Raw genomic sequence first — 288,358 nt, 5'->3', positions numbered from 1 at the left:
GAACTCCAGATTCACTGGAGCCCATAAGTTCATTTCAAGGATCGTTTTTCTTCTTTCCAAAATCTGACTTTATATATTTACTCCTCACCAATCTGCCTTCACACCACTATCCTGGTTTTATACACGACTCTGTGGTTGTATATCTTGCTTTATTTGCAACTTTAGTTGGCTAACAACAAGTGTAACAACTTCTATAGTGTTTGGTTGTCTCTGTCCTGCTGTTATTACAGACATATCTGAGCTAACAGGGACACCTCGACTATTTATTAAAATAAGAATATTGAATAAACATAAATATTTGATAGTTTTTCAAAAAAAAAAAAAAACTGCCATCTAAACTAATGAAGCAAGCCACATGTCTCACTGTTGAGAAAGTCTGTATTCCAAGGTTGAATTGGTAGTTATTAGAATTGTGACAATTGTCAGAGGGATTTTGAATGAGATTTCACTTCAGCTCTCTATTGATGTACTGTTTTTATTCCTATCTCCTTAATTCAAATACACTCCTGGATACACTGTTCACTCAAACACATAACACTCACATAACTTTTTTTTGGTTACATGACGCATGATGGGTTTGTGGAGAAAGCGGTAAAAATAGAAATGTTTTTTTCACAGGAAGAGGCCTTGGGACATGTGGCAGTTACACAATATGACACAGACACTCTTAGGAGACTTTACTAATAAAGGCCGCCCCTGGGAACATGACAGTTACACAATCCAGGTTGTGAGTGGCTTCTAAGGTGTTTGTTACGTGTCATATTGTGACACACTGTTACATAAATTATCCCCATTACATAAAAAAAAAATCAACACATCCGAGATGGGGCCATGTCATCCATATTGCCAGTTCACTTACATAAATGAGCATCACCCAACTCAAATGTACTCCCATGGGGATTCAGTCAGGCGTCATCAGCCTGGTCAGTCAGTATCATGTTCATCCTGTTCGCATCACCACCATAAACACAGCGTACTGTATGGATTGGGTGTCAGCCACAAAGATCTGTTGCATTTCTGATACAACTAGTAACAGCACAAACTGTGACGTAACTTTACTGTAATGAATAGTCCATTATTCCTGAAAAAAAGTAGTTTTTACACTCCAATGCCAAAACTGTTACCTGTTATAAATGGTTTCAGAATCTAAATGTGTCAAAAACTAATGAATAAACTGAGCCGTAAGAGAACAATACTGAAGTTTTCTCTTTTAGGGTAATGTTTCCCCAAGACAAACGTACATGTGAATGTGGTTTTTGTGTCTTCACGCTTCCAGCATTTCCAGGGTGCCAAACTCTCCCAGCATCAAACAGGAGCTATCTGTAAGTTATGCTATTGCTATGTAGCTAACGTTAGCATTAACAGCTGTTGACTGACCAGTCTTGGCAAGAGCTTTAGCCACTGTTGCGTTTACAAAACAAGAGCTTATAATACATCCTCTAAGCAGCAATACTTCTTCAGGGGAGACTGGACGCTACAGTGACTTGGTATCGGAAAGTGACAAGACAGTCCGACTGGGGCTAGCTGGTTAGCATGCTAACTTCAGTAGAAGACAATAAGTGATAGAAATAGAAGCAAAACAAGAGGGTTACTTTCCACCACTGGAGACAGCTGTTGGTGAGTAAAGGTATTAAGTTTGACCCTGAACTTGAAAGGTTTCTTAAGTTACCAGCTGTTAATGTTGACAATGTAGAGAAGTTTTGTTGTTTTTTTTTCTCTGAGAATGTTTCAAAATGAATTGGATTCATTGTGTCAAGTTTTCTGATTAGCAAAAAGGTACTTGGTGTGTAAAACCCCTTTAAAATGATAGTTCAAGGTGGTATGAGTTAAGGGTGCTAGGTGATCGTTCACTCGGACCATGGGATTGTGTCTTTTATACATAACATATGTTCATTAAGTTTCTGGTACAAACTTACATTACAAGAGTTGGAGCAACCAATCAGCTTGTTTGACATCTTGAGCAACCTTTCTGTTAGCTTATATAATTAGCAGTAAATGTACGGCTGCAGCCAGCAGTCAGTGAGCTCTTTGCAACAAGATGTAAAACAAGGGAAACAACGGACCTGACTCTGTCCGAAGGAAACACAAACTCACTCATTTACACACACAACTTATTAAATCTGTTCAAAAATTTCTTGGCTTGTGACTTTGTGGTGACAGCAGGACTTGGAAATGATCCATCACTGCCTGAAAGCATCGTAACATACATCCAGTGCCAGTGCCCAGCAGCTTTAAATGATTGACTTTTGGATTCTGAATCAATTTTCAATCACTTCATTCTTGCTGAAGCTTCAGGTTCATGTGTCTTGTAAATGAAGAAAGTATCATCCAGGTCAGGATAATATTAGCTGACTAGTGTTATGCAGCCTGTATTTACATTACATCTATAGGCTGTAGTGTCCTTAATTGCTCTCTCAGTGTGTGTAAATCACTGCCATCACTCAGTAAATGGGACATGGCTCCAGCGGTAATATATTAGAATGGATGTGTGTGTGTGTGTGTGTGTGTGTGTGTGTGTGTGTGTGTGTGTGTGTGTGTGTGTGTGTGTGTGTGTGGGGTGGGGGGGTGGCCTTAAGGTTTGGCAGTGAACTTAAATCCCTAAATCACGATGTCTATACAATGTCAGTGTCACTACCTGATAAGTACCGGGGTATGCAAACCTATCCACTTGCAGATGCAGCGATACTGTTATGTACATACTGTAGGTAGAGTGACCCAGAGCAGGATTGCATTCAGGTCAGTATGTTCAAATAAGAGATTCATGCATTGCAGTTTGTCCGTTTTGCCTAAACACACCCCAAGCAAAACAATGGTGTATTTTCCCATGATAAAAGTATTATTTGCAATACTGAAAGTGTGTCTATACCAATCTTAAAAGTATAATTTATCCATTAAGTGCTTTCGTGCACTAAGCCATTTTTTTTTTTTTGGCAGTCAGTAAGTCTATAGTTTTCTTATAGGGCCTCCTAATGAGCTATAATTTTCATTCATGTTCTCTGTTGACTTACATCAGCTGTCACACAGAAAATAATTACTGTACATGTGGAGTTCAGTCGAGGCAGTACAACCCAAATCCTCTGCTGTGTGTCTGTATGCAATGTGTGTGCGTGTCTGTGTGTGTGTGTGTGTGTGTGTGATTTTTATTAAAAGAGACACAAACAGATGCCTTTTAAATTCCATCCAGGGTGTGAGTGAAAGCCAAAAAATGAACAATAACGAAGATACAGAAACAAAATAATTTCAGTCAAAGGATAAAGTTAAACACAGAGACCTAACATCAAATATAAACCAACAAGTCGACCAAATAACGTCAACATTACCCGTTTATTGTTTTTAACTATAGTTTAACCCATGTGTACACACACATACAGTATATATTAGATGGTTAAATATACAATACAAATGCATTACAAATATACATTCTGATTTGATTTTGTATATATTCATATTTAGCTTTGAATACACACTTTATATAGTATCACAAAATAGATGGAGACTAACTTGAATATACTTGATTACAATGTTTTAATACTCAAAGTGGTTTCAGTGTAACATATAATTATTATAAATACATAAAAGGCATATTTATTTAGAATTACTAATTACACCTTTTTCTTTTTTGGCATAATGCTAATGCTACAGTGCTACACAAAGTTAATACAATACTCATGTTATTATAAGCTAATAAAACATCCTGGCTGTAATTTATTCCTCAAATGTTATTTCTTGGTCTTTCTTGCTATTTTATCATCTCTCAACATCTGATCATTACACCCTCTTTGAAAAACAGCTAATTAGACGTATTGAAATGTATTTTTTTATTTATTTATTTTTTCAGTTTACAAAATGAAAAAGCAAACTGAAGGCCGACTGAAAGTGAAAGAGCAGCGGTTACTGGAAGGATCTTATTTAATCTTTTTGTCGAGAGTGTGACCGCAGAAAACTGAGGTCATCCTTTATGTTCAAGTAGCAAGTCTTTCATCACGTGATGGGGAATTCGTGGAATATCTTTGACCAATGGCATTTCGAGCCATTAGTGCAGGGTGTGTCTGCATACTGTCCAACTTTTTCTGCTTTGTATGAATGACTAAGCATTCTCATTAACCTAAGTGAGATGGCAGGTTTATGGCTATTGAATGGAGATTAATATATTAATGCGATTTGGCCAGCGACTTCGGTGAAATGGCTGTGAGGAGATGTTCCAAAGATCGCTTTTTTTGTGTGCTGTCATGAAGCAACCTGAGCAAAGTTTGAAATGCATCAAAGATTAATATTACACAAGACTCTGATACAGACACTGAATACTGTACAATGTATTTTAGTAAGGATTTGGTGTGAGATTCCTCCCTGAGGTTTCTTCTCCAATCTTTCACTCCACAAAACAGAAAATAGTTTATATGTGAGTATAGTCTGAGAGAACTATGGCCGCTAATCTTTGGAGCAATGTTGTTTCGTGTTTCTAGGTGTGAACACGGCTGCCTATCAACAATCAGAGCTGTTTAAACGAGATAAAAAGAGTCCATTACCTGCTCAGGTGTGTAGCCATTCACAATCGAGGCTTTGCAGTCAATACGAGTAACACCTGTACCGATAAGTCGCTCAAAAGTTAACTTGCTTAAAATCTTCAGACAAAGACAAGGAGATGAAAATGGCGTTCTTATCAGCCTGTGAAATGATAGCCGTTTTTTTCCAGAGGCAGTCGATACAGCCTTTTCAATACAGCCAACATTCTTTTAATAACCTTTGACCCTGACTAATTACAGCAGTACAGTTTTATTATGGCCTTGTTCCTATGGTTGCATGTTTAAAAGCTATTTACATTCCTTCCCTCTTCACTTGACAAGCAGGTGCATAAGACTGCATGCTGTACAGTGACTTTTTTATGTGATGTCTGCATACCCCCCCACCCCCACCCCACACCCCACACCCCACACCCCACACCCCCATCATACTGAAACGGTTTTAAGAAACTGTCAAGCTCATAACTAATTACACTGATGTGACATGTCATCAATCACCCATTGGTTTCGTTAACTCTGCGAGGAATTGCGAGGTGAACGTTTTTGTGACTGTTGGACGCAGCGAGCCAGCGACTACTCATTTGTGTACGATGTTCACAAGCCCACTGTTAATGTCAGAGTCGGTCTATCAGCGTGAGACATCTCACCTGTACATTCAAATACATGTGCAACGGCTCATCTCACTTCTCACCCAGGCCTGTTGTGTGTTTATGTGTGGCAATTTGAAGAGATGGCGATGTGGATTATATTCAAAGTGAGTGACAATGAAATGTTGATAAATAACAATAAACAGCTCGGCTAAAGAGGAACTGCGTGCACGGAGAGGAGGGATGGATTCTTGCAGAAGAGAGAGAGCAAAAAAAAAGTGGTGTGGGTTTGCGTACATGTATTGTATTGAGAGACAACAGCATTGCAGAGTGTGCCTGTGCATGCTTGTATGAGCCACTGTGTTGGAATGCTGGCCCCGGGCACTCAGCAGCTCACAGCTTTAACTTCTGTAAACAAACTAATAGCAGGAGACTGCAGGACCACACAGCCTCTCTGGTGAAACACTAACTGAAGCCTGCAGTCCCACACTGCTGCTGCTGCTGCTGCTGCTGCTGTGGACAACAGAGCGGCAGAGCAAGCACAGGCTGGTATTTTAATAGCTTTAAATATTATCTATACCTCAGTTCACTAGTGGTAATAGTGTAATAGTGACCCTCTGTACCACAAAGGAAAAAATTGGAATCACAACACTGTTTTATAACTTGTCATGGATATGCTCTATGCAAGGACACATGACCCAGTGCATTCGCATGTATCTGTGGTGGTGGTAAAGATGAAGCTCATGGGGTCATTTTTGGAGAAAACCGGAGCTTTTGCTTGTCAGGCTTGGCTGGTGTGAGCAAAAAAATAACCAAAACCATGCATGTATTTACAGAAATAAATACTGTTTTCCAAGATTGCACCTCAGTCATTCCACTGAAAGCGGCTCATTGGCCTCAAAAGACAAAAAAAACTAAAAAGTTTTTCATGGCCTCTTTGGTTCATAGAGCAGGAGCATCAGTGGCGGAGCTGGCCGACTCCCTCACACTGAAGATAAACAGCACAAAAGCTATTTACAGATACTTTACTTTTAAATGTTTATTTGCCCTTATGGCTGAAATTCTGATAGTATACAAGATCACAGAGTCGAAGAAATACGTAGGCCGGCACATCGTTTTATGGCAGATTCTTTTGTAGTGATTGTCTTTGGAAAAAAAGCTTTCGTCTGACTGTGGCTGCTACTCCGAAAGGCTCACACCGTACACCCCTGTTTGACATATTAAGTACCGTTGCTCATGCTTGTAATGACACATTCTACATTACAACAATGGTTGAATGAGCTGTTTGCATTGTTTATTAGATTGTGCTCTTGTCTGCAATTTAAGGAAACCACAAGCTCATTTTCAGATGGAACAATCATTAGACACACGTGAAGGCAGCTGCTGCACAAACAACACACTGATATTAAAGTTTCATTGCTGGTACCATGATCAGGAAAAATCCATGCAAAAAAAGTTATGTTAAATCAAATTAAAATGCTACACAAAGCACCAGTTTTTGTTGTCATCATTATCATCAGTTATAGGGCTAATACAAATAAAAAAGTAAGTAAACGTTATTTGCGAAGTGCCTTTCGAAACCAGGGTTACGAGGTGGTGTACAGTAGAAACATTAAAGAAAAATACATAGTTAAAAAAAACAGGAGATAACAATTTAAGAAACAATAAAGAATAAAATCATAAAAACAATCGCACAGTATAGGATAAAGTGCAGGTGAGTTCTTAAGAGCTTCTTAAAACTCACTGAGTCAGCATTTTTTTTATAACTAAGGGAAGATAGTTCCAGAGGGTGGGGGCCACAACTGCCAGAAGGCGCTGGTCAGTAGACCTCAGTGATCTCACCGTGGTCAATGGACAGAATGATTCAGAAACATAAAGCCTGGCCAGCCCGTGTTGTGCTTTTTCGGCAATTAAAATAATTTGAAAAAATCGATTTGGCACTGAGGTAACCAGTGTAGATTGGCCAACACTGACATGATGTGTGATCTATGCTGAGTATTTCTTAACAGTCTGATCATATAATTTCAGCTTTTAATACTTTGATATACAAAAGAAGAGCAACAAGCACATCTCAGAGCTGCTCCTGCTCGACACACTGCGGACCGCACATGGCAGCATCCAGGTATTAACTCATTTACTATCACAGCATGTGTGGAGCGAGATGTCGTGACACCCCAGGAAATTGAAAGATCCAAATACAGTTGGAGAAATTTCTAAAATGTGTTGATATTTTCGGATGGGGTATTTTAGATAAATGCCCAAATGAGAAACCGTTGAAAAATGTTTTAAATATGTGGCAATAAAACTTAATGACACATGTGTCAAGTGACAAATGTTCTTTGTCATTAAACTGTATTTTAATACGGATTTTAGTTAGTTATCTCATTTCCATCACGATACCTCTGTAATTTTGGAGATAAGATTATCACACGATGAAAGGGACACTTCGGCTCGTGCCTGTCAACAACACTCAGACATTTACTGCATGTGTGTTATGGCTTTATTTTGAATATAAAAGTCTGTTGTACTCTGATCACTTTGCAGACAGTTTCAGGTTTGATGTTGCTCTTTGATGATGTGCCTTAAAGCGACGCTGATCCCAGGTCAACGAGCGGCCCACTGAGGTGTCAGCCTGTCTCGATGCTGCCTTTGTTTGGCTCCCTGATAACAATCCAACTGTCACCTCATTATGAACTGAAACAGGTTGGATGACATGTTAAACATCCAAGAAACCTCCCTGTGCACTCGCCTGCTGCACAGCAGTCACACGCGATGGGCAACCTTTGGGTGTTGAAATATCACAACACAGCTCTGCCTCTTCGTCACTGTGTGTGTGTGTGTGTGTGTGTGTGTGTGTGTGTGTGTGTGTGTGTGTGTGTGTGTGTGTGTGTTTGAATAAACCAAACGCATACAGTTACACAAATCTCCGTGAATCCTCTGTGCCAGTTCCAACACGCTAACATAACTTTTTGGATAATGTGTGTTCGTCTTTGTGTGTGTGTACTTGTGTTTTGTCTGTGCATGTCAGTGTGTGTTTGGCCTGTGTGTGTAGTGTGTGTGTGTGTGTGTGTGTGTGTGTGTGTCGAGAATGAGCATTGTCTACTAGCTGTAAACCCATGATGGATGTGCGTTGAGGAAATCATTAATCTATAATGATACTCTGTTAGTTGCGCTTATGAAATGTATTAACCGGCGCAAATGTCACACGCTCCATTTCCTGCTGCACAGAAAAGGTTGGGTGGTGGGCTGTGTGCGAGCTGAAGGTAATTAAATGTGTGAGTGGGACATTGATTGTGGAGTTTCCCTACAGTGCATTTTCCTGTCCCATCCTACAGACTCGGATTCTCTGAGTTCTGACTGCAAGTGGCCAAGTGCATTTATTCCTCTGTATTGTGCTGTATTAAAATATGATTTTGAGGTTTCTGTTCTTTGGTTGTGTACTTCCATTTTTACTACATTTCAGAAGGAAATGTTAAAGTAATAGTAAGTCCACATCGTGCCTAACAATGCACCTTAGCTCCTCTAAAATCACTTATTGGGCTTATTGGTTTTATCAAAAAGTTTATACAACTTTGTCAGGTATATGTAGTAACCGTTTTATTGTTCTTTTAACACCACTGCACTAATTTGACAGCTATAATGTTATAATAATTTGCTAAATCCTAAACAGAGGCACAGGATGAATCATAAAACAACAAAGGCAGAGAGAAAGAGTAAAATAGACAAAAATAGGGCAACAAAAAATCACTGAGTAATAGGCATAGTTAGAAAAAAAAAAATTGTTTTAAAGCTCCTTATAGTATAAAGGTAGATGTCCAAGTGTTCTTTGTTCATAAAGCAGGTCTAGGTTCTATATTAATACTGTGAAAAAAAAGTGCTAGATAGATTCAAAAGTGCTGTTCCAATATTTTTATTGGAACACTCAGAAAGCAGTCAGCCAATCAGAAGAGAGGATCAGCGCTTCCTCTACTTGGTTCACTGACCTGTTGTTACTAGAGCTCCAGAGAGAAACCTGAGAGAGGTGATGTAAAACTACATTGAGATGGTTTTTGGTTCTTAAAACAACAAATATATCTTCTCATGGATCAACACTTCAAATAAAACACAGAAGAAGAAGAAAATAATGAGCTTTAAGAAGTGAAACATATAATTGCTAAATTAAAAAATGGAAAATCAGGATGACAGTATTATAAATGTATTATAAATACTTGAAATGACCAGCCTGAGGATCTATGGATGTTTTGTGGTTCTTAGGAAATCAATATATCTAAAATGTAACTCGGAGCCTGACCAGTCAGCGCCTTAAATGTTATCAGCAAATTCCTAAAATGGATTCCAACACTCACAGGGAGCGAGTGAGGGGAGGCAAGAATTGTCATAAATCACAGGTGTTAGTAATAACATTAATGATGGCTCTGTCCCATTCCAGTGACCCTGTTCGTCCTGACACTGTAGCTGTGTCCCAAACGCACCACCGTAGACCGTGCAGGCTGAACCGAAATGAAACATCGCGTCACCGGCTGCGCCCGCCTTTACCGTTGCAACCTTGACAACACATACTGTAACTTTTTTTTTTTTTCATGAAACTGCACAACAAAACTAAAACTAAAGCAGTTTGGAATTCATCCTTTAGTAATTGTATTATTTACTCCTGTGCTTTGACTTCAGTGAAAAAGGCCTATACGCCTGATATTGCATGTTCTCTTGTACCAGTACTAAAGCCTGATGAATGAACGAGAGATAGAAACATGGACTGCTTTCTCAAGAGTTACTCCTTATAGTCACTTTAGAGATTAAGATTTTACAAACTAAACACATGAGCAGCTGTTATGCGGTTGATATAATGAAAGAGCTCTAACGGTTTATATGTATTTAAATTAATGAAATGAATGTGGTTAAAATCGTCTTGTCCATTGAACATTCTTGTTGCTTATGTGTTGAGGGATATAAAGTGACTATCTAAAGGGGCATTTCTGCATAATGATTTCTAATACTTTTCATAAATAACTGCATTTTATCAAAAATATTTCTGTATTTGAATGCGTGCCTTGCATGATTGTAATGGAATATTTTTGCATTTATGTTTTTGTCTTTTACTTAAGGACCTTAATGCTTGTTTGCACGACCTGTTTGCTGTTAATTTCAGACTTAACTGAGCACTAATCCATTAAATAGAAGAGCCTGTTTCTCAGTTGATTGAATGAGGTGTTTTCCTGGCTGCGGAGAAGTTGTCAGGGCAGATTAGTTTAGAGAGCCAGAGACATTCCCGGCTGTTGGGACTTGTCGTCTCATTATGCAACTTAGCTGGTGATTCCATCCCCGTTCTAGGAAGCAAGATGGCTGAATGGAAAAAAAAGGTCATTCGTCAGTTGATGTTGTGTTTCTCCTCGGGGCATATTAGCATTAGGGTGTGAGACATCAACCTGACAGTCAATCAAGGTAGAGCTCCAAATTAGCAACTTGCTAAACTACTTGCTCAGAACTATAAATCATATTTGCTTTTGTGAGTCATAATTGTTTATGCTAAAGTTCATAAAGTTCATCACACATTGTGATCAGGGCTGTCACGATATCAGATTTTCACAGCACAATTATCGTTCCCACAAGATAACGATATTATTACAATATCAATCAATGGATCAAGAACATTAGAATAAATAAATAATAAATAATCTGACAAATTCATCTTCAACTTTATTTATTGTTGGTTTTGTCTCTTTTTTTACCAGATGAATTAAACTAGAATATGGAGGGAGGTGGAGAGAGTCTGTAACACCAAAAACAAACAAAAACAACAATTACACTAAAAGTTACAACTTTCCCACATTCAAATCTGTAAAAACAACTATATGTTGCTGAGTTGTTGTCTATCCCAAATGTTTCCAGCAATTCTCTAACCAGAGAAATCTTATCATATCCACTTTGCTTTGTTCAAAATGGACTTTCTTTCAGTTTTAAGTCACATTTTTTAAGATTCAATTTTTACACATTATTCGATCTCAACTATATATTTTAACCACATGAAGGATCTTAGTTATTGGATATCTGGATCTTAAGTTATCAGAGAAACAAAGCAAACAAATGTTAGACAGCTCAGCTCCCAGCAGTGTCGAGAAGCCTTGTGACCGCCGTGCAGCGTCAAAGAAAACACTGATTTTAAATGTTTCAACTGTTTCATTCAGTGTTTTTACTGGTTTAATCAACTGGTCTGTCTGTGGTTGGAGAGGAGGACACCTCTGTGGATAATTCAGCTGCCGGTAAAAACCTCCTGAACCACTGACACTGGAGGAATCCAAACCAGGAGAAGCTGTCAGCAATGGTGGTGAAGACAACAACTCCCATGATGCCACGCTAGTTAACGGATATTGAAAAGTCAACCGCATGAACTGATGAACAAAAGATCCTCAACGTCTAACATCTGCCATCATGATATTATCATCTGTGTATTATTAACATATCAATACCAGTATATTATAACACCCCTCATTGTGATGAAGACTTTTTCAAAGCTGCATTCTTTGTGTTTATGTTCCCATACTGTATGAGTCATCATCATTACTTTGCAGATTTATGTTGTTGAATAAACCCAGGTAATATAACATCTGCTATCGTATCTACAAAGTTATCACCAGAGTGCAGCCTCTTCTCTCTGCTAATGACGCACTGTTTACTGATGTGAAGATGCTCAGTGTTCCCACACACAGGGTGAAAGGATTCGGACTGAATGGGTGCCAGAACAGCTCAGTTATTCCCATAATGTCATATCAGGGCAGATTATCTGTGAAGATTTGTTTGTAGCTCCATTTTACTTCACAGACGTCATTTGCATCCTCCCACTTCTTTAATAGACCTCCTGGCCTGCACGCACACCTCCCATACTGTCCTGAAATGTTATTGTAGGTCTTACATTTATTCTGTCCATGATGGTCAAACTTTCTTTCTCTCCACGCAACTGTTTTTCTTTGTTTCCACATTTATAAAAGCCTAACTGACAGAAGAAATAAAGAAAGAACACAGAGGACATTTATGGGACCAGTGGTCCAGTGTCAAACACAGGAAAGTGACCCTCTATTAATCCTCTTTGTTCCTGAGTTCTATTGTATTTGAACTTATAGTCCCATCCTGTCATTTATGTTCCATACGTGTCTGTTTTTTTCCAATGTGACGAAACACTTTGAAGTATTCCAGCTCAGAGCAGAGAGGTGAAGACAAAGAGAGACTGAAAGCTCAAAAAGAACAAGATATAGTGAGAGCTGGACCATTGCATTTCTATACAAAATTATTATTATAACGCTTTATTCATCATGTTAAAGGCACCCAGCTGAGTCTTTGACCACTAGTAGTGCTATGGAGCAATGAGTGGATTCTCGCTTTCTGCACATGCAAGAGGACGCTGGTGAGCACCGCAGACTGTGAATAAAGATGGACGTAGTCTCCGTGACGTCAACCACAGGTTTCTGAAGAGCAGTTTTGAAGCTCAGAGTGAGCTGCTCCACCATCACCATCTAGGCGGTGCCTGACTCCGCCCCTAACTCCTGGTTAATCAGTTTGTGGCAAACACACGTTCACCCACCTGTCACTCACGCCCTTAATTATGCATGTAAACAGGTGAATTATATAAACAGTTGTCATGAAGGAGGAAATTAGATAGATAGATAGATAGATAGATAGATAGATAGATAGATAGATAGATAGATAGATAGATAGATAAATAGATAGATAGATAGATCAGTGTTGATAATAATAATCACAGATATTAACAAATTAGCTGTAGAGACCAAAACAGTTTTTTGTACCAGGCTGTAAACTAATTTTTTCTATATTTCTATATTTCTAGAGTCTCTGGGGATTGACTCACTGTTGGAGCCAGACTCTAGTGGTCATTAGAGGAACTGCAGGTTTTGACACTATGTTTGACACCACGTTGACTCCATTTTTCTGCCTCTTGTTGCCACTGCTGCCATTGGTTTAATGTAATTCTGCTGATTAACAGTTTGGGGCTGCAAAGAGCCAACGAACTAAGCAATGATGAGTGCAATCTAGCAAACATAAAATACTGGCTTCGGAGGAAACAAATAAATTTAAAACACATTTTTGTTAAACCTCAAGAATGAACACACTGTGTTTTAGCGAGTGACTATGATAACTTGTGTTTGTTTACTAGAAAACTCCACCTTTTATTTCCGGGAAAACAGCACTCAGTCTCTATAACAAGAAACACGAGCAGTGAGAGGATCAGTCAGGCTGTAAACAAGCGAACCTTTCAGGTCCAAACCACTTTATTTGGAGGTAAAAGTCAGTAATAAAAACCCTGAAAATAAAATGAAGCTTGTTCAAGCAGAAACACAAATATTATTCTATTTCATCATCACTCTCCATTGATCTTAGATCTGTTGGCAGGCTTACCTATCATTTAATGATCATATTAGCTGAAGGGAATTCAAACCACTTCATCTGCTCCTTCTGTGCCACTTCACCTCTCCACCACCCCGGGTTCCCCTGTGGATCTCCATTTGGGTGATATTTATAGGATTGTAAATATACAAACATATACTAATTATTCAAAATATCTGCATTATTGTTTTTGTTGTGTTGTCTCTCCTGGTGTGCGTGGAACGGTAGGTAGGATAGGTCAAATCTGAACCAGAAAGTTTGGTTAATCATTTTTCCTTTCTGCCTTTGTTGTCTTTTCCAAATAGGTTTGGCTGACCTGGCGTTAACCTGTTTAATCGTGTTGCCGCTGCTGTTCCTCGCCCTATCACAACTTCCCAGAAATCACTACGGTGAGTACAGTGTTATCGTAACAGATGAGGGTCAAAACTACAAAAATGACACTCAGGCTGTAGTAAACTAAACTTTTCCGGGAATCAACTAATCAATTAATCAACCCAAATCACGCAACGTACACTGAAAATCCTTTCATTATTCCCATCACTGTGTTACAGTATGAAGACACATCAGTGACGCAGCGAGTCAAGTCCAAACAACAATCCCATTAATTGTTTTTTGATCACCCGCAATGATTGACATGAACTTGTAACCTTTTGCACCAGGTTGCACATGTAAAAGCATACACACGAATGCCACACACACACACACACACACACACACACACACACACACACACACACGCACACTAACAGCGGATTGCTCCAGGCTTCAGGTCCCGGTGTGTGACAGGTCGTGGGAGGATCAAAGTTCAGATTTTGAATGCACTGTAACGGAAAACAACAGGAGAGAGGGAGTCAGGGAAGAGCAGATAGAGAGACAAAGCATTGATAAAGCTCATCAGGATTTATATTAGCAGGAAAAAAAAGGAGGGGGTGGGCGGTTTAGAGAGCGGCGTGGGCGAGGACGTGGCCCGAGGAGAGGCGAAACAGATGAAAATAAGAGATTATCTGTGTAACAGAGGAAACAGTTTGTGCTGCATCAAGCCATATTTGTCAGGTAGAAAACTGGTGGCCACCCCGCTCCGATAACCCCCCTCCCCAATCCTCCCTCCCTCCTCCTCCTCCTCCTCGTCCTCCTCGTCCTCCTCCTTGGCAAGGGAAGCAGGATGTCTTTCATCCAGTTCAGCTGAGGGATCAAAGCTAAAAGGCTACTCGGCTGAAACTGACCTCAATTTGCACTGCTGCGCTCTCCGCACCTCTCCAACATACACAATCCTATAGTTTTCCTTACAACCCCCCCACTCACCCACCCACCCACCACCACCACCACTACCTCCCACTGAACTACACACATGCTATTTCCCTTCCTGTACGCCACACTACCTCATCCACTTAACACGGGAAATCTCTCAGCACCTCCAACCCATTAATAGTACAATTTATAACCGCCACACCAACCCTGCGACATATTACCTTTACTCTGCTCTATTTATACAGTGCTACACCATAGATCACATATTATCAGATGTGATTATCAGACATGTGCTGTGCTAACAACGACTAACGACTCGCCTTTGTGCTGGTTAAGTAACCTGTTCACAATAGCATTACCCTGCTCTGTACTTCAAAGAGCAGCCTGTGTTTAGCTTCCTCTCTGTGTCTTCTTTCTTACTGTTTTCACTACAAACAGCCTCTCTGCCTCAACTCCCCACCCACACACACACTGTAATGTATACACACACACACACACACACACACACACACACACACACTATTTGTGTACACATATACACATGCTCTTAACCATGTATTTTTATGCTCCTAAATTAATTTAGGTAATCCCTTTTTTTGCTGATTTAAAAGTATGTGATTCTGAAACCAAAATCAAACCAATCATTGTTATCTCCTACATGATTTTACTTGTGACAAATCTGATTGTAATCTACTAGTGATTAGGGAGCAGCAGTCTTTCCATAAATACAACCTCTTTAAAGCTTAAATTGAAATTTGTCTCAGATCTGTTGCACACTTCTTATACTTTCAACTTATTTTTATGATCTCATCAATTGTTTTTATTTAATTTACTCTAAATTACTGTTGTTTTTATTTGTGTTTTTTTTTCTTCTTATAGTACCCTAAATTTCATTTTTGTTCATCTCTATTTTTTCTATTCATTTCTTTCGATACCCATTTGACACTATTGTAACTTTTTAATTACTATAATTGGACTTTATTTTCCCTTCTATTGGGACGTAGTTTGTTCTCCTAGCTAGAAATGTGCTTTACAAATAAAAATTCTGATTATTATTATCATTATAATGACTGGGTATTAAGGCTAAATGCATCTGGCATCCTCAACCACCAAAATATGCCAAGATTCTGAAAGCTGGCAATATATTCTGCTTATTTAGTCTTTCATTGGATAGTTCCTGATTTGAATTAAAATTTCACCAGTTTTAGATGATTTTATTCAGTTTATGACAGTTTCTCATATTAAGAAAACATTTAACATTTGAGAACATTATCTTCTTTTTTTTACAGAAAAAGTAAGTAAGGGTTTTGTAAAAACAATAAAAAAAGTTGATATGTTTCATTCAAGTGTATCATTAGATTTATGGTGTAGTGCCAAGATCAAGTATTGTATTGACATTAAAATTTTAAATATTTCAAACATTGTCCAGTCCTAAATATTATTCATTTATACAGATGTTGTGCCTTGCATTATATTGTAGCATGTTCCTGTTAATTTGTCTACCTTGTAAGTTTGTTTTAATATAAATGTGCTGGTTAATAATCCAGTTGTCTAACATGGAACTAGAGGATCATGGGATTCCTGTAAGTCGACCCTGCAGTCACCAACTTCTCCTTAATATTCTCCCACCTTTAAGCTTCCGGACAAAGGTTTCACCTCTCACTCACTGTACATCTTTTCCTCTCCTCCTCCTCCTCCTCCTCCTCCGCAAACAAGTCCACAGTGGAGAGGCCAAGTTCATAAATGACATTCTCGGGCGCCCCCTTCTGGGCTGCAGACGCATTTGATTATTCTGGACATATCTGGAGAGAAAATCCTGAGGAGAGAGTGAGGCTGCCAGCCAAGGCCTGGATCCTTACTGTCATTGACTTAACAAAGGAAATGAAGACATATTATGAAATCATAGTTTTGAGCGCCAATATGCTGCACATTAAGTCCAGTTAATATTCACTGAGGCCGACTGAGTGTGTTAAATCCTTACGGGCAAATCCATGGGATAGAAAACCCATGTCTTCCTTTTGAGGGCTCATACAAGTTAAGACCCTCTCTTCCTTTCACACAGTGGAAAGTAAGATTTGATTTTATTTTCAGTTTATATCATGAGGTTTTTTTTAATCCTTTAATCCCCTCATTTCTTTAATATCTTTAAATAGACCCCCTGTTGTTCCAATTACTGCGTGGTGTTAACGTCTGTACTCACCTCTCAGGGCTTTATAATATTTATTAAAATCATTTATGTTTGTTTTTCTCTCTCACAGCATCTAAATTACAAACATGACAGTAACATACAGTAACACAACAGTTACATTTGTCATGAGGGAAATGTGTTTGCAGAAAGATTGTGCAAAAAAAATAACAAAAAAGGCGACAGGTTTTTGTTTGTTTGTTTGTTTTTTCTATAATAAGCTATTACTTTACAGTTCAATTAAATTAAGTGATGTATCTACAGTAGGAATGTCTCAGAAAAGGATATAATCTTACTAATAAAAATATGGCAGCATTATGCCAATAAAAAAACTGAAAACATCTGACCAATGACGACAGAAAACAGAGCCTGAGTGTATAACATCAGCCGGCTGAGTGTATGATTTTATTATGCTCTCCTCCTGATTGCGATTGGCTCGGGCCCATCCAGCGCACAAATAACCCCCAGCTGTAACCAAGTCCACCTGTTTATAAACACAAACAGTTATGAACACACTCCGACCTGTCACATCTCATCAAAGACGGAACACACACCGCAGCACGCATCGATGGCTTCAGCTGGCCCCTGTGGATGAAAGCTGTTTCCTCTCAAAGTTATGTTACTCATTCAAGGAGGGGTGAAGGTATAAGAGTAAAATCTGAGGAGGTATTACACAACAAGCTTTTGGAAGACAATATGTATCAGAGGAAGTCATCCCGGCTCTACTTTACTTCTCCTGCATCCTTTTCCATTTCACTTTCTAGACTTTTTCCCAGAGTGTGTTTCCCCACAGTGATCAGGGTCGATCCTGACTGTGCCTCCTGAGACACAGTAGCCTGTTGTCTAGCCTGGGGACGGGGGGGTGGGGGGGTGGGGGGGTGGGGGAATGGTGTTATGAGAAGGCGAAGAACATGTTATGTTAACCTGGGTGGTAAAAGCCTGAACATATTTGGGAAAATGCTCCTTTATACCCTCTCACACCCACTCGTTCTCTTCAAATTCTTCCTCTTAACTGCAGTAATTCTCCCATCTTTCCTATGGCTTCATACTTAAAGGGTCATTTCACTCAAATTACTTCTAGTGGTACTTAGCCCCACAGAAAGTTTTTTGTTTTATTTGTCCAGTATTTAAGGTATCTGTCTCTGACATTACTGGTGAAGTGGAATTAATTTTGTGGAGCTCAAAACATTTAAAAAATGTAAAAGCGACATAGTTTTCTAAAAACCATGTCCCTGTCACTATACCCAGTCCACAGCAGAACTGTAGTCACAATTTTAGAGTCAATTAATAATAGAGACAATTAATGACTTCACACAATGAGCAGACATGGTATTTTCTCATTTTGTCTGTCTGCCATTTGGTGCTGGGAAGATTGTATACAGTGGGTTTGAAAGGGGCTATTTGTCAGTGTTCTCTGCCTCTGAACGTGGTTTCTTGCCGGGAGCAGGTGGTGGTGATTGTTGCTTGACAAGAGCTTCGGCCATCATTGCATTTACAGGACAAGAGGTTATAATACGCCCTCTGAGGCGGATTGGAGACTACAGTGAGCCGCTATCGCAATGTGTTGCGACAGGCCATGGCTAGCTGGTTAGCATGCTAACCTCAGTAGAAAAAGACATGATAAAGACAAGAGCTAACATTAGCATTGCTTTCCACCTCTGGAGAGCGCTCCTGGCATGTAAAGGAATTAAATTTGATGCTGAACTCACAACATATCTTCTAGACTGGTATGTAAAGAGCTATTAATGCTAATGCTGGCTATGTAGCATTAGCAAAGCTTACAAATAGCTCCTTTAAGAGTTTTTTCATGGAAAAAAGCTGCCTGCTACAGCTTAAAACAATGACAGCTGTAAGACTCAATCAAAACAGTAAAGTCGTGGGCCGTGAAATCACAACAATGAGCTGAAAAACGTTGAGGGTTAAATGGGTTGAATGGTTATTCACTGTGGCACCTTTCACAGTACAGATAGTAAATTTTCATCCATTAAGAAATATTTATTACAGCAGCTTTAACAATGGGTAATTTATGTAGAATAAAAACTTCTCCACAAGTGATCAAAGCCCACAAAGTCCTAGTCACAATACAATCGGAAGGTCGGTGGTTTGATTCCCGGCTCCCCTTGAACCCCAGATTGCCCCCAATCTATCGTGAATGGTAGAAGAAGCACTATATGAAAGAAAAACACCCTATGAATTTGAGTTTGAATGGGTGACTATTGTAAAGTACTACATACTGTAAGTGCAGTCAAACAGACGAACAGCAGAGCAGCAGACCTCGCTGTTGAGTAGTTTACACTGGAATTACTCTCTGCTGAGGAAACAGTTCCTGTGAAATCTGTTGTCAGTATGTTCTGTGGAAAAAGATGCTGCTGTTGAATTATTTTAGTCTCATTTGTCAATGCTGTGGGCAACACAAATAAAATTCTATTCCCCTCCCTTGTATTGGGATGTCAGCAGAAATCTTACACAGATATCTTTAAGCCTGAGGCAAATAAAACCAAGCCTGTAGGGACAGATATGTCTGAGTGAACCGTCCATTTAAGATCATAGAAGAGATATTATCACAGGTGTATTTTTGTGCCACCTTGTTGTAAAATCATTCCTGTGCCCCCACCGTCATCTCTCCTTTCATCTGTTAGTTACAGTATGTTATCCAGCCACTGTGTCAAGCAATGTGTCAGCACTCAGACTGAAAGGCTCTCTGTTCCCCTTAACTCTCCCGCTCCCATTGTGTTCATCTGGATGCTTTTCCAAGCTAAGCCTGGCACAGGCCTGGATTTCCGGAGCCCAAAATGTGAGCCCAGGGAACCGGACTCCTCCGGGAAAGGGGAGCAGCGGGAGACGGAGCGCCACTCAGAAGCAAAACAAACCCAAATATCAAGGGTTTATTTAAAATCTCCTTGTCTTATATTAACAGCAGCGCTACAGGCTAGTGATTAGCCACTCATGGGTCAGGGGTTCCTAAGCCTTACTTAATTTCCCTTGGAATCCATATTTTGTGTGTTTTATGGGACGCAAAATAAAGAGAGGGACTGGATTCATGCCGAGTCATTAAAACATATCATTGCTTATAGAAAATGACTAATCAGCGATGAGATAGGTATAGCTAGAATTCTTTTAATGAGAAGATACAGCGTGTCTAGTCCAGTTTCCTTGATAAACTGCAGCGTTTTGATGGCACATGGAGCCACATATGTAGATATGATGCTATCTGATGTGCTTTACAAAGAGCTGAGACCTGCCCAGGTTATCGTAATGTCCACACTGAACACATGATCTCACAGCAGCGATCTTTGACATTGAGGGATTCATACTTGTTTGATGTCTTACAGTTGAAATGCCCTGCGCAGGAAGGAAGTGCTCACCCACTGGTCGCCTGTTCCATCTTCAGGAGCTCTATGGGAGGGAGGGAGGATTTCAGTGCAATATTTACAGTGACCTTTTCCTCTCACTGGCCAGGGGCCCATGGGAAAAAACTGGAGAAGACAAACAATGAACAATAGGGTTCAGGGATGAGCAATGGTGCCAGCGCAGCATGTGCCATTACGGGATGTAGATTACAGAGGGCTGGGGGGTCACAGCAAGGATCAAGGCATCAGCAGCGTCCCTCAGGAGCACACCTGGGACACCTGCTCAGAGAGCCTGCTCTATTTAAAGGCACAACTTACAATCACATGTTCCTTGCTAAATGAAAATATTGTCTGCAGATGGAATAGGAGCTTAAAGGAGGGGTTCAACAATTTAGGAAATGTGCATTATTGCTTTCTTGGCGAGAGTTAGATGAGGAGATTGATACCACTCCTGTGTCTGTGCAGTAAATATGAGCCTACATGCAGCAAACAATTATCTTAGCTTGGCGTAAAGACTGGAAACAGCAACAGCCAGAATTCTGTTCTGCAAGAAATTGTGCAGGACACAATCCCACAGAAAACCACAATTTGTCTCTTTATATATCAGTTTATGTACAGATTAAGCACACAACATATAATGCATTAATTGATGAGCTTTAGAGTTGGTGGTAGATGGACCAAACTGGTCCAACTGGACAAAACCAGGCTAACCATTTACCTGTTTCCAGTCTTTAAAGGACAAATATGAGAGAATCCAAAGAAATCCAAAAAAGTGTATGGAAAATGTTCAAATTGTCATTTAAGGAAAGCCTCTGCATATCTGGTTCTTGCTGTTCTGTACTATAAAATGTCAAAACTGTATATAAATTTCATATAAATATATACAGTATAAATAAATAAATCATAATTCATTCCCATCTCAAAACATGACACATATAATGCACCAAATTACTTACTGATTTGTAGATTCCCTAGTTGGTGTGATATGCCACTGATGTTCTCATTCATTGGCAGAGGCTGTACTGAAGAGACCAAGATCAAAATCTTCCAGCGTCATTGCTTTAAGTTGATGTTTACATAGACAAACAGCCCCTGTGTTGCATCAGCATCTGTGCAAACTCCCAAGTCACAGTTTGATCCCTCAATTATCAGATTACCCTGTCTAATTGGACAATATGGTTTCCCCGGGGAGTGGGCCTTGCCTTATCACAGAAATTCTTTCTGCCCTGCACAATTTGGTGAGATAAATGTAATGGTATCAGCGTTCTAGTGTGTGCCTGGGTGGTCCCCGTTGCATTTCTAATGATGCTGCGCCTTTCCCAGAACAAGTGGAAATACCTCAGTGATGCACCGTGAAAAGAGAAACTAGGAAAGAAGCAAAGCTCCCACTGGGCTTCAGAATTCTCACACGAGGACATCCAAAACTTTAGAGGGGCATGCGTGCAGGCCTATAATGCTGTTTTGCTGCATTTAGTTTGAGATCTAAGTACACATATTTGGACTGCATAGAAGAAATTGTTCATTAGATGTATCTCACATTTGTTCTCAAAAAGGACCTTTAAAACAGATGTGCAGAACCAACAACTCATCAAACCAACATTTGCTGACAAAGACAAATTCAAAAACAAAAGAGAAACCAGAGAAATTTTGCTGATCAAGGATCATTCTGTTCAGTTGGATAGTGTTATGTAATAGTAGTAGCAGTGCTGCACTAGTAGTAGAAGAAGCATTCAGATCCTGTACATAAACAAAATTAGAAGTACCACAATGTAAAACTATAATCTTCTGTATTTAAAGTGTCACTCAAGTAGAAAGAAAGTAGAGGAAAGAAATACATTACCTCAACTGCTGTAGGCCTTGATGCATTAACATGTAAGCATTATTATATTGCTGTAGTTGGTTGCAGTGGAGCTAACTTTATACACTGTTAAGTTCAGTCTATAACAATACATCCTATTTGGTAAGCTGATTGTGTAGTGGAGTAAAAAGTTCAATATGTACCACTTAAATGTAGTAGAGAAAATATGCATAAATATATATCGTCACCTTCCTAAAATAATGGCCTAAGTCATGTTTTGACAAAAATGTTTTTTTTGCCTAAATCACCCCCTCATGATGCTGGCCACCTCTGGTAAAATCGCCTGAATCCTCAGTTGAGGGGAACATGCAATTCTACCCCCGGTTGTATAATGGCCTATGTCAAAAGTGTGACTCTTTTGTTGAGTTTTTTGTGTTTCCTGAAAAACCTGAAAAAATGACTTAGGCCATTATTTTAAGAGGGTGTCGATATATATATATATATATATATATATATATATATATATATACACTGTTGCCCATGAAGTTGGAATGAATTTGTTTTCAGACACAATCCTCTGTTTATTCCTATTTAAATGCATCAGTAATCACTTTGGAAGAGATTGACAACTAAAGTTTTGAGAAGATATACACTTTATCTGTCAAGAATAAATCACATTGTCACAATCATTTCATGGAAAGAGGTAAAAATATTTTATTCCAACTTTATGAGCAACAGTGTATATATATATATATATATATATATATATATATATATATATATTATATATATATGTTAGTATATATAATATTATATAAAAATATAATAATATAAAGCAGAATAACAAAGAAAGTATTCAACAACACTGTAACTAAGTAAATATACTCATTTACTTTCCGCCGCTGCTGGGCTGTGTACTGAACATTGTAAAAGGTAGAGAATATCAAAAATGTAACACCTGGGATGTTTGAGTTTCCATATGTCACACTTTTATGAATGAATATTGGTATCATAATTTCCACTTTACTTTTTGTTTTCAGAATTTTCAGAAAGTCTTGGGGATTCATGAGTAAAAGTGTCACACAGAACATGCAAAAATTATGTTTTTCAGCATTTTGAAGTAAACATTTTTTAACTTAAATGGAAAATTGGAAAATCAGTGCATATTATCAAAATATACCGTCAACTTTATCCATCTAATCTAATCTAAGTCAAAACGTTTGCCAGTCACTCATTTCAGAATTATTGATTTTAAATGAATTAATCAGTTTATTTGATTTGATTTGATTTTATATTATGACATTTTATTTTATGACATTTTATTTTATTCTGAAGGCTAGGGCTGAGAACGGAAAACCGGAAGTAGTCAGAGGATACAGGAAACGGTCCCTGCAGACAAGCTGCTATAAACTGTAAGTAACTCTTTTCTCAAAGATATTTTTCTCACAAGACATTCATTGTAGAGTCAATGTAATTGTGGTACGTCAGGTAGATATTTAAGCGCTTTATAATGCTGCAACGGACGCAAATGACAGCCTCTGCTATCCCTTCCGGCATAACGAAGTAGCTTGCTAGCGAACGGAGGTTAGCCTAAGCTAACGTTAGCTGTCAAATTTGTCAACAAAGCCAATATCATTCTCTCTAAGATCACTGATGGCTTGTTCGATATGTTGTACAGGGTGTCTTAAGCGTGTCTTTGATAGCTGATGATAGTAGAAACAGCTGACAGACGTTGCCATCTTGGCAATATCAATAGCTGAACCAAACTGCATTCAATTATCCGTCAATTTAAAGGTTAATTGCGTTGCTTGTGTAGCAGAACAAGACTTCAAGACTTCTTACTAACTGTCAGCGCCCACTGTTAAATTCGGCGCGTTTGTCCTACGTTAACATGTACTTATTTGCTATGAAACATCAAACAATTTTCTTATCTAACTACCACTGATTTTATAACTGCTTTGTTTTGCAAACGTACTGTAGTACATATACCTCGATCTCCATCTTTTCTTTTTCCATTATCTGGCTTTTGCTTGTCTCCAACGTGAATCATATATACAGAAATGTTATAAACATTGGTTTTGATGCTCAAAGCATTAAACAATTATATTTCATTCACCAGCAAATTGTATTTCCAAAAATCTGATTACTCAGGATAGTACACTGACCTAAGATGACATTTGTAATGAAGAATGACATTCTCTGCAAATGTATGAAATATAAATAATGGATCTCTCACAGGTGACAAAAATATAAATAATGTTAATACAAAACAATAAAAGCCAGTTAGGGAGTTTTCCATCAACAAGAGACCTTCAGTATTTTTTCATTGTCAGATGAAGCAACTTCCTTTTAACAATGAAATATTGCTTATACTTGGACAACCTTCAATATGTTAGAGAGTAGTAAAAGTAAAATAGTGATGAAATAAATCATCACACCAAATGACCTCATATGACTCAGAAAGGCAGCCTTGTGTAAATGGAAGACACTCAAACATTAAATCACTGTACATAAGGTTTAAAGCACATTGTTCTTGCATCATGACCTCGTCCTTTATGTCTAATAGCTTATGACTGTAATGTTCCATTAAGTAATTTGATTGTAAATAAAATAGTTTTCAACTTTGTCATTCTTCAACATCTGCTAAGACTGAACGTGATGGAACTGATCAGATTTAAGTTTGCTGTTTTGTCCTTGAGGTGTTTATTTGTTTATTGAAACCAAATTTAGTTGCAGTAAGAAGTTCTGAAGTGAGATTTGTTTCATTTTTTTTAAATGTCATAACAAGCCTATGTTAATCTGAGATTAGGAAAACATAGTCTCAGTTGCAGTTGTAGATGCAGTCATTTCTAGTAGATCTAAAGGTTAAGATATTACTTACTTCATAAACCTTAAGACCTCCTGTTGTGATATAAGCACTCACCTGAGCCTCATTAAGTGTTGTGTTTTAAGCCTCCATACATATCTTTTTTTGTGTGCTTTTATCAAATATTGTTACAACATTCTTGCTTTAAATAGGCCTGTCCCAGGGAAACAACACCTTACCATGTGTATATGTAAAACTGATTGATTGTATGAGAGTGTGAATGAGAGCAATAGATTGACAGGTGGATAGCAGGCAGGCGCCATGTCGCAGGGATAAGTTGTCATTGAGCTCCTCCATCACTTGACTTGACATCCATGTTAACAAGTCCTCAGCCTTTCAGTGAAAGTCTACAGAGCTCTGTGTATCACTTCTCCTTCTCTTCCCCAAAGTCAGCACTGCTTCGCTGGGGGAAGGTGGGGGCAAGGCTACACTGATCCATTTCCTGCCCCCTCCCAGGGCTCTAATTGAAAAATTTGGGTGGCCTTGCTTGTTTGTTTTGGTGGAATGTGGTGGGTAGTGTTTTTTGAGGCTTTTCCTCGCTGCTGCTGCTGCTCCATAGACCTTGGGGTGAATCGAGCAACGGGGGTCAGGCTGAGCCTTGTTTATGAAGCGGCGCTTCTCTCTCACCCCTGTCTGCTCTCCGCAGTTGACCCCACCTGGTAGTCTCCTCCCTGCTGACAGGCTTGCTGGGCCACTGGTTTTCACAGTATGGTTTCTGTGACCCAGTCAGACCTGGACAGACAGACAGAGGAGCTTTGGGTTGGGAAACAGGCCACAAGACAGCTCAAAGAGACAGGCTCAATACTAATGGAGTCCTCTCATTTAATGCAGATCCTTACAAGATTCGGTTTTATTGAAACAATTGATAATCAGTTAATAATAAAATGTATTTTTTCCAGGTTTTCCTTGGTTCAGGCCTATAAATTGCGAGGATTTTCTGGTTACCGCTGTATTACGCAATAGTAAACAGGGGAAGGGGACATTATGACAGAGATTTTTGGCTATTTTGTGATATTTTATAGGCCAAATGATTTATCAATTAATGGACTAAGAGAGCAAATAATTGTCAGGTTAATCTTGAAGGAAAATAACAGATGATTAATTCATTAGTTGATGGCAGGTCTGGTTAATCTAGATGTTTGAAGATGTTTTCTTGGGCTCCGGGAAAGTGTGACAGGTATTTTCTTTCACAACTTAATGACATTTTGTAGATTAAGCGATTAATCAGTTTATGAAAAAAATACATAGTCGATAGCCATAATAGTTTTGAGTAACACTTGTGGTAATTAATTATTTATCATATAAAAAACATTATTTGAAAATGTCACTTTGGACTCTTGGAACTTGCGATGGGCATTTTTTCCTTTTTGACATTTCATAGAGAATAAAGTGATTAAATACTTTAAGTAATAATCTTTAGTTGCAACCTTAAATTAATGTGCTGTAAGCAAAAATGTTTTTATAATTTATATTTGTATGTGACTGTGAAAGGTTCTCACGCTGGTGAAGTGTTTTTTTTTTATGTAAAGCAGCTGGGGCAGCAGTGTTACAACCTCACTCATGAAGGTTCAAATCTCTCCGTCTCACCATGTCATTGGGCAGAGCTGCCTGTCTCCAGTCTCTTAATCCTCTGAAAACATCTTCCTGAATTTGCAGGCCCATACTTTATATTTCTGTTTATTGTTGCAGGATTTTTATATGGGAAATTGGGGACTTCACTTCGTTGGGCCTAATTCTGAAAAGCACTTGAGACTGACAAACAAACAAACAGACAGCCCTAAAGATAACAAACCCTGTGGGCAGACATCGTGATGGTAGGATAGTGAGCCAGAGGCACACATCTGATCACTCTGTCCATTTTCTCTGTCACGAAAGACTATCCATGAGCCCTGGGAGCGACTGCTTGCAGAAGAGATGCTGACTCATTGTGGAAGAACTCGTTGACTGGCAAGTGGTCGCAGCATCTGTTTTAAAACAGAACCTGCACAGTTCATATTGATATAATTCATTTATTTGAAAAATGATACAACTGACACATATTACGGTCAATTTTTGGCTATCAACTGCATTGCCCACTCCACATCTTAGAGGCATGTGGTGGCCCGGGAGTGAGCGAACACTGAGGAGGATTGTTTAAAGCTCCACCCAGCCTGTGTGATCAGGCCAGTCATCTCAGGCTGGGTCATGTTTGGCCCGCTCTGTGCATTCAGAGGAGTCAGAGGAGATCTTTGATGGAATTTGGTGTTTGTGTAATGTTGGGGAGCACGGACTGAAATGGTGTTAGTGGCGGTGGTGGGGAGGGGGTTGTGAGCAGCCAGCGTAGTGAGTTAGCTCCTCTGATGGGCGATGGAGGGGGTTGTGGGTGATGAGCTGTCTAAATGGGTCCCTTTGTGCCCGCTAAACCCATCATCTCTTTTACACACATCCACACACACACTTGCCAATCACTGCCATATGTGAGTCACCTTTGAGCTCAGGGCAGCATATGATCCGAGGTATGAACGCCTTATTCATGAGATAGTCGTGTGTAAGCGTGTGTTGATGTGGTGGGTCAGGTAAATAGATTACCATCTTGGTTGTGATGGAGAGAGTTTGTCATGTTTTAGAGTTGTTGAACTAAAAAGGTCAGAGTTTGGAGGAGTTGTTGTGTTCTTCCCTTTAATTGATAGTACACAGTGGAGACAGACAGGAAACAGGAGAGAACGACAGGGATTACAAGCAACATTGTTCCCTGATTTGAACCAGAGTCATTGCTGTTACCTAACTTGCATCCTAGATAGGGTTGGTTCATAATTTTAGATGTAAAACTAACAAACTATTATCATATTAGATGGTTATTTTTAAATTTATTGAATAAATGTCAGAAAACAGTGGAAATTGTCTATCACGGTTTCTCAGAGCCCAAAGTTATGGTTTCAGATTTTGTTTAAAACCCCAAAATACTCAATTTCTCAATGATAAAAAACTAAGATAAGCAGAAAATCCTCACAGTGGAGAAAACAGGAATAAGCAAATGTTTGGCATTTTTGCCTTTATAAATGTTTTTAGCAACATTATGTCGAACACATACCAAGCCTCATGGACCCGACTTGAGTCAGTTGATTACATATTATGGTTGGCCAGTGAGCCCTGCAAATGCACACAGCATAATAGATAGATAAGGACAGTAAAAACATAATGTTTTTTTTTCACGGTGCAATATGATAATCAATATGTGGCACTCAGTTTTGATATTGCCGCTGTGGCCTAATAAGAAATTTTAGGTCTGAGTGAGACTATGTGTCAAGTAAAGTGTGTGTGTGATTTGTTTTTTTAAGCATCTTTTATCTGAACTCAGTCCGTTCCTTACGTTTTTATGAAGAAGAAATCCATTTCTGCTATCTAGACCAGACCAGCATTTCCAGCATTTTGGGGATGTACTGTGGTATATTAAAGTAAGATGGTCTCATGTGTTAAAAAGATTTGTTCAGCGCTTTAATGAAAAGACTTTTGCTTTGTGTTGTAGTACTCCAGCACAGAGCTGAGGAAGGGTTGTCCCACATTAGCAGCAGTGCTGCAAGAGGATCCCAAGCCTCAGACCTCCACAGCTACCACACCGATTAGAGCCAGCCCTGCTGTTTGTTAGTCAGCCTCCAAGGAAAACAAACGTGCCTTTTTAGCCCTATTACCAGGGAGAGAGAGAGAGGGAGAGAGAGAGAGAAAGGTTGGGGTTGGGGGCTAGCAGAATCATGGTTGGAAGAGAATCGAGCGAGAGAAAAGAGGCTAAATCTGGTTCTGTGTTGTCATTGATTTAATTTAACCTGCGCAGTACAACATGGCTTAACACATGATGGAAGAAAGTGGGGTATAGTCTTCTGGGAATCCTCTGATGCCCCCTAGAGGTTAATACCTTTATCCCTCTTGTGGAAAAAGCTGCCTACCTCCTAAGTTTCCAGCTGAAGCTTCAGAAACCTCTTTTTTTTGTTTTCCTCTTCATGCTACACTAAGGAAAAATCCATTCACAGTTAGGCCCCGGCCCGTATAAAGTTATAGTTTCTATTACCTAGTTTGCAGGGTATTTGTGATTGTGCGTGACATGAGACTTGTGTCTCCTTAGTTTTTGTGTGACTTTCTGTGAGTTTCCGTGTGCTTGTGTGTGTTTGTGCACGTGTGTGCGTGCACGATGGTGTTATAGAGAGGGGTCTGGGCAGTGTTCCCGTGTCCATGCACAGCCCCCAGAGTAAAGTAAACACAGCGGCTCTTTTCTCATCCCAGCCGTCAGCAGGCTCTCCCCAGGCCCGCGCCAGAGACCACACACCCAGACCACACACGCACACACACACACACACACACACACACACACACACACACATACACACACATATACACACACACACACACATACACACACACACACACGTATACACACATGTATACACACACACACACACACACACTGCCCAGACCTCTCCGCAGATCCTTCCACATACTCGCATACACACAGACCACACAACACCAGCTCGGGCCCCTCGCACGCAACGTAGCTGAGCTGTCATTCTGCCCAGCGTGTATGTGTGTGTGTGCATGTGTGCGTGTGTACGTGTGTGTGTGGGCAGGCTATCTGTGTGTTTGTGCACGTGTATTTCCAAGATGAGGGGGGGGATAGGATAGAAACACTCCTGGAAGCAGAATCAGAATTATACAAAATAAAGAGCCCAGTCCTCTGCCCCTCGCCGCTCCCACTCTAAACATGTGGGATTGATGAAGGATACACCAAGCTCTTGTTTTAGGGCTGTTAACCTCTTATCTTCTTCATGTCAGATCCATAGCCCCTCCATTTCCTCTGACAAGCGCAGGGCAGCAGCAACAACATGCGGTAAATCCCATTGGAGTTTTCTCGTTAGCTCTGGGATGGAGAGGTGGGGGACTCTGTGGCAGAAAGGTTTCCCAGAAAGGTTCCTTACTCATGGAGCTTTCTAGGTCAATACATATGCTGCTGTCCCACTAATGCTTTTCATGCTTCTGTGTTCTTGTTGTGCCATGTGTCAAAACATTCCCTGCATAAATTCCCTCAATTTCAAACCTGTTAATGTACACTGGAATGAACATCGTCCTGTGATATTTACTTAGTGCCACGGGCCAAATATTCAGCAGCTGATAAATTGTGAACTGGTGGGATTTTAGTGTTAAGGAGGTTTAGGTCTGAAAGGATTGACAGAAAATATATCAACAGTAATTATGTCAATTGATTAATTTAGAGGCTCCAACCTTTTTTGGCTCTGGAGACCAATTTTATGTAGTTTTTGTGACACCAGCTATTTAAGATAAAGACGAGATTGTTTTTTTTATTGGCTCCTTTAAAATGAAAGATGGGTATTCTGACGTATAGTGTGCACTTTACAATGAACATTATACATCTCAAGAGTCCTGAAGCACAAAATGTTGACACTAATGTTTACTTGAACGCAGCATGTCTAACCATGTCTAATGAGATGGGACTCGGGGCTTCATGAGTTATACAACTGTGCTGACTGACAGCTTGTACCATTGTCTTGCAATTGATTAATCTGTTTTGATTTAATTCTGAATTGATTATATTTAATTGTTTAGTCTATAAAATGTCAGAAGATAATGAAAGATGTCCATCAATCTTACAGAGTCCAAGATGACTCAAACTCAAATATAATCTATATATATACAAGACAAAGAAAATCATAAAATTGTCACAGTTCAGAAGCTGTTTTGCAATTATACTTTAAAAATTACAAACCTAGAATGGATTGTCAGAATAGTTGCTGATGAATTTTCTGAGGACTCATTATTTCAGCTTGACTATGAAGGTGAACGTTTAGGACTGTTGGTTGAACTAGCAACTTGAAAAGATTTCCTCAATCTCTGGCAAATTGTGATTTGTGACATTTTTTGGGATATTTTATAGCCTAACAATTGATCAATTAATCAAAAAAAAAAGATTCTCAGATTAATCATGATAAAAATAATCAGAATTTTCAGCCTTAAAAATGGTTTTCAGCTCCTGATGGATCGTCCGGCTGCTGTAAGAGGTTGAATCTCTTAACTTCCTTATCACAGGAAAGTCTCTTTAACAAGTAGACGAACCAATGTTGTGCTCTGTCGGTTTAGATTTCCTTTGATATTAGAGCCCCTGTTGGCTCTTAGAAGTCTTATTGCACCCCAGTTGTACACCTACAACTAATTAGTCACCACATAACTGTGTAAAAGGTTACCGTCATGAACTCAATGCAGGTCCGGTCCGTGTGAACTACTGCATTGTTTGTGGAGAACGTGTTTTGGCTGCGCAGCAAAAGGGCGGAAGCCTTGTTCAAGCTGCTTCAGAGAGTCTAGATTGGTCAGCCTTCTTGAGACCTGGCAGTAATTTATTAGCAAACATCTGTGCTGCTGAAATACATCCTTTCAATTTTTCATTTGGACTCTTTCCCTCTCTTCCTTTACACAGCCTGAACATGAACTGATTTTCATGGGTGCTCCTGCTCTGGTACCATAATCTGTACTGTATTGTGTGGGCTTATGTGGAATGATTGGGGAGGCCAGGTTTATTTATCCTTCGCTGTGAGGTTTACATTCTTCCTTTCCTCCCTGCTCTCTGTCTGCTCCTTCATTCTTGGCTCCCTTCTCTATTTTTCCTATTATCTGAGAGATAACTGCTGCAATGCATACATTGTTTGGAGACCTACAGGGTGGGAAATTAACACTAGCTGCCAGCCAAATTTTGTTCGTGTTTTGCTGTCCCCAGTCAACTCTGAAAAACCTAAGTATGTGACTGCCTGGTGATTCAATAAAAGTGGTGTGATTTGTTTTTGACCGTATTTGTTATTATTTATATGAAGATGGTTGCGGGTTCATCAGCTATGCTTACATGTTGACTTAAAGATATTTTAAAGATATTTTCTTTAATCACAAAAACCGAGAGGGCGTTGTTTATTGCTTATATTTCTGTTAGGGGGGTTATGGTTAGAGATAGGGGTATTGTTTTTTGTCCATTTTTACTGCAGTAAGCCTGTATTATATCTTTGTAAGTTATGTCAGCTTCTAGTGCTGCAACTAATAATTATTTTACAATGACTTTGTTTTTTAATTTAACAATTAGTTAATGTTTTTTGTTAAAAAGGTCAAAATTATGACAATTGTACATTATTATGTCATTAGAGCCCAAACTGATGTCTTTAAATTGCTTTTCTTTTGGACCAAAAGTCCATAAATAAATACATAATTAGATGCAATAGATTTACAGTGATGTGAAACAAAGACTAGCAGGCAGATTTTCAGATTTGATCATAACAAAACTCTTCATTAATTCTTTCCCAATAGACACATTTATTGGTGCGCTGATCATTTTAGCTCTGATTGCTTCATTTCTAGAGCTCTCCCACTGTTAATTGAACTGTCAGTGCGTGCAGTTTGTTGAGGTTTGTGTTACTCACCGTGTCCTCTTACGTACGCCTTGCTCTGCATGTTTTTATTATCCAGGACCAGGTGCTGATCGATCCAGTGTTCCTGTCTGCCCCCTCAGGCCACCATGTCTCGTGCCCGTCAGCCCCCGCTTGTCACAGGCATTTCACCCAAAGAGGGTGCGGCCTGGACCAAAGTCACCATCCGTGGAGAGAACCTGGGCACGGGCCCAGCTGACCTCATAGGTAATGCATTTATAACCACATTGTTAACAATAGACACAGCTCCGATAAAATGTTTTAGTTTCTATCTTTGTTTAATTTTTTTAAATAAATTCCTGTTCAGAAATATTTTTTTCATGTTTTACATACTTCTTAATATTTATATTTCTTATTGAAATATGTATAATAATGAATATGTGAATATAAATATACAGTATTTAGATATTTTGTTTAAATTATCACACAAATGTGTTGAAGATGTCAATATTAATAAACATTTTAATGTAATAAACATTTATTTGTTTCACTGTAAATAATATAATTCTTAGGTGATGATTTTTAATATTTATTTCTCTGTGGGAGTTGGTTTTGTTGAAGGTGGGAGACACCGATGCTGAGTAAATGTAGCTGATTTATTTTTGTCATTTAATTTCTGCTCCGGTACGTTGAGTATTTTGTAACTTAAAACGTATTAACTGATTTTATTAACTTATCCATCAACAAACCACAGCGGCTCTTTTTTAAACAGGCTGGTGTAAAGTTTGGTTTTGTTTATATGATCCATAAGTGGACAGGACAGTTAATTCTTTGTTCCCCTGTGAATCAGGATTTCATCACTTTTTCTACTGTTTAGGTTTTTACTTTCAGGACAATTTGATAAGGTAATAAGTGATAATGACCTGAGGTAAAAGCAAGTTAAGTTCTAATAATGCATTTCTATGTAGACAGTTTGTTTTTAATTGTTTAGTTTTAGACATATCAGCAGATATTCATCATTATTTTAACTGGTTACATGCATGAATGTTTAAATATGTGTTGCAGTATTACAAATATTTTCGAAATGAGGGCAATCTGAAAATTCATTATGGATTCACCGTTTCATTTTGCAATTGTAAATTGCAATATATCTTTTGTGAATTTCCTATAGGTATAAAAATATTTAATGTTGGGAGTTGAGTTCACACAACAGCTTTGTGGTGTAAAAAAAAAAAACACATTAACAAAAGAAAAAGCACAGCCCAGATTTAGGAAAGAAAATACTTTGCTTTTGTGTAATTCAGCTTCTCCTGTGGCGCGGCATTTTTCCAGCTGTCCCTGCAACTCACCAAAAACAAAATTTTTTTGTTTGTGTAAATATTTAGATTACTGTATGCCTAGTTTGAGAAACTCTAGAGCTTATCAAAATGCATTAATGTGAAAATATATTTTTTTTCCATTTGCCACACAGATGGACTACCTCCATCTTGTTCTCATTATGTGTTCGTCACACACTTTTTCTATGCCGATATTTTCCCTCATCTTCGCCAGTTCCTCCTCTAACCCTGCTTCTTTTAGGTCTTAGTGGAGGTGGGACGCAGGACTCACACACACTGCTGCTCCATGCTTGGCAAGCTGTGCTTTGGCCAGTGATACAGGTCTATTTCTGACCATGAATGTCCCTGGGGCCTGGAATTAGATAATTAGATATGCACAAATGTGTGTGAGTGCTTATGTATTCAAACAAAGTGGCCAGTAGAGAACAGAGGCAGGAAATTGGACTCTAATGGGCATATTATTCACGGTTTTATGGGCTATTTGTTGATCAGCTTTTATAATGTTTGATTATACACATGTGAAACCTTCTGAATCCCCTCAGCTAGAATTGTCAAAGTAATCCCTGTGTCTGTCTTCTAGTGTCCAAATAGTTTTCAAGAGGGTTTAAAAAGAGGACGACAGATGCAGGGGCCAAGTGCACATTGTGCCAGTAATGAGCCACTTAGCAGTGAAGTGACACACGTTAGCTTAAAGGAGCTGAGTGAGAGGAAGGAAGGTCACGGCCACCCACACCCACCGTGACCCCAACTTCAACTTTGACCCCTTGGTGACAGTTTTGACTAAACTTGCTGATAGATGCCAATTCTGTCTTGAGTGCCGCACCTCTTGTTATAGATTGTCTGTGTGTGTGTCGGTGCTACACTTTGTTTATTTTTGCTGTCACAGTGTGTCTGTATCTCTCACCCTTTTCACCCTCTCCCTCTCTCTTCCGTCTCAGGTCTGTCGATCTGTGGCCATAACTGCCTGCTGACAGCCGAGTGGATGTCAGCCAGCAAGATAGTGTGCCGTGTGGGTCCTGCCAAAGACGACAAGGGAGAGATCATCGTCACAACCAAGTCTGGAGGCCTCGGCACCTCCACGGTCTCATTCAAGCTGCTCAGACCAGAGAGGATCGGTAAGACTCAGAAGACAAAAAAAGGAGACAGAATGAGAGAGACAAGTAGTTGCAACTACAGCTAATAATTATTTACATTAGCAGTTCATCTCTTTTTTAAATAGTCAATTTATTATTGAGTCCATAACATGTCAGAAAATAGTGAAATGTGCCTGTTACAATGTCCCAAAGCTCACAGCAACATCTTCACATGGTTTGCGTGATAAAAAAAATGACTGAAAACAAGTAATCAGTTGTCAAAATTGTTATTGATTAATTTTCTGCAAAACAACAGACAAATCATTTCAGTGCTACTCCCAGCCAATTAGCATAATATAATTTACTTTTTCCCCAAATCACAACTTTGTCTCAGAAGGCTTCATGATCTTTTTTTTCATAACACAAAAAAAAAATTAATGGGAGGATCCTCAGAAAGCACAAATGACGGTGAGATCTCCACGGTGGGCGAGGGAGTTCCACGCTCTGCAACTTTTAAATACACAAAACATAAACAAATAAAACGTGTTCATTACTTCGACAAATTGCAAACTGCAAATAAATAAAACACGAGAAAAAAATTGAGAAACACACTGACTAAAAAGTGACAAACTTGCCTGGAAAGTCGACCACAGATCAGTGATGTTGGAAAATCAGCCGACAATGTTTATTTTAGTTTTAAGAATAAAGTGTATGATTCAAATTTCACTACAGATATTGGATTTATAAATAATTCTAGTCTTTTACTAATTACACCGGCATGTTTATAAGGAAACTTCAGTTGCTATATACAAGTTTCTGTGATTCTTTACGCCGCATATATGTTGTCAAGTTGGTGAAAATGTTTAATTTATTTTCAACATTTTTACTAAATGCAACATAAAAAAGGTAAAAGATATTTTCTTTATTTGCTTGTGTCTTGTCCATCTGCACGTGTTAACATGAGCTCTGTCAGCCACTGATCTTCTAGGACCTCGCAGACAAACATAATTACAGTATCAATTCATTAAAAAGTAAAACATTATAGATAAGTCATAGATAATATATTATAAATAAATAAAAGTGCAACAAGTTAAACGAGTGTCAAGTCACAAGTGTTTCCTACATGATACTGTGTACATTGAATGTTCATGTTTGCATGTGTGCAGTTAGAGAGAGACTGTGTGTGTGTGTGTGTGTGTGTGGGCGAACATCTGGGATGTGTTGCAGCGCTCAGTGACGTGTGTCTGGTCTGTCCTGCCCTGTCCTGCAGGTATCCTGGACCAGTCTGCCGTGTGGGTGGATGAGATGAACTACTACGACATGAGGACAGACCGCAACAAAGGCATCTCCCCCCTTTCCCTGCGACCCAGCAATCCACTGGGCATCGATATAGACAAGTACAGAGCAAGAGCATACGAACACACACACATACGAGCACAATCACACCGCCATAAACACACACGCTCTACTCATTGAGTCATGGTTTACATCCCTAAACAGAAACAAACTCTCCCCATATGCAGGCGTTTGAAATATTATGCCAACGCAGCAATGGCTGAACAGCCTCTAACCACTGCACAGAGGGATTGGAAACAGAATAATTGTGTAAAAAGCAGAGGGGACGATGGTAGAAAGGGATCTGGAAAGAGCTAAAGCAGTGACCCATGCTCATGTATGTACACCGCCTCAGAAGCAGCGTGGCGCGGTGCTGCCTCCCACGCGCCTGGCAGGGAGTGCACAAGTTGTAATGTATAGTTTGTGTTGTCAGGTTCTGGCATTTCTGGGTTAGTGTTTGTTTGGTTTAGAGGGGCCGGGGGCAAGTGACCACTCGTGACCAGAGACAAGACCCCCATAAATAGGCTGTACCATTCACTCACCTCCCAGGGTTGCATTAAACATCCAGCGTACACAGTCTGCACAGTTCTCTTTGACACTAATATGTGAACACACCAGCAGTTGATTTGTTACATGGAGCCATTCAAAAGCACCACCCTGTTGTCTGCTCTATCTACGTGGTTGTGTACATCTTTGTGTAGTGATGTCACTGGACGGTTATTTAGCTGTAGCTGTTTACACCAGCTGTTTCGTAACGTCATACTTGGCCCGGTTATAAAACAAGTGTTTAACAAGTGGAGACTGATCAATCACTAAATTAAAACAGGGTCAACCACACAAAGTAGATCTTACATAGAGTTTACAAAAAAACACTATATATATAAGGGGAGCGGCAGTAATACGGACAACATGAACTGACACTCAGTTTGAAATACTGTCTCATAATGGTGTAAACTGATATAATGAGTAGTCTCTTCTCATCTAACTATGTCAGCAGTAATAGTCCATGTACACTTATTATGAAATACTTATATTTCTCCTTGTAAACATATATGGAGAGTAAAATGAATATAAACAATATAACCAGGTGATACTAACCTTTGCATGTAGGTAATATATGGCTTGTTATAGATTAAGCTGCAACGTCTTAATCTTTCTACCCAAGACATTCCCTACGTTTAGATGGTACAGTCCACTGTAGTTTGAAACACCAGATTAAAACTAGCTTGAAGAATTTAGTGAAGGACTTAAACTGAGTGATGGATATATGAATAACCTGATTCTGGACTCCAAGGGAACTTTCTAGTTCCATCAGCAACTTGTTGTCAGGCGTTTTGCTATGCATGCTATCGTCTCGGTCAGAGGTGTAATGCTAAAACTATAATATAGTCCAACATCTAACACCTACTGAATATGGAGAGCTTGAATAGTGATAAACTACATCTACATGCACTTTGCACCTTCTGCAAACAAGAGTGTGTAAGAGCCTTGATGGTGTGTCGGCTATTGAGTCTTTATTCTGTAGTTGAACATACTGTTAAGAACTCCAGTGATCATTTAATGTGAGATTATGGAGTAGTGTTTGTGAAACATTCTGTTTTATTGTTTGGTATCTTATGGGTTAAACTGAAAACAACGAGCACCATAAAGGGAATGAGACCAGCGTCCTGTGTTTCCCTCAAATACACTCACTTCTTGTTGATTTAAAAAATTTCGTGAGCATGAATTTCCCCTCACTGAAAAAAACTAGAGGGATTTTTAAAATTCATTTAGTGTTCATTGTCAGTGTTATTTTTATAGCCAAAAACATAATATACAGTGATAGTGTAGACATTTGAAACTTTCACTTTCACTCAGTTTCACGTCTTTAACAGTAATATTTTATGTCCTGAATACTATAATATATACATAATATATAAATAAATAATATAATTATATTTTGTCCATATGCATGACAGTGTGTGTGTGTGTGTGTGTGTGTGTGTGTGTGTGTGTGTGTGTTTGTACTCACATCTACAATATGTACTCTGTGTGCATGTGTGTATGTGTGCAGCACAACGCGTATCCCTGTGTATGGATTTTCAGTTTCACCGACGGCCTGTTGGTTTTTCTACATACGTGTGTGTAACTGCAGAGTGGGTGGTGATGGTGGTGGTGGGGGTTTGGTTTGTGTAGACCACGGGTCATTAGTGGAGATCAAGACTCCCTAATGAGTACTGGGTCCTCCAGGGGCACCCAGGCGTCACACACTGCACTTCCCACGCCAAGCTCTCCCAGCCTGGGTAGTTCTTGGCTGCACACTGCCCCCTGCTGGAAATGCTTCCAACATCAAGTTAAAAATTTATCTCACCATTTACACATAATTCCTTTACCCTACTCAATCACAGTTTGCCACTTGTATAGTCATTATATTTATTCTTTTTTTTTAGTGTCTGCGCGATTTGATCCTTGATGTGTTTCTACTGTTTATATACTATACATCTACATACTGTGCATCTTTTCCTCTCTGTTTATTTGTTATCTTCCAGAGGCAAAATCCCACAGAGTGACATGGAGCTGACATTTCCAGGAATGAGTGGAGACTTCACCAGTGAGAACTTCTCCGCCACCTGGTACCTCATAGAAAACCATGCAGGATCCAGGTAGGTTCTTTGTTGTTACCACTAATGTTAGGTTACCATTCCTCATAACTACTAATAACTTCCTAAGGTGCCCAGAAAGCAGTGTGAGTCTTACTGTACTCGATGTTAGCTAGCATCACAATTTTGTTTTTCAACTGAATTAACCAGATGAGAGACAGGAGGCTACAGGGGGGTTAGCTGAACCCTCCAACAAACATGAGTCAGGGTCTGACATGTCCTGGTCACTGTGCTGCTGGTTTCTTGGGGTGCGCCCTCAGCAAGGCTGCCAGTAACACTCCTTGCTGGTATCATCAGATCACTGTAAGGTAAATCCATGTGTTAGGAAAGAAACATTACCTTCTCCTCTCTCACCAAGACAGCAGATGATTCTGGTCCAGTAGGACTGCAATTAGTCGATCAATTGATCAATTGATCAGTAAATAATTTCTCTAGCTTCCAGCTTCTCAGGTTTGAATATGCTCTTATTTTTTTTTAGCAATTTCTTCACTGATAGTAAACCCTATATATATTTTGGCTTCGTACTGTTGGTCAGATGAAACAACACAGTTGAAAACATCTCCACTATTTGCTGATGTTTTACAGACAAAGCAACTCATTTATTAATCCATTAACCAAAAAAATAATTGATAGAATAATTTGTTTGCCATCCTTTGGTGCAGACTGGGAGATGGTGATGATTGAATTGAAAAGAAAATGAAAGAAAAAAAGACAGACAATAAGCTGGTTGTTTTTATGACTTGTATTTTGATTTATCTGCACACCGGCAGTTGGTCGTCCACAGAACAGTGAGGTATGTAGACCAGGCATCGCCGACCCAAAAGCCCTGATTCCAGTTAACCGTCATGTCAGGGCAGAAGAGAGTTATTTTGGACTCTCCTGGCTTCCTCTCCCCTTGCTTAGCCTCCCCGTAACCCAGACCCCAGGATCCAGCATGACCAGGGGCCTCTGTTTGGACCTCGCTGGGTGACTGTTTCTTCCTGCGGAGGAAACCTCACTCAAGACTCTGACACACACACACACACACACACACACACACACACACACACACACACACTCTCACACTGGGCCACAGATGTGTGTCCAGAAATCATGTTTCTCTGTACAGACTTACATGCATGCTTATGTGTGCTGCATAGGAGTTGTGTAGTTAATCATACTTAGACAACAAAATTGCAGAATAATATTAGGGTGTAATAGTGCTGAGATTCGCAGTTCTCTGTTTTTCTAATCATTTTGAATTCAGTATATTTGGGTTTTGGACTGTGCACAAAATAAGCTATTTGAAGACCTCACCTCAGCCTCTGGGAAAATGGAGTGTGCTGAAAAAAATTGAGGGAAACTAATGATTAGTTACAGCCTTTAATGACTGAAATATTGCTTTTGATGTTTCCTCAGTTTTGAGCAGCTGAAGGCTGCAGCCACTAACCTGAAGAAGCAGGCTACTAAGAAGAACGAGGGGAGTCTGGCCTATGTGAAAGGAGGCCTCAGTACGTTCTTTGAGGCCCAGGACGCTCTAGCAGGTGAGAGGGATTAACACGTTTTTGTCTGCTGTGGAACCTCACCAAATGGTCTGCAATAAATACACAAATCATCACTCTTCATCTCTGCTCAGAAAGGAGCAGTTGATTTTTTTTTGGAGTGTGTGTGTGTCTCGGGATTTTTTCTTTCCCCACTTGCGGTTTAGCAGCGGTTGATTAAAGAGGCTCATTTGGACGCTGTGTGAACACCCTCCACTTTGTACTACTGTTACACCAGCCAACCACAACACTGCTAATTCACCTTCATCAAAATGAGATCAGCTCTCACCTGTCACACACAGTTTCGCCTGAGTCTCCCTAGAGCCAGGAAGTGGACACACACGCACACACACACACACACACACACACACTCATTGACCTTCTGGTGCCAAAAAGATTTCAAGGTAGCAGAGACTGACTGCTGTCGCTCTGCCAGGTACCTCAAATCAATTGTTCGCTTCATCATTCATACTTTTGTCTGTTTACTCTCTGCTCCCGCCATAGCCGCTCAGTTACTTCCGCTTACTATTTATACGTACACTTTTCTGCCTCCATCATTATTATTATTGCTTTCCGTATGTTTGTGCCCCGGTTGGGACAGAGGCAATGTTTTCATTGTTAGTGGCTGAATCTAAATAAACGGAGCAGCCCAACACAATGCAGGCCAGAGTATTAGGACTGATAGTGCTGATAACAGACCCAATATGACCAATGGGAACAATGCACAGTCATTCTCACGTTCAGACTGAGCGTGCCTACTGTGTGCCCAGTGCCCCAATGGGAAATGTACAGTCTCCACACATGGAAGAAGCAGCACACCATGGATGGACTCAAGTGACCTGTGAACCAAGAGGTTACCGTGATGCGATATGACCTGTATGACAGGATGGGATTTATTATATTGGCCAGAATCTAAGACAATCCGGATCAGAAGACTCTTGTTTGCCTTACAACATATTTTTTTATAAATAAATGATAAAAGATATTAGGGACACTTTGAATTAGGCTAGGTTTCATTTCAAGTAGAATCCACATTAACCAGTGGTTGCAAGTTAGTGGTGATTTTAAAAGGGTTTTACCTTAATCATTAGTCATTACTGTCATTACTCCAAATTAATCACATCGCTCCACATCTGCTCGATGTGTAAACAGGCAAATATTTGCTAAAACATTTTCTGCAACGACTTTATGACATGTTGATGTTTGCAGTTTGTGCAGCTTTGTGACTAAAAAAAAATCAACCAATGGCACTTTAAAACATCATTTTAACATCTGTGTAGCTTGTCCAAGTGTTTTCAGGTGTGGTTAGCAGACATTTCATCACAGTCAAGCTTTGTAATGATTGTTTTTAGCTGTTAGTATTTTCCAGACTGTTCGTGCCTTTACTTCCTATGTGTCAATGTAACAAAACGTACAGGAGAGATGAGAAAATTCACACTGACTAATTCTGCTCATAAACAAGCATCTACAAACTTGCTAGCTTATTAACAATAAAGCTACAAATGGCCCCAAATGCAACACTATTGTATATAAACCGTATAACATTAGAGCACTTACTTCATTCAGAGTTGTGACTCCTTAAGTATCTACTCCTTGAGTATCATACACCTCCAACTTAACAAATATAATTTCCACAAAAAACATGGAGTCATCTCTGAGTCCTGTCTTCTCACCACGACTCATTACAGCACTACAACATCCTTTCCTGGCCAGCTTTTGGCTCTCAGTCATAAATAATGAAGTGGTGGCCTGAGAATGGATATCTCAAGTGGAGATATTCTGTATACTAGGTATGGTCAGCCAAACTGACATACCAGCCAGCACGCTGCTAACAGCCAGCCAGCTCGACACAGCTCTGCAATCTCTCACTTGCCAGGCCTAGTTAGCACAGCTGTTTGAGCAACTGTGAATCCTTTCTTTGTCTCTGGGCAGCCCTTGGCAGCTCTCTGTTGTTCCGAGTCAGTCCAAATGAAACCTCACCTGAGATGGAGCTGTGAAAAATTTAAAAGAAATTAACAGTGAAAAAAAGAAATTAACAGGGTGCTTGTGTTTTTTCCTTGCTCGAAATTGTGCTGCATTAGAGGTTTCTCTCAGTTCACCATCAAGACATTTTTGCCTCCTGTTTATTTTCGGTTTTCGGCTTGCATGTGAGATTTTTATTGATGACTTTAATAGAAGTCGGGAGTTATTTTTTAATACAAGTGTACTGCTGCTGGCTAGGTGGATAGAAGGAGAAGAAGCCAAATCTGGAAAGAGGAATGAGGCGGATAGAAAATATTTAGAGCAAACAGCGGGACTCTGACTTTAATATCCGCAGGGTTTCTCGCCTTCCCTCTCTTTTTCTTCTTCCCACTAATTGCTTCTTAATTGCTCTCCAGTATAGCTAACCATCTCCAACAAAAATAGCAAAACAAAATACCATGTCTCTTTTAATGAACTATGAACTCTATGCTTAAGCACACAGTTTAGACTTTTGCATCTACAAATCACAGATCTTGTTAATTACAGTGCTGTTTGGGTTTGTTAGCTCATGTTGGCCTTTGGCAAATGGAGAAACAAGACTGGGAGCATCAGCCAGCTTTTTAGTGGAGTTGTAATCTTCCAGCTGATCAGAAGTGCATGGTCAAGTTGCAAGGCCTCACAAGATTTGCATTTCGACATCCATACTTTACGTTTGTAATTTCAGATTGGCAGGAGCATTTATCCAAACAGCACTGTGCATGTGTTTTTTAAACAGACCAGAAAAACCAGAAACATCTTAATCACTGGATCAGTAAGGTGGTTGAGACTGACCTAATTATGCAGATACTCTTATTTTTATTTACCGGCTTGACCAATCCACATTAAATACTATTTCTTAGTCAATGTTATTATGTAACTCAGTGTTTGTGGTACATTTATGAAGTTACAGCGAGATGCTGACCGTTTTTGTATCACAGTTATTCCTGGTGTCATGTTACTTTACATAAACATTTAGGGGATTTAGGGAAATCTTACGGGATTGAGAAACTATGTTGGCAGATATCCTGGGCTGGCATATTTGGATTAGTATCAGGAGAAAAAAAAAATTCAAAATGAAATGTAATTTTTTAATAGCTTTTAAGTAAAAATACAAATTTAAGAAGAAAAAGAAAACAACATGTCTTTAAGAGATGTATGTATAAAGGTGGGTGGACAACCTGAGGCATAAATAATAATAATATAATATAATAATAAGTACTTTAATCAAGAGAAGGTAGTCAGCATCACTCACACAGGGTCACAGGTTAGATCCTGTAAATGTAAACACTTTTTTGCCTTTGTCAGGTGGCCTAGTTACTGGGGTGGAAAATTTGGAGGTATGTTGTGGGGTTAAATGCGCATTTATATCAAATAATATAGTTTCAAGCACCTATATGTAGAAGTTTTATGGCTTTTATTGTATTTATATTTATATATATATATATTCTAGTTTCAATAAATTGTATAATTTTTGCTTTAGCTGCTAACAGAGTTTTTGTTTGATACAATATCTTACTTGTTTGAAGAGGGGATTTCTTTTCAGTGATGAAACAAGTGGTCCTGTGAACAGTCCATGTGAACCACCACAGACTGGTGAAAGATTAGGAAGGTTTCTGGCCATGGCGACTGTTTGGTTTTGGAGCCTCAGTGACAAACTGAGCCGTGCCTCTGAGACAGAGACAGTCTGGCTGATTGACTGACTGACAGTCTGTCAGGGAGTCCAGGGTTGTTGCTACTAAAAATGTTGAAATTTGAGGTTTTTCATTGTTGTGTGAAAAGGAAGTCTCCCAGTGATGCAGGAAACGGAACGGCTACCGTGTTCCAAAAATGCCAGATTCCCAGGGCCTATTCCCTGAGCCCCCAGCCCCCAGCAGGAGTCAAAACATCTCCAGCTTTAGAATCCAGGGACACTGTATTTTTATTCTTATTCATTTTTTTTTTTTTTCCTCAATGGTTCCAGGAAGTGAAGCGGGAGCTGCAGCTCTTCCTCAGGTCCTGTCTGCGTGTGTTATCCGGACCCTGACCTGATGTTTAGGTTAGCTGTGACGTCATCAGCCCTTCACTGTGTGACAGACGCAGAGGACACACAGCTGGCTGCAGGGCAAGGGGGGAGTGTGGAGATGTGAAGCAGACCTGCAGTGTGTGTATGTTGTGTGTGTGTGTGTGTGTACTCTCCCGTATACACTCCCACGTCTACGTACTTTTGTCCTAACCTGCATCTGGCCACATTTTCTGCTGGTCGAGAGGTCCACGAAAGGGCCAGCAACGTCTGCACTGATTAGGCAATGGCATGTTTGAACAGCGTGTTTTAGGAATACCTCGGTCTCTGCCTTGAGGCTTCTGTCTGTCAGAATGGACCCACTTATTTATTTACAGAACTCTCCCCCTTCACTTTGCCTCCCGCTCCCTCTGCTGTCTCCACAGCTCTGCTAACAGCCAGTATTTGTAGTGGAGCAACTGTGAGAGAAGAAGGAAGGCAGCGAAGTGGAGAGAAGAGAAATGAGAGGATCGTTATCCTTTTTTCTTTTTTCTTTTTTTTCCCCCCTATATTTCAGTCTCTTAACTTCATTCTTGAGATGTCTGCCTGTTGCATATTTGAATCGCCCCACAAGTATGTATGAGAAGGTCTCCTAAACCTTCTCCACCTCTCCTCCACTTTGTCAATAAACCCACACTGCAGCTCTCAGCACCCAGCTGCCCGCTGCTGCACACCATTTATTTATTCACGATGGTAGCCACACCACTCGCTTTCCCTCTTTTTCTCTGTCTGCTCTCATTCCCTCTTTTCAGATTCCCTCTCCCGCGTGAAGCTCTTCATGCTAAGTGATGGATACAAGCCATCGGAGAGACCCCCCCCCTCTAACTCTCCTCGTCCCTCCCTTGCCTCTGCAGGAATCATTTTTGGCGTCCAGACCTCCAGCCCTGCTCCCCCAAATGTTATTTTTCAGATGGTTGAAACATTTTAGATTCACATTACCTCAAGGTCAAAGGGTTCCAAATGTCCCAAGACCACAAAACGGTGCTATTAATTGCTTTGGTTAAGTGAATTGATCCGGTACAGTCACCACTGAGACACGGGCAGGTTCTCTGTTGCGTGGGAACAGGCACAAGAGGGAGTGGGTTCAATAGCAGCATCTGTGGGCGGAGAACCGGCGAGGTTATCTCCCATCTATCACTGGGGTTGGGGCATGTTTATTGTTTTACCTTCGGTTCCTGAAATTGAAATTGTTCCTGTCTCCGGGGGATTGCACGTTGGTTACTCTGCAGTACAGAGAACCTAAAATTATTTTTCCCCCCACATTTCTTACCAGGTCCTTCATTCATGCAAACATTTATTGTTCGTCTGATTTCCTTTCAGTGTGTTTTGTCCGCCACAGTCTCTCTACAATATGAATTAATTGGTGACTTGTGTTGCAGCGATCCACCAGAGACAGGAGTCTGATGGCACAGAGAGAGTGGAGGGATCAATGACCCAACGACTGGAGAACATCCTCAACAGTAAGCATCCTTTCATTCAGAGTCCAACCTTAAGAAAAACTGCAAACTCCCCGTGTTAGTGTTCAAATTCAGTTTTTGGGATATTTCCCCCAAAACATGTCCGTTTAGCACACAAAGGCCCTGTTCCATGTGTCATTTCACACAGTGATCTGTGTCTTCTATCCCAAGCCGGTTGAAGAAATGGAATCGGAATTTAGACACAAAGCTAAACATCGCAATCTCAGGTGCTTTGTAGTTATGTGATGGCTTTCCAGTCTTTTCCAGCATGGACAAGCAAAGTCTTTCAAAACAGGTTTATTATTTCTATGGGTGTAATTAGCAGTTATTTTATTGACAGTCACTTTCTTTTATGATTCATTCTGATGTATCTTTACTTTTCATACTGCAACCTAGAATGGGTATGATTTCGTGAACCTCTCAGAAAATCTTTGTATATTATATATTTTTTAGATATAATAGAATATTTATATTCAGCCTTGAAAAGAAGAATATCTCGCACACTGCTCTTGCTCAGCATCACAGTTTATTGATCATCCTAACGTTGCAGTCTCAGTCAAGTATTTTAAGCAGTTCTTACAATCATGATCTGAAATAGATAATGCTCTTGTTTAAAATAGCGGCACTTTCTAACACACCTGCACCTGTGACATTTGGACGTGCAAATGTGTTCATCGAGAAAATTGTCCTCTTTATATTGAAAATCCAAACCCCTTCAAATCCTTGCTCCTCTTTGGCTCATTTATTTCAGATACTTCATCTTGCTACAGGTTCCGTTCATTTTTTCCATTCTTTTTTTTTTCAAGTCATTAATTCAAACCTTCACTTTCACACGTCATCTGATCATTATTTTCCTAAATATTTCCCCGGCAGATGTTCATTTTCCATATAATTATTTTCTCATTAACCTTTATTTCATCCATTTTACGTATTTCAACTTAAAATAATTTATTTCTATTTTTGACAATGTGGATGTTTTGTATTATTTAGGTAGATGGAATTTCTTTCACTCCCTGTACTTTACTGTACATTGTTAATTGTATATAACCTGTGTTTGATTTGAACCAGGTTTAGATTTAAGTCAAACTCAAAGAGCAAAAGGAGTCAAAGTGATGATAAGAGAGGGCAGTAACTTCAATATCCAGCACATATCACACTGTGATACTGTCCATACAGACCAAACACATGTACACTGTGTATGTTCAGTCACCTTTGTAGGTCTTCCTCTCTGAAATGAGCAGATCCCTCAGCAGATCCAGCGTTCCCACCCTTGATAATGTGACTGCTCTAATGGAGGGTCAATAAGCAGGTCCTTTTCCAGAGGTCTAGAGTAAATAAGCCTCCCAGCCAGACATAGCTTTCATCCATTCATAGCCCAATAGTATATGTTCTCACCCCCCCCCAAAAAACCCCCCAAAAAAACCAACACGTCAAACACACAGCACCAATCACCAAATCACAAAACAGGAATGTCAGCTTCATGGCGACTCAGATTGGTGAGTGAAGAATGTGAAATATTCCTCTGCTGTTTCCCCTTCAGGGATTTTGTTTTTGGGGGGGTGGGGTTTTGTTTTGATTAGACGAACTTGGGATTTTCAATGTGACGGCACATCCGAGGCCACCCACGAAGCCAGTGAGTTGTGCAAAGGTTCCACCAAGTATGTCTGATGGAGAGATAGCTGTCACTTTCTCCTTAGCCCCTCAGCCTCTGCTCCTGCTCCTCTCTCTGTCAGATAATACACAGAGCAGGAAGAAAACCAGAGGTCGACAATAAGAGGGAAATGTGGTATCTGCATTTATTTTTCTAGTATCCTAGTTTCTCATTTTCTCCCGGCTCTTTCACTCTCACCCACTCTTCCTCTCTCCGTCTCTCTCTCCTAGGAGCAAGTGATACCGCAGACACTCTTTTCCAGGAGGTCTTGGGGCGGAAAGATAAAGCTGACTCCACACGCAACGCGCTCAACGTGCTGCAGCGTTTCAAGTTCCTCTTCAACCTGCCACTCAACATTGAACGCAATATCCAAAAGGTAGAATACACACACAAGTCCGTACATGTGGTGTAAAAAATAACAACAGAAACATATAATAGGTAAATATCAGCAACCTGTGCAATATAAAATGAATTCAGAGCAGCTTCAGTCATACTGTGTGTAATGAGATATTAGATCCTTCACCCAGAGAGGAAAGCTTTCATTGCTCTGAGTGATGGAGGTTATAAAAATCTGTTCTACAGTCTGCACTCGAGGGACTTCCTTGACCATGAAGTGTTTAGATCTGGTTATTTGTGATGCCATTGTTTTCATCCTGGTGTTAATGAAACTACTCCTGAGCTCATTTAGCTGTCATAACAGGACATTGTCATGTAAAAATATGGCAACAGAGAAAAATGCTTTCACTGTACGGACCACCGAGTCCTATGGCTTAATATTCCTTGGTTATTGTAAAAATAAGCAATCATGAAACCTAATGGCTCCCATGAGAAGCTTCCCATGCAATTACAACTCAGCCCCCATGTGTAACCTCACCTCACTCCACTTAACTTCATTTTATTGTCATTGTGTGGTAAACTGGTCTTTTAGCAACTATTAAAAATACAACAGAAGATATACAGTGTGTAAGTACATAAATATATACATGTAAACACAATCCAAACCATCAAAAACAAATAGACCAAGGACCTAGCCAGCACTGCTCAACAAATGTAGAAACATTATACTTTATATTGTTAGACAGGCTTCAAAAGGCGGTGATACTCCGTCAGCTTTCCAAACCTTTTGATGTACTATACAAGTTTTTGTTAAACTAGAGTTGTTGATTAAAGCCTGTGGTGATAGTTGAGACTGTAAATTTTGCATTAGGTTCATATCTGTCCATGTAAGTAAACTTCAACTTATAAATATTTTCCAGACCAGTTTTTGTATGTTGACAGTTATTGTCATGATTTTCACAACAATGCTTAAAACATTTAATAAATGCACATTGAATGTTTCACTTTTTTTTTAACATTTAGTCTTAAAGCTCCATATTTTTCTCTTCCCTTATGTTTTATTTGAAGTATTGATCCATAAGAAGATATATTTGTGGTTTAAAGAACCAAAAACCATCTCAGTATAGTTTTATATCTCCTCTCCCATGCTGCTCTCTGGAGCTCTGGTAACGACAGGTCTGTGAGCCAATCAGAAGAGAGGAAGCTCTGATCCTCTATTCTGACTGTTTTCTTAGTGATCCAATAAAAAATAGACAGTAGCAAATTTTGGGTAAACCAAATCCTGCAAGGTTGGATGGTGGGTCCAAGTGGGCGGGGCTTGGGGCGTGGTTGATAGTGGTGACTGATTTTTTTTGACATCACAAAGTTCTAGAAGTCCTGACAGCTGGTTTCAAGGCTCAGTTTCTGAATACAGGCTGTGTGCATTTCTCTGTGGACTGAGGCTTTGATACTTTCACAGTATTAATATAGAACCTAGACCTGCTTTATAATCAAACTACACACGGACATCTACCTTTGTACTATATGGAGCTTTAAGTTGCTTTTGCCCTTACCAGATGAAGGGCATTGAGCACAATGCTTTATAAACTTACATCAAAGTTGAAGTGCTTTTTCATTCCTTTTTCTCCAGTATGTAGAGTGTGTTTGTTTTGGCTGTGATCCAGAGGGTGGAGCTAGAGAGGCTTAAATACACAGTGTGTGTCATGATTGATAAATACAACTGAACTGACTTGTCGTTCCAGGGAGATTATGATGTGGTGATCAATGACTATGAGAAAGCCAAATCTCTATTTGGCAATACTGAAGTCCCAGTTTTCAAAAAAGGTAAACAGATCTTTTTTCCTTTCAACAAATGAATGAAATTAACTTCCCAGCTTTGTAAAAGCTGATTGTCATCATTATTTTGATGTTTCTCTACTCTGTGTAGTGTATGCTGAGGTTGAGACGAGGATTGGAGCTCTGAGGAGTCTGTTGTTGGAGAAACTGCTGCAGACGCCATCAACGCTGCATGACCAGAAGCGATACATCAGGTCTCTTTATATTTTTGTAATCCTGCAACAGCTCTTTCAAATCATCTGTCTGTATTATGTTGTGGTCTTTATACATCTCATACACTTTGATTTGTTTTTACACAGCAGTAATGAGTTAATTATCTGCACATTTTGCACTTTTTTTTGTATTCATCTTTAAACGTTATACAATCTAGATGTTGTGTACAGTCTATAAACATCAAATGGAGAGTCATAACATATCTCTTATACTCCATCATTACACTCCCTATGGTTTCTTTGATGTCTGTCTGTCATGTCTGTGTCATCGTTTACCAGAACTTCATCCTCCGTCTACTTTCTTCTGTCTGCCTCTCACTTTTCTCCAAATGCTCACTAACCCTCTCAGCTTTCTGTTGTCCCACTCTCTCGTTTCTGTTTCTATTTTTCTCTCTCCCTCGCCTTTCTCTCCCCCCCCCCCCCTTCATCCGCCTGTCCATTCATACTTGTGGTCTCTGCCGATTTATTATTGTTAAGACCGACCTGTCAGGATCACAGAGACCAGTTCTTAACCACATGGCAACATCTTTCATCCTGCTGCATTAGGCACAGCTCTGAACGCCCACTCAGCTCCTGTTTACTCTTGCCATGGATGGTGGGAGCCCTGTGTGTGTGTGTGTGTGTGTGTGTGTGTGTCTGTGTGTGTGTGTGTGTGTGTGTGTGTGTGTGTGTGTGTGTGCGCGTGCGTGCGTGCGTGCGTGCGTGCGTGCGTGCGTGTGTGTGTGCGCGCGTGCCCAAACTTTTGAAAGATGCCACCTAATGAGAAACAAACGAGTGGCTGGTTCAGAGGTTGACGGTGGAGGGAGCGAGGCCACAGCCCAAAATGACTCATCAGAGAACCCACAGGTCACTGAGTGATGTCCAGGACATAAACGTCTGGGAGAAGGATCATGACGGGTGGGGGTAGCGGTGGATAAGAGAGTGAACAGTTAATGGGGCTCATGGGCACCGAAAATTCCTGTATTTCTTACTTTTATGCCTTTTATGTCTATCTCTGTTTTTGAGTGCATCAAAATTTACCCATTCGAGAATTACAACAAATACTTTTTTGTCATTTTGCTCTTTTGCCTAAAAATGTTATTTTCACAGTGATGAATTTGTTTATTTTTTAATTTAGATTTGATTCTTTCTTTTGCTTAGTGTTTGTCTATGTTGAACTTTTATATTTACACATTTACTTGAAGCCACTATTTGCAGATTTTGTTATGTCATTAAGACGTCTCTCACTGATTCTGATTAAAACCCCAGTGAATACTGTATATTTAAAGTCAGTGCCAAAACACCAGATAACAGTATGTTTACCAGTATTTGCTTTTAAACCTAATATTCAAACATTTTTTCTCAAATGTAGTTATTGAAGAAGTAGCAACGTACAGTACATATTGCTTTGTGTTTTATGCTGCTTCCACTGGAGGGTGCCAAATTTAGACAGTTTCAGATTCAACACAGTGGCTTCAAAGTGTTTTCAAAGCAGCTAATCTTTGCCCGATAAAGTGAATTACTGTATGATAAAAATCATTTTCTAGATTTCTTGGTTAATTTGATAATAGGCCTCATCCTGTTTTTATACTGTACTTCTCTGTTCTGTCTTTTATGGCATCTAGAATGGATGCTGACCTCTCTATGGACTGATTTGAATCACCTATTCTCCTATTGACTATTCATACACAGATGGAGGGAGGGAAAGTATAATCATGCATAACTGAGCAGAGAAACATTAGAAGCATAAACGTGAATAATATTCTATAACCTTGACAGTCACCTGATCTTGACCCAGTTGAACACCTCTGGGAGATTTAGCTCTCTATATAAGTAACTCATCTGTATCACGACCAGATTTGTAGCTTTTATCGTGATGGATGATGGAGAAAGAGGGGTTAAGAGTGTGTAGCTCTCTCCTCCATCCTGCAGGCCAGCACTTCACAAGAACAGATGTAGAGTTTGTTCTTTTCTTCGGATGTACATTATTAACACCTGTGTGTTTTGTGCTCGTGCAGGTACCTGTCTGACCTGCACGCTCCAGGTGACCCAGCGTGGCAGTGCATCTATGCTCAGCACAAGTGGATCCTGCAGCTGATGCAAAACTGCAGAGATGAGATCCTCAGTGGCCAGAGAGGTGACTAACACACACACACACACACACACACACACACTCATTTGAGCTGACTCTCTTTAAACACAAAGTGAAAAACCCCTATTTAGCATTTCCAATCAAAGGGGGGCTGGGGGATGTCATGTGAGTCTGAAGGTAGCTGAGGAAAGAGAGAGCCAGCTGCCTCTCCGTGGTACCAGCTCTCTGCCTGCATTCCCCCCTCCGTCATCACCCACCACCCCCTCCACCTCCCGCCTGTTCTGCTCGAGGCCCGCGTGTTTATTTTTTCATGAATATATGAATAAGATGAAAGTGAGGGAGCGCTGGCTTTGGGTTTGGGTTTCAGGGCTTGACATGTTACTGCACACACAAACTCACACACAGCTTCACAGATGGATTGGAACAATTAACCCCAATTAAGCTGTTCCTCTGTTAAATCAGCCAGCAGAAAAATGTGGATGTGAAACCGTCCGCTCAGGAAAGAACAGCAATTCGCCAACCACACTCAGAAACACACACACACACACACACACACACACACACATACACACACACACACACACACACACACACACACACACACACACACACACACACACACACACACACACTCCCTCCTACACCCATACTTACACAAAGGCAGCCACACAAATACATTGCGAGTGGGTGGCTGCCTCACATAGTGCAGCTGGAACATAAACATGTCTAATGCTAAGGGTAACAGTGGTTTCCGGGGCTCAGGCTTGATGGATCTGGGGGTTGGTTTGCTCCCTGCCTCTCCACAGTTAAATATCAAGTTGATTATCATGTCAGGGATGGCCCCTTTTCAGTCCACATATGCATTCCTCAGCAGAGCAACATGTGGCAGGGAGTGAATCTGAAATCACATGCAAATCACAGGCAGCCCAGCTACTCTGAAAATTGCTGGTTTGCAAGAATATACATTTACTGAGCATAACAAGCCTTTAAATCTAAAAATCAAAAGAGGAAATTTGTCAGTGTATTTCAGAATTACCCATATGAATGTTACAACCAAGAATGATGAGTGTTTCCTAATCCACTACCTTTATAGTTGAGATCTGATCAACTAAAACGACGTGGTTAATGTTACAGAAATGATACATCTTTTTATTTAAAAGGAAATCTAACTTGACTATTTTTCAGCAGACAGGACATGAGTTACAGTCTCCACTGACGAGATCATGCGATTTGTAAATTCAGCCCGACCGGCTGGCTAAAACTTTCCTGTGATGGTAACAAACAACGTCTCGCTACCTCCACCTCGAGAGAGGAGAGTCATTATTCACAACAACCGCACAAGATCACGTGTAATGAAATATAAATGGAGGTCGTTTTAAAGGTAGCCTGTGGAGTTTTCTCATAAATAAATACAACTCTGTTTACATTCTGTGTTTCTCATCACAACTCTCCCGTGCCATAACCAGCCTGTTTAATGCAGTTGCTTCTTGATGAAACATTTGCAAAGCTGAATTTTTGTTCTTGTTGTTGACATTGGTGTCAGTAGCCCTCCTCCCCCTTTATCCTGTTGTTGGCACATTGCTAGTTTCATGGTTTATTACTGCCAACTGTCGATCAGTGGAATTAACCACTGGCAGGAATGTGTATTATTGTGTCGTGCATGTTTGTGTGCGTTCATATGCATCCTCGTTTGGGTCATGGATTTATTAAGAACTGAACACTATGTTCCAAGGTCGACCTCACTCCATTCATTCCAGTGAAAGTGACTCACTAGACATTTGCGCCAAAAAAGTTTGTCAGGCTTCCTCAGGCTTCCACATATTTGGGCCTTCTCTGGCTGAGCTGCCGGACCTCCTGCTGACTCCTTGCACTGAATGGCCCATAAATGATTAACTTATATGGCTCTTCAAGACTTTTACATTTTTGGTGAATGTATTCAACCATTTGAAGCAGTTTCTATTGGCAATATTGTGTATGGTAAAGTCTTTTTTGGCCATTGGTCTTCTTGTGACTTGCAATCCTGATTGTGTCCACTACATCAAAAATGACTTTAAAGAACCTTTTTGTAAGTTTTGTTTTTGCTATATGGCTAACGTTAGCATTAACAGCTGTTTACTTACCAGTCTAGAGGAAACTTTGTGAGTTCAGCATCAAACTTCATTCCTTTACTCGCCTACAGCTGTCTCCAGAGGTGGAAAGCAACCCTCTTTTCTTGATTCTATTTCTATCACTTCTATCCTTCTACTGAAGTTAGCATGCTAACCAGTTAGCCCTGGAATGGTCAGAGTTTCTCGTCACGTTCTCATACCGAGCCACTGTAGCGTCCCGTCCGACCAGAAGAAGTAGATGTAATTTAACCTTGTGTCTTATAAACACAACAATGGCTGAAGCTCTTGCCAAGACTAGTAAGTAAACAGATGTTAATGCTAACACTATTTGGCAATAGCAGAACTTACAAATAGCTCCTTTAAGGCTCAGAATTGTTCCTGGAGTTTTGGCTAGGTTCTTGTCAAGCGCACAATACAAAAAAAAAAACAGGGTCTCATCAAAACAGCACGACTACTCGTCAAAAACTCTACAGAGTATACTAATGTGTTGTCATTTTTCGGCTGAGGACAGACTTCACACACACATACAGAAAGGTGAACCCAACTCCTCTGTCTTTCTGTCATTTGCTGTATTTGTTTTCTGCAGACAGCTGTCTCCTGTCCCCTCTGCTGTCTCACTCTTCGCCTCTTCCCCTCACACACCTGGTAGATATTTACCAGCCCCAGTCTTTGCCGCTCACCTCTCGCCCCAAGTGTGAAACCCGTGCCTCCTGAAACATCCCTCCACCCAGGCAGCCCTCGTACAGCCACGATCATAAAACCACATCCACTACATTCCCCCGACCCCACTCCCCCCTCCTCTCGTACAGCCAGGATCCCCCTTACTGGTACCTCACAGCCAGCTCCTCTGCCGGCGGCCCCCTATTCCTTCTCGTATCACATGCACCAGCTCGGTGTATTCATACGCCGTCTTTTATGCTCTTGTCAGCATCACACGTTGCAGGGATTATCCCTCTGTGATGGATCAGCCGTGTCTGCACTAACTGATGTCATTTTCTCTGTCTCTTGTGTTTCCCAGTCAGGAATATGAGGCCAGAGGCCGTTCCGGTGAAGTTATGATTCCATTAATTACCCTATAAATTGCCTCAAACTTGAAATAGACCCATCCGTCTTTGTTGGAACAAAAGCCTGAAACCAGAGTTTTCTTGTGAGGAAGCGGAGCTGTGCAAGTTGCTTCCGTATGTCTAAACATACTCATCGTGCCCTGGTGCTGCAATCTGACTCTGCCCAATTCAATTATAAACTGCAGTCCTCTTATTTCCTGAACAGCGCTTCTTCTGCCAATGTCAATACAATTAGCAGGAAATTTTGTTCGTAGGAAAATAGATTTGTCAGTGAATAATTAGAGGGATTCGGGTGTTCACGCGTTTGACTGGGGAACATGCGGTTGTGATTTCAGGCCAGTCAGTACCACTCTAGCAGAAACGTGTTAATTATTACACTTCAATTAGCATGTTGATCAGATAGCTGTTTACATGTATCAGTGCTGGGCGGAATAATCTTAAGGGTCATTATTTCAAGTTTCATTTTTCTCTTCTGTGAAATGCAGGAACATCAGATTATTTATATTATTTATCATCAGTTTATTTTGGGTAAACTATTGAAAAGAAAGATTTAAACAATACAAAAACACAGCTGAAAATTTGATTTTAAAAATGAAGTGTGCAGGGCAAACTGGTATTTTTACAATGTGTTGCTTTTTTACTTTCTTGTAGTTTTTCTGGGTGTTTTATTTGGTTTTTGTTTTTTGTTTTTACTTCCCATTCCTGTTTTTATCTGTATTTCTGTTACCAGACAGACACATCTGAGCAGCTAATGCCTTAAAAAAACATTGTTTACTTTAAAATATGGTGGCTAGTGTTTTGCAGAAGGAAGCATAGCAGCTTTTGGGTCTTTGAGGACATAAAATATACATAATATGTATATTTGTGTGTGTATATACTGCATATATACATATATACATACATACACACACACATATATATATATATATATATAAATATGTGTGTGTCTATGCGTGTGCATTTAGACAGAAAGCAGGCTTGTGTGGTCAGGGTCAGTGACCCCTTGGGGAACAGATACCCATCTGACCTGCAGAGAATCCTCAGACCTGATGAGGAAGTGAGCAGAGGTGGCACACATTGTGTCAGTGTCTTCATCAGGCAAACACAAAAAGGTTCCCACATTTTACCCTTAAAACTTACAGCAAGAAACCAACACAGTGTTGTAATTAATAGTTTGAACACGCAGGACAGCCCTGCGTACATGCACACTCACACCTCAACTGTTACACACACATAGACTTGTGCGTTCTGAGGACTCCGGGGGTTCAGCCGACACCTGGATCAACAGCAGCTCTCATCCCTGTAAAAAAAGAGGAAAACATCACAGGGAAAGACCACACTGCTCCATATGGCCTATTTGTGTGTGTGTGTGTGTGTGTGTGTGTGTGTGTGTGTGTGTGTGTGTGTGTGTGTGTGTGTGTGTGTGTGTGTGTGTGTGTGTGTGTGTGTGTGTGTGTGTGTGTGTGTGTGTGTGTGAGTGTGTGTGAGTGTGAGTGTGTGTGTGAGAGAGATGTGAAAAAGCTTTGCGTGTTTACAGATAATCTGACTCAATTGAGAATTTCCTTACATTTTCTAGACTGGATGGCTGCTCTGTGTGCACAGCCATAGCGACCACATTGCTCCTCTGCTTGGGGATTTCTCAATACTTGCTTACACTCCACATTCAGTCTGTGACTCACCAGTACACTTTTCTCTGTGTGTGTCAGACACATGTTTTGGAAATGTGGCCGTCCATCACCATCCGTTTAGACACACTACATGTAGGTGTAGTGCCGCATTGCACAAACTTGTTTCATTTTCATTGTAGTAAGTATGATCCCCTCTCAGCACCACAGTGTTTCACTTTCATTCTTGTTTGTTGACTTTCACCCCCTTTCTTCTGTTATCCTGAAGTAATCTCACAGATTCATTGCACTAATCTCACAAGCAGAGTGTGTGTGGTTGCAGGAGGACTTTCTCATTTGTCGCTGTAGCACAGCTCCCTGTTGCCATCTAGGGGAGCTCCGGTGCTCGCCTGAGGAGCAGACGTAACTGAGCCCAGTGTGGCCGACGTAAACCCACTTCACCCCGGCACTCACAAAGCCCACAGCTCTGTTTCCTCATCCTGGAAACAACAGGACATTCTCTCAGCTGTGGGCCGGGGCAGAGATGGATCAGAACACAAATAAAGAAAGGCCGAGAGGGCCCGGGGAGGATTGTTTGGTGTGAAAGCCTGCTGAGCTTATTGAGGAATGTGGAATTATGAAAATGGCTTATTTGATTATTTGATATGGTATGTGTTTCCCCCCCCCCCCCCCAGTACATTTCTCATCTCTTGCCCCCTCTCACGTCTCCTTTTCGTTATGTCTGCCAGTGGGTGTCGGAGCTCTGGACCTGGAGGGGGATACACGTCCACTTGCCCTCGGCAGGCTGAGCCACACTGCATCTTTGAAGAGAGGGGGCAGCCTGCGAACACCACGACCCAGCAGTGAGCACCACATGACTTCACAAAATCACCCACTCACTTTCTTGGGAGGGGCTTCCCTGTCTGAGCTAGACTCTACACTGTACATGTGTTTGTTTGTGTGCATGTACAATGCTTAGGGGAATCACAGTATAAGAGTGTAAGGAAATTGCAGTGACTCTTCTTACATACAGTAACCACACAAACAGAAAACAAACAACTGGAGCCTTCTGTGCCAGGAAGTTCAATGTCTTGCACATAAGACGTTTAAGAAATGTTAAATGTCTTTGAATTACAGAATCAGACTGACATTTTTAAACCAGTCCATCCATTAAGATCCCCATCACTTTTCACTACAGCATAGATACATATTGAGTGTCAGTGGGTTTGTGTAATACGTGTCTGTCTTTGTTCCAGCCTGGCGCTTTGAAACCCCACAGCAGGTGCAGTTTGTGGAGAAGCTTTCAGATGTGGTGATCGGTCAGCTGCCCAACTTCTGGAAGCTTTGGATCTCTTATGTTAACGGAAGTCTTTTTAGTGAGGTAAACACCTCCGCAGCCAAGAAAATAAGTACTGTATAAAACACATAAATGATCACTTCACATTAATGCTTTTTCACTTTCCTCAGATGGTATATAAAATAGTTTTTGAGAACTCTGTCTGAGATTTCTTCCTCCATTCCAAAACATTGGAAGTAAATAGACTCTCATTTGTGGTTCTCAGAGTGTTGAAAAGTGACAGTTCTTTAAAAGATCAACAGTAACACATCCTTCTAGAAACAATATCCCTCTTACTCTGAATAATCCATAGAACCCACTGAGTTTTCATTTTTGGTGAACTGACCCTTTCTTTTCTTTTTTTTTTTAAAGAATTTTTGGGGCTTTTTGTGCCTTTAATGGACAGGACAGTAGAGAGACAGGAATTGGGGAGGCAGAGAGAGGGGGAATGACACGCAGTAAAGGGCTGTGCGATGCGGGACTCGAACCGGGGGCCAGCTGCAGCGAGGACTGTAGCCTCTATATATGGGGCACCTGCGTAACCCACTGCGCTACGTGACGACCCGATCTGACCTTTTAGGTTAAAATAAAATCCCATTGACTCATCAACTCTAATGAGAATAAAATCTTTCTTCATTGTCGCTTTAGATTACAGAATTATACTGATTATTTTCTTTGAGGGTTTCTCTTTTGGGGCCTAATACAAAGATATCACTGGATTATTCCAGATGGTCTTTCTCAATTCTGTTTTCTAGTTTCTGGGAATTAAACTTGCTTGATGTAACAAAGGCACTAAAACTAAACATCAAAACAATAGTTACGATCTTTCTTTTATGTTTATCTTTTCTTTTATGTTTTACTGGTTTAATGGGGTGTTAAACAAAAAGCCTTGTAGAAAGGCATCAAAGTTTTATTTTTGTAGCTTTAGATATGAATGTTGAAATGATGCACCACCACGCTATTCTCATGTTAAAAAAGAAGTAAAAGTCATTGATCTAATCAAAAACAAAAAACATGCAGGGATGATGCACCTACATGTACCTGTGTCTGTGGAGGATGACTCATATCTCTGGTTGTCACATGATATCAAACAGTGTTTCTTGTTTCTCTCTCCACAGACCGGAGAGAAATCTGGGCAGGTGGAAAAATCCAAGAAGAATGCCAGACAGAGACAGAACGACTTTAAAGTAAGTGGCTTTGTGACTCTTATTTATACTAAAAGTGTTATTCTGAAATTCTGACTCACCACAGTTGTTTTTTTTGTTTGTTTGTTTTTTTTTTTTTTTAAATGAATTTCACCTAATCCTGTTGTTTTTTTGTTTTCTACGTGTTTTATAGAAAATGATTGAGGAGCTCACCAATCGGCTGGTGAAGCTTATTCGGGGCGCTCTCCTCCCCACCACCCTGCCACAGGGGGAGCTGAATCTTTATGGTGGCTGGGAGAACAAGACCGAACTCACTGGAGCCTGGCTTACACAAATCATACACACTGTCAGGTTGTCACACTGATTGTTTAAACTGCAGTTTACTGTGCAGTTCTGAGGCGGTTATCGTCATGGTTGCGATACAATCTCATGACTTGCTGCTGTTGTCTCCCACCCAGGGGTTGTCACGAGGCCCTGTCCGCTATGGAGATCCCAAATGATTTGCTGCAGGTGATCCAGGATCTGCTGCTGGAGTTGAGAGTTCACTGTCTCATGGTGACCCTGCTGCACACTACAGAAGGTGAGGGGGTGGGGCCTCTGTGAGCTGGAGCAGTCAGTAATGGACGGAAGAGGACAGATAGTTTTCAACTATTTTTGAAATAACAGAGATTTTATGTCCCAAAGATTTTGTTGTGTCTGAAAAATGGGAACAAAATGCAAATAATCTGATGATTATGCACCAGAGTTCTTCCAAGTAAAAAACACAGCAACAATATTTGTCCTGGAAATTGTTTTTTTTACAGTCCAATTTATTTATTTATTTATTTTTGTACATATATGGTCCTTCCCATGGGGAAGTGTGTGTGTGTGTGTGTGCACGCATGTGTGTATGTATAATTCTTTTCTATGTATTCACACCTTTTTTAATTATCAAAGTGAGCAAGAGCTGTGCTTCAATTTCCTAATACAAACAAAGTCTAAGCAGGTGTTGAATATGTACAGGCATCATCAAAAAAAGGGGGAAAAAAAGTTGTTTCGTTGTTACACAATGTTGAACTTTGCAGCTAGTTCACATTTGCACAAAGCTACAAAGACTGTATTGTGGATGGAGCTGAAACGGTACTAGGAATATATTGCAGAACAATAGTTCAGGTATCAAAGCACTGTCATTCTGAGATCGCAGTTTGATTGGCGTCCGTTGGTGCATGAGTTGTATCATTTCCTGTTAGTTAAAAATGGTAAAGTACAGGATTTGTTTTCCTAACTGCAAAAAACATTATAATAATCAGTATATATTACATATTTTATACACCTAGTATGTATCATAGAAATGGGACGAAGCTAATTACAGATTTGTTTGTTTTGTTTCTATAAAAACAGAAAATAACTTGAGCTATAGCTGTATATAATGTATATAATGATGCTAAAAGGAAGAATAAGATTTAAATTTTTCCTAAAGACACTGAAGTTCCAGCCACTGGAGATTATAACTATGTCATTACCTTGTACACACCCAAGGCAGACAGTTAAGACACATCTCTTTTCGCCCATTGAATATTTGGTGGTCAGTGTCCTCAACTGTCACCCTAACCTCATATAACTTCTAGGGTGGTAATGGAGAAAGTGTTATGAGACTAAAACCAGACAGGCTTGGTTTCATTTGTGGTTAGTCATGGTCATTTTGAGAAGAGTTACTGGTTTTCACTGAACTTTCCCCCACACTCACATCAAATTGTGGTCTGGGCAGAAAAGAGTTTGATTTTATTTCATGTTGTGGTTTTTATATTTTTTTTGTAATGACCCTGAATGAAAGTGATCACACTTCATATATAGAAAGGTTTTTTATTTTTTTCCTTGAGTTTCAGGTAATCGTTCTCACATCGTAATTATATTTGTGCTTTTTCCCAACCCTCAGATGTGAAGAGGCTCGCTGAGAAAGAGGACTGGGTTGTAGACAATGAGGGCATCACCAGCCTGGTAAGGATGTTATTGCATTAAGCAGGACTTCATATTTCATAATGAAGAAATAACAGACACACTTCAGCAAAGTTTCACAACAGATTTTGCACTAAATTCAGTATCAGTTTTGCACTTTGTGTAATGATTTATTTATTTTATTTATTTACACAAATAATTTCTCTGACAGTGTAGATTCATAAGCCTTTCTCATTCTGTTTTGTTTACATCGAGAAGAGGAAAGAAACTGGGTTTTTACTTACGTTTGTTTTTATAGCACTGCGTGTGTTTTGTGGAGAATACAGCAAACAATATACTGTGTGTTTTACCGTGTAGCATTTACTTTTCATTAAGGACACTGTCACTGTGAGGGTCATTTTTTCTGCAGCTCCATGTTAATCGTCCGTGTTAATGTGCTGTGATTCTGACGTTGGTCTTTTTTGCAGCCGTCACAGTTTGAACAGTGCGTGGTCCAGATGCTGCAGTCACTCAAAGAGCCTCTGGAAATCAAAACTGGGGAGATTAATGTAAGAGAATCGCTACTGAAGAATTGTTATGACAATCTTAAACACTATTTTGGCATCTTCAGTCAACTTTATTGGAGTTTTAAGTGCCTTCTCTACATCAAGTGCTTTTTTTACAGGTTTAATATATATATTATATAGATTTCAAGTATTCGTTGTGAACATCTCATACTTCAACTCTCCCCGTTACAGAGGGGTTAGAGTACCTGAGGGTAGTTCACAGTGGCTGCACATTTCCTTTCCATCCCTTGCTGGATTAATGTTAACAAAACAATACTAATTAAGAAAGTTAAATCAGATCTGTTTCCCAAACAATTACAGCTGTATTTCTTTTTCTGTGGTCATAAATCTGAGGTGCAGTAAACCCGTGTAGTTCCTCCAGATTCATAGTACTTATTAATAATTGTCTCGTCATTAAGAAAAGCTGCCTTGACTATGATTTTAGCTTAATTCTTGCAGCCCTACAATTAACATACCTGTATAAGCTATACAGTGACAGAAGGTTACACTCACACAAGGAAACCACCCACAATACTCCTCCTTCTTGGGATGAATTTAATAGCCATTGTTAACATGTTTAATTTAAATGAGTAAACTTTATTCTTTCACACCTGAAACCAGGTATAATAGAGCACTGACACAATATATCATGGCAATAAAAACACAGCCTGAGGTGAAGCAGTTTTTCTCTGATGCATGACGTGGGTCCTACTATCTTCTCCTCAGGTGCTGCAGTTAGACCAGGTCCAGGATCAGGCTGCAGAGCTCAGTGTGAGCATCATGAAGGTAAGATCTCTCAACCTGCAGCCAAAATGACAAATTCCTTCATATGATTTTTAAACCTGAAGTCCTGAAGTCTATACACTCCCCAAAAATACAGTTGACCCATAGTTTAAGCTTTAAGTCCACTGTTTAAAGGCTCCTTCACACTGTCCTGTGTGGGGTTATCCCTTATTTGTCTCATGAGTGTCACGTTATCAGTAAAATCTCACAGTGGTCTTAGATAGTATAGTATATAATATAGTATTATAGTATGACCAATTTATATCTTTGAAGACCAAAAACTGCCTGTGTCAAAATTCTGACTGTTTCAGTAATTTAGGACCAAAGTCTCTAGGGGGTTGCCTCTACGATCCACATGTACAAAGCAACAGCGATTTTAGTTGGAGTGGTAATTTTTGAATTTCATTTACACTGAAAAAAAAATAAAAATGAGGATGTAATTTCTGATAGGGCTTGGACCAAGCAACAACAATGTTCCTTTATGTCTGGAGAATATGATTTGTAGGTCTCAGTAGCACCACAACACTTGATTTATGATATGTAGTGACACATTTACCCTTCACCAAAAATAGCAGCTCCTGCAATTTGGATATTGCACTCAGCCATATTGTTATTTTATATCATACAAACTGTGACATGACATGAACTTGCAAGACTGTTGTTACCTGCACAATTATGGCAGCACAGACTGGTCTTGTGTCACTGTGCCTAAGATCTTAATCTGTTGTGAACTGAGTGAATTCATCATGTAGAGTAAGATATGAGTGTTGTGTGTTTTTCACAACATGCCTGACAGCTGTATCCACGTGTTCACCTCAGGTTTTCATCAACTGCCTGGAGCAGCTGAGCACTAAGACAGACATTAACACATCACAGTAGGTTTTTCTTTGACTTTCCATACACTTATATCTTTTGATTGAAGTGTGTTTGATTTTAAATGCATATCATGTTGAAATCTCTCCTGTGTGTACAGCAACATCGCAGTGGACTTGTCCTCTCCGGATCGGTTTGCCGGCATTCTAGAGGGCTTCGGTCCGACATCTGTAAGCGTGATTTATTGTTTCCTTTAAACTGTTTGGGGTTAATACACCTGAAATCCCACATCTGGCCACTGCCAGCGTCACCAAAGCGTGGGCTCTCTCCTTTACACAACTAGACAAACATGTCTCACTTATTCAAACCACGAAATGTTATCAGGCTGTTTCCTGGTTGTGGACAAGAAGCAGATACGTCCTCATTTCCTGTAACATGTTTTAGATGTTAGTGAAGGGGGTTAAGCGGAGGGGAGGAGGAGGAGGACGAGGAGGAGGAAGAAGAAGAGCAGGGCGTAGAGTGCTTCTGGTAAAGGGAAATGGAGCAAGGTGCAGATGGGGTTTCCCCAACCCCAAATATGAGCAGCAGGGGTGAGGCAACCAGAATTGACTGAGTGCAGCTGACCAGAGTTAAAACTGGTGTCGCTCATGATATATACTAGTGTTGTGTGAGTTCACAGGCTATAAACCACCACATAACAACTAGGACGGTACTGACTGCCACTACTAGAAAGATATGAGTTCACATCAGGCCACTGAAGCCTTGTACCTCGTCTGTAGGCCTGCAGTCTTTGATTTCTGTGTGAAAAACAAACTGCTGATAATGTGCAGGACAAGTTTGAAAAGTGAAGACACTTTAGGAAAAGAACAACATTTTAGGAGATAAGGAAATTTTGGAAAGTGGGGCCTTTTTGCAAAGCACAGCTAAAGTAAAGGGAATTGTTAGGAAAGGGAGGACACTGTGAGTAAGCACGTTTGATAAGTGGAGACACTTTGGGAAAGTGAGGACAGGTTTAGAAATGTAGGTCTCTTTGAAAAGTGATGACATGTTTGTAAAGTGAGCACATCTTGTCTGATCCTCATGTGTTGATTTGTTGTTTGAGGGTTGAGACCTGGCGTTAGGGTGGAGTTAGACATAAGGTGTGAGGGCCAGGGAACATCCGAGAGTCCTCAAATGTATAAAAGTATAAATGTGTGTGTGTGTGTGTGTGTGTGTGTATGTGTGTGTGTAGGAGCAGCGTCTGCTCATCATCCTCAGTAACTGCCAGTACCTGGAGAGACGCACCTTCCTGAACCTGGCCGATCACTTTGAGAAACACGGCTTCACAGGGACGGAGAAGATCACACGGGTCAGTATTACACAGCAGTTCTTTTTATCATTTCATATCCACAGCTGAACTTAAGCTGAAGGAAACGGTCCTCAGCTCTGTCTCACACTTCTGATGAGAAATTTGTGGTCATTAACAACAAAGCTGATGAGAGATACCTAATGTCCCTCACTCTCTTCAGAGCAAAGATATGAGTGTTGTCTTCAAAAAAAAAAAAGTAAAGGTCATTGTCTTGAAAGCTTAGTTCATTTCAAATCTTGTCTCTTCTTCACACATACACACAAACAGACACAGTCACACAACTGCACACAATGACTAATGGCTGAATCACAAAGCAAAGAAGTGTTCGGTTGGTTTCCCAGTAAAAATGGGTGAAGACTGTATTCTTTGAAAGATGGTGATGTGAAGTTAATATTTAGAAAGAAAGAGACAGGCGACGGTTTGTCTAGAATTTAACCCTCAAATATTAACATAACTGTGAACATGAAAAATAAAAGTTCCCCCTTCATGCACGTACTACACAGCTGTCCCACTAGTCCTTACAATGCAGGACTTATGCAGCTGGATATCCAGTTAAAGGTAAAAACATCTCTCGTGGAGTAAGTGCATCCAAAGCTGGGCAATAATTTAATATCATAATTTACTTGTGTTGAGTGGAATCATATTGTGATGCAGTAACAACCATATATTATTATTGTTTTATAAAGTAAAAAATCTAAACTAATTGTAACGACTGAACAGTTGAAAAACAGAGAGTTAAGAGTATAAAAGTCAGACACAATGTATTTCATTTTTCAGATGAATTGATTAGTCATATTGTAGTTAGTGCAAAAAGACTCGAGGAAAAAGACCAAAGCATTTTCTTTCATCATTTTTCATTAGATGCTTTTTATGCCTCTGCACCAACGACAGCTGTGGCCAGGGGCATTATGTTTTTATGTATTCCATCCTATTCTTGTGAACAAGATATCTCAATAACAACTTGAGGGAATTTCTTCAAACATTCACTTGTGAATGAACTGATTTGATTTTGATGGTTAAAGGTCATCGACCTCACAAAACAGGTTTTTGTCCATAACACAACAATTCACGACTGATTGTCAGAGGCATACTCCCACAAGGCTGTAATTCTGGTTTCTTTTTTCTTTTTGTCACTCGCTAATTAAATATCTTTGGGATTTGGCAAACAAGCAACTTGCAGACATCACCCTGCGAAGCTGTGAGAAGCATTAATATTTTCTAACATTTTGTAAACTGGAAGATAAAACAAGATTAAGAATCTACAGTCCTACTAGCACGTGCTGAGTTCATGCTAATGTTAATATACTGACATATAAACTGGTATAATGTTTATCATGTTCTCCATCTTAGTTTAGTGTGTTAGCATGCTATCATTTGCTTATCAGCACAGCTTAGGCTGATGGAAATGTCATCAGTTTTGCAGTTTTGGACAAATTAGAAGAATAAGAAGAAGTCGAGATGTCGAGGGATCATCAGTCAGTGAGGTCGGTCCTCTGAGGACCATGAATGTCTGTAGTTTAAAGCAATCCTTCCAATAACTGATGAGACATTTCAGCCTGGACCAAAGTGAACCAACCCTGAAACACTGACGCTAAGATCTGAAGAGCCAAGCTGCTAACTCGGTCAAAAATAATCAACAGTTGAAGCCAATATCATGTATCTGCATGAGTGTATATCAACACTGGTGAAATATTCTTATCTCTATCATGATATCGTTGCCACTGAGCCCGGCAAAGTGTTTTACACTTACAAGGAACTGTGCAGCACAAATAGTGCAAGAATGTGTGGTGGCTACATAGATATTGTCTATGTTTCTCTATGCATGGAGTTGGGTTATGCATTTCTGATGATGGATACATTAGGGCTGCTCGATTATGGCAAAAATCATAATCCCCATTATTTTGATCAATATTGAGATCATGATTATTGAACACAATTACTCATTGACTTTGGAAACACCAAGCAGTTTGGACTTTCTTGAACGTTGAATACAATTCCACGGGAAAACAATACACGATATAAGTTAAAGATATCTGGGCGTGGGATAGCAGCAGAAATGGATGGGGGAATGGTTGGTGTAGGGGGGGATGAAATTTGAATGCAGAGAATGCAGCACAATAATCGTTAAATCTTGAGCATCTGGTTTTCATAATCGTTGGAAGCCAAAATCCTAATGGAAGATAAAATCAGATGAATGACCCAGCCCTAAGATAGATTAATATGTACAGCTTACTAAGACGTACAGGTGACAGTGAGAAGATATTATATACTCATGACATGGCCTGCCTTTGACCTGCCAGGTGAGCATGGAAGCTGTGCGGGAGCTGGACAGAAACCTGTTTGAAGCGTACATCGAGAGACGAGCCGACCCGATCGCAGGCTCCCTGGAGCCCGGCATCTACGCCGGATACTTTGACTGGAGAGACTGCCAAACGCCAACAGGTACTGTGCAGCACAATCTGCGTGTGAGAAAAAGGTCTGTGCCCTCTCTTCAGTGATAAAAACCTGGGATGTCAGGCTGAAACAAGAAATGGAAATCACCCACTGCAACCACTAACTGACCCCAATAATATCAAAAACTGAGCCCCGACCAGTCCTGTGGGATGACAAGGTGGTGACGTGTCTGGTCTGATCTGGGTTGCTGTGTTTCACATGTGTCATGTGTAGAGTACGGCTCTTTGATGGCTTACTGTAAACACCACTAAGATCATTGTTTTGGTCCCCCTAAAAGTCTCGTAGCCTTTGTGTGTAGCTGTGGGTGTGCAGTGACATGTGTGTGTACATAAAGTTTAGTTTGACTTATTGCTCACCAGATGCACCCCAAACCCAGGTGAAACTTAAATGCGTATATGTGGTTTACCTTAACACAGGATGTGAAGCAACGTGTTATAGTGTGTGTGTGAGAGCTCTGAGTGAGTTTTCAGATGGGCAGCAGCTCATCACCAAAAGGCCGTGTTGATCGAAAGTCAGGCCGAGCTCTGGTTTGTTCCTGCCGATGTGAGTCTGTGTGTGAAAGAGGAACGTTTTGGACACTAAACCACAGTTCTAGGATATGATACTTTCACTTGTTGCACTTTTTGTGTGGGACTCATGTTCAGTGTGTGGGTGCTGCAAAGCATTGGAAATCCAGTTTCAGTAATTTCAGTCTGTTGTTTCACTGTTAGAGTTTACTAAATGTTAGATTTAAACTTCACGGCAGAACATTCACTGTGGTCGTCCTCCTCACAGCGCAGGGTTGCGTTATATTGTTTACAATGAAAAACAAACAAAGCTGCGCCCCCACCTGAACCCATGTGCATTATTTTCATTGCCTGTTGAGACCTGCAGTATCAAACCTTTGCATTATTTCCCTTCAGTCTGCAGTTACTTCTCTTCTCCTTGGATCACTACCATTCCAAAGATATTGTCAATCATGAATAATGAAAGATGGCTCCTTTTGGTCATGTGCTTCTATTTTATGGCCACAGAAACCTCTCTTACCCACAGGGCTGAGTATCATGTCGAATGTTTCTATAGGAGTTTTGATTTCAGTACCAAAATCATACTTTATTCAACGGTTTTCTTTATCAGAATAAATGTTTTCTTCATGTGACAAAAGTAGCAAAAGGCGAAGTGCATAAGTGCACAGTTACATCTTCCTCATGCCAGGAACACACTGCCTGCGTTGCTGCTCCTGCAGCTCTATCTCTCTACATAGCCTAGAGTTTGCATTTTACTCCGATGGTGGATTTCTCTTCATTATAAACACATTTCTGATTTATTTTTGACAGAAAACGTCACTAAAAAAACATAAGACAGAGACAGCTATAGTGGAAGGTGTCAGTATTGTGTGATGTTGCTGGTGTGACGTCAGTATGACATCAACAGATCTTTTCTCTGGCTATTTTTGCTGGGAGACGCATCACACACGAAAAATAGGCAGGAGGCCGAATCTCTAGATCATTCGATACAGGTGTGAGGTGAGACACATGTCATGAAGGCAGTGTGACCGCTCTAACCTGTTATCATGTGCGCACAAATTAAGCTGTAGCTGCCACGCATCCGGTGTGCTACTGGCCTCTCAGAGCTAAAATCTCACGTACCAGCAGCTCAGGATTCGTCCCTGTTCTGTTTCACATTACATTCACTCCACAGATTTACACATCCTGGCTGTTTGGCTATTTATTCTGCCCATATTATACATCCTGTGTGTGCTGTCAGTTGACACATGTCAAATGATGCAGAACTTGCATCATCAGGAGGTATCAGAGGGTCGGCCGTTCGATCCCCGGCTACTCCAACATGTGGAAGTGCCCTTGGGTAAGATACTGAACCCCAAACTGCCCCTGATGGCTGATCCATCTGTGTATGAGTGTGTGAATGAATGGGTGAATGTGGCAAGTGTTGTAAAGAGCTTTGAGTGATCAGTAGGACTAGATACGTGCTATGTAAGAGCGGTTCATTTACCATTTAACTTTGTGATGCAGCTGGTGTGTGATGCACTTTACACCTGCAGCTCCACACACTCTCTGTTATGTCGCGTTCTACCAACGACCAGCTCTGTTGGCGTCTCATCGTCCAGTTCATCTGGATTGTATTAATGTTGTGGCTTTTCCTCCCTCAGGTGTGAGGAACTACCTGAAGGAAGCTTTGGTCAGCATCATCACGGTGCACGCTGAGGTACGAGCAGCCGACACACCTCCTCCACCAAACGCTGTTTACCGTATCTTTGCCTTCTCCTCCTTCACCTCCTCCTTCCATCACTGACTTTTCTCCGTCTCAGGTCTTCACGGTCTCCAGGGATCTGGTTCCTCGGGTTTTGTCTAAGATTGTTGAGTCTGTTGCCGACGAGATGTGTCGCCTGATGCAGTGTGTGTCCTCCTTCAGCAAAAACGGAGCACTGCAGGTACACACTGACATGCACACACACACACATGATTATAGAACATTTTCTCATAGTAAGACCACTCATAGTAAGACCCTGACTCATAAGTCAACCCCCCCACACTTGTTGGGGATTTACCAGCCATTTCTGCTAATGCCATATTTCAGTTCAAGCTACCAACTACTGACAGTTGATGGGGTTCATTTGATTTCATCACCTCTGATGTTCTTCTTTTTTTTCAATGATAAACCCCCCACCCCCTTTCACCCTGCATTATCCTCAGGCTCGTCTTGAACTCTGTGCTCTGAGAGATGCCATAGGCGCATATCTAAACTCTGAGAGCAAGTAAGTGCAAGACACACACACACACACACACACACACACACACACACACAGTGGCACAGACAGGAACTCACGTATGTGCCCAGTGATTTATGGTAGTGAATGTCACAGACATAAATCTTAGCAGTCGCACATCCCTCACTACAATCCCTATTTATGTTACTTGGTGGGTTATGGAAAGGAAGTGAAAGTAATCTGGTTCTGCTGTGTGCACGCACCACAGTGTGTGTGTGTGTGTGTGTGTTCATGTGGGTAGGTCAGTGTGCATGCCTGGAAACACACACTGAACCGTTCTGGTTTTTATTGTCAATAAATGTCCTTTTCTGAACAAAGTTGTAACTGAGCATCTTTTCTTTAGTGCCAGCTTCAAACTGGCTTTGGACGCTCTGCCTCAGTTACACAGTGGAGCCGATAAGAAGTAAGTCTCACACTGGGTCGGTGTTACTAATAAAAGACTTTTTGGAATTTGTTTCATGATTTAAAGATACATTTTTCTAATGATTCATGTGTGTTTTTATCTCTTGTGCCAGGTTACTGGAAGAGCTGCTGAACAAGTTTAAGAGCAGCATGCAGCTGCAGCTGACCTGCTTCCAGCCCTCCTCCATCCAGCCTGTGAAGAGATGAACCTAGTCCACTCTCTATACCACTGTGCTGTCTTTGTTTCTTATCTATGTGGAATCGTCTAATGAACTTTAACAGTATCTTTTCTGTTATCTCTTTGTTTACTCATGACTTTTCAGTGTCACTTTCAATTTCTGCTTCACTAGATAAGATATAAATGTCTGTTCATCTAATCTTGAAGACGCTAAATGACTTGATTTCATTGTTACTGTGCAGGACAGTCCCAGTTATGTTGGTTATGCTAATGAATTATGGCCGAATCTAACAGGCACTGTGTAAGTGGCTAACCTGCTTGTTTCAGCAGTGGGATGTGTCTGGTAACCAAACTGGAGTCTCCACTGTCTGAGCTCAGAGTGAAATATCTGTCCTGATCACTTGGAGAATGTGCTGAAGATTTAAAAGTTGCTGTTGACGCTCTGTACCGTGCCATTTCAGTCACCCAATAAAGTGATACTACCAGTTAAAAGTGATACGTCCAAATCAGATTTGACTTCTTGTTTCTGAGCTTTTGAAATATCACACGACATCAACAGATGATGCTTAAACTTTCCATTATTCTGAGCTGTTTTCAGGTGTCTGAGGCTTAAAAGTTGAGCTTGGTCATTCTTTATTTAGCATAATGAAGTTTGATGAAATTGAAGTTAGTTCCAATTGCTACTTCACTTACAGTAGCACTTCAGTTAGGGCTGAAAAACAATGTGTCATGATGTTTTTCTTTATTTTCGAGGTTAACTTTGCGAGCTCCCTCAGCCAAGGCCACACAATCCTCATAAGTATCCACATCTTGTTATCATGTTATTATTGACAACATGATTACACCGGTAGGATTTATGTGTATAAACTCCTTCTTTCTCCTCCTCAACCCAACCAGTCGAGTCTGTTTCGGTTGGAGGTTTCTTCCTCCACAGTGCTGCTCATTGTGGGAACTGTTGGGTTTCTCTCAGTAATATCGTGTGGTTTTGGCCTTACCCTGGAAAGTGCCTTGGTGTTATGTATGTTAAGAAGTGATCACAGTCTGTACTTTCGAACAAATTTCACTAGAATCTGATACATTTTACTTCGATTCTGTGAACTAACCAACAGACAACATGGTTCTCCTTGGTTCTCTCTTTAAGTTGTTGTGACACAATTAAATTGGTGCTTTTATTCCAGTGCAGCCTGTTTTGTGCACGGAGGACAAAAATAGCGCCATATTATGAAGGACTGAGATATAAATGCAAATTAGTAACAGTGTACTATGGTTTGTGGCATTGCCTAAAATTTTGCAAATCCAAACTTAGCATCTCTGATAGCGATGCTAATTTAACGCTGTACAGTGCTCAGAGTTTAATACTGTGATCTGTGGTATTGCTTCATGTGATAAATCGTTTTATTACAAATACCTAAAAAAACGCAAAACCTCTCAGGTCATCATGGCAAAGTAAAGTTAAACCTGCACATAGCAACAATACAGACAAAATCCAGGTCCCTGCAGGACCAATGTGAACTACACTTATATGTCCAGAGCCTCTATGAACATACAGAGGTTCTTCACATGGTTTCAAAAATGATCATGAAATCTCTGCAGTGCTGTTGTACTGAACTGTTAGATTGTGTTAATGTGACCCACCCTGTTGAATATCTGCAAATAACTTCTCTGCAGATCCATGTCTCTCACTCAAATGAACCATTTTTGCATCAGTGCACATTTGCATACAGTTGGTTTTGTTTGCACCATGGTTTAAACCAGCGGCTTTACCCATTCATCTCTGGAGCTCCAGCTCATGCTGTCTGGCATGTCAGCGTCTAGCTCTGTGGGAGGGGAGTGAGCACAGGGTGTGTGCAGGGTGTGGACGCTGCAGGCCGTTAGTCGGGGCAGCTAACAGAAGACTGAATCCAGGAGGAAGACGTGACACACAAAAGAAAAACGTGTCATTATGGTTGTGGGTGTAGGGACTTGCAAAGTGAACGCTACGGTTATGGTAGATCTAGTCACTCAGGGAGAGGACACAGACTGTGACACGCCCACAGCTCACACGAGAAGGTTTGAGAAGACATGAGGGGTTAACTGAGGACAGTGTGGACGTGCTGTTGTATTGTAGCAGGAGTTAGATCAGTTATCTTCTGGCTACAACTTTCTGTTATTATCTACACTCACACATTTTCTCTTGTCTTGGTTTCCCATCTACATGTAGGGGAAAGCCGTGCAGGGCTTGCAGGAGTTGTTTTGATTCTCTGTGTTCTAAACTTAGCTCTGACCTCCCACGGATTCATTCACAAAACAGGTTCAAAGCCAAAAACCTTATCCGTTCTCCACCAGCTCTCTGTTTACAGTAACAGTGGTGAGAATGGGGGAGTTTTTTTTTGTTGTTTTTTTATTTTTATTCACCAGTACTCTGTTCCATTCAGGAGACAAGATGACAAAACTTACACAAACATAACAACTTTGATCTAAGTTTTCTACACCGTGAGTGGAGAAATTTGACACATCAGAGGAAATTCGACTGAACTCACCCTGATTGTAGAGACAGAGTAACAGATGATGTCGTGCAGCTGGATTTGTAAAAACACAGAAAGATTAGTCAGAAACATACACAGATTTTACATAGGAAACGTGGCATTTGACGGGGCCACCCTGTATATCAGTCACTTGAAGGGTTTGTGACACTGTAACTCCCATATACAGCTTTTTTAAGCACATTTCATTTTGAATTCAATATAATTCTAACACACTATAATGGAGTGGTAAGTGTCGAAAAGAATATTTATAAGCGTTTATTAATGTACAGCAACCTCTCCTATGAACACCTATTTTACAGTATTACAACTGTAGTTTATTCATCTGTTTATACCCCATCCTCCACTAATGTGTGTCCACAGGAAGAGTCCTGCCTCAATGACTCAATTCCCCCCTTTTTGAAATGTACAAAAACAATGTTTTCTCTCAAGGTGACAGGTGACAGGTGATATTACCTGCTCTAGAAAAAACTGCAAGGTGTTTGATAATGTTCTGCCAAAATATGTGGCATGTTTTTTACTTTAAAGTTAACAGGTTTTTTTTAACAGGCATCGCAGTAACTTTTAAACTACATTAGTTGGAGCTTCGATAAACTGAAACTGACAGTATGTGTTTTCACATGAGTCCAAATGGCCTCTGAAATACTTGGCAGAAAATGTATTATCTTGAACTCTTTAAGAATAAGTTCAGTGATATTTTTGTATTTTTTAGAATTATCAAGAAATTCCACAAGAAAACAGACGAAAAGCCAACAATTTGTTAGTCCACGTCATTTCCTACCCTGTGTGAGGAACTCACCTCCAAAACTTCATCTTTCTTAACAAAGACGTAGGCGTCAAAATGGCTTTCAAATATATAATTGGGTGTTTTATAAAGGTTCAGTAATTACCTAAAACAACTGGCCACTGTCATTTTTCAGAAACGTTACTTAAACAGAAAATGATGCATTTTTTAGGGCCTATTTTCAGTGGTGGATGAATCCACATTTGCTGCTCTAGGGAATATTTCTGGCAGCAGGACAGAGAATATGGAACTGACGAAGGAACATCACTCTGTGACTCACTGTTTTGTTTTTGGACAACAATGGAGCTTAATAAGACACGCCAGACTCTGGATAGAGACACAATACAAATCAATTCATTGTTGGTTTTGGTCTTGTTTTGGTATTTGTTGACGTTAGAAATATTTTAAAAAATCAATATTTGCTCTGTTTTATCAAGTGTGCAGTTGATGTAAAATTAGTGATTGTCATCAGTTTTGATGATAATCAATTGTTGAAGTCATCCAGAAAAGATATGCAACAAACGTTCAGTTTAAAATGTGTTTTTGCTGTTTGTTTTATCGTAATAAATTTAATATCTGAGTTTCTGTGATGTCACCTTGGGCCCTATGGACTTCATAAAATCTATAATCAGCACATTAATAGTGAAAATCATCATGTTTGATGTTGACAACTTGTTAGATGTGATAAGGTTCATATTTAACTGGAGCCTGGTGGAAAGGCAGCATGCATGATGACATCGTCCTCACCTCTTCTTGTAAATTATTTCACGGCTGTGACAAAAATATTTAAGGGGTTTTTTTTTTCTGATTGTTTTCCATGGAAGTGGAAACGAGACTGTAATCTCTGAGCAGAAGTCAGGAAGGCTTTCTCTTCTGCGCAGCGCGGAAAGCGTGGCCAACCTCATCCTCTCTCTCCTCCCCTCGTGATGTCATCACATTGTTTGTGATAACGAAGTGTTTGATTAACCGACCTCATCCTGCATCGGAACCACACTTCCTGTTCAGACACTCACACACAGCACTGACGTTACACACTTATGAACAGAGGTTGTCACTCTTTTTTGTTTTACACTTAAGCCATTTATTGTTTTGTCAGAACAGAAATGTGCGTTTTCAAGGTAAAAAAGCTCCAAACATTCACTTCAGCTCTGTCTCAGATCTCATGTATGACACTTATACTTAGCAATGTATCATGGGACTAGAACTATATCCTAGAAAATTGAGTTGAAAAAGCTTATCTAACATCATCTCCCTGAGAGGTTCTCTCATAAACACGGCCAGGCATAAGACTTCATTCATAATTTAATAAATGCTGATAGTGTCTCCTAGCAACAGAAAAATCTAAAATATTTACAAGTAAAATGTAAAATTATTCTTAAAGGAATAATTCTGCATTTTAGAAAACATGCTTGGCTCACTTTCTTAAGGAGAGAGGTTAGATGAGAAGTTTGATACCACCAATGTTTAAGTATGAAGCTATAGCTAATAGCTCGCAGCGTGTTAGCTTATCTTATCATAAAGACAGGAAACGGGGAAACAGCTGGACTGGCTCCGTCCACAGGTGAAAAAAATCTTCTTCCCTGTACTTTTAAGTTCAGTAATTAACATGATACTTCGTTAGGGTTTTGCCGCAGATTAAACAGACTGTAAAAACAACTATGAGGTGCTTCACGAGGGCCGTATGGTGCCAAGAAGAAATAGTCCCAAACAAAACCCATTGTAAAACATGGGATTGTTGTTTTTTACGTGTCGTTTTTACCTGTATAAATTGTGAGCTTTGGAGGTGCTGATACATGTATTTTATTACCTCTGGACGGAGTCATGCTAGCTGTTTCCCCCCGTCTCCAGTCTTTATGCTAAGCTAAGCTAAGCTAAGCTAAACAGTAGCTGGCTGCAGCAGTATATATAACTGTTGTGTATGAGAGTTAGATCAATCTTCTCGTCAAACTCTCAGAAAGAAAGTGAAAAAGCATGCTTCCCAAAATGTCTAACTATTTATTTAAGGCACAAAAAATGTAACTTAGTTTTCTATAGTACAATCACCTAAGCTGTCAGTTTTGTTTGCATAGTAAGTCTGGAAAATATTCATGATCCCCTAAATATACAGTGAGGAAAAAAACAGTTACACTGCAGATTTGTTTTCAGCCACACACACACACACACACACACACACATACACACATACACACACTGACAAACACACACCGGACCGTACCAGGCAAACACTAACTGTCACTACATGTCCATCGTTTTATGTTTAACACTGTCCCAAAGTTTTGTCCCCTTGTCTCAGAGTTTCCTTGTCGCCCGTGTGAAAGGTTGTTGCTGCATCTTGAAGTTTTCAACAGTCACTTGAACCTGCATGGTTCACTCCTGCAGGCTGCTGCTGTGGTGGTGTGTGATGGCCCTCTGGTAGTCCTCCGAGGGGTTTATGTGTTCCGGGTGATCGTAGCTGCGGTAGAAGGAGCTGCCCGCCTGCTGGGCGTAGAACAGCAACTGCCTGGCAAACAGCGGCTCCACCTGTCGCACAGCGGGTCAGACAGGTGAGTGGAAGGCTTTAAACTGGCACCATAGCTACTGTAGTTTCTATGAGCTCAAATCAGCAACAAAGTAATATTTGAAAGCCTATAAAGAAAATTTAAAGTCTGGTTTGAGTGAAGTGAAAAATGGGATTTGAAAGTGTAACATAACAACTGAAAGTCTGTAGCAATGTTTCATAACTTTAAATCCATGTTCGGTGAAACAAATCTTTACTGAAAGGTCCTTTTACATGCTTTTTCAAGACTTTTCAACTTTAAGTCATGGTCTTCCTCCTGGATAAAGTTTGCTCACTTATCGTGGAGAGTACAGAACTGTTAAACTTTGGTCATGTGATAGCAGGTACCTGTTATCGAGGGCGGATGAACAAACTCCAATCATTGACGGTGATTGTGAGATGTGGTTGAAAGCTCCTTATATTGTTTTCAAGGCATTGGGGTTTTTTTGTTCTCATTTTAGATCCTGCAGAGATTCAACACTTTGTTTTCAACACTTTGTTTCAGTGGATAAAATCTGCTCTTTGAGCTTTTCAAAAGTGGATAGATCTGAAATGTACGGAGGACAGACTGATCGTGTGCTTTAACAAAATGCGACTGTACTAATGGACTAACGATAACTGGCGGAATAATACTTCAGCCCTCTGGATAACTGACTCAAACTGATCTGGCGCTGAAAAAAAAACAAAAAAACAACCAATTCAAACTGAAATTTGCAGCAAAGCAGTGTCCAAAGTTGAATGGCATTGGTCGACCTACAGACAAAACAACTCTTAAATCAGCATTTCATTAGTCTGCTTATTATTTTCTTAATTAATCTGTCATTTTTTTAGGCCATAAAATAATACACAATAGTGAAAAATGCCCATCACACCCTGGCCAACAATCCAGAACCCAAACATATTAAGTTTACTATCAAACAAGACAAAGAAAAGCAGTAAATCTAATGATGCAGAGGCTGAAATGAGGAGAATGTTTGGTATTTTCACTGCAGATCAGCTAATTGATTAATCGACTGATATTTTAAATTCTAATTCTTCAACTGACATGAAAAATAACGGCTTCCTACAACTGTTACTGCAGCTTATGTGTCGACTGAAGATGATGAAAGTTGGACTCTCTACTGTCCAGTTAGAATAAAATAACAACGCGAAACAGAAATCAGCAATGTGTGAAGTAAAAACAAAGACCTGACAAATAAAGGCTGGTGTATAATTGGTTAAACCTCCAATTTTTGGGTTTGTTTGATTTTTTTCTGTTCAGATTTTCCCAGGTCGACAAACGTTACCAAAAGTCCCATTATCTGAGGCTGAAATAGCAGATGTGAATCTTTCAAAGGGATGTGTTAAATTAGCCTGACAATCAGACGAACTGACTTCCTCCTTCATTTTCACTCTAAATCACTGAAAAAAATCAGCAGTGAGCAGTGATTCAGAGGTCTGGCTGTGGCTCAGCGCTGAACATTATGAGTATGAAGAAGTTCTAACAGACTTTCAAATCTTAGGTTTTTATTTTCAAATCCCATTTTTCACTTTTCAAACTATACTTTAAAGTTTCAGGACTTTACATCCAAACATTTAGTTTTGATTTTATGAAGCATGATACTGATTTGACCTCACACCCTCAGTTATGTTTCAGTGAGCTCATGTTGGAGGTTATTATGATCAGATATGAGGTATTATAGGGAGGTAGATGCTTGTATTAAAGCACGGGGAGTCACCTGGACAGTGAGGGTCCGTCTTTGTCTCTGTGGGTCCAGGCACTCGTCTCCGAAACTCAGCAGGACCTGGAAACGAGGCAGGGGCCGACCGTGGAGCCCGTAACTCTGGATCTCTGGTTGTCGGGAAACAGAGGGGAGGGCACTGCTATTAGCTTTGATAGGTGAAATACAAGTGAAGTGGCAGATTCAAATGATTTCAGAAGAAATTCACTTGAAGAGGTGTGACCTTTTGGGGTGATTCGAACGGAAAGTCCTGGTCACACCGTGTATGCAAATACAATTAGCTGTCAGACTCACACAGCTGGGGTTGTCTTAGCATGTGGGTGGGTGGAGATGAATGATGTGGCTGTGTAGAAGTCACGTGACTCTATCCTCATGAAGGATTTCTACTTGAAAGGGTTTTTCTTTTTCTACCACAGTTGTTAAGTAATGTTGATTTTTTAGGGGGTTTGTTTCTGTGTAGTAATGTTTTGAGATAGAACTCATCCCAAGCGACTTCCAGTAACTGAGCTGGACTTTTTTCAGACACAGAGATGAACATGAATCTGATTCGTGAAGACTTCAAGTCTTCACTGATTACTTACTGTTAGCCCCGCCCTTGTGTGTGCCTCTCTTAGATGACCGTTGCATTTAAGTGACGGAGCTAAGCACCATGTTTCCGATGAATACATTCAGTGCAGTCTTTGACAAACCCAGAAGGTCGAGCAATAACACTCCCCCTGTTCTGAAGGTTTTTCCAGATTCATCAAAGATTGGTCTGAAGTGTGACGGCCTTTAGGCCTCTGGACCAGTTTCCTGGTTGCTGGGATCTGGGAGGTGGCTCATTGAGAGTGATGGCTGACACCTTGTGACTGCTCACATATATATATATATATATATATATATACACAGTATATAGGTGAGCAGTCAGTCTCTCGCTTCCCTTTGGTTAGTTGGTTTGGTTGGACATTTGGTTGATATATTTTTGGTTTTCTTACACTCACACATGTTCACATATCTGCACACTACACACATTACTGATGAACTGACTCCATAATGTATTTTTACCTCAAAGAGTCAGGTGTGGTCCCCACCTGACTCTTTTCCTCTAGTACCCAGAAATCACACATCTCCATCCTCAAAATACAGAATAACCTTCATGTCTTTCTTGTGTTTTACTCAAAGAGCAAATTTCCAGCCATAGTTGACACGTTGGAAACAAGTTAAAAAATCTTGTTTAAGGTGCAACGTATGGAATATTTTTTTCATCCAGGTGGTCAGACGAGTCTTCGACCTTCAAAAACTTTGGGTTTCCCAAAGATTGCCAGATTCTTAGCTCTGTGACTCAGATGTAATGATAATACATGAGAGGCACAAACCATAGAATACAACTTTTCAGTGTAGTAATCTGTTCTAACGCTTGATTAATCAGTTGTATTACTGGATATCGAACCTTTTTTGGTGCTGACTGAAATGTGTCCGTATCAGAAACCGTCAAACACTGGCAGCGAGCATCAAATGTCAGATCAGACTTGGAGATTTGAGTGTTTTAGATTACTGTAACGTTTACCATCTCAGAGGTTTGGCCTCTTTTTCGGTATCAAAACTCGGGTATCATATCGGCACTAGTATCGAAAAAACTACTCAGTCCCATGTGATTAACGGAAAAAACGTTGATTTTTTTACTTTTGCGGCTTCAATGCTGGTTCGTCAAAATTAAACTATGTCGAACAACCATTACTCCTGTCCTGGAGGAGATTTAGTGACACTGCTCCTGAAGAATCAAACTTTTTTGATTCATCAAACTTAAAATGCCAAATATTTGGTTCCAGCTCCTCAGATGAGAATATTTGGTGTTTCATTTCTGTGAAGACTTTACCTGGGGCTTTTAGAAAATGGTGATGATCATTTTTCAGATTAAATGAGTATCATTTAAGTGAAATGACTCATTAGCTGCTCTGCTCCTGCTGTCTCACCTGTGAGGTAGTCCTGGGTGTGCAGGAGTTTACAGTTGACCTCTCTCTCCAGCTTGTTGAGCTTGTCTCCATACGGGGACGGCCCCCCCTGCCAGTACACTCTGCTCTGACACATCCTCCGAGCGTAGAGACCATCTGCGCCCATCCACAGGTACACCCCCCTCTCCAGGGTGGACGGGGGACTCGGGGGACACTCCTCTGCCCTCCTCTGGCCCGAGAGGCTGTCCACAGGCAGGGGGACCACGTCGGGACCTCCGGTCGGCAGGTAGTGCTTCTCTGGGGGGCACGGGGTGATGTGGCACCCCTCCGGACTGGAAGTGGTCACCTCCTTCACCAGACTGTCCCGGAAATATACAGAGACGTGCAGGCGGAAGTCTGGATGGAGGTGGGGACACAGGCGGAGGTGAAACAACATGTTTTCAACACATTTTGATGCATGAATCTTTTCATCATGTTTCTCAGTGTAGTGGAATGTCTTTATCAATTTCTCCACAATATGAAAATCAGACAGTCAGGTTCATGATTTTAGTTTGCATCACATTATATAAATAATCTTTGTAGTGTGACAGTTATCTTGTAAATCCAAAGTGATTTTAACTAATGACTTCAGTGTTTACCAAACTACAAGTTTGGACAAAGGTTGTTCTCATGTGTGTTTATTTCTAGTTCTACTAACTATTTGAAGTATTGATCCATTAGAAGATATATTTGTGGTTTTAAGTACAAAAAACCATCTTAATGTAGTTTTACATCTCCTTTCTCAGGCTTCTCTCTGGAGCTCTAGTAACAACAGGTCGGTGAACCAATCAGAAAAGAGAAGGCTCTCTTCTGATTGGCTGACTGTTTTCTGAGTGATCCAATAAAAAATAAAGCAGATCTCAGTTAAACATTCAGAAAAACCAAATCCAGCAAGGTTGGATGGTGGGTCCAGGTGGGCGGGGCTTGTGGCATGGCTGAGAGAGGTGACTGCTTTGTTGTGACATCACAATGTTACAGAAGTCCTGACAGATGGTTTTAAGGCTCAGTTTCTGAATACAGGCTGTGTGCATTTCTCTGTGGACTGAGCGCTTTGATATTTTCACAGTATTAATATAGAACCTAGACCAGTACCAAGAGCTTCTGTTAACTCTTGAACTATTTAAAGCAGCGATGATCTGAGTTAGAAGTAGCAAACTTATTTTATTTGCATATTCTCTGTAAAATGTGTCGTTCTGTGGGCAGTAAGAGCAAACAGGTAAACACTAGACTAGACTGTTTGTTTTTTTAAAGTTATTTTTTGGTCAATTTTGGCTCTTTTATTATGACAGTGACAGTGAGAGAGAGAAACAGGAAAGGTAGGGGACGACATGCAGCAAAAGGCCTGAGGTGGATTCAAACCCAGGCTGCTGCAGTCAGGACTGATGCTCTCTACAAGGTGAGCCACCGGCGCACCACTAAACTGTGTTAATTGTTATATGCAGCTAGTGCTGACTGGACTCATTGTGTTGGGGTTTGGACGTTCTGTTTGTGAGGTTAGCAGGATCTGTGTAGTAAGTTTTGTGTTGGATTCATTTCAAACTATGAAAGTTTATTTAAGGTGAAACAGCCATGTTATCACCAAAAATGTTTGAAGCACTACTGGAGCCTCCATCAGGCTCACCATTGTTTTTCCTGGATGCCAGCGCACAGTGCCGTCCGTCCAGGTTTCATTAAAGCTGCATTAATTCATTTCTGTCCAACAGGGGGCAGTAAATAATCCAATCTAGCTGAAAGATGCGAACACACTTGATCCAGGCTTAAATATCTGGCTCTTCAGCGGCTAAATGTTCTCTCTCTCCACCAGCTGGTCTCTGACTTTGTCTACTGAGCGAGTAGTGGATCAGTGGGCATATTGAAACACCGGCCTACAGGGGCTGATACGAACCACACAGTAAATGTAAGAGTTAAAAATATTCACGGTACTTTAATCACAGCGCCCCTGTTAGGCCAATCTGTGTCATTTTAAATATTTAGCATTAGCGTCCCCCTTCCATGTTTTCCCAATATCAGAGCATCAGACTTCTTAAAGATGTCTGCATGAATAAAGACTAAAACGAGCCTGTTTACAGTCATTTAGGTGTCTGCATCTGAACTATGTCTTTTTAATGGCCACAAACAAAGCACAGTCTTGTACATGTGGACTCTCTTGCATGTTGCATATTGTAATATTGACATTGTGTAAGGATCTTTTCCACATTGAAATCACCTTTAACCCTGAACCCTTGAAAATAGTGAATTGAAAGTGTTGTTTCGTACCTGAGAGAGGCTCTGCTGATCTGATGCTGGCGTCCAGTGTGAAGGGCGGGGGCTGGCTGTCAGGACCGTATGAGTAAATTGAGGCTCTGAGCTGGTATCCTGTAACAAGCAGCAAACAAAAGATGTATGAGCATAATACTAAAACAAGACAAGGATGCTGATGTTTGTGTTCTGTATGGGTATTCAGCGCCGTACCGTTCTCCATGGACGGGCCCTGCCAGGGCAGGCTGCGGGGGGGACAGGGACACTGGGTGAAGGGTAGTTCCGGCAGGGAGGCCTGCTCCTGACAGTAATCTCTCCAGCCACATTCAGGTGTGGCCATGTACTGAGACATCTACAGACAGACACACACACCATCAGCTCAGCATGAAAACGTCACTGTCCACGTCTGTAAGTATGTTGTAAGTATACTTTTATGCATTTTAATGTATATAGTTGTATAGATGTCAGAGAGGATGCCCATGACCAACTCTGCTCTTATTTAAACTGTATTTGTGGCTGCGTTCAGTGTTATGTCTGAGAATGTGGGAATTTAAATGACGTGAGGAGGAGAAAATATATAGAAATATATAAAAACTAAATAGTTAATAACAAAAAAAGGGAGTTTAGTGTATATATAATGTATAGTATATGTCGCAGAATTATATTTCTGTTAATGTGGAGCAGGGTTTAATGCAGCTTTTAGGTTGTTACGTTGTTTAAAAATTAATATATACATATAAAATTAATTATAAATATAATAATGAATACGTTATTTAAAACAATTTTAAGTGTTTTGGTGACTAGTCTAGATTTCCGTAGGTTTTCAGGGTGTAAAATCCTGGCACCAACATACAACACAGATTCATTTTTAACACCATATTGTTATTTGTGCTGAATATTGTCTAAAACTATGAAGTGCATCAGTTGCAGATGCAGTTTTCACAAGTTCCACATCTTGATGATGTTTCTAAAAATTTAAGAAAAACTTTGGGATTCAATGAATGAGCCTGAGGCCTTCAGGTGGTGTCTAGTGTATACAACATCATTCATGTATGCACTCATCCACTGTCTCTGCTGCACATCCTCTCTCTCTCTCTCTCTCTCTCTCTCTCTCTCCCCACCCCACCCCTCATTTCCATGTGTATGAAAAGCACCTGAGTCTGCAGTGGAGGATAGGAGTGCATCTGATAGCCCATTGGACTCAGAGGGCTGTCCTCCTGCCGGGGTCCTGAATGCAACACAGGAAAGTTCACATATAAAAACACACACAGAAAAAGTCCACATCTGTTGACACATCTGTTGGCACTGTGACCTTCAGTGGCGGTTTAGTTGTTCGACTCTAGTGCAGTGAGAAGTCAGCGACCTTTACCCCTCACACTCTGACACATTTCCAAACTTATGTGATAAAAGCAGTTGATCATGAAAACAAACTATTAATCATAAATTCAGTTCAGAAGTTAAACCACTCAGTCTTTTAAGTCCAAAAAGCACAAGTTTCAGTGCTGAGCTGTTAAATGCTTGAGGTGTTAGAGTTACTGACTTTTCTTGGCGCCCTCGGGGATGATGCGGTAGACTTTGTACGGGTCTGAGATGTCCAGCTGACTCCGCTCCACTAGCTCCTCAAAGTCGTTGCTCTTGTTGAGGGCGCAGCGGAGCCGCGTCTTCCAGGTCGGCGGGTCAGGTTTGTCGATCCCCTCCCGAAACTTGCCCTTGAACAGCGCCCAGGCCTGCAGACCAGACCCCGGTTAAAAAAAAAAAACCCTCTCTACCTCAGACCACCAGGTCTGCTGCAGTTTTCATTGCACAGCATGTGGAGGTGCGTTTTTATGGCAACATCCACATAAGGCGTGAAAAGTTTATTTATAGCCCATAGAAAGCTGAAAATGAGTCGATCAATAATTTGAACGTTATTTTAATATTTTTAAATGGATAAAATATCAACTGTTTGCAAGCTGTAGCCTCTCACATGTGAAGATTTCCTGGTTTTCCTGCTCTTATAATCACAGCAAACTGAATTTCTTTGGGTTTGAGCCCGTTATATATGAAAGCCAATCACTTTTAAAGAAGCTGTGTTTGGTTCTTGGAGCGTTTCTGGGATTTTTACGTATTTTCTGACATTTTATGAACCAAATGATCGATAATTGATAAAGTATTCTGTTAGTTATAAATCCGTTTATATTCCACATTTCATGCACGAAAGCGATGCGAAGTTCATTAAAATAATGAAATAAGACAAAAACTGGTAGAAGTATGATTAATGTGGATTAAGGATAGCATACTTGTTAAAAGGATCATTCAAAATCTCATATTCTGACTTCATATCAATCTTTGTAAGACTTGGAAATTATTTTATTTTCACTTTGTAGACTACTTTTATTCTGAAAGTCACGTTTTTAATTCTATCTGGATGAACTCTGGAGGATGCAGGTTTCTCTTACCTTGAAAAGCGCGGCATCCTCATCCCGGTTGTAGTCCTGTTTCCCGGCGTGTTTCCACGGTATCCTGAAGATGGTCTTCTCGTCGTTCTCCCACACCAGTCCGGGATACTTCCCGCAGTCCACCTGGTCGATGAGCCACTGGCGCAGCTTCCCGTTCCCGCTGCTCCCGGAGCCTCCGTAATCCACCTCAGGGTTCATCTCTGTCCAAACACAAACTCCACGGTCAGGTCTTGTACTGTGTGTTTCTGTGTTTGTTTGTGTGTGTGTGTGTGTGTGTGTGTGAGAGAGAGAGAGAGTTTAGCAGAGGATGATGATGATGAGTTTATCCAAGTTCAGTAAAACTCATTAAGGGTTTACCCCCCTCCCTGGTCTCCCACGCAGACTAAACGTGGCCGGGCTCGGAGTGATCTTGGTCTTACCTGTGAAACTCGAAACCGTCAAGTTTTGAAATCAATCAGTCTCAGAAAGCCCTCATCATTACGACGGGCCCGCTTAAATCCTCCAGCCTATAGCGCGCAGCAGCGGGGGGGTGGGGGGGCGGAGAGAGGGAGGACGCACCTGCTCGCTCTCTCTCTCTCTCTCTCTCTCTCTCTCTCGCTCTCTCTCTCCCTCTCCTGTGAAGCTTATCAGCGCGCTGAGCACTGCTCGATCTCCAGTAAGACACCGGGGGAAACCCTGCTGCCGCTGCCGGTGTAAGTCACAAGTGTCACACACCCGCACATGTGGAAAATCATCGGGACGGAGACAAAAACAATTCTTTGAAATGATAAAGGCTTTACAGAAAATAAGAGTAGAGCTCCGCTGCAAACACATAAACATGAGTTTGTTCCCACTGGAAGATTCAATAGAATAAGTGCTGCTGATACCGCAGACGGACAGTAACAGCAGAAGTTTATTATAAAGTGTGTCATATGAGCAATTATAGGGATATTACATAGAAACAACACGAAGAGACTTAGAAATACACCGTATAGCTATGTAACCTTAATTATTGAACACATTAAATTAGTTTATTTAGAAGTGTTGTATACTAAGTAGTGCAATATTATTTTACTTTATCATATTATCCATTAGTATTACTTCGTTGAGTTTATTATTATATAATTTCATTGTTATTTATTATTTAATATATAATTTGTAGCTAGGTGTCACATTGAAGTTGGTTATTTATAACCCCCTTTAGTGTGGAGCACTTTGGTTCCCACCTGCCATTGTTTGCAGGGGGACAGGTGTGAATGTGACAGTCTGTTAGGATGCACATGTCCTGCTAGAGATATTTGACTTAAAAATACAACTCAAAAAAAAATGTACTGTAAGAAAAATGTAGGTCCCGTCAGTGTTACAGTATAAAACATATGTTACGCTGTTTGATTATCACCACTGATGTGTTCACATCTAAGATGTATTTCAGTGTTGTGTATGGTGGACATGGAGAATTTTAACATTTTAATACACTGTTGGGTTTAATCTGTAACAATCTATCATATTTTATAAAGTCAATATATGAATTTAATATAAACTTTCCATCTGTAAAGTCATTATATACCCACTAAATGTACTGAAACACAATGCAGCTTTTCCCTGCAACACTGTAAAGAAGTGAATTTGACACGGTCCTTGATATCCTTGAAAGTTTGTGGATTTAAAATAAAAAAACCAAGACCGTGACATTTTTTAAACAGATATTGAACATTTTATTCATATATTTACCTCTTCAGCTCATGATGAAGTTTCTGTCTGTGCTGCTCAGGTTACACAACATATTGTTACATATTGTCTGCCGTCACTGTAACACAACACACATTTATTATTATTAGCTTCTGTAAAACCTGATAGTTCTCATTATAAAAATTCTGTATTAACTATGATACATGTCTCAAACCATGCCGTGTTGGGAATTGGGCCTTGAAATTCCTTGAAAAGGAATCCTTGAATGTGATGTTTAAAATGGTGTGGGATCCCTGAGTAGAAGTATAAAACAGTATAAAATGGAGCTACTTGTGTAAACTAAGTGAAACTGTGCTAAAGTATAATAATCAAGTACATTATGTATGAAAAGTTACATGTCACTGTCAGTGCTGTATAATGACATAATAATATTAATGGATCATTACAACTGATGCATTCACATATAATAACATATAATAACATATATAATTAACATAAAAAAGTTTAGGTGGAATTTATTTGAATGGTTTCATATTGTTTTATATTCTTTGAATGAGTCCTGAGCCCTGTTGAACTGAACTACCAGACTGTATTTATATTTTAAACAAAGTCCTCCTTCAAGCAGCTAGGCATTGCTGCATCAGCATTAATAGTCTAACAATGTCTGATGTAATAATGAATCAATCACAGGGGAAGGGTTTTTTTTTTGTGTACTTTTATTTTTGAAAGTAAGCACCATTTTGCTGATAATGTTTCTTTACTTTACTTGAAATCAGCACTTTAAGTATTTTTACATTCTGTTTTTGTTACTTTTAAGTAAAAAAAAATCTGAATAGGTACCGACATCTTGTAACTGGTTCAAACAAAGACTAAAAGGCTTTTCCCCCCTTTTGTTTGAATCATTTCAAAAGTTGTGAATCCCCTAAATCATCCAGGGAAGATGAGAGGAAAGTCTGAATAATTTTCTTTATAGCAAAAACTGAGTTTGCTTTGTTTCCCTCTCTTTTTTTTAAATAATTTTGTGCCATTTTTTTTGTGGTCCACAAAAATATTCTCATGTTAAGTCATATTTAATTAGAATACAAATTCACATGTGTAAATAAGTTTTCCAGGAGCAGACAGATGTGAATCATTAATATTAATATACTTACACTGGCATTTTCTGTGAATCCTGGCTATTGTTGCATTAATTATGTTTCTTTTTAGACTTTAACTACAAACAAATTCCAACACAAAGCCCGAATCTTCTGATTGTGGTTTACTGGAAGATACTTTATTCTTCAGCTTTCACACAGTCTATAGAAAGTAATACTCATATTCCAAGTACAAGACACAGCATAACATAACTGACAGGGGAGTGCACGCTGCTAAATGTGTGTTCACACTGTGGACTGTATGTACATATTTCCTTGGTGTCATGCTTGACTGCCCTTGCATGTTGTTTTGACAGTTAGAGGCGAGGACATGACATGACGAAAGGGACTCAAGATAATGACATAAAAAAATTCCCCCGTCACATGACTGCAAAAAAAAAAAAAAGAAAAGAAAAAGAGATTCAACACATATCATTACTGAATTTTTCTAAGAGACAAATGTTCCCGCTGCTGTTTCTCTCTGCAGGATCGGTCGGGTCTTAATGGGTTCAGTGGTCCGAGCAGAAGCCCCCAGTCCTCGGCTGCTTCAGGTGAGAGGTAAGACGAGACTGGCAGAAGACATTTTCTTTCAGGTGCCACTTGTGGCCAAAGCGGGAGCGGTGTTGGTTGACATGGCGCTGCTGCTGCTGCTGCAGTTGGATTTCTGAGTTAAAAGAGCTTCGATCTCCCCCTCATCGTTCAACGAGCTCTTCCCGTACCGGTCCTTCCACCAGGCTCGATACTGGAGGGGCAAAAACAGAAGTGTCAAAAAAATATCAGAATTAAAGAGATACAGCAAGTCTCCACCTGAGGGATTCAGTGCTGGTTGTTTTGCTGACACCTGTAGTTCAGTTTGTCAGATCATCAGGCGGCATCTGAAACCCCCTACCTCCTTCCAGATCAGCACCTTTCAAGTGTCTAAAATGGACACTTTTTGTTACTTTATAAAACTGACAACCACACATACATGCCCACTTTACCCACTGTTGTTTTGCAACATGATGATCGCCTTCGAGGAGATATCGTCCGAAAGTGTGCGACATTATCCCCATTTGAACCATTATTACATCTCGCCCCTCTCTAGGTCGGCTTCCATCCAAATGTGGCACAAAATTGGAAAAATTAGGCAAAAGAAAACATGAAGTCATACATGTTTCCATCAAGCGGCAACCTCTAGGGCTGAAATGAAGTGCAAAAAACTGCAGTTCTTCAAATGGCCACTAGAGTCTGGCTCCAACAGTGAGTCAATCCCCATAGATGTTAAAATGTCCAAAAAAATAAACAATGTTTACAGCCTGGTACAAAAAACTGTTTTGGTCTCTAGAGCTAATTTCCTCCTTTATGACAACTGTTTATATAACTCACCTGTTAAGGCTTAAAGTGATGGAGAATTGAGGGTGTGGCCTCTTTGAGTGACAGGTGGGTGAGCATATGTTTACAACAAACCAGCATACTTTCATCTGCTGCTATTCACTGGAAGCTTCAGTGGACATTAAGAAACATTCTTCATGTACGACAGGATCTCTCGATTTTTTTCTCCAGTTCCTTTCTGTTCAAAACGACACATTTATCAGCCTCCGGGGGGCAGCACCCTCGTCTGAGCAGCTACTTGCTAATCCAACAGAGGAAGAACGACTCAAGTCTTCTGGAAGAGCGCCGAGCTATTACAGCATCATGTGACGCACTAACCCAAAAAGACCTTTTCCCTGTACACAATCATTACATAAGGAGCAGCTGTAAAACAGTGTATAAATCTGACATCTGACTTCCTGCTGGCTCCCTGCACATTAATGAGATAAAATAATTTAAACCTACAGCTTCTGTAGATTTTCCAAACGTTACTGGGCTGAATGGATCAAATTCTGATCACAAGGAGAGTCTTCCTGGAGAGGAGTTTGTGATTCCCATAAAAATAAGTTCGGTTTTTTACAAAAGCTCCTTTTCCAACGAGTAAAATGCTTTTTGGACCGGATTAATTTGACCATTGCAGCCTTCTGCTGTTACTTGGGGCTTGATTAGATTCAATAAAAAAGTCTCAGGGGGGTCTCTAACTTCCTTTAGTGTGCATGCGAAAAACCAGTTGCCGTTTGCATCTGATGACCAACAGGATTAAAGGGGGCGTCACCTTGGAGCCAGTTTTCTCAACACACACATGATGTCTTTAGAGAGCTGCCAAACAAACTGAGGGCTGAGAGGATTCATCACATCACACTGATTCAAGAACGAAGACAGTCAACAATGTGGTCCAACATGCACTGCGCCAAAAACCCAAGAATCTGGAGATGTGCTTTTTAGGTTCTTTGAGTCTCTTCTTCAATATGACATCTCACAGTGCAGTGACCGGAGCATGTCCGGTCCAGATTTCATCATATTTGGGGTCATAGTTTGAAATATCTGTGCAACTACATCTCCAGATTCCAGGGTATTTTGCATTTTACAAAGATGGTGACACTGAGTGCTGCCTTCCACATGCACCAACATGCATCTTCTACTTCGCATCACATGCAACGTCTTCCTGTGGATATGGACAAGGACAGACACTGAATGATCAGAGGGATTTTAACCGTGAGGGAGAACGGCGAGGCGTCACTCACTTCTGCCAGGTCTATGTTTTCAAACTCCTCCAGCTGCCGCAGGAAGCCCAGGTTGGGCCCCGCACACGGCCTGGCCGCCCTCACCGCCGCCAGAGACTCCACCCAGCCGCAGCCCGTCACCGTCATGATGTAGGCCACCACCAGAGTCACGCTGCGGGACACTCCTGCCACGCTGACAAGCACAGAGCTTCAAAGCTAGAGAGGCTAGCATGTAGCGATCATCACATACTGTATTGAGAGTCTCTTCTTTAGTGTACAAAGAAGTGAAACCCCTGTTTTCCTAAAGCTGTGGTTGAATGCCTGATTTTGCACGTTTGATATGAGAAAAGATGAAAGATGATGAGATTTACCATGAAAGTATGAACCAAACTGATTATTTGGTTTGGTGGCAGTGATGTGGTTGAAAATGAAAACAGGGTCTAATAAAAATCTGAGGACCTCCGAATACTCATCATTACAAACAAAAATCAGCTGCATTTGAATATTTGAATATCTGTGCCTCTTCCTTTCAGCATCCTCACATGCAAATGACAGCAGTTTCGTTACCATAAACTTTAATTTACGACTTGATTCCGTCGTTTTTTAAATTAAATAATTGGAAGGAGAGAACTGTGCAGTAAATATTTAAATAACAGAGAAATATTTCATTTTCCTAAAACAAAAAAGCAAATATTCCTCAAGGAGAATCCTCCCTTGTTTAACCACTTAAACTGAAGGGTAGTTTTAGCAACTGATTCTTATGATGAAGTATATTGATACACAAATCAGGTATTTTTATGATTTATTTTCACTCACCAGTGAACGAGGCAGCCTTCTCCTTTCAGTCGGGACTCGTGGATAAACATGATGCTGTCTCTGAAGTACTGAATCCTACAGGTGTCATCACATTAAACAGGGAATTAAATCATTTATACATTTTAAAGAAAGGCAAGATATGTTGCCCATATATTTAGTATTTTTTTAAGACAGTAGTTCTTGAGCCTGTGTTAGACTCCTACATCATTTTATTTATTTGATTGATCCAACTTAATATTTTTAAAGAGGTTGGTGAGGTATTCAGAAGACATTGTACATTTTATGATTTATTTATAGGTATTAACTTTTTTTTGGTTTACATTAGTCATTCTGTTATGTACAGAATTGAAAGATATGTTAATTTTATACAGATATTTACACAGTTATTAAATGTGAAAATCATGATTAGACTCTTGTTGGACTTTTCTCATTGTATTTCTATTTCTTTACAGTTTCCAAAGGTCATCAGGTGGTAGATACATTAGAAACTAAAAACATATGTGGACCTTAAGTATCATATACTCACAGGTTTTGCTTAGAGTGGTCAGCAGCAGATATACAGAGGTACGTCATCTCCTAGAGGGGGTGGGGTGGGGGAGTTAGACTCAAATGATATACAGTATATATATATATATAAAGTCCCTGTTGAATTACTATTTTACTACACAACAGTTCAGAGAGGGTCATTTGTTTGAATACTGGGTCTAACTCACTTCCTGTTTCTCGGTGTATGGGGCGGCCCCCTGAAACTTAGCCCCACTGACCCTGCTGCTTAGCACTGGTGTGCTAGGTCATGACATAACGATATTCGCCTGTGTGCGTGGGTGTGTGTGCGTGTGTGTGTGTGTGTGTGTGTTTGTGTTTTAGTGCTGTGCACCTGGCAGCTGATGGAACATGCAGTGGACAGAAACTACCTTGTCCCGTTATGACTGCAACTGCTGCAAAAACCCCTGAGCCCTCTGGGACACACCAAGTTCTGGAAGTGCTCCAGACAGGTCAGGCTGCACCCACACGAACCCCAGACAAAGTACTCATGTGCTCACACACACTTTAACACCAATAAACAAGCACATACTGAAGAAGCATGTATGCATGTCGGTGACATTGTAATTGTTGTCAGGAAGAGTCAGGATATGCAAACGAATACTGAGAAGTGCTGTTAAACCTTTGCACACTTAGAACTCATTATTACCATGATTTAGTAACATCAAACCCAGATGCATAGAAAACCCAAACAAAGTGCATGCAAGTTGTGGATGAAGTGCAGAAATTGTCTTTACTTGCAAAAGAGCACTTGGAGGCTCAGACCACTAAAACTGACCCTGTCGTTTTATTTTGCATTATGTTAATCAGAAAATGGAACATCTGACCTCAGAGATTTGGTGGTTGCAAATTTTTACCTTCCTCTCTCAGGAACCATCAAGCTGTCTTCCAAGAAATCAATCACTCAGCACTTTGACTGTTAGGTATGCAAATAAACCATCCCATCTGGCCATTTGGGCCACACTGGTAAAACAAACCTGAGTCATCATTTTGCCACAGAGGTCTAAAAGAAAAAAAAGAAAAGCTGCGTGATGCATTTAAATGTGAGAAGAAGAGGTTGAGATCTGTACAGCGGCCCGGGGTGGATGAGCTGAGAGAAGGTCTGCAGGCCGAGACATAAATTTCAAGCCCAAAACCTTTTAAAAAGTTTTGGTGGTTGACCAGTTTGGGTAGTGATACTGTAATACAAGTTGCTGTTTCTCTTCAGTGTTGCAATGAGACCCATGAGCATGGATGGAGAAAGTGCACAGAAATCTCTCAACGCTTTTCATGCTCGCTTTCAACAAGAAAAGATGAAAGTTGTGAAAGCGGACACTGAGGAGCTCAGACGACGTGGAGGGAGAAAAGATTCACGATGAGACTTCTTAAATTTATTCAAATAAAATCACAATCTATAGATACAAAGTCAAGTCAATCATTGCATGAATATGGATTGATTTGTATACATCAGTAGTGAGCAACACTGAATTAGCTGCTGTTTCTATTGTGTCTATTGTAGCTAAATTGAGAAGATAACACCACAGGGAAAGCACACAGTTGAGTTTTATTTCTCCAGTGACATATGTCTAAAATATATAATCATAATGATAATAACAAATATTGCAGATGGGAGGAGACTTTATTCTTGCATCTGCTACCAAATGTAAATCCATGGGTGCTAATTGCTACTTTCAGTCTACCAGGTTCTCACAGTAGAATCAGCTCTTTCTCTCCTTACTCTCACGTACACACGAGAAAAACACCTTTCCTGCCTTTTCATACACAAATTGCCATGTTCTAAAAGAAAGTCAGAAACCTTTTTTTTTTTTTTTATGCAGTTCCACTTTCAAGACTTTATGGACTTCAAGCTGCTGTGCTAAAAGCATCTTGTGTGAAAAATATCCCACAGTGCACTGGTTTACATCTGCATCACAGCTGCATCCCATAGTCTACACACACACACACACAGCATCACAGTGATTCAGAAATGTGCTGATTTTGTTGAAACCTGGTGAATTCCAGGTCGCATGAACTTACTGTGCAAAATTGAAAATAAGAACATGTGACTTTCACACCTCTTGAAGTGGTCTATTGCAAAAGCCTTTGATAGAAATCTGACTTTAGAGTAAACTGTATTACATTACATCCTGTTCCTGTCTTGATCCTCCCTGTTGAAGCTCCTGTTATATAATAAAGACAATGTTGAAGAGGAAACCTCAGAATGTAAACAGGCTGATGATCAATTGAATCATTTTCAAGCATTAAACACCAAAAATCTGCTGGTTTCATACTTAAATATGAAGACATTATTTTGTTTCAGAAGACTTAGAAATCCTTTTAGGCTCTGGGAAACTCTGATTGTTTCTTTCACTTTTCACAGGTCCCATATTGTATAAAGTGGGATTCCTGTTGTTATGTTATCTGTTCAAACTGACATCAAACTGACATCTTGGTAATTCAGTTTAATTCCAGATAACAAAGTGAGGCAGCAGCTAAAGGCTAATGCTAAACCCCTCCTTAAAAATTCCATATAGTATAAAGTTCTTTGATTATAGATCAGGTCTAGGTTCTATATTAATACTGTGATAGTATCAAAGCGATCAGTCCACAGAGAAATGCACACAGCCTGTATTCAGAAAACTGAGCCTTAAAACCAGCCGTCAGGACTTCTGGAACTTTGTGATGTCACAACAAAGCAGTCGCCTCTTTCAGCCCTGCCCCAAGCCCCGCCCACCTGGACCCACCATCCAACCTTACAGGATTTGGTTTTTAGAGTGTGTGTTTTGAGTGTTTTACCTGAAATCTGCTATATTTTTATTGGATCACTCAGAAAACAGTGAGCCAATCAAAAGAGAGGATCAGAGCATCCTCTCTTCTGATTGGCTCACCGACCTGTTGTTACTAGAGCTCCAGAGAGAAGCCTGAGAAAGGAGATGTAAAACTACATTGAGATGGCTTTTGGTTCTTAAAACACAAATATCTCTTCTTATGGATCAACACTTCAAATAAAACACTGGAGAAGTGTCAAATATGGAACTTTAACTAGAAAATTACATTGTTTATAAATTGATAACAATTGTTAGTTGCAGCCCTATGAAGATCTTAAGTCAGGAAAATATGGTGTAACACCTCTGAGTACCTGTGAGCTGATGCCAAAATTTCACACTTTCAGTATGAGTAGGAAGCAGCAGGGAGATTAAGGGGAAAACAACACCAGTGAGTTCATAGGAGGTTGTGTTGCTGCAGTAACATAAGGGTCATGGGGTCACACAGGCCGATATCAGAGACACAGAGAATTCAGCTCACCTCCAGGATGGGTGCAGCTGTATCATGGATGGACAGGATGTGGGTGATGTTGTGCCGTGCCAACAGCTCCCTGTCTCGTGCATCTGTGGATGGCAAAGAAAATCAAGAAAGTGCAAATACTCCCACCATCCAATCAGCACATATCATATAGGGTCTTACCTAAATAAGGCAACAACACCCCCACCCCCCCTCCCCTCTTCAGATGTCTCCCAAGCAAATGTGGCTTTATGGCTTAAAAGTTTTGCTCTTGTTTTGAACTGAAAGAAAAACCGGAAAACCAGTGTTTCTAAAACAGTCCAACAGCTTGTCCCAAAAGCAAGAAACAGTAATAGTTTTAATCAAATTTTGTTCTTTGAAAGGAAGCCAAATGTTTTCTACCTTGGACAGATGTGTCATGAACACTTTTTCTCATGCTTTGCAAGTTTGCAGGATGCTGGTGATGCCACTTACAAGACCAAGATGAGTCTGTGCTGATAGCCTCCTGCCAGCTAAATAAATTAAAGTGATCCTATTTCACCTGTCATTTGTATATAAACTGTGAGACAGAAATAACAACATTAAAAAAAGACATCTGAGTAGGCTACAGGAGTATAAAAGCTCAACACCCTTGCAGAGGAAACACAATCTCAAGTCACTGTAAGCCAGTGACTTTAAGGTCACACAATGACACAAGTCCCTAAGTGTGTTGCTCATGAAATAAATATATTTATTGGCTGTCAGGGTGCTGATATCACATTGAAATTGTTAACCCGAGACCAGTGGCTCTGTCCCACAAGGTCAAAATCCAGCCGCAACATAACCGACGACAGAAACAGCACAACTTATTGTTGTATTAACATATAAAATAACAATAAAGCAACAAAAATATGATAAAAATAGACAGCGTGATAATCAAAACTACATTTACTAAATTATATTTCTGTTAATATGCATTTTTAAAAAACTGACATTGTGGTAATTCAGTTTATCCAGATAACAGAGTGAGGTAGCAGCTAAATCCAGTCAGTATGCAGAATAAACACTCAGCTAATGCTAAACTGCTTTTAAGCTAAAATAACTTGAATTCATGCAATTTGGTGTGGTTAGCATTTTTTAAATCACGTTTTGGTAAATAGATGTTGTATTGATTTCAATATACAGAAAATATTTATAGTAGGGCAGGTAAACATTCAGCATGAACTATGGAAGTTTAATTTCTTAAAGGTCCCATATTATACAAAGCAATTTTTAGCCAAATGATTAATTAAGACTACATATTTGACACTTTTCCAGTGTTTTATTTGAAGTGTTGATCCATAAGAAGATATATTTGTTGTTTTAAGAACCAAAAACCATCTCAAAGTAGTTTTACATCTCCTCTCTCAGGCTTCTCTCTGGAGCTCTAGTAACAACAGGTCGGTGAGCCAATCAGAAGAGAGGATGCTCTGATCCTCTCTTCTGATTGGCTGACTGTTTTCTGAGTGATCCAATAAAAATATAGCAGATTTCAGGTAAAACACTCAGAGTACCCAAATCCTACAAGGTTGGATGGTGAATCCAGGTGAGCGGGCCTAGTGGTATGGCTGAGGACGGTGACTGCTTTGTTGTGACATCACAAAGTTACAGAAGTCCTGACAGCTTGTCTTAAGGCTCGGTTTCTGAATACAGTCTGTGTGCATTTCTTTGTGGACTGAGCACTTTGATACTTTCACAGTATTAATATAGACCCTGACCTGCTTTATAATCAAACAACACATGGACATCTACCTTTAGACTATGTGGGACCTTTAAGCAAAATAGATCAAGAAGCTGAACTAATACATTTTGGTCATATACTGCATGTTCACCTTGGCTTCTCTGAAGATCATCCAAAAGCAGTTCAGCTATCTGCATTTGTAGGTGTTAACCAGGTTACATGGAAATAATTATTTGAGGTAAAATGGCATCACAACCTTCTTTATCCATAATGCAGTCTGCCAGCGTTGACCTCACCACTACATGTGTACAGAGACAGAAGGTCCATTATGCTGTAAAATATACCAAGTCATTATAAAAGATGACCAGACATAATGTTTACATGGAACGTGTCAGATTTCCTGTTTGTAACTGATTCCTGAACGAGTTTACGTGTTTTTTGTTCCATGTTTACAAAAAGTGGTCCACATTCTTACCAATTTCCTGTGTTACGTGTGTACACAGATAAAAAAAAAAAAGCAACCTAATGATTGCATTCGCTGCTGTATGGAAATGTGTAGAATGAAGTTCACACTGGGGACACCCCCACACCGCGGGGTATCCCCTCCCACACCAACCCTCACGTACTCAGCAGCCGTCAGAAATAATGTTTCCTCCAGCTGCTGAAAGAGCTACACACCAACCCCCGCAACACACACACACGAGGCAAAAAACACACTGTAATAGTTTTTTTTTTGTAACATCAAAATACACTACTTCAATCATGCTTCTCTACACTGTGACATCTCCTCTCTATAGAAACTGAGCTCAGTGTAGCATCTCACCACATGCCCCTCCATATGAGGAACTGAAACACACTCTACTACGTTATCCTGAAAATAAATCAATTCTTCACTGAAGTGACGATAGGCGGGACAACGTACCTTTGAAATTTCCAAGATAAAGATCAGGCAGGACCTAAAGAAAGTTTAACATTCAGTTAAAGGAAGAATATAGGAGTGGGAAACGGGAATGAGCAGGTGTGACAGGTAATAAAAGTTTGAATGTTTTTGTAGAGTTAATTCACACGACTTGATACTGTACCTTGCTTATTCCATTACCCATGTCAGAGCCAGAGGTCTCAGGATAACACCAATAAGTTTAGGGCAAATTTACTCAGACTGCATCACCAGGTGCTCCAGCAGCTCCCGTCAGGCCCTCTCAACAAGAAGATAATCTGTCACAAGCTATGACTGCGTCACATCGTTTTCAAACCACCCCTGATGATTTCTTTGTGTGAGCCAGGATATCATAAAGCCTTCAACGCGTACCTTTGCTCATGCAGTGCTACTTCATTGAGAATATGCGGCTTGGAATGACGTAATGTGACCTTAGCAGTGGATCACCCCGCTTGGATATTTATATTTAGACCAGGAGAGGGTCATGGGACTGAGGATAGGCACATACCAACCAGACAAAGATGGTTCGCGGGCCAGAGGGCAGCAGAGAACAGGCCTGGCTATCACTATCTGCTGAGGTGTTAAACCCTACAAGGAGCACCTCTGAATGAGGCTCTAAATACATGCCACTTGCAATAAATCTCAATTTAAGGAACAGTCTCAAGGTATATATGACGGGGCAGATGTCTTCGAAGAATTAGAGCTTTTAGCTTAAAGTATCAGTCGATTCTCGGTGGATGCCCACTTGAATCCTCAGTCACTCTATTTCCAATAAGTTCTGCAACATCTTTGGAAATTTTGCTCTGAGTTGTTTGATGTATTTTTTACATCTGCACCAAATTTTGTGTCATGTAGTAGATGTCAAGATATTTTAATAGGTGACCATGAATGTGTGTACTAAATGACATAGCAATCATCACAATATTTGTCAAGCTACTTGATTCATGGTGGAGCCAAAGGAAAAGTCTGGGGGTCATCAGAACCCAAAAATATTCAACTTGCTGTGAAATAAATCAATGAAACGCTGCAATTCTTCACATTTGATATCATTTTATCAGCTCATGTAGTTGATTTTGTCTGAGAACTATGATTCCCCCCATTTAGCTTAAATTACATGTTGATTCTCAGTGGACGTCCACTCAAACCTAAATCAGTCACTGCATTACCGATAAATTCTGCTGCATCTTTGAATATTCTCTGAGGGGTTTGATGTATTTTTATATTTGTACCAACTTTTGTGTCAGTTCACGTAGTAGATGTCAAGATATTTTAATAAGTGACCATGATGGTTGTACCAAATGTCGTGGTAATCGATGACTGTCAAGATTATTCTACTCCGAAACAAAAATGTCAACCTCATGGTGGAGCCGAAAGAAATCCCCAACCTCAGTAGGGTTCGTCATCTGAGGACCTTGAATGCTTGTACAAAACTTCTTGGAAATCCATGAAATAGTTGTCAAGTGTTTTCAGACTGGACCAAAGTGGTGGAAAGACGAACTGAAAGACCGACACTACCATCTGTAGAGAAATGTCGCTGGCTACAAATCCCCAAAATATTAAATTCATTATATGACAATTTTTTCGAATTGATTCATGACTTCTTCTAATTTTAAGAGTCTTGCTTATAAATTTGATTGTATCTCAGAACTAAGAATTTCCCCCCCATTTATTTTAAACTGTGTGTGTTGATTCTCAGTGGATGTCCACTGGAATCCGCATCAGTCACTGCATTTCCAGTAAATTCTGGTGCATTCTTTGACACATCGCTCTGAGGCGATCGAGGTATTTTTAGCCCGGCTTACTTTGTCGCTTTGTTTTGTGTTCCTGTGTGGTTCAGTGTGTGGCACAACTCAGATGCACTGACAGGCAGAGGGGAGTGGAGGCGTTTACAAAAAGCTGCCTGCCTGTCAGCCTCAGAGAACTAGGTCTGAACAGCTCATTGTGAACCCATTGATAAACACACACCTCACTCATTACAAACAAGGGGTTGTCTGTGTGTGTGTGTGCGTGTGTGTGTATGTGTGTGTGTGTGTGTGTGTGGGGGTGGAGTGGGTGGGGGATTGTTGTATAGAAACTAAAGGATGTGGGATGTTAATGATTTGTCTTTAAATAGAAGAAGAGATACTCAGGAGTTACTTTCAAATTGATGTCAGTTTATTGTTGCACCCAAAAGATATCCACAGTAAAGTCTATAGAGATGTTTTTTTATGACTGCAACTAAAAATTATTGTCATTGCCAATTAATCTGACTGTTTTAATCAACCATCAATTCAAACCTTTGCTATTTTCTACAGTGATATAAAACACAGAACAGCAGCAAATCATCACAGCTGAGAATCTGGAACCAGAAAATGCAGCATGGCTCTTTGGATTGGCAATGCCTACTGGTCGGTCCACCACTGACTAGTTTTCATCTGATGCCACCATGAGGTTGATATTTCTGTTTTTGAGGGAAACAGCTTGACAAATACTCGGTGGATTTTCATGAAATTTGCTTAAAATATTCCATGTAACACAAGGATAAATTAAGGATATTGTAGCCTTTATTCGACAAAGGACAGCAGAGATGTGGCAGGATATGAGGGGAGAGAGATGGGAACTGAAAAGCAACAGAGGCCCCCCCAGAGTTAGTTCAGAGGACTAACAGGGAGAGCTCTGTGACCCCAGACACGATTAATGTCACCATGTATCATAACATATCATACTGTACATGTCATTGTGTCTCAGTGACTATAAATTTGTCCCCATGCATAGCCCATAAAAAACATGAAATATCTCCTTATTTGGTGCAGTATCAGTGTTTCATTATAATTTCCATATTTTGTCACCTTCATCAAATGTGTGAACAGTTCGTGGAAATGGAATAAAAAATATGTAAAAAAAAAATATTTTCCATTCAAAATAAAGGGGAAAAAGAGATAAAGTTTCTGATGTGGAATTAATTATAAATTAATATTTTGCTGGGTTTCAATGGAGCAGGTCATTCGAGGATATTCCTCCGCAAATCAATCATTACCTACAGAGAAAAAAATCACTATGGAACTTTATAGTAAAACCAAGTGTTACATAAATATTGGGCAAAGTGTCCAGTAATAACTAAAATCTTTAGGTGAATGTTGCCTTTCGGTTCGTTTTCGTACTTTCGCTTAAATTTTTTTGTCCATAAATTGGACGCGGAAAGTGCCAAAGTGAATTCAGCTTCCTGAACTCCCTTTAAAAAAAAAAAAAAAAAAAAAACTTGCAGTGCAGGATTAGACTACATGTTCACTCAGTAGGAGACTTTGTTCAATGTTTAACCGCACAGGAAGAGACCTGCAGCGGGGACCCTCTGAGAGAAATGGCGTTGTTTCTGCTCGGAAGACGTTTGTTTAAACGCAGAGGCGACATTCACAGAGCCGCGACAGCGATCCAGCCCTTCGTACTCTGGTAACTGCCTTCACTGTGTTTCATTGCGACATCTGCACGTTTAACATGCACGATTTTTTTTTTACAGACGCGGACTTTAACCGCGGAGAGCTGCGGTAACGAAGCAGGAAACGTCTGCTCAGCTTTTAGCAACATGTTCGTCATCCTCTCAGAGCTGTTTGAAATCCACTAGATGGCGCAGTATCTCCAGTCAGTGCGCTGGTGAAGCATGTGCACGAGATAACAATACTCATATCCTTCAAATGTATTGGGAAACACCTTAATTACACTTAATTACTTTTTGTAAATTTATGGTGGTATTTATCATTATCATTATTATATTGTAAAGACTAGTAGTATTATTTTAGTGGCTGTAATTAGTACTATTAAATTGTATATTTTTGTTTAGTGTCCCACTAATGTAAGATCTTAAAAATGAATAAAACTTTTATTTAAAAAAAAAAATCATAATTGAAGTATTTGATAGTTGTTAAGATGATAAACCATTGAAATAGAAACCATACATTCAACAATTTGATAAATCTACAAGCCCTCACAATGAAACATTTTCCAAATATGACAATAAGTGTCCTTAAAATCTTCAAAAATATACGAACATTATGCTTTTATAGGTTTAATGTCTAGCACGGGAAGAATTGCATCATTCATCAGGCACAGGTTTAAGTGTTGGAGGTACTTTTTCCTTTAGGACAAAAAGTCTTTGTAAAGGAAGTAATCATAATTAGTGTTTCACATTTTCTGTTATCACAAAAAAAATCAACCGTTGTATTTGTTTATTCATTTTTATTTATTTAACCTTTATTATATATATATATATATATATATATATATATATATATATGGCAGGTTGGCTCAGGATAGATGCATATATAGATAAAAGAAATTACAGAGACATAGTAACAAAGATGGACAGACACATTTAAAAGATGTAAATACCTTTTTTCAACTGTGACTGCTGTAAAAATGTTGATTCATACCATGACTATACATTGAATCACCAACTTTTATTATGTGCAGAAGACATTCTACAGGACAGTGAACTTTATTTCTTGAAGACAAATCAAAACATCCTGCAGAACCATTCAAATTTACAAGATCTTACCTCGCAGGGTGGGAATGGCTCTGTGGGATATTTTGAATGTCTGCACAATACCTGCAAAAGTCCACAAGACTTGTTCTCAGCTGAAGACGTTTCCTGCTGTCACTGTGAGTGCAGTGTTTAATGAAAGTATCTCTGCTGACATGTTCGGGTCAGAGGATGCGCAGCGTGAGGAATGTTTAACAGCAGGTCACACTGACCTGGAGACAGAAACTCTGAAACTGCCACAAAAGGAAAGTGTGTTACTATAAAAACAACTATAACAATACACAACCAAATAAAGGGAACAACAATACTGACCAAGATTCAGTCACAATCACAAGGAAGTTTTAAATTTGAAGGCCAGTGAAAAGAGAGATGTACTATATGATTTCTTGGATTGTTAAAACAAATCAACCGTTTTTTGTTTTTTTTTAATGTTTGTTTTTACTGTGACCATCAGCACATACAGGAGCTGCTCTTCTCTGTTTCCCTGCAGCTCCTCCATGGCCTCAGGCAGGCAGCATGTTAACGGAGTGGATCTGTACTACGAGCAGACAGGGAGAGGGAAACACGCTGTGCTGCTGCTTCCTGGTGCTCTGGGTAAATACAACAACATTCATCCTCCTAACGTCAGAGACGAGACATTCTGTCAGAATACAGTATGAAAACCGTTCTGGTCTTTTCTGCCACAGGAAGCACGAGGACAGATTTTGGTCCTCAGCTTAAGGCTCTCAACAAAGAGCACTTCACTGTAGTCGGCTGGGATCCCCGTGGTTACGGGCGATCCCGTCCCCCAGACAGAGACTTTCCCTCTGACTTCTTCGAGCGAGATGCAAAGGATGCAGTGGGTCTGATGAAGGTAAATTCAGCCATTTCAGCAGCTCATCATAATTATTACAAATCCAACGTGAAGCTGCAGTCTACTGTCTTTTCTGTGGCAGGCGTTGGGCTTTGGTAAGTTCTCTCTGCTGGGGTGGAGTGATGGAGGGATCACCGCTCTGATCGCGGCAGCGAGAAACCCCGACCTGATCAACAAGATGGTCGTATGGGGATCCAACGCCTTCGTTTCCCAGCATGACCTGGAGCTTTACGATGGTACTCCTCTTTTCATTGTCTTGGATAACTGCCAGGGGGCTTTCTTTGTGAACTGAGCATGATATAATATATGTTATCTGTGTTTTGCAACTGCGTTTTGTTTGCGTGTGTGTGTTTTGTGGGACAGCGGTCCGTGATGTCTCCAAATGGAGTGCGAGGATGAGGCAGCCCATGGAGGAGGTGTACGGAGCAGAAGTCTTCGCTAAAACGTGGGACGGCTGGGTGGACGGCATCGCACGGTTTGCAAAAAGACCAGAAGGTACTGAATTCACGCTGATGTAGACTAACTACACAAGTCAAGTTGAGCGACCTAAGACTGAAAAACGATCATAACTGATATCTAGAATCACTTCCTTGTGGTTGTCTGCCTCCGCTACTCAGACTTGTTTCAGGTTACATCCCTGTTCACCCAGAGTCATAGAAAATATCAACCATTTGTGTGAAATTTTGACTAATTGCTGTGTGAAGTCTTGAGTAATAGCTAAAAAGTGTTTTGTGAGGTCCCACTGACCTTGACCTTTGACCGCCAAAACCTAATCAAGTTCCTTCAAGGCGTTACAGAGATATTGTGTCCACACAATGAGACGAACAACCTGAAAACAATATAGGTCTGGCTCTGACTATCACCGGAGCGCAGGAATTAATCTCTAATTAACTTTTTGAACACTTTGGAATTGGTTGTGCTACTTTAGATGTGTTTTGGTCTGTATTGGATTAAATCTTCACGCAACCTTGACAAATTATTCATTGTTTGAAAGCTCTAAATCTCCTGATTCTGTCTGTGAAAAGCATTTTAGGATCTGTTGGCAAAGCCACATATGTCGACCTTACTGTCCTCTGGTTAGGGAGTATCTGCATGGAGCTTCTGCCCCTCATCACCTGTCCGACCCTCATCATTCATGGAGAGAAAGACCCCATGGTGCCCAGCTTCCACCCACAGTACCTCCTGAAACACATCAAGGGATCCCGGTGAGAACGCTCACACAAACACACATTTAAACAACATCCACACTGCAGCTACCTAAGATTCAGAAAATTTCACATATAACGTGTGTGTATACTCTGTTGTTCCATCCATAATCTAGATTACATCTGATGCCAGAGGGCAAACACAATCTGCACCTGAGGTACGCTGAAGAATTCAACAAACTGGTGGAAGACTTTCTGGAAGGTTGACTGATACAGTGAAACAAACCGTCCTTTTGTGGTGGAGGCTCATTGCAAATATTTACATTGGGAAACTTAATTTTGTCGATTATTTCACTTTCACTGTTTTCATGAGGTTCAAAATTGATGCATTAATTGTTAAATACTGTGTATTTTCTTAATATTTCTAGATTTCAGTGTAAATTTTTTTCTCTGATTAAATATTTCACAAAGACAGTGGATTATTTATTTCTCATTCCACGTAACTCTGGAACATTTGCTGTAATTGTGGCTGTTAAAAGTAGAACTGAAATGTTAATCGATCGAAAACAGCTATTTTGATAATTGCTTATTGGATGGTGTCATTCTTCAAGCAAAAATGCCAAACATACTCTCTTTTTCCTTGATTTATTTGACACTAAAATGAATACCTTTGGACTTTGTTCTGTTATTTTGACAGCAATACATATATATATACATAATAGCAGTTTGAAGCCATCACCTTTTGTTTCTGGGATATTATGATCTGCATTTTTCACTATTTTCAGACATTTTCTCTCTTGACGTGATCTTGAGAAGGTCATACATGCTTTTATATTGTCTCTGTTAGATTATTGTTATTCACTGTACTCAGGGTTGAGCTGAAACACGATCTCATGCCTTGCGCTGGTATAAAACGCAGCTGCACAGGTTTTAACAAACCCCAGAAGACAAGCTTATATCACCTCTGTTTTAGCCTCTCTTCACTGTTCACCTTTCAGTTTTAGAATTTATTTTAAGATCACTGTAAAATTCAGATATTGTTGAATTATTGCTTTCCTACAAGATCAGATCATCAAGCAGGGTTCCTCTGGCTGTTCCTAAGTCCCAGCTCAAGACTAAAAGAGACCAGGCCTTTGCAGTCAAGGCTTTTATATTTATATTTATATATATACAATCTTACTTTTATATTTGGGGTATTATACCCAGTTATTTAATTTTACTTTAATTTGTAATATGTAATTTTATTTTGAAAAGTGGGGAATAAATAAAGTTATCAAATTGACAATCAGTTAATCCAGAAAGTTGAGCAGATCATCGATATATATTTAATAAACAAGTGCGGTATTTATTTTATCTCATTTTTTTTTATGGCTTAAATCAGTTGTGCTGGTGCCTCACTCTCTAACATCGATGGCACATCGATCGTTTGCTCTGGGCTGCCGTATTTCTTGATGAACCCGGAAGTTACTGTTTCTGTTTACAGTCAGCACGAGTATCGTCGCGGCTAGCAGCGTCACTTATAGTGAAGTAAAACAAAATGACGGAAACACAGAACGGAGCGATGTTTGACGCCATCTCGGTGCACAATTTCTCGGAGAAGATTCTGGAGCAGGCCGTACACTTTCACGTGATGAAGCTCAGCGGCGGGTTTTTCCTCTGGGTCGGTTCGACGCCGGTGTTGTCCAACCTGGCGGTCTCAATGAGCAGCAAATACGTAAGTGAAACACGCTCCAGGCAAAATATACATGAATAAAAGTAAGTAGTAGGACTCTTATTTTGTGGTAGACACGAGCATAAAAGGTCTCCGTTTAAACCAGACGACGAGGAATTGATTTTTGTAGGACGATATAGGTGAGATCTTAACCGGTATCACAAGCGCTAATGCCAGCGATTTTACTGCTGTAAAATCTCTTTCATTGCTGCAAATATCTTAACATTTTTCCTTAACTAAAGAAACCTTTTAACAGATTCTGTGCAACAACCTTAAGTAACTCCCACAGCTAAGGAAATCCAACCTTAAGTGTCACACTTAAGTAGAAAACCTAAGGATTTTTGTCTGGTATTTATCCCTTAAATGTTTCTGTGGGTATAAACGATGAGTAGAACTGATGAATGGCAGCAATAGATTTTTAGATTAAAACCAGAACCAGATACTCCTGTGTAATCAATTTATCCAGTAACAATTTCTATCATATAATAATATATATCAATCATGTGATATAAAATCACATTTCCAGTGATTTTATCCATATCGCTATCCTCTTGCATCCACAGCTATAGACCACGAACGACAAGTGGCAACATATTTTGTTGTGATCTGGATGAGTTGATCCTTTAATAACACATTGTCTTGTCTCTCTGTTGTGTAGTAACCTGTGTCATAATCTAATGTCTTTGATCGAGAACTGTTCCAGCACAGGGCCACTGGTTGGTTAATGGATCCTTAGAAAGCAAAAACTAATAAATCTGCTGCTCATGATACAATTTTTTTTTTCCTTGACATCCTCTACCATAACACCCGCCATAGAGACAAATATGCTGTCATCAATCACGAGTCACTGGAAGATGAACAAATAGTCAAAATGCATCTGGGATCTGTGGCCCTCAGTTTCAATACATCTGTGTATACCTGAAGGGACAAATAGACAATACAAGAGGGAAATATTACTTAATATGTTGGAGCAACCAATTAATTTCTTTTTTAAATGCTACTAATAACTGTTGTGCTTTTTTTCTGTCTGCAGGATTCAATGCCATTATCCACATTAGTCATGGGGGACCCGTCCAACACTGCTCCAAATTCTTTGTCACAGAGATTAGGTAATGATGAATGACTTTGAAATGAATTTATTTTTCTCATTACTGTGTTTGCTAATGCAGGAAGTTATAATAAGTCATGAAACACTCTTTTAAGCTCCCAATGTTGTCATCTTTTGTGGATATATAAATAACCATAAACAGTATTTATGTACGCTTTAGCAAACAGCAAAATCTTGTGTGTTTCAGGGGTTTTTCCTATTTTCTAGGCAGCAAACAGCCTCCATTCATTTTAGTGCAATGTGAAAATCAATACGCAGAGACTTGAAACTTGTTTGAGTTTGGTTATTGTTCACAGTAAACATCACTTTTGCTTTTAGTGTTGTCAGAGAGTGCGTTAAAGGGCAGATTGATTTGAAAAGTCTGCATTGTGTAGCCATGAAACGATAATAAAAGTCTGACAAAAATAAAAGTGATAATGATGCTGATTGTGACAGATTGGATTCATGCGAGTTTCAAGTCTCCACAGGTCAACAGTCATACCACACCAGATTTAGACAAAACCAGTGGCTGCCTGTATGGTGTGAAAAACACAACATAAGTAAGTCAGCATTTGTAAAGCACTATTTAAGAAAACAAATGAAATTTCAGGTTAAATATGTGTATATTTCCCCCAAAATAATAATTTCCCCCTAAAAATTGTGCTTTATAGTAAGTTATTAGTAATTATAATTAGTTTTCACAACTTCAGAGACTGGTGACTTAAGTTTGATTGATATTGGAGAAATAAAATAACTGTGGCAGTGTACAATAGCTAAAAAAAAGTGCATGTATTCAAATTGAAAGAGAAATAATTGTCTGTTTTTGTGTATTTTGCAGCAAAGAAGACCAAAAAGCAAGTATTTGTGAGTTACAGTCTACCAATGACAGACTCTAACCTCGGTCTGTTGGTGGAGAACAGGATCAAAAAGGAGCTGGAGCTTCACCCTGAGCACTTTTGAGCTTGTTTGATTATTGAACTGAGGACATTTAGGATGGAACAAACACATGGCAAGTTCCTCCTCATATCTGGACTTAAATACTCCTTCAGATACTGTAATCATACTCCAACACAATAACCACATGGTCACATTAAGTGTTCTTTTATTGACATAATAAATTAAGTGGTTTATTATCAAAACATGTAGGCCTATGGCTTTTTGTACAAATGCATCATATTAAAAAAATAACACTTAGAAAACAGCATTAGTGGTTGAGTTCTTTTTTCTTTTCTTTTTTTTCTTTCTCCGAGTGTTGAAAACTGTTGAAAACATACAAACTACCAAACCATACAGTGTGTTCAAAATACGTGCTGTGTACTAAACATGATTTTAAAAACTAAGGAAGATCTGTTTGATCTGTGGATTCAGGTATATTTGGACAAAAATGGTTGATGGCATGGTTTATCTATTCAATGTGCTTATATCCTATAAAAGTAAGGTTGATGGTCCATACATTATGAATGGATGGCACATGTATACATACCTTTTTATATTTTTATCCAGTCCTAAGGGATACTTACATAGTAAAGTGTATAAATGTACACTAATCACAACTAGGCCAGGTCTACGCAGACTGCGCTGCTCTATTCTAATCTTCACAAACGTTTATTTCAAAAAACTGTAAAATATTGTGCTTTCTGGCTAGAGTTACACATCCTAGGAGCAGGATTACGACATTACCACAGTACAGAGAACAAGGAGTGAGAGTCGGAGTGGAAATATTGGCTAATTAAGGAGGTATTTCAAGCAACAAAATTGCCCTTGGCAGCATGACAAAATAAATACTGGTTTTCTTAAATTACATTCTCTGTTTTGTTAAAAGAACAGAGCCATCGCGATAAAGCCATTTAAATGCTGAGACGCATCATAAGACATACAGTAGTACAACGACTGGTCACTCTAAATGCCCGTTCAACTCTCAGATTTCTTTAGCATTACCCACAGTCTCTATAGGCTACACTTACAGTCTGCCAAGGTCTCCGGCTGTGCGTCAACGTCAGACAACCATCATACACCCACAACAACAGCAGTAATGCTTCTTTAAAAAAAATCAGTGTCTACACTGACCTCACCTCTGAGGATAAAGTGCCACATCGGACTTCTTGTAGAGGGACCACAAATAAAGAAGAGAGAACGTGTAAAAACCATTTGTGCCCTTTCATGCAAAAAAACGAGTGGTAGTGGTTTAGCCAATCCCTGGATCTCCAATGTGTTGGCTGAAAATCACAAACACTTGATTGTGTCTCTGACATTTAGTGCAAAAATAACTTGTAAAGAATTATAAGATGCAGTGAAATCCTCTTTCAACGAGTCGAAACTACAAACAGAAAACTCGCACGTTATCGGAAGCTGGTCTGCTCTACTTTGCTTGCGTCTGCTCCTTTCACCTGCAGATGGTTCTCGACGGAGCGAAACGTCAGCGCAAGAGAATCACCAACACCACTCAAGACCTTCTTATTATTTAACACACACTGACTTCAGATAAATTTAGTCCAGGACAATATTTTTTGGCAACTCATGAATGAATCATAATCACTACAAACTACACAAAATTACTATCGCCACCATCTCAAACCTCAACAAGAGTCCATCTGTTTTTTTTCCCTTAAAAGTCTGTTTTTATTTCAAGTGACCATTCAGTCGAGTTAATGCTTGAGCAATTAATAGCACAGTAGTGGAGTATTGCTATGATGCTCACACCCCATTGGCTATGGCACGATTTCCAATCACCTCCCCACCAGTCGCCAGGGCGTATGTGGCAGGTACCGCTGCCAGAGCAGTGGCCACCGCCACTGTGGCGCCCCCAGTGGCTGAGAGGTGTAACGGTGTGTCGTGGACACGGGAGTAGTCCCTGTCGCTCTTGGCGAGAAGGAGGTGCTGCTCTCCGGGATGGAGCAGGGTCTGACGGGTGAAGGTCTCTCCATCAGCCAGGCTCTCTGGCAGGGGCTGGCCCCGCGGCTCAGGCAGCAGCAGCAGGCAGATGATGCACAGCAGGGTGCAGCAGGCGAAGATCACGTGATGCAAGAAGTAGCCCTTCTGGTTGTGGAGCTCCATGATGGGAGCGGTGAGCATGCCAAAGCCAGCGCTAGCCAGGACCAGGCCCAGCCCTCCACCCCTGCACAGGGACACAGACCACAGGAGATCCATCACAGAGGAAGTCTTACATGACTGCAACTAGCAACAGGAGCTCTTCAGGCATCAGCATGTGTCAAACAAAGTACTTGTGGTCTTCTTGAACAATTTCTGACCAGGCTGCATCTAACACATTCTGCAACTTCCCAAAGCCAACAATCAGACAAGCCTGCCCACTTCATGCAGTGATTGTTCAAGTGTGTGGAGGTGCGAAGGAAGGCAGGGTGAGTGTTATTTCAGACAATGAGGTCACCTACTGTGCTTCATCATCTACTGTGCATGTGTGTAATTAAAGCTAAGTCAGGAGGCTCCCCTCTGTGTTTTTTCAGCATGCAGCTCACCTGATGACAGTAGGAGTGATTTCAGCACAAAAGAAAATGCTGAGTATGCTGACAGCATGTGAGGAGAACATCCCGATGATGGAGAAGGCGACCGAGAATTTCCTGTTCAGAGTGTCTCGCAGAACTGTCCAGAAGAGGGCAACAAAATGTAAGCATATTTACAACACCCAGCTTAACATGAAGCAAGGGGCACAGATTAGAGTGCTTATATTAACATGGTAGAGTGACCTTGAAATTAAACATCGATAGATGCGATTGCTTATAATTCACTGTTTCAAGAATCATTTTATGCCACAAATCACCATACTGTAGTCGTACCTGTGTCATGGCGAAGGCTGTACTTCCCAATTACTGGATTCCATTAGCGAGCATTGGAAATCAGAGGAGAGGAGAACATGTCATTAGTAAGCACAAAGGGCAGAACAGTCAGTGCTGACTCAAAACAAGCAGAAGAAAGCCTTCAGGACAATTTGTGAGGAATTTAACCACTGAAGCTTGAAATAATGACTCCATACTGCAGATGTAGGTCAAAAAAGAGGGGGAATCAGCAGAGGCTCCTGTTAGAGTGAGAGTTAAACTGTAGGATTTACTGATTTAATGACACAGGGAAGCAAAGCGTAAATACAACCCAGGTCGAACCTCGACTTAAACTTTTCCCCGAACAGCAATTGTCCAATCACAGCTCGGCAACCGCAGCAAGAAACAGCAGGTCTTTCAATGTTCAGAGAATCCCATGATTTGTCAGTACATGAAGTGCACATGGCACTAGTAAGAATAATACTTAAAAATATCCACATCAATGCACTGCGAGCCTGTACTGTATCGTGCTAACATTATATGACAGTCTAAGGTCATTTCAGCAGCTCTGTCCTGCTATTAGCTATTAGAGGTTTATAAGCTACATGCATTGGTTTCTCCTCTTCCCTGAAACCTTCTGTCTTGTAAAAATGAGAGATATTGTTAGAAAATGCTAGCAAGAAATCCCAAGTCTACATTTGTGTCTTCTCCAAGTGTATTTTTTCTATAGTAATCATCATTTAATGTTAGCCAGAAACAATTTATGCAATGGCTAACACCTTTGCAGGCTTTTCAGTTTCAAACAAAAAAATATCAAGAGCTCACACAATTAGCATTATTTAGCTAGCTACAGCTGATAAAATATGCCGGCGACAGTTGTTGGCATCAGGCAGCAAAAGCAACGGTCTCCAGCTAAGCATGAGAAGCTGCTTTTGTTTGACACTGTTTTGATTAGCCGGGTTTACGTCCAATTTTAGCACAAATTTTAGCCTAATTTCAAGAAAATCTGCTGAAGAAAATGTGAATTAATGTGCGTTTCCATCCACTCGTTATAAGAATCATTGAGATAAACAGCTGGTGGAGCTAATTCTCCAGGACGCAAAACATGATGGAAGCATGGCATTTATTTTTGATGTAGTAATTGCTATCGTTTCAGTGTCCTCACAGATCTGACACTCTTTGGTCTCCTCACTGTAAGCTTCAGTGGTCATTTAAGTCACGTGTACGGCATGATTTATTCACAAAGCTTTTTTCCGTTGCATTTTGCTGCATTTCGCTTTTATCAATATACCATTTTTTTCAGCACAGGCGAGCACAAAAACTTTTATGTGAGATCTCAAGGGTTTTTTATGTCTAATTTTTTGTGTCAGTTATTTTTATGCACAGTTGCCAGGCTAAAATCCAAAGCTTGACAGGCACAGCAACAGTAACTAGCGTGGACCAGTTGGGCGCCATTTAGCAAACAATCTAAAGATCGTCTTGCGTATTTCTCTATGTGATTACTCACAGTTGAGTAAACCCAGCTGTAGTAGCGATGCCAGAGCTGTTATGATCATGAAGGTGAGAAGCCCTCCGCGACGTCCCATCAACCCCACCGCGGGGCAAAGCGCCAGGCAGGTTGCCATGGCAATGCCAGCCATAGTGTAATAGTCTGCGTGGCACAAAGCGGTCGGCTGGGCCTCCGGGTCCATCATGCTGCGGGCAAAGCAGTGGTGGATCCCGTAACCTGTCAGGCTGCACAGAGACACACAAGCAAACGATAAGACAGCGGACAGGGAGGTGTTACCTGAGACATGCGTCTGCCACGGGGCGAGTGAGGCTTACACTCACATGCATGTCTTCATTTCTCTCTGGAGGACGCGCTCATGTGTAAATCATGCTCTCTCAACACAACGGATGTAGGCTTTGATTTGCAAAGGAACTGTACAAGCCCAGCCACAAACGCAACACACTTACGAGTTGACACACAGCACCACAATGTTTTTCCACAGGTTCCTGGTGCTCATCATCTTGACAATGCAGGTCCTCTGGGGTTTCTTGTGCAGCTCCTGCTCCAGCTCTGGTAGGAAACATGAAACGCACACCTTGAGACCTTTTCTTTCAGAAGGTAATGAGAGACCGGCCGCTAAGGGACCTTTAGCACAGAGAAGCTAATGTGCTGTGGGTTCCCTTTAGATTGATATAGGACATCCCTTCGCCCCCTCTCGTCATGTATCTGTCTGCTCGGCCACGGGAGAGGCAGAAAAAATGAATCAGACACCGAGGGGGGCGGGGGCTGTTGGTGGCAGAAAAGAGGATGGATGTGTCTTTGAGGACTGCATAATTGCTAGACTTTTACTCATCAATAATTTTAATGATAGACTAAGTCTTTATTTAGTTGTTTATTCCACAAAAATGCCAAACATTTGCTAGTTTGAGCTTCACATCAGCTCACATCTTTGGGTTTTGAACTGTGGGTCAGAGAAAACAAGCAGTTTGAAGATCGCCACCTTGAGCTCTAAGCAACTACGGTGCACATTTTTAATTATTTTACCCTGAAATACTGAATCATAAAGTAGTTGACAGATTGATTGCTAATGTAAATAAGTGTTAGTGGCAGCCCTACATACAAGTCCCACTTTATTGACCTTCCAGTGAGAAATTGCTTATGAACTTTGGAAAAGGAAGATGCGTTTCTGATTGCAATTGCATTTCATCATGTGAACGAGCTGGGAAATGCTCGTTTAAAACCGTGTGTGCACACATGTTTGAGTCTGTTGCATGTTCATTTCATCACACAGCAGGAAGCAGCTGCAACACAGCACAGACGATGAATTAAAATGATTTGCATAATGAAGTGAAAAAAGCAACAGAAAGTACAAAATTCATAGCGGAATGGACTTTGGATCCTTCATCTTTTTTTCTTTTTCTTTTTTTTGTCCCGCCTGAAATTGTCCTCACCTGTAAGAACTCCGCTGGGCTCGGTTGTCATGTCAACCTGATTCTTCCTGGCGATGTGCAGCATCATGGCTTTGGACCGCCTGTAGTGCTGGGTGGCCAGCAACCAGCGCAATGATTCCGGAAAAATCCTGCAGTGAGAGAGAGAGGGAGAGAGAGAGAGAGAGAGAGGGAGAGAGAGAGAGAGAGAGAGGAATGAGAAAAATGTGCAGAGAGCAGCAGACAAAGAAGGATGAGGACAGAATGTGTTGCAGGAGCAAGAAGAAGACGGACAGAAAGAGGGGAGAAGAAAAACAAGAGGAGAAAGAGAGTATTGTTTGTAAGTCGAAGCCGAGTGTGCTCAGTACTGTGCAGTGCAGTGTGTACTGTACAAGCCGTCGCCTGGCTCAGCGCGAGGAGAATCTGCCCCCCCCCAACCCCCCCCCACCCCTGCTGTGGATTTCCTCAGAGGGTGGGGACTCACCAGACGTAGGGCAGCATCAGAACGAAAGGGCTGATTATGACGATCTGCAGGACCTGCCAGTCATCCCGATCTGGCCAATTGCGGCACAGGGCGGCCACCCCTGGCATCAATAGCTGCCCGCCCACCATCAGAAAACTGGCCACCATGGTCATGGAGAACCGCCAGCCTGGCAAACAAAGCTCGATCCCTAAAATAAGGAGATAGAGAGAGAGAGAGAGGGGAAGATTCAGTTTCGCAGAGATATAGATTGTTGTTGTGTTGATGCACCAGGGGAGACCACGAGTAAATTATTTATAAGCTGTATGTGTGTTGATGTGATTACCATCATAAACTAAGCAGCAGCCTTAATGGCCTTGAAGAGTGTAATGTGTGTGTTTATTTAATGGTGGAGCCAGTATTGAATTTTTCTCTGAATTATTGAGGACTCCTATTACTGATCCTTCCCCTGAGAGAGAACACTAGTTTAACACCAGACCTCTTTATGAACTTAGGATGGACTACAAGTCAAGGCTGTCGAGAGGGTTCAGCTGCTCGGTGAGCACTTCACTGTAACCGTCCCTTAATTCCCCCCCAACCCCCGACTGGGCTCCCCTCTCCTCCCCTCCCCTACTGCCTGTAACATGGTACAGTCCAGATGGCTTAGTCCATATGGCAAGGTCTTTTTGAAGGTGACCATTGTCAGTGGGTGAGGGGGGGGGGGGGGACTTGCTAACCTGCCTTCATGTACTGTCACTTCCCATTGTGGGGAAGAAGAGAAAGAGGGGGAGGAAATAGGGGAATGGGAGAGAGAGAGGAAAGTAGGAAGAGTAGGGGTAGAATACAAATTACTTTTCCCTCCAAAGGACATGAAAAAGTCCCTCCATTCATCAGCGGAATCACCGAAGGAATGATAATAAAGACAAGCAAGAGAGGGAGAGACGCACAAGCAGAAAGGTGGAGGGAAGGAGAGAATAACAAAGAAAGATGATAAAGATTTTCAGATAAGAGGAAGATGAGAAAAGGATTCAGTTAGCGGGAGGCCGAGAAGAAAAAAAAAATGTAGGTATTAATATAAATCCCTTCATCTCGCTTCTCTTCTGCTGCAGACTTAGAGTTTTAGAGTTAATGTCTCCTAAAGCCTACCCCACAGGAACCACAACAGATGAAGGAAATTACATTGACCTATAATCCTTTACGTACCCGCCTGCTTCTCTCTTCACTCTCTTCACTCTCTTTATGAATCAGTGTTACCCACCGCTGTAAAAACCATTTTGCCCTTATACATGAACAAAACTACTTTTTTTATGACAACTAGCTCTTGCTCCTATGTGATATGAATACCTTTATTGAGTCACTTACAAATTAACTTATGTAAAAGTAGTAAAAATACTCCAATAAAAGTCTTGCATTAGAATTTTTACATCTTTTTGGGTCTTAATTATGTAATTGTGGCCATCACCCAAGTGTCAGTAATAATCCACAAATTAACAGGAACTAATACGTCAAACTGTGGGTCAAAGTTCACCAGGGTATTAGCATGTCTGTAAAATGTGACGAATGTTTAAGCTTTATTTTAAAGTTGTAATAATCTGTAATAATCCTTTAAAGTGGCACTAATGAATATTTTTGTAGAAACATTTGATCAAATGACTATGTGGAGGGAAATGTGTTGTAATGACAAACCATCGGAGCATTATCACCTGAATCTGCACTCTCCTCAGCTTTATACAGCATTTTACTGTCTTTCAACTCGTTGTTTTGGTTTTACAGCACATTGACTGTACGGTTCAAGCAGCAGCAGACAGCTGTTTTCGGGCTGCTAAAGAGCCAGATGTTTTTCTAAAAGGAGAGTAAATAATGAACTTTCCATCATCAAGTGGACAAAAACATGACTCCATGTCTGCTTGTTTTGCCAACACATTAGCCATGACAACTTTACACAGTAAGATGGTATTATGTTGATGTTGTATTTTCAACTCATTCTGCTGCCACCTAGTGGCCAGAAAAATCACTGACTGCAGCTTTAAGTTGCACTGCTGTTGCATTTTAATGTTGTAGCTAGCTGCAGTAATTTCATCTGTTTTATATACTGTTGTTGGGTTTGATACGTAACGATCGAAATGCAGTCAAACACCTACCTCAGAATCAATACCTAAGTACGGTGCTTGTTTACATCAACTGCATTTAGTTACTTTCCACCACTGCTGTCACCCCGTGTTCTGGCAAACAACACAGCGCCGTGTCTCTGTGGTACTTCTGTCCACATCAGTCGATAGGAATGGATCAGACAGAGACACACACACACACACACAAAACACGCAGAAACACATGCACACGCAAGCTAAAGAAATCAACTGTACCTCGGCAAAGGCAATGCATCCCTAAACCAACCTTTCAAAACAAAAAACACTCCCCAAACTCTCTGGGGAAGTGTCTGATCCCACTGACTCTACTGGGATATCAACACACACACACACACACACACACACACACACACACACACACACACATACACAAACTCACACTGGCAGGGACCTTTTGTTCCAGCCGAGTGGAGAATGGTTCTCCTTGTGCTGATTATCTCACTGCTCCCCCTGTGGGCTGATCCTCCCTCACCCCCCCCTCCTGCCCACTCTTCCCTCTTGCTCATCTGGGCTGAAGTGGCTCTCTCACCCTCTGTGAAACCACCATCCCCCACCTCGACTTACCCTCCTTACCCTCTCCCTCCCTTCCTCTTACTCCCTCCTCCTCCTGGTCCTCCTCCTTTCACCAAGCAGCTTCTCCTCTGTCTTTCCATCTGAAAGTGAACAGTTGCAGAGGGTTCGCAAAACAAAAACTAGAATGGGATAAAGGGAAAGCAAAAACAAAGGGAAGGCAACAAAAAGCAGCCGATCTGGTGGCCAAACAAAACTCTGATGACAAATGGCTGACAGCACCATCTCTCTCTCTCTCACACACACACACACACACACACACACACAGACACTTTGTGTTGTCTGCTGCTCCCTTGCTAACCTTGCCTGGGGCATGAGAACAGAGTGTAGAGACAATTGGCTTTCTAACAGCATGAGTTCAGAGTGAGAGGTACAGTGTGTGTGTGTGTGAGTGTGTGTCTGATGGAAATGTATAGGGAGGCAGCAGCTATGGTTTAGATTTAGATTTGGGCAGAGGAAGAGATTTAGTAGTGAATAAGAAATTAATAGATTAGTTTCATGTACAGAAAATTAATTATCTACAGTGCCACAAAAGTCAGTAAAATTCATGCTCATGAAACCATGAAGGTTTATACACAATTTCACCAAAATCCATCCAATAATTGTTGACCTGTCCATCCCTATGACACTTCGCTATCACTGTGCATTATATACTTTGGGGTTTTCAACTGATGGTCAGACAAAACAAGCAAGCTATAGATCAAGCACTCAAAGAAAACTATCTTTTTGTTTTGCAGCCTTAGGTGAACGACTTCATAGAAACGCAAGGACAGGAAAACAGATATGCTTGACAAGGGCACGACATGACAGTAGTTTTCCCTAGCTGAGTCAGCAGTAGTCATCCTCCCAGCTCATAACAGCACACACACACACACACACACACAGTAGCCTGCATATACTGTGTCTCTGTCATTACCTAAAAGTCTCTGAGGAGCACAGAAAGACGGGAAGAGGCAACGATATTAACCTTGGCTCAGTAGCGTAAAAGGCATCTGCAACCTAATTCCTTTATGTCCATGCTAACAGAGCGAATTCACTGAAAATCTATCCTTTGAGAACCAAAGCAGCTGTAGTCAGCTCGGATACACATATACCATGGATTCAAATGCTGACCCAATTCTAAAGAAATGACTCCTGCAGCATAACCCACTCCTCATAGTGTGGTCCAAACCACAGCTGTTCTCAGAGTCTTTCAGGTATCTGATCACTCACCACGAGAATAAGATAAGACTTTGTTTTTCATTTTTATTATTCCAGGATTCTGTTGCTTGCAATCAAGTCTCAGTTCAAGTCTCTCAGCAGAGACTAGTCAGGTCTAAGTCAAGTCTCAAGTCTTTGCAGGCAGCAAAACAAGCTCTAAACACTGACATGTTATCTATCATCTTTTATGTTGATGTGATAAACTTGTCAGCAAACTAAACCTAATTACACATCAGCAGATACAGAGAAAAATTTGCTTATATTTGGAGTCATGTTTGAGTCAAACAGCAAACTCCAGGGCTGTGAAATGAAGCCAAAAACTGCAGCTCCTCTAATAGCCACTAGAGTCTGGCTCCAACAGTGAGTCAATCCCCGTAGACTCCCATGTTAAAATGGCCGACTATATTATATTACTCTATAGCTTATTTCCTCCTTCATGACAACTCACCTGTTTACATTTTATTAAAGCTTAAAGTTATGGAGAATTGAGGGCGCTTTTGGTCTCCACCAGCCACCAACTTCTCCACAGGTAGTAGCAAAGTTAGCAATGATTGGTGGGAACGTATGGATCAATAACAAAAAAGTTCATTATTCTGCAGCAATTGTGTTTCTTTAAAGATTTTGCTATTTTTTTTTCACATTGAAACCGTGTCTCTATTTGAATTATTGTAGCTGCTGTAAACCCAAGATGACGACAGCTGCAATCCTCTGAGAAGAAGCCACCTCTCCAGCTGACAGTGGTGAGTAAAGGTGCATCTTTAAATATGAATATCTTCTAAAGGAGTATGGACAATACTCAGTCATGATTACACACAGCTTTCTGTCCTAAAATGAAAAGAAAACAAGGAAAAATCAAGAGCAGGAGGAAGCTCAATACCAACAGTTCCCAGAGGATGGCCCAGAGGAAGGTGCTAAAGTGCAAACTAATAAACCCGTGTAGAATTGCTGCCACAACCAAATATGCACAAAACAAACACACACACACACACACACACACAGATCAACACATTTACATTAGCAGAGCCAACGAAAGCTCTAGTGGAGTTTATTATGCGCTGCATGTTGCGGCGAGATAACTGAAATGATGAGAGATTTCAAATGAGCCTCGAGAAAATGAGCAAGTGAGGGTGTGACTGCTGGTAGTAATAAAATGGTAGTGAGAGAGAGAGAGAGGAGGAGCAGGGTGGGATGAATGGAGCAGAGGAGAGTCGAGGAGGAGAAAATGAAAAAGGGCTAGAGAGCTGCTGGATTCAGAAATACAAATTCAGCACCGCATTTACAGTGACAAAGGGTGAAAGGAGGGAAAGAAAAAGGGTGTTTATGTGGGGAGATAGAAAGGAAAAGGATGGAACACTGCAATCACAGCACACATGCGTACTTGCTGTCCAATCATCCATAATACAGTATATGCATGTTACATGTGTGTTTTTAGGACTCCTCTATCTGGTGTGCTTTCCGCTGCAGCCTGTTTAGCACACAGCTGTCAGGCACAGTGATGAGCCTCTGTTGTGTTGTGCTGCCTCTGTACTCCAGCATGTTAGATTCTAAATGAAGCCATGACTCTGGTGTTAAAATGCTGGTTTTCGGATGATTTGAGGGTTTTTACGTCCCAAACATCTGCCCCATTTTAGCGCGCTGCTGCAGGGGAATGATCTTAAACATAGAGACAAAGCAACCAATGAGTGTTTTTATGACCGGAGAGGAGCGATCTCCATTCGCCGGGTTTGTCACATGACCAGCTGAATGTGTGTTTCACCTGCTGAAGACCAACCTGAATGTGAATGTGATGATATCAAGTGTCTGTTGATGTTTTTTGGTCAAAGCCTTCACAAAGTTGAAAAGCAAAGAATTGGACACCAAATGTTAAAGGAATGTTCCAGTTTACAATATTCCAGTGTTTTACCTGAAACATTTGAAAACACGAAATCATGTGCAATTATCTGAACCACTTTATTTAGAGGAAAAACTTAAAGTGAGGGCGCTCCAAAATGTTAATAATGATACCTAATATCACAGGTAAACTATGTCTTAATAATTGTGGTGAGTATAGACTAAAGTTGAACTAGGAGGTCAGTTTGTAAACTGTGATTCATGCATAAAACAGACAGTTTGGGTGGTATTTTAATGTTAGCATTTGTTTTCTCTTCCAGATAAACTTGGCCAAACCTTTTGGCAGGTTTACAACCCACCTGATTGGCTGACTGTGTTTCTCACCTTCCTTCTAGCGGTGTCGCTGCATTTCCAGATTTTACGACCATACCACAGTACCACAACCATATTTATTGTTATTGTTATAATCAGAAAGAAACTAAGTCAAAGACAATTTCATTTAAATTTATCCCACTTACTTTTGGCCCACTAAAACCAAGAGAATCAAGGACACTTCCTACACAAAACTTGGGATATTGTGCATAAAAAGAGCCACTCAACCCCCAGTATGGATGTGAACACCTTCAAAGTAAAGCTGAAGGTCAGCGCTTCAACCTCATAGTCATTTTTTCACTTCAAATCCAAAGCACTGTAGCACAGAGCCAACAAAACAAAACAATGTGTTACTGCCAAAATACTGATCGACTGTGGTGTTTCTGTCCTGCATGACAGAAAATAGATACTTTTGTTCCTCTCCTGGCAAACAAGTAAAGGAGAAACAAGGTAAAAAAGGATTTTCATATCTGTCTTCTTTTTGTGGCATAATGAAAAATTGCCAGTTGGGCGTCATTGCCTTGCAGCTCATGTATTAGTACAGTGTGTTTCAGACTTTGAACATGTGTTTATTCGAAGCTTCAAATGTCTTCATGATTCGTTTCATGCTGTTATTCTACATGCGCTTCACTTTTAATGGGGTGGCAGTGTCTATTATCTGCTGTCAGAGAGTGAATTCACTTTAAAGCGAGTTGTTCTGTGGCAGCGAGCCGAATGTTCCTCCTACTGTATGTATCCACACCTCACACAACACCTCATGCAAACACCTTTTTTTCATTGTACTTCAAAGTGCATGCCTGCAATCTGTTCTCTCTCTCTGTCACACACACACACACGCACACACAAACACACACACACACACGTACGAACATACGTTACTAATCCATTGTTGAGTGATCATCGAGCACACCAACAAGTGAAATGGAAAAATAGAAAAATTGCCTCCCATTACAGGTATTTGTGTTTGGCAAACAGGCTGTGATAACATGAAACAAATTATTTAAGTGTGTGTGTGTGTGTGTGTGTGTGTGTGTGTGTGTGTGTGTGTGTGACATGAATGAGCAAAGTATAGAAACAGATAAAGAGGGGGAGGAGGAAAGGTAGAATGGAGTTTTAGGCAAAATGGGAGGAACTGTCACCTGAGATTTAAATGTCATGTTGAAATGTTGCTATTGCTACATAGCTAATGTTAGCATTAACAGCGGTTCACCTACCAGTCTTGATAAGCGCTTAGCCATCACTGCGTTTACAAGACGAGGCTACAATATGTCCTCTGAGCAGTGCTACCTCTTCACAGCAGCCTGGACACTGCAGTGACTCAATGTTAGAAAGAGACGAGACAGGCTGGGGCTAGCTGGTTAGCATGCTAACTTCCGTAGAAGAAAAGAAGTGAAAAGAAGCAAAACAAGAGGGTTGCTTTACACCTCTGGAGACAGCTGTTGGTGAGTAAAGGAATGAAGTTTGTTGCTGAACTGACTGGTAAGTAAACAGCTGTTAATGCTAAAGTTAGCTATGTAGCAATAACAAAACTTGCAAGTAGCTGATTATGTAAGTACAGACTTAACAGACTTTCTTTAGGAAACTATGAACTTTTATGTAATAGTTTACTTGACTGGTTGACTGGTTTCAGAATAAAAAAATAAGAAAACTTGGGAGGACCTCAACAATGAGCAAAAACATTATTTTATCTAAATCAATTAATGTTGTAGCTTGTTGCAAGTGTGTATCACAAACTTATCTTGGTTAATACACAAGGACCAGCCTACGATTTAAATTACGATTTTAACATTGGTTTGAAAAGGTGCAGTTCAACACTTTCCTGAAATTATTCAGCCCTAATACAGAAGAGCTAAAAAAGCTAGCAGACAGATAAATGCATTTTTTATTCACTGTTCAAGTTACACTTGTCATTTGTAGCCGTTAACAGTGTTGTGTTAGTGTTTGGCCAGTTAGCTAAGTGGCTCCAGGGAAAGGAATGTCGGCATCATCACCGGGTCAAAGTGTCAGCTAGCAGTTAGCATGCTAACACGCGACATTAAACGTGGTAAACATTATACCTGCTAGACATGTTAGCATGACCACGGACACTTAGTCTTAGAATTTCTTATTTTATTCGTATTTTCCATTTGCTCGACCATAAGCTGCTGCATATCTTTGGAATGGCCCAAATAAGTCCAATGTAATCGGGTAGTTGTAGTGTTGTCTTCATCTTCCTTAAAACATGCTTTGACACTAAATTCTTTCCACTCTTCCACTCACAACTCCCTGTGACTTGAACTTAAAGGGCAGGCACCATAAACTACAACGTTATGTGTGTGTTGTTTGCCTTTGTGTACATCACAGATTAAATTCAACTCTCAGGGGCCTCTCGGCAGACGGCTTGGAGGCGTACATTTTGTTTGTTTGTTTTTAGAAGCGGTTCAGCAGAGATTTATCTGGAACCCCTGCTGGGAGGGACAAAACCCGCCCCATCGCCAGAGCTCAAAGTCTGCCCTCACTTCACGCATAACGTATGACTAATCTCTGACCAGCCTGAAAGAGAGAGCTGGCCTAACAGAGGGTGAGAAAGAGGGGGACATCAGCAGGGAGAAGGGACAGTGGGGAATGCAGCAGGGGGTGAGGGCTTTCTTCAGGGAAATAAAAACGCTATCAGCCAGTGGTGTCATTTTGATCACCTTGGCTAGTTGCTGCTTAACAGAGGCCCTGAGGGGACATGGAAGACAACATTATAGAAGGGGGAGGGAAGATCTATTTCTGGGCTCTCTTACAAAAACCTTGCACATATAAACAGTTGAAGTCCTGACATCTGCAGTTTCAGCTTCTGTAACTCTGTATTTACTATTAGAATTCAAATTTTTACTGATTTCAACAAAGTAAAACAACAATTAGCTATTTAGCATACAAAAAACTACAGCATCCATTCAGTTCAAGCACAGCAGTGCATGTAATAAAGTATGTCTTTGTAACTGTTGGTTTCAACCTCACTCATAATATCTACCAGGACTTTCCTCTAATATCATATGTTCATGTTTTTAGCTGTGATTTTTTGCCAATGCCACTCGCCCTCCCTGTCCTACTTTAGCTACAACTAACTCTGAACTAGCTCCTCTTAGCAAGGTGGTGACATTTAACCAACAAAGGTCTTGGGCTTCAGGGAAATGGTAATTGCTGAAGCTGCTAAAAACAGACATATTAAACAATGGTATTAGATGACAGATTTATATTCTAAGCCTGGATTACGTTTCGTACTAAACCCTGTAAATTCTAGCTGCACATTGGATCTCTATTACTAACTGGCATCACAAAAATAATGAATATGTTAAAATATGTGACATTTTAAACTGTAGAGGCTGATGTGCTGACAGTATCTACACATTAAATGACAGTGTGGGGATAAAGCACAGGTCAGGAGAAATATTTTTGGCAACAGTCATTAAAGAGGAATTAAACAATGAACACTTAAGCCTCATCTGAGGCTTCTTTTGACAGCAAATATGTGTTTTTCTTACATTTCTGTGAATAAGGCGATTGTTTTTGGTTTGTTTTTGGTGTATTGGCAACTTTTTAATATATTAGAGCTTTATATGTGACTGTGTAAGTGACAGACACATAAAAAACTGGACTTTTCTTATTGCTTATTGAACAAGGGCAATGCACAATACATTTATTACACCAGATATAGTTAAAAACTAAATTCGATCTGCAGTGCCTGAAGTTTTATACAGTCCACCAGCCTTTATCAAAATGGAGACAGGGATTACAGATCTGACCAAACAAATATTGATACTCATAACTGGAATAAACTGGCGAACTAAAAACAAACAATGAAACTTATTCAAGAAGCACAAGAAGTTATGAGGTATCCTGGACACACAAACTTCAAACATGTCCCATCTTTATGTCCCTTCCAAGGCTCCGTACTACTCAGGCATCAATGGTTAGATTAAATAAAGACAACAGAGAGGAAGAATGAGGAAATACAGGCGCAGAAAAGCACAGAGAAAAAAGCAGACATGCGTGAGGTGGTGAAAGCAGGTACTTACTGAGCACGTAGAGGGAGAGAGCGAGGCCCGCCAAGCAGAAACCCTCAAAGAAGCGCAAGGTGCTGAACATGGTGACGTTTACAGAGAAGGCAACACTCAGACCAAACACCAGCATGAAAAGCACCGAGAGAATCAACACTGGGTGTCGACCAAACCTTAGGAACAGGAGGGAAAAGACAGAAAGAGAAAGATGCAGCACAGTGTTTAGAAACTGTCACAAACTGTAGAAAAGAAGCTTTTGATGTGCAGTCGGGTGAAAGGGATCATTCCACTCATTGTTTCCCTCAGACTCTGTGGACTGTGAACTTCCTGGTTTAAGGGGGGTCAGTAGATCAGTGGGTCAGGTCAGAGCTGAGGCCTCTGTGCCCTGCACATTTCTTTACATTGTTTCCATGGTCACTGATCCCAAACACAATGCTGGGACTTTTTTTCCCACGAGGCAGCTCAGGTGGTTCGCAGGCTACAGACGTGACCACAATGAGCAGCGTGGCTTAAAGGGTCATTTCACCAAATTACAAAAAGACATTTTCTCACTTAGCAGATAGTTTCGGTTTGAATTGTCCATAATTTGAGAATGAAGTTTTTTGAGTTGAGTTTTAAAAAACTTAATGAAAAGAATTTATAATCAACATTGGCTAACTCACAAACTGAAATAATACTGAAGAAATGATCTGTACTAAAACTGCTAACAGTGTGATCTGTGGAATATAAGGGAGTGATGGGGACATTGTTTCTAGAAGAGGCTGTTATTGCTGAATTTTTAGCAATGCTAGCAGCAGGGCTCTGTCCAGTAGCTCAGTATAGACTCAAATATTTTAGAAAGTATCAGCTGGATGCCTTGAGATTTGGTACAGATATGTATGATTCCTACAGGATGAATCTAAATGACTTTGGCGATACCCTGACATTCAATCTAGCACCACCAGCAGGTTGGAGCTCTCACTTAACTTGTGAAATACCTCAATATCTACCAGATGGATTGGCAGAGTGAAATATCTCGACAAATACTGGGTTGATTTCCATGAAATTTGGTTCAGACATTCATTCATAAAAGTCATTGTGTCACTAACATTCCCTACTGGTCAAAGCTGAAGCAGGAAATAATTCTTTGAACTGTGGTGAACATGTACAATGGATAGTTCAGGGAATAATTCTACTGTTTGCCTTTGTTTTCTCTTCCAGATGTGTTTGGCTGTCCTGGAGGTTTGTTTTCAATCTGATCATCTGACTTCTTGTGTTTCTTGCCACATTGGACGTCTTTGTAATAATGCTGCAAGATCTCGGCTATTGGTTTGGTGAGTACGACATCTTCATAACCTTTTTTTGATTATAGATCAGGTCTAGGTTCTATATTAATACTGTGAAAGTATCAAAGCACTCAGTCCACAGAGAAATGCACACATCCTGTATTCAGAAACTGAGCCTTAAAACCAGCCGTCAGGACTTCTGTAACTTTGTGATGTCACAACAAAGCAGTCACCGCTCTCAGCCATGCCTCAAGCCCACCTGGACCCACCATCCAACCTTGCAGGATTTGGTTTCACTGATTGTTTTTACCTGAAATCTGCTATATTTTTATTGGATCACTCAGAAAACAGTCAGCCAATCAGAAGGGAGGCTCGGAGCCTCCTCTCTTCTGATTGACTCACCAACCTGTTGTTACTAGAGCTCCAGAGAGAAGCCTGAGAGAGGAGATGTAAAACTACATTGAGATGGTTTTTGGTTCTTAGAACCACAAATATATCTTCTTATGGATCAACACTTCAAATAAAACACAGGAGAAGAGGAAAATATGGAGCTTTAAACTAACACACTGTAGAAAGGCACAAAACAGAAATGAAGGAGGCAGCATACCAGTCGGCCATGACACCCATCACTAGGTAGCCAAATATGGAGCCCACCAGCAAAGAGAACTTGGCAATGTGCACCTTCCATGCAGAGTCGCACACCAGGTTCCACTGAAACAGAGACAAAGAGAAACAGAAGAACATTAGCCAACTTCTCACAGAGAACCACCCACAACAAGATAAAAGGGAATTAAACATCAGCAGACGAGCAGTTTTTTAATCTGAAAGCTGCACAGAAACAAAAAAAGAAATGTGGGCTTCTCTCATCACAAGTCTGTCAAACTCTTTTCACTCTCTGACTCACTGTTTTGATAATTCATGAAGGCTGATGAGTGAGCAAACATGCTGCGGACGCTTTTGAAATATTCAAATGTGTGTTATAAAAGGAAAAGAGAGAAAACACAAGAACGTATATATGTACGTGTGTGTGAGAGAGAGAGAGAGAAAAGCAAGCGTGTGTGTGTGTGTGTGTGTGTGTGTGTGTGTGTGTGTGTGTGAATGTGGGCGCGTGTCTATAATAACAGCAATCAATAGTTTTCCACTCTTTCCTCTGAGCTCATGGGTCAGTGCACACAACGCTGCAGCTCTCAGCATCTGAAACTCAGCCAAGGACACGTGGAAGCACGATGTGTACTCTTATATTTGTGCACGACCCTGAAAGTATCTGCAGGAGCCTGGTGGACCGATTCAGCTGTGTGTGAAAGTAGTGTTGGTCTTTAACAATGATTTACCGAACTCCCCGCTGTGCAGAGGAGCAGAGAGGAGAGGGCTGAAGGAGATGATCATTGGTTATGAATGATGATTTTGGTTGTGAAATGGCCGGTGATGGTGAAGGAACACAGTCAGTATGGGTTTATTATGTACAGGCTATTAGCACCAGTGTTGAGAGAAAACATATGACACACACACACACAGGGCTGGGTGGTAATGCAAAATCCAAAGAATTTTTTTGACTATCAGTGCAATTGTATCAAGATAATATGATCAGATAGTGTCATTGTTTTATAAGGTTCTGCATCCAAATTAGATTTCAAGCAATTTGCAATGAAAAACGAACAATTTGGTTGTTGAAATTGAAAACTGCATTGCTTTAGTAACCTATCAGGTGGCCCCCAGTAGCTGGACCCCTATACCTATTGATATTGAAGGATCTACACCATTAGTGATCAGATTGGATATTGGCTAATATGACTAATCCACATTAGATACAGTTCGTTCGTCAAAGTCATTATGAAATTCTGAGTTTCTGTCATGCCTGGTCCCTGAATCACATTTTAGCATCACCGCAATCTGTGAAGCTTACAGATTTAGTTTGGAAAAAAGAGAGTTAAGCCTCCTGGTGTTGGATTGGATTAATGTGAATCAACATAGGCCGACGCACTGAGCTGAGATATCAGGATCAATATCCGGAGGTAAAACGGTGCATCAGTGCATCCCTAGTTCTCTGGCTTTAGGGCTGTTTCCCACTTTGACCAGTTGGGAATCCAGAAGTGTGTATGCATAACAGTGGGACAATTTATTGAATTGAACATTTGATTATTTGTTTGCCATATTGTGGTACACTGTAGAAAAAGTGTTATTAATATTGCAGTACTGATTTCAACCTTATCACCCAGTCCCAACACACACACACACACACACACACACACACACACACTGTACATGCTACAGTAGCCTACTATCAGCTGCTGCATTCTCTGAGCTCAACACACGCGCGCGCGCGCGCACACACACACACACACACACACACACACACACACATCTTGTCATATTGAGGTCAGTGGGTAACTTGTTAGTCAGCTGTGTCGGAGCAGCTTTAAACTGAGACTGGCAGCGATGATGAAGACACGGGGTGGTGAGGATGAGGATGATGATGGTGAACAGAGTGATTTTTTTTTCTGTCATGGAGATAACACTGTGGGTCTATCTGGTTCTCACTCGTTACCTTGGTAACCACATTCTGACTAAGTCCCGTCTGCAGCTCCAGCCTCCACTCCTTGCAGGCGCACAGTAGCACACCGCTGCCGTCGCCGTATCCCTCCCCGGTGCCGTTGCCTTTGAGTTGCAGCGCTGGCGATTCCCCTGTGACGGTGACCGGCGGGGACGCCACGGTCCAGTTACTCCCGTTTGTGAGGGGTTGCACGCACGTGCCATTGGGTTGCGCCAGGAGGAAATAATCCGAAAACTGGCTAAAGCCGATGAACAATGCTGGTATCCAGGTCAGGACCACGAGCTGTTTCTGGTGTTTCCCGAAGCCCCCCAGAGACGGCAGAACCGAGCCGTCGATGTGCGGTAGCAGCCGGGGCGCCGGGTGCTCCAGCGGAGTGAAGCCGTTCTCGGGCGGGTGGTCCTGCGCCTCCGGCCGGCCGGCTGCCATCACGGCCCGGCCACAAAAGAGAGCAGCTGGGCGCAACAGCGGGCGATGCAAAGCCCCCGCTCTGTTGCTCTACGCGCACTCTGCGTTAAGCCCTTTGACACAAAGAAAGCCCACAGCGCAGCGCAGATAAATCCTGTGTACAACCAGCAAAAGCCCCGATCCAAAAAAAAAAGGTGGTCTCCGGTCCGTTCAGACGTGCAGAGGCACCGAATCACCGAACAGTCGCCCTCATGGCGAGGGGGTTCCAAGCGACCAGGGGATGTCCGAGTGGGGTGGCTGTGTCAGGGGGAGAGGGCTGTGGAGAAGCTCCCGGAGAGGAGTGCACTCGGCATGCTCATACGCACGGGCTTCATATTCCATAAGTACGGCTCCTACAGCGGGATCCATCCATGTGGGGCTGAACTGGGCCAGGCCTGCTGGTTGTGTAGAAGTGGAACATGGAGCTACATCCAGATTAGGATCCACTAAACATCTGCTGGTCCTTCATCCATGAGCGCCACAGGTCTCATACCTGCCCAGGCTGTGACCTCCTGGAGGTGCGCATCACTTAGTTCCTCAAGTCCGCAACAGCCGAGCTCCCAGTCATCAGCGGTCCACTTTGACGTTGTTGAGTTCAGGGACGCTCAGGGTGGAATATGCTCCTCGGTTTGTCGCCGTCTAGTCAATGGGACACGGTGCCAAAGCGGGGCTTGGAGCAAAAGATTCGGGAGGAGGGAGGAGGAAAAAAAGGGGGGGGGGGGGCAAACCCCGCCCTCCCTCGGTCGCGCTATGAGCTGCGATTGGAGAGCCTTCAAAGGGCGACTGCACCACTGACGGGCATCTGCAGGCAACAATGATCCCCTTTGTGCAGCTTCTACCTTCTCCACTCAATATAAAGCTTGTTAGAATCACTCATCATTCACGTCTCCATCGATTCCACATGATTTATGATGTGAGGATCAAGTGGAGATGTTGCTCCAGTTTTTTTTTCTTGTGGGTGGTTTGTGTTGATGCGTTTGCTGAACGTCCTACGGAGACTGTTTTGCGTCATATGATTTTTTTTTGTAACCGCCATATAAATAGGCAGCATTAGTTACTGGTTTGGGGGAGACAATGGAAGGATGGAAGGGTTTCGTGGATGATGCGCTGCCGCGAGGGGGCGTCAAACGATCACGGTGCGCGTCCATGCATCAGTTTTTCTCGTTTAATTGGACTCTCAGCAAAATATGCAGACAGAAAATAAAACATAGCTCACACTGCTGGGCTGCCAAAGGTGCAATAAAGCAAGATTTGAATGTCCTTAAACGGATGCACATGTGGGTGTTGATGAGGCTGCAGCTGCTCCCACATGACTCTGTGAGAGTGACCTTGAGATTTAAGTGACAGATTTTCCCTCTGCATTGGAGGAGCCTGCAGAACGTGTGTGTGTGTGTGTGTATGTGTGTGTATGTATGTGTGTGTGTGCGCGCGCGCGTGTATTAACCTGATAGCAAACACTACATTCCTGATGTCTCTGAATGATATGGAGCTGGTTTTCAGGGCGAGGCTGACAGTGTAGCAGGGAGGTGACAACTTGTGCTCAGCTTTCACTCATCTCTCCCCTCCTCCCACCTTTCTCCTCCTCCTCCTCCTCCTGAGAGACTTATTAAGGTTTGAGATGGAGGAGGAGGCTGAGAACAAGATGAGGAGGTGTGTGTGTGTGTGTGTGTGTGTGTGTGTGTGTGTTATGTCATCTGTTACATTTTGCCAACCACACCCGTACTATGACACATACCAGAGCTGATTCAGACCCTAACTAGAGCGTGACCCCCCCACATGCACATACTAATTCAAGAAAATAGCTCAAATTACATAAGGCGAAATGAACTAAATGTCAATGTCAGCAATCGTTTGATTTGTTTATGGTAATTTTACTGCTATATCCAAATGAACATAATGATTTATTGGTGTTGCTACACACAGCATTTTTGGAATGGTGTTAAAGCCGAGAGGCTGTTAGCTTAGCTTTGCGTAAAGGCTGTAAACATTTATTCTGGATCTGGTCAGAGTTAAAAAACACACTAACCAGCACCTTCATATATTAACATGTTGCATCTTGTTTGTTTAATTCGAACTCAAACCAAAATGCAAAAGAGACAATTTCTGGGTTTTCGGTGAGTCAGCTGCTAAGAAAGTTCAGCTGTCACTGACTTGTGTTGTGCTTCAGAGCCACCTGCTGGACATTTGTGACAGGCAGAGTTGCTGCACTCAATCCAGACCTGTTTAATACACACCATATGTGCAATATCCCTTATCTGCTGCTATTTTTTGTTATACTGAAGTATTGTATGTAGTATAATGTTACAGTACATTATTATCTATTATTTATCTTTTTTTAAGTATTGATATTGACATTTTGCAGCTTTCTTATCTCTGTAATGTCACTTTGCTGCTGACACTGTGAATTTCCCCACTGTAGGACTAATAATGGACTATCTTATCTTATCTTATCTTATCTTATCTTATCTTATCTTAACTGATCCATTCAGTTAAGAGGGTGCTACAGTTTAACTTCCTATTCTTTTTGTCTATTTCTGTCTGTGTGTACAGCTAACTGTAAGTAAAATGGTAACACATTTCTGTTTATGTATTGGCTATACCTGTTTCCCCATTTCCAGTCTTTATGCTAATCTATGCCAACCATCTTACAGCTCCACCTCCACAGACACATACATGGATACTGATCTTCTCATGCAGCCTAACTCTTGGCAAGAAAGCAAATAAGCTTATTTCCCAAAATGTTGTACTATCCCTTTAATATCCCTTTAATGCTAAAGGATTATATCGCTGTTTGTGCTTTTGTAGACACAAAAATATATATTTTACATTACTGCTGATCAAGGTAGACAATAGGGTTTTAGATTTTTTTGAATGTATTTACGCATCCACTGGTTTTCATTAATGTCACCATTACATCTTCTCTTCTTCTAATGACAATATGAATTTAAGAAAACTCAGTCTCTGCTAAATGATTTTCATACTGTAGTGAAATAAATGAAAATGAATGCAAGGTTTGTCATGCAGAATCAACAATTTAAACCACTACACCATGCTTTGACTAGCAGACATGTAACATATACTGTACATGAACATCTAGCAAAAGGGTTCGAACAAGGAAATATTTCAGCCACAAATCATCTTCCTTAGGTAAAGGTGAGGGGATAAGATCATATGTGATGACATGTCACACATCATCTATAAATTAGGTAACTGATAATCTCCATGTGACAACATTGTACCCATACAGTCATTCAATTTCAGTGGAGTGATCACATGATGCTCAAGTAAATGTCACATCAATATTTTTAGATAACAAAACATGTAGCAAAACAGAAAGAAAGAAAAAGTCAAGTGTCCTTGATAATATTAAAAAAAACAATTAAAATCTTGAATGTTAAATCGATATGTAAATTAGCAGGCTACTTAAAATGACTGGAAGTCACTGTAATATATATAACGCCGCCATGGTCCTTTAGGTCTCCCAAATAAAGTTACAGTTCATCTGTCTCTACTGTCAGGCCTGGAGTGAAAGACTTCTTCTGTATATGAGGAGGTGGAGCAGCATCATTTGTCTCCATGAGACCATTGACCCAGATTGGTTCAGGTGTAATGTGTCAGCTCTCTAATGGCCCCTCCCTCCCATTCACCCCCTCCCTGGCTCTGTCTCCAAAACCCCAGGGGACATATCCATGTCACCCTGCTGCACAGGTAAACCACTGTCACAAGATCAGTCAGCTACAGCAGCCTGCAGTCTGCCTGTTCTCCTGTCTTATACTGCCTTAAACCAGACAGCAAGATACACAGCCAACCCATATTAATATTCATGACAGCTCCTGTGGGTTTACAGGATCTTTACACATACTGCCTGTGTGCAATTTCATCACTAATATCACATAAACAGAAAACATGGGAGATACAGGCAGCCATGTTGAAACTGAGCACGGGTTCTCACCAATTCCCCGCACAGTCATCTCTTTTGATGCAAACCGCCTCAGGCAATGAATGAGTCTAGTCTTTGTCTTATCCTCTCTAACATGCTCACCTGCACAGGTGCAAAGTCATTACAGGAAGAAGAGCCTTTTCTTTCTTTCTCCTCACTCCCCACGATTCAGCGAGCTGTATTAATAATTTACAGCCCTCAAAGCCTCCAGAATAAATGTCCCTACTCTTCCCTTTATATGACTCTGTGTGTGTGTGTGTGTGTGTGTGTGTGTGTGTGTGTCTTTTGGTATGTGGTTGCTACGTACGCAGCTCCACCCTATCCTCCACCACAGAGTCAGTATCAGAACATTTAAAGCGTGTGCAAATAGTGTCTGTGTATACAAAACAAATATAATCACACAGGCAAATTCAGGAAGAAATTCACAAGCTCTCCAAATATAAAAAACATAAATGACTCACATACTCATTAGCTTCTCTCATTGTTTCTTCTTTATCATCTAAATGAAGAAAATGTATCGTTTATATTGGATCTGGTGTTCCAAGTTGATTTTCATCGAGCTGAAAGTCTAACCGATCTATTTTAAGGATCATGCTTTGACTTTTTTTCAGTGGCCAGAATTAGAGAGAGACAAATTAACATGGAGAGAGAGGCAGGTTGAACAAAGGTAACCATCCAGATTATCTTAATATAAAGTTGAGGCCCTGTGCTTTATGTGCACCTGGGACACTTCATCTAACAAATCTCCTAGAATCTTTTTTCTCCTCTCTCTTTTTATATTTAGCAACAAGTAATGTCTAAAAGATTCGAGTTGTCAATAACCTTTAATAATTAATAGTAAAAACACATTTCTCACACAGGCAATTCAAATGGTTTTACATCAAAAAGAAAAAATTAGATTCAATAAACAGATTGGCTACTGTTTTCAAATTCAGTAAATTGCAGTACCATCCTGTGTGTTGCTGCACCTTTGAACAGTATGTTCGGTCATCTGAACAACTGAATCTCAGCTGTGGACTGACTCCAAACTTGTTCTGCAAATGAAAGTGCTCTCACCACCTGGCCTGTAACTCACCAAATCCAAGCTTACCAGGATCTGTATAGGTGTGTCATGGGTGTGAGAGCTGTGAGAGCGGCAAGTGCAGAAGCTCTTTCACTTGCAGAGATTGTTTAAATAAATACCAAATATTTTAAAGAAACAGTACATATGTTTTTGGAAATGTATTTACTGGAGAAAAAGTAGCCATTAAATGTTAATTAGCTTAAGAGGTGCTAGTGGATTTTCTTTTTTATCTTAACTCTTGGCAAGAAAGAAAATAAGTGTATTTTCCAAAATGTAAAAGTTTTCAAATGTTAAGTTCATCTACAGTTCATTCATTCATTCATTGGTTCTAGTGCTAGGGTGCTAGTCCCCTTTTCATTTCTTGTTCTTCTTCATTTGCATGTTCTTGACCAGCAACCATCTGAATTACTGCATACTGACTTTCTCTTTATGACAATTGATTGTCTGTGCCAAACATTTAAACATTTCTTAGGAAAAGGAAAGAAAGTGCTGTTTTCTACTCCTTATTTAAGGATATCTTCCCTTTTGCCCTTGCATCTGTCTTCTCTGCAACACCTGCTTATACAGGTGCAGCCATGGATGTTAACCTTGATATGTCATTAGTCTTGGGCAGAGAAAAGACACCCGAGGGCCCCACCCAACACACAAGTGCATAACCTGTTCTGTTCTTTCGTCTTCATGTGAATTCTTACATCAACCATGTAATAATGAGCTTGGAAGATATTTGACCTTTATTTAGTTTTAGGTGTGTGAACTGCAACAACCAAGTCTGTCTTTTACCTGAATCACTAATTCGTATCACAGGAGTCAAACCTTTTACGTCTGAAAGCATCGATTTGATGATTGGCAGATAAAAATATCTCTAGTTGAATACTGGCCTGAATTAAATTATATTTCAGTGTGTAGCAGGTGCTAAACTAAACAATGAAATCTAGTGATGCAGAGGATTTTATCATGTTCTGCATTTCCATTTATAGGCTTGAATGCTGAGAACAATGTTGGACAATCAGCCACGCCTTGAACAGCAGGAATTATCTTTGTTCGTCATCAACACTTAATCTTGCGGCTGAATAACAGAACTTTCCCTTGACACACACATGCCAAGTACCTGACAAGATGAGACAGCCCCTCAGACGGTAAAGAAAACAAAACAAAACTATTAAAACACTCCTACTCTTACATGACTGTCAGAGTGAAGAGCGGTGAGCTGTCTGTACATGCAGCGAGGCGGTCTGAGTCAGCACGGCACTATTAACATGACCAGATACTGCAGCTCTGTCTGTGTCTATGTGTGTGTGTTTGTTTTTGTACATTAGGGGGTTTCACTCGATAGTAGGATTAATAAACAGCACTCCTCCCTTGATTCCTACTACTCATGGGTGTGTCTGTGGGTGTGGAGCCTGTATTTGCCCAGGAGCTTCACTCAACTCGCCTGTGGACGGAAGCCAAGCTGGAGATGATCACAGGGCGTTGAAAATATTAATATGATTTTGAAAAGTTCTAACGGCTCAAGGAGGACAAGTACAGGTGTTTCATTTTGAATATGCTTCACCCTTTTTGCATTAAAAATGCACAAAACTCTGACCTTAACTGACTCCAGTAATGAGAGTTTAATTGTTTTACAGTAGAGCCTCCAAAGCTTTTTGACTTGTGACCCTTTACAATGAAGAAACAGCTGTTTATGACCCCACATGTGGGCAAAATTAATCAATTAATTAATTAATATTATATTTAATTCCAAGGATTTTTAGGGACCCAAGGAGATAAAAGTAACCAATGTTTCAGCAAAAAAGCAAAAGATTATTCCAAAATTTTTAAGAGCAATAGTTTTTTTTTTTTTCTTGTTGTGAACCCTCATTTTATCTTGGGACCCATTGGGGGCCCTAACCCCCAAGTTGGGTATTGCAGCTTGACAGAATAGTGATGAGCAGAGCAGAGATATTAATACACAGGGTGGAAAACAAAGAAACAAGGTAAAAAAAAAAAAACACATTCAACATTCACTTTTTTTAGCTCTGGTTTGGCCTCCACCACCTATATAGGTAGTGCACAGTGGGTTTATCAGAGTGTAGTGGTGATTATAAGACATTATAACTGCACATAAAGGAGGGAGAATTCCTTATATTTAGTGAAGCAACTGAGAAAACTCTAAATATAACTGAGAGCCAGTGAAGAGAGGCAGCAACAGCTGTCTATCATGATTGAATTAATCTCTCTGCAGCATTCACTTCTTGAGTGATGCCAAACAACAGAAAGTAGTCGAGGCATTAAGATATTATGGAATAAATGATGTTCTCAGATCTCAGATCTAGAGGAAGAGTCGGATCTTGGAAATCATCCGAATTTACACAACCTCATTTACTTTTTAAAAATGGATTTTAGTGCTGGATCAATTTTCACTTGAAGATTTTTAATGCTTATACTCCACCTTATTTTCATTTCCTGTCCCTGATCCTTACAAATAAGAGCGCTTCTGCACATACAGACGCACACACACGCACACGCACACACACGCACACGCACACACATACACACACACACACACACACACACAGACACACTGTCATGTCAGGCAGCCTTTGAAACCCATTAAAGCATGCAAGCCTTATCCTGTCTCCAGAAATCAGGAATGAAAGGAGATGGGAGAGGGTGGGAACAGATGGGACTACGCCTCAGATATACACCCTAAAATGATTTAAGTTATTCAACCAGAGGAAAAAAACGACTCATACACTCATATAGTAAATGTGGTGAACTCAGTGGTTCATGTTACAGTTATGTAAGGCTTCTGTGCAGCAGGTTGTGCACGTAACTATAACAATCTCTGTGCTCTACCAGCGGCAAAAGTTCACCCACTAAAACATGCTCATGTAGACAAAGAGTTCAAGTTCAATGCTTTATCATAGTATGTGACACCGGAGCTTTCAGAGCTGCAGATTAAGACGTAGAGCGTGGCTTTTAAAAATGCTGTTTTGGCAAAAGGCGTGTAGCTGTGCGAGTATATGTACAGGCAAAGGCGTGTTCTTGAATGTCATTGCCACAGGGAACAACATGAAGGCGAGGTGGGACTTTTTTTTTTCCTCTGAGAAAAATGCTAGAGCAGTTTATTACCTGAGTGAATGACTCATATAAAGGCAAGCACACATGAGCTCAAAGACTGAGTCGATACTAATAAAAGAGAATCTGTTAGCAGAGCTGCTGGATTTATCACCATATCCCCAATATATGAAAATTCCTCTGCACCCCCCCCCATCCACACCAAGTCTATAATTATACTGTAATTACTGGAAAACAACTGTTTGCAATAAATCACAAACAGAAAACATTCCATAATCAACCCGTTCCCAGTTCTCTCTTTAGTAGTAGTAGTTTCACTCGTGCATGCTCATACAAATAACTTGCAATTCTACACACTAACAAACAGACACACACAAGCATGCTACATTCCTCAATAGCTGCAGAGTTTTTGGGTGGCAGGGTGGTGTAGAGAGACTGTCCGTGAACTGTCCGTCTGTAGGGTCTGGGCTCAAACATATGTCATCATTTCTACTATCATTAAAACAATTTATGCTTGTGGGCTGTATTGGATCTAAGTCACAGGTAAAAAAAAACAGCCGACAGGTGAGCTGCCTCTAGGCACAGGCATGCTTGTTATGTAAGACATGATCAGTCTTGAAAAACATCAAAAACGCAAACTGGTCGTTGTTGAGGTTTGATTTGTGCACTCAGACTGTTTCAGTGTGCTGCTGTTTTGACCATGACTCTCCACAAAAAGAGGTTTTGGTCTCATGACAACGTCCTGATCAAATGTGCGTCAAATGCAAGTGTTTCTGTGAGGCTACTGAGGAACATAGATCCTTTGAGCCAAGTGCATTAGAATGCTAACATAATGATGTTTAGCAAATAAAATGTTTACCATGTTCATCATCTGAGGCCTTGTTGTTCAGACCTGGTTTTAACATCCGTCTTGGATGATCCAATCTAAAGTGGACAGCTCTAAGTTCAGGTGTGAACGCACCCAAGACGCATTGAGGAGGCATTTGAGATCCGATCACTCAGACCACATTCTGAGGTTGTGTGGACCACATGTGGCCACATTCTTTTAGCAGTGTGAACACAGATGTGTCCAAGACCACATTGAAGGATCGCCTACTCTACTGATTAGTCCCACCACAGTTTCATAATGAACCAAAAATATTTTACTATTTTAAATGGATAAAACCTCACATACACACAAACACAACAGACCCGTCTGTCATAGTTGGACTGATTAAAAACAACAATGCATCCGTGTGTATTTGCATACAGAGCGAGGAAGTGAGATCCATTCACAAGTGGTCACTCGAGACACATGGATTTTGATGCAAAGACACATTTTAATGTCAGGTTTGAACAGGTTCTTAGTGTAGCATGTTAGCATGGTAGATTTGCTAGTTATCACTAAACACAAAGGGTATCTGAAATTATGGGATTGTCATTATTTTATTTCGGTATTTGGTCATAAACCAAAATACTGAACAAATTACAATTTTGACCTGATGATGAAATATCAGAGGATAACCAAAGTTGTTACAGTTCATCCTGAAGGGAACATGAATGTATGTACAAAATTTCTCAGCAATGCATCCAATAGTTTTTGAGATATTTCAGCCTGTGTAAGAAGGTCACATCACCGGCAGATAGACACAGACTGTAGATCAAACAATGATCTGCTGAAACTCCGGGTGCTTAAAGAAATTGAACAGTCTAATGAAGGACTTGCACCTGTGAAAGTAACAAAACACACAGAATGAGACCGGATGTGTGGATGGAGCATCAATGAATGCAGGGGTGGAAGTGTATTAATGCTCACACTCCGCTGTGTGCTTTCTCAAAGTTAGAATATTCATATGAGGCCATTATTTAAGGATGATACGTCACATGTGAAAAAGTGACTTTGCACACAGTAATCGCTTTATAACAATAGGTCAAGCCAAGTCAATTTAATTTATATAGTAAAATCATCACAGAAATGACTTCAGGCATTTTTCATAAACAGCAGGTTTAGACCAAACTCTGTATGATATTATTTACAGAGACCCAAGGTTCCTCACGAGCAAACACTAGGCAAAGGTGGCACAAAATAAAAATATTAAACAAGTAATAGAGACATGTCTGAATAAAGCATGAATCTGTTTGCATGAGTTTATCTTTTTCCATTGATCATGTGTGACAGTCTTCTAACTGTGTGATTTTCAATCACCTCAGAAAGTAATAATAAAATTCTACCATAGTTAGTGCCATTCAGACAGTCGTCAAACTTGTTTTTCCTGTGAGTCCCACCCATTGGCTGCAGGCGAGTGTTTAAGTAGTCTGTGTGTGTGTGTGTGTGTGTGTGTGTGTGTGTGTGTGTGTTTGTGTTCGCTGTTGAAGAGACAAAAAGGTCAGTGGATGATAAGGGTGTGTAGGGAAAGGTTGAAGTTTTGAAAAAACCTAAGGAGGAGATAACTGAGATGCATCTTGGTGGTTGTTTCCAACTGAAATTCTACTGCAGGTGGATGTGTCACCTTCCCTTCTAGCTGTTTGCCTTGAAGCTCCTTCACAGCTGTCATCGGCTGTCAGATGAGAATCTTGCTTTACATTGCAGATGTTAAATTGTGTTACAAGACATCAAAACATCTAAAAAGAAACAGCAATACGTTTGTGCATGCACATTTTATTTTAAAACGTTTTCAAGTTATAAGATGTTTGAAGGAAAAATGTTTTATAATCTAAACATTACATGTATTTTCATTAAGTTATCTTTGTGCATTTTGTGGTGTATACATGTTGCATATAGTCTTTATTTATTCATTTATATTTTGAATCATCAATACATATATTTTACACCTTTCAAAAACGTCCTCACTTTCCAGACTGTCTTAACTTTTACAAAATATCTTACCTCCAGAAATATCCTAACTTTTCCAAATAATTCTAATTCTCTAAAAATGTCAGAATTCTAGGATTCTAAGTTTCCTCCTTTTTCTAAATAGCCCTCACAATCAAAAATTTTGACTAAACTTCCAAAATGTCCTGACTTTACCAAATATTTGTCGCTTTTGAAAACTGTTCTCACTGATCTGAAAATGATTATAGTCCCCACAAAGATAGAAATGCAATATTTTACACACACTTTGGCTGCAACTGAGCTTGGAGGGGAGAGTGGGGAGTGGTTTTTTGGCTCAGCAGGTTTGGGAGAGACAGAGAGGTGTGGTCACCAGCCTCCAAAACCGATCCTCCCTTTGTCGTTCGTTGCAGTCTGCACCGGAGGGCCCGAAGGACCGGGTCGTACAGGTGGAGAGAGCCGTCTGACTTTCCCCCGGTAGTTTCCACACAGTCGCTTCTGCTGCCGCTTGCTAGACTTCAGCATGAGTTACTACGGGTCTCAGCAGGCCCTCAGCATGAGCCGCAGGGTCGGGTCCAAGAGCGACTTGACCGCCGGAGGGGGCTTCCAGTACGCACGGAGCGAGGTGGTACATGGAGGTGGGAATGGATACGACCCGTACATGGAGGGATACAAAACCGTCACTTATACAAAGTCCTCAAAAGGCGGAATGTCAGGCGGGATGTCAGGCGGAATGTCAGGCGGGATGTCGGGCGGAATGTCGGGCAGCATGGGAGGCGGAATCAGGTATAAATGAATTTTTTGGTTAGTTTTGTTTGTGCGTTCCTCGCTGCCACCTGTTGCCCCTCTCTGTGTTTTCTTGTTGCTCTCACTGCAGGGCGGATTCATGTCAGTCTAAACAGCTGATTGGTATAAAATATTTATGAGGGAAGCCAGTTTGATCCTGGTGTTCATTTTGGCCCTGCAGACCCCGGGTAGACACAAATGCCCCTAAGCCAAAAAAAAAAAAAATCTCTTGCATTTGCAGCATTAACGCTTGATATACCAAACAAGTGCATGATCAACATAATTACAGGGAAATGTTTTTCTTCTGCAAATTTCACAGCACTGATGTCTGCAGTAGCAGCACATTTACATCAGTTTGACTGAGTTTACAGAGGATTGGACAAGTGTGCACTCATAATTTGTTTGTGTAAGGAGTTACCACATTACCTTACCCTTAAACTACATGAGTGATAATACAAAGTCACAATGAAACAAGGCTGCACTGTAATTAATGTCTTAATCATGAGTTATATATACTGTGCTTTGCAGATTTAAAAAAGATCATAAATCAGGGTCTTCTCTGCACAGCAGCTTCCCTCCCTGCACAGAAACACTCACTTTGATTTATAGCTCACGGTGAACTGTGAAGTTCCCTCTGCTGCAACAGCTTAACACTCACTCTTAATGCAAGGGACCTTCCACACAGATGAAATATGTCACTGTGGTAGTTACAGAAAGGGCAGAGAGATGTGATCTCAGGTTGTTTGACATGAAGACTTTTATTTCTCCTTTAAGTTGAATCATGTTGATGCAGGAAAGAAAGTAAATACAGAGGAAGAGTAAAAGATACGTTTCGATTCTTCACTTTTGTTCTTTATTTGCAAAATGTTCTCACTGTTTAGATATGTCCTCGTTTTCCAAGATTGCCTTTGGATTGGTCTTCACAAACAAATGATACCCCTTTCTGCAATGTCCTACTTTCCAAAATATCCTTCCTAAATGTTTCACCTTTCAAAAATGTTATCACTTTCCAGACTTGTCCTAACTTTTCCAGAATGCCCTAAATTTCCTAAATGTTCCCACCTTATTAAAATGACCTTATGTTCCAAAAATATCCTCATTTTCCCAGAGTATCTCAAATTTTACAAAATGGCTGCACATTTCCAAATAATTCTCACTCTCCAAAAGTGAGAATTATTCACTAAATTTGAAAAAAGAAAATAGAGAGGCAGTGGAGTTGTTGTTGCTGAGTTTTTAAAAGAAAAATCCCTTCAGTTACCTAGTACCTACTAGAGCTGGATTAATGGACTGGGCCAATATATCAGCTGATATGAGTGTATGTTGTCATCCACATACTGTGAGGAAGGTCAAAGGAAAGGAAGTAAGTCTGGACCAGTACCAGTACGGGTTATACTGTATTTGATGAGGAAGTTTATATTATTGTGTCATGCATTAACTATTCCCAGTGTATATGGGCCCACATGTACACCATGCCACAAATGAACATAAACCAGCTGCAGAATGCAGTGCCATATTAATGACTGGTAAGCTGTTTTAGTATTTATTTAGTAGCATAATAGTAAAAATGTCCAAATGCTCCTTTAGTGATGTTACTAGTTACATCATAGCCAACAGATCTCAGTTGTTAGTTAATTAGTCTGTGGAGAAACTGGTCACAGATAAAAAAGAAGCCACTTTAAGCGTCCGATGGTAACATTGAGAACAACTGGTCCAAATTGTGATATTACATTGGTGATGTCTTTGATACAAATAAATCAACTGAAGATTTTTTATAGCGATGATCTCATGGGTGATGAGTTTAATCTGCTGTCCCCTGCAGTGGCTCCGGTCTCAGTGGCATCCACCAGAGGGCCATGGCCCTGCAGGCCCAGTGCCAGGAGTACCTGAAGAAAGCTGAATACGCCCTACAGACTGTGAGTCATGATTTATTTTCTGGTGCTGTTACTTATTGCCTCTTTTCCTTCTGTGGTGCAAGTAAAAACCTGTCAGGGCCACAGCTCATCAATGAGGTTTTTATTCCACAAGAAGAAGGAAAAGGATGGTGTTGCAGCAGCTTCTCCTCTGTTGGCAAAAAAGATGCAGAAAGAATGAGAGAAATGTTGCTTGGTTGTAAATTGAGTTGCTGGATGAGTGAGGATTTAACACCAAACAGAAACCAGGCTGATAGTTAAAGCATTTTCTTTATCTCTCTATTCAATTCAGTTTCTCTCCGGTGACCTTTAAAATTTTACGACTAATTCAGTGTAAAGTAAAAATGTTGCATTTGCTAAAGGAAGCAAAGATAACTGACCTTCCTCTCTGGACTCAACAGGAAAAAATGTCAACAAAGTTTTTGCACACCATGAAATTTTAATGAATAATAAAACAGAAACTAGGAACCAGAAATGCTGCATACTGCCACAATATGTATCTTACCTTCTCACGATTGTGCAGGACAGTTGGTTTCTTTGTCAAATTATGAAACTCGAAAACATATATATATATATATATATATATATATATATATTGCATATTTAAACATAGAAATATTCCTTGAGAAAACCAGATGCTTACATTGCTTTTCTCCCTTATGTGCAGCTCTTTATCTTCAATCTATTCATTGAGGCTCTGAGAATTAGAAATCCGCATGTGTTAGTTAAAAATACTTAATCAGCTTAACAAACCACACAACCTGTCTCAACCAAAAGAATAAAAGCAAACAAAGAAAGAGAAAAAGAAACAAGGTTTGACTTTTCTTTACCATAATCAAGTTATTAAAGTTACTAAAGGACTTTGGTTCATTTCATTATAACAATCTTCCTGTGCAGCACTTTACATGTCGTGTTTATGTCTTGCAGGGTGGTGCTCCCGGCGACGCAGAGCGCTACATGATGATGGCCAAAGAGACGATCGAGCAGCTGAAGATCTGCGCAATGGACCTGAAACAAGTGGGACAGCCGAACGACAGCGTAGTCAGGAAGTAGGGAAACCTTCCCCTCACTCCTCTCTATCTGTCACTGAAATTATATACAGTACGTACAAGTGAAAATTGCCAATTGTCCTGTCTTTCTTCTCAACATGTAGTGTGGAGATTTTTAAAGACCAGCTGAGGGGGGTCCACATGGCCATCTCAGGCACCATGCAGAGGAGGAGGAGTACCAGAGGGAGCTCTGGAGGCTGGGAGGAGCCTGGAAGGAACTTTCAAGATGCTCTCGCCTGGATTGCACAGCAAAAGGTGCATGCATAGACATATACACACAACACACACACATGCACGCACGCACGCACAAACACACATTAGAAGTAATGCAAAGTAAAATAATGTAGACGTTAATGCATTTTTATTTATCCAATAATATGATATACATTATTCTGACAGGGACCATTCTGCTTAACAAGTACTTTTAACTTTGGTACTTGAAGTATATTTTGATGCTAATGCTTTTGTACTTTTACTAAGTAAAAAACTGAACTCAGGACTCAAACTTGCAACATTTCCACACTGTGGTTTTATAAAATACATTTTAAATTCAAGGCCTTAAATCTTGAACTTGGTTAAAGACCCTACATATATGAAACAACACATTAAAACATCTGAAAAGGCAATTGTTAATTCTAGGTTTTGATTCTTTGGTGGTGGAACAACCATTTCTTGAACATTTCAACTGGACATTCCTTTAAACAAAGTGTTTGGTATCTTAATTTTAGTCTCAAATATCTGAACAATGTTGTGGTCTCGTGACAACCTTCTTTTCCTAGTGAGACATTAAACTAGCCTCCAGAGTATCTGTCGGTGTGTGTGTGTGTGCTTTTTTACATTTTACGATATTTTTAATAGATTAAATCAGTCTCTTTTTCTGTTGGCATCAAAAAGTGAAAATGTGGATGTCACAGAAAGGATGATGTGAAGTAGCTCGATGTGTGAGAGGGTTCATTCATGCCCTACAGCTGGATTTTCAGTGGTGTGTCAGTGAACTGACAGATCTCATTAAATCAGAGTACTGTGTAGACATGAAAGCATTCCTCTGCTCTGCGTTGTTACAGACACCAATAATACATTTATAAAAAAAAACTGACCAAAAAAGGAGACATATCTTAGGCAGCACTGCAGGGCAATTGAATTTAAAAGGTTTTGATTTCTTGTAATACTTAAAACCAAATTGTCCCAAATTGACCAAATTGGTAGATTCACGTTTGTCCTAAAGTAATTCATAAAGAGAAGACTTCCTGTTTCTCTGCCTCCACCTGCTGGTGTTTTTAGTCCATATCAGGCAGAAAACTGCCAATTTTTATCTGCACCAATTTGTTCAGTGTGTCTTTCCTGTGTGCTGATGTAAAACATTTTTGTGTTATTTGTTTTTGTGTGTTTCAGCGTCTGATTGAAACTGCTTCCTGGGGGGACGATCCTGCAGCCATTGAGCAGCAGTTACACAGCCACCAGAAGTTTCACAGCTCCATCCAGAGGAGCCTGGAGATGGACCGAGCCAAGGACGACCTGGTGGGTTCAGTCAGCTCACAGCAGACACAATGGGCCACAGCAGTGTTCACATTATCATCACTGCTTTGATGGAAAAATGAAGGTTTTGTTGCTGTAACAAGCAGATCCCTTTAATCCTTTCCATGCTCTCATTTGTTATAATTTGATTCAAATACATTTTTTCTATTAGACAACTAGAAATGACTAGTTGACAACACATGCTGCACTTCTGTAAGGCTGTGCAATCCTTTGAATAAGTTAATGATGCTTTAGAACGTGTTAATCACATAGTTAGTGGTCTGCACCTGGATCTTCTTCTGCATCTAAATGCACATAGACAGACAATCATGAGACGTATGTGTCAGCAATCCTATGAAAATATGTCAGATCTGCACCAAAAACTAATCAAGTGTTCTTTCAAATTTCACTGAAATCTGTCAACAGGACATAATGTACATAAAAATAAACTAAGCATAAATTAAACATGATTACCTTGGAGACAGTAATAAGTTGTTGTATCATCTCACTTTAACACAACTCTCTCCAAAGTCCAGGCTCAAGGTTCTGGATTTAATTTCATTTAAATCTGGTCACAAATTAACAAAAACTTCACCTCTTTGAATGAGGGAATTACTGCAAGATTTCATAAAATATGTTGATTATAAAAAACAACGAAGCTAGACCACAGAATGGAACCTGTGTTTAATATTTTAACTAATTTAAAATATTAAAGTAAAGAAAACATTAGTAACATTAGTGTAAAATGGCTGCAGCCACAAACCAGGCTTTTGAAATTAGGGGTTTAGTTTGTGACATGTTTTCTCACTTAACATTAAAACCTTAAATTGATAATTATATTCATATATTAACATATTTAAATTAATGGGAAAGTTATGCAGCCTTTAAATTCTACTTTTTGTTTTTAAAAATTAAGATGTGTTTTAAGAAGCATCTATAAAAAACTTAAGGATCTCTGACTGCCATACAAATTCACCTTGACTTAGATTGTTATATTTTTAAGGGTGATAAATTAAGGAATAAGGAATTTTTGTTTCATAGCGGCACTGTATTTTTAAGATAACATGTTAAGATCAGTACGATTCACTTCCCACAGATTAAGAAAGGAGACAAAGGAAACCTTCACGCTCTGGAGCAGGAATGGGACAGTCTGCAGGTGAAGGGAAATAAACACTCATCACTACCTGCTCTGTAGTTTCAGGTAAACTGTCGGCATTGTATTTAAACTTGATTTCTTTTCCAGCAAATGTCATTTGGTCGGACTCAGCAGCTGCATGACCTCAAGGAGATCATTCAGGAAATATCTAAAGAGATCATGTGGGTGAACGACAGGGAGGAGGAGGAGCTGGTGTTCGACTGGGGAGACAAGAACATTGAGCAGTACATCCCTAAGAAGCAGGAGAGCTACTCGGTTAGTAAAACACACACAACACAAGATGACTGGGAATTAGGTCCATGTTCTAATTTAAATTTTTTTTATTTAAGTCAATTAACATTCTTGGAAAAATCCTTTGAGCCTAAATGGCACTAATGCCTTTTTATGAAGATAATCTGCATCTCATAAATGAGCAATCATTTGTGCTAGATTAGATTTTGGCAGCTGCAGTCAGTCATCCAATCAGAGCGAAGCCGCAGAGTGCTCCTCCAGCTGCATCCCCATGATTGCTAAACCTCTTCTTACACAACAGAAGCTGATGAGTGCCCTGGAGGACAAAGAGAAGGACCTGAACAAACTGAAAGCCAAAGTGGATACACTCCTGAAGAACGACCACCCGGCCTCAGACAAGATTGAGGTATGGACTGAGCTCATGTTGATCAATGGAGAAAACAATACACTGTGATTACATGCATTTATAATATAAGTAGGAGCAATGTTCTTTTATATAATTTCCGTTTTCTTTTTTCCAGGCTTATCAAGACACCCTGCAGACTCAGTGGAGTTGGCTCCTTCAGATTACAAAATGCATCGATATTCATCTGAAGGAAAACGCAGCTTACAACCAGGTAACATGACAAAACACACGACTTAAAGCTGCTCTGGTTGATATTTTTTGGTTAACAACAGATGCAGTTATTATAGTTAGTTATTGCAGTTAGTTATAGTTATTATAGTTATATGTGTAATGTAAAGGGTGTTAATCGTAGTGACAAACATCAGAGATAATTACCAAGGGACCTCAGCTCCGTGAAGCGTTGTTTTGGTTTCACGGCCCATAACTTTTCTGTGTTGATTCACTTTCACGGATCAGTATTTACCACAGTATTGTTTTCTGCATTATGGTAAAACCCCTCAGTATTTGGCTTCACAACGTAAGCGACATCCACAATACTACACTTTAGTTTTAAAATGCATCTCTTTTGCTAGTCCTTGCTAGTTTCTAGTCCTTAAAACTGAGACTTGTAAACACTGCTGGACGCAGCTGCAGGATTTTCTCAGGAGGTAGTGAGTTCTCTTTTGGAGAACCACACAGAGAGGAAGAGCTTTGGCTCCATCACCGATGCAAATGAACAGAATAGAACAGAAAGCCTTTATTGTCACTGCAATGAAAATGCAACGAAATTAGGAGTGCTACTCCGGATGAATGCATGCAAATTAAAAAGGACACATTGTACTTGATATATTACACTGTACAAAAAAACAACCTAGTATAAAGAAAACAAAACAATAAATAAAAAGAGCCAGTCTTCAGATTGCACAGTCCACAGGAGTTATTGCACCTTCCATTGCATTTCATTTCAACATGCTGACATTAAATGGGTCCAGTGGGTCTATATCTAACTTTAAACTAACATCAAATTGATGCTTTATATCAAAAATAAATGTTCTTATCTCACATAACCACAACTATCAAATAAAGGAAGAAAAGCTTCTCTGTTTTTGTATAATTGTATTTCATTTTTTCAGTTTTTTGTGTCCCTGTAGTGTTGGTGTCAAACAGACACTTTAGCAGAACGCACTAGATGCTGCTAACCTTCACATTAGAATTCTACACACTGTGGTGCTAATTGATGGAAAAGGAACTCATGATGTGATCAATCAGTCACTGTCACCTTGTGATGAATTAATTTACAATATGGTTGTCTAACAGTAGCCCCACTCATTAAATATATGGGTTTTTTTTTTGTTTTGTGTGATATATCACCTGCTTGTTTCCCTCAAAGTTCTTATTATATTTCATGAAAGTTAGTCAAGTTAGAGTCGATCTTAATTTCAGAGGAGGAGAGGAGGGCTCTGGTATAAAACACTGTGGGAAAAACCCAGTAGTAAATACTGAATAATCTATATATTTTTCTATGCGTTGTCTTTTTTAATAGTTCTTCAAAGAGGCCAATGAAACGTTCAGCACTCTGCAGAAGGAACATGAGGGCGTTCGTAAGAAGTTCACCTGTGACAAGAACACTTCTCTGGACAACCTCCTGGAGCTCCTCAAGGGTCTGGAGGTACGAGGACAGATCAGCTGGGCTTTAGAAAAGACTGTGACATAGTGACATAGTATTGAAATCAGGGACCTTCACACCTGTCTGACCTTAGACCTTTAGCGTAGAAAAAGAAACATAATTGGTTATTTTTTATTGTGTTTGGTGTAGAATGAGCCGTTAGTCATGGCTGGAAGAGAGGTCACACACAGCTTTGGTCTCTAACAAGCAGGAATTGTAAGAGCTGATTCTGCATGACTGCATTCATTTACAAAGAGACTCTAATACTGGAAAACTTGTTATACATATCTAATAGATTATTCAAAGATGATTACAGTTGACTCAGAATATTTTGAGGATTTTTAGGACAACTATATGAAGATAAAGGGGACTGTGAAGCTGTTTTGTCCAGTTTCAGACTTCTTCATTCATATTTTTATATATTTTATTTTTATTGGATTATTCCTTGTATTGTTTCTTTTTTTCTGTTTTAATGAACTACAGCTATAGTTTGATAATATTACTGATCTGTAAACTAACTGATCAAACTGACCTGTTTTTTTTAAATGTGTCTCCAGAGAGAGAAGGAGAAGATTATGGAAAACAAGAGGCAGGTTCAACATCTGGTCAGCAAGTCAAAGAGCATCGTGAGACTGAAACCCAGAAACCCAGAGGAGAAGAGCAGCAGCCCTGTCATCGTCAAGGCTCTGTGTGACTTCAAACAAGACCAGGTGAGTTTCATAATGTCCATGTTGGAAGCCACGAGGGTTAAGTCTGCAGGGAAACGTAATCCTGTCAGATCAAGATATTTTAAATTCCTCAAAAGTATCTGAGACCAGTCGTGTAGTGCCAGATGCAACTCTGCATGTTTCTACTTTACAGAAAGTGATCTGCAAGGACAATGAGGCCATCCTGAAGGACAACAGTCAGCGCAGTAAGTGGGAGGTCACTGGCCCAGGAGGACTCGATATGTTGGTGCCGTCTGTGTGTCTGATCATACCGCCACCCAACCCGCTCAGTGTCAGCCTCGCAAACAAGTAAGTGTTGTTCATTCTTGAAACTCATGCGCACTCAGTCCTTGGCTGATAAGAAAATCTTTTTGCGGTGAGTAAAGGTTTTTAATTTCATTTGAAGGAACGAGCAGTACTATGAGTCCATCCTGTCCATCTGGAGTCAGCTCTACATCAACGTGAAGAGTCTCATCGCCTGGCAGTACTGTCTCCTGGACATCAGCCACATCAACTCCCTCACCATCTCCATGGTGAGCCATGAACAAACTCTCAGTCCCTGTTATCTTAGATGAAAGTATTCACGCAATATGAGAATCCACTGAGGTAAGAAAATCAGACCTACATAAAACAAAGCAGTGAGGGACTCAGGTTTCAGGTCATCATGCCCCCTGGACATAAACACAATCCAGTCTAAACCAGCTCTACACTGTTATTTCTCAGGACAGTTCAGCATCATCTCACCTTCAGGGCAACACACTCACTTACCTCAGCAAGTCTTAATAATTATAAACAAAAGCGGCTGAACTGGTAACAAAACCCTTAGAGTTGAAGCTGCTCAAAACAGCCACAGTGCAACATTCAAGACAAATACAGACGGCTTCCAAGAGACACTATGACTATGTCCGGGAACGTCCAGCCTTAAACTATTACACCAGTATTACAGCATAATTGCACCACTCAAATTACAAGCCAATATATACTATACCACCTAAAATGCAAAATTAAAAATTAACTGAACCTTTTCCAAAGCGATACATACATATTATTATTATTATTATTATTATTATAGTTGTGCTTTTACTTATGGTGAAACAAGGTAGTTATGTGCCTGCTGTACTGTAAGTGCAGATGGCATATATTGTAATCCATCATACTTTCTCTTCCATAAAGATTTTGGTACGTATCTTGTCCTGCAGCTTTGAGAAAACCCAGACAAATTATATATCATAATGTGCAGCTCAATCGGGAATGGTATGCTATGAATTTTCTTAGCAGTTGAAGTAACCATGGCAATGTAAATGGCCAAAATCTAAGAAAAATGTCCCTTTCAAAATGAATGGAGGGATGTCATAAAAATGACCAAACCCACCCTTTCTTGGAGCCCTACTGCTTTTTCATACTTCTACGTAGAAACATGGTTGAAACTTTAAACAGATCACAAGACTTTTATGGCTTAAATCAGTATTTTGATAGCTTTTACGGTTTTCACAAAATCTCAGTTTTAAGTGATGGGTACGCACCAAGCAGCAGGCACATTCAAAAATTCTTCAGGAATTATCTAATTTCTAATATTGTTTTAGACCTAAGTCAAACATAATGTTTGTGTGTGTGTTTTCAGCTGTCCAAGATGCGTCCTGAAGAGTATCGCCAGCTTATCAAGAACCTGGAGACTCACTACGAGGAGTTCAAGCTGGTCTGCCAAAACTCCCAGATGTTTGCTGATGATGACAAGAGAAGCATTGAGAACCAATACAACGGGGCCCAGACCCACTATGACCAGCTGGTGGTGCAGCTGCCTGCTTACAGTTAGTATTACAGAATACTGTGTAATAAATAAACTGTATGTGGAGTAGCATCAGAAGAGTGATGAAATATTTGGTTAGAAAATGCCCCATTTTTTGACAATTTTTGTAGCATCTGAAACCAACAGTCTGTTCAAAGTCTCTTCATGCCCCCACCTGTGTTTTCCTTTACCAGTTCTAAAAACGTATCTTGTGTCTTCCCTCAGTTGCACATCTGAAGCAAATGGAACAGCAGCAACAACAGCAGATTATTATAATACAGCAGCAGGAACAGCAAACTGTTGCCGACGCAGAGGCCATGAGGCTCGAGGAAGAACGACGGCTAGCGGAGCTGAGAAAACAGGCGGAGAGGAAAACGGAGGTGAAGAAGAAGGAAGTGAAAGGGACCAAGACGGATCAGGGGAAGAAAAAAGTGACGTCTCGCAGCCTATCGGAGCTGTACGCGCTCAGACTGAGGCTGGAGAGCGCTGAGAGCTTGCTCAGTCAGCACGTCTGCCTCATCTGCCTCGGAGAAGATGAGGTGCACAACTGTGGCCTCAGGATCACAGAGTTACAGGTAGACATACAAACTCAAATTCGAAATACAAGCAGGGAACATTGAAAACACGTCCTATTCACCATATTCATTACAGTAACTGTATTTGTGTGTATGTTCTCTTTTAGACGGTGCAGCGTGACGTTGAATTGATGCGTAAGGACTACTTGAGTCTGAAGGAGAGTATCCTTAAGGAGCTGGAGGGCATGAATGATGCAGATAAAGCCAATTTCCTCCGCAATGAGATTGAAGTCATCGACCAAAGACTGAGCAGTCTGGATAGCAGCTCTTCATCTTCCTTACAGAGGTACAGCACACAAACTCAGGCTTAGTAAGTTTTAGACATCTTGAGATCAAGTAATTTAAAACAACTGAAACAATAAGTTCACACAAATATCAATTTCTCTTGTATTAGAATAGAAGTTTATGAGCAAGATGTATATTAGATGACCATTTTGGGAATGTATGAGAGCAACAGTTAGGAACAACTTTCTAATGAGACACACTGTAACCAGCAGAGGGCCTGGTTTGCAGCAGAGCTGAAGACGTACAACATGATATCATCTGCATAAAGATACACACAACAGTGCTGAGCAGGTGTTGGGAAATATTTTTTGTATTTATTTTGTGTGTCTAAAGTAAAGCAAGGGACCCAGTATTGATCACAGTGTGACACATTTAACACTGTTTTAGGGGCTGGACTGCAAACCTATGGAAGAAACACTTAGCTCTACAAAGATATAAGTTAAACCAGCTGTCAACAGATCAATCAAATCTAGGGAATGATGTTCATCGAACAAAGTGTAATCAACAATATTTAAAGACTGGGGCGGATTCACAGAGTGCAGCACAGTGTTGCTTTTCATCAAGCTTGGTAATACCATTATTACCCTCCAGGGGAGGCTATAGTTGTGAGTTGACCAGTGATTTTAGGAGTTTAAACAGACAGTAAAGCTTAGATACAGGCAGATCGTTATTTATGAAAAAAAATTTAAATAAACTAACAGAAGATTAGTTACAAAATGTATAAAGGTCGTGCTGTAATTATAGGAGCACTGCAGTTTTAACACCTTAGATCAAAGTTGTCTTTTCCAGCAGACTTTAATGATTCAAGTTTTGTTGTTTGTAAAGTACCCCTGATTTACACCCACAAATTACCAGGGAGATGCTCATACTTACAGCTCACCCACATCATCTAGAAGATAAATTTACCTCAATCTTTCTGTAATGACTTTCTACACCTATCAAACATCTCTTCATCTTTCTCAGGCTGCAGGCTCTAAGGGACATGCTGGAGAGTGTGGCACAAGCTGAGGACATAGTGAAAGTTCATGAAGCGAGACTGACAGAGAAGGAGACCACTTCTCTGTCACCCAGTGAAGTGGAGGATTATATATTGACCCTGGAGGTATTTTATAAGACATGTTGCATTTTCATACACAAATTTCATCAATCTGTAGCAAATATATTGGAGTTATTATCTATTGTAGAGAATTGGTTCAAAGAAAACTGCCCTCCTCTAGCCATTTCTGCTTTGCCACTGAGCTTTGTAGCTGGCAAGCTGCAGCTCAGACAGAATACCAGTGCATATTAGTGCATGGCTCAGTGGTCACCCATCAGGTTGACTTAGAAAAAATGTGAGGAGGCTGGGGAGTTCCTTTCTCTTGTTGTGTCTAGTATATCCTATGATTCTTTTATGTCACTTCTGACTGTTGTTTCCTGTGTTGTTGATGTGTAGAGTGTTAAAGCAGAGCTGGAACAGAAAAAGGATGCTCTGGCCTCCATGGAGGCAGAGTTTGCCAAAGTGAGCCACTGCAGCAGCCACGTGGGCGGAGCCTTCCACAGGTGTCCCATCATGCTGTCAAAACACACAGAGCAGGTGGGGCTGCTGTCAGACCGCTGGAGACGGATCCTGGGACAGATTGATGTCAGGTATGTCTCTCTCTCTCTCTCTCACTCCCTCATACCCATTTTATACCAAGAACTATGCATGTGTCCAGGTAACTGACTGTAACACCAACATGAACTGGACACAGCTATTGCTGAAACATTGTAAATTCATTGATAAGACAATCATCTGAAAAATAAATAACTGTTGATAAAGCTAAACAAATTATTTTTAAATGGCAACTTGAGCCTTCGGATGTTGAGACAGACATTTTATAGATTCAACCTGCATCGGATCAGAGATTTGTGTAAAAGGGAAATCACTCTCTCAGCCTTCCTCTGTATATTTCCCAAATGGGAACTGTTGTAAAAGTGTCTCTTGATAAACACGCTGATGTTATGCTGTTCTCTTTTGAATTTCCCCCTGTTCATTTCCTGTCCAGGCTCCAGGATCTGCAGCTGTATCTGCCTCAGCTGCAACACTACAAGCAAACCAGCTCCTCCCTTTCTGAATGGATCGATGCAACACGGAAAAGACAGGACGTCTTGCAGGCCACCAAGATTGAGAGCGTCCAGGCACTAAGGGACCACATTAACACCCAGAAGGTCTTCTGCTTCATTCACTTGCTTACTGTCTGTATCCATGTCTGTTATGTCATCAGACATCTGACAGCTTTATATTGTTGTTTTTTCAAGGAACTGAATGCAGAAATCAAAGCAAAGAGGGAGACAGTAGAGAGTGTGCTTAAGGACAATGTGGCCTGTGTGAACTCCATCAAGGTAAGGAAGCCTATATAAACTATATATATATATATACTGTATATATATATACTGTATATATATGTGTATATATTTCATTGTATTTTCCTACTTTTATGACTGTTTCTTTACAGGACTATGAAACAGACCTCGCCTCATACACATCTGGGTTAGAGACTTTGTTCAACATCCCCGTCAAGAGGACAATGCTGAACTCCCCATCAGTGGATCTTCATCAGGAGGTAGCTGCACTCAAGCTGCTTGTTGTGACCCACCTGTAACAGAAAAAAAATGTTTTCTGGAGGTATGTATCTGTGAAATTCACTGAGATGATACATGAATTAATCCTTGAGTGTCTGTGTTCCAGGCTATACAGCTACAGACCCGTTACATGGAGTTGCTTACCCTGTCTGGTGACTACTACAAATTCCTGGGAGAGTTGCTCATAAAAATGGAGGAGCTCAAGGTACTGTTCTTCTTCCTTTAATAACATTTGTGGTTGTGCTGTACCTTAGTGAATATTTAAAAAATTTTTCTTTCTATGTTTGGTTTTGACATTTTAGCATTTTTTCACTTTGCGTTTTTCCCGTTCACCTCACCATGGCAGCACGATCCTACAGTTGGTAGACATGTCTACAATGCTGTTGGAATAAAGAGACCGTAAACAGGCAACAAACATTTGCTACTAGGTAGCAGTCTTGGCCACAGCAAAGAAGCTCACCGGTGAGGGCTGCTGCTTTCAGGAGCAGTGGAAAGTTGAATACTTTTTCACTGTTTCTCTCATTTGCCAGGAGACTGTCGCTGGTAAAAAAAAAAAAAAAAAAAAAAAAAGTGAAACATCTTAGAGCTAGCTTAGCCTCCCAGCAGTGGCTTTTCACACAGCATGGCCCCCAGGTATTTTCACATGATCAAATCTGGCCCCTGTTCAAAAAAGTTTGGACACCCCTGCTTTAAGTGAAGTGTTGTGTTACCGTCACATCTGTCAGTGTTGGAAATTCAACCTTTCAAAAAACTTGAAAGCTGCACTAATGACTGTTGTTATATTATCAACGGAAAAATATTTTAATTGCTCGTAATGAAAAATTTTTACCAGTTCTTGTTTCCAAAACTAAATGGCAGACTATCAAAGTTTGAGACTAGATGATGAAACATGTTGGAAAATTAAGCAGCAAAAGATATTTTTCCTCATAATTCGATTGAGACCAAAACGGAGCTAAAAGGAAAGTGAAAACCGGACTTAACTCCAGCTGATTGGAACATTGTTGGTTGGTGTGTAAGTCAGAAAATGTTTGGTAACACTATATCAACTTGGTGTCGCTGAGGTGGTAATATGTCACTGTTGTGTTTACAGCCTGTTGTGGCCAAAAAAATCAATGATGCAGGTTTAAAGAAACCATGGATAGGCTAATCTTTGGATGATAGGTGATTTCATGACGAAGTTAAATCCATTCCAACCAATTACTTAAATACAATTCGGTGAAGTGTTGTGTTTTCATTACATAACTACATCAAAATATAATTAATACCTCTGCATTCGTCTTTGCTTTGTCTTGCTTCCAGATTTGTAACACCAGGAACGAGGTGTTGGAAGAGGAACTTCGCCAGCTGAGGGAGAAAATCCAAGATCGCGACGCCAAGAACAGATCCCTGGAAGACGAACTCGCCAGCTACCAGCTGCAGGTGACCACGTGCCAGGAAAAGATGCTGTCGATTGAAGAGGTGGAGCGCACCACGGCGATGCAGTGCAATGCCACCAAGGAAAGCCTGGACACCACTCAGAGCCAGCTGACAGACCTCAACGATCAGGTGACACGACTCACCTACCTGCTTGAGGAGGAAAAGAGAAAGAAGAGGCTGGCAGAGGAGCGCTACACTCAGCAGCAGGAGGAGTATGAGTCTGTGCTGAGGAAGAGGCAGAAGGAGCTGGAGACAGTCAGCTGGTCCAAGGTGGAGTATGAGAAGAGTGTGGCCACTAAGGATCACGAGCTGGAACTGCTGCGGCGGCAGCTGGATGATGCAACAGCGAGGGTGAAGGAGCTGCAGAAGGAGATATCAAAGGTAAGGAGCCAATGCAGTGAGGAGATCAGTAACTTAAAGCTGAGCTACGAATCCCAGATCCACATCAGTCGCACAGACGTCCAGAGGCTGGCGGCACAGAGGGAGGAGGATACAACTGAGCTCCAGCTGCAGTATGACAGGATGGAGGCAGAGAGGAGGAATCTGGAGGAGGAGCTCAGAAGGCTCAGGGTGTCTATCAGCCAGACTGAGGAACAAAAAAAGAGGACAGAGGAGGAGGCTCACAGTCAGCGTGCTGTCATCACAGAGGAAGGGCGCAGGAGGAGAGAGCTGGAAAGTCAGGTGGAGGTGCTGATGAGGCAGAGAGACCAGGAGAGCAGTAAGTATAGAGAAGAGCTGGCTGAGGCCATGAACGAGCTGCAGGAGAAGAGTGAGCAGCTGGCCTACGTCACACATAGTCTAGAGGAGGAAACCCGCAGGAGAAAAACCACAGAGGAAGGTCAGGGTGTGCTGGAACAGACTGTGGCCCAGCTGCAGGTGAAGCTAACTAATTCATCAATGGCTGCGACCCAGCTGAGACAGTGCGAGGAGGAGCTTCAGAAGATACGTGTGGAGCTGGAGAGGGAGAGCAGGGAGCGAAGCAGGGTAGAACAAAACTTGAGCAGGTTACAGGTACGCATCAAGGACGTCCAGACCGTGAGAGACGGGCTGGAGAGCCAGGTGGAGAATCTGAGGAAGGCTAGCCAAGAGGAAGTGGCTAGAAGACGGCAGTTAGAAACAGAGCTGGAAAAGTCCACCAAGACCATGACAGAGTACACAAGCACCATCGCTTCGCTTCGCCAGAGCCTAGAGCAAACCAACACATCAGGAAAGAGAGGCGAAGAAGAGCGACTAAGGTTGCAGGAGGAGCTGGAGAGAAGCTTGAGACAAAATAAGACCTCTTCAGAAAACACGACACAGCTGAGCACAGAGCTGAAGGCTTTGCAGAAACAACTACTCCAGGAGCAGGCCCGGGTCAAAGAGGCCAACTTCAGGAATGAGAGTCTTTACATAACTATCGAGGAGAAGAGTAAAGCACTGAATGAGAACTCCACTGAGCTTCAAAGGCTGAAGGAGATGATAGAAACCCAGACCAAAGAGAGGCTGAGGCTGGAAGAGGAGCTAAGGACGGCAAGACACGATAAAGAGGAACTCTTGAGATCCAAACAGGGAAGCGACGATGAGCTCTCCTCCCAGATAACGGCCCTGCAGCTGCAGCTACAGGCCACTGAGCGCAGCAATGTAGAGTACCGCAACCTGGTGTCAGAGCTCTCCTCTGAGAGGGAGAAACTCAAGCTGGAGACTGAGAGAATACAAAAGCAGGTCACCGAGGTACATGGCAGTTTGGCACTTAATCCTGGACTGTTCTCGGCTTTCCAAATTGGAATGATCCAGTAGCTCTCACTTTCTGTAACCAAACTCTTGCTTGCATACTAGAACGCCTGTAGATGCCCTGTAGATGTCTCTCCCTTGGTAACTCTGATTTGAACACATGCAGCTGTATGTGTTTGAATAAACTTGCATGTGAATCACTTGCATGCAAACCCTCAACCCTCTGTGTCCCTCCGTACCAACGCTGAGCTAAAATGGCTGCATGCTTTTTTGCCTTTTCTTCTTTTTCCCAGAATGATCAACATTGTCAGTGACATCACTACCGCCGATCCTCTGGTCTACTACAGTTTCAATGTTGTTGTTGCATCTTAATGGTGTTAATGGACACATTGTGCAAATTTGTAAAAATAGCACTAATATAAACCTAAAATATCCAGAATATCTAAAACTATTTGAGGCACATCCTCTTACAGTTTGAGACCAGTCAATCAATCCTGGCTCCCGTCTATCTATTTGTGCTGTTTGCAGATTTGCAGAATGTAGACTGAACAAAGTCATAGTTAAAGTAGTTGGTCTGCTTATTTTGTTGCTTTAAACGAGTCAATATATTTTGTTTCTCTGCAGGATTGCAGAAGGTTGATTTCACAATAAAAAGAATTTGGATAATTTTTAATTTTCTTTAAAAAGTGATGACTGTAATGTCATTGCTTATATACTATTACTTCCCAGTCAGTTTTCATAATACAGTGCTAGCTTAACAACGCAAATGATAATTTGGCACCGTGCACACAGACTATTTATATGTTTTGAACATCATTAAATTTGAGTTATTTGGTAGTTTTACATTTAACACCATGTCATCGTTTCACAGTTTAAATGAATGCAAATGCAGTTAGAAAAAATCTGTGTGCTGTCCACCTCTAGTGTCATTGATTATGTAAAATGCAAAAACAGTTTTTGGTACAATGTAAATTTATCAATGTGTTTCTGAGTTGACCTTTTCTCTGTCTGCTTTTTCCCCTTTGTCTTCCTGCAGATAACAGCCACGATGAAATCCACTCAGTCCCAGTACAGTGAGATTGTAGAGGATAGAGATGCTCTGTTGCTGAAATTGCAATTGTCAGGAAAAGACAAAAATCGCCTCCAAACGGTTGAGGAGGAACTCAGTCGCATTAAACTGTCCCTAGATTCTGAGCTTCGCAACAAACAACGTCTCCAGGAGGAAATTGAGAGGTTGAAGAGGGATGTGAGTTACTGGAAGGACCAACATGAGAGCCAGCAGAGCCTGATTAGGCAATATGACACAGACAAGGAGAGTCTGGAGAGGGAAAAGAACAATTTGAAGAGTGAGATAGATAGACTGATGAGGGAACTCAGGGAGCTTGAGGAGATGTATAAAGGTAGGCTGTCGGCCATCCAGAAAGAACTGCGAGAGATGACCAGTGTCAGACAAACCATGGAGACTGAGCTGAAGAAACTTAGAGAGCCCCCACCCTTGGATGCCTCCTCTGTGATTTTTGAAGGAGTCCGCAAACCAGTCACAGCAGACCAGTTGCTTGATTGTGGTGTATTGGATAAACCAACATTCAGCCAGCTTGCAAAGGGACATAAAACTGTCCCTGAAGTGTCTGCCGACAAAAAAGTCAGTCTAAAAGGGACAGGCCCAATTGCTGGAGTGGTAATTGAAGGTCCAAAAGGTCCTGGGTCCATGACTGGACTCCTGCTTAAACAGTCTTTCACCGAAGCCAAAAAAGAGAATCTCCTGCCAACAGATAGCATTGACCTGCTGCTGGACGCTCAGGCTGCCACAGGCCACATCATTGACCCAAAAACCAATCAGAAGTTGACAGTTGATGAGGCATATCAACAAGGCGTAATTGATGCACAGGACAGAGAGAGGTTGCTTGCAGCAGAAGCTGCAGCTGTAGGATATAATAGTCCTCGCACAAACAAACCTCTTTCAGCATTTCAGGCCATGAAGAAAGGACTGATTGACAAGAACACAACACTGCGTCTGCTACAAGCACAGGAGTCTGTGGGGGGAATTCTAGATCCCACACTCAGTGTGTTCCTCCCCAAAGACACAGCCATTGAGCGTGATCTAATTGATGATGATATATATCGTGCTTTGAATAAGAAGCCTGAGCTCTACATGGACCCAGAAAGTGAGGAGGGTGCAACTTATATGTCATTGAAGAGGAGATGTAAGGTCGAGCTACACACAGGCCTCCTGCTTCTTCCTGTCTCTGAGAAGACAGACGCCTCCAAACTTGTCTTCGATGGTGTTCGGAAACCTGTCACAGCACAGCAGCTGCTTGACGTTGGGGTCCTGGACAAAGCAACATTCAAGCAACTAATGAAGGGTGAGAAAACTGTCGCAGATGTGTCTGTTGATAAGAAAGTCTTTCTGAAGGGGACCGGGTCAATTGCTGGTGTTGCAGCTGGACCTTCAAAGAAAATGTCCTTCACAGAGGCAAAGAAACAGAAGATTATGCCTTCTAACTGCGCTGACATGCTGCTTGATGCTCAGGCAGCTACAGGACACATCATTGACCCCAGAACTAATCAGAAACTGACAGTACAAGAAGCATGTGCCAGAGGAGTGGTGGATAAAGAAGATGAATCAAAGCTGTTTGCAGCTGAGGCCGCAGCTGTAGGTTACAGAGACCCAAGTTCTGCCAAGCTTCTATCAGCAGGCCAGGCCATGAAGAGGGGATTGATTGACAGGGACACAACTTTACGTATACTTCAGGCTCAAGAGTCTGTAGGGGGGATTTTGGACCCTGTCCTCAGTGTATTTCTACCCAGAGACATTGCTATGAATCGGGGTCTCATCGATGAAGAACTATGCCGGGCCCTGAATAAATCTCCTGAGTGCTATCTGGACCCAGACACCCAACAAGCAACTACCTATGTGTCTCTGAAAAAAAAATGCAAAAATGATCCAAGCACAGGTCTTCTGCTTCTCCCTGAACCTAAAAAGCCATTAACTGTCCAGGGGATCAGGGACCAGGTGTCAGTCATAGATCTGGTGGATGCAAACCTTCTGGAACGGCATGATATGGACCAGCTGAGCAATGGTAGACTGACGAAACAGGACATAGAAGATCGACTGCGCCCCTACCTGAGAGGTTCCACCTGTATTGCAGGAGTTTATGATGAGGCCAACGAGAAGGTGATGACCATCTATCAGGCCATGAAAGAGGGACTGTTGCAACCAGACACCACTCTGGAGCTGCTTGAGGCCCAGGCTGCTTCAGGTTTTATATTGGATCCTGTCAACAAGGTGTATTTGAGTGTTAGTGATGCCTATAATAGAAAACTGTTTGGGCCAGAGTTAAAGGACAACCTGCTCGCAGCAGAGAGGGCTGTGACTGGTTACACACTGCCTGGTACAGACAAGACAATCTCCCTCTTTCAGGCCATAGAGAGAGGTCTGGTGGAGAGGGGTCATGGCATCCGTCTCCTAGAGGCCCAAATTGCCAGCGGTGGCATCATTGATCCTGAACACAGCCATCGTATTGACATCAATGTCGCCTACAAGAGAGGTTACTTTGATGAAAAAATGAACAGGATCCTGACCAGTCAGGGTGTTGAAACGAAAGGTTTCTTTGACCCCAACACAGAGGAAAACCTAACATATCAGGAGCTCAAGAAACGCTGTACGACAGATAAGAAGACTGGCCTAATCCTTTTGCCCATCATTGACAAGTCAAAGTCAGAGTCGACTCTGAGAAAGAGGAGGGTGCTAATTGTTGTCCCAGAAATTAACAAAGAGATGACGGTGCGTGAAGCATACGACAAAGGATACATTGACCACGAAACGTACCTGGAGCTGTCCCAGCAGGAGTGTGAGTGGGAAGAGATCACCATCACAGCTCCAGATGGTTCCACTCAGTTTCTTATCAATGACAAGATGACTGGAAGACAGTATGACATCACTGAACTTCTTGAAAAGCGATTAATTGATCAGTCGGATCTAGATCGGTACCGCTCACAAGCTATCAGCCTGAATGAATTTGCAGATATCATCACTAAAAAGACAAGACATCATGGATCATTATCAGTATCATCATCATCGTCATCATCATCATCAAGGCCATCAGCAGCCTCAGCTACATCTTTAATGACAACATCATCATCGTCATCATCATCATCGTCATCATCAAGGCCATCAGCAGCCTCAGCTACATCTTTAATGACAACATCATCATCATCATCATCATCATCTGTCATGTCAAGACCCTTATCACCTACTCTTGCCAAGATGACAACAAGAAGAACCACCACTGTCACAAAGCAAGCAGGCACATTCAGCAGTGGTTCTCAAGACTCACCTGACTCTTATCAGCACTTATCCAGCATGTCCGTCACTATGGCCTCTCCTGTTGACACAGTGGTTGAACAGGAACCGGTGGGTGCCATCTTTGACACAGAGACTCTGGAGAAAATATCCATCACAGAGGCTCTAAATCGTGGTCTGGTGGATTCCATCACTGCCCAGAGACTTCTGGAGGCCCAAGCCTGCACTGGAGGGATCGTCAATCCCACAAATGGCCGTCGGCTTGGCATCCAAGAGGCCTCTCGCCTTGGCATAATAAATGATGACATGGCCTCTAAGTTGAAGCCTGCACAGAAAGCCTATGTTGGCTTTGAGGATGTAAAAACCAGGAAGAAGATGTCTGTTGCTGAGGCCATGAAGGAAATGTGGCTGCCATATGAGGCAGGACAGAGGTTCATGGAGTTCCAGTATGTAACAGGTGGGCTTCATGACCCCGAATTGGGCTGTAGAAGATCAATAGAAGATGCTTTGAACCTGGGCTGGTTGGATGGGAGATCACCCCAGAAGCTCCAGGACATAAAACACCACACAAAGAATCTGACCTGCCCCAAGAGCAAGCTTAAGATCTCTTACAAGCATGCTCTGGATAACTGCCTGGTGGAGGAAAGCACCGGGGTGAAGATGCTACAGGCATCGTCTATGTCTTCCAGAGGGATTAGCAGTCCATACAATGTCTCCTCTACCCCAGGATCCACCACAGGCTCTAGGAGTGGCTCACGACGAAGCTCCCGCAGAAGCAGTGTGGACCTAGGCTCCCCTGGCATATTAAGTACTCGCTACAGTCATACTAGCTTCAACTAGCTTCATACTAGCTTGTGCTATGCACTTATCAGGTCCTGTGCATGCATGCTCTTTTCTTGCAAATTAATCAGATTTTGTTTGAACATTTCAACATATTCAATGTTCAACCGTGTTAAAGAAAAAAAGTGTTTTGTGTATGAGGAGAAAATTCAAGGTTTAACATTTTAAATTCCTAAACCTTTTGCAGACTTTTAGGTTTTAGCTTTGGGGTTGCTATGCTTTTAAAATACTACTTGAATTGATCATGAGAATGAACACTACCAAGACATGTTTTGTGAAAATTGACTATAGTATTAATGGATGCCATCTTAAGGTATTTGGATTGAAAATTAAGCGTATGTTAATATAATTGTTGGTGACCGTAAAATGAGCTTAAAAATGATGGCCAAACTTTTGCATACACATATTTCAAATATATTTTTTAGAATCTTCATAAAATGTAATTTCTTTTTAAGCTTTGTATTGGTAACATAAAGGCGGTATAAAAAACCTGCTTCACTAAAGAGCACCTGTCGGATCAGCTGGAGCCATGCAGCGCTTCCTTCTTCCTTTGTAAACTATAAGGGTGGTATATTTACACGTATTTGACACCATAATACCCTGTGTGCCTACATTGTACGGGGAGGGATGAACGGTTGGGTTGTATACATTAGCTCATTATCACTCATTAACCATTGGTTCCTTGCAATTTAGTGCTTCCAGTTTTGTAACTTTCTCATTATCTCACAATAAAAAGTAACCTTTTACTCATAATGATTCATGACTTTTCTTATTCATGGTCAGTTTCATGCTGATATTTATAACCACAACTTGAAGGGGACCTTTATTCTGTTACAGTATAAAACGGCACTCATTAAAGATATAACACTTAGCCTAAGTACTTTATAAGAATATTTATTCTATGAATATTTATAATGACCTTTTTATACATCTATTTTCTTATTCATCTCTGTAGACGTTTTTATGTCACTATAAGGAGTGGATAGCTGCCAAACTCAGTTTTGTTGTAGTATCTATGTATATCAATGATCATACACAAGGATACTGTTGTGTAAATAGCTATATAGTCATTTTCCAGTTGGGCCAAATTGCTTGAAATTTATTTAACATTCCAAATCAGGTTTTAGTGATTTGTGTTTCTTTAGGTAATTTAGAAATCTTTCAGTCAGTGATGCATCTAGGTTTTGTAAACTGTGCATACATTGTTGTACAATTGTTATATGTGTGCATTTTGGACATCCCTATGCCCATAATAGGAGATTTCCTTGTGGACAAATGACAAAGCATAGTAATAATGTATGTATTTATTTAAAAGCAGATATTCAAGCTGGAAAAGTTGTTTCTGCAAAAAGCAGATGCTACTCTGGTTAATTTGATCCTTCAAAATAAAAGCGTATTTATATAGATCCATACATAACAGCTACTCGTCCATAGAAAAAACCTAGCTACAAGAAATTCATTAAATGATATAAATTTAAAAAAAAAGCAAGATTACATACTTATATAAATACATGCATTAGTATATGAAACGTAATAAAACAAAACAAGATGCAGCATAAGTTTGTTCTTATAATCAGTTGTGGAGCAGCTTACACACTGTAATTGATTTTCATAAAACAATATAGTCCCCATTATAGTCTTCAGGTTATTTATGACTCTCATTCAGGGATTCTCAATAAATGATGGTAAATAACTTCACTGAATAGTCGCTGAATAACAGTGTTATTCCTCGTTGCGAAAAGGCAATTTGGGGCCTTTATGATTTGTTTCATATGTGTATATCAGTTTTACAGTAGCCACTGAGAAAAACATTTCAGGGGTGGAATATTATGGCTAACCCTAACCCCACACATTTGTAAACATCTAATTTAAGAACTTTTCAAGGACTTTCCAGACCCAATTCCCTCAAATCCAAGGACCCAACAGCATAGTTTGAGACACAGATCAAGGTTAATTACTGTTTACAGATGCTCACAGACAAACAAATAAAAAAAAGAGAGGCTTGAATGTGTGAACACTTCTCAACTGTTAAAGTGATGACAGACTGTAGTCTCTTGCACACATGCGGACAGTGACACCTTGCCTATTTACTAACATTAATAATAATTAAAAAAAAAAAAAAAAACATAAAAACGTTTATTCGTCCATTTTCAAAAACTTTCAGTACCTTGTTTTTGTTTTCTCAAATTCATAATCTTTACAGAATATCAATGCCCCGCGGGAACCCTGAAACATTTGAGTACTGGATAGAATTTCTCAAGGATTTTATTTTGATAGTTCCACCCGGAAGTGTTTGCTAACAACAACAGTAGCTGTAGCTATCATACAGCAGACCGCACCATCAATTTATCTTTGGAAATGTTGCATCAGCACTGCTACAATGGCGTCCAGCTAAATGTCCTGTCGTCGTCTCGTAGTTTAAGTCAAACGTTACATCACAGAAAGTTTGGAGGTGTTCGGTTTGTGTGTCTAAACTAACATTAGCTTGTTGTCTGGAGTTATGTAGCAGCTAGCTTGAAGCTGTAGGTTGACACCGACTACAGGCAGGAGACGTGGGAGAACACCAAGGTAGGAGCCAACATTTGTGACTCCAGTCTACTAACACACATGTATTATAATTTATTTCCATTAAAGTCAGCCATGCCCTGCAAAGTAAAGATGTAAAATGTTATCTATCACTCAAAAAAAGTAAGTAAAGCTTCACGCTGAAGGATTTTGGGGATGGTGTGCAGGTGTCGCTGACCAGGTCTCACCATGGCTGACGACCCTCAGAGAAACTTCCGTTCTGCATATTATGAGAAGGTGGGCTTCAGGGGAGTGGAGGAGAAGAAATCACTGGAGATACTGCTCAAGGATAATCCTCTGGGTAGGTAACAGTTCATATTCACCAGCACACAGATGAAAGCTGAGTAAAACTTGGCAATCATGCTGAAATTGGTGGTTAAATAAGAAAATGTTGCTCTCAAATGTGATATTTTGTGATTTCCAATGATCTTTTGTGATAGTCACGGCTGTATGTTTGGGTTCTGAAATATTTATTAGACAAAATAAGACATTTAAAGACATCAGCTTGGGCTTCAGGAGAGTTTAAATGGATATTTTCTCAATTTTCAGGCATTTGACAGAACAAATGGCTAATCAATAAATCAACAAAATAAATGATAAAGTAACCAATGATAAAAACGATCATTAGTTGCTGCCCTTAATCACATGTGAACATTAGGAACATACAGAAATGGACAATAAAGGCATAATTAATTTTTACAGCATCACTCTTTCTCAAAATGCAGACAGACATCTAGTAGGATTTACTAGATTATTATTTTCTGTCTTATACCATTTGCATAAACACTGTTTACTTCTTTTTGCATCAAAACATGAAAATGATATGTAGTTTTCTCATCACATGCAACACATATCACATCAGGAACATACAGACATACATGATAAATGTATCAAAATTAGAAAATATCAATAAATAAAGAAACTGTGTGTGTGCAGCTTTTAATAGGAATTGTTATGTTTTCTAGCTTACTAGATTTTCTACATTACTGCCTCTTGTGGGAACACATGGCTAACATAGTATTTGTATACTGTATATACTGTTTACACTTTAATTATGTTATCACATTACATTGTTCCACCACTTATGTGTCTATGATTTCTTCATCATCGAGTTAATAGACATGTTTTACTCTCTAACAGACCTAGAAAAGCTGAGCACCTTCAGTCAGAGGTTCCCCCTCCCCTCCATGTATAGGATCCATGTGTGGAAGGTGCTGTTGGGTAAGAATCACACATGACCAGTAAACACACAGCATCACAAGTCCTGCTACAGGAGCTGTGCAGATAGGACGAGGTGATGTGGGTAAAATCTACAGTAGAACATGAACAAAGTTGTTTTCTTTTTATTATGTAAGCTACTTTGAACAGGATGATGAAAACCCTGTTTAGCTTCATTCAAATTAATCAGTTTTATCCATTTTATTTATTGAAAACTCTCCTTGGCTCTGACCCCTGTTCTCCTGCTCCTGCAGGCATTCTGCCGCCCCACAGTGACTCTCACACTCTGGTTGGATGCTACAGAAAGGAGCAGTACCAGGACATCCTGGAGGCTCTGGAGGTCATGAGATACATCAACTCCTTCACACCCTCCACCCATGTCTACCTACGCATGTTCCAGCTGGAGAGCCAGGTACTCCCACGATGCTCCGAGACCATGCCCCCGGTAAGAAGAACAATCAGAGTGTTACTGTCATATCTGAAACACATTATAAGATGATGTTTGGTGACATTGATCACAGTTTAAGGTTGGGTTGAACTGTTCAGGATGTGATAGGACAGATGTGTTTTCGATGTCATTAGAAAACAACTATGAGTTGTATGAGTATGGGCACATACTGTGGCCTCCTGAAGTTACTGTAATTAACGGATGCCTCACTGTTGAAACAGCTGCAGATATTTGAGGTTAGCTCTGAGCTTTTCATTATGAGTTATTATTCATAACAGGAGAGTGTAAAATTAGTGGTTAGCACGTAGCTGATTACACTGAAAGCCTTCCATACCAAGAGTTAAAACATCACTCACAGTCATCACCACAAAAACAAACCCTTTGTATTTTTACTACCACATCAGCAACTGGTTAATTAAATGTATTTGGGTTCATAATTAAACAGGGAAACTACTCAGAGTTACATGGTAGTGGAGATGTAATCAAATCCCGCTCAATAGGTGTCTCTCACCAAATAGGTCACATTTGTGAAATGTTTGATAATATAAAAATAACAGTATTCTGTATTTTTACATCTGGGTGCTACAGTTTTTGTTATTTTGAAAAATGATATGTAACAGTATAACACTATTCTGCAAGTCTATTTGTTAATGTTGTGATAGACAAACACTGTCACTGTTCTTCATAGGCTGCTGATACTTGAGTTCCTTCCTTCCTTAATTCTCTGGTGCTTTTTTTCAGGATGAAGAAAACGAGGACTTCCTCTCCATCAGCAGAGCCATGGAGGAGATCGTAGATGATCCCGTCGACTGCTACTGGCTGATCAAGTGTTTCGTCAATCAGTTCCACACAAAGTTTGGAGACTCAATACCTCATCTTGTAAGGACATTTGACATCGCCAAACATTAAGTTTCAAAGCAACTTTACTCTGAAAATAGTAACAAATAGTAGTAGATAAAAAAGATTCTCAGAACAATAACTTTAAGCTGCATCTCGTGACCTGCATCAGTGGATGAAATATGCTTCAAACTATCAAAGATTTCTAGTAAGTGAACCTTATGCTAAGAATCATTGCTCAAAAGCAAATTGATTATCAGAAAAAAATACAATAAAAATCTGAATTTATCATAGATTAAAAAAAACAACATATTGAGTTGCTGCTTCCTACAAAGTTTATACTGTTTTCTAAGGCAGCAGCTGCAACTTCGAGTATTGACTGGTTTTAAAATTCACAACACTGGTGTCATTGTTCACTGAATGAGACGGTCTATATTTATAAAGCCAAATGAATTGAAGGCCTTGTATTAGGAGGTCAGGTTTTCAGGAGTTACTCTTCATTTAAACTGAAGTATTTCCTTTATAGTCCTGCTGTAATTTTGACTGTGCGTCATGGCGCTCAGAGACACAAAGTGAACGAGGAATCATGGTGTAAATTTTGTTTATGAAACGCCAGAACTGATGTGACGACGTTCTCATGACTCAGGAGTTTGGATCACATTATTTTTTTATGTGCGTCACCATGAATTAGGACTTTGTTGTTTCCCTCCTGTTCTGGTCTATTCTGGTGCAGCCGAAGAGCCTGGAACATTATCTGAGTCAGGAGGAGCCTCGACTGCTCAACCATCTGAAGAACACCGGTGCTCTGGCTCAGCTGCCCCACGGCCTCTGGTTCAGACGCTGCTTCGCTGGCTGCCTGCCCGAGTCCAGCCTGCAGAGGTCAGTTCACTGTTGGCTGGGAAAACCTGGTTTCCTTTGTAGCATGTTTTAACTCAACGAAGATAAAAAAATATTTTTTATAGCAACCTAGGATGTTGCTATAATAGATCATACAGTAAGCTTCATGCCTGGATCTGTGCTGCTAGCAAACTACAAAGAGACAAAAAAACAGCAGATGTCAGAGATTTTTACCCCCAGGCCTCTTCACACATTCAGATTCAGAATGGCGTTTTTTTTCTTTAGCCTCTCATGAACCTTAAGGTTCTTCTCCAGACATGTTTTAAACTCTGTTAAAATCCTCTGCTATGATTAATATTTTGTTTAACATGGTTTTCACACATAAAAAGTAAAAAAAAAAATTGGAAAACTGTGTCTGAAGCCTGCCCACCACCTGCTTGCTCCAGGTGAAAGAGCAGAGAGTATCGAGATGGAACATCAGAGAGACTCAGCCACATGTTTGAGCCTCAGTCAGACCCAGACCCAGATGAGGAGTCTGTTGAGAGCAGAACCAGAGACTAGCAGATGTATCAGAACGGTTAGCGCAGTTAGCATCTTTGATTTATTTATTAGGTTTACTAGCTTGTTACTGGCAGTGGCTGACACAGTGTTAGCGGTTTTGCTAATGCTAAATCTGGCTCACTGTACTGACAAGGTTTCAGGTTTATTTAGCCCCGCCCCCCGTCCCTACAAGTTGACAGGATTGGTTCCTTAGGTTTATGACTACGCCTGCACGATATGAGGAAAATTTGCAATAACACTGTTCAATATTGCAATGATGATGTGACTTGCGATAAATAAACAAATATTGAAGTGTGCATATACAGTTTAGCTGAGTGAAGCTGAATGGAGAAAACACAGACAAAGGTCACTATCGGTCATCTCCTCCCCAAAAGTTTGTGGCAAATGAAATGAATGTAGCTTTTGTACATGTTTAAATCATGTTGAACAGGTGGTGTGATGAAGGACCCTGATTGCTTTTGTACTAGCAAAGGTTGTGATGACACTCACAGAGCTTCGACTGTAGTTGTTGTCAGCTCCTCTGTGTGTGGGAGGCTGTAGCCCGACACACGGTAGTTTTTTTCCCGGTTCATTTGGCTCCGGCGCTGTGCCTTGAAAACCTCGAAAGTTTCAGCAGATAATCTACATACCCCAAGGTTTTAATTCAGATGTGGAAGCAATTTGTATATGTGATAGTATAGTAAGGTGTAAAAATGTTATGTCATATTAAGGCATAAAATGTCCTATGTATTTATATATATCTGTGTAAAAACGTCTGAAAGCTGCAGACTCAGAGAGAGTCTGTCTTTTTAATCTGTTGAAATATTTACCACTTCCAGGCTCCCAAACACTCAACGTTCACACCTTCTGAAGTTAAGATGTCACTTTCACAGTCCTGTTATACACTGAAGACAGTTGTTATGTCCTCCTAACCTTAGATTGGTCAATATAACCAAATCCTCTATATTTTTTTTAGGGTTTGGGACAAAGTGATCAGCGGCTCCTGTAAGATTCTGGTGTTTGTTGCCTTGGAGATTCTGCTGAGCTACAAGATTATGTTGATGGGCATCAACAGACCTGAAGGCATGGTGAAGTTCTTGTGCAATGTGAGTAAATGAGAATACAACACTATTATGTATGTGTTCCTCTCGGGAGGTGCGTTTGTATAACCTCTGTAACGTTTTCCTTCCAGATTCCACAGGAAAATACGGACGCCATCGTGACTAAAGCCATCGACTTGTGGCATAAATACTGCGGCACCCCGATGCACGCCGTGTAGCTTCACAGACTTCCAGACAGAAGTGAGAAGCTTTCCCAGAACCCTCCAGGACTCCTTAACTCCACTGAGACAGACTGTGGCGTTCACTGTCCGTGGGGCTTTGTCTCTGCTTGACTGAACTGAAAACTCATCATGGGCTTCTTTTGATAAGCCCATGAACTGTGGAACCACTTGCCATACTTGACCAGTCAATTTCCAGCTTTCCCCAAAGACTGTGACAAACTGCACAGGGGAAGGTCGGAGTTGGCAGATACGGACACAAAGGAGATCACTGAAGCATGACGTGTGATGATAACCTGATTGTAAAAAGACAAAGAGGCGTAAACTTATTATTTTTTAATAAGTTTCTTTCTTTAAGAAACTGCATACATCATAGAAGACTCACAATAAATTAATACCCACATGCAGTTTTTCTGCTTTACAAAAAAACATTTGAAAAGTCTTGCTTACTTTCTTTGCTATGTACACGTCTTAGATTTCTGAGAATATTCCTCTCTCAAAACATTTTACTGTACAAGCGACAGTGATATTACTGACTCTTGTACACAGACACACACACACACACACACACACTCAGTCATAACACATACAACAGAGCAACAAGTTCTCCCAATAATATTGTCAAAACTGCCAATTCATGGACTGAATATAGACTGTAAACAATAAAAAACAAAAAGTAAGGTGGCAGGGTTTCCATATATTGTACCGCACAATGACATATAAAAAAAAAAAGGTTTTATTCAGCAGAGAGTTCGGCAACATTTTACTGTGTCTACAGATAATATTCTGTATCAAATGAATTGAGTGAATTTGGCAACTTTTAAATCCCTGTAAACAAAACTGTAGGCACAGCGAGACGGTGGATTACTGAACTCTCAACAGCACTCGCTCTGGGTTGCATTCAAGGTCACGACTTCTACAGCAAGTCAAGTTGCTTTGGTTTAAACCGGGGATTTGAAGTCTGAATCCAGGAACTCTTGAATGCAGCCCATCAACAGATGCACAAATAAGGAGAAAATCTGAAATTATTGCTCAGTTGACTGATGTGAATGCATTAGGAGCCCATCATTTTCTTTATTGTTACTGGCTTTTAAGAAGCATTATGGGATGTTGATTAGGATTTTAGGAGATTTTGGCTTCAGGTTCAGCTGCCTACAACAGCATAAGCTGTGGTAAATATTTTCATTCCTGTGGCTAAATGAGATAAACGGTTATTGAGATGTCATCTGTAGAATTAAACTGTGCCAATACAAGCACGCCCCCAAGGAAAGATAGAGTCCGGTTGAGAGAGGAGAGTGAGAACATGGTGAAAGGCAAGAAAACAATCCCTGTGTAAAAAAAGAAAAATCCCATCTTCACCTTCTACCGTTCCTGTCCTTGTAATTGGCAGATTCTGTGTTTGACGTCCAGAATCTTTATTCAAAAACAAAAGTGCTGCAAAGGAAACGTGTCGCCGCCTCCTCATCATAAAAAAACAACAGTTAAAAGCTTTTGAATATCAAGAAGCCTCTAAAACCTCCACTGAGCGGAGACGCCAGCCGAGAGGGTTCAATCCATCCGAAAGTTCCTGTAATGGTTCAAACTCTCGGTGTGTCGAGTCCAGTCTGTCAGGCTGAAGTCGACGCTTGGGGGTGGGGGTGCTAGTAGCAGTCTGAACGCTTGAGGCTTCAGTGGGAGGAGTACAAAACCATGGCTGAGGTCTGACTGAGCCACTTTATGGCCGATGGAACCTGCAAGGAGAAAACAACGACAAAGAGAACGTGAGCAACATCTGAGAAGCAGGCAGGTTTGGAAACCAGATGAATCGTCTTTCAAATCTACACGAATCTCCTGCTTTTTCATGAAGAGCACAGGTGAAAATATTGAATATGCCTAAAACTAATGACCAAATTCCAATCAGTCTCTGCTGCTTTTGGGGTTGATGCTAATGTGCTGTACTAGTGCAAAAGTCAGCATTGGTGGCTCTGCTGTTTTTGCCAAGTGGGAGATACTGTAGCTGTCAGAAACTCTCCAACTTCTCAGATTAAACCATGTGGCTGATTTCAGCAGTTTCACACAGACAAACTGCAGCTTGGACTGATACAGGTTAAACGAGTTACAATGTAATCTGAGATTCGTAAAACCCTTTGAATTTAATTACATGACCTTTCCTCTAGCGCCACCCCCAGGACAAACTTTACAATTTTGCCCCACTAGTGATAATGACCTAAGGCTATGTCCACACTAATGTGTTTCCATTTTAAAATCAGTGTTTTAAAATTAAAACTATCTCCGTCCAGACAAGCTGAAATCGCATACATACATGAGCAGTCACTAACACTGGGCATGTGCCGGTGTAAGAGGGAAGCAGATTGTCTACTCTGCAGTTGATAAGTTGCACAAAATACTCTGAACAAAGGAACAGCAAAGACAGTTGTAGCGTTAAAATGCTAAAATTAAGTGAACAACAGCTGCCATCAATGACAAAAAGGTCAGTAACGCTTGTAATAGCCATGTTGCATTCACTGGTAGTCTTGACTCAATCATGGAGCACGCACGGGGGTTTCTGTCGGCTTCAGAAGTGTTTCCACAGCTCTCCGTTTTAACGGCTTGAAAACTCCAGAGTTGCTTGGATGACAGACATAAACGCAGCTAAAGAGATGTGTTTTAAAACTAAAACTATCAGTGTGAATGTAGCCGAAGACATGCTAAATGTGTCATGTGTATCACAGTTAGCTCTCTGAATGTGTTGGTGGTGTGGTTGTAGTCCTGCAGTCTTCTCACCTGGTCAGATGGCGACTCGACTCATGCACTTCCATCTCTGTGCTTTTGAACTCGTTTAACTCCTTTCTTATGGCGGCCTGAGCGACACACAAAAACACACACACACGCATATTTACATAGAGTCCATGCTGTGTGTTCAGACAACTTGAATCCAGAGTGAACCACGTCTTTAAGCTAACCTTATCAGCAGCTGTTAGCCGAGTCCACGGCTTGTCCGCTCTCCTGTCGTAGTCCTGAGCCTCGGCCACCTCCACGTAGTCACTGAAGCGGATCAGGATCTTCGCTTCCCTCAGCTCCTCCACTGTCGGCCTCTGGCTGAGCTGCAGGAGGTGGAGGGAGAGAAGCCATTATTAAAATGGATACTAGGGAAGATGAGTCTGTGCAGAAAAGGAAAGGATAAAACTACTAACATTACGACTGTGACAAATTATTCTTTGCTTGAAGGCTCTGATTCAATCTGTGCACAGCGGCTTAGGATCCTCATATCACTCCAACAGCTGCTGACACAAAGCTGGTTCAAGTGTTTTCCTACTTAGGTCTTATGTTCCCCTTTTATGCCAATCAACAAATGGATCAACTTTGAGGAACATATATTTAATATATATTATGATTGTCTGTTATTATCTGAAATTTAGCACATTCACCCCACGATTTGTTTTTAATACAAACACAAGAGTGAAAATGTCCAGAAATACTTTTCACATCTTTCCATTTTACCTAATTGATCCCTTTTTAAAAAAGAGACTCAGAGACAAAACTAGAAAAGCAAATTATTTTCAAATTACATTACATTTACATATTACACAATTTCTAAAAGAATAAAAACAAACTTGGGTTTTACTCTATAAAAATTCAGATAATCACATATCATTCATTATTGCTGTGGCAGCTGTTGTGAGCCCCTTATCCTAACCTTTTTTCTTTAATTAACAATTTACTTATTGAATTTCCCTAAATACAGAGCAATCTACAAGAGAAAACACAGTGGTAAAGCATCAAAGATAAGGAAAACGAGAAAAAAAAATTAAAAAATGAATGTGATCCCTTAAGTCCATTCACCCGAACCCATACAAAAGGTACAAAAACATAAGTACCAGAGGACTGAAAAAAAAGGGGGAATGTTTAGTGAAGTTAATACCAATTCCACACACCAAGTTTCAACTATACATACATCCACTGATGCCTGTGTGTGTGTCAAGTATTTCTCATTGTTAGCCCACAGCAGATTGTGAAATATTACCCATACAGCTACTAAAATCGGTACCACTTTACAATAAGATGACCCTTATTAAGGATTTATGAGTGGTTTATAATTACTTCATTAATTAGCTTGTTAACACAGTTATAAATAATAGTCAGTCATTAGTAAGAGTAATGAGTATGAAGCATGAACTTGATTTTGCCAAATAGACAGTCTGCATCAATGTATGAAAACTGTTTATTTATGATTTATAAAGTCATGACAACCCAATTATAGACCATTAATAAATCCTGTATGAGGCTCGTCTTATTGTAAAGTGGTGCCCTGAAATCAGCTCAGCATTGATCATAGAGATGTGGCTTTCTTTTGACGTTAAACATGATTTTTTTCTGATGCCATGTACGTGCATGGGGAAATGTCTTGAAACCACACCCTTACCTTAACCGTCACAACTGAATCCCCAACCCTAACCTAAACCTAAACCTAAACTCTAACCCTAAAACCAAGTCTAACCCTCAAACAGGCCTTTAAACTGGTCGGGTCCACGAGTATATTAAAACAAGCCTATGTGCACACATAGAGAGTAAGAGGATGATGTAACAGATAATACTATCATTTTTTCAAAAGGGGGGCTGCAATATGAAGGATGGCAGTTCGGTCGCCACGGCAACCATGCTCATATCTCCATCTCTCCTCTGATCAAAGACTCTCAGACCGTCTCTCCTCCATCTTACCTTTCTGGACAAATGTCTCTTGATCTCCCTTTTTTCCTCCTGCTCCTCCAGATCATTTCGAGCTGCAGGGGAAAAAAAAAAAACCATGATCACACACACTGATGATTGATGTTGGTCGTTTTCTCTCTCTCTCTCTCATGCTATGCAAAGTGACTTACGTTTGAGAATGTTCCTCTGCTCCAGCTCCTCTGCTGTCGGCCTTTGACTCAACCGCCTGGAAAATAAAACATATCTATTTCAGGAAACCTATTTTTATATGATTTTAATGTTTGTGTGTTTTCAGATCTTCACCGTGCTCAAACAAAATCTTATACGAGGCGGAGATTTCACTCTTGCAGACAGAGCTGACTGTGCATGTAATATCATTTTTTATGAGGCTGTGATGTTGTGAATTTACAACGGTGGGGTGGGGGGGGGGTTGAAGTGATTCAGACAGCTGAGCAGAGATTGATGGTGAGCGAGGACAGAAGGAGCTAAAGGACAGAGCTCTTCAAAGATGGCTGACAACAAACTCGCAGTGTATTTTGTTTTTCAGGGTAAATGGCACCGATGTGATCAGGATTTACATTCCATTGGAAGAGTTCAAATCAAATCATTTCTAAGTGATAAAACGTGATGTGATGTATTAAAATAATGGATGGAATGGATAAAGCGAACATCATAAATTCAACCGAGGTGTCGGTTTAACCACTTAATGTAAAGCTTGTATACAGTATGTGACATCAAGTGGTGACATAAGGTCAAAGATGAACTTAATGTCTCCAGAAAATATCTCAATTAAATCATGTTCTACACGTAAAATTCAGTTGGTGCTGAAACAGTTTAGTGGCTCGTTAAACGTCCTCTGGTTCCACCTTCTTAACTGTGAGGATTTGTTTTTTTTTTCTGTTTTGTATCATTGAATCTTAAATATCTTTTTGTGTGTGACTGTTGGCAAAACAAAAAGAATCTGAGCACGTCCACCAGGCATCTGACCAGGAAACGAATCTTGACACTGTATATGTTGAAAATGAATTACAACTGAATTTATTCTATTGGACAAACATCTAGACTTTGAAAACCGTCTTTCTGAATGAATGTGGTCTTCATTTTCACTTTACTTCCAATGTATATTTATTTTTGAGTTCTCAAATTCAGATTGAAAATGAATGTGCTTAATAATCAAACGATATATTCAAGTTGCTCAGTCTCAAAAAGTTCAGTTCATCCCAAAACAATATATTATATATATTATTATATATATTTATCTATTGTCAGTATAGATTCAGATCAGTGTTTTCCCAGCTTTGAGAAGCAGCAGGAGCACTGCTACAGAAGCTGACTGCAAAAACATGTTTTAGACACTTTAAAAAAAATCCCCACAGAAAAAAAGCCAACCTCAGTTGAAGTGGATGCTTTATTTTGAGGCTAAAACACATTTTTGCACTCAGCTTCTGCACCAGTGCTCCTGCTGCTTCTCTAAACTGGCAGCGCGCTGATCTGAATCTGCTGTAGATAACACACTGAGCATAGATAAGTACCTCACACAACCCCATGTCTAATAACCATGAACTATCACTTTTAATGGTTCTGCATTGGGAATGATTTATGATTGAGATGTTATATGACCGCACGTTAACTGTACGTCCACTGTCTTGATCCTACATCTTTAATCCCTCCCCTCCTCTCAGCGCTTCCTCCTCCCTCCATTATGACTCATCATCCATCATCTGCTCCCTTCAGCAGCCAGGTCGCATCTACCACAGCTCACGTGGGTTAAAGCTCTTTGCAGGTGACTGGGTGGGCCTGTGTGTGGATGTGTGTGTGTGCATATGTGTGTGTGTGTGTGTGTGTGTGTGTGTGTGTGTGTGTGTGTGTGTGTGTGTGTGTGTGTGTGTTTCAGGCGGCTCACCTGGTCAGTTTGGTGGCCGTCTGTTGTCGGGACTCGAGTCTCTCCTGGTCCGACTGCAGCGGCAGGATGTTCTTCTCCTCCAGCTCCCTCTTCGATGGACGGTTACTCAGCTTGATGGCCAGAGAGTCCTTCCGTAAGACCTTCATGGCCAGTGTGCCTGCAGTCATCACACAGAGGGGGGAAGACGTGTGTTGTGTGGATATAAAGTGTCATCTTAGCTATGCAGATCCAGACTAGTGAACTCTCACTTCATAAAAAGAGCATAGTTTTGTTTGGGTTATTTATGACTGTTGTCCTAATTTTGTTGCATTTCACTGGTTTTATTTCAGGGTTTCAGAAGCTAACAGGCAGAATCAGATCCACATCCATCTTGTCTTAAGTAATTATCTTCAGTATCTTAATTGTCTCCATGAGCTCCAACCACTGACTGTGTTGGTAACAGGGCGAAATACAGTAACTAACATGGGTATGCATCTGTCTCTTTGACCTCACACAGGAACTTTGCCTCGTGTACGGTATCTCCCCCCACACCCCCACCTTGCTGCTTTCCCTCACACTTCTGGTCTAAACTGTTGTCTCACGCTTGTGTTTTTTAAATAGTTTTTTGTGCCTTTATTGAGCCGTCATCTTCACTAATCAATAGGTATTTTTTAGGAAGAATGAATGAAATGACTGGAAAGTGAAGGGAGTCACAAACCACAGAGAATTATCTCCAACTTCAGCCTTTCTAAGCTCATTGCTCCCAAATAAAATTAATTACTGCAGCTTTAATTTTTCTTTTGCTTATTGTTCCACCTTCTTTCTTCTTCTGTTTTTTTCTGGTAAAATGTGAATATAACCACATCAGCTGTTACAATCCATTTTCCCGCTTTTCTTATGCATTATTTAGTATATGTATATTGCTGGTGCAAAAATATAATAAATAAATACACTGTATACATAATGCTGAGATGAATAATTCACATCTCTGATTACAACCTGCAGCCGAGTGCTGCACATCACGTGATGCCTGCACTTGTGCAACCGTATGGAGACACATATGTTCATATATATATATATATATATATATATATATATATATATATATGTGTGTGTACTTCATGAATATGTATTATGATTTACAGCAACCGGTGACTGATTGATGGAAAAGACACCTACTTGTAAACAGTGTGTCATCCTCATCTTCCTCCTCGTCTTCATCTTCCTCCTCCTCGTCGTCTTCTTCCTCATCCTCGTCGTCCTCCTCCTCCTCTTCCTCCTCGTCCTTGTACATCCCCGGCAGGTCCTCGTAGTCCGCTTCGCTGGGGAGGTTCTCTTTGTCATCGTCGCACTCGATCATCACCGTGGGAACGCCGTGCATCATGGAGCTGCAGGTTGGTGGGAAAGGGTAAGAGGTCAGAGGCGTTTTAGAAGATCTAACTGTTTGGGATGAGTCCAGTGATGGGAACCAAGAGAAGTTACTTATAAGGACTTGTAATGGGCTGAATGTTAATTGGTTGCATTGGGAAATTAATTGGCAACAGTTTATGTATTTGATTGATCGTTTAAAATACCAAACAAATGTGAGGATTTGCTGCTTTTCTGTTTTATATTAGTATATCACAAGTTTTGATTATGTTGGTTGGACAAAACAAAGACGACACCTTGGGCTCATGAGAACTCGTGGTCGCACTTTTAAGTGAATCTGTGGTTTCCAACCTTTTCAACATGTGACCCCTCAAAGTTACATCTGCTTGTACCTCTTCACTGGTTGTGTTAGTTAACTGGTTATGACTAGTTCAACCAGAGTGACTTTCTTCTCCTTGTTTGAGTCATTTTTAGAGGCAGAAATATTTTTTTTTTCTTCATTCCTGTCTTATTTAGCTCACGGCGACTCTGCAGATTTGTCTTGTGACGCCTTGTGGAGTTTCAAACAACTGGATTAAAAGATTAACTGCAAAAATAATTCATTATTAGATATAAAATTACAGTTAGATGCAGCCTTTTGAATTCTACAGGAGTACAAAGTGTTTAAGATGAGGTCTGTGCAGAACATTTTATTCCAGGCTCAGACTTCAGGTCCTTTTAAGATGTTTCAGATCAGTCACAGCTTTCAGCCCTTGACGACCTGCTGGACGAGAGGAGGGGAATCAGCAGAAACAAACACGAACAAACGTCTTTTGGGAATAAAACCTGAAGTGCCACTGAACATTACCGATGTTGTAAAACTAGATGAGAAAAGGTGAAAAACTGGTTGTCTTCCTCTATGACACATCACACAGGATAAATTCTGAATGCTTATTTTCATTCTCAACACCACACGTCAGATCAGACCATTAGTTGTCTGGTTCTGCCAATCTGGATGAATTTATCAAATAAGATCTGTCAATGTCAATTTTGAATTTTTCAGCTGAACTAAAGGATCAGATTTTCCTTTACATGTTGAAAACCCAGGCAGAAAAATGAATCGTGAGCTTTTTCTCTCAGCTCGTGAGAGAGCTGACGTTCAGCCGCTGTGACCCTCACCTCTCAAACCTCTGCATGGTGAGGGCCAGGGTCTTGTTGAGCTCCTCGATGATCCTGCTGGGCGGGTGGAGGGGAACGGGCAGCGTCCCGTACTGCAACGAGTGCCCGCCCATTGGAGCGTGGCCGGGAGGGGCGGGGCACTTCTGGAAGGCGAGCGGAGAGGGCTCCATGCTCCCTGCAGGCACGGAGATCATGAGCTTCTTTGGAGGTAGAGGAGGAGATAACTTCACCGACATGCACGGCAGCTTCACCGGGGCTCCGTCTGCACCGAGGAGGTGAAAGGTTAGGTGTGTGTGTGTGTGTGTGTGTGTATGTGTGTGTGTGTGTGCAGAGAGTCAGAAACACACCTGCGTGAATGAAGCTGAACGCACCTGTAATGTGGTTGGGCAGCCTGGTGAAGGGTTTGGGCGGCAGCGCAGGAGGTTGTTTGTGTAGCGTTGGAGGTCTGGACAGTGTTGATTCAGCGCCGTCAGCCAGATACACAGTGGACTTCTTCGTGGGCGGAGCCTGGCTGGATTTCTGGGCGTGGTCCTGTTGGCATGCACCGTCACTGGGCATCTGAAACTCCAGGGAACCTGAAAAGAGAAACAAATCAAAGAAATAAAACAGTCAAATGCAACAATGCGAGATGAGAGGCGAGATGACGACGGTGCTGCGGCTCTGCTGCCTACCTACACCTGCGGCTGCTCCCTCCATCATTTCAGCACCATCAGACTCTGACAGGCCGGAGCCGAGCACTGGGGAGCGTCCGTTCTCCATCTTCACCTCCTCCCGTACAGATGGAGATGATCCGTCTGCAGAGGAAGACAGAGCAGGAGAGGGGGGAGGGGAGAAGGGGAAAACTGTGGATCTGGCAACAAGTTACTACAGTTTAGAGCTACTAGTGCTAAAGCAATTACTCAATTAACCAGGTTTGCTAATCAATTAATCGCTTAGGTCAATTATCAAGCAAACATACCAAACATTCACTGACTCCATCTTCTCAAATGGGACTTTTTGTTTCTTTTCTCTAGTTTGTTTCATTGTAACTGAAATTATTTGGCTTCAGTTGGACAAACAAACAGATTGTGAGAACTCAGGATGATCCATTTTCTGACATTAAAAACTTAAATAATTAATAAAAAAATCTCTCAACTAATCAATGACTGATTTTGTTCATAAAATGTCAAAAATAATGATAAATGCCTATCACAAGCTGCACATGTGAAAAGCAATAACTTCTGTCACCTTGAAATAATAATTGAAATAATTCAACACCACAATTTTGTCAGTCAAGTAACATATTATAACATCATCATGATCCCACTGAAAACTACATAAATATTGGATTACTGCCCAACGACCAAGTCTGAAAACCACAAGATATTCCAACAATGAAAGCTAATGTTCAACTTAGAAAAGGATCAAATCTTCACATTTGAGAAGCTGGAACCGGCAAAAAAGAGTTATTAATCAACTATCAAAATAGCTGCCAATTAGTTTTCTGTTGATCCTCTAATGAATTCATTGACTAATCATTGCAGATCCAAAAAGAAGAAAAAAAAAAAAAACACTTTCAAAAACAACCCAAAAAAGATGAATAATTTAATTTAAATCCTGTCTGATCAGTTAATTAATTAATCAAGTGGTCATTTCAGCACTTTATTTCAGATTTGATTGATCAGCTGTTTCCTGTTACCTTTCTCATACACCTCCTTCAGCACTCCTTTCTTGATGAGCTCCTCTCGGCTCTGACGCGTGGACATCTTCCTCTCCAGCACTGAGGATCACAGAGGACATGAGACTGTGAGGCGCTGAGGATGTGATCAGTGCAGAGGAATGTATGAGCTGCAGCAGACGTTTGTTAGGACCTGTGCCTCCATCGCTGCTGCTGCTGCTCAGTAATGATCTTGTGACTGAACATCTGAGCTGCACACACACACACGCAGGCACGCACACACACACACGCGCGCGCACACACGCACACACTTCACCTCCAGCTGGATGTTTCTCTATTGATGTTGGAATGTGGCCGCCCTTTCAAAATTAAAGCTCAACTACTATATTGAAAGACTAAAGCCACATTTCAGTCTGTTCTAAAATCTGTTTTGCTAAATGATCAAACTGACTTTTCACTTCATCTGCTGTTTGTATATTCTGTACAATCTGCACATTCAGTAGCTGCGTTCAATTCAGATCTGTATCTAATCCTGGTAAATATGAGTGCTGCATTTTTGACACATATTCTTGAACATCTTGCATCAATAACCTTTATTTAATCAGGTGATCTCACTGAGATTAAGATATTTTTGGCCAAAGATTTTTACATTACTTCCCACTTCTTATTTATTATACACACACATACATATATGTGTGTGTCATACCTATTGTATACTTGTGGAATTGTGTATCTATCTATCCATCTATCTATTTTTAATCCCTGCTTAGTAATCAACCAAAATGCCTGATCAGATAAACAATCAAGGAAACTAATTAAAAGGAAATGTGTTTTTACTCTTTTTTTCCAGAACGCATAAAAACAAAATGGAGAATTTCTGTTTTTATCCAACAAAAGGTTTGTGAGTTTCATCTATTCAGTCATATGTTTTGTGGGAACCCTGCACACACCCCAGTCCTGATAAAAAAAATAATTCTTCTTCTTCAGGAAAAGCCTGGTTGCTTTTCTTGGTGTCCAAACACAACGAGCCTGGACGCCCACATGATTGAAAGCACCATGGCTGAATGATGGCAAGAGTCCAGTAATAACACATGGTGAACACAACATGTGCGCCCTGTGTGGTCAGCAGTGTACAGTAAGATGTACAGTGTGTTTTGTTTGGAGGGAGGTCTGAGCAGAAAAACGCCGGTCGTGCTGTGACAGCTGGGAGAACAGCTTGGCTGCAGGAAGCCTCTCGTCACCCTCGGCTCTGTGTCCGTGTCTCTCACTGAGAACAGGAAGTGGAACGACTGAGCCAGCGGAGAAACAACAACAACAACAACAACAACAGCTTCCATTTCTCCATCCGAGTCAAACTCTTTTCTGTTTCGCAGTTTACTGCTCGGTGCATATTGTCGCTCTGAAACCAGACACGTCCACGTTTCCTCAGATACCGAGTTGATTCAGTGTTACAGAGGCGGCGCAGTGGAGCGCTGACAATCACCACTTAAAGCTAATTTGTTGCTGCAGTGAACATTAATTATCGACTCCTCCTCTTATGGTGTGTTTACATCTCTGATGAAGACGGTAATTAACAGCTTTTCGCCTCTATGCTTGAACTAAGTCAAATAAATCTGCTTTATTTTCACACGGGATCTTTTTCTCTGTGACGACATGAATGTTCACATTTTTGTTTTCCAGCGATCTGTGAATATGTTCTTGTCTTTGTACGTTTATCTGTAATTGTTTATTTTACTTTCTTCTTTTTTGAAATGATTTTAGTGTCTTTATTATCATTATTATTCTAATCCACAGACCTTTATTAAAACATCTCACCTTCCAAACACACGACCCACACCGTACCCTACCAATTCCAATTACGTCAACTGTTGAAAAGTTCATCCTCCAGACCGTTGAGTGGCACCCAGGCTCAGCAAGGCTGATGTTGTGGTTGACAGAGCAGCAGCAGGAGCTGACCTGAGGTCTGCCACTGCTTTACCAGCCTTACATAACCATAATTATACACAGTAGATCTTTGCTGCTGCTACTATATCACCATACACCCCCCCACCCCCCCGCAGCACGGCACCTCTGTGATCACATTCATCATTGCCACTGTTGCTAGGAGGCATAGCAGGGAGACATTTATCTGCTGTGGGTGCAGCAGATTACCACAGGCAGGAGTGGGAGCCGGGGGGGTGGGGGGTGCGGTTGGTTCTCACCTGCAGACGTCTGCTTGAACTTCTCACTCTTCTTCTTCCTCCACTTCCAGGGTTTGAACAGACGTCCCAAGGTGGCGAATTTGCTGCGGCGGCGGATAGGAGGCGTGTGTGTGCCGGGGACCAGCGAATCAGAGCGCATCGCTGCCAACCTCTCCACCTCCTCAGCTGGAGAACAGAGTGAGGACAGCAGGGTCGTTAACGAGAAGGTGAAAAGCACTGTCACTAATATGTTTCTCTCCTTTTACCTGCAGCACAATAACAGTAGATATATTTATATATGATTGGGCAATTAACCAATGAGCAGCAGAAACTTAACTGATAATCAATCGTTTTTATAAACCAAACCTTTAATGGAAAAATATTCTGCAGATTCATCAATAATGAAAATAACCAGCAGTTGAACTCATTGCCCCCCCCACCCCACCCCCCACCCCCGCCCAGTGACCCCTCGTTTGTCACATGAAATCAATCCATCACCCATAAATTACACCTGTCTCATACTTCACAAGGGAAATCTTCAGGAAAATCAATTCTGATTTAAACTGATTACATTTTTTTGATATTATTCGTTTCTATATTTAGAGGTTATATGAAAATAAAATAACACCAGTGTTGACATAAACGTGAGGGAGAAAAGCTTTTTTGCATTTATTAATATGTTATTTGTTGTTGCTTTGTCTGGTGCTTTCAACAAATTACTCCATTATCATGCTGCATATTTCCTTCAATAACTAGAAATAGATGATTGTTGACTCAAATGTTTCCCAGGGGGCTTTGCATTATCAAGTCAGGTAAAGCTCATTTGGATCGCTCTTCATCATGGTGAGAGAGAGAGAGAGAGAGTGTCAGAATGGCTGCAACAAAACCTCCCACAGAGAAGAAGAAGCTCAGGAGGAAGTGAATGTGTGCAAGAAAAAAAAACAGAAGACTGTAAACATCCATGACACACTTCTACTCCTCCTCCACCTTTTCCATTCAGTGACCCTGAGCTGCTCCCGCAGGGAGGGGTTTGAAGCCGGAGGCCGTTCAGTACAGCGTGCATTTAAATTGACACTTTTCCCATTACACACACCATCCTGCTCTACGAGGCAGACTCTAACGCCAGCGGCGATGGATGAGGGAGAAACACAGGAAGCCAGCAGACAGCAGTGGATGTAAACACACACACACGAGCGTCAGCAGACACACACACGTTTACAAACAGAGGAAAAATACAAGTGGACGGATCCGAGTTGGCGTCCGTCTGGCAGATGATACAGGAACATTGGCTGCACGCACCACCAGAGCCAGCGACAATGACTTATACTTATGTGCGTCATACACACCTTTTATTTATATTTTTATAACTTTTTTTTTTTTAAATTCTATTATTTTTCATTTATAATATGCTAGTTTTTATTGCCGAGTTGACCGGATTCTTGTCACACATTTCATTATACTGTTAACCTTGTGTAAACCTAAATAAGACGAATAAAGTTAAACTTGAACTCATGTAACAGAGAAGTTGCAGGTTCAATCACCTCAGTTAACAGCGACTACCCCAGCAGTGTGTTCAGACTGACATGGATCATAACACGTTCATACGTTGTCAAAGTTGGTCTAAACTTCTCTCAAGACTGCAAACTAACAGACCAATAAACGAACAGCAACAACCAGGACCGAAGCACGACCGCAGACTGACTCTCAACACAACCGTAGCTCCATCTGTCAGATTTATGATCCTTGATCAAACAGCTCCTGACTCACATTAATATTTCTGATAATTTTAGACTCTTCTGTTTGGACCAGAACCGACAGCCGAAAATAAAACCTGAAAACAACGTCAGAGCAAAAACAAACGGTGAGACTGGAAACCAGTGAGCAGCTGCAGCCAAGAGGAGACCTTGTTACAGGGGGGGTTATCAGTTTAAATCTGTTACAGCTCAGCAGCCACAACTGAGAAACCTTTCAACAACGTGCTATCCTCACCCCTAAACCCCCCCCCACCTCCCCTCGCCAAAACCTCCACCTCCCCTCCCAGCTGCTGCAGTGGGCGAGAGTCTGACTGACGTTGGTGGGTGTAACACTCAGGTGTGAAAGTCACAGCTAAACAGAAAACGTCTCTGCACCAGTAACAGAAGAGTTTCTCTCCATGTCTTTTCAGCAGCTGCACAACATTTATACAAATCTGAAGCACTGCTACTTTACTGCTCTCCTCATGCCTCCTTATACTCTTACTCACTTTACTTTACTGGTTATAATTTTACTTATAAAACATATGATGGGTTTATAAAATATGTTGCTTTACTATAAACTAAACAACTCAACTGCATATACAAGTAGACCTGAAAGAATTAGTCCATTAACAACAATTATTTCAGAATTAATTGGCAACTATTTTTCAGGTTTTGACTAATTTTTCGTGTAAAAATGCAAAAACTTTTAATTGATCCAGCTGCTTTTCCTTCCAGTCATTTAAATCTAACCAAATTAAATTTATTTCAAGTAATTTTCAGGTTTTGACAACCATTCAATTTATTCCATCAATTAGGCAAATAATCAGCATTAGATCCACCTCAACCAACTACAAAGGTAAGCTGCTGCTGAAGACATGAGTGTTAAAAATCTAATGACAGACTCATATAAGGTCATTTTACTGTACAAGTTCCTGATTATACTTGTACACTTTTACTTGAGTATCATTATGCAGCATTAGTGGATTTGGATTCAGGGAGGTGAAGAGCAATCTTCCCTCTCGGCTCATCCCTGTCAAAATAAAACACCCCCACCCCCCAGCAGTGCCGTGTGAGTCAGAGGGCTCAGGCTCACTCACACTGTAGGGCCACATTCTTTCAGCCTGACCCCGGGTCTGTTATCTGACTACAGCCTCAAAACACTGACTCACTCAACAACAGCAGCCAAACAACTGTGAGAGGTTCTCAAGCTTCTCAGCAGTCGACTGATCCAGGTTCTTAGTCCACTCATGGAGTCTGGTTCAGAAATATGTTTTGGGTTTACTCAGAATGATTGACTGAAAATTAAATGGAAAACAATTTTGTTGATTGATTTGTTTAAGTCTTAAATGTGAACATCTATTACTTTTCTCTGCATCGCCGTAAACTGATTCTCTTTGGCCGGAAAAAACAAGCTGCATATTTGAATTTCTTTCATTGAATAAATAAGCTAACTAAATTAAATACATTTTCTCTTAAAAAATGACTAAAATGATCCCTAATGGATTAATTGACTGATCACTGCAGATCTAAACTTAAGCATTAAGATCTTGGAAGACATTTAAATCAATTTATTGTACTTTTTCTACTAATTCAAAATCAGCTTTAGTAAAATAACAGTCACATCTGACGCTCAGAAAGATACTTGGGTCTTATTGAAACAGTGTATTACTATAATCAATCTTTTGCATGATTGTATTGATCTGTGGACAGGAAGGAATGCTGGAGAGAGATTTTCAAATTAAAAATCAGCTGGTTGATGAACTGTACAAACTGTATGACGAGCTCTCAGTCTAACTGTGTTATTCAAGTCAAGGCAAAGAGAAGCCAAAGATGCTGAGAGTGTGATGACTCTGTTGTAAGTGCTTTAACAGAGAGTCAATACAATGATTAGTCAGTTGACAGAAAATTAATCAGCAGAGATGTTAGTAATTGATTGATAGTTTGAGTCATTTTTCAAGCACTAATATGGCACATGCTCTGTTCCAGCATCTCTACTGTGAGATTTACTGAATTTGTTTGTTTCGTATCTTCAAGGTTTGGACTGAAGACACCTCGAGCTCACCTGAACCTCAGGACATCTTTTAAACTGAACAGATAATAATTGATTTTAAAAAGACAAGAGATGAATGAACGGTGAACATGATCATTAGCTGCAGCTCTGATTAAGATCTGGGTCGATAAAGTCATTTAAAGCGACAGGTTATCAAATACTCTTCAGGTAAAAGTCCTGCACTCAAACATTTACACACACACACACACACACACACACACACACACACACACACATATATATATATATATATATATATATATATATATATATATATATATATATATATATAATACTTGGGTCTTATTGAAGCAGTGTATTACTATAATCAATCTTTGGCATGACTGTATTGATCTGTGGACATGAAGGAATGCTGGAGAGAGATTTTCAAATTAAAATCAGCTGGTTGATGAACTGTACAAACTGTATGACGAGCTCTCAGTCTAACTGTGTTATTTAAGTCAAGGCAAAGAGAAGCCAAAGATGCTGAGGCGGACTCAGTGGAAAACATATCTGTTCAATATAGCTTTCTATGTTTTTTATATATTCTTTTCTTTTTTTTCTCTTAAATGTTTTCCTTGTTTGTTTTTTTGTTTTTAGGATTTCCCTGTTTTTACTCCCTTTCTCTTTTATATTTGTCAAAGTACTTTGAGCTGCATCCTGTGTATGAAAAGTGCTATATAAATTAAGTTTATAATAATAATAATTATTATTATTACTAATATTACTAAAGCTGTCAGAAATGGATGCATGCAGCATGAAATGGAAATAATTCAAGCACAATACAAGTGACTTTCCACACACTGCAGTTTAAATGATCCAAGAGAACAGGTTTTTTTAAACCAGTGAATTAAATAAAGAAAGTATGACCTGCATTTCAGCCAGATGTTTTATATGAAGAGAAGCAGCTCAGACTGACGGAGGATAACGACAGTATTTCTACAAAGTGAACGAGGAACCAAAACGCAAACAGGGAAGCTAAAGTGACCCACAAAAAAACTGGATGTCAAATCACGCAATTCCACTTTATCTAGGCTACATCACAAAGAGACGACGAAGACATGAAGCCACCAGCAGCTTCTTTAAAATACCCTGTGGTTAATGTTAATGTTACTGAGCATTAAGGGCTCATGAGAGAAGCACAGATTCCCCCCGGCAGGCAGGGAGCGGCCACCGACAGCTGACAATAATCATCTAATGCAAACAGAGGAGAAGAACCTCCACCTCCTCCTGAACTGAAGCGCGTGCTCTCACCGTCCAGCGGCTCGGCTCCGCGGCAGTTGCTGCAGATGTGTTTGATCTCTTTGCCGATCTGGCAGTGGATCATGAACGGCATGTTGTTGTTGTGCGCGGCGGGTTGCTGCTGCTGCTGCTCCCCGGAGCCGCTGCGGAGCTTCATCCTGGTCAAGCAGAAGGCTCTCCTCCTCTTCCTCGGTTTACGCTCCTCGGACGTGGGCATCGCTAAAGATAAAGAGTCTTTGGCAGACCCAAACCCAGACCCGGACCCGGACCCAGACCCGGACCATGAACACATCACTTCGCCTCCGTGGCCCGCCATGTTTGAACTGCTCTGCAGGGCTGGACCCTCTTGCCCTCCGCTCTGGTAGAGAGGGTTCCAAACGGTTTGCAGCTCGGTCCACTACTGACTAAGCAGCCATACAAAACCGCTAACTTCCGTTCTCAACTTACAAAATAAAAGCATCTTAAACGAGTGTAGAAAATGTAGAAAAACAAACTGTGGCCTTTTGTTTGTTTTGTTTACCACAGTGTCCCCCTCACGACATCACCCATTCATATATGTATACAACTATATACTTAAAAAGATAAATCATCAGATTGGAAAATAAATCCACCCCACACTGGGGCAACAAGTTTCTTTTCTTCTAGCCCAGTATACACTCGGTTCCACGGCCCTAATCTGGCCCATATACAGCGTGACTGTCAGATGTTCCACATGTGGAACAACTCTGGTGCACACACAGAAAATCTTGTGGCTGCCATATATTACTAGAGGATGACAGCTGGAATCTGCCGAGATGTGGGCCAGACTCAGGCCGTGGATCCAGAAGATTCATTTTCATTTGCCTCCTGTGCTAACATCAGACTAGAAAAGAATAGAGCTTTTACCTCAACTTTAACTTTACCACACACACTCACATTAAATACAACAAACATCAATCGTTAAGTTAGAAACCATAGAAATGTGTTAGTGGAATATATCTGACTACACTGGATCAGGAAAATTAGAAAAGTTCAATTACCAATTAGCAGTTAGTAAAGTAATGCCATGTCAAAGAACATCTTCTTCTGCATATTTTCATTGATAGATTATATTAAAAAAAAAAAAAACACAAACACAGCAGAAAAAATGATAGCCGTGTTTAATTTAAGGATCTATACAAGGATCCTACAATATAAAAGTTAGATAGTGGGAATTGCCCACTACATTACCTGTAACATTACCTGTAACAAACTGCACAGTTAAAAGTTTTTAGATTAAATACCATGGAGGTCTTGTGCAGACACAAACATTTTTTTTGGCAAGTTTCTGTACCTAAACAAAATGTATTTATTTCCATCACACCTGGAAACATTGCCACCATCAAACGTGGTGTAACAGACCAGCATGTTGCATTTCTGAAATGTAAACTTGTAATGTAACATGTAAAATGATTCACAAATTAAATTCTGCCCATATGTCCTCGTTATATATAGTTATATAAATTAGCTATAGACAATATACCAAGTTAAACATGTTTGCTATTCTACTTTATCTGCAAAAACATATGTACTAAAAACATGTATGCGCCTGTTTACAAGTAACACTATTAATATAACTTGACAGCATGGCATTAGTCTTATTTATTTTGAAAAGGAATTCGACTTCCGGCCAGCGTCTGTTTTTTCGACATAACCTTCACGTCTCTCGGCTCCTCCACAAATTCAGCCTATCCTAGTTCTCTGTTGCGGGTTGGGACTCGCGGCGGTAGCCAATCAGATTGAAGCGCCGGGAGATTTAGAATTTAGAAAAATATTTAAATGACCGAGGGACAGACGATTTAAATATCCACGGTTAAAAACTAAAAATAAACCGACATCAGAGTTTTTACATACAGAAATAAGCCAACAGCTGGTTACATAGAAATTAAACGAAAGGCTGTATGTCTGTATGTATGCACACACACACACACACACACACACACACACATATATATATATATATATATATATGGATAAATGTAAAACAGACACTGTGCTACATTCTAATTGGTTATTTTAAGTTCCCACCATAATTTATTTCCAAAACAAAGTTAGAAAGTACTGCATGTACTTAGACAAATTTGGGGTCAGAAGTTAAGTAATATAAGCCCATAGTGAGTCTTGAAAGTAATCAATAGGATCTCAAAATCAATCCTGAACTTTAATGAAGCCAGTGGCGCGACGCCAGGAGAGGAGTAGTGTATCTGACAGCTCTGTCTCATACTCACTATCATGTGGAAACAAGGAGCGGAGATAGAGACGACAAGAAAAGAAACTCCAAAAGATAAAAACAGGCTAAATTTGGAAAGTCTCAGAAACAGGAAAAGGCGAGACTCAATAACTGTGAGAGCGGGGGGAGGGAGAGAGAGACTTGGTTATGTCGTGTGGAAGCCAACGAAGGGTCATAACCTGCAGCTACAGACCTCCACCAGCAGGTGGGGCTCGCTTACAAGAGATGTGGGTGAAATGAATTCATCTGTGTCAAAACAGTGACAGACTCTGAGCTGCAGGGTGCAGACTGCTGAGGAGGAGTCGACTATAATCACAACCACCCCTCACTGTCATCGCTGAGCTGAGCTGCACAGTCACACAAAGATTCAGAGGTGTATGTTTCAGTGACCAGACTTGCGTTGTCATTTCCCTCATGTACACAGTGTGTGTGTGTGCGCGTGTGTGTGTGTTGATGTTCATGTATTTCATGTAACGCTAAGATCAAAAGCACAGCATTTTCTACATGATGACTCATGGAGGCTTTTCAGATTCAAAGTACAAGGTTGTGCATCACAAGATGAAAGGAGAACGGTGAGCAAGCCTCCTGTCTGGAACGAACTGTGCTCCTTCAGTAAAGTATCAGGCAGAATACATCCTCAAACGTCAGAGATTTGCTTCATTCAGTTGCAAAACTTAAAGTTAAAATCAACAGTGCTTGAATGATGTGGAGAGTAAGGACCTTGTAAGAAGAACCGTCTTTGTTCCTTATCTTAAGTATCACACAGGTTTCAACTTCATATTCCGATGATTCACTGTTTGACTGCTTCCTCTAGTTAGAAGGAGATCAGCAGCTGATCAATAAATCCATGGTCTCACTCTCTCACACATAAGCTGGGACTTACAATAAGTCTCATGTGACTGGAAGACAAGATTGGTAGGACCGGCAGGTATGAGTCACATTAGAGGTGACACAGCAGCGCACGGATTGGTCTACTCTTGCACTCATATACAGAAGCACTTTTATGTGTTTCTGTACTGAAATATCTCAGCAACCACAGGATGGACTGGCATGAAATCTGGTGCGGGCATTCAGGGTTCCCTGAGGATGAACCCCGACAACTCTGGTGAGCCTCTGATGTTTCCTCTGGAGCCATCAGCAGGTCAACCTTTGACTCTGTCCAGAACTTCGGTTGACAACAAAATTCTATAAAAACTAATGACATGTCCCTCAGCATCAATTGTACTTTCAGCAAATGTTAGCATGCTAAGACACTAAAATAAGACAGTGAAGACAGAAAATGATGTACCTGCTAAACATCAGGATGTCATCAGCATCAGTAGATACAGATACAGCATCCATACTTGTCTGGTTAAACACCCATACATCCTGTCTCCAAAACTCAGACTGAGACAACATCACCAGGGGTGAATTTCCTCAGACTTGACAAAGATTCTCGAGGGCCACAGAACACATTACACGTGTCTTTAAAACAAGCCCATACATCGTTTATACAGCCGGTTGTTAGATAGATAGATAGATAGATAGATAGATAGATAGATAGATAGATAGATAGATAGATAGATAGATAGATAGATAGATAGATAGATGAATAGATAGATAGATAGATAGATAGATAGATAGATAGATAGATAGATAGATAGATAGATACTTTATTTATCCCCTAGGGGAAATTTATGACCCATAGTTCCGTTTGTTGCTAGGCCACATCTAGTGGTGGTAGTAATTATGACAGGCGCAAAGGGAAACGTGCAGTGATGTAGTATAAAGAGAGACAAAGTCCACGTCAGAGGGAGGTTGTGGTGGATGGATGAATATGAAACAGGAGAGCGGTGTTCAATTCCCGTGTGAAAGTAGCTGTTTATGTTGTTTCTATTACCCAAGACCGTATGACAAAGTTAACCACGTTGTTATTATTGTAACCATGACAACAAAGCTCATCTAATTTTGAGGAAGTACTTATTTTATCCCAAATCACAATATTTTCCTAAGCTTAACCAAGCCAGGACTGTTATTATAGTAACCATGACAACTAAGATCTTATCTTAAGGAAGTACTTATTTTAACCAAAACCACAACCTTTTCCTAAACCTAACCAAATAGCTTTTGTGCCTTATCCTAACCAAGCCAGGACCATTATTATAGTAACCACGGTGACGTAGGTAGGTACAGCACTCTCTGCAGAGTCAGTGTTTTTATTATTGTTACCGTGACAACCATGTCCGGTACGCCTGCCGCTGTAGGGGCGCCATCTCAGGACATGACTATAGGTCGTATCAGAGGGTTGATGAAAACCACCTATATGGATGTTCAGGTTAGAGGAGTGGTTGGTCATTATACATGTATGAAGCCGTGTTGAACTCTTCATAACTATTAACATTTGTTTGTTATTTCTTGGGGAATTTTTGTGCCTTTACTTGCTTTATTGTTGTTATTATTTCTTGGCTATCGGGTCGCTCCCTGCCCCTTCATCTTTAAAGTAACTGGAGACTAAAACTGTAAGAATATAATGTATAATTTGCATTGCACTTCAGTACAGCCTTTAAACAAGGACTTAGTTACTAAAGACTCGTAAATGGTTGTATTTATACTGTGCTTTCATCCAGAGGGTTTTACAGCACACACACACACACACACACACACACACACTGATAGTAACATAACTACAGCTATCAGGATATGAGGTTCAGTGTAAAAAAGGAGCCAGGGATTCAACCACCAACCCTGCCATTAGTGGATGACCCAGCTCAGGCACCTTGATTACAACTTGTACCTCATGAAGCAATAACGTGTCTGTGGTTGTTTATAAAGTGGCACTCAGTCTGATTCATTTAAATGCTGGAGCTGCACTCGGTGCAGTCTTTACTGAGGAAACATCCAGCTTTGTTTACCTGCAACCTGACAAAATCAATACACCAGTTACTTCCAGCTACAACCTTATCTAAAATAAAAACGCCCGCAGTGAAGTGCCGTCTAATTAGATGAATATATATTTCACTATTGCTTCATCCAGAGCGCTGTACCTCATCAGTCCACACTCAAACCTGTTTATCTGAATTTAGATGAAAAGAAAAACCAGAAGAAACAGAATTGGTGGGTGTGTGTGATTTTGTTTCTGGCCTCAGATACACAGGCTTCGTCTACCCTGCGCAGACGAGGGACTCAGTGGGGCACAAAGGCTTGGCAGGTTACAGCTCAATGTGCTGCTGACAGTAATGGACTTCATGCCTCAATGTGTCTGACAAGGCGCAGCACTTTCAGCTCCACGACAAGCTCTGAAACATACCACCACACACACACACACACACACACACACACACACACACACACACACACACACACACACCTACTCAAAACACATAAGATAGATGCACAGGTGTTCTTGTCACATCAGCGATGGCAGCGTATCCTCTGTGAGACAGCCTGTGGTCCGTACAGCTGTCAGATTATTTTCTATTTGTGAGACACTGAGCTTTTTACATCTGTCTCGCCATAAACCGGCCTGTCCAACAGCATCTATTTTATCCAAACATGTATTTCTCATGAACGATTCCACACTCCTCAGCCATCACTCACAACCGCATCACAGAAACCCACACAGACCTATAGAGTTCCTTATCTCTGCGCCTTTGCGCTGTGATGGAGATGCGCACGTGCCTGGGCTGAATCGATCTCACCTTGACCTGCCTGAGCCGTGATTCACATCTCCGTGGTGCAGAGTCTGCCTGACGACTCTAATGAGACTTCAGCTGTGAGCTGACACACACTGACTCTGAGAGCTTGTTAACGAACTCCTGGAGCATTAGAAAGATGTTCAAATTAAACACAGAGTTGTTGAACTTCAGTGTTTACGGTAAATGTTACTACAGCTCAGGAGCAGACATATCATTTAGTGGCTCTTCAGGGGAAACTTAGTATCTCTCACTGCTGTTAGTGCTGTTGTTTTTACCTTATTTACCTTAAATATGTAACTTCTGCCTCTAGGGGTCTCTGAATCAAAACAAAAGATGCTGTTTGGTGACATCATGAAGTAGCGTGGGATCATGGCAGTTGGTGTCTTCACCACTATTGCCACCAACTTTTCCCAGTTTGTTTGTTTTAGAAGCTGAAGTATCCACAGAAGTTTCCTCCTCTCCAAAACAAACAGACCAGGTATTTATAATATATATATATATATATATATAATATATATATATATATATATATATATATAACAGTTAAAAACGCTGAATAAAACAGTTTCACATTTAAAGTCAGTGTTTCATCGATGCTGCACATCAGGGAGAGGCTGGGAGCTGAGACTGCTAAAGTTTTTGTTTGGCTTGTACAAGTGTACAGTGTTGCAAACACAACACTGACACATGTACATAGAGGATATGATGTCACTGACAGGCGACCAAATGAAACAGAGCGTTACCATGAGGAAATCACAGCTTCCTCTGTTTTGAGAACTGATGGAAACAATTGGGAAAATGTAAGAACACAACATATAGAACATAGATCTAGTTGTTTTTTAGACATTTTAATGTGAAAAAGTTACAGATTATAACTTTAATCTGAAAAACACAACCCATTTGTTTTCTCAGTTTCTCCCTCTGATCTTATACACTTTATTACATGGATTATACACTAAAATGATCTTTATCTCTTTTATCTTCCTCTTTCCCCTTTTTCTCTTCCTGTAAAGAGTTTTGTAACTTCTATTTAGCCTTTTCCAAAGTGAAAATAGGTAAAATATATGAAACTGTGTATTGATCGGGGTCCAGAGGTCATGTGTCTGGGTCTCCACAGCGCTGCACTAACTGCTAAATGAAAATGCCACAATCAATAGCAGCACTGTGGCTGATGCCCAGACTGACGCTGACCCACTGTTAACAGGTCAAACTTGCTTTTAAACCATGCCTTTAAGCTAAATGCTGCTGACTTTAACCAACAGATAAAGCCATTGTTGTTCTGCCACTCCATTTCTAGGAAGTGTTTGGAAAGTGTAGAGGAGAACAATCACTGCTGCTGCACTCATCACCAGTAGACTGATTTAATGTGCTGATGTTCTGAGACTAACTTTGTTTGAATATTTTAAACTTACATGAAGCTTCACAAATTATTATTTTATTAACGATGGATTGAGTGTGTAATTTGAAAGATGTTGCTCATTGTGACAAACCTATAATAATAACAATAATTAACTGAATATTAATTCTGCTGCAACTTGTATTGCCTTGCCTCTACGTCTTGGAGGAGGGTTTTTTTTTCAGTTTTTCCCCGTTCAGATCAACAGGTCAAAGGATAAAACCTGTTGTGATCTATGTAGATAATAAAACCCTCACAAGCTTGTGACTTTTCAGAAACAAAAGCTGTGTCCTAATTCGGCGTCTGCATCCTTCAGAGGCTGCGTTTGAAGGCGCGACTCATTTCAAAGGCTCCTTCGAATGCGGCGGAGAAATAAAATATAATAATGAAAATAGGAGCCTGAGGTTTACATTTGCAAATGTACGTATTGGTTTTGAGCTCAGTTCAACAGCTAACGGTACAACTGTTCAAACCAAGGGCCTTAAAACCTCAAGTTTTGGTGAAAAAAAGTTACGTGTTGTCAAGGTTTCTAGGCAACAGGAGCCGCAATTTGTGTCACAAAGTGAAAATACTCCATAGACCAGTCCGTGTCATTCCTGTTCAGCCTTCGTGTCCCCCGAAGGATGTGGCCCCTGAATTGGGACACAGCTTAAGTCTCAGTCTCTGCACTGGAGTTCTTCAGAAGTAAACTGTCAATGCTTTGAGCTCGACATTCACCTCCACTGTGTTGAACTGAAGTTTCATTTAGTGGAGATTTCACAACAAAAGCCAAAGTATGTTTGTATGGCTGTCAAGTGACGTGATAAAATGTTTCTTTATTATTTGGGCGAACTGACCCTTTAATTGAGCCACTCATGCTCATTACTGTCTTCATGATTTATCTCTTCCTAGAAAAACAAATAACCTTCCCTCCCTTCCACTGACCTCTTGTCTATTTCTGATGTCTATCCATTACGCCACAGATCATCTCCTCATCCCATCTGGTCTTCTGTCTCGGTCAGGCTCAAAAATATTAATCATCCTCCGGCCTTTGATGATGCTAATTTGGGGCCTGAACTGAACTACGATCCATCCTGACAGAGATTTAGTTCGCAAAATGAATGTGCCACTCTGCCACTGAGACGGTAAGGGGGAGACCTGGAGTCTAAAAACTGACTCCGTCTGCCATTTAATCTCCACCACTCCGCTCCTTTTCCCTCCATTTTCCCACCGGTTCATCTCTTTGCATCTCTGATTAAGATGCTGACTGGCTGCAGAGCTGCTGAGCAATCACCTTGTCAAGTCACACACTTTAAGCTCTGGGTGACAGAAGTTAAATGTTTTTATTTGGGAGCTTCCTATGTGGAGGACTAAACATGCAGTGTTTTGTAGATAATTAGCTGCACAGCAGGAGCACTCCCCCGTCCACTGTTCTCCTCGACTTCCCAGCATCGCGCTGCAGGAGGCCGACAGAGTCAGCTGGGGCAAGGAGAGGTCGCATCCTCCAGTGGATAAATCAAACAAACACTGCGCTCCAGGACGGGTTACAGAGACATCTGAACACTGATGTACCGTCTGTCTGAGGGATGATGACCACACTGTCAAACTGAAATATAATGGGTCACAGTTTTCACGCCTGAATAAATGATGGATGAGATTGGACCATCATTCACTCACTGGACATTGTAGTTTTTAATAAACATTATACAAACAGGAAGAAATAGTGCATTTGTTGCGGACTATTTTAAGCGGCGGATGAATCCACATTTGGTGCTCTAGTGAGTATTTGGGGCAGCAGGATGGTGTGTGTGTGGGACGGAGTCAACATAAAAGTGTGTGTTCATGGTGATGAAGGAAAATGTCACCCATTAAAACACTGGGGCTTTTAATAGATAGTGGAAACAGTGGAGCTCTGTGGCTCAGAGGTTAAAGATAATTGAGCTTTGGCTACACAGATAATACTTGTTAGTCCATTTTGGTTTTTTTCAGGGTATTTTCTGATAAACAACACTTTTATACATGAAAGTTACTATGAAAGTGTCTGTCCTGCTTTTCTCAAATCTCTAATTGTGCACACAGCATGATGCAGCACAATGTGAGCTGCAATAAAAATTCACTGAAATTAAACTAGTCACACTTTTACACTATACCGCTGCTCTGTTCCCCAGATATTCTGGCTTTTCTGCCCTCCTCTGAAGTACTTTGAAAAATACTAATATATATATTTCTTTTGCAAAGTCACATGACTAGGGTTAGGGATGGTGGATTGTATAAAAGAGAGCAGACACAACTATGATAAGGAGCATAGCCAGAAACATTTGGTGAATAAAACATGGTAGATTAGTGAAAAGATGTCTGACTTTGACTTCAATCTTGATTAGCTTTTCTAAAACTAACCCAAAACTGGAATTACAAGGTTTCATCCTGACAACATGAGCTACTGTATTTGGTTTCTAGGAATGTGTTGGTATCAGACGAGTGTGATGTGACGACAAAGGAAGTGTTACGAGCTCAGAGGCAACACAAAGTTCAGTGTTTTTTCTTCGTTCTACAGTTTCTTTATCTCCATCTCTCTCACTGACAGTCACTGTTCAAAAGCCTCAACAGCCCCCCCCTCACCCCCCACCCCCACCCCCCCGCCCCCACCCTCACTCACTTCTGGCTGGACCCGCTGTGTGCTGAATTAATACAAAGTGACAGTACAGCAGAGTCTGTGGGAGAGTGTGTGTGTGTGTGTGTGTCTGACTGTGTGTGTACTTCACTGTGAATGTGTGAATGTGAGACTTCACATCACAGGGATATGAGTCACCCCTCTCCCTCTCTGTCTCCTGTATGCAGCTCATCTGTTTTGATAGGTGGCCTTCACCAATACAGGAAGCATACTTTAAAAAAAAAATAAAACACTGTTAAAGAAACAGCTTCTAGTTGGTGATGTGTCTTGGATGTCTGACTGCATTTTGTGGTTTTTCTTTGCTGAAGGATAACTCAGGCAACAACCCCCCCACCCCCCACCCTGGCTGAAGTGCCCAGGGATGAACCACCAGGGGGCACACTTAAAACAACCACAGGGGGTGACGAATATCAAAGAGAGGCTCACAGACAGGCTACAGTACGAGGAGGAGTAAAACACAGCACGCAACCAACAGTCAAGGCTTAAGAACCAGAGATGACATAACAACACACATGCACAATAACAAGAAATATAAACCCACAAAAAAATGGATTTGTAAAGGTTCTACATCTATTAATATATGTAAGTGATAAAAAAAAGTGATAAAGATAATCGTTTTTTTGTTTGTTTTGTACATAAATACATGACATCAACTAACTCCGCTGTGGTTCCTGACACATCTACCTCAGTTTCACAGGTTTACCTCCTGCTCATGTAACCGACAAAGGTGGTGGTGACAGAAACGGATCTTATGGTACTCCATGGCAGCACATCCCCTCTCACTGCAATATTGTGACACTGCAGAATAGAGGAAAACAATACCCCATCAACACTTTGTGCATTCCTCTAACAATCACCCTGGGAGCAATCCATCTACAGAGTGAGAGACAGAAATCCTCCAGTGACAGTTTAACGCAAAGCCCATAATGCAATGCAGCCACACACGCTGCAGTTTGAGTAACCGAGACATCTCAACTGGACATATGTCTTCTCTTGGTATCACCTTCCTTGACATATGAGTGTTGAATGCAACAAGTTCAGAAAGACATTCTGGGAAACAAAAGTCACTGAGATTGTCCCAGTTCCATCCTACACACTAATCCTGAGAAGGTTTTGAACATGTATGAAAAAAAAGTCAAGTAAGATGTTGTTATTAATGCTTTTTAAAACGTTTATAAATTCCAAAACCATTGTTAAAACCAACAATGACAACTTTTATAAACTCTTTGTAAAGAGTTAGTAGTTTTAAGAAAGTGGCACTAACATTGAAAAAGTCAGAATACCTATTAAAGATTCTTGATGTTTTGTCCCACAGTGACATGAATCAAAATGGTGGTGAGACAGCACCAGGAAGATCGACGAAAGTAAGCATCAAATGTTTGAAAAAACCTTTAACTTTCTCTTTGTGGCATTTTGTCTTAGTATAAAACCATTACTGTGTAAAAGTACACAGACGATACAGTACACACTGCCTGAAGCATAGTTTTAGCAGAGCACTGTGCAGGTGATTGGCATCAGCTCCTTTATTCATGCTTCACCATCAACCGTTTGGCTACTAGCTAACTAATGATGTCCAATCATATTCATACAGGACACAATCATTATAATCTGATTCCTCTCACTACCTCTCTGCTCAAACCAGCCAGTGCTGTTTAGAGCCACAGCTTCCTCCAGGATCCCAACCTCTTCCTTATGAACCAAGTCTCTGGTATTGATGATTGAACTAAGCTCTTTAATGATCATTTATGTGTTTATTAGGGAGAATGAGTCCTTTCTGCCAAATCTAAATGTTTGACCATTTGCTGTAAATGGCCAATTTCTTGACATGTGTCTCTGAAAGGAAAAGCTATCAGTCCAGTGTGTAGAATGGGATTTGTTGACAACTTGCGAAGCAGAGGTCGACAAAGCAGGTTGAGGGAATGTGGATACAACCAAAGGATAAATGACAACACTTCCTCACAAGGACTTCAGGCTGGACAACACACCAAACTGATCGAATTACCAACATTGTACCAACTAAACAAGTAACCAAGTAGTTTGGATCCCATACAATTAAACTGAGAATATGTACAGTCTATGACATCAGCCAACCACTCAGCCAAAAGTCCAGTCCAAATGCAGATTTTATTATTTATTTTTCATTTTCAAATTACAAGAATTGATTATTTTTCAATTAATCATTCGGTCAATACATTATCAGAAAATAGTTAAAAATGTTCACCATTATTTGCTAAATCCCATGGAGGCATCTCCAGTTCACTTGAACATTATTAAACAAAGACAAGGGGCAGTTCTTCACAGATGAGAAGCTGCAACAAGGGAATGTTTGGTATTTTTACTTGAAAAATGATTAAAACAATTGATTGGATATCAAAAAGTGTTTCAGTCAGTTGACTAAACAATTTATCTACCAATCGTTTCAGCTCTTTACTGTAACTGGTGGTCCAGACAAAGATACAAAGTGCCCAACCCTCACACGCCCACAACGGCGTACAAATACCCAAGGGTTAGGTTTAGGGTTAGGTCATCACAACAGCTGAGAGACCTTCCCACTATCTTGATTGTCAGCTTAAGTCTGAGTCATACGCCTTTCTTGGCTCAGCTTTTCTCTCGCTGCACAATGGCTAGCTTGTCCGGGCTGAACGGATGAACCCACGTGCCAGCGGATGAAGAGTGAGGGGTTTTTGTGTGTTCAGTGGGAGGCAGCAAGGCAGTGGAAGTACTTCTCTGCATTTAAAGCCCTCACACTTCCTCCCCTGTGTTTTTGTATTCTGCCCAGGTAGTCGTGGCACTCCGCTGTCCAAGGCCCGGCTAATGTATGCAGGTGGCAGCGTTGACGTATGCGCCTGAGACAGAGACGCAGCAGACGAGGGAGACTGAAGAGTATTACTCAGATAGTGGGAGGTAGTTTGTGTGAGCACCGTTCCCACCATATTCTATGGACGACAGCCAACACTGTTTCTTTTTCCGCTGTGCCAGTCTTCATGGTGCTACAATTTAAAAGCCTCCATCCTGCCATCCTGTCCTCCTCCTCCTCCTCCTTCGACTCTTCCTGCTCCTCCACCTCCTCCTCTCATTTAAGCCCTCTCTGTCTCTGTCTTTCATTCAGGTTTGTATTAGTGCTCTCCCACTTTGAATGAGAGCGTGGTAATGCCTGCATCTTGGTCTTTGTGAGAGGGGCTAAGCTCTAACCAAGCTGACCTGGATTTACATTTCTGGAGCAGAGCTGTGCTGCCTGGGATCTGGATGGGCTCAAGACGATGAAGCACAACAGAAATGCCAAAACACAGACTTTGAAACGAATCTTGTCTAATAAATGGGCATATAAATAGACTGATAAATCTTTAAATTCTCCTCCAGACTGAATGACTAAATATGTCATTTGTCATTGTTTTCTGGGACAACAAACAATGTTTACTGATCTGACACTGACACTGAGCTGTGACTGGTTTAGTTTGGTAAAGACTCCTGTGCAACAACTATGTGGGTAAAGTAAGGGTTATTGTTGGAGTACAAAAACGTGTACAAAACGTCCTGGTACACGGTGGAGACGCTGACTGAAGGTATAGGAAACAGGAAGTGAACCGTGGTCGCCCATGTCTAAGTCAAACTATCTGTCGACTCATTTATTCGCCCCTGACTTCTTTCCTCTGGCTACCAGCTGATGAGTATCACCCAATAATGTCTAACCAGGTGTACAGTGCAGCAATCACAAACTAATACTTCTCACAGTTACTTTGCTCATACCTTATAAAACCTATAATGTGGAATATTGTTTCTAACTATAAAATCCCTTTTAAAGACAAAATCTGGGTTCAAGAGGGTAATGACAGAAACTTTTAGCAGGTTTTCTCCATATTAGATTCAGCTAATTTCAAAATCTGTTCATACATACTTTGTTTAAAATTGTTACCCATTCTCTCTAAATCAAATTAAATGAGGTAAAGGTGAAGAAAGGCCTAGGTTAGGGGTTTTCAAAGTCTGAGACTGTGAGCCTCCCCTCAGACAAACCTTGAAAAAAGATCCCACGTCGCCACACCTTTGTTCTTTGTTCTTCGCTTTATTTTGCTCAATTCCTGGATGCCTATGGGATCATGATTATGTTATTTGATCCCACAGACACTCAACACTTGAGCCAAGATAGCCTAATACTGCTGTTTGACTTGAGACTTAACCAAATACATTAAAAAAAAGGTTTCTGACTCTGGGAAAGTGGGAAAAATAGTCAAATTCCCCAAAACTACCGTATCTCTGAACTATCTCTTTGACCAAATCACACACATTTAGGCTCATTTATGTGATTTCCTTTAAATATCTAATGTAATAACTTTAGTTAATATTTTTTCCTTTCTATTCACTGAGCCTCCCATGAAACAGTTTGGAGCTCCCCTGGTGAGGCCTGCCTCCCACTTTGAAAACCTCTGGCGTACCAAGACATCCAGTTGTAGAGTGATGATTTTGCAGTGATAGCATTAGTGGACAGTAGAGAAACATGACGCACTGTAGTGAAACCATGTGAGCCTGAGTTCAGTTGCTGGAGAAGGACAACAAGCTGTCTGGCAAAAGCCTTGGTGATAAACTCTTGTTTACTACACCCAAAACTCATGTGCTGCCAGCCTCCCACACACATATGTACCAGGCAAGTGTGCACATTAACACACATGCACACTGATCCATGGCATGGTTATTTGTCACATGTGAATGGTGATACATATCAAAGACAGGAGTGGGCTGGATTTATGCAAAACAGTAGTGGCCAAACACACAAACATGAAATGGAAATGGAAATTGAGGAGTGGGTGGGTGGCTTCAGTGGTGACAGAAAAAATTAGATTATACCGAATCGGGAGGGAAAGAAAACAGGAATTGAAGAGAAAGAGTGAAAGAAAATATCCCTCTCCTGATATAGCTGGCAGTGCCCGCTGGATTCTGTATGATGCCACGCCAGCCTCATGCAGCTACAGCATGCCCGCTCTGTTTTCAGCTAATAGCCAGCAGCAGCAGCAGCAGCAGCAGCAACAGCAGCACTGTTAGCAAGACACAGCATCCCTCCTTCAACACCTCCTCCTTCAGATTCCTCCTCCTGCCACACAGCTCCGAGAAAGAAAGAAAGAAAGAAAGAAAGAAAGAAAGAAAGAAAGAAAGAAAGAAAGAACAGTGCTGCTCATACTGGGGAGGCTCGGCTAATCTGGCTGAGAGAAGGAGGGGGAGGAGGAGGAGGAGGCGCTGCGTTGTTTTAATAGGAGACAAAATGGAGAGGAAGATTGTTGAGGGCCAGGGAGAGGGCAGCTGAGAGAAATTATGAGTAGGTGGGTCTGAGCACCATGAGTCATAAAGGTCTAAGCAGGCTAAAAGGGGGAGATATCACAGAGCAGGCATGTGAGTAATTCCTGATCTCATTAAGATTTATGTAAGGCTGGTCTGTCACATGTATTTGTCAACTCAGCCTCAGGCAAATAATAAGGATAGCTTCACATTAAAAACAGATTGTAATATAGCCTTTATATCAAGATTTTAGTTGACTGTCTATGCATACTTGATTACTCATTGCAAGCTTCATGTCAGAGCAGAAGAGGGGTGGAAAATTAAGACAAAGCAGAACAATAGCCAGGCAGGGGAATTTTCTAGAGTTGGCATCTGTCCGAAATGGAAAATATAGGCTTGAGTCTAGCCTAGACTGCCGGGGCTGTAGCCTACAAAACCATGTGACTGGGATTTGTCACATCGGTGCTATTTATGTGGGAGGGTCGAACACAAGCTATTTTAGATGCAGCAGCTCATTTAAAACAGAAAGCCCTCTCCATATATGTAGCTACTAATGTGGATGTTGTCATCATCATCATCATCATCTTTGGTGGAGATGATGCCGATTCCGTGCAAATCCTTCGGACTGTGTTCGCCTATTCTGCTCGGTGGCATTTTCAGCACCGGGGGGCAGTGGACAGCTCCGCACTGATGTGGTATTAAAGCAGCCTCCCTTTGGGGATGTGGAGAAAGTGCCTCTTTTCTAAAAATCTAAAAAGATGCATTAAAAAATAAATGAGCACAAAATCAAGATGCTTCTGATCCAGGCTTCGTGACAGTGTAACATCGTGACCATGGCAACAAAGGAAACAATAACTTATCTACCCGCAGACAGACCAGGCTTTAAGCTCCTCACACATCTCACATGCCGGAGCATCAATTCCTCACTCCCTCTCCAAATGCTATAAGAACAAGTGCATTTTAAATGAGCAGCCTGAGGCGGCCAAGTTCACACAACATTTCACTGCAGCCGACAATCAAGGCGGAGTCTGAGTCGGAGCAATAGCAATCAATCGTCTAGGGGGGGGGGGAATTAGGTTTTCTCCCATACCTAACCGTTGCCCTGCAGAGTAGATCGCATATCACATGGATAATTGGAATAAAAGCCAGTCTATGTGAGAAATGCGTCCCAGTGCATGAGTCACTGTGTGGTTACCATCCACCAAGGTGCAGCTGAGCACCATGGGTACCGTCAGACCTGCACAATGAAAGCCCAAAGTCATGCTGATGCGTGGGAACTGTCACTGAACCGATGAAGCAATTTCTCTCCCAGCGAGAACCGATTCACTACAATATCCCCCCCGTGGAGGGAGCTAACATGCACCCAGACATGAAGGAGCTGCCGTGTTGCTGCCTGGCTGCCCTACCTGTCTCCAGGTGCAGAGAGATCCTCGCTTCGTTGATGTAAGGCGTGTCACTCTTGGACCGGACCCTCCGGATCGGTCTACGGTCTACCTCCTCCTCCGGGGCCGCCGCCATGTTCGGCCAGCCGGGCAGAGTCCACTGGCGACCGGCGGGACTGCGAGAGACTCGGCGCCGCAGCAGCAGCCACTCGTGCACCCGCCCGGGCAGACGGTTTGGGAGGGGGGCGGGCTATTGTACTGGTGATGGAGGGGAGGGAGAGAGAGCGAGAGCGAGAGAGAGAGAGAGAGAGCCTTGAAAGGCGACTGATCCTTTCTTTTCCTGCAAGTCAGCTCCACCTGCTCAGGTTCCAGCTCCACGTTAAGAACCGGCCAATGAGAAACAACAGGCTCTCTGCTGCCCATATCTACAGGAGAGTTAAAATGATAATGACTTATTTTATATAATTGACAAATAATCAACAACAATTTTGAGATTTGATTAAAATCCAAAAATGCTTCTCAAATTGGGATTTTTCTCTGTTGTAAATTTAACATCTTTGGGTGTCACACAGTTGGTGGAAGTCACTTTGGGCTGTGGGAACCTGTCAATTTATAGACATTTTATCAACTAAACAACTTAATCGGAAAATAATAAACTGATAACTGATAAACGGTAATGTAGAGCTGCAACGATTAGTCAATATAAAGAGAGTTAAACCAAACCTATTTTGGTAATCATAAAACAAAACATAAAACAGAAACATTGGTTCCACCCTCTCAAATGCATTTTCTCTCTTTTTTTTTTTTTTTGTCTTTTATGATTGTAAACTGTTTGACAGACAAAACAAGACGTCTGAAGATGCCACCTTAAGCTAGACCAAATGATTGATAAATCATATATATACTGTGTGTATATATATATATATATATATATATATATGTGTGTGTGTGTGTGTGTGTGTGTGTGTACAGTAAAGAGATGGATCCAGATAGATTTTATTATAAATCTATATTAGAAGTTATAAAGCGTGTTATTTTAATAAATACATTCATTTCATATCGTTAAAGTTTTAATGTATTAAAACGTTTCGTTTATCTTCATATATCCAGATGATGTCTATATGTGATAATAATATATCTTATAGGTGACTTATACAACAACATCTTACTTACTTACTTACTACAAACTTTTGCACATATCAATTACTAACTTGATTTTCTTTATTTCTTTCTTTCTTAATCCATGAAATGAAAAGCTGGGGTTGCACTTCAAAAATCTACAAATATGTATTAACTTTTGCATACATCTCCACTGCAAACAGCCTAGTGTGGTACAAATGCGCCCTCTGCTGGTTCACCATGTTTGAAGGTGCGGTTGTTATTTAACTCGATGTTCCTCTTGATAGGCTTATCTCTGGTCAATAATAAAAAATACTTCCTGGTTCCTACAGCTGATGGTCCTGCTGGCTTCGGGTCTGACAGGTAGTTACAGTCAATAAAAAACACATCTTACAGAAGGACCCAGCTCTTCCCCTGGAGATATGTACAGCTGAGGGCTCGAGACGCCGTGACATGACGCTGCTGACGCCGCTTCATTGGCTGTTTCCTTGGGTACCGGCGACAGTTAGCTTGTTAGCTTTTTAGCTTATTGCTAGCATACCTAACGACAGGTGTAGGAAGGAAAGTCCATACTTAGCTTGTTAGTGCGCAGGAAAAAAACTATATTAACATTATTGTTTTACTGAAGGAATCACACTTAATCCCCTGGTTCATGTTATAATTGGCAACCAGGCTGGCTTTGTGCTAACTTAAACGACCTCTGAGCTTAATATTAGCCACAGTGACCTTTCTGCCTCTCAGCTAATCATGGCCGTCACTTTTGAAACCTAATTTAAAGCAGTTAAAGTTGTGGAAACGATAAATACCTAAGTTTTCAAGGCATTTCCCGTTTCACTGACGCCTCTTTTTTTTTTAACTTATTGGAGTCTGTCTGTTATTAGGGAATACAATGAACATGTTTTATGAACATAAGTTTATTCATATGGTCACATAGAGACAAATTTATTCATATGGTCATGTTGAGACAAACTGAGAACTGAACGTGCTGATGACATGATCTAATATACATCATTTATTAAAAGAACTGTTTATTTTTTACGACCTCAAACTGTTCTTTGATCATATTTTGAATGATTATAACTAAAGATCTGTAAAGTTTGGTAGCCTCCCGTCTTATTTCTTCACACATTACACAACAGGAGGATTCAATGTTTGTGCAGAAAAAAAAGGAGACCATGCATGTGGAGTAAGAACAGTTGAAAAGATTAGCCCTGACTCCGGAGGGTTAGGGCTGGAACAAGCACCACAAAACATTTCATCACGTGATTTCCTTTTCATTTTAGTCACTTATGGTTTCGATTCTTAGAATCTACCTGCCAAATACCTTTAAAAACTGAGCAGGTGCACTGAGGAAAACTGGTGCTGTTTTAAATTCAAATGGTACTCATTGATGCTTTACCTGTTTACTGCACTTTGGTGTTAATGGATTAAAAAAATGTTCATCCTCACTTTAATTTAAGCTAAAACTTTTGCACGTTTTGTAATTATTTGATAAAAACAGCTTTGCGTACAAAAGTCTCAAATGTACAAATCAGTGTTTACATGTGAAGCACAAACTGAATTGGAAATCAGCTCTGTTTCTATTGTGAATAGTGTATTTTTCTTCCCCAGTTGCCAGAGCTTGATGATTGTGCGGCAGTTCACCTGTAGAGCCATAATAAACCCTCACCTGCATGCCCACCTGAGGAAACCCTGGGGCTGTCGAGACATGGCCAGACCCAGTTCAGGTAGACCGACGTTTACCCTTTACGCTCACATCGTCTTTCTGTAAAAATAAAGACAACAAAGCTTTCATTGTTGTCACTTCAATTTATATATTTGTGTTTTAATGTACAGACTTGGCAGCTTTCAGGGAGATTTTCTCCAGAGCCAAGAAAATAGCCATCATCACTGGAGCTGGGGTGAGTGCTGAGAGTGGAGTCCCCACCTTCAGAGGAGCAGGAGGCTACTGGAGGAAATGGCAAGCACAAGTAAGCACCTACCTGTCCCGTTTACCAGCTGTCAAAGTGAATTTAATGCAGAATTGTTGCACTGCATTTATATAGAGTAAAGTAGCGTAGTGTATCTAACTTTTAAAGTCAGTAGCTGTGAAGATGGAAGCATTTGTCATTTTTTTTGTTCCCATTTTTGTCATATTTTTCATCATTGTAACTACTCAGTTGTGTATAAGTAGCTAGAATTGCTTTTATGTGTTTGACCCCCAACTTAACCACTGAGGAAAACCTGCAAGACAACATATAGATAATTTCATTGTACGATTTTGAGAGTCGCAAAACAGCGTTGCAAAGAGTGCTCATAGGAAATTTAACAATGACTTCTCTCTGCTCTTGTCTGATTTATGAGTTTGTACTTCAAAAATTATAAAATCAATCGTGGGACGTGCACATACAGTTTGAAAATAGTCCTGACAGAGAAGAAAACAACAAGCTTAATTCCTTGGAAACTTTCCTGCATTTGTGAAGATGAGTGAACACAGAGCGCTGCAGACAACTCTGTGCTCAGTTGTCTAAATTGCCACCAAGCAAAACTCTCATGAAAAAGAAGAATATGTAGCAATAATTTTAATTTAATTCACTGAATTACTGTACAAACATGTGATCATCCTGTTGCTGTTCTTTTGTGTTAGGAACTTGCCGCTCCGGAGGCCTTCTCCAGGAACCCCTCTCGTGTTTGGGAGTTTTATCACTACCGCCGCGAGGTCATGCTCACAAAGATTCCCAACCCCGCCCACCTAGCCATCGCTGAGTGCGAGGATCGGCTCTCCAAACAGGGGCGCCAGGTCACCGTCATCACTCAGAACATCGATGAGCTCCATCGCCGCGCTGGATCCAAAAACATCCTGGAAATCCATGGTAAGCAGAATATAGTGAAGACACCTGATGTCGGTATCGATGGAATATTTGCACTAATCTGCTCTTAACTTTTCTTGTAATCAAAGATTCTCAAAGTGCAGCTTCTGAACTTTAAAGGATTTGCAGCTTTTTGACTTTTTTGCCACTTTTCACTATATTCCGAATTCTATAGATCCTAGTAGTGGCTATTTATCTTTCAGATTAATTTAAGTCCAACATAAAAATCAAAAGGCCACTGATGCACCATGGGTGTGTGGTTTACGCAAGCAAAAGAATATATTGTCCAAACAAAGCCATTTTCTTTTTGATTTATTCATTCAAACAAGCAGCAATCCAAGGAACAAAGGGAACATGTTTCCTGCTGACCATCCAGGTGCATGCTGGTCCTAAACCAGCCTACCTACCTAAATAACCTCATGTGCCCATAGTATTACCCAAAATAAACAAAATACTAGTTAACCAAAACTAACTATGCTAGATAAGCAAAAAATATAAAGAAACTAATGACTAACTAAAGAGAATATTATCAAAAAAAATAAAACATTGATTAAAGCAATGCAAACTCAAAACAGACAAATAAATAATAATAAAAACCAACCGACAAACTAGTAAATAGCTCCTACAGATTACTTGAGAGTAGTTAACATTAGTTGCAGCCTGATTATTCTCATTTCATTCTCATGATTGTTCCAATGATATTTTTTTAATTGTGGACCAATGGTTTAGTCCATAAAACGTCATAAACTAGGAACTGGAATCTTTATAAATGAAAAGGTTTGAAGAAATGTCTAATCCTCCAGATCAAACTCAATGATCCTAAAAAAGAAAAGAAAGGAAGTTGATTTTTTTTCTTTCTTTCAACTCTAATCTTTTTCTTGTGTCTTTTTTGTTAAACCAGGAAGTCTGTTTAAAACTCGCTGCATGAGCTGTGGTCATGAAGCAGCCAATTACAACAGCCCAATATGTGCTGCTCTGGAGGGTAAAGGGTAAGAACTTCGTCTGTTGGTGTGTTTGTGGCGTATTCCTCTGTTTCCCTCAACAATATGAAAATGTGTCACGAGAGATATCGATCATATTCATTTGAGCTTAAAATGCCAGAGATGCAGTCTGTCAGATGTCAGGGAGCTAAATAACACCTGGTGAAAAATAAAATGTCAGTTTAAAAGCCACTTTGTCATTTATCTGACATTTAAAATTGATGTTTTTGAAACCGGCAAATGTTCCACTTTTAAACTGCATCTCACCTGCAGGAGTAAAATGAAGGAAATCGTAAGATGAATTTGAAAATGAATATCAAAACTGATCATGTCAGGGAGTACAGCGAGTTCACACAGGTCACTGTCAGAGGATACATTCAAAAGACAAGAAATCACAAATAAGTATAGAAATGAATATATAAAAGAAAATACTCACAAGGAGAAACAGTCTTGCCCATAGGTCACCTCATAAAGCAACTCGTTATATTTTACTGTTAGTTGACATCTAATGGCTGCTGTAATGAAAGGAGGAAGTCAGGTGATATAAAAAGAGGAGGAGGAAGTTGGGGTGGTCACGTAACCATGACGACGAAGGTACGGTACACTCCTATGAGTCGTATCCGAAGATGATGAAAATGATCAAAAGGCTAGGAATGTTCTCATAATGAAACTGTAACATTAACATGGTTTGGATTTACTAACTTTGTTGGATTGAAGATGTTATGATATCAGTCAGGAACATCAGTATTGTTTTAAATCCCTGCTGCAACTATCTCTTCTTTTAACATAGTTTGGGAATGTAGAGACTATTTGTGTGTAATTGCCCTATTTCCCCCTATAACCTCTTCATCAAACTCCCTCCTCAGAGCTCCAGACCCAGACACACATGACGCCCAGATCCCTGTTCAGCAGCTGCCCAGGTACGAATCACCCATGCTCTCTTTTAATTCTCTGCTCTTTTCTAACTAGACTATTTGTTTTGACAAAGAGTGTTTTTCTCTCTCTCTCTCTCTCTCTCTCTCTCTCTCTCTCCTCTCTCTCTCTCTCTCTCTCTCTCTCTCCCTCTCTCCCTGTGTTTCAGGTGTGAGCAGACAAGCTGCCACGGGCTCCTGAGACCAGCTGTGGTTTGGTTTGGAGAGACTCTGGACTCCGACATCCTCACCAACGCAGAGAAAGTGCTGGACAGCTGTGACCTCTGCCTTGTGGTGAGTGAGTGTGTTTGTGTGTGTGTGTACATAAAGGGTATTAATTAGGGCTAAATATGACAATTTCTTTCTTCAATCAATTAAATCTGCAGATTATACTTCATTAAAGATGTACTCCATGTTAAAAAAAAAAAGGTCAAACTAGATGCAGCAGAGTCTCATGTTTTGTGGCATTTTGCTTAAAAAAGTCATTTAAACCATCAATCAAAATATATTTATTGATTATTGACATATTGACTTCTGTACTTCTGGTTGAAGTAGTTGTACGCTAAATCTACTACAGTGAAAATCCATGTCAGTGTCACTTCTGGAGAACATTCAGGCTAAGGCAGCTGATGAAAGGACTGAGAGGCATTGTTCCATTGGATATTAAAAATTATAAATTAAATGTGAAATGTAGAAAAGTCATGACAGCATCAGCCTGTTGTTTTATATGTCGAAATAAAAAATGTTATCTTTGAAAACTTTATCTGCTCTCTTGCATCATTTTTCAAAGATACTTCTTTATCGTGATTAAAGTTTACTGAAATAATTCTCCCTCTGCAGGTCGGTACGTCATCAGTTGTGTATCCAGCCGCCATGTTTGCTCCTCAGGTGGCAGCCAGAGGCGTACCTGTGGCCGAATTCAACATGGAGGACACTCCGGCCACCATGCGCTTCAAGTATGTTTCATTCGTTTCTTTCACACCACATACATGTGACATTTTCACTCATTCATTCCACATTATTACAGCATCAACAGCAGAGACGATGTTTCTCTCTGGGTTTGTGTTTCAGGTTCCACTTCCATGGCCCCTGTGGGACCACGTTACCAGCCGCACTGGCTCGCCACGACACCGAACAAAACATAGAATGAGTGGAACTGTACGCAGAGAAGAGTGTGTAACACTGGAGGATTTCACTGCTACAAATACCATAAATAATGGGTTAAATATAATGAGAACACAACATGGATGACGTGGAGATGGACAAAGGGGTTCATGAAAAATAAGACGAGGTCAAAAAAGGGAAACTTTGATTTAAGAGGTACAATGAAGAACAGATATGATTATATCATAGTTACATATACAGAATTTTCACAGAAGTTTCAAGTTGATGGCGTGGCTTCTGCATCTCCATAGTTTCTTTTTTCTTCAGGGTATGATGAGAAAAACTGATTTAATGGCTGTTAAAGGGTTTTTTTCTTTATTTTAAAAAATCTACATTGCAGCAAACATTGTTTTTTACTATAGTGCCAAATCACACTAATCATGTATACTCTGGATTTGTAAGAGTTGTAACTGTTAAATTTAATTGTTAAATAATTACCTGAAGCAGCTGAAAAAGACACTAAAGCAGCTGAAAAGCCTCTAATAAAACACCACCACAGGCTGAAGACTAAACTCCATCACTCCTTTTGCACTAAATGAATACTGAATGTCAGACAGTAGGGGGCAGTGTTGAGCTGCTGCTGCTACCTTCCAGTTCGGAGGGGAAAAAAAACAAAGATCCCTTCCAGAGGACGTGTGGGCTCTGCCTGGGATGTGTGGTGTGTTTGTGTCAATTCAGTGTTTGTCTGACTTTATGGGCCGTGATGAATACTGAGGGATGATGCCTTCCAGTGGCCACGAGTCCGCTCCAGTTAAACCAGTTCAACCAGTGGCTGTGCATGCTCTCGGCCAGTCATGAGGAAAGGTTTTGTCACATGTATGCTAACGTGATTGTAACATCTTATTAACATGACATAAATGAATCATATAAACTGAACTGTGTCTCATACATGTGGTGTATCTGAAATACAGCGTACGTTTCAAATGAGTGTGAATGAGAAATGATGTGTGTGTTACTGCAGTGCGATGTGCTGATGACGGTGGGGTGTGTGTAGCTTCTCTGTTACAGACGATGTTCTGCTTTGGCTGGAGACAGGATTGTGCCTGACACTTCCCTGCTTGGCCACAATCCCACCCCTCCCCTCAACTTCCATCACCTCAGCGTAAACACACTGTGCACAGGTTCAGTCCAGTGCTGTATTTGCATGTAACACTGTACGGTTTAATGCTCAAAGACTGAGCTGGCTGTTCACACATGAAACACTTAAATTAGCCAGTTACTTGGAGATTAGAAAAAAGTCTTCATCAGGACTAACTGTGAACTTGCTTCAGTTCTTTTTGGTGTACACTACAGCTCATCTGGAGTTCTTACACATAAATATGATTTGAAAGACTAGTGTTTTTATGCCTCTGTGCTGGCATACAGATGTCCATATGTACGTATGGACGTCCATCCCATTCTCATGGACACAATAACTCAGTCACACCTTGACAGAACGTCTTCAAATTTGGCACAAACATTCACTTGGACTCAAGGATGACCTATGATGGTCATAGGTCAAAGGTTGTATAGCTGGGGTATCCACAAAGAAGGAAATTAAACACAGTAGGATTACAAAAATGTATTTACAATGTCACAATAACCAATAACCTACCAGCTAAGATAGCCTGACTGCACAGGACACTTCTCCCAATAACCTGAGTCAGTTGTAACACCTGAACACCACATGCTGCTAAAACAGGAAGCTGATAAATGGTTCACAGAGTCGGCTTCTACCACTCTTACTGATAGAAGAATGAAAGGATGGATTCATTCTTAAAACAATAATCATCCGTGTGTAAACTGAAGAAGTTATTGGTATATCGTATATAAATCCTCTCTTGCAAAATACATTTCCCAAAATGGATTTTGCCTTCCTGACCTGAGTTTCAGTAAATCACAATAAATTTTACATGTTTTAAAAATGACAAAATTATATATTATGTGTGTACATCTCATCTGTTCTTAATGGGTTAAGACAGACTTGTGGAAGGGTAAACCAAAAGTGCAGGGGGGGGGGCTAGAAATCGCTGATCTACAGACGATGCTCTGCTTTGGCTGAAGACAGGATTGTCCCTGACACTTCCCTGCTTAGCTACAACCAAATCACCCCCCCCCCCCCCCCCCAACTTCCATCACCTCAGCATAAACACACACTGTGCACAGGCCAAGTCCAGCTCTGTTGACGCTCATCTGCAGGAGTGGAGGATGTCAACAGAGATTATTTGGCTAATCTGATGGTGATATTCAGATTAGCTTCAAGAAACTGCAGCGTCTCTTTCCCTCTTTTCTCTCTCTGCTTCATCTGTCGCTGCTGTTTTCCCTCTCAGCTCTCATCTGTACATCTGCCATGTGTGTCGTGTTTGAGACACCATGCATCCCTCCCTCCCCGGCTACGCCTCCATCACCTGCTCATTAGAGAGAGGATGATGGTCCGACGGTCCCCCATGACTCTGCTCCAAAAATAACAGAGCCAATTTCCCGCCTGTTAGGCGGCGATTTCACACCAATCTGAGTTGTACTGCCCAGCTAGGTCTGTCAAAGAGAGAGAAAGAGAGAGAGAGGGTATGAGAGAGGTTGAAATAAGGTGGAGAAGAAAAGCGAAACAAGGAAAGGAAAAATGTAGGTCAGAGTGTAATGTGCCTGAAAATACAAGTCCTTTATCCTGTAAACACACTGCCCTCATCACTCAGCAGACATAGAAAGTGAGGAAGTATATTCCCTCATCAACTGAACACAAATAGTATTCTGAGCTGTTTAAGGAGACATTTTGCATTCTAAAGAAAAACTAGAATTACTGCCTCTTGGTTGTATGCCTCCGTTACATCCCTGTTTATCCAGAGTCATATAAAATATTCACCATTTGTGTGAAATTTTGTCATAAATACTGAGTGAAATCTTGAGTTATGGCTAAAAAGTGTTTTGTGAGGTCACCCTGACCTTGACCTTTGAACTTTTGACCAACAAAATCTAATCAGTTCGTCCTTGAGTCCTAGGGAATGTTTCTGCCAAAGTTCCATCAAAGCGTTTCTCAGATATTGTGTCCACGAGTATGAGACGGACGGACGGACGGACGGACGGACAGATGGACGTTCGTATGGTCGTACATACGGACAACCCGAAAACAATAAATAAATCCGTTTATTAACTCTCTGTCTGGTGGAGAATTAGATTAGAAGATAGCACAAAGACTGGAAACAAGTAGGAACAAGTAGCATGGCTCTGTTCAAAGTAGTAAATGTCCAAAGTGGTAAATGGACTGCACTTATTTAGCGCTTTTCTAGTCTTATCGACTGTTCAAAGCACTTTACAATACTTGCTACATTCACCCACTCACACATTCATACACTTATGGGTGAACAACCGTCCTTCTATTTAGTGGACGACCTTGTCCTCCTCCTGAGACAAAGGTACAAAATCTGCCAAAATTCCAAAAGGTTATGTGATGGATGGATTTTGTTACATTCGGACAGAGCTAGGCTAGCTATGCTAAGCTGTGACTGTAGTTTCATATAAGAGTGGTATCTTCCACCCAACAGAATATAAAGTACCTCCACCTTCACCAGCAACAATATCTTTACTTATGTATGTATTTATGTATCTGTCTCTCTCCCCCTCCACTGACATGCCCCATATAAAGATAATATCTATCTGTACACAAGCCTCTTCCAGGTCCTGAATTAGACAAGTTAGACATTCACTGACGGGCTGTTCAGAATCAAATTACTGTTTACAATTTCATCACAGCTTTATGCATCAATAACACTTTAATAACATTTCTAACTACAAGACAAGGCAGTTATTGTGCTCCATAAACCTGCTTTTTTGCTCGTAATACAAATAATATTCTATTTAATTTAAAGGTGCCATGAACTGACATCACTTCTTTTTTAATGTAGTGTATTTGCTGGTAAAACACGGAAATCAGGTGGGGGTAGGAAAGGGGTAAACCAGTGGAAATGCATAATGGTTTTCTGGGCTGCAGGACCAGAATTTCAGAAATAGAGTTCAGGAATCCTCATCCCCACCCCAGACACCAAAAATAAAGTTTCTAAATGTTCTTAATTATCAGAATTTGTCAAGTTATTTATTCAGTCAACCATTTAATTGTAGTTGCAGTAAATAGTCTTTTCCAACATTGAGGTCTGAATGCTGTTTCAAAGCCGTCTCTGCACTGCCAGGAATTGAGACATACTGAATTATCTCTTTCTTTGCCTACAAGTCGTCGTCACATCACGTACTGGAATCAGCCACTCAAATCCTCTTGTGTAATTATTTTGATTATATAAAATCAAATTCCCTAAAAAAAAAAAAAAATAAATAAAAAGATTTGCCATCATAAGATAATTGGGAAAACTATTTATTGGTATATGAACGTAATTCTTGAAGACAGGGTTGTAAATGCAGGTCTTTGACATTAAATTCAATATACTTTACGTCATGGTATTTATACATTTTCTTGAGGCCCTTCTCTGTAGCATTCAGAAATGTCTGACCTCGGTGACCCCTAGTGGTAGAATCAGAAAAGACACTATGATTGACAATGAAAGGCTACAACAATTATCACCACAATTATTTCATTTTTCTAAAAACACAAGCTTCTGCCATCAGAAACATTTTTAGATAATCACATAAAAATTCACACATAGGGGCTTTAAGTAAATTATCTGTATATACCCCCCCCCCCCCCCCCCCCCCCCGTCTGTCTGTCTGTCAGTCAGTGAACCAGAGTGACTTCCTTTATAAAATCAAGGCTGCTCAGACTCAAACAAGTGTTTCAATGAAAAGAGGAATTACAGCATCGTCTCCTGTTCAGCCAAGGCCGGAGCGAGGTTACGGTAAATATCTCCGTCAATGTCACTGTGTCACCGAGACCCACGTCAGTACGGTTATACCCCCCCCCCCCACCCACCCATGCTGCAGCCCCCCTCGCCACCACTTTTATGAGCTGTGCGCCCACATGTGACCTCTAATGGACAGGGGCTTGTGTTTGTCCGTGTGTCTGCCAGTGGTTGCGTGACTTGGGGGATGGGAGCAGTGTCGGTGATTTCCCAGAAGTTTGTCGGCTTTATTTTATACAAACATTTTAAAATATTTAATGAGTATTTGTTCAGAATTATCGCCTCGGGCCACATGTTTGACTTTCTGTATTTCTGTAGCCGTGAGGGTCGTTAAAAGGAGAGAAAAAAAGATGCACAGTAACAGTGGATCATGAATAAAGTTGTGGAAATTAGTATATATAGAGTAATATTTAAAAAGCAAATGACTGCACAGGAGCATTTTTGTCCTATTTTTCATCAGTGTAGATGTTCACGTTCCCACATCCCTGAGGACGCAGCTCATGCCAACACTTTGGGTTACCTAATGGACCAACTGATTAAATGTACAGCATGTGTGTGCATATGTGTGTGTTTGTGTGTGTGTATGAATAATTTGTCTCCCCCACAACTTCTCATTCAGCCGACACAAGTTCCAATTAGAGAATACACCCCCCACACCCCCACCCTCACCCCCACCCGCTCCTCCCTTTGCAAACTGGAGCATCATATTTTATTCATTCCTTTGGCAAAACGTGAAAGCGAATTAACTTCCACAGACGCCGGCCACCATCGTACCTGCAGCTCTCAGAGCCATCGATTTTTAATTCACACTCAGGAAAACGTTATAGTTTATTCATTCCTCAGAGAAAAACTTTAGCCCGAGGACCCACAGTACAAGTGTGTGGGAAATGTGCAGGATGTGTGTGGTACTTGCGTTTTCCTAGATTTTTCTTTCTGTGAGGACCTCATGTGTCCACTAATACAGATTTTGTTGTTCCTCACTTTGAAAACTTTTTTTTTTTTTTTAATAGTTTATAGTTAGGACTTTCACTAACTTTCTAATTCTTAACCTCCACCAAACAGCACTTTTTGCTGAAATGTTGAGTTGAGGACCAGACAACATGTCCTCACTTACCAAAACTTGTTTTCATTTTACAAAAATGTCCTTGCCATTTAAAAATTCATTCCAAAATTGTCCTTCATTTTCCAAAAATCTCATCATGTTCAAAAAACTCCAACATGTCTTCACTTTGTCCAAACGTGTTCGATTTCTAAACAATGTCCTCATGTTCCAGAATTGATTGATTGAGTTTTCAAAAATGTCATTACAGTTCAAAACTATCCTAGGTTTTAAAGTTTTTAAAAATGTTATCACTTTCCAAACATGTCTTCAAGTTCTACAACTGTCCTCAATTTCCAAAAATGTGTCACAACTTAAGTTCAAGTTCAAAAAATTTCAAAAGAATGTCCTTAATTTGCAAAATATCTTTACTTTACCTACTCAACTGTCCCCAGTTCCCACATTGTCCTCTTGTTCAAGGTCTAATAATCAAATTGGTCCCCATGAATATAGAAGTTCAGGAGCACACACACACACACACACACACACACACACACACACACACACACACACACACACACGCACACACTTTGTTTACTGGCTCCAGCATGGTAGAGTTGAGTGCTAATGTGTTGCTGTGGGAACTAAGATGTGTGCAGCGCCTCAGCAGAAGGAAGCCTGCAGCGCTGCTACTGTACACACACACACACACACACACACACACACACACACACTCACTCCCTCATCATTTCTCGCACACTGTTGAGCAATAAAGGGGCACATGGGCCTCTGCACGTACACTGGAGTACATAGACATTTATTTTCAAAATGTCAACTTTTCATCTACATAAACAGAAGCCTTAACTAAAGACTGAGCTAGTTTTTATCAGCAATTCTAAGACAGAGAATTTCTTGACTTGAGTTTTTTAGCCTCTTATAGCTCATCGTTTTGGCTTTGTGCTTTTTTTTTTTACTCTATGGTTCAGTGTGACAGTCTCCAGCAGCAGCAGGGAACTGTTTTCTAGCTGACAAGCACCAAACAGCAGAAAGACACAGTCAGACAGCGGCTGGTGAAGAAAACCAAACATGTAGCAGCTGGCAGGAGCAGGTGGAGACCAAAACAGGAGCAAATGTTGGACTAATATTCATCCGGTGGACAGAAATATGACTCTAAATGAGATTAAGATGTTGCTCTGTGTCTGTTGAATGGATAACTGTTTGCTAACAGATTGGCCAAACCAACTATTCAGATTCAGCCTAAACAGAGACACCCATAGTGTCAGTTTTGTGTAAAGTCGCTGATGTGATGTGAATATGACATCAGCAGGTCTTTCCTCTGTCTATTTTTGCTGCGAGACGAGCGAGTCGTGTGAAAAATAGGTGAGACCCTGAATGTCTACGTCGCCTGATGCAGCCGCGAGGCGTGAGACACGCTTCAGTGTGATCACTCTAACCTGTTAACATGTGCGCCGAAATGAAAACCAAAATGTTCCACAGCCGCGACGCACACGCCACGCATCCAGTGTGTTCCCGGCCTCAGGCAAAGATTCGGTCTCAGTCTAGAGATATAAATCCATGCTGTGGCTGAGAGACAAGGCAGAGGTCACATTCGCCACCTTTCAAGACTTGCAGGACACAGGACACATATATGATCTGAATGTCACTTTTCCACTTGACAAAATCAACAAGAATTTACTATGGAAATAAATTAGTTTAAATTTTAGAATTGGTTATGCTTCTATAATATGTTGTTTACGGTTTGTTGCATTTTGTGTTTCTGTACATCTGTGAATCTGTGTCTTTTTGTTGGGTTGTTTGCTTGGTGAGTATCTGAACGAATGTGTTATGAGGTTGTTTCATGACGGGATTAAACCAAATCAAACCAAGCTGTAATTGGAAGAGTGGGCGCTTCACTAGATAAAATGAGCAATTTCCACAAGCGACATGCATCGTTGTTCGCTGTGCCTTTTGTCTATTGGGTCGGGCAATTATTGGGCGGATCTCCAAGTCCAATATATGGTGATGTATCTGTCACCTTATTGTGACGTATTTCTGACTCCTAGTGGCCAAAAAACTATTAACAGAAGTTTAAAAGTGTCTGAATATCTTCCTGCTTCACCTTCTGTGTTTATATTTACTCTATCTCTCTGTATGTGTTTGTATTTGCATATGAGCATGTTTGCATCTATGTTCTATCTGTGTTGGGCCGGGTTTAACTGAATTAAGATGACTAAGGCTGGTGCTCTTCCCAATCGCCCCAGATTGGGCTTTTGGAGTGAAAATCCTCCAGGGAAGCACTAATCCCTGACTGTCGGGAGCAATTTTTATTCCGTAAGCAAAGCTTTCTCCCTCTATCTCTCCTCTGCTTGCTCCCTCTCTTGCTCTATCGCTCTATTTATAGCCCTCTTAAGCTGCTCTGTGTGCCACTGTTTACATTTAGATCCCCCACTCTTTAGATTTAGACGCCCCCCCCCCCCCCCCCCCCCCCCCCCCCCCTTTGCTCCTGGTCGTCCCTTGGTTCCCAAGCAGGAGAATTAAAAGCAGGAAATCTCTATTGACTAATATCCTCGCATAAAGCAGGGGGCGAGATGGACGGATAGAGAGATTATGAGGAAGAGAGCTAGACACAGAGAGAGGTGGAGAGAAGAGGAGGGAAGACAAAGACGAGGGAGATGTGAAGTGACAAGCAGATCCGAATGTGTATTCCAGGCGGTCAGGCAAGCTGTCTGTGTTTGAGAAGACAGATTGTGATAGGGAGGAGGAGGACGAGGAGGAAGAGGCCGTGTTTTGAAAGGAAAGGGAGTCAGAGAATTTGTGTCTTGTTTAGAGGAACAAAGAAATGGAGATGGAATAGAGATGAGGTGATGCAGAAAATATAAACGCCCCTTGTGATTTTACTGAGAGTTTGGAGTGTTTTAAGGAGTGAGATTTAGATGTGAAGATCGATGCTACTTTTGTGTCTGTACAGTACATACAGTAGTTGCAGCCAGTTAGCTTAGCTTATACCTTGCTTTTCTCATTTGTCCGAAAACGGAAGCATAAAAACAGTTAAGAACAGACATTTTAATGGACTGTTTCTTGGCCTGGACCAACATAAGCTAAACACATAAACAGATTGTCATTTTTACTCTTCATTAAATAACTAATTAATTATTGAGGTTTAGAGGTGCTGGTAGCTGCGGATAGAGCCAGGCTAGCTGTTTCCCCCTGTTTATATCCTTAATGCAAAGCTAAGCTAACTGACAGCTTCATATTTACCATCCTCTGTGGATGATTTTGTCAAAAAACAAAAAAAAATGAAACTCAAGGTGCACTTACTAGCTTTTCAGCGTTTTCACTCTAAGGAGGAGTTTGAATTGTACAAAGCTGAAAATTGGGATTTCGTTTTTGTTTGTCTCGTTCTGATTTTTTTAATCCAATATTTTTAACTTTGACAGTTAAGTCAAATTAATTAAATGAATGAAGTAAATCAACAAATATAAAATCACTTGAGTCAGCATTTTATCAATCAGAATTATATTCCTAGTAGTGTGGTGATGGCTTCGAACATGACCTTTAGACCTTTATGTGGGAAGATAACATTAACAGAGTGGAATAAATACCATCCATCCATTTTCTTCAGGGTATTCCAGACATCACTCTCTCCAGCAACGCTGTCCAGCTCCTCCTGGGGGATACCGAACTCCTTCCAGTGAGTTCTGGGTCTAACTCGGGTCTCCTCCCAATGAATACGCCTGGAGAACCTCCAAAGGAAGGCGCCCAGGAGCCATCCTTATCAGATGCCTGAACTACCTCAACTGGCTACTCACCCTATCTCTAAGACTGAGCCCAGACACCCTGCGGAGGAAACTCATTTCAGTTGCTTGTATCCATGATCTCATTCTTTTGGTCACTGCCCAGAGCTCATGACCATCGATGAGGGTCGGAGCGAAGATCGACTGGTAAATTGAGGGCTTTGCTTTTCGGCTCAGCTCCATCTTTACCACAACAGTCCGGTACCCGGTACAAATCCCAAGAAAAGACCAAAACCAACAATGTGTTAGTCTGTCTCAGTGTTAGTCTGTCTCAGTACTTCTTCTCAGATCTTCTTTTGACTGTCTGTGAAACTCCACTCCGAGCCAATTGGCTTCTACTGAAGCCGTACAGAAACTCTTTAGAACACTTCACAAAATATACAGTTTCATATTTACATACTTCCTAGAACAGCTGGTCTCTGTAGTTTTTAACAAACAGGAGGAAATAGTGCATTTGTTAGGGACTATTTTCAGCTGCAGATTAATCCACATTTGGTGCTCTAATGAGTATTTGGGGCAGCAGGATGATTTACTACAGTAAACCATAAACTTACAGCGTGTGTGTGTTCATGGTAAGAGGAATAAGATATATCAGGCTTTTGATACCTGATACCTGATGGTAAGATGTATTGTTAGATATATTTTCATGGGTTTTGTTGAGAGGAAGAAAAACATTGAATATCAATCACTATCTTTTCAAAAGGCTTCCTGAAAATAGATTATACTTCAGTGCAGCCACAGTTTTGAACCTCAAAAATTGTTCTACCTCGTCTCTCTTTGTCCCAGCTCCTTCCCAAAGCCTTCCTGTTTGTTTCTGTTGAGGTCATCGTGCCCCCTTCAGCTGCGAAGTAGCAGTTTAAGGCAGCAGCTAACATTTAGCTCATTATGTAAATGCTAATCATCAGTTGTAGCACAGACCCTGGGGGATTCAGAGACACTCAGACACAACTAAGGCTGGCAAACCGGCACGCTGCATTAACAGTTCTAGTACATAAACAAACCGATTTATGGATCGCGAGGCTCCGCTGTGCTAATCTGTCAGTTTAGCTCCTCACTCGCAGTAAAGCAGCATCGATGTAAACTAGTTATGTAATATAATGTGATGGAGCAGCGTCGTCCTCTGTGTATTTTACTCTCAGATGAGGCACGCTTCCACTTGTATTTCCTGCCCAGTGTCAATAACGTAATCAGATGTGGGGCTCACAGCTGCTCTACCTATGAGTGTGTGTGTGTGTGTGTGTGTGTGTATGTGTGTGTGTGTGAGTGTTGAGGAAAAGCAGACAGAGGAATACAGTGCAGTATTTGGACAATGACACATTTCGGTTGTGCCGGCTCTGTCTTCTAGCTCATTGGGTTTGAAATAAAAGAGTGACTAAGAGGTGAAGCTGCTGACTCTCAGGGTTTTTGGAGGCTTGTCTGATCAGACTGGATAAACAGTGTAAACTTGACTGCACTTTCAAAATATAAGGAGGTTACTGTTGTTCCAGTATGGATACAAACCCTTACAGCTCTATGATTTTGCATGTTTTAGCCTACTTACTACAAATACATACTTTACATCACAGCTAAACATGAAGTTAAAGATTTGTTCAGTGATCTAATGTTTGTCCAGTTTTTGTTTTGTTTTAGTAGCTAAATGTGGTGACCGTGGACATTAATATACTGTAGATAAGCGCTAAGTTTGTGCAGTTAATGTGTTTTGCCCTTTACAGGGTCTATAAGGTAACTTAAGTAATAATAATGATAATAATAATAAACTTTATTTGTATAGGATCTTTCATACAAAAAATGTAGCAAAAAGTGCTTTACAACAAATAAATGACATGCACTCAGTCCTCCACATGAAAAGACATCAAATGAACATAAAAACATGTTAAAATCATTGATGTAAAATGAAAATAATCAAAAACATTAACGTAAAATGAGATGGAATAATAATGACGTAGCATACTGTAGAAATAATAGATGAAATAAATGAATAAGTAAAAAAAAATGTATTAGTATTAATATTTCCTACTATGCTGTATAGTGCTTTCAACAAGCTCAATAAACCAAAGAGTTAGGTTTTTGTAGTAAATCAGAGATCAGTTTTGGAAGGTCAGACAAGCTATATGTGAACGATGCATAACCTGGGTACAAGCTCCGTCTGAGAGGAAAACGTGAGGGAAAAAGTTCTTCAGTGTATTTTCAACTGAGTTTGTTTGCTGAGATTGATGCTGGATTATTCTTTGATTTCGGCTCGTCAGAGTTTGGCTCTAATAGTGTGGAAGATTGTGAAACTGACTTATTTCTTACAGTTTGAATATTTTTTAGGATTTAAAAAAATGCACGCTCTTGGCTGATTTTAGATTAATTCTTGCAATCTGAAAATCAATAAATCACGGAAGCGACTAACACATAGTACATGAAGTAAATCTGCTGCTCATCATCCTGTAAAATACGAGCACCTTCAACCTCGATGATCATCGAGGTTGTTAAAAGTGTTTCGACGACTCTGTGCAGCAGCAGTGTATCTGGGGCTCGGCAGTGCTGCTCATCAGGTCCATTTAGCCCCCCACTCATTAGCTCCAACTCTGCCAGCTGAGAGCTCTGATCTGCTAACATTGATTGAAATCAATAATTCACACCACTGCTTTAATATTTGATGCGAGGAGCTATAATCTATTGGGGATAAGTGCCAGTGTTAAGTGTGAAAGACAGACACACAGACACACAGACACACAGACACACACACACACACACACACACACACAGGGCTCCTGGTGATAATGAGTATTTGTGATTATGTCCCGGTTCTCCCTGCTCTCTGTCTCCGGTGCGAGTCGTTTCAGAGCATAACTGAGCCGCTGCTGAATATTTGATGTGTCAGGTTGATTGTGGAGTCGACCCCGGGTCGCTTTCACCCAGGGTTTCTCTGTCTCTCGGCCAGGCTCCTGCATCGATCAGACCGGCCACCTGCTACTCCCTCATCTGAAAATAATGTACAGTAGGTAGTATGAGAGGAAATACGTTAAACTCACGTTAACAGCAGGACTGTGAGAGCTGAACGCCTGTTACAGTGTTCTGTTTGATATTTTTATTAATTCCTCATAGTCTTGGTGCAGTTAGAAGTATAATGACAAATGTATTCTGTCAACATCTCTATGAAGACTCTCAGTCATCCAGGTTGGAGGATATGAGGAGAAACTATCACCAGCTGTTGGTTTGTGGGTTGTTGAGCCTTTGATGCAGAGTGAACTGTACGACTCTGAGGTCTGATTTGAGAATCTTCACATCCACGTCGGTTTAACTTTTTATACCCAATCCCTCAGTTTTAGGTGACTGAATGTTGTTGGACTAGTTCATATAAACTAATTTAGTTTGACTCCCTGAAGACATCAGTAACCGCTTAAAGTACCTTCAAACTGAAGGTACTTTAAAGACTTGCTTCGATCAAAATCAAGTGTTTAACCCATATGATGTTTTTATATAATACAAGACATGATGAGGTAAATAACAGTCAACCTGGAGCAAGCAGGTGGGGGGGCTCAAGGCCTGATCTAGATTTCTAATGTGCTTCCAGCCCCAGTTTTCCATTTCCACAGGAAAAGCATGTTAAACAAAATATTAATCATAGCAGAGGATTTTACAGAGTTAAAAACATGTCTGGAGGAACTTTGATATTTATCTGACTGTTATGAACCCATAGAAAGCCCTAAGCCATTGTGGGCTAAACAGCATGGCACGTTATGATCGTCAACGCAATATGCTTTCATGCGCACACCAAATGACAGGCACAAACGGATGCATTGAAAACATCATATGTCTAGCGTGTAGATGTCTGTATGACTTTAGAATGAGCAGTCAAACATAAACAGAAATATTAAGATCCTGAACCCAGAGTGAATCCGCTTCACCTTCCATGCTGTGGGTGGCCACAGAAACTGAGTGCACACCCTTCTGCACCACGCATGACTGAGACAATTGTTCTTTTTCCACAAGCTGCACTGAGAGTAGGAGTGTGAGCAAAAAATCCATTTACCTTTTTACTTGAGAGAAATCCTGCGCCGTATTCCACCAGGATGACCCTAATCCTTACTTTGCAGTCCACAGTGACTTTCTGCGCTCCTCCTAAAAGCAGGCGTGGAAGAAAGTCATTAGGTCGACGACAGCTGACCTACAGGGAATTATAATTGTCATCATCTGCTGTGTGGTGAAGTATTATTGAGTCGCTCTGGCTTGTGAGGTGTCACCACAATTAAACGCTTCCCTTTTTCTTTCAAACTAAAACACCACAAGTTGTTGCTTCTTTCTTCTGAGCAGTTTAATCTTTTATCACCTTCAGTATCAGACTGCTTTTTTTCCTTTTTTGTGGCTTGACAGGCAGATTTTATCACTCATTTAGTTTCATGTGGAATTGTATCCATTCAGGATCACATTCATATTTTAATCATGTTCATGTAAAATTCCCTCACAAGCAACTCTGAGGGAAAGTCATAAAAAAACACTGACAATCTGGTGCGTTTTTTTTTAACTTTCAAAGAAGCAACTGGTGCCATATGAAAGAGTCCTGAAACTGTATGTGTTTGCACAAGTGTGTGTGTGTGCGCGTGTGTGTGTGTTTAAACGGTAGTTGCATTGGAAATGTTTTTCAGCTTCCCTCCGACGTCTCTTGCTGAGGGAGATGAGAGGAGCTGACACACAGAATTAAAAATATCTCTCAATAACACTCCCACACACACACTGCAACCCAAGAGGGGCCACACACACATTTACACACACTTTAACACACAGCCTACTGCTGAACACTCTTTTTTGTGTCCCTCATCTTTTTCATTTCCCCCTCTTGCACATATGGATGAATACATAAAATCCGCTGGTTGTTGTGAGCTTTAAAAAGACATTAAAGCAACAGTACAGACGTGTCAAAGAGAGATGTTGGTGGTTTAACTAAAACAGTTCAAGCATGTTTACATTATGTAAAGATTTGCAGAGCGATTACGTGGACAATACGGTTCATGAGGTCCTTTAGCGGTTAGATCAATTTCAGCATTTATGCATGAGCGCTGGTTCCTGCGTTTGGTCTATTCTGAGTGTTCCACAGGAGAAGCATGGAGCTAATTGTGTTTGTATGAATGGCGGCAAGCAGGTTTATTTATGAATGCAAACAACACTGCAACACAAGCAGCAGCAGCAGCAGCAGCAGCTTCCTCAGCCCCGGTGGAGGGCTCCTATTCATGAATGTGCTGAAGAGCCCAGTCTGCTCAGTTCCCATTTATCTGTCTCTGTGTCTCCATGCCAGCTGGCTCCCATCACACACACACACACACACACACACATACACACACACACACTGGGTCCATGACCAGGAAATCACCTGGCTGTGATTACGGGAACAGTGCGCCTGACAAATCAAAGCTGCGATCTCGGGGTCACCTGGTTTGAGGTGGCGCTAGACTTGCTCTGACATTTTCAAAGTTTATTATATATTTATGAATTTACTCGCTGGACACATGTGCACACACACGCCACACACTGCATGTCTACACCCTCCTCCACTCCACTCCACTCCTCTCCCCCTGTGTTTGTTTTTGCAGTGGGAAGGTTTGTGTGGTTCGGTCACCTCTGAAGCTTTCATCTGCACCGCCCCTGTCCTTCATGTCAGAGCCTCAATTTGGAGAAATGTCAGTGAGCACAATGAGTTGGCAGGGCAGGGTGCTGTGTCACCACGGCGCAGACAGATACAGACACATCAGCTGCACTCATCATCTCAAACCACCTGAAAGAGAGTCAGAGAGAGGAGAGAGGAGAGAGAGAGAGAGAGAGAGAGAGAGAGAGAGAGAGAGATAGAGACAAAAGAGGGAGAGAGGGATCCAGGGTGTCAGATTGGGAAACACCTCAGCAGCATATCAGTCACAACTGCTAGCCTTACTGCTTCTGTTGCCATGGCAACGGGGGGACTGTCAGGCATCCTGGAGGGAGGGATGGTCCAAAAATCTGCAGCTGTCACTTACTTCAGGAGAGAGGGAAATGGATCCACTCTGTGTGTGTGTGTGTGTGTGTCTGTGTGTATCACTTCACTTCATGTGTAAGATGCTGAACAGGAAAGATGAGACTCACTGGATGATTCAGTGAGCATGATGATGTGGAGATGGAGAATAATGCAGAGTCTTATGTTCCAAAACAACTGAACGCAGTTTAAGTGGACGGGTTGATCCATATAGAACCAGACACACACCGAGTGTTTTACATCAGGAGACAAAAAACTCAACACAGAAGGCAGATAACTGAACTGACGGGTACAATGGCGTCAAAAAAGAGGTGATTAAAAGCCTCAATTCATCTTTCTGTCCTCAAATCACTTCAATTCAAAGTCTTTTTTTTTTTGTCCATAATAAAGTAACATGCAAAATATACTATACAGCACGCGCACACACACACACACACACACGTACACACACACACGCACACACACACACACACACACACACACACACACACACACACACACAAACACACACACACACACACGAGCATGATTGTATATAACTAATTCAGGCTCATCCTTGATCTTGGAAACAGTAATAGTCCATTTGATTCAGTGACAACCATGTTAAGTGGTTGAAAGCTCCAGGAAAAGCTACTGAGTGGAGCGTGAGTTAGGACAGATTTCGTGACTGAGAATGAATTTTGATTAATAAATGAGGAATATGGACATTTAAAGTCAAATATTGGTAATTTTTCTAGAAATGTAAATGTTAATAAATTATTAATATAATATAATAATATAAAAATACTCACTATGCCACATGTCCTGGTAATATGTGGTGAAACTGCTTGTTTAGACAAGCATTTGTTTTGATTTCAAGGTGGTTTTTAAAGCCCTGCAAGTCATATGACACAGTGTATTAGTCTGAGTCATTTGGTTCATGACTGTTCCTCTTCAATTGTTTGAGCTGCTGAATTTGTCTTCTGTTTAAATGATTGTGAATTAGAGATTGCTCTGTTGATGTAGGAAAAAACACAGATGGTTTATAACACACTATACTGAGGCCTCTGTTCCACTTCCGCTTCTGTAGTGCAACACATCTTTCAAAATAAAGCTTGATCCTGCGGTTCACTGTCCACACTCTCAGACAAATCAGAAAGTGAAACCTTTGTGAGTTTAAGTTAAAAAACGATTACTGTGTTAACAGAGAATAACAAAACTATAGCTTGTGCAAAATGTTTTTAAAGCACAGCAACTAAAAAGTTGATAAATGGTTGTAGAAGAGTGTTGGTGAGTGTTTATCTTGTTTAACTTTCAGTTTCATTCTCCTTTCAGTCTCTATTAGCACAGGCCCGTAACACAGATGCAAAATTGTCTTAGAACATGGGAATTTCTTTTCCTAAAGACAAATGCTGAATGAGTTACAGAGATTAGTGGAATAGCAGATAACCTGCACGTGACGTCATGACTTGGACTCTTTATAAGGACTTTTTCCATATATCTGCTTATAATCACGTTATAATGTCTTATAAATGTCTATTAAGCGTCTGTTACCTGTATATAAACGATAAATAGCGGGTTGAAACAAAGTTTTGCCATTATCTCTCATTGATAACAGTTATTCTTTGATGCTCAGGGAAGTTTTTGCAAAGAGAGCCAATAAAGGTTTTCTCACATGTTATTTGCCATTCACTTATATTGAGAGGGCGGCAGAGAGGAGCTCTATCGGGGACACATCTCTGCAGCATATCAACCATGAAGAGGTTTATAGACGAGCCTGGAGCTTAAAATCTTCAGACTAACTGTACAGCAGAGTGTGTGAGCTCTTTCCACCCTGTTAGCAGAACCACTCGACAAAATCTTATTAATCCCCCCCCCCTCAGATGGAGGAGTCAGAATGTCTCTCTTCTTACTGTTGTGATCTCGACTCTGCAGCCTATTGATTTTAAAACAAGCTGGATGATAGGGGATATTGACCACATAGAAACTGAGTGTGTACGTGTGGAGACTTTTTTGTTTGGAGGGTCCAAAGTGCTTCGCATTGACCTCTTCATCGATGAGCCAGTCCACTGACGTTCGCGCAGATCTTAGTGATCTGAGGCATATGAGCAACAAAACAAACCACGGGTCCTGAGCAGGGCACAGAAACCCTTGCATTTGTCTTGTGAAGATGCGTGTGTGTCCTGACGAGGAGCTATTTGAGATTTTAAAAGCCTGTTATTTTTGGCCTCCTGTCTCATCGGACACTTAAGACTGACGTAAGGCTCTGAGGAGGAGACGTCACACAACACGTCTGTAAAAACAGGTACTGATGCAGGATTTTATGATCATGTGAGTCTTGCACTGCCCGAAGGCCCTAGACTCCAAGGGGCCCCAAATCCCCCCCCCCCCCCCAGGTTTACTGTTGTTTTGTAGTAATGTGTTTAACTGTGATTGTATTTGTGAATATCAGAATACACACAACCAAAACACAATAGACGCTGACGTGAGGCAGTTTCATTTATTTATTTCACTGGAACCGCATTAGCTTCAGCTGCAGTGGTTGCTAATCCTTCAGTGTGCTGCACATTACAAAGGTCTTAATAAAAACATGAACAGTAATTAAAACAAAGACTCTAGCTCTAAAATGGTCAATATTTCAACTGATACTGATGCATATTCCTACATGAATGTGTTTAATCAGATTACCACACAACACACCTGGGGTCAGATCATATCCCAGTTTAGGAGATGGGGAGTTAAAAGAGTTAAAACAGCTGGTGATTCACATTCCTATGAATGCTATACAAATTAAGATTATTTTTATTATTATTATTACATGCTCAAAGCCTAAATCTGCAACCTTAATATGTTATAACTGTGATGGGGACATTGAGAATAAATCAATCAATGATGCACATGAACTTAACACATTGTAACTTTTCTGGATCAAGTTATGATAAGATGATTAACATGATGATCATTAATGCAAATGTAATTTACATGCATGTAAATGTTTTGCATTGTGAATCAAGCATAGAGCTTCTGATGTCCTAAAGACCTCTGCTGTGAACTATATCTGTATATTTTACACTTAAATCTCATTTTTTTCACTCTGATGTGTATCATTAATTACACATTTTATTTTTTAAAGCCTCTCCTTATATGGCATTTTTTATGCTGAAGCATTTCTGCATCCATGAGTTATGATATTTTTCTGATGTTTATTTTTCCATATTGCATGTTTATACGTAACATTTTCTCTTCAGTAAGCCTCTTCAGTTACTATTGCAATGACCAAATTTAAACTTCAGGTGAAAACTCATTAATTTTCCATTAAATAACCTGATATGAGACTGACATGCAGGAAAAGCACTGCACATAGCATGTACATACATACAGGTCAACACTTTCCATTTTGTAGGACTCCTCTATAGTTGAATAACAGCACATTGTATGGATATCATAATATATTCTATATGTCATGTTTTAATTAACTTTTCTTCATGTTAATTATTGTAGAATGCAGCTGCTGCTGTTTTGTACTTTTTGCTTATTCCCCATCTTAATTCACACTTCTACACAAAATTCTTGCCAGTGGCATTTTAAGTCGCGTTTTCATTTGGAATTTACTACCTTTAGTTATTCTATCAATATAAAGATTTTATCCGCGTGAGTGTGAGTGATGTAAAAATTAAAACTCATATTAAACACACGTTAAACGACCTAGAGCATAAAACGTATATATAAACAACATATGCACAAATACATGCACAAAATATGCAAATGCTCACAACATGCATTAACCACAACAATGGTGTATCACATTTTAAGATGCGCGACATCATTCTCATGTTTTCTCTGTTAATTAAGGAAGAGCCGCTATTTTTATCTCCCTGCAGGACCATTGCCTCTCTCTCCCTCTCTCCCTCTCTCTTTAACGTTTCCTCTGTTAATTCTCGGTGTGAAATGAGCACTTGATTGTGCAATAAAAACCTATGAGGGGAAGAGACGCGGGAAAGACCAAATTGTTGCTATATTGGACCATCCACCGGTGCAGCTGGTCTATTTTTAGCCAGGAACTACATCAGCTCTGACTGCAGACACAGTGAGGGGAAATCACCAGCGCTTGTTTTGCTGCTGTCTTCACCCAACCACTGACATTTCACTGGAGCGAATTAAAGCAGGGAGAGGGAGACGGAGCACAGAATCAGATATGTACTGTGTGTGTGTGTGCGTGTGTGTGTGTGTGTGTTTGGGCTGGTGGTGGTGGTGGTGGGGGGGCAGAAAAGATAGTAAAATTATGTGATGAGTTTTTTGGATTATCAACATAGCGTGATCCCTCCTATGATTCCTGTTGGAGCGCAAGATCACCGGCAACCCGGTCTGAGGCACCGCAGGTGGTCCGAGAGAGAGGGAAAGGGGGGGTGGCAGAGAGAGAGAGCAAGAGGGAGAGGGAGAGGGAGAGAGAGAGAGAGAGAGAGAGAGAGAGAGAGAGAGAGAGAGAGACAGAGACAGAGAGAGAGAGAGAGAGGCAGAGGCGTGCTGCACATTGGTCGGGCTACTTTTCTGACGACACACCAACAACCGTCAACCTGTGGATAGAGCGCGTCTCCTCCACATCACCCTCTCCCCTCATACACCAAGCCCCGAGCCGCGCGGACACAGCCTGGAGGACGCATGTGCTGGGAGAGGGTGCCGAGGGTTCGATTCCCTAACGGAGGAGAGGAACTGAAAAGTTGAGGGGGGCGAGGGGGGAGGGGGGTGGTCGTGCGCCATTCCCGCTTCATGAATGGCCGGAACATGGAGGAGATGCCATTCGAAAGAGTCAAGACCCGGCGGAGGAAGGGTCACTGCCCGGCCGGTGCACCCCTGGGCGCCATCGCCTGCGAGGACGAGTTCAACAGCCAGGAGCTGGAGGCTCTGTTCCAGAACTACAACCTGAAGCTGGAGCAGACCGCCACCCTCAAGGCGCTGGCGGTGCTCATCGTGGCAGCTTCGTCGCTGTCACTGGTGGAGCTGCTGTCCAGCCCGCGTCTCACCTTGTCCAAGGGCTCCTACCCGGTGCACTGCGTGGTGTTCCTGTCGCTGTTCATCGTCACCAACGTCAAATACCTGCAGGTGACGCAGCTGCAGCAAATCGCGAAGCTGGCCCTGCTGTTCAGCTTCACCTTTGCGCTGCTCTGCTGCCCGTTCCCGCTGGCGCTCGGCACGTCGGAGCTGGTGAGCGCCGCTGCCCCTGAGCAAGGCGTGTGGCAGCTCATGCTGGTTACCCTCGTGGCTTACGTGCTGCTGCCGGTGCGGACGCTGATGGCCGTGCTGTTTGGGGTGATGCTGGCTGCGTCCCACTTCATTGTCATAGCGACATCGATCACGGGAAGAAAGCAGAAGCTGTGGAGACCGGTAAGTGCTGCAACTGCATCCCGGTCTTTCACACAATCAACTCTATAGCCTGCAATGGATAACAGCCACATGTTTCACTTAATCCACCACCACATCGAACAGGTAGCGGGCTGCCGCTACAGTCCAGGTACAGTGAGCAACTTCTCCTGTAGGTGCACTGGGAAGCTCCCAGCTGGGCTCTGAACCAATGTATGAATGTAAAGTGATGCTGAGAGGCAGCACTCTCACTCATCCGACTTCCCATATAGAAGACAAGGTGAAAACACCCTCGGTGATCGATTTTAGCTGCAGGATACTGGAGCTGTAAAAACTGGAAACGAGCACAAAGTTCCACGTTTGCGCGCCAGTGTAATGAAGCGGACGAGGAGCTGTCCAGCTGCCGGTGCTGAAACAGGCGGCGAGGGTTTCTGCAGAGCCTCACACACGCCTTACTCCTGATCCTGGACTGGTCCCTGTGCCCAGATTGTAGGGAGAAGCAGTGGCTTTAGTTTTTAAGCTGCCACCATGTCTGGTTTCTGAGTTGTGCAACATCTACATTTTTATTAGAAGGTGGTTACAAAACTTTTTGGCCCCTTAAAACGAAGTTTTGGAAAATTGATATCCCCTCAGAGGTACATATGTCACTTCTTGAATTTTTAAATTACTCACTAGTAAAATTTGATAAAGGAAAGAAAAATAAATGTAATTTTGTGTAGCAGACACATTTTTTTATTCTGCTTTTCTGTTGTTTACTGACAACCTCTGAAATTTATCTTGGTGGTCTCAGAGCCCCCAAATTTGGAAGTGCTGCTGTAGTTTGGCAGGCTGTATTCATTGGTAGTAATACACTGCAGCAATGTAAGCCCTTGAAACAAAGCAACACCTACTCATGACCCTTCAATCAGCAGAAGTGACCAGTTCAACCAAAGGATGATCTTTTTCTTGAGCGGAGTGAAGACCTGTTTTGAGGAGGTGATGTTTTTTTTTTTCTTTTTTGTTTTTTTGCTGGTCACAACAGAGAAAGCTCCATCCATCTGTCTATGCTGGATTAGAGTGTTTCTCAGACCTTTCACCTCTGACCTTCCTGGAATTGACGACACAGAGTGGCAACAGAGCTCATCCTCCAAATGAAGTGTCCGGCAGGATCAATAGTCTCTGATCATTGATCAGTAATGCACTTTGTCTGCCAGTCGTTCCACTGTATAGCTTTTGTTGTTTCAGGTCACACCTAGAATTCATGTTGTAATCCACGTGCCGACCTTAATGTCTGTCATTCAATCCATCCTATGGATTAATCAAGGATTGTGAAGACTAATCTAGCCAGGATGTATGATTGCACTCATGAAAACACACATATATGTACAGTACGGACACGTATGTGTGCGTTCCTTCAGTCCCACATGCACATACAGTGTGTAGACGCTGCCAGCTGTATTTGGCATGTCTGTTCTTGTTTGTGTGCAGCTGGTGGCCAACGCGGTGCTGTTCACCAGCGTCAACTTGTTGGGGGTGTTTGTGAGGATTCTCACCGAGCGCACCCAGAGGAAAGTCTTCCTGCAGGCCCGCAACTGCATCGAGGAGAGACTGAGGCTGGAGGACGAGAATGAGAAACAGGTGAGGTGTGAATTTACACAAACACTCACACACAAACATAAACACCCGGGTTGGTAGAAAACAGCAACAACAACAACAACAACAACAACAAAAAAATAGTGTAAGACGATGACATGCGTTCACACATCATCTTTAATGCGTGTGTTCATGAAATCGTCACAGTCTCTTGAGAAGTTTTTTAAAGGTTTCAGGTGCCAATGTATTCTAACAACCTGCCCACAGGCACGCAGTAACTATGACAGCAGCTATTTAAGGAAAGAACAATTACTGTGGCACATGCACCAGCGCCACACATTCCACCCCCTCTGCGCACACCTACATGCAGCAATTTAACCAAGCAACAATCAGGCAACTTCGCCACACAGAGACACTTTGTTACACACCACACCCTCTTCACCCACTGTGTGCACCAAACGCCACCTACACCGGTTGTTTAACGGAGAATTAATTATCCCATGTATGTAATATGCCTTCATACATGTGTCACCTTCATGCACACAGGGCTGGGCGAGCGCACATACACACTTAGCACCTGTGCTTTGTAGATTAGATGATGATGTGCTGTGTTTTCCCCGGCAGTAACAGGCTCCCTTCTGACAGGTAATTACACAAGCAGATTGCTTTCATGGCCTCCCTACTCCAGTAAAGGTCACAGTTTATCAGGGTGAGAGAAACACACACAGACCCATGATTCAGATCTATCAGCAGCCAGCCAACGGCCTGCGAGCAGGCTGCTGCACGCCGCCACCGTCACCGTCACCGATGTGCCCACGAACACAAATGTCTCAGATTTGAATTTCAGCCATCAAACAGGTTGCTGGGTGTTTGCCCTGGTTTTTGCTCTGGGCTGAATCCATAGGTTGTATTGATTGCAAAACATGTGTAGGCTGTGTGCTGTATGTCTGGGTGGGAAATTGACTTCCCGGTTCAATAGCAATCTCAGCACCCAGAGGCAACGTGCAGTTTCCTCTTGTGATTCGTGTTAAGCAGAGACAGTTGTCAGGACAAAAACTCAACACAACCTCTGTTCCATATGTGACGTTTCTCTAAAAATCATTACATCTCCAAAAAAATTGAATATCTAAATGAAAAAACAGGTGGGCAATGTATCTGAAACTAAATATCAATAAAAGGTTGACTTATTAGCATTTTACGAACTTTTAAACCCTGTCAGCAGTTTTGACAAAATAATCCCCAATTCAAAGTCCACTTACTTGCTTTTTTGGGGGTGAGTTCATCAACATCTCAACAACAAGTGAGCGAACTCCTCCATCTGCTGATAAAGACTGTGTAATATGGATGAAAGCTACTTTGTGGACCTCGAGTTGGGATTGGTTCGTCAAACTGCTGTTCCCAGAGTCAACAGTGATCCTTACAAACAGCCATCCACACGAGCGCTCTGTGATCCGACACCGCTGGGGGTAAGAAGTGGTTAAGGTCAGGCATTAATGGAGGGTCACCCTGTTCCCTTCCCAAAGAGGTCTCCTCACACTGTAACACATGTATTTCCATCTTTGGTTTTGAGAAAGCAGTCATTATTCAGACGATCCAGAAGTTAAGAACTACTTAAGGTCCACTTACCAGCTTTTTTCCAGAGCTAACTCCATTTGATGAAGTCCGTAAACGTCGGTCGAAAGCTTTGGGAAAAGCTATTTTAGCAAGTGTTTGAAAGTGAGTTGAATGTTAAGACTTTTCCAAGCTCAAGAATTAACTTTAATATTTAAACAGGTCATTTTATGAGTTTGAACTGGTGAGAACAGTCAAGAAATCTCCACCAACCTCTCCCATGTTGACCCTGGATAACATATGTTCATCTGACAGGACTTATAACATTTAATTAAACTAGTTATTTTGTATCTGGAGATTTGGAACTTTCGAGTCAGTCAAATTTAAAACCACATGGTCAAATTAATCACTTTGGTCACCCAAGTTCTAACTGTCCGGTGACCAATTCTCAGCGTCTTAAACTTCCCCCCAAAATGGCGGAAAAAGATTACCTTCTTTCTTTACTGTACATACAGGTTATAAATGGGTTTTTTTCAGACATTTCCATCATGAATTAACAGGGACTGACTCCTGTCTGATTCAGTAAAAGCCGTTAAGCTTCCCTCTTACTTTTTGTATATGTTTCTCCTTATTAAGGAGGATTTGTAACCATTAGGGTTGATAATAATACAACACATACTGTATCTTCCTCCTACCTCCCATAGATCTTCCTCTACCTTTTATACCAATGTAGTTATCACTTTTATCGTCTGGCTGTGTGGACGATGTTGGAAATCAATAAGCAGGAATCATTTATGGAAAAACATCGATATGCTGAAATACTTTGATTTATCTGTTATTTTATTTAATGGATTTGCTAAAATATAGAGTAATGTAAAGTGGATTTGATCTATATATCACACTTCTAGTAACGAGTCAAATTACATGTCATCATGCAGAGTTCGTCTCTTCTCCTCATCCTGTCTTTTTCTATTTTAGTTTGGATTTCATAAACAAGTGGTACATGTTAAATTGACTGTGTTATTGCCGTCTTCTCATGACAGGAATAAGTTTAAAGAAAAAGAAAAACTTTTTCTTCCTCTTCATTGAGTGAGTGTTAGTTTTTGTGCAAACAAGTTGGATTCCTTCAGTTTCAAGTTGCTCATGTCATAGATTGCAAAGTTTTTGTGGGAATTTCTTGTTAAACTGCAGGATGGAGGATCCGTGTGTTAATGTGAGAGAAAATGAGCCAACGCTTCATTAATAAACCACCACAGTCACACAAAAGCTCACAGTGAAGTGAACCTGGGACAGATCAGAGAAATGAGAATCTTAAAAGTGCCATTAGAACATGTTCATGGACCAGGTTGATAAAGCAGATGCATGAATTATGTTACTCAAGCAACCACACCTTCACACTTTGGTTATTGCGATTTCCACACCTGACACACACGTATATATGCGTGCAAAAGGCGAAACACAAGCACAAGCATGTGTGAACACACACACTTTCACACACGTCCACCGCGAGTAGGTGTGATGGCTCTTTCTAAAAGCTGCTCTCCACTTTAGCGTTTTATTTGCAGGTGAGGCGCTGTTGTGTGAATGGATGTATGAAGTGAAAACAGTGTTGGAGGGAGACACAGGAGAAGCCCCGGCTGCTTTGATAACCCTGCCTCTCAACAGCTGTTGAGCAGAGCCGCCTCATGATTCATTGTGCATTCACAGACATTTGACATCCTGCTCATCCTGGATCAGGAGTGACACTGCTGCTGCAACAGAGACTGTTCACACACACACACACACACACACACACACACACACACACACACACACACACACACACACACACACACACACACACACACACACACACACACACACACACACACACACACACACACACACACACACACACACACAAATACGCTGATCTAAGTGGATACAAATTGAGCTGAAAGGATTAGTTCATGAATTGCTTTGACTGAAAATTAATTGACAACAATTTTGATAAGTGATTAATTCAGTAAGTTCATTTTCAGCCCAGTATTCCTACGAATTACATTCATATTGGAAGATTCTGTACCTTACAATTTACACCTAATGCCAATGCATAGAAACCTTAACTGAGTTCTTTAGTTGCTTAATCCTTACCATACCAGAACCATAGTTTATTTTCCACAACTACTGTCCACCTTAACAATATCTTAGCTGCCATGAACAAAGTCAGAATTTTAAAAACATTCACACTAGATGTAAAGCAAATGTAATCTGAGGTTTTGCAAAATCAACCAATATCAGTATTGTAGAGTGGTGATAAGGTTTTGGACTCTGAAAACTTGTATTCACAATTCAATATGCACACACACACACACATATATATATATAACACATTAAACTACAATTAATTAACAGAAAAAATACTGAGAAATTAATTATTCAAGCTGAGGCCTTAAATCTCTGTCATCTACTCATTAAATAAATCATTAAATACCCTCAGTTTTTGCAGCCTTAATTGGGGCTGCAAATAATGATTTTTGTCATAATTGATTCATTACTGATTCTCAGTAATTACTCACATTAGATAATCAATCAATACCTGTTATGAGAGTTAAAAAGTGACAAATTGAAATTTTTTGTTTTCTTGACAGTACAACTAAACGAAACTTCAAAATATTCAGTTTAGTGCAGATCGATTGATCTGACAAGCATTTTCCTTATGTTTTGTTCTATAAAATGTCAGAAAATTGTGAAACAAATGTCGGTCAAAATTTCCTTGAACCCAAGGTGATATCCTGAGTCTGTTTGTTGTTGTCAACCAACAGTTCAAAATACAGAAATATTCCGTTTAGTGTCACAAAAGATGGAAAAAAAAAGGAGCAAATCGCTGCATTTTAAAAGCTGAAACCAGGTCAATTTTTGCATTGAACTTGAAAAATGACACAGTTGATAGTTTGAAATAGTTAATTAATTTTCTATTAATTTATTAATCGCTTAACTGACTAATCATTTCAGTATAAATTTAGTTTAAAATGCATTTTAGAGGCTTTAATTGGTGAATACTTGATATTTCTGCTTAAAAAGGGCTTCAATGATCAATCGACTTTTCATTGTTTCATCTTTTCATGGAAGCACAGAGCAATTTGTTTATATTTGTTTATGCCTGCATGAATTTAAACTCACACTAGGAACATTTATGTCCCGACCTACAAACTTTATAACACGGCCGTCTCCTCTGTTTTAACCCCTCCCTCCTCAGGAGCGTCTGCTAATGAGTCTACTGCCCAGGAATGTTGCCATGGAGATGAAGGAGGACTTCCTGAAGCCACCTGAGAGGATCTTTCACAAGATCTACATCCAACGTCATGACAATGTCAGGTACAGGGGTGTCATGACAACTGTGGAGCGCAGAGTTGTGCGGAGGGGCTGGAGTGTTTTGATCCAGGTGTCACCTGCTGTGACGTCAAGGTCAAGAATAGAAGGAGAGCAATTACGATTAGCCATTAACGCTGATGCAATCAAACTATGTAAAGGTTAGAAAGAGAGAAGGGACGGAGCGAGTGTCACCACGACCAGCAGATTTAAAAATGGCCGTCTCCTCTGGCTCAGCTCATGTTTGTGTTGTTGTTATTTTGGAAACAGATCTGCTTCAGAAACACAGCAGTGACTGCAATAAGATTTAATTATCAAATATTAAACCCCTGAGAATGTTGTTTTATTAGAGCGGCCAAAAGGAGGTACTGTCTTTGATAAAATCATCTTAAATCAAGGTCTCCTTACTACCTCTTTCTGGAGCTTTCCACTCCTCAGTGGAATTACCAGTGACATGCAGACTGTTATGTTGTATGTCTATAAGCCACTGGTGACACTGGTTGTCACTGCTGAATTACCAGCTCTAATTAAACAGGGTGTTTATGACATTGTTCAAACACTGATATGAAGTGGCTGGTTACATTTTTGTCCCTTCCATCTTTTCATCATGATTTCATCACATCCAAAAGTTTGAGGAGAAGCAGCTACAGGGTTTAAAAAACACATTTAAGGACAACATGATCAGATAATTAATTTTTTTCTTGGACTGAAATGGAGATTATTAGTTGATTAATCTATTTTTTGAATGAAAGCTGATGGTTTAAGTCATTGGTGTAACAAACATTCTTATCAAACACTTGCTAGTTCCAGCACCTCAGATGCAAGGACCTGTGGTTTTTCTCTCTCTTTTATGACATAGTCAATTTAATCTCTTCAGATGTTGATCAATCAAAACGAGTAATGTGAACACCTTAGGCTCTGAAATTGTGGCACGTTTCACTATAATCTTACATTTTAAGGATAAATAACAATAAACCAATTGATCATTAAGTAATCGAAAGAGTGACAATCAAAATAACTGCTGGTTGCAGCCCTGCTGTGTTTTAGATGATTGACAGAAATAAGCTGTTAAACCGTTCATTCACAGCTTCAACTGTTGAATGGGAGATTTTCCTGTTTTTCATTGCTGTAAGTCGAATATCTTTGGGTTTTTCACTGTTGATCACACAAAGAAATTTGAGGCATGTCTTTTCTGACATTTTATATAGTAAACAATTAATTAATTAACTGATTAGTTTAAGAGAAGAAAAAATCAGCAATCAGTAATGAAAACAATCATTATTTGCAGTCCCGTCCTTGTGAATTTTCCAGCCTATTCAGCAGCCCCCTCTATTGCACTTGTAATGAAGAGAATATTAGCGAGCGTGAGAACCCGGCGTGACTCTGAGCTGATTGCATTCCAACGAGGCAGGAAGGAGAAACGTAGAGCTGTATCAGAGCTGCTGAGTGTGGGAGTGGAGGGCTAGGTAGCATGTCAACAGCACTCCTGTCAAGAGACGATCCTCTCCACTCTCCGTCTGCCTCTCTCTCAGTCTGTCTGTCTGCCTCTGCTCCCACACTCACCCACAGTTTGGGAACATCACCGGCCTCGCTGCTGCACTGGCACTCAGCCAAACATCACGCTGCTGCTGCTGCTGCTGCTGCACCACCCGAGCCAACTCCCGCTCATCTCCAGGGAGCTGCTACAAACGCACACCCAAACACATGGTGGTAAAAAAAACACAACAACATGAGCTTTATGTAGCCGAGCAGGGCCGTGACATCTCCCTGATCTGGCCCCCCTTTGATGTGGCCCCAAGACCGTTTGATCGCACACCTATTTATCTCCGCCACCGCTCTGCTCTCGTGTCCCTCCCTCGCCTCCTTTCTCCCTCTCTGCCCTCCTCCTCACCCACCACACATCAGCACGACCTGCAGCACAGCACCATTCAAAGATAAATCACACAACAGAGCTCTTCTGTCGAGCAGCAGTCGTGATCCCAGCTTTGCATACATCAGGCTCCCGAGCAACTATACTGTGCTGCCAAAAAGAGCAACAGCATCTCAGTCACGATGCAGAGGAAGGGTCTCTTCATGCAAGCTAGGTCTGGGGATCAAACTTCAATGCTTTTTGGGGACCTAAATGTGTCCCAAGCGCCGAGTATTGAATTCTGACAAGTACTGAAAGCTCGTGTTGAATGTCTGGTCAGATTTGACTTATGAATTTGACTTTGAATTTAAAGCAAAATTTTTCACAATGTCATGTACAGATGCTGATGTCTGGACTAGATTCTTGTGTGTCAGGAGCTAAGACAAACGTAGAGTGATGTTGTTTTTAGCACAACAAATCTCACATGGAGGACGTTGTGGCTGGATGGCTGGATTAACGAAATGTAACCAACCTTTAACCAACAACTTTAGCTCTAAACATGAGGGACAGCTGGGGCTCATGGGAATTGATATCAGGTATTCATTAACTAAAGCATTTGAAATTTTGATCTGATGATGACGTTGATGAAAAGTTAATAGGATTCATCCTCTGGGAGCCATGAATCTTTGTTCTAATGACCTCATGACAATCCATCAAATAGTCATTAAAAAAAGATGTGACTCAAAACCACCAATGCCAAGCTTATAAAGGTCTAGACCTGCTCCATATTGAAAAGTGCCTTGAGATAACATCTGTCGTGAATTAGCGCTATACAAATAATAATAACTTGACTTGACAATGACAAGACATTCGTTGTTTAGACTTGTCTTTTGTAGTAAAAATGTAAGCTACTGAAAAAGTATTGTTTGGATAACAGTACCCAACCTCAGGTATCATAACAGCACTGCTATCAAAGAATTTCTAATATTACCCAGCTCTACTCACAACCTCACAACAAGTTCAGATGCCTTTACTCCACATAGTAAATGCAGTTTTTTGCGGACCGGGAGTAAATAAGATCCATAACAACTTGTTTTTGGTGCCATTTGGCCGGCCTCTGAGCAAATGAATGAGGGGATAAGTAGCTTTCAACACCTTCCTCATCCCCACTACAGCGGCTAGCCAGCAGCAGGTAATTTAGCTGTAATTGACTTAGTGGTTGGCCTAAAAGACACTTTCACTTATCAGGGATTGGATTATGGTACTGGCTGCTTGCTTCTCTTTTGATCGCCATTAGCGAATTTACCTGTGGGTGTTTTGTGCCAAGGAGGGGGAGAAAAATACTGTTCGCCACAGTTAACACACCCCGTCTGTTTCTGTAGGTTTTTTATTTTTTAATTTTTTATTGCATCGGGAATTGCAGAGTGTTTACTTCCTGGAGAACACGAGGAACAGACAGAGCTCAAATCAGCTGTCACGATGAGCTGAGCTCTTCACTTTAGATTAAAATCTCTTTTCCTTTCTCTCCCGGCAGCATCCTGTTTGCAGACATCGTGGGATTCACCAGCTTGGCCTCTCAGTGTACAGCTCAGGAACTGGTCAAACTGCTCAACGAACTCTTTGGGAAGTTTGACGAACTGGCCACAGTAAGTGCTCTACCTTTCCCCCAAGGATTACTCTTACTTTACAGACATCTGCTTCATAATGAAAATTATGAACTGAATAATAGATGTCATCAATGTTCAATTAAAGTCTTTATGCAAGTAGGAACACGGATGTTTGGGTTGAATGTTTCCTACCACTTCTACCATCTACCTTTTCTACCATTATTTATACACTTACTCAAATGGTTTGAAATATCCTGCAATTATCATCTCAACTATACGCATTATATTTTTAGATTTTCCCAGACTTTCACTTGAGTTTAATATATTCTAATATATTCAATATTCCTTATTTTCTTCTTTTCGAGTAGCTTTTTTATTGATCTTTCTGGCCACTTGGGGGTAGCAGAACAAGCTGTAAATACATTTAACACTCACATATCATCACCTTATAAAGTTTATATGGTGAACGTGCAGGCAAACAAATGCTTATATACACATTCAGGAGACATGGTAACATTAACATTCATTTGGAGTTACTGCCAATATTCCCTCCCCTTTTAGCTCTGTGTTTGGTCTCCACCAGCTCCTAAGGGAAATCTCTGGCTCTTTAGCTGCCAAATGCTCCACTATGCTCACCAGTGACTCTCTAACTGTGTCTGTCTGCTGTTTGCTGCCGAGCAGGTGGTGTACAGTGGGGTTTTTACAACGTTTTCCTCTGAAAACAGCTGCCTGCTGCGGCTGAAAACAACACTATGAGAGAGGTGAGAGAGAACCAAAACAGTAAAGTTGTGGATTCAGGGTTTTTGTAGTGTACACCAAGTTAAATTTACCGCTTTAAAAGATGTTTTTAATACCAAGTAGAATGCAATTTAATACCTGTTTCATGGTAATACCAAATAAGAAGAATGGAAAACAAGTAGAGATGAAATCCAACTTTTAGTTTGTACGTGTGTAATGTCTCCCAAAAGCTTGCAATCAGATACAGAAAACGTACAGTTCTTGTTATTGTCTATGGCAGGCAAGATGATATATTTAAGACTTTTTAATATCTTCTAAGACCTTTTTCTTTTTTTAGGAAAATTCAAATGTTTTCTAAGACTTTGTAAGACGTGCAGATACCCTGAGGTCAGACGGATAAACAATGAGCTGAAACAGCAGAAAGAAAGCTGCAGATTCAGATGATAATTCCCTGAAGGTTCATCACTACAAGTGATGATTTTCACATTGTCATACTGTTTTTATATTTGATTCATTGTTATTAGAAACATATTGACTAGAGCCACTTTTACATACTCAGATTTAAATAGATTGTTATTGAAATAACAAATAGATCGCCTACAAAACCATATTCTCCAGATGCAAGGGAACATGGTGTTTGGTAAAAGACCCAACAAAAATCACATCATTATCATTTTTAAATTTATTTCAGTGAAAATCGAATGTGAAAACGACCATTCCAACTGAAATCGCAATATCTACCAAAATAATCGCAAAGTGACTGTTTTTGTATATGGCGCAGCCCTAATTTGAAAACAATGAAAACACATTTGACTAAATAAATAAAATAAAAATATTCAAATACATAACAAATGGTATTGTTAATATAAAACGTTGATTATAGCAACTTTAAATTTGGGTACTAAAGGATTATGACATGTATATGTACTGAGCAACACATGTTAAAAGTTTGTCTGTTTCTATACTGAAAACACATTATTGCAATTACTGCAAGTTCTTGTTACTTATCAGTTATAATTCATAAGCTAAAATGGGATGTATCGAGTGAGATAACTGTACAATATGTAAGGAAAGTGAATTTAAGTCATAGCTTCTGTTATGAAATAATGTGAGTGAGCCGTCACAGTCAGCTGACTGTGAGGCAGGCAGGCCGGCTGCAGGTTGATGAGCTCCTGTTTCAGCCTGTTGTTCCTCTGCAACACAAAAAGCTTCCAAGAAAACGGAATGTATTATTTAGTCCTGGAGCTCATTTGTTATGCCGAGCCATATATTGAAGAGTGAACGTGAAGCTGGAGAGGCTGACTGACACGGAGTAAGAGGAGGAGGAGGAGGAGGAGATGAAGGTCAAGAAGGAGAAGGAACTGGAAGGGTGAGAGAGGGAGAGATGAGTGAACTGATTTTTTAAACAGAGGAGAGATAAGGGCTGAGGAAGTGGAGATTTTATGTTGTATGTTGTGTGTGTGTGTGTGTGTGTGTGTGTGTGTGTGTGTGTGTGTGTGTGTGCGTGCGCACTATTGGGACTCTTGTAGTTGATAAAGAGAGTGTGTGTATGGTAGCACACACTTTATGTCAGTAAGCCTGTGTAGCGTTGGTCTCTGGGAAAGAAGATTAGGTGAGTGATAGGTTATCTGCCGCCACACTACTGTGATCATATTAATACTGAACCAGCCACACACACACACACACACACACACACACACACACACACACACACACATCGTTTTTTATCGCCATAGTTCTATCCCTACTGCTGTCAGTAGTCATACAGCACAGTAACACACGCCGGCCATCACAACTGTACAAGGTTTATAAGATGATTTATTAGGTGTCAATCAGCTTCCTCCCCCCCAGTGGCCAAAACATCATGAACGCAACTTTGAAATACACAATAAATAAAAGTAGTGACACAGTTGAAGATGAAGTCACATTAACCTTGTTCAACAACAACTGTTTGTGAGTGTTTATATGCTGAAGGTGTTTTACTACAGAAGATTTGCAATGCTGGAATACAGCTCGTCTACATTCTGACCATTTTTATAATAATTTACTTTCTATTTCAATGATCAAGTTTCTAAACATTTAATTTCACACAACAGTCTCTTTTCTTGAACTTAAGGATGAACTCATTAGATTTTGGTGGTCAAAGGTCAAATGCCAAGGTCACTGTGATCTCACATCCGTCCGATTCTTGTGATCGCGATATATCAGGAAGGGAGGGAGGGAATTTCTTTACATCTGGTGATATTTTGTTGGTCAAAGGTCATGACATAATGTAACAGAAACGTCTAATAGAGTAAAATATGAAGTGATGACATTTTATATCCAAAAGGTCAAAGAACAGCTTCACTGTGACATCATAATGTTCTGCTAAAACACGTCTCTCTATTATTCTTATTATGAGCTGTAACTCAGGAAGGAGAGATCTTGACCATATTCCCTGCAACTTGACTGATGGGCGGAGGCAAACAACCGTGAGGTGGTAATTCTGGTTTCACTCTAAAGTTACCTCAGATCTTCCCTTGAGTTTCAGGTCACAGAGTTCAGACAGAGCTTTCTAATAATATATAAAGCTCAGTCGTGTCGAAAAAGTCAGTTACACCACATTCACACTCGGCCCTCAGTCTGCCACCTGCCTGACCTCGTCCTCCACCAGGCCAAGTTATCTCTTCAGACAGTTTACTCTTGCTTTCTACATGCACACATATAAACATGCATGCACACGCACACGCACACACACACAAAAGATCACATGATCAGCAGGATTATCCCTCTTGAGTTCATTCTGCATCTCAGCAATCAGTCATGGCTTAACGCAGGAGAGGGAGAGAGACAGAGGGAGAGGAAGAGCAAGATACAAGGTGATATGTGGCTTGCTATCAGTGCTCCAGCGCTCAGTAAGCCATTATATGGAAATCTTGTGATGACGATGTATTGTGTGTGTGTGTGTGTGTGTGTGTGTGTGTGTGTAGCTGCAGCTGCATCCTAATTGAGATTTATACCCTGTCATGTTTAGCGAGGGAGGTATTCACTTTCAAACCGGCTCTGTCACAGCTGGTGACTGCTGTTTGCTACACAACACATCCATTCCCCTGAGGCTCAACCTAAACTTAACCACACCAGACACACGCCTAACTCAACCCTAAACTTAACCTAACTGTAATGGAGATGAAAATGAGTCAAACCACATTGGGGGACGCAGATTTTTGCCCCCGAATTAGACAAACTGTCTCCAGTCAGCTGGTTTGAAATCTCAAATTTGTCTCCTAAAGCAAACACAGATACCTTTCTCTTGAGACATTGCTTGCTGTCAGCTGATAATTTCTCTCTCATTTCTGTTCTCACACACACACACACACACACACACACACACACACACAAACACACACAGAGGATTCATGACAACTGCAGGGTAAGAGGCGGAGATGAGAAGAGAGTAGACGGGGTGTTCTGGTTTTCTGCTCACGGGAGCAGAAAGATTCTGGCGTGGGAGGATATGAGAATTCAGAACGTGGATGATTATCCCAGCGCTAGGAACAGAAATGGAGAGCGTGTGTGTGTGTGTGTGTGTGTGTGTGTGTGTGTGTGTATGTGTATGTGTGTATTTGTCACTCAGAGGCTGCCTGCAGGCTAAGCTTTGTAGGGTCTACCATTACGATTTTCTGATGACTGTGTGTGATGCAGTGCCAAATGGAAACCCTGCATGTGTCAGTGTGTGTGTGTGTGTGTGTGTGTGTGTGTGTGTGTGTGTGTAACTAAAGCAAAATACCTGTACAGTATGTTTGCATGTAACCATGCAGCTGTTTGTGCTTTTTTTTCCAGGTATGTGAGTGTGTGCATCCATGAAGGTGTGTGTGTATGTGTTTGTTAGTGTCATCATTGCTGAGTTTGTGCACAATGTGCACTGTGACAAATAGCTGATATGTCTGGGAATGTGTGGGCGGGATTCTACTTCAAGAGCATGTCGGAGCAATTAGAGTTGGCCTCAACTACAAACACACACGGTTGCACACGCACACACACATCTGATTTACATGAGCAGAGATGCAGCTGTAGAATCCATGCAGGTTTTGTACATTCAGATCTCATGTAACAGGAGTTATAATGCAAAATGTGAATAACTCCCAGCTGTTAAATATAGAAACAGTCACCAGATGAACGTCATGCTTAAGTTCCCACAGTGTTTTCAGTGAGACTCTGCTGAACTTTTGCTCCTTTCCCAAGAGAAACTATTTATCAGTCATCAAGTTTAGCTTTTTATCTGCGGAAGAAAAGTTTAAAGAAATAGAAAAGTTGCCGTCATAATTAGTAAATTGAGAAGCGTTAAAATTTGAAAACTCCGATCTGTATGAACCACTTTATTATTGAAAAAAACAGAATGATAAGAAAAACTATAATGCTATCTCAGTTTCCATTTGCTTTTATTTTTCAGCAGTGGTCGTAATGCACTGTCAGATCTATCACACCCAGAATAGATTGTTTTTTAATACAGTGGTCCACAACTACCAGGCCGTGGCATATTTTTTTAATCAGTAAAATACAACAATTGCTTGATAGTAGGCTGTTTAGGCCTGCTGGGATTACTCACCATGCGGCCCATCACTATTAACTGCCATATATTCATTTTCTATTTATCATTTATGGTCACACAGCTCCTCTGTCCTCTACTCTCTGGGTGAGGCGGGGCTGCACTCAGTACACCCGCACGCACAAGCATGCACACAGATATACACACATAGACAGACACACACACACACACACACACACACACACACACACACACACACACACACACACACACACACACACACACACACACACAGGGAGAAAACAGCAGCAGGGAGGCTGCGTTGGACACAAAACCAGGTGAAGTAAAGATAACTGAAGATTACTGGAGTTGATGACAACTACTACTGAACTTTAGTGTAAGTGCAATAAAAATTAAAACGCCATAAGAACTTTATCTAATCACCTGTTCAATAAGCAACCACCAGAAGAGAAGAGATATTTCATCCATTTTGTCTTCTACACAAACACATTGCACTGGTTAAGCTAATAGCGAACAGTTATGGTCTGTTAGTCATGCAGATAACTCAGTGTAAAACCACAAATTGTCATTGTAATACTGTGGTTATTGCAAGGGTTAAAGAAACAATGAGGTTGTCTAGTTTAAACCGTACTGTCACAACTATGGTGTCAATCTTATCATTACCTCTCACGGTGTAATAGGCTGTTTACAATGGACATAATCTAAACCTAGTCACCATCTGCTGGATGCATTATTTTATGAAAAGAGTCAATGTCAAAACACAACTGGAATTCAAAAATGGCTGTCACTCTAACCCACTTATTGTCTCTGTAACCAGTGGCAACACATCGATATAGTTTGTTCACCAGTTCATATAATCTGACGTCTGTCCGTCTCTGTGTTTCTGCAGGAGAATCACTGCAGGCGAATAAAGATCCTGGGGGACTGTTACTACTGTGTGTCAGGACTGACCCAACCCAAGGCTGACCACGCCCACTGCTGCGTGGAGATGGGCCTGGACATGATTGACACGATTGCGTGAGTCACGCACATATACAACCACACACCTACATCTTCCGTATAACGTGCATCTGTACACTCACATGTCTGTAAAAGGTCAACACGAGAAGTTTCACTGCATGAACGTGATCGAGTAAAGACTCATCTGAAGTGAAGGGATTTCTTGTTTATTAAACCGTGATAATGCCTCATATGGTTACAGCACTCACCTACTATTATTATTTCATCACTTCTACTTTGATGTTTTTTCTATCACTGCTAAGCTACTGTCGCTGAAACTCAACACTTCCTTCAGATTTTACACATTAAAAAACGATCAAGTACAGGATGGATTAAGTCTGTTGAGCTGTTGGAAGACTTTTTATGTAACAAATAAACAAAAAGGTTGTGCTCCATTAATGGCAAAACACAATTGGAAGTAAGTTAATGAATGAAAAGACAAAAGATAAACATTTAGGGAGTTTTTAAATTGGCATTAAACAGGAGTTAGTAATAAAAACCTGTCTGTATTATAAGCTTGTTCCAAATAAAGTCCTGGTTCTCTCTGTGAATGAGGTAAATAAAGGCCAGTCCTTCAGAATTTATGATAAGATATTTAGATGAGCCTAAAAACCATTATTAAACTGTCACTAATTATATCTTTGAGTGCTTTCTAATTGCACGTCAAATATGTTTGATTGTGTTTTCAGCTCTTAAGAGAGATCTGGACAATCTTAAACTAAACTGAGCATAAGTCATTTGACAGATTGTCTCTGCAACACCGAGCTTTCTCTCACAGTCACAGAACTGACTGTCACCATTGATGCGGAACACGTGACAGTAATATGGGATGTAGGAGGAGTTTGGCAGCAAAAATCACTTTGTTTTGTTCAGACACAACCAAGCTGTGTTGGAAATATCCATGTAAGTCTTATTACTGACAACAGATGGAGTCTGCAAACTAAGACAAATTCAATTTGTTACATATTTAAAATATAAAAGACACATGTGGACTCCCACCCATACCCCCACTAGCATGTTGACACATACACGCACACAGAGAGCCTTTACCTCGTTTCCTTGTGTGAGCATTCGTCTGTCATGTTCTTTCCCTGCTGCTCTGTCTGAGTGGATGGATGCCACTGTAGGAGTCCTTTATCTCAGAGGACAGGTGCTGCCATACACACTCATCCCTCCACGTGTGTGTGTGTATTTGTGTGGTGTGTGCAACATCCCTCCTTCAGCCTGATGGATGGACCACATTTTCTTTTCTGCCACCCTGTAAACACAAACACAAACACACACTTTGTCAGCCCTCCACTGCTCTCTATTTCCTTCCTCTGCTCCTTTCGTGAATCTGTGGCGTCTGAGGTGTCTGACCTCTCGCTGCTGACGAGGTGCTCTGTGTAGTGATTTACTGGGTAGGAGAGGTTTTGAAAAGTCCTGCTTCATCTCCTGTGCACCACAGCATAGCAATGAGAAGGTGGTCTGCACCTGTACATGCATAAATATACACATGTAAAATCTGCATGAACATAGACACAGAGGATGAATTACAGAGTTATTTTCATTGGTCTGGAGAAAAGTTGCAATGTTTCTTTCGACCAGTAAACAGGCAAGTCAGCAAGCCAGGACATCTGCCACCTTGACTAAAACTATTGTATTTGGTCAAAATGAAGAACTTTTCTCCCAAAGAGTTATTTTCTTTTGAAGAAGAAATGGGAATTGGAAACCACTTAGAGAGCACATATATCCACAAGTAAGTTAAGTTGTTCCTAAGAAAAGAATAGCAATGCTAAGAGTCTATAGCCCTGCTAGCGACTCTGTGGGGTTGCACTTGGGTACAGCAGTGCTTTGAGGTAATGCTAACGTCCGCATGCTATTGTTGCAGTGAGCTTTCAATGCTTACACGCTGATGTTTACTATGTCCACTATCTTAGTTTAGCATGTTAGCAGTCAAACATTTGTCTTGAAGAGTTGTAGCTGTGATTGTAGCACAAACGGCCTTAAGTGCACATACATCGCACTATGTTGAGTGCCATACTACTACCTGCTAACTCTCTGCTCCGGTTGCTAGCCTTATTGCTCTCTCTTTCTCTCGCCCGCTATACACACAACCTACGTGCTGAGCTATTCCTCAAAGGAGCTACATGCTTAACAATATTCTGTCTCAAACTTCTTGCACAGAGATGATAAATTTGCGTATACGTCCATCGTTTACTTGCTACAGCTGCCACTTTACGCTCATTACGCAAGCTCTACGAATCGGAAGCTAACTTCAGTATCGTCATCCTTTGGCTGTAGCCATATATTGTTGTACACTTTCTACTTAAATTGTAAAAAAAAAAATGCAATACCGTAAAGAAGGAAGTAATTTTACTGTGGTACTGCAACTACAGGATGTACTTATTCTTTGATACTGTAATTACAGAAGGTGCTTTTGCTGTGATACTCTGAATACATTAAGTGCTTTTACTTTGAAACTGTAACTACGAGAGGTACTTTTACTGTGAAACTGTAACTACAGGAAGTGCTTTTGGTGTGGTACTGTACTCTTGTACTCATGGATTATTTTTATCCTGTGGTAGTGGTACTTTTCTTTCAGTAAAGGTTTACAAAAAAAATATTTTGGCTGTAGCTGATCACCCGTTAAAAAAAATAATCACAGAGTTATCCTCATTGCGCATGCGCAGCATCCAAAAAAAAGGGGTGCTGTTCTCTCCGCCTGACAAAGTCTACGCGACACGGTCACACCCACGAAAATAAAAGAAATAGATATACAATACAATATATAGATGCAGTGCTAGTCAAGCTAACGCCGTGTCTTTGGTCTGTGGCCAAACTGTCAACAAGTTTTTTGATGACCTCTTTGGTGGACGTCGAATTTTCTTGGTTTCGTTTGAGCAGTTGGAGTTTAATCTTGTATCCCTCTCCCATCCCTGCAGGTCAGTGGTGGAGGCGACAGAGGTGGATCTGAACATGCGTGTCGGTCTTCACACAGGACGGGTGCTGTGTGGCGTGCTGGGCCTCAGGAAATGGCAGTATGACGTCTGGTCAAACGATGTCACACTGGCAAATGTGATGGAAGCCGGGGGGCTGCCTGGGTCAGTACTGACTGTTACACACACACACACACACACACACACATTGAAGCTGGACTCTGACTGGTCACAGTAGAAACACAACACACACATGCTCAGAAATACAGTATCCCAGCAACAGAGCCAGAATAAGGCTTTATGATGTATGCATCAAATCATAGCAGATGGAGAATGCACTGTTTCTGTATATGTATATGTTCTGTAGGTGCAATATGCATTTTCATAGAACTGTCAAATGTCCAGCATTATCAATATTTTTGACATTATTTCATATTTGATGCTGTCCTGTAAAAAACAGATAATATAATAATAATCCAATTTATCTGAAAAAGTACAAACATAACAAATTCATTGAAAAGACGAAACCAATAATTTTATTGTATTGTCTCATTAGTCACAGATATATGTTTTTCAACTATTAAAAACTACGGAAGCACAATACGTTTATAATCATGACTTGAGCATCTCAATTACGAGAAAAAGATATCATAATTACAAGATCTGCATCTCATAATTATTAGATACAGATCTTGTAATTATGAGACCTGTTACCTCAGTCAATGTCTCATAATTATTAGATAGTTTTCTTAATTATGAGCTTGTCTTCTCCAAAAGTCTGAGACCACTTTCCTGTGGTTTCAGACTTTTGAACCCCACTGTGTGTTGTAAATATGTCATGAATCTCTTTGTTATTATGAGATACAGATCTTGTCAAGTCAGTTTTATTTATATAGTTTAATATCACAAATCTCAATAACCCTCTGTCCTTAGACCCTCGAATTAGATGAAGAAAAATTGCTCTTGTCGTTGATGTTTTTCCTCCTACAAATCCTCCAGGTCATAAAGGTCGACCAAATCCAACCCTTTATTCTCAAGTGTTTTCAGCCGTGTTTCCAAACTTGTCACACAGATCTGACCCAAAATCTCTCATAATCAGTCAAATATCTCAAAATATCAGCATAAAGCTACGAACATCCATCCAACAAGATGCTGCACTTTTCACAGATCACACACACACACACACACACACACTCACACACACAGCGGCTGTTGTGTGTAGAATGAGCAGCACTTGCCTTGCTCATCATAACAAAGAAATGTGTTTTTAATATTTTTTGTACAACAGTGAAGTTGGCACAGAGGACTGTAAACCAACTCTAACACTAAAAATGAGGTTTTGGCTACCAGGCTATACTTTAATTTATTAATAGTAAAAGGATAAAATAGTGATGTGCTATAAGAAGAAGTCACCTTAGCTCATATATGATCCTAAAAAATTGGGATGAAATGATTTCGCTTTGATGCAGTTTCCTGAATTTCCTGAAAAGGACAGCTAAAGCAGCTAAAAATAAGGCCAACCGCTAACATTAAATTAATGTCACATCGTTCAAGAAAACTCATCTACAGTAACAAGCTGGTTTGCATTTAAAAAGCAGTGGAATGAGGTCACCTCATTGGCTCAATTTGTCCTTGTTTCAAGTTAAGTAATAAGATTTTAGGACTCGTTACCAGATGAAAAGAGTCGTTTGGATGAAAATTTCTTTGCTGTGAAGAATTTTGAGCAAGCTGAGGGGCTATCAGGCCGATAAAAATAATGAGGGGGATAATGATTTGAGATGTCGGTGCCTGACTTTTATCACTAACTGCTTTTCGTCCTCTGCTCTCAGCAAGGTGCACATCACAAGGACCACCCTGGAGTGTTTGAACGGAGACTACGAGGTGGAGCCGGGCTTTGGACACGAGAGACATGCTTTCCTCCAGAAACACCACATAGAGACTTTCTTCATTGTGCCATCACACAGACGTAAAGTACGCCTGAACGATGTCTTTTTTTCTTCTTTTTTTTTTTTTGCATTTTCTCTCTCTTCCTCTTGCCAGTGTACAAGTAGAGAAGTGACACATCTGTCAGTGTTGTAACAGTTAATCCTCTGATGCAGGCAGGGAGGTAGGCCATGTGTTAAGCTGGCATACACATGGCTAGTATCACTATCTCACACCAACTGTACATGTGCATCAGAGTGTGTGTGTGTGTGTGTGTGTGTGTGTGTGTGTGTGTCATGGCATTTTAAATCCACAGATAAATGCACTCGCACAAGTACACACACAAATAAACATTTGATACATCCAGGTTTTCAAACGTCGCACACTCACAGTTTACTGTAAAAATCCCACTCAAGCCTACTTTATTTCCATGAATGAGATGATTCTTCAAAGCACATTAATATTCATGCTCTCATGTTTTAAAGAATGTCATATCATGTCTCCTGTCATGCTTTTTTTTTTTTCTTCCATCCGTCCCTGAATAATCTCCTTTGGAAGTAAATAAACTGGAAGATTAGAGGTAAAAAGAGGTCAGAAATGATGAGTTTTAAAGTTTTAATGTTTTTAGAAAGGAATTTAATATACTGAATTATCAGCAAGGCTTCGGAGAGTGGAAATTAATACAAAATCAGCCTGGTTGCAAACATTCACGGTTTTTTTCACTGTTTCTACTTGTCTAAGTCAAGAGTTCAAAGTTCAACTACCTCGAAAACAAATGGCTGAATTTCTATCACCTGGTTAATGCTAACGTAGCATGTTAGCTTGTTAAATAAAGGCCTACACATGCTAACGTGCCAAAGATTATATGGTAATTCAGCACATATTAAAGTACAAGAGAGTAATAGTAATAGTAAGTGATTTGTGTTGTGCACATATGAATTTTTTTTTGTTGGTGTGTTTCCATTTATTCTGACTAGCTTGAACTGATCCCCCTTTTTTTTATCTAATTTATTTATCTTAGTCCAATTTTCTTGTCTGTATTACGGGTCATTGTGTTTATTTTTGTATTTTTTGTGTATGTTATAAAAGCTAAAAGAAATATACAGAATGTCAAGTAAGACGCTAAACATAAGAGAAGAACATAAAGAGAAAGATTTGAGGGAAAAGCTTCCTCCTTTCTTTCGGTTTCATCTCATTGTCTTTGTCTTTTTTTTTCCAGATCTTTCCAGGTCTGATTCTGTCTGACATCAAACCAGCCAAGAGGATGAAGTTTAAGACGGTGTGCTACCTGCTGGTACAGCTCATGCACTGTAGGAAGATGTTCAAGGCCGAGATCCCCTTCTCCAACGTCATGACATGTGAGGACGACGACAAGGTGTGTGACATTTGTGTATTTCAGGTTCTTAATGTAGAAATAGGAGACTTTCATATGCTTGCATGCATGTGTGCACCACTACTGTACAGAGTAGATGTGAATATTTCTGGGTTACATAGTAAAAAAAATCCCTTTAATGGGTTTGTATGTCCATTTGTGATGGACGAAATCCTGCTTGGATTCCTAATCTGCTACACACACACACACAAAATCACAGGCTCACACACATACACACACACACACACACACACATAAAACAGTAATCTGGATTTCTAGATTTTCAGCATCATAAGCACTACAGTATGCCTGCATGACTACTACTTGTTGAGAAGTAAGCCAGTGGAATAGATATTATGAGAAACTTTTCATCTAAACTCATTGCTCTTAAGCTCTCAGAGTGTGTGTTTCTGTGTGTGTGTATATCTGGGCTGACATGTCTATGCGTATGTATCTGCCAAATGACGTTTAAATGTACACGGGCATTGATTTGTGCCTGTTCAAGTGTCGCTCACTGTCTCTTTGAGTATATTTACCACTGTGACGCAGCGGTGAGTCAGCGGCAGTGCTGCTGGTTTGGTGTTTGGAGATCAGCGTCGTGGCATCACAGGGTCTAGCTGTCGGAAATAGCCCGCTAGCTGTAATCCGCCCGACTGTGTGAGCTCGGCCAGGCATTAGTACTTCATGATTCTGATGAGGTTGCATTATGACTGCTGGTAATCACCCACAGCCTGGTATCATCTCTTCTAATAGCATTAGCCACATTGTTACATGATTATCCAAGTAGCCAAAATCCTAGCATTGTGACACAGGAATTTCATAATAGAATTATGATGCTGCAAATTGTTTGGGTCAAAGAATATAAAATCGTCTGAAAGATGATGAAAGAAAGATTCAGATTTGAATGAGCTAGAGCAGTGGTTCCCAAACTTTTTCACATCAAGGACCCTAAACTGACACTAATTAGACCACAGACCCCCACCTGATAAGAGTTTTGCTTTTAGATGTTTAGATGTTACAGGAAGTATTTGAAACTCATGAACCAAAATAGTCATTTATTCTGTCATTGTGTTACTTATGGAAGGAATCATAGTGAAAACTAGAATCACCGCCTCACGGTTGTCTGCCTCCGCCACTCAGATTAGTTTCAGGTGACATTCCTGTTCATCCAGAGTCATAGAAAATATGAACCATTTGTGTGAGATTTTGTCATAATTGCATTATAAAGTCTTGACTAATGGCTAAAAAGTGTTTTGTGCAGTCACAGTGACCTTTGGCACAGAGGTATAAAAATTCTTCTTCTTTTTGCTGGGGACCCCCAAAGAACCCCCTCAAGGACCACTGTGGATCCCCAGCCCCCACTTTGAGAGCCACTGACCTAGAGGAGCTGCAACTGTCTGGACTACCAGCACATTCAAGTCATGTCCAACTGACAACCATTATTTATTACTCAGTACTGCCACTTTCTATCAATGCAGGAGGCCATGCTCAATATGCACCTGCATCTCCAGAAGCCTCTGTCCATCAATAGCCTGTACAGAGCGCAAACTTTGTTAAATTCATAATTCGCACCCACAAATTTATAATTCTTGTGCACAGTTTGCGCGCTGAAATGCGGGTTGTGTTAGGGATAGAAGATTTCAGGACCCAAATGCAGACTCAGAGGCAGAGCTGGTACAGCTGATAAGACTTATTCAGCAATGAAAAGACAAGACTCTTAATTTGAGGGACAAACAAACAGGTGACGAGGAATCCAAAGTGCATAAACACACGAAACGGAAACACGAGGAATCACAAGGGAAAACAAGCGACTTAATTACACACTGGGGGTGGGGTGGAATAATGAGACGCAGGTGCAACTAATTGGGGCGGGGCAGACAATCACAAACACACTGGGACAGGAAGTAAAATAAGCCATGAACATACACCAGGTGAGATATTTCAAAATAAAACAGGAGATTGCCCAGGAGAAGGATGCATTTGAAGGAGCCTTTGAAATGGGACATCTTAGTTGCGCCACTGTGACGCAGTTGGTCTTCAAATGCAAACGTGATAGACTCATGGAGACTCGTCTAAGTGTGGCTGAGCCCCCACCCCCCCAGGCCTTTTTCAGAGCGGATCGTTTCACAGCAACTTTAAAGAAGGAAAGCACAGGTGTAATTAATAACATTATTCAAGGCTGCATTACATTTAGCTTTACCTGTCTCAAGGCCCTGGTCATGTGCGTGCTGACTGGCTTACTGGGACACTTAAATGCAACAGAACCACCATAAGGTTATTAATTACATCTCAAATGTGAGCTGTGAAAACAGGTCTTTACATACAGTCGGTGAATAAAGTTGAGTCAGATGATGTCAGGGAAGCTTGAGTCTGAGATGGACCCTAAATTTATCTGAAACTGTGTCTTCGCACTAATATTTTCCAAACAAGTAATTTACTATGTTGGAATCTCCCAGACTTCACATCTGTCCAGCTGTTAGAAAAGACTGCCACGTTTTTGCTTCGTTGCACTAGCTCCGTGTGTGTGTGGTGTCAAAATTAAACTCAAAAGTCATGCTATTTTCAGTCAGGCTATGTCATGGCCTCACAGGGCCAGGACAGGGTGGTTCCCAGAAATCAAAATAAATCTGGTGCACAGGCTCGTTTTGATTCTGGCCCTGTATACACCCGGTTCCATGGCCCAAATCTGGCCCATATACAGCATGATTGTCAGATGCTACTTCCACATCTGGACCAACTCAAGTGCACATACATGAAATCTTGTGGCTGTCAGACAATACTGGAGGATAACAGCCAGAATCTGCTCAGATGTGGAAGTATATGGGCCAGACTCGGGCCGAGGACCCAGGAATATGTTGGGCCAGAAATTTAAAGTAAAGTTACAACAAAGTCTTACACTCCTCAGTGCTCAGCTCACAAAAGTCTACATTCATATGCTTCACCATATACAATGAGGACCAGTCACATCAGACTGGCCGGCCTCTGCAGAGACTGATTGTGTTGCCTGTTTTGGCGTCTCGACAGCGGAGAGCCCTTCGCACCGCGTCAGAGAAGCTGAGGAACCGGACGTCCTTCTCAGCCACCGCCGTGCAGCACTCGCCGGGAACACGGGTCAACCGCTACATCGGGCGGCTCATCGAGGCGCGGCAGACTGAGTCGGAGACATCAGACCTCAACTACATCACCCTGTTCTACAAGAGCAGAGACAGGGAGCGCAGGGTGAGGACGCACACACACACACACACACACACACACACATACACACACTGCACACAAACATCTGCAGAAGCCAGTGACTTGGATTTTTATTTACAAACAGATACAAAACAGAACAAATACAGTATATACTTTCCTCATTACACGTAAGGTAACATGTGTCGTGACTGCACCCCCCCCCCACCCAACACACACACACACACACACACCTCCCCTCTGTCTTACTCTCACATACACTCACCCTACACAGTCTCTAATTCTCTGTCTCCCCTTTCTCCCTCTCTCCCACGTGTGTTGTTTCTGATGTGAGTGTGTGTGTGTGTGTGTGTGTGTGTGTGTGTGAGAGAGAGAGAGAGAGAGAGAGAGAGAGAGAGGAATCCACCCACCCTCTCAGGAGGGGGTGCAGATAATGATTTGGGAACGTCTGAGCGGCACACGTGACATCTTTCTCCTATGTGTGCGTGGGTTGAGCCATAAAGGAGACACAGAACAGAGATTGGTTTGTGTGTGTGTGTGTGTGTGTGTGTGTGTTGTGTGTGTGTGTGTGTGTGTGTGTGTGTGTGTGTGTGTATGTCAGTATGTGTGAGCAATCCAGACATTCAAACTGGTAGCAGAAGAATTAAATATCCCGTACAAAGTAAAAACCAGTTAATTGTCTTTCAGACATTTCATTGTTGAGGAAAATGCCTCCAGCAGAAAAAAATTAAAATAAAGACAAATTAGTATAAAGAGTTTATTTACTCCCAAACAACTACAGTAAAAGGATTTCTTTTATAGGGTGCTGGGAGAGTTCAGGACACATCACTGTTCAACAAATTCATATCCAACTGCACACCAGATCTTTAGAAGTTATTATTTATTGATGCAGGAGAAAAATATTATTTTTTTGGAGCAAGTGCGTAAGCATTTTTACAGGATATCCAGCTTCCTCAGGAAAAGCAAACCTGAAAGCTGTAGATGCAAAACATTACGTAATTTACTCTGGAAAACTCTTATCTCTCGCAGAAATTAAAAAAAACAACAACTTCTAGGACTGTGATTGAAGGTGGATTATAACACCCAGGAGGCCAAGGTTCAATGTGTCAGTTGCTTTTTTGAAATTTGATTACTTACAATATTGTGCTCACATAAATTAACTTGTGCTTGTGCTTGTGCTTGTGCTTGTGTGGGTCGGTTTGTGGGAGGAAGCTGCCGTCTCTAGTCTGCTGTGTGAATTTGGAGGCAACTGGGGGCGAACAGCAAAAAAACAAAAAACAAAAAAACCCCAGCCATGTCAGTGGTGTGTGGTGAGATCTGCTTTAAAACAACGTAAAGACATAAACTTAATGTCATGTTAAACAGACTGCGGTTCAATATTTCCCATCATCCCTGCGAATGGCTCCGGTGATGTCGGTTGTTTCGGTTCCTTGGTTCATCAACTCTCCTTGGGTCGTGAAATATTGTGACAATTAATGTGGGAATTGATCACATTCAATGCAAACATTTATAGTTTATGTAAACTTTTTAATCTTCTGTTTCATCTACTTTACGACAAGAGACTGTACATCTAAAACTAACTCAGTGACCAGATTTAATGAGATTCGGCTGCAGATTGAGATTAAAGTGAACATATCTTGTTACCATGCTACAGCAAATTTTAAATGAGCAATGTTAGCCTGTTATCTGTACAATGCTGCAGCCTGGTGAGGACTGAAACTACTGAGGTCAGCAAAAGACAAGATTACCCAGGTTCCTCTTCTCCCTCGAAGTATAATTTACTGCACAGCTTTTCTAACCTTCCTGGGACCATGAAAGTTGGCTTGTAGTACTTCAGGATTAGAGAGTTACCATCCCTTTGTCCTTTTTTGTTAACTTCCTCTCACACAGTAAATCAGTTGCAACGCCCAAGTGAAGGAGTTCAGTATCTTTGGGTCTCGTTCACAAGGGTAAGACAGAGCGTGAGAACAGCAGGCGGAATTAGTGACAGTCAGGTGGGTCTAAAGGTGAAACTCCATCTACACTCCAGCTGTGGTTCAGGAGCTTTCAGCACCAACCAGAAGGATGAGGTCATTGATATGAACTGTTGAAATTAGCTCACTTCATGGGATGTTTGGGCTCACCCTCAGAGAGAGGATCGATAACCAAAATATCCAGGTTTGTAGCTGTCGTTTGGAGGGATTCTGTATCCCAACAAGCCTGGGGACACCTTACTGGTCTTTCGTGAAATTGCCATTGAAGGGTGCATTAAGAAAGTCAACGTACTTGGGACAACGTCTCTGCAGGTCTACAAGAAAACGGAGTTTGATCCAACTTCTGATCATAGCTGGGCTCAAAACAAAAACAAAAACACATGGTAATGTCATACTTAAAACCATGCAGCCATTGTAAGTTTAGCTGTTGCTACATAGCAAATATTAGCATTAACAGCTGTTTACTTGCAAGTCGAGAAGAAACATTTCTATAACTTCCTTTCTTCTGCTGAAGTTGGCATGCTAACCGGCTAGCCCCGGCCCGCTTGGAGCATCTTGTCACTGTAGCCTCCAGTCTTCCCTGGAGAAGTAGCTGCTCAGAGCACGTATTAAAACCTCTTGTATTGTAAACGCAACCATGGCTGAAGCTCTCGCTCTAAGACTGGTAAGTAAACAGCTGTTAATGCTAACGTTATCTATGTAGGAATAGCCACACTAACAAGCAGGGTCAAGATTCTCCCTGGAAAAGGATATTTGACTGACTCTGCAGAGACCTGGACCCAGATAAACATGTGGGGGGGTGGATGGACCGATGCTTCTTACCGTGACATTTTCTCTCTGTTCTGTCCTGTGTTAGTATCACCAAGTGTATGACGACCATTTCATCAGTGCGGTGGTTCTCTCTCTGATCCTTGCTGCTCTGTTTGGCCTTATCTATCTGCTAATGATCCCACAGTAAGTTCACACACACACACACACACACACACACACACACACACACACACACACACACACACACACACACACACACACTTCCACATTTGCAGTCTGTCCATTCATGTAGCATAATTGGATCGATCTTGCCAGGCTGCAGTGAGACAATTAGACAGGAAGGTGTTTTCACTGCAGTCAGTGGAAAACCGGGAAAGCCCTTCTCACTCTGGTCTCTCCTCTCGTCTCTCAGGGGGATGCTGGTGCTGCTGCTGCTGGTGCTGTGTGTGTGTTTCCACGTGGCCTGTGTCATGTACCTGCATCTCACCAGCATTCAGGTAGGACTCCCCGGCCTCTCCCAGCAGGCGTCTCCTCGGAAACTGGTCTCCTCTGGATAGAGGGATAGAGGGAACGCACTGATTCCACTTTTTCACATTATTACCCCCTTGTTCGATAGAACAAGGGGGTTCGATATTTCCAAGATATCGCTGGAAAAAAGTAAATATGACAAATATGAGAAACAAAGATTCTTAGACGTTCCTGGACAGTCAGTGGTCTGTGGAAATTTAAATTTCCCGCGTAATTGATTAATTTTTGTCTGGTTCTGGGGTTTGAACCTGCCCACTGACTGGGGTCTGTTTACTTCTCACAATCCAAAGACATGCAGGTTAAATGATGACTCTAAATGCCTGTAGTGTGAATGGTTGTTTATCTCTATATGTCACACTGAATGAATGTCTGTATTTTTAAGGACTACTGACATTTTGGGAGATAAGCTTTCATGTTGAGAGTTAAGATGAGAAGGTTGTCACCACTGTCATACCTGGGTTTAAGATATGAAGCCAGAGCCAGCAGGAGGTTAGCTTAGCATAAAGACAGGGTATCAGCTGACAAGTTCCACCTACCAGCTCCTGTGAAGCTCAATAAACATCTTTGGACAGAGCTAGCTCTTTCCCCCTGCTTCCAGTCTTTAAGCTAAAGCTCATCACCTGCTGGCTCAAGCTTCATATTCAGCACGCAGACATAAAAGTGGTATTAATGGATTTTTCACCTTCAAAATCATGAGGACATTTATAAGAATATGCTGCTTTTCTGTGGACAGATTTGTAAATAAATTTGTTTCATTCAGAAGACGTTGTGCTTGTTTAGTGAACAACCTCCAGTGGGTTGTAAAATAACGTTAACCTGAACCTCCTGAACAGCAGTGTAACCATTACTATAAGGTTTTTGCACTGCAGTCGATGTTGGGTCATAAACTCTGACAGGGGCTGTTTACCTGTGCAGTATATGGTACCGGGGCTGTTTGCTTATATCACTTTTATCTGATAAAAGTCTGAGGACTGAAATATTGCACATAAGCTGAGGACAAGTAGTTTTCTCTGTGAATGCTGGACTGCAGATGTCAACTGTTATTCGTCAGTTAGGTGGGAGTGACGGTGATGACGGCCATGTGCTCTGACATCACGTTCATACCCTCTATATGACACTGTGGTATCATGCTACATTGAACTGTCATCATATCCTTTAAGCGGCTCCACTAATAGGCCTTTGCATAATGAGTGACGCCACAAAATGTCCTCATTTCATTTCCACTCCTGGCTAATGATGTGTCCAAAAACGCTATTGAGGTAGATAAACAGGTGCTTCATTTACTGACTCGTTCTATTCCAATCCTCCCCCTCCCACCTCCCCCGTTTCTTTCCTCTGGTTTTAGTGCCAACCGGGCTGCCTCACCATCCAGATCCGAACAGTTCTGTGTGTGTTCCTCGTTCTGCTCACCTACTCTGTCACCCAGGCCTGTGTGGTAAGTCTGTGTGTTGGTCCCAACTGGTAGCTTTATTAATATAACAATTTAAACTGAAGTTGAAGTTTATTTGTAGAGGACAATATCATTCAAAACCGGTTCAAAGTAATTTATAGTGTGATAAAATGATCCAAAAAAAAACCCTTAAAAGTGTGTTATCCTGGTTTCTAGGTTGTGTGCATGTATATATTTTATTGAGCGTCACAAAGTAATATTATGACCTAAATATACCAAATAGAGGGGGTTAAATTATAATGTCTTAAACACTTGTATAAAAACAATGACAATAAAAGAATAGAGTTGATAATACAGGAAAAAGCACTTGAGTGAGTTGAGCGAGAAACAGTCATCGTCCCATTGTTCATCCAGCAGACTATAAGGTTTACAAGTCTCTGCAGCACATCGAGTTGGCAGATAACACATCACAGCAGAGCAGATGGTGCTGCAGAGTCTCTGAAGAATACAACACTCATTGTTCAAGTGTAAAATACCCATTAAAATATTTCAAATGCAAATTGGCTGGTGTCAGCATCAGCCCCAGAACTCAGTCAGGATCTAATGTCTGTGTAGCCTGTGTGTGTGTGTGTGTGTGTGTGTGTGTGTGTGTGTGTGTGTGTGTGTGTGTGTGTGTGTGTGTGACTATTGTATGTGCAAAATACAACAGTGTAGAGGTGTAGCAGCAGGAATGTACAGTAGTGACTGGATGGCTCTGCTAGCTACAGCCTTTGATAATTAAAGGTACAGTGGTGCTTTGAGCTACATGCTAACATCAGCGTGCTAACATACTCCCGACACTTAGCTTAGCTCTTTAGCATGCTAACATTGATTTCTGTGAAACACTTCCTGCTCTGGATGAAAACGTAACAATACTGTTGATCCATTAGCATGTAGCGCCATCATCAGGTCATAAGTTTATTTGACTAAACACCTGCAAAACTGATGACGTCATGTGACCTGTGACAATGACCTGTCAACCAATGACAGGATATGATTTGCTTAGCTTAGCATAAAGACGGGGAAGCATCTGTCTATATAGTTGCTTTTGTCTTGTTACCTGATTAATGACATAAAGTTGTTAAATACTCATTTTGTTGATGGATCAAGTGATTACTCAACTAGTCGTTTCAGCACTAACGCTCCTAGTTTCAGTTAAGACACATTTTTATTTGTAAAATTAATTCAATTATCATAAATGATTACATATATTGATGTCTCACTTAATTTTGTTCATTTCATCCGTTCCTCTAGGTGGGATGTGTTCCTTGGGGCAAAGTTGAGATAAACTCCAGCCGCTCTGTGGAGGACGTCCCCGGAGACGTGCTCGGCGTCGGACCCTCCAACAGCACGGCGGTAGACAGAGCTTGTCCCAACATGGCGTACGCCTTGTTGTCCTGCGTGGCCGGCACCCTCACCATCGTCCCCTACCTCCGAGTGTCCTCGCTCCCCAAGATCCTCCTGCTCCTCCTCCTCTCCGTCACCTACACCGTCGTCATGGAGACCAGCGGCTATCGCCAAGCTGTGGGGTGAGGCTGAGCTGCAAGTGATGTGTTGTTTAATATGCAAAAGATACGTGTATGTGGTCAAATTTGTTCATCTGCGTGCAGTGAGACTGCAGCTAGCAGTTATTTTGATTATCGATCAATCTGCTGATTAATTTTTTTGATTAGTTGATTAATTGTTTTGTCTATAAAATGTCAAACAGCAAAAATGGCCATTATAATTTCCCGCATCCCCTGGTGACATCTTAAAATGTTTTGTTTCGTTTGACCCATTGTCCAGAACCTCCAGGTTAGATAGATAGATAGATAGATAGATAGATAGATAGATAGATAGATAGATAGATAGATAGATAGATAGATAGATAGATAGATAGATAGATAGATAGATAGATAGGGGAAATTCATGAATGGAATTTCTTGTTTTGTAATTTTCCATTCAGTGAGCTGCTTTCTTGTTTTCATTACACAGTTATCCATGTATAGTTTACTAATAAAAACCTTCCATGTTGTTTCTGTGTGTGTCTTCCAGTGGTGGTTTTCTGCACACGCGAGGTTATGACCCTGTGCTGGCAGTCTTGTTGTTTTGTGGAGCTCTGGCTCTTCATTCAAGACAACTGGACCTGAAGCTGCGGCTCGACTATCTCTGGGCGACTCAGGTATGTGTGTGTTTGTACACTCAGCACATACCTGTCACTGCTTATGTGTCCTTGTATTTCTACATCCAGAACTCCCTCTTAATTTGTCATTTTTATCTGTGGTGGCAGCATGGCAATCCCAAATAGCTCCTGATGTGTGAGGAAGTTACTCTGGATGTGACAGTACTGTGATGTATGTTGAGGTGGCAGGAGCTCAGTCGGAAGGAAGGAAGTTTCCTTGAGCAAGATACTGAACTTGCATAGATGTAGATAAAAAAAATATTTCACCTGTTATCGTACAGATCATTTTATCTGAAGGATTTTTTCTTGAATCTAGTAAGTGAAACAATCTGCCCAAGGCTGGATTACCAACCAGGCAATAGCAGGCAACTGCCCAGGAGCCCCACACCTCCAGAGGCCCCAAATGCCCCAGGTTTACTCTATAATGTTGGGGTCTGTGTTATCTGATGAGATTTTCATTTTATATTAACACTTGAGAAACCGGTACCATATGTCGGTGTTTTTGCTTAAAATATTAATTATTCAGTCACCAAAATTGCACTTGAGTACTGGCTGGTGTCTGGGGACGCAATAAAGCTGTCATGTCATGTATAGTGGGGGTCAACTGGGGCCCAAGACCAGGTTTTTTCCAGAGTTCCTGGAATCCGGCTTTATTCTTTCTCATTTCCAGATACAGACACAAACACGTTGGGCAATATATTGTCATCAGAGGATTTTTTTTCAGCTCCAGTTGTGATCAAAAAAATGTCATGGGAACACAAGCGTTTGTATTTGTACATCCAGAGAGCGCTTCTACAATTCCAAAAAAAAAAAAAAATCTTCTTATCAAGTTATTTTTGTCTTTATTTAAGTTACATAACATGAAGGAACAGTTTATCTTATTTGTAGGGTTTGTACTTCAGTCGCTGCTGCCTCAGAGCTACATGTCACAGTGTCCTCGCGCTCTTGAACTAAACAACTAAATCGCTGCTGTTTTGTGCAGGAAGTTGTTTTGTACAAAAGTGTCTGCTTTGCATTGGCTGTAGGCGTGGGGGTTTGATTCCCCACATCTGCCAGTTAAAAGTTAAGTCAGTATTCAACAACAGTGTTCAGCTGTAATTGGTTTGTTTATGTGGGAGGCAGCAGCATCTTAGTTACCAGAGCAGGTTGAAGGTTGGTGGTTTTATCACCCTCTGCTGATGTTTACATGTCAAAGTGTCCTTGAGCAAGACACTGACACCCAAATTGTTCCATTTCACTTTAGTACCAACATGTGCTGTAATACAGATGACTATTCAGCATTAATTCCCCGGTTTAGATCTAGCTACAGCATCAGTCCAGATGTTGTATGACTGTATACACGTGTTAGTCTTTATATTATCATTATTATTATTATTATTATTATTATTATTATTACTGTTTTTAAAGGTACGTGTGTACTATAATGTGAATGCAAATGGGTGAGAATCTTAAATAATATCTAAATATAAGTACTGTTTATGTCAAATTGTGTTTTTTAATGTGTTTATTTATTTATTTGTAATATCTATGTGTATTTTCACCTTGCTCTGATGTCTTAACAAAAGGTTATTCAGAGAAAAATATTCAAACCATCTAATAAAAATTCTCTTAACATGGGGATTTCTGATGGGAACAGGTTGAAATATTATTGCACTGGCAAATTTTTAAAATTAGATTCAGTTTTAGGCTGACATTTTCTTGATATATGAAGCAGTTCTTCTGTGTGTGTGTGTGTGTGTGTGCGTGTGTTGTGTAATTGTGTGTTTACATGCACAGTCTTGTACAGTTTCAGTGGATCATGAAAGTGTTTCTATTTTAAGAATGACAGTGAACGTTTGTCTTGTTTGCAAATCATTATCTCCCTCTAGTGATAAGGATGAGCAATTACATCTCCCATTGAGCTTTGAGCTACAAACAAAGGTTTATTGTGTTTCCACAATGGAGCATCAGTTTCACTTTGTCTCTGCATCCATATCACTGTGTGAGCGCTCACCTCCTCCCTCTCCACCTGTGTGTCGTGTCCAGGCGGAGGAGGAACGAGACGACATGGAGAAGGTGAAGCTGGACAACAAGAGGATCCTGTTCAACTTGCTGCCGGCACATGTGGCTCAACACTTCCTCATGTCCAACCCCAGGAACATGGTGAGAATCCCACCGTCGTGTCCAGGCTTTTCCAACAGGGCTCAAAACAGGAAGCGCTGGTTTGGTGATTTATAGGTCAAAAAAACGTCCAGACCTCTGAAAAGTGACAGTTTTTTAAACATCTAGATCAGTTGGTTCCCACTGTTTTTTTATGTTTACTTGTCTGTTAATTGAGAGAAGTTCAATCATACAGATTTTTCTTTTTTCAGTTTGTTTATTTTGAATAAAATAAATAATATTAATTTTTTTCAACAAAAAATGGAGAAAAGTTTGAAAACAGCATCAGAATAATTTTTTGTCTTTTTGTGATGTTGTATTTTTCTAGTATTATACTGCTAATATAAGTCTTATGTATATATATTTATATAGAGGAACACTAATTCCAGACCTGCTGCCTGGATCTGGGGAAAAAAATGAAATAGCCAAATGATGTTTTTTACATGACTTATGATCTCCTGACTTCTTAGATTCACCCTGACGTGTGCTAATTGAATTATAGCTATTGATATCAACAGCTCTTAAAAGACCATATTTCAATTAAAAGCAAGTCTTAACTACATGTTGAAACTTGAAACGTCATATTTACTCACGCACTGATTACTGATGCAAAGGAAAAACATAATGTATGACATAATGTATGTTGCTATGTAATGAATTAAAACTAAGATAAATATGGATAAGGTCACATTTGAATCCTGGTGACAGAGAAATATCACGGGATACTGACGTTAAAACTTTTAGATTCCAAGTACATTAAGTTCAGATATGTTCCCTATAAGAACAGTATGAAACTATTATACAAGTACTTAAGTGCTTCCAGTTGAGATTACTAACTCTATACTGCTTTTACTTTTAACATCTGTATCTCCTGCTGCCTTCAGGAAATATGTTAGCCATAATCAATGGCAGATTCCTCATTAAAACGTGTTGTTGTCGTGCACTCAGATGTAGATTCGTTAAATAACCGATCTCTTCAGATTTCTGTCAGCAGCTGGAGGTAAAGTTTTGATTGTCTGGGTCTCACAGGTGATAAAGTTCTGTTCAAAAGTTGTGAGATGTGTGATGTCAGAAGCTGGGATTGCTGTTACAGGGACAGCCCATGCAGATTGTTATTTTTCAGGTAGGGACTTGTCAGCTGATCACAGCTCATCAGCTCATCACGCCGTGAATCTGGAGGCCTAAAGATCTGTCATTCTCAACCATGTGTAGCCCAGTTTGACCTCAGCTCGTCTTTTGACCCATAAATTACCAAATCAGTGCTTATTAGCTGTTGTGAAGCAGCTTGGTGAAGCTGAGGAAGTATAAGTGGATAGCTGCTGATTAAAAGTGGAGCAGGGTACAGGCTTCATGTTTGACCTGTGCATACCAGCGTAATCCTCTCTGTGTCTGTGCTGCGTTTGGTTCTCGATGTGGGAAAATATCCCCTCTGTTGGGGACAATGGCTCTGCTTCCCTGACCATGTGTTGTGGTGTTAAAATGGAAGTGTGAGCTGTCTGTATCCACTGATTGATGAACATCCCCTCCACTGATCTCTGTTCCTTCCTTGGCCGCCACCCCCCCCCCCCCCCCACACACACACACACCTACCCCCCACCCCACTCGCCCCCTCCTCAGGAAGTGATGAAAACATACATCCTTTCTTTGGCCTGCGAATCAGGAAATGCATAAGCCCCTCACGAGGACAGGCTTGGTTTGTAAACAGTAAAGCTGTGTGCACACACTAAAAGTATGGAAATGTTAGTGTCCAAATCTAATCCAATGTAAAAGTTATGAGTCTATTTATACACTGTATGAATGGAAAATGTAATACCTGCACACTGACTCCAAGCCACAAATGTATTTATATTTATATTTATATTTAAATATATATTTATATTTATATTTATATGACATGAACAGAAACATTAAATATGATGGAGCTGACGGCCCATTACCAGTAAAAAATACAATCAGGAGCCATTTTCAAACAAAGAAAGTTGAAGTAAATTCACATCTCAATGTTTGTATTTAGACATTTCATGCTAACATTTGCGTTATTTTTAGTCTTTTTATTATAAATGTTTCCATTAAACAGCAAGAAAATGTGACAAACTCCCTTATTTTTCTTCTTTATTTTTTATTTCCTGTTGCATATAGAATATACATATACTTATATACATATACACATATGTACGGTTCTGTATGTTATTGTGTAGAGACCAAAGTCTTTATTACCACTTTAAAATAGATAAAAAAAGCAAGACATTTTGTCATCTCGTGTCATAAAGGCTCGTGTTCATTGGGATGCTGATTGTATAATTGACATTTCAATGTTTGTGAGTAAATAGAACAAAACTACAAAATCATTAGAACACAGCTTTGATGTTGCAAAGCCAGAAATGAGTCTATTTAGCATGTTAATTTAAAATCATTTAATAAATACCCAGCATGTAAAATGGGACACTGAGACCAGAGTTTAAGTTTAATTTAGAGGCTGAAATGTCCAGAAGTCTGTGCTAAGCTCCAAAAATACTGGTTCCTACATTTCCCATAATGCAGCTTGACAGCCGTTTTACATTAGACCCTGTCTGCCAGGTGAATGCCCCCATTTTTTAAACTCCATGCCCCCAGTTTGTTAATGATTAACAGTCTACAATCTGAAACCCAAATAACCCTGATGACTCACAACAGACACAGAGGACGTTACACAACTGAGCATTGTGGTACTAATGATCTTCACCAGTAAAACTGGTGGAGCGTCCCTTTAATTTTGTTTGAGATGAATAACTGTTTCAAACATAACAACAGCACTGTTTCATATTTTCATTACTATAAACAAACAATAAACAAAACAAAAAGAAGTCCATTATCATTCAGAAACTAATAAAAACACAACTTTAGTTTATTCTGAAACATCTCCAGGACTGTGTTTTCTATCACCCAGATTTAGCAGTGTGTCTATTTCTAATGACAGTGACGTTCAATGACAGGATAAAGCAGTTATCCTACAACCACATACAGTGTATATGTACCAGATGTGGCCACGCTGACGGTGCTGGTTAGTCGGTTAAATTAATTGTTGGTTTTGCTCTTTTCATGGTTTTCTTTAGCAATAAAAAAAAAAGATAAAGTTGTTCCTATCCTCCAACAATCAGCGGGCTGTGCATCAGACGATGCAGTGATCATCTGAGGCTCAGACTAGTAAACACTGGGGACAGGAAGTATGTTTCCGGCACATTGGTGACCCCACAGAGCGACAGTGTATAGAAAAGCTTCCTCTCTTTCCTCTGGGCTAAAGTTCACCCATACACTGTATTCATAACACAACGCAGTGGGACTCTGCTGCCTGGAATTCAAAGTGTCACTGCTCCAACATAACCACTGAAAAAAACCTGCAATTTACCTGCAAGTTTACAGCTCTTTATTTCACTACAGCACATCAGTAACTGTTTAAGGCGATGAGCAGAACGTCCATCCTCATTGCCAGCTCCATTTCTTGTTTTTATTATTTGCCCGGCATCATTTCATACATGTTTAAAAATATATATATACAGTATATATTTCTCACTTATAGCCATAGTTTTGGTTTTATTTGTTCAAGGTTTTAGAGATTTCTGCAGCCACCCCACGCAGTCTTAAAATGGAACCTGAAAGTTCCCAGTGCTCTGCGGTCCTATTATATCCTTATGTTATATTTCGGAACGACACCACAACTGTGATTTTGTTGGAGGCATTGCCAATAAAGTTCTCTTCAATCTTGAATTAGAACCAGTAGCATCCCATGTAAAATGAAGTGTAACTCTGTATGAAAACACATGCAAATTCATAAGGAGGACACAGTGTAAGTTATCATTTCAAGAATTATTGTATACAGTAAATCTCTACATCACAGTTGGAACCTTGGTGCATAATATATGTCCAGTGCACACAAGCATAACTTCCTGAGTAGGTTTAAACAAAACAAATAAACATACACATGATTGACTGACCTGAAGAGAAACTGCAGCTGAAACACTGATTTTAAAGGCAAAGCAAAAATGTTTTGGACTAATGTCATTTGGGGACTTTCAGCAGAAGTTACTTATATCCAATAAAGAGTCAAGACCTCACATGAGCAAAGATCATGTGTGCTGAGTGCAATGGTGCCAACGCAGTGAACCTGATTATAACAGTGAAAAATGAAATTCAACAGTAATGCAACCCCGAGTGACAGGGAAACTGTCACTCGGGGTTGCATTACTGTTGAATTTCATAATCCACAGAAAATCTTATTAAGGGACTGTTTCCTCCGGAGAAAGAAGTTCAAACGTCAACTGTTCACACTGAAGTCTGTGGATCAACACACTCTTTCTGGAAAGAGATGTTCATTTTTAATGTTGTGACCACCACAGAAATTCCATTCATGTCCTTTGTGTTTGGTTTGGAGGCAGAAATCTCAAAGACAAACATCTCAGAACTTGAGAAAACTACAATTACCACCTCGCAGTTATACGCAGACTAGTTTCAGGTTACATCCCTGTTTATCCAGAGTGATTTAAAGTCTACTGAAGTCTTGAGTTAAGGTTATAAAGTTTTGTTCTTTTCACGTTTGGGCCAAATTTGAAGGCATTCCCCTTGAGGAGTTCTGGAGATATTGCATTCACGAGGCCAAAATCATGTTTTGTGAGGTCACCGTGATCTTGACCTTTGATCTTTAGCCAGCAAAATCTAATCTAATCTCAGATTGTGACACACCTTGGCACAGACCGATGTCTCAAAACTGTTATACACCCACATAAAGCAGAATAGAAATAGTATTTGGATAATGGACAAAAATCTAATTAAATTATATTTTCCTGTACATGCTTTATCTATTATATTAATATATAAAATCTGTCCCAAATATTTCCAGGTCGCAACACTGAGGTGATGTGAAAATGCCGCAGACTGCTGATTGGTCAGAGAGAATGGTCACTGCTGCATCACCATTGTGCAAGACGGGACGTTTCTGAACAAACCCGCCAATTTTAAAAAGCCAAGCGACTGCAGCCTGTTACATTTTCTCTTAGTTATTGCTCTGTACTCTGATCATGGTGACTTGCAAAAGCACGCCGTGGTCAGTCGAGGAGGTGCAGGTTTCTCTGTTTGGTTTCCCTTCGGTATCCTCCATTGATCATGTGTGTGTCGTGTTGAAGATGATATCACGATTTGTTTGCTTTGTGCATTGTTGCTTAGTAACAACGCTACGTTGGAGGGTGCTATCTGCAGTGCAAAAAGAAGTACAAGCAAGTGGAGTAGGGTCGTGTCGAGTTAGGTCATTACCATGTGGTGGAAAAACGCTGTAAGTGTGGAACTTTGGTCACACGGTAAAACAACAAATCCTCCAAACCCCTCCATGTACGAGGGGTCCAGTTGTTTTCGGTTTGTTTTCACACAGAGAAGAATTCAAGTGAGCCAAAATGCATCACTACAAACCAGGTGAGAACGTTCCCTCATGTGATTGGTCAGATTGTCTGGCCGGAGCAGGGAAGTAAACATCTAGCTCGAACTTGTGAGTTCACCTGCTAGTGGGGTCGGATCAGAACTGTTTCACACCAAAAACGAAGGGTCTCAGTACGATTGGTTTGGTCCGCACCCGAGTGTGATTACCGTTTTCCCAAATGTATTGGGGTGAAATGAACCAGGGTTCAGTTTAACCAGACTAAAAAACACCATAGATTATTTTGCTACACACATTTTGTTTCCAGTACTTTCACGCTCAAACGTTTATTTGCAATTTAGGTGAACTGAACCTTGAATGACTTTTTTAAAGCAGCGTTCCTTGAGCTTTTTTTTTCTTACACCACTAAAGCAACTAAACCTCCTCCTCCAGGACCTGTACTACCAGTCCTACGCTCAGGTCGGAGTCTTGTTTGCCTCCATCGCCAACTTCAACGACTTCTACATCGAGCTGGACGGGAACAACATGGGAGTCGAGTGTCTGAGGCTGCTCAATGAGATCATCGCCGACTTTGACGAGGTGAGTGAAACGCCTCGTAAATCTTTTTAGCTTTCGTGTCTGGCTGCTCTGCCTGTGGAGACGCTGGAGGTGAAGCTCTGGTGCAACGTGACGTCCGTAATGTCACTTTCAAAGACTGAGGGTTTAGAAAATACAGTGTTTATTGATGCAGGATAATAAGCATTGGTCACGGTTGGGAAAGTTCTTCAAAATGGGGAATAACTCACAGATGACTTTTGGCCTGTGTGAATCTATAATCAGCAACATAAAGCATTAATTTACTCAAACGCGCTAAAATAGTTCATTTCAAATTGCATTTGCCAACACAGCCTATAAAATGTATGAACTTCAACTGACAGTTTACTGAAATATGTTATAGTAGTAATGTTTTCCTCCTGTTTTCATCCCTCTTTTCTTCTCTTCTCTTTCCCCCCAGCTGATGGATAAAGAGTGCTACAGGGATATTGAGAAAATCAAGACTATTGGCAGCACATACATGGCTGCAGTAGGGCTGGTTCCTACAACTGCCTCCAAGGTACACATGCAGCGGCTATATTTAGATCTTTTATGAGTTTTGTTTGTGTGTGTGTGTGTGTGTGTGTGTGTGTGTGTGTGTGTGTGTGTGTGTTTGCAGCGTATTAGTGCGTTTTGAAACAGTTCAGAATGCACACAGCATTTTTGAGCGGCCTAGCATTTCCAGGTAGTCATTGTCTGGCTGTTGATATTTCCAACACTGTCACATTTCGCTCCACAAATCCTGTGTGAGGGATTACCAGCCCCCGTGGTGTCAGCATATTCTGCATTCATAAAGTTTATTTAAATACTGCAAAGCTGACTAACAAAAGAGCTCTTTCTGCAACTTTTTCTGCAGAACTTCTACGCAAAATAAACTCCACCATTCAGTCACAGTGGCGGTTTGACTGTAGGGGAAAACCCCCCCCCCCGCTGTGTGCTTTTGTGGCGGGCGTTGATAAAAATGGGAATAATCATGAAACGGGGGCTAACATGGCTCCCTGCCTCACTGTGTTCTTGGTATTTGTGTGTTTTGCTGATTCTCAGGTGAAGAAGTCCATCACCTCACATTTATGCACCGTGTCAGACTTCGCCATCGAGATGTTTGACGTCCTGGACGCCATCAACTACCAGTCTTACAACGACTTTGTCCTGAGAGTGGGTAAGTGAAGAGACACACACATTGGTCTATATAAACATCGGTGTCAAGCGCGTCTTTGACCTATTGCACTGGACAGTGTCGACGCTCAGTGCCGGTAAGTGTGGTAGGAAATGCATCACAGAAAGAGCGCTACCCTCCAGGAAGCTCGTCACAGCGAGAACTGAAGTTCTGGGTTCCATTGTGTTGGGTATCCTGTGGGGAGCCTGCGACGGGAGCCCTTGTTTAATCCCAGTGTAACCTGGTGTACACAGTGCCATCCTGTCTGCAGACTGTGGGGCTCCATGTGTAAAAAACTGTGAATGTTTGTCCGCACCACTGAACCCACTTTGCAGAAAACGCAATTTTTGGTAATTTGCGTAAGACGACATTTCCAGAAAGCACAGAAAAACAAACCGGGGTCAGGTTTGGCCCACAAGTGCCAGACCTCCAGAACTGCAGCTGTGAAGATGAAGCAATACCTTTTGGTTTTCAGCGACTCGTCATCAAAGTGGTGTAATTAGTGATATTGTTTGACTTCTTTTGCAACAGAAGCCACTGAGGTAGGAGCGGGTGGATCAATATCTACAGTCTCAATACTACCAATACTAAGTCTTATCAATATCAGCATCAATAGAATCAATTCCAAAAATAAAAAAAAAGGCCTCGGCCTAGAACACGTTGCAGGTGTGCAGTGATCACCTTGCTGGTTCAGAGATTTCACCCATGACACTTTCTAATGATTCCTCCGTGCCGGTGACAGTCAGAGCTGGAGGTATATTGTTTTCGGGTTGTCCGTCCGTCTGTCTGTACGTACGTTTTTAGGATTTTGGTGGTCAAAGTTCAAAGGTTAAGTCCACAGTGACCTCAGAAAACACTTTTTAGCCGTAACTCAAGACTGCTCAGCAATTATGACAAGATTTCACACAAATGGTTCATATTTTATACGACTCTGGATAAACAGAGATGTAACCTGAAATTCTAGTTTATGATAAACTAGAATCACTGACTTGTGGTTGTTATGCCTTCGCCACTCAGACTAGTTTCAGGTTACATCCCCTGGTCATACTGACCTTGACCTTTGACCCTTGACCCTTGACCACCAAAATCGAATCAGTTCATCCTTGAATCCAAGTGAGTGTTTGTGCTAAACTTAAAGAAGTTCTGTCAAGGTGTTACTGAGATATATTGTGTCCACGAGAATGGGACAGACGTATGGACGGATGGACAACCAAAAAACAATATGGCCTCCAGCTCTGGCTGTCGCTGGCGTGCAGGAATAAAAATGGTCCTGTGTTTTAACGTGGAGATGATTTAGTAATAAACAGAGAAAAGAGAAATCCCAAATGTAGCAAAACACAGAGTTAATGATGCATTCACCTCATAAATCATGACACGAAACTTTCCCCCCCGTGATGGTACATTAGTCACTCTCAGTATTGTTGATTCTGGTCATGGCGTTACCTGGTATCAGATATTGTTGCTTTCATTCCAGGTATCAACGTGGGCCCAGTGGTGGCAGGAGTGATTGGAGCCAGACGGCCTCAGTACGATATCTGGGGAAACACAGTGAACGTAGCGAGCAGGATGGACAGCACCGGAGTACAAGGAAAGATACAGGTACACCACTGCCCTCACCCTTCGCCTGTCTTCTTCTTCTTCTGCTTTTTAAGACCTTTCTTCAAGACAGACCTGGTTAAGAGGACAAAATGAAAACTGCATCATGAAAAAATCAGCACATAACACATAACAAAAGAGCAGAGAGAAGAATCCACTTGAGGTGCACAAAGAGGTTTTTAAATAAAAATAAGTTGAATCTTGTTGGATCTGGGAGGGGATTAGCCTAGCTTAGCAAAAAGACTGGAAGCAGGGGAAAACAGCTAGCCTGGCTCCGTCCAAAAATACACCTGTCTGCAGCTTTAAAGTTATTTAATTAACACCTTACATCTCGCTTACTTGTTTTGCTGAAAGTATTTTTATTTCATGAGGAAATTTCTTCCAATTTGGTTCAAACATTCACTTGGACAAACTGATTCAAATTTGCTGCTCACTGTGACCTCACAAAACCATTTTTGTCCGTAACTCAAGAATTAATTCATTCATTATGACACAGTTTAACTCAAATGTCTAACAGGATGAAATGAAGTGATGACATTTTATATCCTAATGGTCAAAGGTCAAGTTCACTGTGACATCATAATGTTCGGCTATTATTCAACACTGTAATTCAGGAACAGAAGGAGAGACTGTGACCATATTTCCTGTACCTTGACTGTTTGGCGGAGGGATACAACAATAGGGAAGTGATCAGGTTTGGTAGCATTGTAACTATGCAGAGACCAAAACCAAAACCTGTGCTGACCGAATCCTAGATCCCCTGCTGTAGCAGGAGATGAGGATAAATAAACTATGGTCTCATAACTCCAACTAAAACCACAAATTGTTGTTTTAATATTTACATTTATGATCATGTTAAATTAAATGAGATATGTTGTGTTAGTTAATTAGTTAGAGATGTTGGTAATCATAGTTTTTAACTTTGAACAGAGCCAGGCTAGCTGTTTCCCCTTGCTTCCTCTCTTTATGCTAAGCTAAGCTAATCACCTGTCATATATTTACCATATAGAGTCAATCTTATCATCTGTAACATCAGATACGAAAAATATTTCTCAAAAGATCAAACTGTTCCTTTAATGCACAAACATAATCATATTTCCCAGTATGTTCAACTGTTTTTTTTACCACCAAAAGAAACAATCTCTGATTCAACACAGGTGTCAGTTCAGTGACATATCAGTTCTTTATGGAAGTGTAATACATTCACTAAAGGAAAAAAACTGCTGAATCTGAATTAAAAAGATAATTTTGTCATTAATAGAGAAAAACAGGATTTTTCTTTACTTTAAAGTTTTTTCAGAATTAACAGCATAATAATCTTAATTCAGGAACAGAGCAGATTTTTTATTTTTTTTATTTTTTAAATCCTGTTTTCTGAATTAACAACATAATTATCTCATTAATTCAGAAAAACTGTAATTTTGTGAATGACAAAGACATATTTTAAGTGACAGACTTCTTCAGACAAACATTTCAGAGTAGATATTAACTGCTGACATGGACTTCATGTTTGTTACAAATTTGAGAGACAAAGTGACGTTTAAGATCAAATAGAAACAATTTAAATGAGGGAATTAATTTAAGACATTTTTCCTTATGGATATGAAATTTTCCAAGTAAAATTACAATATTGCATAAATTGTTATCTTTACATTCAAAATAAGTGAAAATGTTTTTTTGTTCATGAACATCATGATTAATGTCATACATCTGTGTTTCCTGTCCAGGTGACAGAAGACGTTTACCGCCTCATCACAGACCAGTACAACTTTGTCTGCCGTGGCCAGGTCAGTGTAAAGGGCAAAGGTCAGATGCTCACCTACTTCCTGGAGGGGCGCAGACAAGGTGGCAGGCTGTCTCACACCCAGCAGCAGCAGCCCGGCATCGCCGAGCGCCGGTCCAGCGCGTTCACCCACGGCAGTGTGTGCACTAGGCTGAGCCCTGCCCCCACCATCACCACCTACACCACCATCAGGACGTCGAGCCCGAGCGTGGCAAAGCCAACCACCTCCACCAGCACCACCAGGTACCTGCCCTCTGTCCCCACGGCGATGGTGTGAGGGATGCTGTCTCCATGGTGACCGCGGAAAAGAAGAAAATGACAGTGGAGGTGGGGGACATACCACAAATAGCAACAAGAGAGATTATTTTAGAGAAGCAAAGTTGCTCTCAGTCTCTGCTCTTCTTCTACTGTCTGTGCAGCACAGAGAGGTGGAGACACTGATCGTCCAATGGGAGGCCAGGACTGAACACGGCGGCCTTGATCAGCCCCTCCTTCCTCACTTGAGCCCTGTTTGTTGTTTCATGAACAGGATACAGGACGCTTCAGCCAAGTTGCCCTGTAATCAATCACAGGCCAAGGACGTCTCCAGGATCGACACCCAAGTCGACACCCAAAACGAAAAAAAAAATAAAAATCAGCATTAAAATAAAACCACATCGAAATGCACAATTGATCGTGTAGCACGAAAGCCTCAAACACATCTGTAAATCCCTCTCGCAACTTACACCGACCCTTTTCTCTCAGTACAAAACCAAATCAGTGCTGTTGCCTTAGCGACCACTCCTCACAATGAGTTTCTTGCCATGTGGTTTTTGTTGCCTTTTTAAAAAAATTTTTTTTTATTTATCCTTTATCGATTTATCAGACACCAATTCAGACAGGTTAATCCCAGGGGGCGATGCTCTCCCTGTGTTTAAAGCAGATGAAGCCAAATGTTTCATTGTAAAATGGCGGTTAAAGGTGTTAAACTTGCCAAAACACGACAGGGCTTTGCCTTCGATCATTTCCAGGTCAGTGATACATTTACTACACTTCTTGCCCCCCTTTTCGCTGAAACCCTCTTAACGGCACATGATTCCCCTGAGCCGAGCCGCTCGGCGTCTTTAAGTGCATGATGCCACTGCTGCATTTCAGTCATGTTTGCTGTCTGTTTCCCTGTGATGCTTGACTTCCAGATTCTTCCTCGTCAAAGTGTAGCAATAAAGCGGTTTGTCTCCTCTCTCAGCCTCCTTGCATGCTCTAGCCAGCTGGATCCTATTTTTGACCTGATAGTGTATGTAGCCAATAGAGTGTGCATAGCTAGCCACACCAGTCTGTATCTCTGTGGAGTTGAAGCATGCCTTAGAATTTTTTTTTTTTTTTTTTCTGTAATCGTGCGAGTGTGATTCCTTCCTCACGGAGTTATATTTAAAAAAAAAAAAAAAAAAAAGAAACTTTTTTCTGCGTGCTTGTTTATTAAAAAATATTTTCTATCGTTAAAATATTCTGTTCGACTATTTTTATGAACTAAAAGCTGCTTTGGTAGAAGAAAAAGAAATGTGCTGTTCATGAGGAGACACCCAAACCTCCTTATCTGGCTTCCTCACACAAACCCAGATGATTTATTCTATTGGTATAGCATGCTACTCACAGCGCGGCTAACCACGGCCATTATCTCTCCTCTAATCTGTTCTAGCATGCACTGCCTGCAAGCCTGTGGCTCCTACATGCATGCTTTGAAGAAACATGAACACAAGGCCGAGCGGCGGACACGCAGTGACTCTGTTGTGATGTTGTCCTCATGCATGCGCTGTAAAGGTCGCGGTCCTCTTGAATGTAAGGTGCTTTTTTGACCCGTGTCTTCTTCATGAGCTTGGTGTGCGAACCTTTTTCGAGGACATATTTTCAGGATAGTTTGACATCAGGCCGGGGGTGGAGGGCAGGGGGGTTCCTTCCTCCTTCCTCCTCCTCCTCCTCCTCCTCCTCCTCCTCCTCGCTCCTGCTGTAGTCAACAGGTAGCTGGTTTATCAAATGTGCCAACCTATTTTCATAAACATATCAAAACTCTTTTCGTGTTGAGCTGCAGCACAACTGAATGTGCGGCTGCAGTAATTGTGGATTTTTCCTTTTTGTTTGAATGCCTGTATTTTTACTGTTTGAGCTTGTTCCTTGACAGTTTTGTATCTCAAAATATTGGCAAGTGTTTGATTTTGGAGAGATTTATTTGGACACCATAACCTGATTGAAATGTTATTGTACTTCTTATCATGTTTGAAATAGATTTAAGTCTATATAGTAGCTGGAATGCTTAACTTTAAGATTCTAAAAGGTTAAAAATGAGGATTTTTATACTCTTGCTTTAAACCGTTGATGGAAAGTTGATGGACTGGACTTATGTACAATATTTTTCCTGTAAATTGGATATTTTCATACTGTATGATACGGGTTTCAATTGTTATATGTAGGTATTACTAGCTATTATTGTACATTGTAGAGTCTTTTTCAGAGATATATTATGAATGATCAGATATTTGTCAAGTTTTTTTTGGTTAAAGATTTATTGTATTTATTGAGATGTTTTATGTGAATGTAAATTTTGTTAAAGATGATATTTTATACTAAGTGTTTGCACTGCGATGATATTGACGTATTATGATTATAAAAATAAAGCCAGCGGGGACATGTCTCCAGGAGTAAGTGCACCCTTCCTGTCCTCATTTTCGACAATGCACACACACACACACACACACACACACACACACACACGGTGCATATGGAGAGGCCATCAAACTCAGCTATAAAGTTACATAACAGTAGAAAAACAGAGTAGCTGATGTAAGACGTTCGTAGCAACATCAGGGTCAATGTCAGCCGGAGTCCAGCCATGTTGTTTAGAAGGAGCCTCACGCTGATGTTATGAACACGTCTGCCGCCAGAAAAACATGACGGCAGAGCCAGTGTGTGTGTGTGTGTGTGTGTGTGTGTGTGTGTCGAGACAGCAGATACTGTTCATTGTGTGTAGATTACACATGGAATTTAATTCTCACAAAGTTTGTACAGTGAGTTTGACGTCAGGTGGCAAAAACAGCTGTAACTGAAGCTTGTTTAAATATTATTCTCAATAAATCTTCAGCTTTTTGAAGATCAGTGAGTAACAATGAAACAAAATAAAAATGTTATGTGTTTAGCACTTTTCAAACCGATGTTACAAAGTGCAAAAAACTAAAAGACCAATTAATGAAGAAATGCAAGTTTATGAAAATGAGATAGAGAGATAGATTTAAATTCATTTCAACAAATGGAATTTTCTTTTAATTAAAAAGCTTAAAAAAGGCTTCAAATCAAGGACAAATTCCAGATGTGTGTGTGTGTGTGTGTGTGTGTGTGATTTTACACACACACTTCCTCCATCTTTTGCCAGTAAAGATGAGAAAGACTAGATACAAATATGTTGCATCTTTGGAAATGTTGAAGTTTCTGCTAGATTTGAAATCGAAGTAGTAAAAGTTTGACCAAACAACACAACTGGGTGAACAGGTGACACAGCGGGGGGGGTCTACATCAAAGTCAATGGGCCTTTTTCACAGCTGACACTCTCACATGTCGGTGCAGGTGTAATTAATAACAGGGTCCTGATATCGTTAGTGTCGACTCACTGTCTTGTGAGGTACTTCAATACAGTGGAACCATAATTACACCTGAGTCATCACAGCCCTTTAATTAACATCACCTGTGTTGTTACTGTCGGAGTCGAAACCCACGGTCACGTGACCTCATGCTGTTGTGAATGTACATCAGGGAATCTCTTTTCATCTGACACAAACTTTCACTTGGACTCAAGGATGAACTGACTAGAATTTGGTGATCAAAGGTCAAAGGTTAAGGTCAATTCATACACTAACTTTGACACTATTAGAGTCAAACGTCAGTTATGACATTTTATATCCAAAAGGTCAAAGGTCAGCTTCGCAGTGATATCATAATGCTCTGAAAAAACACTTATTCCATTATTCAGTGCTGTAACTCAGGAAGATTGTGACCATGTTTCCTACAACTTGGCAGGTTGGCGGAGGGATACAACCGTGAGGAGGTGAGTCTAGTTTTTCTGATGGGACCAGTGTCGTTAAGTGTGATGTTAGATTTAGATTTAGAGTTGGATTCAGACAAGACTGTGAGAAAGGTGTCTTCCCTCGCTCGCCCAACTCTTCTCCCCCTCTCTAGAGGAATCTAACAAATAAACTGCGGGGGTTCAGAGGAAAAAGAAAACAAAACAAACGTGGGGCCTCATCATTGTGTGTGTGTTTGTGTGTGGAGCTGAGTGTGAAGTCCTGTCGCAGGAAGAACCCACTTCCAAACATTCATCAGTGATATGAAAATGTGTGTGTTTGCGGCTGGTGTTTGTGCGTGTGTGTGTGTGTGTGTGTGTGTGTGGGGTAAAGCAGCTGGAAGTGCTATGGTATGCAGAGCATCCTGAGTGACAGGTTGTCATGGTAACACAACAAGATTGTGCCCTGACATGAAACCATCAAGGTTGTGTTTTTCAACGAGTAAATGATGAACCAGCCCCCCACCCCCCCACCCCACCCCCCCCACACACACACACCCCTCAACCTTCTTCTGTTAGCTTTGTGACTCATACTGATTGTGTGCAATCATTACAGAGGATGTCAATACTCCACTTTCTGTTGATAACCCAGAAAGTTACAACAAGCAAATGTGCGTGTGTGTGTGTGTGTGTGTGTGTGTGTGTGTGTGTGTTTACCACCTGCTGCACTCTCATGATATGATCAAACACACCCGGCTCAGGAGTGCCAACGTAAACAGTCACACACTCGGAGATAAGCGAGCGGAAACGGCCTTTTCAGGCCTCGTTTACAGCTGAGCTGCAGCGGGACGGCGTCTATCAGCAGCCTGAGTCACACGCTGCCAAGGGGAGATCAGGGCAGCGATGCAGAGGACTGGGTTAATGATCGTTTTTATGCCCCCCCCACCCCCCACCCCCCCACCTGCCACCTCCCTCTTGCTGCTTACCCAGTGACCCCTGTGTGTCAAAACATCCCTTACTGTAAACCCTGCTGGAATCTGGGAGGATAAACACGAGCCACTGCCAGACAGAATCTGTAACTGTGGAGATACTATCTTCACTTTTATATTTATTTGCAGGCGTTTGTGTGTCTCTGTTTGAGGGAGCGCATTTTTGTGTGTGAGTGAAGTCAAACAAGTGGTGAACCTGCAGCTCAACATCAAACATGTATTACGTCTGCAGCATGTACCTGAGAACAAACTGAGGACTTCCTCACCAAGAAAATAAAGAACTTGGTTCCCAAACCAGGGGTTGCCCACCTTACGCCCACCTCCCAAAGGTTTCACAAGATAACTCTTAACCCTTTAATGTCAGCATTTATTTCTATTAATATCTTTGCGATAATACAGCATAAAAATATGGTTTGGATGTTGTTAAAATCTGTTGACTCTCCACTTTCCGTTTCATATTCTTGCGAGATTGTAGGTGACTCATAGCCGGAGCTAGAAGGCCTCGAAGGACGCCTCTAAAATTTGGTTAAAGAAGAGAGACAACACTCTGCATTTTAGACATTTATTATACATTTGTCTACTATTTTACTCATATGTTGCACAATTTTTATGACCCCAAGACTTTGGTTAAAACAATTTCAAGCACCAAAACAATTCATCCATGTCAGGAAACGTATGTTTTCACATGTGATTTGGAGAATATGGACTTCAGTTTTTCAGCATTTGAGCTAAATTAGAGCCAATTTCGATTTAAAAAGCTTCTGAATGGAAGTTTAGATAAAATCAAAGTTGTGTGTACATACTGCGGTGATGAGCTGTCTTTCCACCGAAGCACAACGACCCTGAAACACATCTTTGCTAATGTTAGCAAAGATGCTAACACAGAGGCGGGATCAAGCGTCACACCACACTGGTGGAGCGCAGCAAAGCCTGATCTGTCAACAAAACCACAACAACCAATGCAATCCTTAAATGGGTCGCCAGAAAGTGCATCAACACAGCTGAAGACAAGGGGCTTCAAGACATTATCCAGATCGCCTCACGTGACCAATCCTACAATACACCTACGAGGGGAACTTTTATGTGGAGATGCTTCATAAATAAACTGGGTGAACAGATAAACTGTTGTTTCTCTGGAAGCGGTTGCAGCACGTAAGCTGTGGAGGTGCGGGTAGGCATGTTTTTTTGGAGTTTGGACAGACTAAACTTACTTTTTCCCCCTATCTCAAGCCAAAAATCACTGAGTCTCAGTGAGCGCCCTGGAACTTCCTGGCAGATGATCCACGCTCTAGTGCTATTTCACTTTTAGTCTCACGGGACTTTCACACTGCCAGACACAGAGCACAGTTTAGAGTTAAAACACATGATTCATCCTAAAGGATTGTTTGTTTGTTTTGATCAAACCCATATGCAGGGATTGAGCTCTGAAATGCTTTCATTGTGCAAAACTGAAAATGTTCTTCCAAGAAATGTTTCACAACTGAGCTTCTGCAAGGTTGTGAAACAAAACATTTCCTCGAGGTCCCTGACGAGAGCCAAAAACACAAATTGCTGTTTTCTGATTAGCGGAGAAAAAACATCCTCCCACTTGCTTGTTTCTCATCAAGGATTTAGGAGTGTTTTTCTTCGCCTTGTACATTATGCCCCCCCCCCCCCCCCCCGCCCGACAATCTCATCGGCATAGATACACGTAGGGTCAATGAACTCCATGTTGTGTAAGAACAGCAGTGACCCTTACTAACCTTCTCCTTGCGCTCCTGCATGTTTGGTCTCTTCTGAACGTCCACACAGATGGAATGTGACGAGCGGAGGGAAAACACCTTAAAACACCCAGAAAATGTCATAATAACCCTTTCGAGACAGAGCGGATCGCTGTGACCTGAGGTAAACTGATAAAACACCCTGTGAAAAACAGACCCGGGGAACGATTCATTTGACCTGCGGAGGTCCAGACACAGGACGTCAGATTAATTGTTTGTTTGTTTTTTATAGATCAAAGGACATGTACAATAAATCAGGTAATACAACCGCTAATTATTTGAATGATATAAGTATGAAAGGTGAAAAAACAAATGAAAATGGAAAAATGGAAAAGTTTTGAAAGACAAAAAAAAAAACACAGGGATACATAAGTAAATATAGAAATAATTATTCAGTGGGAGATAGCAGGGAGGAAGTTTCCATTATTGTCAAGAGCTTATTACTCATTGTTGTGTATTTAACCGAATTATTTGATAAATTAATTTAGTTCTAGGAAAAAAGTGGGAAAATTTTGGTCTTTACTTGGCAAATGTTTGTTCATGCTTCATAACCTGATGATGTTACAACGCATGCAGCTCTGATTCTGTGCCACACATATTTATTTGCGTACGGGGACAATAAAGATGAAAGTGAAGAGAAGTGGAGAACAGATTCAGTCCAGTTGACTTTAGACAGTGTGGCCACTGTGGCTGAAATTCTTCCTCACTGTAGATGATCTCTGAGTCTTTATTTACTGCGTGTCGTTTGATCTGGGTGTTCTGGACAGACTGTTCCATTGTGATGGAAGGAAGGATCTACTGACACAGATCTGATGGGAGCAAAAGGGGGCGTAGGAGGGCGAGTAAAGTAACAGTGAGCTTGGATGGAAAACTCCACTTTCTTGCATACGGACATAATAATGGTAAATCCCACTGAACACAGCTCCTCTGAGCCATTCATGAGACTGTTTCCAGTTCACTCTGCCAAGTGCAATCCTCTGGCTCGGACTTCCTCCTACTTCTCATTAGAGCCACAACGAAGAGAGGGAAGCACTGCAGCTAAACACACACACACACACACAGACACACAGACACACACACACACACACACACAGTCACTCAGAGAGACAGAGAGAGAGAGAGAGAGAGAGAGGAGGAAACTAAACACAATGGATGCTGGCGCATGGGAGCCTGGATTTCCTGGGTTTCCCACACACAAGTGTACAATCACAAGCTCACAAACATATACACTCATTCGGAAACACCAAAACACGCTGTCACACACACACACACAGACACACACACACACGTGAACCATCATGCGACATGCCAAGACGCTAGGGTCTAACGAATAAATCCATTTCCCCATTCACAACATTAAAACGGTGAAAGTGGCCCGAGACTCCGCTGCCATGAATGACCCCGGCTCTGTTTCAATGTTTTTCTCCCAGACCTCAATCTATGATCTGCGCTGCCTGTTTAATAGGACATGGATTATCCGATTAAGGAAATCTTGTGAGAAGGAGAGGAGAAGAAAAAGAACAACTTTGCTGGGGATTAGCGTCATTGTGCCTGCTCACATCACATTCCTGGCTGCTGATTCTCAGCTCCAGGAGAGGACACTGGTTAAACCAGACCACGCCACCATACGTGCCCCAGGACCAGAGACAACACTGGTTCACGCACGGAGACCAGAGCCTCCATCTGCTCTGGTTCATCAGATTTAAATCACCACTAGACATAAACACAGGTCACTAGATGACACATGATGATGTGCAAGTGTTTTAGTGTGACGTGATATAAGATAGAGGTGTAGGATGAGGCAAGTGTCTCAACAGAAAGTATGCAACTATTGCGACACCTGTATTAATCACTTAAAGTTATAATATGTAACTTTTCCACATTGAAATGTCTAAACAACTAGACCCATGTTCTATATGTTGTTGAGTGGTGTTCTTACATTAGCCCAGATGTTTCCATCAGTTCTCAAAGCAGAGACAGCTGTGATTTTGATCATGGTAACTAATAAACAATTAAAGATGTCACCTTGGGCTTTAGGAGACATGCCATCCTTCAGAATTTTAATTAATCAGTTAATTAAAAAAAGAAAATCATCCGTTTCGCTTTATAGATCTTTATCATTTTACTTTTTGGGTTGCCATGTTGTGAAAAACTCCTTTCCGTGACGTTTATCTTCATCCTCAAGATCTGCTTAGCCATATAACTCTTTAATTAATCAGTAACATTCCTTTAATTGTTATTCAACATGTTACCTGCTGAAACAACTTACCAACTTTATTTAAATTTCGACATATTCTTTCAAAGTTGGTAACAACATTTTCTTTTGTTTGACTTAAGTCCACGTGCCGCATGTGTCTGTTAACTGCTGACTTGATGACTCACTGGAAAGTGAAGAAGTCATTATTAAAGAGTCATAGGTTTCTTGCTTGATAATAAGCCTTCAGGCCCAAAGTTGCAAATGTTAGAATCATTAAAGGGTTTCTTTTCAACAGTAACTAATTAAGTCTTCAGTTATAAATATAAAGTTGTTAATAAATTGATTCTCATTACTCACTTTTCAAGAAGGCAACTGCTCATTAAAGTCTCGTAGACAAACAAATTTATAAATGTTGAGAGTTAAAGTTACAATTCTTTCCCTTGGATTCTGCAGTTAACAGAACAAATATCACCACAAGGTCCAGAACAGCTTCTGGACCTTTCAACTATATGGCACTATCTTCCTCAGCAGATGGTAAAATTGTTTTGTCTGCTGCTGTTTTCAAAGTCAACAATAAACTTTGAATTTCAACTTTTACCACAGATGGTAAAGTCTTTAAGTGAGTGCTCATGGGAACGGGAATTTTATGGAAAGCTATATTTCTTATAAGAACTCAGAAGAAGATCATGTGATACTTTAGAAAGCTCCAGAACAGCTACTCAACAATTTTGTCAACATTAATAAATGATTACGCCTCATTAGAGAATTGTAACACAATCTGCAGTTCCAGCACCAACCGTAACTCTGTTTATCTGATGGATGTACACACTGTATATACAGTATATTTACTCTATGATGAAGTAAATGAAACCTTGAACGTTAATGCAAACACTTCCTACAGGTTGATGACTCATAAACCGTCTGTCTGTACAAAGGCTGTGCTGGAACAAACTGTTACTACACCCTCTGATGTAATGTTAGCATGAAACTGTGGTGCAGGAAGTAGTTCCTGTATGTTGCTGTCAGAAAGGTGAGAAGGAAGACGGACTGGTTTGTCAGAGTTTCATCCTACAGCCAGATTATGAACCAGAACCTGAGAAGACCAGAACCAGAAGGAGGCTTCACATGATGAAGACCGGCACAGTCTCCAGACCTAAACCGAATTTCCTAAACAATATTTTATTTTCTATTGTAAAAAAAAAAAAAAAAAAAAAAGTCACAAATTTAGATTCAATTTTATTCAACATGATTCCTTTAAGAGAAAGAAAAACTTGATTATTTACCTGTTCTAAGCTTTAATTTCTAACATTTCAGTGACAACTGTAAAAACTGTGGACGGATGGTGTATACATACACATTAACCTCAGAGAACCTCTGGGTGTCGGCCCGTGAAGTATTCATGCAGGTGTGCATTCTTTCTGTGGGTGTGATCTCAAACAACTGTGTTTTTCTGAGCTCATCTGTCGTAGATACCCCCCTTTTGACGCCCTGCAAAGGGCAAGGTTTAAATCATGGATCCAGGAGGGTTTGTATCTACGTGCGTGTGTGTGTGTGTGTGTGTGTGTGTGTGAGCAGCTCCTGAGACAACAAGACTGTTTTTCCCGCTGCTCTTGTCAAAGGTAAACATTCCAGTCTTGGGACGTTCAATGCCAAGCGCCGTTTGATCTCCATCATGTGACATCTGAAAGAGATGGAAACCACCCCCCCCCCCCCCCCACCCCCCCTTATCATCATTCTCCCAAACACCAGCCCCACAGCAGCCATACAGGGGATTTGCGGGTTTGGTTCTCGGAGGCTCTGATGAATCCTGATGTGTACATGTGATTTTGAAAAAGAAGGTCTGTCCCTGACCTCAGATAACTCTGCTCTGTTTGACCACAGCTCTCTCTCTGATCCGATGACAGCAAAGAAAAGAAAAACCCTCACACAACCTGTCAGATAACACATGTGGCTCCTCCATGAGAATACTTCACATGTTTTAATCCCTCATGTCTCTTCTTCTTTGCATCAACCTGCTAATTATACAGAGGATCCCGTGCTTTTGCTTTGCCACAGCAGCCACACAGCCATATAAGACTGACGTGGTTCCCAAGAGCATGACTCAGAGTCACAGTCAGGATCAAAACAGGTAAAGAGCATATCTGATGGAAA

At 40.8% G+C, this 288,358-nt stretch overlaps 11 protein-coding genes and 1 long non-coding RNA gene across 16 annotated transcripts; 7 read left to right on the top strand and 5 right to left on the bottom strand.

Annotated features, from left to right (window-relative positions):
* Positions 1-23,432: 23,432 nt before the first annotated feature.
* On the top strand, positions 23,433-70,817 carry exoc2 (exocyst complex component 2). The gene is made up of 28 exons (XM_056379084.1): positions 23,433-23,494; positions 32,434-32,600; positions 34,609-34,785; positions 36,014-36,140; positions 38,607-38,720; positions 40,116-40,240; positions 45,656-45,736; positions 47,615-47,760; positions 49,463-49,544; positions 49,648-49,750; positions 51,766-51,884; positions 57,365-57,478; positions 57,872-57,996; positions 59,070-59,138; positions 59,290-59,447; positions 59,555-59,676; positions 61,012-61,073; positions 61,499-61,579; positions 62,303-62,362; positions 63,179-63,234; positions 63,333-63,402; positions 64,404-64,520; positions 66,821-66,962; positions 69,124-69,179; positions 69,283-69,405; positions 69,668-69,729; positions 70,085-70,144; positions 70,257-70,817. The coding sequence occupies exons 2-28, from the start codon at positions 32,483-32,485 to the stop codon at positions 70,348-70,350; spliced, it is 2,763 nt and encodes a 920-aa protein (XP_056235059.1). The 5' UTR covers positions 23,433-23,494; positions 32,434-32,482; the 3' UTR covers positions 70,351-70,817.
* A 4,956-nt stretch (positions 70,818-75,773) lies between these two features.
* Positions 75,774-85,028, bottom strand: irf4l (interferon regulatory factor 4 like). The gene is made up of 9 exons (XM_056377702.1): positions 84,950-85,028; positions 84,531-84,730; positions 83,633-83,819; positions 83,247-83,320; positions 82,306-82,444; positions 82,111-82,209; positions 79,837-80,211; positions 77,882-77,994; positions 75,774-76,147 (listed from the first exon to the last, which is right to left on the bottom strand). Exons 2-9 carry the CDS (start codon positions 84,726-84,728, stop codon positions 75,995-75,997), a joined length of 1,338 nt encoding a protein of 445 aa, XP_056233677.1. The 5' UTR covers positions 84,729-84,730; positions 84,950-85,028; the 3' UTR covers positions 75,774-75,994.
* A 2,421-nt stretch (positions 85,029-87,449) lies between these two features.
* Positions 87,450-97,556, bottom strand: LOC130170467 (dual specificity protein phosphatase 22-B-like). The gene is made up of 7 exons (XM_056377742.1): positions 97,306-97,556; positions 97,146-97,179; positions 94,549-94,631; positions 91,247-91,296; positions 90,721-90,795; positions 89,926-90,097; positions 87,450-88,073 (listed from the first exon to the last, which is right to left on the bottom strand). Exons 1-7 carry the CDS (start codon positions 97,324-97,326, stop codon positions 87,921-87,923), a joined length of 588 nt encoding a protein of 195 aa, XP_056233717.1. The 5' UTR covers positions 97,327-97,556; the 3' UTR covers positions 87,450-87,920.
* Positions 97,557-100,376: 2,820 nt separating this feature from the next.
* Positions 100,377-104,145, top strand: bphl (biphenyl hydrolase like). The gene is made up of 7 exons (XM_056377700.1): positions 100,377-100,586; positions 102,164-102,267; positions 102,360-102,526; positions 102,609-102,762; positions 102,890-103,021; positions 103,608-103,731; positions 103,848-104,145. Exons 1-7 carry the CDS (start codon positions 100,498-100,500, stop codon positions 103,936-103,938), a joined length of 861 nt encoding a protein of 286 aa, XP_056233675.1. The 5' UTR covers positions 100,377-100,497; the 3' UTR covers positions 103,939-104,145.
* A 989-nt stretch (positions 104,146-105,134) lies between these two features.
* On the top strand, positions 105,135-107,671 carry psmg4 (proteasome (prosome, macropain) assembly chaperone 4). Its single transcript, XM_056379215.1, has 3 exons — positions 105,135-105,385; positions 106,416-106,491; positions 107,308-107,671. Exons 1-3 carry the CDS (start codon positions 105,209-105,211, stop codon positions 107,427-107,429), a joined length of 375 nt encoding a protein of 124 aa, XP_056235190.1. The 5' UTR covers positions 105,135-105,208; the 3' UTR covers positions 107,430-107,671.
* On the bottom strand, positions 107,555-131,272 carry LOC130171278 (solute carrier family 22 member 23). Its single transcript, XM_056379214.1, has 10 exons — positions 127,570-131,272; positions 125,632-125,735; positions 123,778-123,932; positions 113,640-113,826; positions 113,180-113,307; positions 112,196-112,298; positions 111,747-111,973; positions 110,261-110,293; positions 109,943-110,066; positions 107,555-109,584 (listed from the first exon to the last, which is right to left on the bottom strand). The coding sequence occupies exons 1-10, from the start codon at positions 127,999-128,001 to the stop codon at positions 109,164-109,166; spliced, it is 1,914 nt and encodes a 637-aa protein (XP_056235189.1). The 5' UTR covers positions 128,002-131,272; the 3' UTR covers positions 107,555-109,163.
* Positions 131,273-138,871: 7,599 nt separating this feature from the next.
* On the top strand, positions 138,872-162,562 carry LOC130171019 (desmoplakin-A). Of its 2 annotated transcripts, none has more exons than XM_056378781.1 (24): positions 138,872-139,674; positions 141,494-141,587; positions 142,512-142,633; positions 142,738-142,888; positions 144,026-144,151; positions 145,245-145,304; positions 145,392-145,559; positions 145,837-145,941; positions 146,057-146,152; positions 147,464-147,589; positions 148,144-148,296; positions 148,448-148,602; positions 148,700-148,826; positions 149,915-150,101; positions 150,305-150,654; positions 150,762-150,940; positions 151,903-152,041; positions 152,372-152,565; positions 152,964-153,126; positions 153,217-153,300; positions 153,414-153,521; positions 153,647-153,745; positions 154,840-156,666; positions 157,703-162,562. In XM_056378781.1, exons 1-24 carry the CDS (start codon positions 139,412-139,414, stop codon positions 161,807-161,809), a joined length of 9,183 nt encoding a protein of 3,060 aa, XP_056234756.1. In that variant the 5' UTR covers positions 138,872-139,411; the 3' UTR covers positions 161,810-162,562. The 2 variants fall into 2 exon arrangements, with proteins under 2 accessions (XP_056234756.1, XP_056234757.1); XM_056378782.1 differs by having other exon boundaries at positions 138,874-139,674; positions 154,840-155,337.
* A 1,536-nt stretch (positions 162,563-164,098) lies between these two features.
* On the top strand, positions 164,099-170,217 carry tbc1d7 (TBC1 domain family, member 7). Its single transcript, XM_056378426.1, has 8 exons — positions 164,099-164,377; positions 164,542-164,675; positions 165,515-165,595; positions 165,847-166,037; positions 166,782-166,919; positions 167,611-167,756; positions 169,231-169,360; positions 169,447-170,217. Exons 2-8 carry the CDS (start codon positions 164,564-164,566, stop codon positions 169,531-169,533), a joined length of 885 nt encoding a protein of 294 aa, XP_056234401.1. The 5' UTR covers positions 164,099-164,377; positions 164,542-164,563; the 3' UTR covers positions 169,534-170,217.
* Positions 169,855-204,514, bottom strand: LOC130170786 (phosphatase and actin regulator 1-like). 2 transcript variants are annotated; one of them, XM_056378420.1, is made up of 13 exons: positions 204,132-204,514; positions 182,486-182,650; positions 180,306-180,386; positions 179,299-179,421; positions 178,999-179,202; positions 178,628-178,889; positions 177,281-177,489; positions 176,123-176,279; positions 174,390-174,445; positions 174,232-174,293; positions 172,476-172,616; positions 172,297-172,373; positions 169,855-171,263 (listed from the first exon to the last, which is right to left on the bottom strand). In XM_056378420.1, exons 1-13 carry the CDS (start codon positions 204,241-204,243, stop codon positions 171,248-171,250), a joined length of 1,665 nt encoding a protein of 554 aa, XP_056234395.1. In that variant the 5' UTR covers positions 204,244-204,514; the 3' UTR covers positions 169,855-171,247. The 2 variants fall into 2 exon arrangements, with proteins under 2 accessions (XP_056234395.1, XP_056234394.1); XM_056378419.1 differs by lacking the exon at positions 204,132-204,514 and adding an exon at positions 187,505-187,872.
* A 940-nt stretch (positions 204,515-205,454) lies between these two features.
* On the top strand, positions 205,455-212,004 carry sirt5 (sirtuin 5). 2 transcript variants are annotated; one of them, XM_056378423.1, is made up of 9 exons: positions 205,455-205,589; positions 206,838-206,953; positions 207,063-207,196; positions 207,853-208,078; positions 208,977-209,064; positions 209,922-209,975; positions 210,137-210,260; positions 210,807-210,922; positions 211,038-212,004. In XM_056378423.1, the coding sequence occupies exons 1-9, from the start codon at positions 205,498-205,500 to the stop codon at positions 211,114-211,116; spliced, it is 1,029 nt and encodes a 342-aa protein (XP_056234398.1). In that variant the 5' UTR covers positions 205,455-205,497; the 3' UTR covers positions 211,117-212,004. The 2 variants fall into 2 exon arrangements, with proteins under 2 accessions (XP_056234398.1, XP_056234399.1); XM_056378424.1 differs by having other exon boundaries at positions 205,578-205,718.
* A 14,388-nt stretch (positions 212,005-226,392) lies between these two features.
* LOC130170801 (uncharacterized) lies at positions 226,393-249,784 on the bottom strand. 2 transcript variants are annotated; one of them, XR_008828042.1, is made up of 3 exons: positions 249,682-249,784; positions 249,373-249,580; positions 226,393-226,541 (listed from the first exon to the last, which is right to left on the bottom strand). It is a non-coding gene; the product is annotated as an uncharacterized LOC130170801 (long non-coding RNA). The 2 variants fall into 2 exon arrangements; XR_008828043.1 differs by lacking the exon at positions 226,393-226,541 and adding an exon at positions 233,577-233,702.
* LOC130170784 (adenylate cyclase type 1-like) lies at positions 229,247-279,918 on the top strand. The gene is made up of 20 exons (XM_056378413.1): positions 229,247-232,133; positions 233,577-233,726; positions 238,471-238,589; positions 241,967-242,078; positions 248,213-248,340; positions 251,247-251,405; positions 253,070-253,211; positions 254,383-254,538; positions 257,560-257,754; positions 260,557-260,654; positions 260,884-260,968; positions 262,345-262,434; positions 263,683-263,957; positions 264,463-264,589; positions 266,615-266,731; positions 272,562-272,708; positions 273,124-273,222; positions 273,747-273,861; positions 275,333-275,457; positions 277,182-279,918. Exons 1-20 carry the CDS (start codon positions 231,519-231,521, stop codon positions 277,512-277,514), a joined length of 3,387 nt encoding a protein of 1,128 aa, XP_056234388.1. The 5' UTR covers positions 229,247-231,518; the 3' UTR covers positions 277,515-279,918.
* Positions 279,919-288,358: the final 8,440 nt, after the last annotated feature.

Source organism: Seriola aureovittata, chromosome 6 (genome assembly GCF_021018895.1).
Source record: "Seriola aureovittata isolate HTS-2021-v1 ecotype China chromosome 6, ASM2101889v1, whole genome shotgun sequence".
Taxonomy (NCBI): Eukaryota; Metazoa; Chordata; class Actinopteri; order Carangiformes; family Carangidae; genus Seriola; species Seriola aureovittata.
The sequence above is the reverse complement of the archived record's forward strand: the minus strand, read 5'-3'. Positions and strand labels throughout refer to the sequence as shown.

What these genes read in the sequence shown, in the direction of transcription:
- LOC130170467 (XM_056377742.1), bottom strand. Translation starts at nt 97,326, where the DNA reads ATGGGTAATGGAATAAGCAAG. An exon ending in GAAGGCTGCCTCGTTCACTG is followed by an intron (nt 90,098 to 90,720) that starts GTGAGTGAAAAT and finishes TGTGCTTGTCAG; the next exon opens with CGTGGCAGGAGTGTCCCGCA. An exon ending in AAAACATAGACCTGGCAGAA is followed by an intron (nt 88,074 to 89,925) that starts GTGAGTGACGCC and finishes TTGCCCCTCCAG; the next exon opens with TATCGAGCCTGGTGGAAGGA.
- LOC130170784 (XM_056378413.1), top strand. Translation starts at nt 231,519, where the DNA reads ATGAATGGCCGGAACATGGAGGAGATGCCATTCGAAAGAGTCAAGACC. An exon ending in TGCATCTCACCAGCATTCAG is followed by an intron (nt 260,969 to 262,344) that starts GTAGGACTCCCC and finishes CTCTGGTTTTAG; the next exon opens with TGCCAACCGGGCTGCCTCAC. An exon ending in GAGTACAAGGAAAGATACAG is followed by an intron (nt 275,458 to 277,181) that starts GTACACCACTGC and finishes TTTCCTGTCCAG; the next exon opens with GTGACAGAAGACGTTTACCG.
- LOC130171278 (XM_056379214.1), bottom strand. Translation starts at nt 128,001, where the DNA reads ATGGCAGCCGGCCGGCCGGAGGCGCAGGACCACCCGCCCGAGAACGGC. An exon ending in GCCCAGCGGAGTTCTTACAG is followed by an intron (nt 112,299 to 113,179) that starts GTGAGGACAATT and finishes GTTTCCTACCAG; the next exon opens with AGCTGGAGCAGGAGCTGCAC. An exon ending in CAGCCTTCGCCATGACACAG is followed by an intron (nt 110,067 to 110,260) that starts GTACGACTACAG and finishes TCTTCTGGACAG; the next exon opens with TTCTGCGAGACACTCTGAAC.
- exoc2 (XM_056379084.1), top strand. Translation starts at nt 32,483, where the DNA reads ATGTCTCGTGCCCGTCAGCCCCCGCTTGTCACAGGCATTTCACCCAAA. An exon ending in CCTGCTGCACACTACAGAAG is followed by an intron (nt 59,677 to 61,011) that starts GTGAGGGGGTGG and finishes CCCAACCCTCAG; the next exon opens with ATGTGAAGAGGCTCGCTGAG. An exon ending in TCAAAACTGGGGAGATTAAT is followed by an intron (nt 61,580 to 62,302) that starts GTAAGAGAATCG and finishes TCTTCTCCTCAG; the next exon opens with GTGCTGCAGTTAGACCAGGT.
- irf4l (XM_056377702.1), bottom strand. Translation starts at nt 84,728, where the DNA reads ATGAACCCTGAGGTGGATTACGGAGGCTCCGGGAGCAGCGGGAACGGG. An exon ending in ATCCTCCACTGCAGACTCAG is followed by an intron (nt 82,445 to 83,246) that starts GTGCTTTTCATA and finishes GTCTGTCTGTAG; the next exon opens with ATGTCTCAGTACATGGCCAC. An exon ending in GGGCCCGTCCATGGAGAACG is followed by an intron (nt 82,210 to 82,305) that starts GTACGGCGCTGA and finishes TGCTTGTTACAG; the next exon opens with GATACCAGCTCAGAGCCTCA.
- psmg4 (XM_056379215.1), top strand. Translation starts at nt 105,209, where the DNA reads ATGACGGAAACACAGAACGGAGCGATGTTTGACGCCATCTCGGTGCAC. An exon ending in TCTCAATGAGCAGCAAATAC is followed by an intron (nt 105,386 to 106,415) that starts GTAAGTGAAACA and finishes TTCTGTCTGCAG; the next exon opens with GATTCAATGCCATTATCCAC. An exon ending in TTCTTTGTCACAGAGATTAG is followed by an intron (nt 106,492 to 107,307) that starts GTAATGATGAAT and finishes TGTATTTTGCAG; the next exon opens with CAAAGAAGACCAAAAAGCAA.
- LOC130171019 (XM_056378781.1), top strand. Translation starts at nt 139,412, where the DNA reads ATGAGTTACTACGGGTCTCAGCAGGCCCTCAGCATGAGCCGCAGGGTC. An exon ending in CTGAATACGCCCTACAGACT is followed by an intron (nt 141,588 to 142,511) that starts GTGAGTCATGAT and finishes TATGTCTTGCAG; the next exon opens with GGTGGTGCTCCCGGCGACGC. An exon ending in AGAAGCAGGAGAGCTACTCG is followed by an intron (nt 145,560 to 145,836) that starts GTTAGTAAAACA and finishes CTTACACAACAG; the next exon opens with AAGCTGATGAGTGCCCTGGA.
- LOC130170786 (XM_056378419.1), bottom strand. Translation starts at nt 187,808, where the DNA reads ATGGCGGGCCACGGAGGCGAAGTGATGTGTTCATGGTCCGGGTCTGGG. An exon ending in CGGAGCCGAGCCGCTGGACG is followed by an intron (nt 182,651 to 187,504) that starts GTGAGAGCACGC and finishes TCTGTTCTCCAG; the next exon opens with CTGAGGAGGTGGAGAGGTTG. An exon ending in GGGAGCAGCCGCAGGTGTAG is followed by an intron (nt 179,203 to 179,298) that starts GTAGGCAGCAGA and finishes TTCTCTTTTCAG; the next exon opens with GTTCCCTGGAGTTTCAGATG.
- tbc1d7 (XM_056378426.1), top strand. Translation starts at nt 164,564, where the DNA reads ATGGCTGACGACCCTCAGAGAAACTTCCGTTCTGCATATTATGAGAAG. An exon ending in GCTCAAGGATAATCCTCTGG is followed by an intron (nt 164,676 to 165,514) that starts GTAGGTAACAGT and finishes ACTCTCTAACAG; the next exon opens with ACCTAGAAAAGCTGAGCACC. An exon ending in CCCGAGTCCAGCCTGCAGAG is followed by an intron (nt 167,757 to 169,230) that starts GTCAGTTCACTG and finishes TATTTTTTTTAG; the next exon opens with GGTTTGGGACAAAGTGATCA.
- bphl (XM_056377700.1), top strand. Translation starts at nt 100,498, where the DNA reads ATGGCGTTGTTTCTGCTCGGAAGACGTTTGTTTAAACGCAGAGGCGAC. An exon ending in ATCCAGCCCTTCGTACTCTG is followed by an intron (nt 100,587 to 102,163) that starts GTAACTGCCTTC and finishes GTTTCCCTGCAG; the next exon opens with CTCCTCCATGGCCTCAGGCA. An exon ending in GCTGCTTCCTGGTGCTCTGG is followed by an intron (nt 102,268 to 102,359) that starts GTAAATACAACA and finishes TTTCTGCCACAG; the next exon opens with GAAGCACGAGGACAGATTTT.
- sirt5 (XM_056378423.1), top strand. Translation starts at nt 205,498, where the DNA reads ATGTTCCTCTTGATAGGCTTATCTCTGGTCAATAATAAAAAATACTTC. An exon ending in GGAGGAAATGGCAAGCACAA is followed by an intron (nt 207,197 to 207,852) that starts GTAAGCACCTAC and finishes CTTTTGTGTTAG; the next exon opens with GAACTTGCCGCTCCGGAGGC. An exon ending in CCGGCCACCATGCGCTTCAA is followed by an intron (nt 210,923 to 211,037) that starts GTATGTTTCATT and finishes TTTGTGTTTCAG; the next exon opens with GTTCCACTTCCATGGCCCCT.